Source organism: Patagioenas fasciata, chromosome 28, assembly GCF_037038585.1.
Source record: "Patagioenas fasciata isolate bPatFas1 chromosome 28, bPatFas1.hap1, whole genome shotgun sequence".
Classification (NCBI taxonomy): Eukaryota; Metazoa; Chordata; class Aves; order Columbiformes; family Columbidae; genus Patagioenas; species Patagioenas fasciata.
In genome coordinates this window covers 6,015,614-6,269,859 of record NC_092547.1, presented here as the reverse complement: position 1 = coordinate 6,269,859, position 254,246 = coordinate 6,015,614, and the positions used below count along the sequence as shown (strand labels likewise).

Here is a 254,246-nt window from a genome sequence, read left to right as displayed (position 1 = left end):
GCATTTGCTCGGGCCCTGTCTGGTTTCCTCGGGCCCTATCGGGCTCCGTCGGGCCCTGTCTGGTTTCCTCGGGCCCTGTCGGGCTCCGTCAAGCCCTGTCAGGTTTGCTCGGGCCCTGTCGGGTTTGCTCGGGCCCTGTCAGGCTCCGTCAGGCCCTGTCGGGTTTGCTCGTGCCCTGTCAGGCTCCGTCGAGCCCTGTCGGGTTTGCTCAGGCCCTGTCAGGCTCCGTCGAGCCCTGTCGGGTTTGCTCAGGCCCTGTCAGGCTCCGTCAGGCCCTGTCGGGTTTGCTCGGGCCCTGTCGGGCTCCGTCGGGCCCTGTCAGGCTTTGTCATGTCCTGTCAGGTTTGCTCGGGCCCTGTCGGGCCTTGTCGGGCCCTGTTGGGTTTGCTCGGGCTCTGTCGAGCTCCGTCGGGCCCTGTCGGGTTTGCTCGGGCCCTGTCAGGCTCCGTCGGGCCCTGTCGGGTTTGCTCGGGCCCTGTCGGGCTCCCTCGTGCCCTGTCGGGTTTGCTCAGGCCCTGTCGGGCGCTGTCGGGCCCTGTCAGGCTCTGTCGGGCCCTCTCGGGTTTGCTCGGGCCCTGTTGGGCTCCATCGGACCCTGTCAGGCTCCGTCAAGCCCTGTCGGGTTTGCTCGGGCCCTGTCGGGCTCCGTCGGGCCCTGTCAGGTTTGCTCGGGCCCTGTCGGGCTCCGTCGGGCCCTGTTGGATTTGCTCGGGCCCTGTCGGGTTTGTTCAGGCCCTGTCGGGTTCCATCGGGTCCTGTCGGGTTTGCTCGGGTCCTGTCGGGTTTCCTCAGGCCCTGTCGGGTTTGCTCGGGCCCTGTCAGGCTCCGTCGGGCCCTGTCGGGTTTGCTCGGGCCCTGTCGTTCTCTGTCGAGCCCTGTCGGGTTTGCTCGGGCCCTGTTGGGTTTGCTCGGGCCCTGTCGGGCTCCGTCGGGACCTGTCGGGTTTGCTCGGGCCCTGTCAGGCTCTGTCGGGCCCTGTCGAGTTTCCTCGGGCCCTATCGGGCTCCGTTGGGCCCTGTCGGGTTTGCTCGGGCCCGGTCGGGTTTGCTCAACCCCTGTCAGGCTCCGTCATACCCTGTCGGGATTGCTCGGGCCCTGTCGGGATTGCTAGGGCCCTGTCGGGCTCCGTCGAGCCCTGTCGGGTTTGCTCGGGCCCTGTCAGGCTCCCTCGCGCACTGTCGGGTTTCCTCGGGCCCTGTCGGGCTCCATCGAGCCCTGCCAGGTTTGCTCGGGCCCTGTCGGGCTCCATCGAGCCCTGTCAGGTTTGCTCGGGCCCTGTCTAGTTTGCTCGGGCCCTGTCGGGCTCCATCGGACTCTGCCAGGCTTTGTCGGTTCCTGTTGGGTTTGCTCAGGTCCTGTCAGACCTTGTCAGGCCCTGTCGGGTTTGCTCGGGCCCTGTCGGGTTTCCTCGAGCCCTGTCGGGCTCCGTCGGGCCCTGTCAGGTTTGCTCGGGCCCTATCAGGTTTGCTCGGGCCCTGTCGGGTTTGCTCGGGCCCTGTCGGGTTTCCTCGGGCCCTGTTGGGTTTGCTCGGGCCCTGTTGGGCTCCGTCGGGCCATGTCAGGTTTGCTCGGGCCCTGTCGGGTTTGCTCAGGCCCTGTCAGGCTCCGTCGAGCCCTGTCGGGTTTACTCAGGCCCTGTCAGGCTCCGTCAGGCCCTGTCGGGTTTCCTCGGGCCCTGTCGGGCCTTGTCGGGCCCTGTTGGGTTTGCTCGGGCTCTGTCGACCTCCGTCGGGCCCTGTCGGGTTTGCTCGGGCCCTCTCAGGCTCTTTCGGGCCCTGTCGGGTTTGCTCGGGCCCTGTCGGGCTCCCTCGGGCCCTGTCGGGTTTGCTCGGGCCCTGTCGGGTTTGCTCGAACCCTGTCGGGCTCCGTCTGGCGTTTTCGGATTTGCTCACGCCCTGTCGGGTTTGCTCGGGCCCTGTCGGGCTCCGTCGGGCCCTGTCGGGTTTGCTCGGGCCCTGTCGGGCTCCGTCGAGCCCTGTCGGGTTTCCTCGGGCCCTGTCGGGCTCCATCGAGCCCTGTCAGGCTCCGTCGGGCCCTTTTGGGTTTGCTCGGGCCCTATCGGGCTCCGTCGGGCCCTGTCAGGCTTTGTCAGGTCCTGTCAGGTTTGCTCGGGCCCTGTCGGGTTTGCTCGGGCTCTGTCGGGCTCCGTTGGACCCTGTCGGGTTCGCTCAAACCCTGTCGGGTTTGCTCAGGCCCTGTCAGGCTCCGTCAAGCCCTGTCGGGTTTGCTCGGGCCCTGTCGGGTTTGCTAGGGCCCTGTCGGGCTCCGTCAGGCCCTGTCGGGTTTCCTCGGGCCCTGTCAGGCTCCATCAAGCCCTGTCAGGCTTTGTCGAACCCTGTCGCATTTGCTCGGGCCCTGTCTGGTTTCCTCGGGCCCTGTCGGGCTCCGTTGGGCCCTGTCTGGTTTCCTCGGGCCCTGTCGGGCTCCGTCGGGCCCTGTCGGGTTTGCTCGGGCCCTGTCGGGTTTGCTGAAGGCCTGTCAGGCTTCGTCGGACCCTGTCGAGTGTGCTCGGGCCCTGTCGGGCTCCGTCGGGCCCTGTCAGGCTTTGTCAGGTCCTGTCGGGTTTGCTCGGGCTCTGTCGGGCTCCAGCGGGCCCTGTCGGGTTTCCTCGGGCCCTGTCAGGCTCCGTCAGGCCCTGTCGGGTTTGCTCGGGCCCTATCGGGCTCTGTCGGGCCCTGTCGGGTTTCCTCGGGCCCTGTCGGGCGCCATCGAGCCCTGTCAGGCTCCGTCGGGCCCTTTCGGGTTTGCTCGGGCCCTGTCGGGTTTGCTCGGGCCCTGTCGGGTTTGCTGAAGCCCTGTCAGGCTTCGACGGACCCTGTCGAGTGTGCTCGGGCCCTGTCGGGCCCTGTCGGGTTTACTCGGGCTCTGTCGAGCTCCGTCGGGCCCTGTCGGGTTTGCTCGGGCCCTGTCAGGCTCTGTCGGGCCCTCTCGGGTTTGCTCGGGCCCTCTCAGGCTCCGTCGGGCCCTCTCGGGTTTGCTCGGGCCTTGTCGGGCTCGCTCAAGCCCTGTCGGGTTTGCTCGGGCTAAGTCGGGTTTGCTCGAACCCTGTCGGGCTCTGTCGGGCCTTGTCGGATTTGCTCAGGCCCTGTCGGGTTTGCTCGGGCCCTGTAGGGCTCCGTCGGGCCCTGTCGGGTTTCCTCGGGTACTGTCGGGCTCCATCGAGCCCTGTCAGGCTCCGTCGGGCCCTTTCGGGTTTGCTCGGGTCCTGTCGGGCTCCGTCGGGCCCTGTCAGGCTTTGTCAGGTCCTGTCAGGTTTGCTCGGGCCCTGTCGGGTTTGCTCGGACTCTGTCGGGCTCCGTTGGGCCTTGTCGGGTTTACTCGGGCCCTGTCGGGTTTGCTCAGGCCCTGTCAGGCTCCGTCAAGCCCTGTCGGGTTTGCTCGGGCCCTGTCGGGCTCCGTCGGGCCCTGTCTGGTTTCCTCGGACCCTGTCGGGTTTGCTCGGGCCCTGTCGGGTTTGCTGAAGCCCTGTCAGGCTTCGTCGGACCCTGTCGGGTTTGCTCGGGCCCTGTCGGGCTCCGTCGAGCCCTGTCGGGTTTGCTCGGGCCCCGTCGGGTTTGCTCGGGCCCTGTCGGGCTCCGTCGGGCCCTGTCGGGTTTCCTCGGGCCCTGTCGGACTCCATCGAGCCCTGTCAGATTCCGTCGGGCTCTTTCGGGTTTGCTCGGGCCCTGTCGGGCTCCGTCGGGCCCTGTCAGGCTTTGTCAGGTCCTGTCAGGTTTGCTCGGGCCCCGTCGGGTTTGCTCGGGCCCTGTCGGGCTCCGTCGGGCCCTGTCGGGTTTCCTCGGGCGCTGTCGGACTCCATCGAGCCCTGTCAGATTCCGTCGGGCCCTGTCAGGTTTGCTCGGGCCCTGTCGGGCTCCGTCGGTCCCTGTTGGGTTTGCTCGGGCCCTCTCGGGTTTGCTCGGGCCCTGTTCAGGCTCCGTCCAGCCCTGACGGGTTTGCGCGGGCCCTTTCAGGCTCCGTCAGGCCCTGTCGGGTTTGCTTGGGCCCTGTCAGGCTCCGACAAGCCCTGTCAGGTTTGCTCGGGCCCTGTCGGGTTTGCTCGGGCCCTCTCAGGCTTCGTCGGGCCCTGTCGGGTTTCCTCGGGCCCTGTCAGGCTCCGTCGGGCCCTGTCGGGTTTGCTCGGGCCCTGTCGGGTTTGCTGAAGCCCTGTCAGGCTTCGTCGGACCCTGTCGGGTTTGCTCAGGTCCTGTCGGGCCTTGTCAGGCCCTGTCGGGTTTGCTAGGGCCCTGTCAGGTTTGCTCAGGCCCTGTCAGGCTCCGTCGACCCCTGTCAGGTTTGCTCGGGCCCTGTCGGGTTTGCTCGGGCCCTGTCAGGTTTGCTCAAGCCCTGTCGGGCTCCGTCGGGCCCTGTCAGGTTTGCTCGGGCCCTGTCGGGCTCCGTCGGTCCCTGTCGGGTTTGCTCGGGCCCTGTTGGGCTCCGTCGGGCCCTGTCAGGTTTGCTCGGGCCCTGTCGGGTTTGCTCGGGCCCTGTCAGGTTCCGTCAGGCCCTGTCGGGTTTGCTCGGGCCCTATCGGGCTCCGTCGAGCCATGTCGGGTTTGCTCGGGACCTATCGGGCTCCGTCGAGCCATGTCGGGTTTGCTCGGGCCCTGTCGGGCTCCGTCGAACCCTGTCAGGCTTTGTCGGGTCCTGTCGGGTTTGCTCAGGTCCTGTCGGGCCTTGTCAGGCCCTGTCGGGTTTGCTAGGGCCCTGTCAGGTTTGCTCAGGCCCTGTCAGGCTCCGTCGACCCCTGTCAGGTTTGCTCGGGCCCTGTCGGGTTTCCTCGGGCCCTGTCGGACTCCATCGAGCCCTGTCAGGCTCCGTCGGGCTCTTTCGGGTTTGCTCGGGCCCTGTCGGGCTCCGTCGGGCCCTGTCAGGCTTTGTCAGGTCCTGTCAGGTTTGCTCGGGCCCTGTCGGGCCTTGTCGGGCCCTGTCGGGTTTGCTCGGGCTCTGTCGGGCTCCAGCGGGCCCTGTCGGGTTTGCTCGGGCCCTGTCAGGCTCCGTCATGCCCTGTCGGGTTTGCTCGGGCCCTATCGGGCTCCGTCGGGCCCTGTCGGGTTTCCTCGGGCCGTGTCGGGCGCCATCGAGCCCTGTCAGGCTCCGTCGGGCCCTTTCGGGTTTGCTCGGGCCCTGTCGGGTTTGCTCGGGCCCTGTCGGGTTTGCTGAAGCCCTGTCAGGCTTCGACGGACCCTGTCGAGTGTGCTCGGGCCCTGTCGGGCCCTGTCGGGTTTACTCGGGCTCTGTCGAGCTCCGTCGGGCCCTGTCGGGTTTGCTCGGGCCCTGTCAGGCTCTGTCGGGCCCTCTCGGGTTTGCTCGGGCCCTCTCAGGCTCCGTCGGGCCCTCTCGGGTTTGCTCGGGCCTTGTCGGGCTCGCTCAAGCCCTGTCGGGTTTGCTCGGGCTAAGTCGGGTTTGCTCGAACCCTGTCGGGCTCTGTCGGGCCTTGTCGGATTTGCTCAGGCCCTGTCGGGTTTGCTCGGGCCCTGTAGGGCTCCGTCGGGCCCTGTCGGGTTTCCTCGGGTACTGTCGGGCTCCATCGAGCCCTGTCAGGCTCCGTCGGGCCCTTTCGGGTTTGCTCGGGTCCTGTCGGGCTCCGTCGGGCCCTGTCAGGCTTTGTCAGGTCCTGTCAGGTTTGCTCGGGCCCTGTCGGGTTTGCTCGGACTCTGTCGGGCTCCGTTGGGCCTTGTCGGGTTTACTCGGGCCCTGTCGGGTTTGCTCAGGCCCTGTCAGGCTCCGTCAAGCCCTGTCGGGTTTGCTCGGGCCCTGTCGGGCTCCGTCGGGCCCTGTCTGGTTTCCTCGGACCCTGTCGGGTTTGCTCGGGCCCTGTCGGGTTTGCTGAAGCCCTGTCAGGCTTCGTCGGACCCTGTCGGGTTTGCTCGGGCCCTGTCGGGCTCCGTCGAGCCCTGTCGGGTTTGCTCGGGCCCCGTCGGGTTTGCTCGGGCCCTGTCGGGCTCCGTCGGGCCCTGTCGGGTTTCCTCGGGCCCTGTCGGACTCCATCGAGCCCTGTCAGATTCCGTCGGGCTCTTTCGGGTTTGCTCGGGCCCTGTCGGGCTCCGTCGGGCCCTGTCAGGCTTTGTCAGGTCCTGTCAGGTTTGCTCGGGCCCCGTCGGGTTTGCTCGGGCCCTGTCGGGCTCCGTCGGGCCCTGTCGGGTTTCCTCGGGCGCTGTCGGACTCCATCGAGCCCTGTCAGATTCCGTCGGGCCCTGTCAGGTTTGCTCGGGCCCTGTCGGGCTCCGTCGGTCCCTGTTGGGTTTGCTCGGGCCCTCTCGGGTTTGCTCGGGCCCTGTTCAGGCTCCGTCCAGCCCTGACGGGTTTGCGCGGGCCCTTTCAGGCTCCGTCAGGCCCTGTCGGGTTTGCTTGGGCCCTGTCAGGCTCCGACAAGTCCTGTCAGGTTTGCTCGGGCCCTGTCGGGTTTGCTCGGGCCCTCTCAGGCTTCGTCGGGCCCTGTCGGGTTTCCTCGGGCCCTGTCAGGCTCCGTCGGGCCCTGTCGGGTTTGCTCGGGCCCTGTCGGGTTTGCTGAAGCCCTGTCAGGCTTCGTCGGACCCTGTCGGGTTTGCTCAGGTCCTGTCGGGCCTTGTCAGGCCCTGTCGGGTTTGCTAGGGCCCTGTCAGGTTTGCTCAGGCCCTGTCAGGCTCCGTCGACCCCTGTCAGGTTTGCTCGGGCCCTGTCGGGTTTGCTCGGGCCCTGTCAGGTTTGCTCAAGCCCTGTCGGGCTCCGTCGGGCCCTGTCAGGTTTGCTCGGGCCCTGTCGGGCTCCGTCGGTCCCTGTCGGGTTTGCTCGGGCCCTGTTGGGCTCCGTCGGGCCCTGTCAGGTTTGCTCGGGCCCTGTCGGGTTTGCTCGGGCCCTGTCAGGTTCCGTCAGGCCCTGTCGGGTTTGCTCGGGCCCTATCGGGCTCCGTCGAGCCATGTCGGGTTTGCTCGGGACCTATCGGGCTCCGTCGAGCCATGTCGGGTTTGCTCGGGCCCTGTCGGGCTCCGTCGAACCCTGTCAGGCTTTGTCGGGTCCTGTCGGGTTTGCTCAGGTCCTGTCGGGCCTTGTCAGGCCCTGTCGGGTTTGCTAGGGCCCTGTCAGGTTTGCTCAGGCCCTGTCAGGCTCCGTCGACCCCTGTCAGGTTTGCTCGGGCCCTGTCGGGTTTCCTCGGGCCCTGTCGGACTCCATCGAGCCCTGTCAGGCTCCGTCGGGCTCTTTCGGGTTTGCTCGGGCCCTGTCGGGCTCCGTCGGGCCCTGTCAGGCTTTGTCAGGTCCTGTCAGGTTTGCTCGGGCCCTGTCGGGCCTTGACGGGCCCTGTCGGGTTTGCTCGGGCTCTGTCGGGCTCCAGCGGGCCCTGTCGGGTTTGCTCGGGCCCTGTCAGGCTCCGTCATGCCCTGTCGGGTTTGCTCGGGCCCTATCGGGCTCCGTCGGGCCCTGTCGGGTTTCCTCGGGCCGTGTCGGGCGCCATCGAGCCCTGTCAGGCTCCGTCGGGCCCTTTCGGGTTTGCTCGGGCCCTGTCGGGTTTGCTCGGGCCCTGTCGGGTTTGCTGAAGCCCTGTCAGGCTTCGACGGACCCTGTCGAGTGTGCTCGGGCCCTGTCGGGCCCTGTCGGGTTTACTCGGGCTCTGTCGAGCTCCGTCGGGCCCTGTCGGGTTTGCTCGGGCCCTGTCGGGTTTGCTCGGGCCCTGTCAGGCTCTGTCGGGCCCTCTCGGGTTTGCTCGGGCCCTCTCAGGCTCCGTCAGGCCCTGTCGGGTTTGCTCGGGCCTTGTCGGGCTCGCTCAAGCCCTGTCGGGTTTGCTCGGGCTAAGTCGGGTTTGCTCGAACCCTGTCGGGCTCTGTCGGGCCTTGTCGGATTTGCTCAGGCCCTGTCGGGTTTGCTCGGGCCCTGTAGGGCTCCGTCGGGCCCTGTCGGGTTTCCTCGGGTACTGTCGGGCTCCATCGAGCCCTGTCAGGCTCCGTCGGGCCCTTTCGGGTTTGCTCGGGTCCTGTCGGGCTCCGTCGGGCCCTGTCAGGCTTTGTCAGGTCCTGTCAGGTTTGCTCGGGCCCTGTCGGGTTTGCTCGGACTCTGTCGGGCTCCGTTGGGCCTTGTCGGGTTTACTCGGGCCCTGTCGGGTTTGCTCAGGCCCTGTCAGGCTCCGTCAAGCCCTGTCGGGTTTGCTCGGGCCCTGTCGGGCTCCGTCGGGCCCTGTCTGGTTTCCTCGGACCCTGTTGGGTTTGCTCGGGCCCTGTCGGGTTTGCTGAAGCCCTGTCAGGCTTCGTCGGGCCCTGTCGGGCTCCGTCGAGCCCTGTCGGGTTTGCTCGGGCCCCGTCGGGTTTGCTCGGGCCCTGTCGGGCTCCGTCGGGCCCTGTCGGGTTTCCTCGGGCCCTGTCGGACTCCATCGAGCCCTGTCAGATTCCGTCGGGCTCTTTCGGGTTTGCTCGGGCCCTGTCGGGCTCCGTCGGGCCCTGTCAGGCTTTGTCAGGTCCTGTCAGGTTTGCTCGGGCCCCGTCGGGTTTGCTCGGGCCCTGTCGGGCTCCGTCGGGCCCTGTCGGGTTTCCTCGGGCGCTGTCGGACTCCATCGAGCCCTGTCAGATTCCGTCGGGCCCTGTCAGGTTTGCTCGGGCCCTGTCGGGCTCCGTCGGTCCCTGTTGGGTTTGCTCGGGCCCTCTCGGGTTTGCTCGGGCCCTGTTCAGGCTCCGTCCAGCCCTGACGGGTTTGCGCGGGCCCTTTCAGGCTCCGTCAGGCCCTGTCGGGTTTGCTTGGGCCCTGTCAGGCTCCGACAAGCCCTGTCAGGTTTGCTCGGGCCCTGTCGGGTTTGCTCGGGCCCTCTCAGGCTTCGTCGGGCCCTGTCGGGTTTCCTCGGGCCCTGTCAGGCTCCGTCGGGCCCTGTCGGGTTTGCTCGGGCCCTGTCGGGTTTGCTGAAGCCCTGTCAGGCTTCGTCGGACCCTGTCGGGTTTGCTCAGGTCCTGTCGGGCCTTGTCAGGCCCTGTCGGGTTTGCTAGGGCCCTGTCAGGTTTGCTCAGGCCCTGTCAGGCTCCGTCGACCCCTGTCAGGTTTGCTCGGGCCCTGTCGGGTTTGCTCGGGCCCTGTCGGGTTTGCTCAAGCCCTGTCGGGCTCCGTCGGGCCCTGTCAGGTTTGCTCGGGCCCTGTCGGGCTCCGTCGGTCCCTGTCGGGTTTGCTCGGGCCCTGTTGGGCTCCGTCGGGCCCTGTCAGGTTTGCTCGGGCCCTGTCGGGTTTGCTCGGGCCCTGTCAGGTTCCGTCAGGCCCTGTCGGGTTTGCTCGGGCCCTATCGGGCTCCGTCGAGCCATGTCGGGTTTGCTCGGGACCTATCGGGCTCCGTCGAGCCATGTCGGGTTTGCTCGGGCCCTGTCGGGCTCCGTCGAACCCTGTCAGGCTTTGTCGGGTCCTGTCGGGTTTGCTCAGGTCCTGTCGGGCCTTGTCAGGCCCTGTCGGGTTTGCTAGGGCCCTGTCAGGTTTGCTCAGGCCCTGTCAGGCTCCGTCGACCCCTGTCAGGTTTGCTCGGGCCCTGTCGGGTTTCCTCGGGCCCTGTCGGACTCCATCGAGCCCTGTCAGGCTCCGTCGGGCTCTTTCGGGTTTGCTCGGGCCCTGTCGGGCTCCGTCGGGCCCTGTCAGGCTTTGTCAGGTCCTGTCAGGTTTGCTCGGGCCCTGTCGGGCCTTGTCGGGCCCTGTCGGGTTTGCTCGGGCTCTGTCGGGCTCCAGCGGGCCCTGTCGGGTTTGCTCGGGCCCTGTCAGGCTCCGTCAGGCCCTGTCGGGTTTGCTCGGGCCCTATCGGGCTCCGTCGAGCCATGTCGGGTTTGCTCGGGCCCTGTCGGGCTCCGTCGAACCCTGTCAGGCTTTGTCAAGTCCTGTCGGGTTTGCTCAGGTCCTGTCGGGCCTTGTCAGGCCCTGTCGGGTTTGCTAGGGCCCTGTCAGGTTTGCTCAGGCCCTGTCAGGCTCCGTCGACCCCTGTCAGGTTTGCTCGGGCCCTGTCGGGTTTGCTCGGGCCCTGTCAGGTTTGCTCGGGCCCTGTCGGGTTTGCTCGAGCTCTATCGGGCTCCGTCGGGCCCTGTCAGGTTTGCTCGGGCCCTGTCGGGCTCCGTCGGTCCCTGTCGGGTTTGCTCGGGCCCTCTCGGGTTTGCTCAGGCCCTGTCAGGCTCCGTCGAGCCCTGACGGGTTTGCGCAGGCCCTGTCAGGCTCCGTCAGGCCCTGTCGGGTTTGCTCGGGCCCTGTCAGGCTCCGACAAGCCCTGTCAGGTTTGCTCGGGCCCTGTCGGGTTTGCTCGGGCCCTCTCAGGCTCCGTCGGGCCCTGTTGGGTTTCCTCGGGCCCTGTCGGGCTCCGTCGGGCCCTGTCGGGTTTGCTCGGGCCCTGTCGGGTTTGCTCAGGTCCTGTCAGGCTCCGTCGAGCCCTGTCGGGTTTGCTCAGGCCCTGTCAGGCTCCGTCAGGCCCTGTCGGGTTTCCACGGGCCCTGTTGGGCTCCGTCGGCCCCTGTCAGGCTTTGTCATGTCTTGTCAGGTTTGCTCGGGCTCTGTCGACCTCCATCGGGCCCTGTTGGGTTTGCTCGGGCTCTGTCAACCTCCGTCGGGCCCTGTCGGGTTTGCTCGGGCCCTCTCAGGCTCCGTCGACCCCTGTCAGGTTTGCTCGGGCCCTGTCGGGTTTGCTCGGGCCCTGTCGGGTTTGCTCAAGCCCTGTCGGGCTCCGTCGGGCCCTGTCAGGTTTGCTCGGGCCCTGTCAGGCTCCGTCAATCCCTGTCGGGTTTGCTCGGGCCCTGTTGGGCTCCATCGGGCCCTGTCAGGTTTGCTCGGGCCCTGTCGGGTTTGCTCAGGCCCTGTCAGGCTCCGTCGAGCCCTGTCGGGTTTGCTCAGGCCCTGTCAGGCTCCGTCAGGCCCTGTCGGGTTTGCTCGGGCCCTGTCGGGCTCCGTCGGGCCCTGTCAGGCTTTGTCATGTCCTGTCATGTTTGCTCGGGCCCTGTCGGGCCTTGTCGGGCCCTGTTGGGTTTGCTCGGGCTCTGTCGAGCTCCGTCGGGCCCTGTCGGGTTTGCTCGGGCCCTGTCAGGCTCCGTCGGGCCCTGTCGGGTTTGCTCGGGCCCTGTCGGGCTCCCTCGTGCCCTGTCGGGTTTGCTCAGGCCCTGTCGGGCGCTGTCGGGCCCTGTCAGGCTCCGTCGGGCCCTCTCGGGTTTGCTCGGGCCCTGTTGGGCTCCATCGGACCCTGTCAGGCTCCGTCAAGCCCTGTCGGGTTTGCTCGGGCCCTGTCGGGCTCCGTCGGGCCCTGTCAGGTTTGCTCGGGCCCTGTCGGGCTCCGTCGGGCCCTGTTGGATTTGCTCGGGCCCTGTCGGGTTTGTTCAGGCCCTGTCGGGTTCCATCGGGTCCTGTCGGGTTTGCTCGGGTCCTGTCGGGTTTCCTCAGGCCCTGTCGGGTTTGCTCGGGCCCTGTCAGGCTCCGTCGGGCCCTGTCGGGTTTGCTCGGGCCCTGTCGTTCTCTGTCGAGCCCTGTCGGGTTTGCTCGGGCCCTGTTGGGTTTGCTCGGGCCCTGTCGGGCTCCGTCGGGACCTGTCGGGTTTGCTCGGGCCCTGTCAGGCTCTGTCGGGCCCTGTCGAGTTTCCTCGGGCCCTATCGGGCTCCGTTGGGCCCTGTCGGGTTTGCTCGGGCCCGGTCGGGTTTGCTCAACCCCTGTCAGGCTCCGTCATACCCTGTCGGGATTGCTCGGGCCCTGTCGGGATTGCTCGGGCCCTGTCGGGCTCCGTCGAGCCCTGTCGGGTTTGCTCGGGCCCTGTCAGGCTCCCTCACGCACTGTCGGGTTTCCTCGGGCCCTGTCGGGCTCCATCGAGCCCTGCCAGGTTTGCTCGGGCCCTGTCGGGCTCTATCGAGCCCTGTCAGGTTTGCTCGGGCCCTGTCGGGTTTGCTCGGGCCCTGTCGGGCTCCATCGGACCCTGCCAGGCTTTGTCGGTTCCTGTTGGGTTTGCTCAGGTCCTGTCAGACCTTGTCAGGCCCTGTCGGGTTTGCTCGGGCCCTGTCGGGTTTCCTCGAGCCCTGTCGAGCTCCGTCGGGCCCTGTCAGGTTTGCTCGGGCCCTATCAGGTTTGCTCGGGCCCTCTCGGGTTTGCTCGGGCCCTGTCGGGTTTCCTCGGGCCCTGTTGGGTTTGCTCGGGCCCTGTTGGGCTCCGTCGGGCCATGTCAGGTTTGCTCGGGCCCTGTCGGGTTTGCTCAGGCCCTGTCAGGCTCCGTCGAGCCCTGTCGGGTTTACTCAGGCCCTGTCAGGCTCCGTCAGGCCCTGTCGGGTTTCCTCGGGCCCTGTCGAGCTCCGTCGGGCCCTGTCAGGCTTTGTCATGTCTTGTCAGGTCTGCTCGGGCCCTGTCGGGCCTTGTCGGGCCCTGTTGGGTTTGCTCGGGCTCTGTCGACCTCCGTCGGGCCCTGTCGGGTCTGCTCGGGCCCTCTCAGGCTCTTTCGGGCCCTGTCGGGTTTGCTCGGGCCCTGTCGGGCTCCCTCAGGCCCTGTCGGGTTTGCTCGGGCCCTGTCGGGTTTGCTCGAACCCTGTCGGGCTCCGTCTGGCGTTTTCGGATTTGCTCACGCCCTGTCGGGTTTGCTCGGACCCTGTCGGGCTCCGTCGGGCCCTGTCGGGTTTGCTCGGGCCCTGTCGGGCTCCGTCGAGCCCTGTCGGGTTTCCTCGGGCCCTGTCGGGCTCCATCGAGCCCTGTCAGGCTCCGTCGGGCCCTTTTGGGTTTGCTCGGGCCCTATCGGGCTCCGTCGGGCCCTGTCAGGCTTTGTCAGGTCCTGTCAGGTTTGCTCGGGCCCTGTCGGGTTTGCTCGGGCTCTGTCGGGCTCCGTTGGACCCTGTCGGGTTCGCTCAAACCCTGTCGGGTTTGCTCAGGCCCTGTCAGGCTCCGTCAAGCCCTGTCGGGTTTGCTCGGGCCCTGTCGGGTTTGCTAGGGCCCTGTCGGGCTCCGTCAGGCCCTGTCGGGTTTCCTCGGGCCCTGTCAGGCTCCATCAAGCCCTGTCAGGCTTTGTCGAACCCTGTCGCATTTGCTCGGGCCCTGTCTGGTTTCCTCGGGCCCTGTCGGGCTCCGTCGGGCCCTGTCTGGTTTCCTCGGGCCCTGTCGGGCTCCGTCGGGCCCTGTCGGGTTTGCTCGGGCCCTGTCGGGTTTGCTGAAGGCCTGTCAGGCTTCGTCGGACCCTGTCGAGTGTGCTCGGGCCCTGTCGGGCTCCGTCGGGCCCTGTCAGGCTTTGTCAGGTCCTGTCGGGTTTGCTCGGGCTCTGTCGGGCTCCAGCGGGCCCTGTCGGGTTTGCTCGGGCCCTGTCAGGCTCCGTCAGGCCCTGTCGGGTTTGCTCGGGCCCTATCGGGCTCCGTCGGGCCCTGTCGGGTTTCCTCGGGCCCTGTCGGGCGCCATCGAGCCCTGTCAGGCTCCGTCGGGCCCTTTCGGGTTTGCTCGGGCCCTGTCGGGTTTGCTCGGGCCCTGTCGGGTTTGCTGAAGCCCTGTCAGGCTTCGACGGACCCTGTCAAGTGTGCTCGGGCCCTGTCGGGCCCTGTCGGGTTTACTCAGGCTCTGTCGAGCTCCGTCGGGCCCTGTCGGGTTTGCTCGGGCCCTGTCAGGCTCTGTCGGGCCCTCTCCGGTTTGCTCGGGCCCTCTCAGGCTCCGTCGGGCCCTGTCGGGTTTGCTCGGGCCTTGTCGGGCTCCCTCAAGCCCTGTCGGGTTTCCTCGGGCTTTGTCGGGTTTGCTCGAACCCTGTCGGGCTCTGTCGGGCCTTGTCGGATTTGCTCAGGCCCTGTCGGGTTTGCTCGGGCCCTGTAGGGCTCCGTCGGGCCCTGTCTGGTTTCCTCGGGTACTGTCGGGCTCCATCGAGCCCTGTCAGGCTCCGTCGGGCCCTTTCGGGTTTGCTCGGGTCCTGTCGGGCTCCGTCGGGCCCTGTCAGGCTTTGTCAGGTCCTGTCAGGTTTGCTCGGGCCCTGTCGGGTTTGCTCGGACTCTGTCGGGCTCCGTTGGGCCTTGTCGGGTTTACTCGGGCCCTGTCGGGTTTGCTCAGGCCCTGTCAGGCTCCGTCAAGCCCTGTCGGGTTTGCTCGGGCCCTGTCGGGCTCCGTCGGGCCTTGTCTGGTTTCCTCGGACCCTGTCGGGTTTGCTCGGGCCCTGTCGGGTTTGCTGAAGCCCTGTCAGGCTTCGTCGGACCCTGTCGGGTTTGCTCGGGCCCTGTCGGGCTCCGTCGAGCCCTGTCGGGTTTCCTCGGGCTCTGTCGGGCTCCATCGAGCCCTGTCAGGTTTGCTCGGGCCCTGTCGGATTTGCTCGGGCCCTGTCGGGCTCCGTCGAGCCCTGTCGGGTTTGCTCGGCCCTGTCAGGGTCCATCGGGCCCTGTCGGGTTTGCTCGGGCCCTGTCGGGTTTGCTCGGGCCCTGTCGGGCTCCGTCGGGCCCTGTCTGTTTTCCTCGGGCCCTGTCGGGCTACGTCGGGCCCTGTCAGGCTCCGTCGAGCCCTGTCGGGTTTGCTCGGGCCCTGTCGGGCTCCGTCGGGCCCTGTCGGGTTTCCTCGGGCCCTGTCGGGCTCCATCGAGCCCTGTCGGGTTTGCTCGGGCCATGTCGGGTTTGCTCGGACCCTGTCGGGCTCCATCGGACCCTGTAAGGCTTTGTCGGGTCCTGTCGGGTTTGCTCAGGCCCTGTCGGGCCTTGTCAGGCCCTGTCAGGTTCGCTCGGGCCCTGTCGGGTTTGCTCGGGCCCTGTCAGGCTCCGTCAGGCCCTGTCGGGTTTGCTCGGGCTCTGTCTGGCTCTGTCGGGCCCTGTCGGGTTTGCTCGGGCCTGTCGGGTTTGCTCGGGCCCTGTCAGGCTCCGTCATGCCCTGTCGAGTTTGCTCGAGCCCTGTCGGGCTCCGTCGGGCTCTGTCGGGTTTGCTCGGGCCCTGTCGGGCTCCGTGGGGCCCTGTCAGGTTTGGTCAGGCCCTGTCAGATGTGGTTGGGCCCCGTAGCGCTATTTCGGGCTCTCTCAGGAGTTGTCAGGCCCTGTCAGGCTCGGTCGGGCCCTGCCGAGTTTGGTCGGGCCCCGTAGCACTATATCGGGCTCTGTCAGTACTTGTCAGGCCCTGTCAGGCTCGGTCGGGCCCTGTCGGTTTGGTCGGGCCCTGTCGAGCTCAGTCGGGCCCTGTCGGGTTTGCTCGGACCCTGTCGGGCTCTGTCGGGCCCTGTCGGGGTTGCTCGGGCCCTGTCAGGCTCCGTCAGGCCCTGTCGGGTTTGCTCGGGCCCTGTCGAGTTTGCTCGGGCCCTGTCGGGCTCCGTCTAGCCCTGTCAGGTTTGCTCGGGCCCTGTCAGGCTCCGTCAGGCCCTGTCGGGTTTGCTCGGGCCCTGTCGGGCTCCGTCGGGCCCTGTCGGGTTTGCTCGGGCCCTGTCGGGCTCCGTCGGGCCCTGTCGGGTTTGCTCGGGCCCTGTCGGGCCCTGTCGGGTTTGCTCGGGCCCTGTCGCGCTCTGTCGGGCCCTGTCGGTTTTGCTCGAGCCCTGTCGGGCTCCGTCGGGCCCTGTCGGGTTTGCTCGGGACCTGTCAAGTTCCGTCGGGCCCTGTCGTGTTTGCTCGGGCCCTGTCGGGCTCCGTCGGGCCCTGTCGGGTTTGCTCGGGCCCTGTCGGGCTCCGTTGGGCCCTGTCGGGTTTGCTCGGGCCCTGTCAAGCTTTGTCGGGCCCTGTCGGGTTTGCTCAAGCCCTATCGGGCTCCGGTGCGTCCTGTCGGGCTCCGTCGGGCCCTGTCGGGTTTGCTCGGGCCCTGTCAGGTTTGCTCGGGTCCTCTCGGGCTCCATCGGGCCGTCTCGGGTTTGCTCGGGCCCTGTCGGGCTCTGTCGCGCCCTGTCGGGTTTGCTCAAGCCCTATCGAGCTCCATCAGGCCCTGTCGGGCTCCGTCGGGCCCTGTCGGGTTTGCTCGGGCCCTGTCGGGCTCCGTCGGGCCCTGTCGTGTTTGCTCGGACCCTGTAGGGCTCCATCGGGCCCTGTCAGGTTTGCTCGGGCCCTGTCAGGCTCCGTCGGGCCCTGTCGGGTTTGCTCGGGCCTGTTGGTTTCCGTCGGGCTCTGTCGGGTTTGCTCGGGTCCTGTCGGGCTCCGTCGGGCCCTGTCGGGTTTGCTCAGGCCCTGTCGGGCTCCGTCGGGCCCTGTCGGGTTTGCTCAGGCCCTGTCGGGCTCCGTCGGGCCCTGTCGGGTTTGCTCGGGCCCTGTCGGGCTCCGTCAGTCCCTGTCGGGTTTGCTCCGGCCCTGTCGGGCTCTGTTGAGCCCTGTCAGGTTTGCTCGGGCCCTGTCGGGCTTTGTCGGGCCCTGTCAGGTTTGCTCAAGCCCTATCGGTCTCCGTCGGGTCCTGTCGGGCTCCGTCGGGCCCTGTCGGATTTGCTCGGGCCCTGTCGAATTTGCTGGGGTCCTGTCGGGCTCCGTCGGGCCCTGTCGGGTTTGCTCGGGCCCTGTCAAGCTCCGTCGGGCCCTGTCGTGTTTGCTTGGGCCCTGTCGGGCTCCGTCGGGCCCTGTCGGGTTTGCTCGGGCCCTGTCGGGCTCCGTCGGGCCCTGTCGGGTTTGCTCGAGCCCTGTCGGGCTCCGTCGGGCCCTGTCGGGTTTGCTCGGGCCCTGTCGGGCTCCGTGGGGCCCTGTCAGGTTTGGTCGGGCCCTGTCAGATGTGGTCGGGCCCCGTAGCGCTATTTCGGGCTCTCTCAGGAGTTGTCAGGCCCTGTCAGGCTCGGTCGGGCCCTGTCGAGTTTGGTCGGGCCCCGTAGCGCTATATCGGGCTCTGTCAGTACTTGTAAGGCCCTGTCAGGCTCGGTCGGGCCCTGTCAGTTTGGTCGGGCCCTGTCGAGCTCAGTCGGGCCCTGTCGGGTTTGCTCGGACCATGTCGGGCTCTGTCGGGCCCTGTCGGGGTTGCTCGGGCCCTGTCGGGCTCCGTCGGGCCCTGTCGGGTTTGCTCGGGCCCTGCCGGGCTCAGTCGGGCCCTGTCGGGTTTTCTCGGGCCCTGTCAGGTTTGCTTGGGCCCTGTCGGGCTCCGTCGAGCCCTGTCGGGTTTGCTCGGGCCCTGTCGGGTTTGCTCGGGCCCTGTCGGGTTTGCTCGGGCCCTGTCAGGCTCCGTTGGGCCTTGTCAAGTTTGCTCGGGCCCTGTCGGGCTCCGTCGGGCCCTGTCGGTTTTGCTCAAGCCCTATCGGGCTCCATCGGGCCCTGTCGGTCTCCGTCGGGCCCTGTCGGGTTTGCTCGGGCCCCGTAGCGCTATGTCGGGCTCTGTCAGGAGTTGTCAGGCCCTGTGGCTCCGTCGGGCCCTGTCGGGTTTTCTCGGGCTCTGTCAAGCTCCGTAGGGCCCTGTCGGTTTTGCTCGAGCCCTGTCGGGCTCTGTCGGACCCTGTCGGGTTTGCTCGGGCCCTGTCAGGCTCCGTCGAGCCCTGTCGGGTTTGCTCGGGCTCTGTCGGGTTTGCTCGGGCCCTGTCGGGCTCCGTCGGGCCCTGTCGGGTTTGCTCGGGCCCTGTCGGGTGCCATCGGGCCCTGTCGGGTTTGCTCAAGCCCTATAGGGCTCCGTCGGGTCCTGTCGGGGTCCGTCGGGCCCTCTCGGGTTTGCTCGGGCCCTGTTGGGCTCTGTCAGGCCCTGTCGGGTTTGCTCAAGCCCTATCGGGCTCCATCAGGCCCTGTCGGGCTCCGTCGAGCCCTGTCGGGTTTGCTCGGGCCCTGTCGGGCTCCGTGGGGCCCTGTCGGGTTTGCTCGGGCCCTGTCGGGCTCCGTCGGGCCCTGTCGGGTTTGCTCGGGCCCTGTCGGGCTCTGTGGGGCCCTGTCAGGTTTGCTCGGGCCCTGTCGGATGTGGTCGGGCCCCATAGCGCTATGTCGGGCTCTGTCAGGAGTTGTCAGGCCCTGTCAGGCTCGGTCGGGCCCTGCCGGGTTTGGTCGGGCCCCGTAGCGCTATATCGGGCTCTGTCAGTACTTGTCAGGCCCTGTCAGGCTCAGTCGGGCCCTGTCGGTTTGGTCGGGCCCTGTTGGGTTTGGTCGGGCCCTGTAGCGCTATGTCGGGCTCTGTCAGGAGTTGTCAGGTCCTGTCAGGCTTGCTCGGGCCCTGTCGGGTTTGGTCGGGCTTTGTAGCTCTATGTCGGGCTCTGTCAGGAGTTGTCAGGCCCTGTCGGGTTTGGTCGGGCCCTGTCGGGTTTGCTCGGGCCCCGTAGTGCTATGTCGGGCTCTGTCAGGAGTTGTCAGGTCCTGTCAGGCTTGCTCGGGCCCTGTCGGGTTTGGTCGGGCCCCGTAGTGCTATGTAGGGCTCTGTCAGGAGTTGTCAGGCCCTGTGGCTCAGTCGGGCCCTGTCGGGTTTGCTCGGGCCCTGTCAGGCTCGGTCGGGCCCTGTCGGGTTTGCTCTAGCCCTGTCAGGCTCCGTCGGGCCCTGTCCGGTTTGCTCGGGCCCTGTCAGGCTCCGTCGGGCCCTGTCGTGTTTGCTCGGGCCCTGTCGGGCTCTGTCGGGCCCTGTCGGGTTTGCTCGAGCCCTGTCGGGTTCCGTCGGGCCCTGTCGGGTTTGCTCGGGCCCTGTCGGGCTCCGTCTGGCCCTGTCAGGTTTGGTCGGGCCCTGTCGGATGTGGTCGGGCCCTGTAGCGCTATTTCGGGCTCTGTCAGGAGTTGTCAGGCCCTGTCAGGCTCGGTCGGGCCCTGCCGGGTTTGGTCGGGCCCCGTAGCGCTATATCGGGCTCTGTCAGTACTTGTCAGGCCCTGTCAGGCTTGGTCGGGCCCTGTCGGTTTGGTCGGGCCCTGTCGGGTTTGCTCGGGCTCTGTCAGCCTCCGTCGGGCCCTGTCGGGTTTGCTCGGGCCCTGTCGAGCTCAGTCGGGCCCTGTCGGGTTTGCTCGGGTCCTGTCGGGCTCTGTCAGGCCCTGTCGGGTTTGCTCGGGCCCTGTCGGGCTCCGTCGAGCCCTATCGGGTTTGCTCGGGCCCTGTCGGATTTGCTCGGGCCCTGTCAGGCTCCGTCGGGCTCTGTCGGGTTTGCTCGGACCCTGTCGGGCTCCATTGGGCCCTGTCGGGTTTGCTCAAGCCCTATCGGGCTCCGTCGGGCCTTGTTGGGCTCCGTCGGGCCCTGTCGGGTTTGCTCGGGCCCCGTAGCGCTATGTCGGTCTCTGTCAGGAGTTGTCACGCCCTGTGGCTATGTCGGGCCCTGTGGGTTTGCTCGGGCCCTGTCGGGTTTGTTCTAGCCCTGTCGGGCTCCGTCGGGCCCTGCCGGGTTTGCTCGGGCCCTGTCGGGCTCTGTCGGGCCCTGTCGGGTTTGCTCGAGCCCTGTCGGGCTCCGTCGGGCCCTGTCGGGTTTGCTCGGGCCCTGTCGGGCTCCGTGGGGCCCTGTCAGGTTTGGTCGGGCCCTGTCGGATGTGGTCGGGCCCTGTAGCGCTATTTCGGGCTCTGTCAGGAGTTGTCAAGCCCTGTCAGGCTCGGTCGGGCCCTGCCGGGTTTGGTCAGGCCCCGTAGCGCTATATCGGGCTCTGTCAGTACTTGTCAGGCCCTGTCAGGCTTGGTCGGGCCCTGTCGGTTTGGTCGGGCCCTGTCGGGTTTGCTCGGGCTCTGTCAGCCTCCGTCGGGCCCTGTCGGGTTTGCTCGGGCCCTGTCGAGCTCAGTCGGGCCCTGTCGAGCTCAGTCGGGCCCTGTCGGGTTTGCTCGGGTCCTGTCGGGCTCTGTCAGGCCCTGTCGGGTTTGCTCGGGCCCTGTCGGGCTCCGTCGAGCCCTATCGGGTTTGCTCGGGTCCTGTCGGATTTGCTCGGGCCCTGTCAGGCTCCGTCGGGCTCTGTCGGGTTTGCTTGGACCCTGTCGGGCTCCGTTGGGCCCTGTCGGGTTTGCTCAAGCCCTATCGGGCTCCGTCGGGCCTTGTCAGGCTCCGTCGGGCCCTGTTGGGTTTGCTCGGGCCCCGTAGCGCTATGTCGGGCTCTGTCAGGAGTTGTCATGCCCTGTGGCTCTGTCGGGCCCTGTGGGTTTGCTCGGGCCCTGTCGGGTTTGTTCTAGCCCTGTCGGGCTCCGTCGGGCCCTGCCAGGTTTGCTCGGGCCCTGTCGGGCTCAGTCGGGCCCTGTCAGGCTTGCTCGGGCCCTGTCGGGCTCCGTCGGGCCCTGTCGGGTTTGCTCGGGCCCTGTCGGTCTCCGTCGGGCCCTGTCGGGTTTGCTCAAGCCCTGTCAGGCTCCGTCGAGCCCTGTCGGGTTTGCTCGGGCCCTGTCGGGTTTGCCCGGGCCCTGTCGGGCTCCGTCGGGCCCTGTCGGGTTTGCTCGGGCCCTGTCGTGCTCTGTGGGGCCCTGTCAGGTTTGGTCGGGCCCTGTCGGATGTGGTCGGGCCCCGTAGCGCTATTTCAGGCTCTGTCAGGAGTTGTCAGGCCCTGTCAGGCTCGGTCGGGCCCTGCCGGATTTGGTCGGGCCCCGTAGCGCTATATCGGGCTCTGCCAGTACTTGTCAGGCCCTGTCGCGCTCGGTCGGGCCCTGTCCGTTTGGTCGGGCCCTGTTGGGTTTGGTCGGGCCCTGTAGCGCTATGTCGGGCTCTGTCAGGAGTTGTCAGACCCTGTCAGGCTCGGTTGGGCCCTGTCAGGTTTGGTCGGGCCCTGTCGAGTTTGGTCAGGCCCTGTCGGGTTTGGTCGGACCCTGTAGCAGTATGTCGGGCTCTGTCAGGAGTTGTCAGGCCCTGTCGCGCTCGGTCGGGCCCTGTCCGTTTGGTCGGGCCCTGTCGGGTTTGGTCGGGCCCTGTAGCGCTATGTCGGGCTCTGTCAGGAGTTGTCAGACCCTGTCAGGCTCGGTTGGGCCCTGTCAGGTTTGGTCGGGCCCTGTCGAGTTTGGTCAGGCCCTGTCGGGTTTGGTCGGACCCTGTAGCAGTATGTCGGGCTCTGTCAGGAGTTGTCAGGCCCTGTCGCGCTCGGTCGGGCCCTGTCCGTTTGGTCGGGCCCTGTCGGGTTTGGTCGGGCCCTGTAGCGCTATGTCGGGCTCTGTCAGGAGTTGTCAGGCCCTGTCAGGCTCGGTCGGGCCCTGCCAGGTTTGGTCGGGCCCCGTAGCGCTATATCGGGCTCTGTCGGGAGTTGTCAGGCCCTGTCAGGCTCGGTTGGGCCCTGTCGAGTTTGGTCGGGCCCTGTCGGGTTTGGTCGGGCCCTGTCGGGTTTGCTCGGACCCTGTAGCAGTATGTCGGGCTCTGTCAGGAGTTGTCAGGCCCTGTCAGGCTTGGTCGGGCCCTGTTGGGTTTGGTCGGGCCCTGTAGCTCTATGTTGGGCTCTGTCTGGAGTTGTCAGGCCCTGTGGCTCGGTCGGGCCCTGTCGGGTTTGCTCGGGCCCTATCGGGCTCCATCGGGCCCTGTCGGGTTTGCTCGGGCCCTGTCGGGTTTGGTCGGGCCCCGTAGCGCTATGTCGGGCTCTGTCAGGAGTTGTCAGGCCCTGTGGCTCGGTCGGGCTCCGTCGGGTTTGCTCGGGCCCTGTAGCGCTATGTCGGGCTCTGTCAGGAGTTGTCAGGCCCTGTGGCTCGGTCGGGCTCCGTCGGGCCCTGTCGGGTTTGGTCGGGCCCTGTCGGGTTTGCTCTAGCCCTGTCGGGCTCCGTCGGGCCCTGTGGGGGTTGCTCGGGCCCTGTCGGGTTTTCTCGGGCCCTGTCAGGCTCCGTCGGGCCCTGTCGGGTTTGCTTGGGCCCTGTCGGGCTCCGTCAGGCCCTGTCGGGTTTGTGTACGTGTATGTGTACATGTTGCCCCGAGATCGGATAAAAACTGTGAAAGACTCAAGCAAAATTAGACCTATGCAATCTAACGGCTATAGATCGTTTAGGACGGAACGATGGGGACTCGTTGAAAGGGACAGGTATCCCGGCTCTTGGAACAGACGCTAATTGATACACCGCAATTACAGGCGCTGCTAGTTTCTTAAATCCTGAGGCGGTCGACAGACCTTGCATATCAAGCTATAGTAGAGGTGTCTGAAACCAACAAAGCAGCCAAATCTTTTATAAATACTATAAGGGTCCCAGTGAGAATTACATGCAATTTATTGATCATGTTCAAGAGACCATCAATAAACAGGTTGCAAACTTAGAAATTAAGGAAGCCCCGGTGTTGAAATTAGCAGTACAGAACGCTAATGTTTGCTATCGACGTGTTATCTGCGGGTTTTACGGTACTTATTACGTGCTTCTGTGTATCGCCCCTCTGAAAATCAAGCAGCTTGTCAGGAATGTGAGTTAATGGTTTCGCTGGTGGTTGTTAGAATTGTTTCTTTGTGGTATAAGTACACCGTAAAACTTTCTCCCCGCTTTTCCCGCTCGCGCTGCAAGCAGCCCTGTGCTTTCCCCCCCTCCCTCCCTCTTCTCATGGTTTTTGCTTACAAGATGGGGTCAGAAATTACTGTTTTCAGTTGCGTTCCTGAGAAATCGGTATCGGGAGGTGTTTTAAAACATAGGAAAGCGCTTGGAAATATGAGGAAGGAAGATCTTGTAAAATATTGTAATTAATGGTGGCTGCTGTATAAGTTAAATGATTGGGAAAAGTGTCTGGAGAATACAATGTTGAAATATAACGCTTGCAATTAATGTTGGTTTTTAAGGTGATAAGAGTAGGACAAAATAAATCCCTACGAGAGATCGTTACATCGTTTCAGACAGTTTTACGGGTGGAAGGGTTTGAACTTCAACAAGCTGAGAGAGAGTTAACTGATAACACACAGGTCACGGTAAACTTGCTGAAGTCTGCAAGACGCTTTCCTTATTAACCTGTTTTCTTTGTAGGTATCTGTTTAAGAACATTACAGTTTAATAGGTCTTTGTCTGTGATATGGTGCAGTAAGTTCACAGACTGTTAAATCATGAGAATCCGTTGACTCAAAATGTGCGTTTTGTGACATTACAGAAGATCGTGAGTAATTTAGTTCCTTACTGCGGGAATGTGATTATAAGATTTTATGTGTAATGGCTGTTACTTTTCTTTCTAGCACGCTAGCTTTATTCCAATATCCAGATTTGCGCAACTCTGTGATCAGCTGTGTCTTGATGTGCTGGATTTGGCTCTTTTGTATGCGCATCATGTAAAGAATCCTGTTTTGGGATAGCAGCTGTAGCACACCAGATGAGATACCGATAAAAGCCTTGCCGGGTCCAGCTCGCTGCGGCGGCGGGGGGCGGGTGCCGATGGGGCTCCGGCGCGCGCTGACCCGTTTTGTCAGGGAGACCCAGAGGTACCTCGACCTGGCTGAGCAGTGAGCGGCCCGAAGATGCAATGCAAAAATTGAGAGATTGTCTTGAACAAGTGTAACTCTGATCTATCTGCGTATTTGAACTTGGTATTTGGTTTTCATATCTGAGCTCAGTATTTTAGTTTGCATATTTATATTTGGTACCAAAAGAATTTTGGGTGGGGAGATAATTACAAAATGGGAACCGGCTCCACTGCTAAAATTCCACCTTGTTCCCCCTTAGGATGCAACCTTACGCATTAGAGTAATCGCTTATATTGTTATCTAGTAATTTTGAGACCGGAAGAGAATTTAAATTGTTAAACTCTGCTTCGCCAATCTAACTTCTGAGATACTAACTCAATTAATAGTAGATGTCAATGGTATTAGGCATGTTACACTTCAAAATTGTGTTGCTATAGATTTTTATTGTTATCATAAGGACATGCTTGTGATGAATTTAAGAGAAAGATGTTGTATTAACATGTATTAACAGGCTCTCTCGGGCTTTGTCGGACCTTTTCGAGCTCTGTTGGGCTCATCGGGCTCTATCGGGCCCTGTTTGGTTCTCTCAGGCCTCGTCATGCCCTTTTGGGCTCTGTCAGGCCCTGTCGCGCCGTGTTGGGCCCTGTCGCGCCGTGTTGGGCCCTGTCGGGCCTTGTCATGCTCTGTTGGTCTCTCAGGTTCTGTCAGGACCTGTCGCGCCTTTTTGGGCTCTGTCGGGCTTTATCAAGCCTTGATGAGCCCTGTCAGACCTTGTGTAATTCTGTCGGGCTCTGTCGGGCCTTTTCACGTTCTGTCGGGCTCTGTCGGGCCTTTTCACGTTCTGTAAGGCCTTCTTGGGCCCTGTTGGGCTCTGTGGGGCTTCATCGAGCCTTGTCAGGCCCTGTCGGGCCCTCACAGACCCTGACAGGCTAACCCTGGCCTAACCCTAACCTAACACTTACCCTTACCATAACCGTGACACTAACCCTAACCTAAGTTAAACCATAACTATAAACCTAACCCTAACCTAAGCCTAACTGTACCCTAAGCCTACCCTCAGCCTAATCCTAAACCTAGCCCTTACCCTAAACCTAACCCTAACCTAACCCTAACTGTACCTTAAGCCTACCCTCAGCCTAATCCTAAACCTAACCCTAACCTAACCCTGACTCTGACCATAACCCTAACCCTAAACCAAGTCTAAGCCTATACCTAAGCCTGACTGTAACCTAAGCCTAACCCTAAACCTAATTGTAACCTCAGCCTAACCCTAAACCTAATCCAAACCCGAACCCTAACCCTAAACCTAACCTTGACCTAGTCCTGACTCTGACCGTGACCCTAACCTAAGCCTAGGCCTAAACCTAACCCTAACCCTGACCATGACCGTAACGCTAACCTAGGCCTAGGCCTACGCCTAAACCTAACCGTAACCCTGACCGTAACCTAAGCCTAACTGTAACCTAACCCTAAGCCTAATCATAACCCTAACCCTAACGCTAACCCTGACCTACCGCTGACTCTCACCGTGACCCTAACACTAACCTAGGCCTGGGGAACTTCTATTTCAACTCCAAGTCCAACCTGCAAGTGAAAACAGACCCCCCATACAAGGCTGGACACAGTAAAAAATCCCAACTCGTTCAGCAATCACTGTCAGCGCGCCTGGCTCAGTCAGTAAAGCTGAAAGCGTGCAGCTTCCAGGAGTGAAATTAAAAAGTAAAGAACAAACCTCGGTAATTCACTTTATACTAAAAAGCTGTGTGTGTGTTTACCTACACCAGAAAAACCCTTACCTTTGATTTTCCTTGCTGGTCGTGCGCTGCAGTACCTGAGTTTCGCCACAGGACGGCAGCCCTGAGAGCGCCGCGGCAGCCCGGGCGAGCGGCCGTGCCGCGTTCCGCGGGAATCCCGCATTAAAAAACAACAAAAAACAAACACAACAAACCAAAAAAGCCACAAAGAGCCGCGGCACGAATGCGCATCTGCCGCGGGACGGCCGCGAGTCCCGGGAACGAGCAGCGCCGCCCGCCGGTGGCGGAAGGGTAGCGCTCCCGCCTTGCTCTGCCGGCCCGCGGCACCCGCAGCGTCTGACTCTCAGGGGCCGGGGGCTGAACACGCACGCTTGTCCTGCTGCCCCCCTTTCCCCTTCGGCGTGACACCGCCCCTGACTCCCCCCAGGGCTGGGGGTGACAGGACGGGGCTTGGCGACATGGCGACGGGCACAGGACGGGAGGGGGGGCGTCCGGCCTACGGTCGCCATGGCAACGCCGGGAGGGGATGGGGGTTGGTATCTCTCCCGGTGCATGCCGGGAGTGCCCCCCGCTCGGGGACCTGCCCCTTTAAGGCCAAAACGGCCGCCGGCCCCGCGGCGCTTTCTCCTCCGCTGCCCCGCCCCGCTCCCGTCTCTGCCCCCACTTCCGGGGCGGGGCCCGGAAGGCCGGAAGTGTTTCGCGCTCGCAAGATGGCGACTCCCTATGTGACTGACGAGACCGGTGAGCGCGGCTCCGCTGCGGCCCCCGCATCCCCGCGACAGCGCCCCCGCCGCCCCCGAGCCGCGGGGCCTCCCCCGCACTCGCTGTTTGTGAGGCCGGTCCCGGCCCCGCCGCCTAGGGGGGTCCCGGGGCTTTTTTCTCTTCGTCCCGATCCCTTGGGGGCTTTTTCCCCCCCATCCCGGTCCGTCAGGGGCTTTGTCCGCCCGTCCTGGGCGCTGTGGGGCAGGTCCCGCCTCTCCGGGCTCTGTGGGGCTGGACTCCCCGGGACAGGGGGAGCCCCCGTGGGGCTTTGTGGGCACCCCGAGGGGTCTGGAGGGGTCCCAGGAGGTTTCTGGGGTGTCCCAGCTCCCCCCGGGGTGTCTTGGGGGGCCTGGGGATGTCCCAGGGAGGTCTTTGGGCTGTCCTAGAGCCCCCAAGGTGGCTGTGGGGTGTCCCAGGTCACCCGGGGGGTGTCTGGAGGGGTATCCAGGGGCCCTTGCAGGTTCAGTGGTATGTCCCAGCCCCCCCTGGGGACATCCTGTGGTCCCCCCAACGCTCCGTGTCCCCGCAGGGAAGTACATCGCATCCACGCAGCGGCCGGACGGGACGTGGCGGAAGCAGCGGCGAGTGAAGGAGGGATACGTTCCGCAGGAGGAGGTGCCAGTGTGAGTGGGGGGGTGGGGAACAGGGGTGTCTCCTGGGTTGGGGTTGGGGGAGCTCCCATCCTGGCTCCTCTGTCCGCAAGGGTGACGTCTCGAGGTCTCAGTCTCTTTCCAGGTGCCTGAGCCAATTACGATCCCCCCACCCCTCCCCTGTAAGTCGCGTGCTGCCGGTACGTACCGTTCCCCGACCCCGCGTCCCCCCCGGAGAAGCTCAGGATGCCGGAGAAGCTCAGGATGTGGGGAGGCTGTGCGGGGGAGGGGGCAGAGCCCAGCAGAAAAGAGCCAGATTTGGGGGCTGCTCCACATAGGAGGTGCCGGGCGGTTGTGGTGTTTGGTAACAGGGGGGTTGTCACCGCGGGGGGGAGCAGTGCTTTCAAGGAATCCTCATTTGCCGCAGGTACGAGAACAAATACGTGAAGTTTTTCAAAAGCAAACCCGAGCTGCCACCGGGGCTGAGCCTGGAGGCCGCAGCACCACCCAGCCGTGCTGACAACGCCGAAACTGGACTGTCTAAAACAGCCAAAAGGAACTTAAAACGCAAAGAGAAACGGAAGCAGCAGCAGGAGAAGGGGGAGCGGGAGGCAGACGGACTGATCCAGGCGCTGGAAAAGGTCTCGCTGGCCGGAGGGGACAACGGGGGACCCCCAGGGGACAGTCACGCAGCTGCGCCGCAGCCGGGCTGTCCCCCTGGCCCTCCTGCAGAGGCGGGGGACGCCCCCAGCGCCGAGAGAAGCCGCAAAATCAAGAACCTGAAGAAGAAGCTGCGGCAGGTGGAGGAGCTGCAGCAGCGCGTGGATGCCGGGGATGTGAAGCAGCCAACGAAGGAGCAGCTGGAGAAACTGGGGAGACGGAAAACGCTGGAGCAGGAACTGTGGGAGTTGGAGCAGGACTTGTAAGGGTGGGGGGCCCAGTGGGGGTTGGGGAGTGGTTCCTGCCCGACCCCGGGGTTCAGTTCAATTTGGGCGGTTTTGTTCCATGACGGTCGTTCTCGGTGTCACCAACCAGCTGCTCCCAGCTGGAGGTGGGTTTTTTTTTAATTTTATTTGGGATGGGGCCACGGCCCTGCCCCGCCCCCCTGTCGTGTTTTGTGTTGCGGCCTCTTTCTCCCTTCTTCTTTTGATCCTTCAGGCAATAATAAAACCACAGTGGTGACCCTGGGTGGGCTCTGCCTGAGGGTGGGGGGTGTTACCATGGTCCTGGGGGGTGTCAGGGGGTCCCAGGGAGGGTGAGACCTCCCACCTCCGCGGGGCATTGAGTCTTTCGGGGTGGGGGGAGCGCAGGGTTTGAGTAGGTCCTACAAAAATATGAGTGGGGTTTTATTTTTGAGGTGGGGAGGGCTGCAATAACCACGTGGCATTAAGCCCCGCCCCCCTGCCACACCCCCATGAGGGGGCGGTGCGTATGGCACTCCATTTGCCTATTTAAAGGGCGGGTGCAGTGAGAGCGGGGGGGTGCCCTGAGGCATGTAGGAAGTTTACAGGCAGGGACACAGGGGATGCGAGAGGGGGACAGATGGGACACGGGGCAGGTGGGTGTCCCGGTACGGTGCCACTCTCCAGCTGCCGGTCCTGCAGGCTGCATGGGGAGCTCATGGGGGGGCTCAGCGTGGCCCCTCAGGCCCCGGCACGGCCCCCCCAGGACCCCCACTCACCGGGGGCAGCACGTCGCCCACCTGGCGTGTCACCGGGGGGTTCGGCAGCGGTGGGTGCCCTCGGGAGGGGCCGGGCTCTGCCTGCACTTGAGCTCTGGCTGCTGCGGCCGCTGCCACCGGCTGTGGGGGGCTATGGGCAGGGGAGGGTGTCAGTGTCCCCACCCCCGTGACAACCCTGGCCCCACCGCAGTGACACCCCCAGCCCCATGGCTGCTTCGTGTCCCACAGCCACCCCTGGTGACAGCCTTGTCGTCAGCCGAGTGTCACCCCATCCCTACAGCCATATCTGTCCCCATGGTCGTTATTGTCCCCACGGCCACCCCTGGTGTCACCCCTGTCCCCGTGGCCTCCCCTATCTCCATGGCCATCCTTGGGGACACCCATTCCTGTCCCCACGGCCATCCCTGTCTTTGTGTCCTCATCCCTGGTGACACCCCTGTCCTGGTCCCCAGGGCCATTCCTGTCCCTGCAGCCATCCCTGGTGACACCCTTGTCCCTACCAGCCACTCCCACCACCATCCCCTGTCCTCCCAGACCCACCAGGCCTGGCGTCCCGCTGTGTCCTCCCTGTCCCTCACCGTCACGATGGGAGAAGCCGCTGGCCGTCACCCGCCACTGCAGCAGGACGCAGAGGATGCTGAGCACAGGCCAGGCGCTCAGCAGCAGCCACTCGTGCCAGCACAGCGCCCGCGCCGGCGCCAGCTGCAGCCGTGCCGTGATGTGGGCCACCAGCACCAGCCCCTCAGCCAGGTAATCTGCACACACAACCACAACAGCAGCGCCAAAGGCAGCAGTGGCCAGGATGGTGATGGCCTTGGGCCAGCACAGCGCCAGGAGGGCGCAGAGCAGCGCCAGCCCCAGCAGCATCCCCGCCGTCACCCAGGGGCTCGGCGGTGGTGGCAGCACTGTGACCAGCGCGGCGGTGGCCACGAGCAGCCCCAGCAGCAGCCCAGTGGCAAAGAGCCCGACAGCACGGAGCAGCACAGTGAGCAGCCCGCATAGCAGCCCGATGGCCGCAGTGACAGCGGCGCTGGCCTCCAAGCTCAGCTGCAGCTCCCGCTCCTGCCGGCACAGGAGAAAGATGACGGTGGAGCCGAAGAGTAGCCCCGACAGGAACATGGTGGCCTTGAAGCAGCGGTAGCCTGGGGGAAGACACGGGGGCACTTCTGGCCGTGTCTCCAGCTGTGCCCCCCAACTCTGCCTCGCAGCTCTGTCTCCTGCTGTGCCTCCCCACTGTGTTCCCCAGCTGTGCCCCCCAGGCCGTTCCCCAACATGTTCCCCCCCGCGCTGTGCCCCCCAGCTCTGCCCCATGGCCATGTCCCACATAAACCCCCCACTCCTTGTCCCCATGTCCCTGCAAAGCCCCTCACCGTGTGCCTGCTGTGCCTCCACCAGTGACCCCATAACTCCCCCATATCCCCCAGTGAACCTCAGCTGTGTTCCCCCAGTTGTACTCCCTAGCTGTGCCCCCAACTTTGTCTCCCAACCGTGTCCCCCAAATGAGCCCCCGTGCCCCCCCAGTTCTGCCCCTCATGTCCCCCAAATGAGCCCCTCATGTACCCCATCTCTGCCCTCAACCTGTGACCCCCCTGCTCACCGAAGCAGCCACAGACCAGCCCGAAGACGCTCCCGAGGGCACAGAGGGCGGCAGGGACGGGCTCATATGAGAGTCGCGGCTCCGGGGCACAGGGGAGGACACTGGGCTCCATGGCTGCGGGGCGGAGGGGGTGCTGAGCCCCCCGCTGAGCCCCCCTGCACCCTGCCCCCCGTACATCTGGGGAGGGGGACATCTGGGGGGAACTGGGCGGGTGGGGGAGTGGGAGAGGGAACTGGAAGCTACTGCGGACACTGGGAGCTGGTGTGGGGACGGGACGGGGGCGGTGCTCTCCGGGGCCGCCGCACTGGGAGTTACTGGGGGCCGGGTGTGGGGGGCACCGCTCGGTCCCGCCGCCCCACCCCGGAACTCACCCGGGACGCGGAGCCGCGATCGGGCGGGAGCGAGGTCGGGGGGGAGCGAGGGGTCCCGCGCGGGGCCGGGGGCGGGAACTGCGGGACCGGGACCCCCGTGGGGCGGGGACAAGACGGGGGAAGGACGTGGGTTACGGGGCGGGAGCCCCTCGGTGGCACCGGAACTCGCGTGGAGCCGGACTCGAGTGGGGGTGGGTGACACTGCGGCCCCTGCTGGGTCTCCCCGGGGGCACAACGGGCCCCTCGGCCGAGACAGAGGTGCTTTGTGCGCTGGGGCACGTGACAGGGCTCAGCGCAGGACGCCTGGGTCCCTTCCCGGGACGGCCACGGAGTTCACGGCGAGGGGGCGCTGCCCCTTTAAGAGGCGGGCGTTGTCCTTTTAAGCGGCGGGACGTTGCCCTTTTAAGGGGCGGTCACCGCTGCTCTAAGTGGGAGTGGCACAATGAAAGATGCTCCTGCGCTGCGCCACGCCCCCGGAAGTGGGCGGTAGCTGTGGGCGGAAGGCGGAAGTGAGGTGGCTGAGGAACTCCGGGGGGGGTCGGGAGGTGGTGGCGACCCCCCGCCCTCCCCGGGCACCGTGAGCGTCCGCGGGGTCCCCGTTGGAGGGGGGCGCAGGGAGGGAGGCGGCGGCGGCCGAGCGGGGCCCCGAGCTGCGCGTTTGGGGTGAAATCGCCTGAAATCGGCACAAAAGCGTCCCCTGGAAGGGCGGAGGCCTGTGGGCAACCGGGACTGGGCTGGGGGTCCTCGGGGCCGGGCCGGGTCGGGGTTCCCGGGGCCGCGCTGACCCCGCTCTCGTCACAGGGTCCGTCGGGATGGCTGTGACCTAGAGCCGGCCGGGCAGCACGGGGCCGCGGGCATGGAGCAGCCCCGCCACCGGGAAGCGGCCGCGGCCGAAGGAAGCGGCAGGAGCCGGGAATCCCCCGGGGGCGGCGGCAGCGCCGCGGTGGACAGCGCTGCCACAAACGGGAGCTGCGGGCGGTCACCGGCGCCCGGGCTGGAGGATGAGGACGACGAGCATGACCTGCCCGGGCCCAGCTGCTCCTGCCGGTGCTGGGGGGAAGCGGCCGCCCTCTCCAGCCGCGCAGCCGAGCGGCCGGACGGATCCTGCAGCCTGAGCTGCCGCCGCCAGGACGCTTCTGGCACCAGGGAGGACGAGGATGGGACAGGAACCCGGAGGCCACAGCGGCGGCAGCGCCAGCATTCGGCTCCCAAGGAGAAGGAGAACGGCAGGCGGCGTGACAGCACCGCAGGCCGACGGCACCGGCCGCCACGCAGGAGGAGCCGCGGGGACAGGGCTGAGCTGCCAGGGCTGGCGGAGGAGCCGGCGGGTTACCAAGGCCTGCCGGCCAGTTACCGGGGGCTGCTCGCCCGAGTGCTCCGGTTGGGCACAGAGGCTGGCGAGCGGCTGCTCGGCTCCTATTGCTGCTTCGGTGACCGTGGCTCAGTGCGGGGTTGGCGTCGGCAGGCAGCCCGGTGGCTGGGTGCTGGGGCCCGGTTCATCCTGCGGCTGCTCTGGCTGCTCCTGGCACTGCTGCTGCTGCTCCTGGTGCTGCTCCTGGGCTGCCTGCGGCTCGGTGCTGCCGCAGTGGCCGCCGGCACGGTGCAGCTGGCTGGGACCCGGCGGGTGGTGCAGCTGCTGGAGGCGGCGGCTGCGCTGCACAGGACGTGGGGGCTGCTCGGGGACAGCGGGACGTGGCACCGACTCCGGGACTGGCTGCAGGGGGGTGGGACACAACAGGGGGGAGATGCAGCGCCCAGTTGTGCTGGGGGGGCTCCCGGTGCCGGGGAGGAGACGCAGCGGCTCTTGGCTGCAGCCAACATCCCCGAGGAGCAGCTGAACCCCTTCCAAGTACTCGGGGTGGAGGCAACGGCGTCAGATGCAGAGCTGCGCAGAGCCTATCGCCGCCTGGCTGTGCTGGTACGAGGGGGCTGGGGCAGGGTGTCCCTTCCCCAAAACATGGCGCTGAGGGTTCTGTTCCACCCCCCGCCAGGTGCACCCGGACAAGAACGAGCACCCACGGGCGGAGGCAGCGTTCAAGGTGCTGCGGGCAGCCTGGGACATCGTCAGCAGCCCTGAGCGGCGCAGGGAGTATGAGCTGTGAGTGCGGGGACACAGAGGGGCGGTGGCAGATTTTGGGGATCCCTCATGATCCTGTTGTGTTCTGTGCCCCCCCCCCCCCCCAAGCAAGCGGCTGGCAGAGCAGGAGCTGTCGCGCTCGGTGGGCGCGTTCCTGAGCCGGCTGCAGGACAATCTACGCGATGCCATGAACACCATGATGTGCAGCAAGTGCCAGGGGAAGCACAAGTGGGTGTCGGGGTGGGGGGGTCCCCAAAGCCATTCCAGGGTCTCATGGGGAGGGGCTGTGTGAACGTGTCAACCCCACAGGAGGTTTGAGCTGGAGCGGGACCCGCTGAGCGCGCGGTACTGCGGGGAGTGCGGGGGGCTGCACCCGGCCGAGGAGGGCGACTTCTGGGCCGAGTCCAGTCTCCTGGGGCTGAAAATCACCTACCTGGCCATGATGGAGGGGAAGATCTACGACATCACAGGTGAGTGCTGCCCGCCCCGTGCCGCGGGGCCCCTGGGCGTTCCCGCCTCGTCACCATGTCTCTCCGCAGAGTGGGCTGGCTGCCAGCGCGTGGGCATCGCCCCCGACACCCACCGTGTCCCCTACCACATCTCCTGCGGCTCCCGGGGTGCCGCGCGGCACAGGTCAGTGTGGGGGGCACCCGGGGGAAACGGGGGCGCTCCTGGCTCAGCCAGACCCCCCAAACCCCCTGGTACCCCTCAGGAACACCCCCAAGAGCGCCCCCCCCTCAGCTGCGGACCTGCAGGATTTCTTCACCCGCGTCTTTCAGGGGGGGCCGGGGGCAGCAGCCGGGGGGGGCCCCTTCCCGCCGCCCCCCCCCGCGCCTCCCTCCAGGGCCGAGGGCACCGGCCCTAAGGGGGAGGCCAAGCACAAGAGGAGGAAGAAGGTGCGGCGGCCGTTCCAGCGCTGAGCGGCACCGGGCGGGCACGGAAAGGGCTTTTTCCAATTAAAAAGAAATATATTTTTCCTTTTTTTTAAAAAAAAAAAGAAGAAAATCTTATTTCTATATACAGAAAACTAACAACGGGTTTGTGGGGGTGGGGGGCAACGGGCGGGACAGACGGACGGACACGCCGGCCCGGGTCTCATTAGGCTTTAATTATTAACATAGACGCGCACGTGAGCCCGTTGGCAAGGCCCCTGCTCGCCCCCGGACTCGTCTCCAGGAAGTCACCTCACCCGGTTCTCGTCCTCTGTTGGTCGCTACGCCTGTCGCTCGGCGCCGCCCCGCCCCCGGCGCGCTGGCAGGCCAATAGCGAGCGGAAGGTGCGGCGTGGGGGAGACATTGGCCAATCGTGAGAGGCGGTGTTGGTTTGAAGTTGCCGGTTCAGGACGCGCGGCGCCGATTGGGCGGCGAGAGGCCGGGTGCGGCAGGAGGCTTGAGGGGGCGACAAGATGGCGGCGGAGGCCGTGGAGCTCCATAAGCTGAAGGTACCGTTGGGGCCGCCGCGGCCTCGGGCTCCCGCAGCGCGGCAGGGCCGGGCCTGGGCAGCCGGCGGCTCCGGGTCCCCGCAGCTCGGAAGGGGCCCCCGAGGGTGCCCGGCTGGTGCGGGGCCCGCGACACCCACCACTCCCGCGTACCCGGGGCCTTCCCCCGCCTGCCAGCCGCGTTCCCGCCGCTGCTCGGGACCGCCCGTGCGGGCTGGGCCTGAGCCGGGCCCCTGAGGCTCGGGGCGGGCTGGAAACCGGGGGGTCCTGGAGCACGGCTGCGGTTCAACACGGGCCATCCTGCCTCGTAAAAAACCGCTTTATTTGGACTGTTGGCGTGCTATTTAATTTTTTAATCCGTTCATGTCTTGTGTAGCTGGCCGAGTTAAAGCAAGAATGCCTGGCCCGCGGGCTGGAGGCCAAAGGCAACAAGCAGGATCTGATCAACCGGCTGCAGGCGTACCTGGAGGAGCATGGTGGGTGCCAGGCACTCGTTATCGGGACCCTGATGAGCTCCCGGGGGGAAGAGCGGAGAGTCCTGGGCTTTGCTGGAACCTCTTTGGCTTCCCCGAGCCAAACTCTTCTTGAATACGTTTTATCTGAGAAAACAAAGATGTTCCTGAAGTAATTCTCTTCTGCGATTGCTCTGTTGGTTTGTCTCGCAGCTGAAGAAGAGGCGAATGAGGAAGATGTCCTGGGAGAGGAGATCGAGGTAAATCAGTGCCTGGATTCAGACCGAGGGTCTGAGCAGCTTATAGCCCGATGAACAGCGCGCTGTGTCCGTTTTAAAGCGCCGCTGGTGGGTCTAAACCTATAGAATGCTCAGGGGAGGGTTCAGCAGGATCCGCGCCCCGTAATCCCATGCTTTTGTCACAAAAACCTCAGTGGAACCCAGTTCTTCCGGCCATCGGGGCTATTTGCTGTTTGGCCAGCGTGTGCCCGGCGAGGTTATGAAACATTTCCCCCCAGTTCCACACAAAAAAATATTGATCAGGAAGCAAGACCGGTCTTAGCAGGGCCCGGCTGGGAGTTTTCCATGTTTCTTGTGTCCGTTTGTGGCTTGGGGAACATCACTCATGGTTTTTGAGTGAAGCCCAGACTTCCAAACCAGGAATAACCCAAAGAACTTGCTGGTGTTCACCTGAGTTGTTTTTTTTTTTTTTGACTCATCGGCTCTGAATCTTTATTATCTGACCTTTTCTTGACTCGCAGGAAGAAGAGCAGAAGCCAGCGGAGCCGCCGATCAAAGCCGAGGAGCCGCCCGTCAAATCGCCCGACGTGTAATTACCATTTTTCGGTAGAACAAAGCGACCGCAGCAGGGGTTCGAGGAAATTCGTACAGCCCCGTTTTGGGGCATCTGGGCTGAAGGAGGGCGGTCAGAGCAGAGTTGTGGCCCTTGCTGTATAACTCAGGGTCAGTCTGTCTGTCTGTGGGTCTGTCTATCTGTCCTTGCGGGCAGGAGGGACCATGCAGCTCCTGGCCGGAATCCCTTCTGGTGAAAGTGCCATTAAACTGTTACCACCTTTTTTTTCGCTCGTAAACCAAGGAACCTGCGTAGGAATCGGGAACAAGAGCTGCGTTTTGGCGAGCGAGAGGCTCTGCTGGGGCAGGTTGTGCCCCACAGTTTTATGGGCGGTGCTGGAGTGGGGAGGATGATGCTGCTTCATTTCCCAACTTTGTTTCTTCCCCTTTTGTTTCCCCTCCTTGAGCCCCAGCTCTGTTTTGGGAGCACAAGCTGTGGAGCTCACCCACTCTGTCCTGTTTTCCTTTGGCGTTTTTGACTCTGTCATTGAGAAAACATGCGATGAAATGGGGTTTGGGGCACCGGCACCAGCCTGGGGGGTCACCTGGGGCTGCCCCATGAACCCCAACACAACCACTCTTAGTGTTTGAGGAAATAAAGGGATCTAAAGCTCTTTCGGGCTCATGGTTGAGACTTTGGGCTTCTAGCGAGCAGGGTGTTGCTGTTAAGAGCTATAAGATGGGCAGGGGATGTTTTTAGGGTGCGCGGGTCTGCACCCCCTTGTGACACCCCCCAGCGCTTCGAGCTGTGCCCGCTAAGCCTGAGTCAACAGCAGAAGGTTTCTCGTGCCTTAAGCTTAGTTAATTGTCCCTCAGAATCCGCAGAGGGAATGGGTAAGAACAGCTGGTGATTGTGCTTCTCCCCGTCAGCGCCGAAGGGGTTTGGGGTGCACGTGGGGCTTGCAGAGGCCCCCCGGCTGCGCGTTCTGACCTGTTTTTCTCTTTCCCAACGCCTTTAGGATCACAGAAAAGAAGGTGGTAAAAATAACCTCGGAGATCTCGCAGATGGAGGTGAGGTTGCTCCACTCTGGCGTCCCTGAGGTGCTGGTGTCCCCATTCCCAGGCTGTTCTGGGGGTCACCGTGTTGATTTTCTGTTATAAACCTGCTGGATTTTTCCCTTGGTGTTCAGGTTCTAAACCAGTCGCTGGCTGTGGAGTGACCTGGTGGGGCGGTGACCACAGGGCACGTTGCGTTTTGACATCAGAACGTTCTTACAGAACGCTTCTTTGAATTATCTGTTAATGCCTTTTTCCTTCTGCCACCAACCACCTCTGACTAGGGCCAATATTCCCCCAATTTTCCACATATTTCCCCAGTATTTTCACTTTGAGGAGTAATCGGTTGGAGAGGAACCCAGAGGAGCTCTCAGGTCATCTCATCTTAGTCTTCTCTGACTTTTCCACTTGACATTTTCTGGGCGTATTTTAAATACACACTCTCAGAAGCTGCCGATTCCTCAGGGAAAACTCTGAATTTCAGGAATCTGATTGTGGTTCTCAAATCATCTCACCCTTATTCTTGTTCTGCTTGTGTAACTTAAGAAAGAAAATTGCTGTGATAACACGATTCTTGTCTCCCTGCTGTTTGGTGCCACTTAAGAGCTGCTTAAAGAGCTCGTTAACAAATTGTTGATGTCACCCTCACGCCCTTTGTTTTTCCCTAAATTCCGCTGAAACCATTCACAGAAAATCAGCTTTTTTTATTTGGGTGCGAATCGGATTTTGGCAAAATTGCGTTGTAGATGGTTTTCGGAGGTAAAAGGGAGTTATTTTCTCCTACAAGGTGAGTTCAGAGAGCGAGAAGAGCAATTCCTAGGGAAGGAATCGGTGATAAGTAAAATTCAGCCTGAAATGTTCTGTCTTTTTCCTTCTCGACGCAGTAGAAGTTCCTCAGTGCTCCAGGGTGAGGAGCGATGTTCCAAATCCCTCTTTTCCCAATATTTCTTATTTGCTGTGCGTCTTTATGCCGCTCCTCGCTGGGCTTTTGGCTGCACTCAGTGTTTCCATTCGAGTTGCAGCTGTTTCTCTAACCTTGAAAAAACACCCAACGCATTTTTGGGCCCTTTTGTAATAACGTTAAATATTTTCCCTTAAGCTTTTGAGGGGATTTAGTCCCCGTCGGTGTAAACCCTCACGCTTTTTTGTCCTCTCTCTGTCACTGAATTTCAGCTGAAATTCCACCGCAAACAGCTCGCGGGACACGAGTAGCATGGCTCTCTGCTGAAAAGCCTTGTGCCAAATAAATAAATCCCCTGAAAACAAACCCCCCATCCCCTTTTTGAGAGTATTTGAGAGTATTTCTCTGCTTAGCGGGGGAAGCAAGGGAAATCTCTTGTCCTTTCTGTCCCTGCAGCGGATGCAGAAAAGAGCCGAACGTTTCAATGTCCCAGTCAGCCTGGAGAGCAAGAAGGCAGCACGGGCAGCGCGGTGAGTCTCAGGATCATCAAATTTGGGTGGAAAAGACCCTCAAAGTCATCAAGTCCAACCGTTAACCCAGCCCTGGTGCCAGGAACGCCACGTCTTGATGCCCCCAAGCCAGTTTCGCTCAAGTACATTCGTGCTTCCTGTTGAAAGAAATCTCCCGTGTGAGAGTCGCTGTGCAAACCTCATCTCTGTTTTCCTTCCACAGGTTTGGTTTGGCCACAGTTTCAACTAAAGGTGAGGAGGTGAAGCAGAACCAGTCCCTGGGGTGATCTGATTGCAAATATTTAATGATTTCGGAGGGCGGGTGGAAAAGCAGGTGAAGCCACCTGGGTTTTTGCCCCTTTTCCTGAGCTCCAAGCAGGAATTGTAAAATGCAGAGGAGAACAAATGGAGGAGGTGGTCTGAAGGTGAAAAAGGAAATTCTACAGCGAGCAGAGGGGGAAGCTGGGAAAGGGGCCACCAGTTCTCCCCCATCTGTGGTCCTGGGATTTTTCTGCACCCCTTTTTTTCTCTGAAAAGCAATAATATGCTGCTCCCGATGTTTGTTCTCTAACTGGCTTCTCTTTTTCTCACCTGCTGGTTTCAGGCCTCTCTGCAGACAAACCGACGGTAAGAAACGCTTCTCGTTCTGGCATTTACTGCTGGGCAGGCCCTTAATTACCTGTTGTAATTGGGAGAATGAGGTTCCTGGCTGCAGGATAAGGTACCAAAACATATGCGGGGTGAGAGCTGAGGTGGTGCCTGCGCTGACCTGATGGGTGGTTTTCTCAGATTTCTCAGCTGATTTTAGAATGAAATGCTGAAAGGAATTAATATGATTGGGTTTGGGTTTTTTTCCGTATGTATAAGTAGTTTTCTCTGTCGTTGTAGGTAAACATGGATAAATTAAAAGAGAGGGCTCAGAGGTTTGGGCTGAACGTCTCCTCGCTCTCCAAAAAGGTAAGTGACTCCAGAACTCATTTGCACCCCAATTAACCCCCATAATTAGGGGCTGCATGTCAGGGGAGTTGCATCAACACTTGTCCCTTCACCCGCTGATTGTTTTAGCGCCTGTGGCTCTTGATCTGGCTTTGCCGTAGTTCCCACTACTGGATTTTAAGGTGGTTCATCTGCATTTGAACGGGGAGGGAGGTGCGATCGGTTGGTTTTCAGGTGTTTACGTTGCGCCACGTTTCTGGTTGCGCTGCGTCTTTAAAGACTGAGGTACCGACCAGCCGGAGCCTCCTCGGTAGGAAATATTGCTCTTTGAAGTACGAAGGAGACAAGCTTTGGCTTTGCTCTTAAAGCTGTTAATTATTCAGGGAGAGGTGTAGAGACCCCCTACTGCTCCTCGCACCTGGCAACTGGTTGAGCTTGACCTAAGTGCATTCTGTAGCAAACAGGGAGGAAAAGATGAATTTCGCAGGTTTGGGGAAGGCAGGATAAAGGGTAAATACCTGCTCTGAGATCAATAGAACCCCCTGCGCACTGCCTGAACAGAACTGAGTTTTGCTGGGCCGCGAGGAGCCTCGTGATGCGCACAGTTCAGAAACAGCGTGGAGGGAACAGCTGAATCACTTTGGTGCCGAGACCTCACACTGCGGCCAAGGAAAGAGCTGGGGGAGCTCGTCCCTCCCTGTCCCCACAAAATCAGCCCCTCTGCTCCTCGAAGGGATGAATTTGACCTGTTTTGCTGCCCATTTATCCATGTCCCAGCATTCTTGCTTTATTCCGGGGATTCACTGATGGAGAAGATCTCTGGCATTGGAGATTGCTGTTCTCCCCACGTCCCTCTCAGGGATGGGAGAAGGAGCCAGCATTACCTCTGTGGGTGAGAGGCTGCTCAGACATCATTAACCTGGCACGGGGAGCTCCCATTTTTCAGCAGGAATATCTACCTTGTCAGTGTTTACGGCTGTGGCCTTCCCCGGCTTAATAAAGCCGGGCCTTGTGGAAGGAGCCACCTTGTGCCGTGGTCCCCGTACATGGCAAAAACGCAAAAATGTCCAAATGTGAGATCTGAGCTCCATTCACCAGAAAATGCAGCTTGTTAGCTATTAATGAGTTGCTCCTCAGTTGTGCAGCTGGAGAGCTGCTGGTGGGGAAAATCACTTGCCCAAGGCCAGGACTCGGTGGCCAGGCTGTGTCCCCGCTTTGCTGCGCTGGGTCTCTGGTTTTTGTTGGTGTTTTCTCCCTCGGGAAGCCGAGTTCAGTGGCTTTAGAAGCAGTTTCTCCCACCGAGCGGAACACGCTCCCGCATTCCTGGGAGGAATATTATTGGTGACTTTAATTAGCTGGTCGCATTGTGCTCCCCACCTGGGTGTTCTTTATAGCTTTTCATTACGGGGGAGCCTGGCAGTTGTGAGTGTTTACATGTGTCTTGGCAGGTTTTTATACCCTGGTGTTGCAGGAAAAAAACAACCCCAAGAAACCAGTTGACAATAAAGCATTGTCTCGGCAGAGCCGCACTTCTTTTCCCAGTCACACTGGGGTGGGGAGGGGGGAGAACTGGAACTTGGGGGTGGATTTCAGGAAGCAAACGCGGCTGTGAACTCAACTGCAGCTTCATCACCCCTCCCGCCCACTCCCTCAGTCCTTTGGGGCAGAAAATCAAGTTTAAAACCCTTTTCCGAAGCGGGAGCGCAGTCGTGCGGAGGGGTTGGCAGTGCCGGGGGCAGATGCTCGTTTGTCTTGAGGCAGCGTGGGGCCATTAAATTAATTTTTAAGATAAATCAAGGTGGAGTTTTATCTCCCTGCAGCGCCAACTCTCCCCTCTGCGGCCTCCCGCTCCATCTCTTGGGATGACATGAAAGCTCTTTGCCACCTTGGTGTGACATCAAACACCTCACCCCATCTGAACAGATCGCTAAAATAATTGGCTTTTCCAGCCGCTCTTTAACGTGGAGGTCTCAAACTGCCAGATAAGCAATTAGCTGATTAACCCTGGGCCCTGGCAAGGTGAAGTGACTCCGGAGTCCCCATGCCGGAGCCGAAACAAAGAGGTTTTGCCTCAAACCTCCGACACGGAACAAAGAGGTTTTGCCTCAAACCTCCGACACATTCCTGGTGTTCGCGTTCCTCACCACGGGGAGCTCATCCCATCCCCAACTCCTCAGGGCCAGGGGATGTTTCTGTGTCTGTCGAGCAGCACGGGGACCTGTCCAGGGTTCTCAAACCCCACATCGCCGCCAATAATTTAATTTTACTTCACCCGGCTGCAAGCTTTCAATTTTCCAGCTGGAGCTTTGTAGCCGTAAGACCGATCGAGAGTCCTATGGGTATCCAGGTGGGATCCCGAGCAGCGCAGGATGCTGAAACCCCTTCCGGTCCAAAGGCACCGGTGAGGAAAAGTTAAATGTTTTCACGCAACCACCGGTCTGGATTAATCCTGGTTTAATTGTGGTTAATGAGAACGTGTTTTACGCAGAGCAGATAAGAGCCGAGGTCGCCTGCGTGACGCTGGAGCAAAGCGGGGGGCAGTCGACCAGCGGAAAGTCTGCGTGTGTACAAAACAGCTAAATGGGGGGGGGGGGGGGGGGGGAAACAATTGGCTTAATTGTTTGGCTTCCAACGAGTTTGTAATAATGTACTGAGGAGGAATCCTGTTCCTGGGTGATTTTGCTGCCTGCAATCTTTCCAAACACCCCCCGCCAGCCCTGGATGAGGAGCTGTTAACCACCAAGGGAGGGGGGGATGTGCTGATGTTAGCAGAGGAAAGGAAAAATAAAACACAAAACAAAAGAGGCTTCGTGGCTCCGTGTCACGTGTGGTGCCATGTGCCCACAGCTCGGTGTGGCGGCGAGAAACGCCTCTTACTGTCACTGCTGTGGCTCCTACCTTCTGCAAAAGTGCATGTGCTCCTGAATATTCCTTTTTTCTGCCCCCTGCTCCCCCCCTCCCCAAATGTCACTTTTTTCTGGTTGTTGTCGGCTTCGTGCCTATTAGACCATACAGAAAATGCGGCCCAGGAAAGCTGGAAATTTGCAGCACGGTTGGATTTCTCCAGAGAAGCTGATGGTTCATCTGCGCCTTGTCCTCATATCTGACTCTTGTCCTCATGTCAGGTCGAGGTGATTTTTAAAGGATTTCCCATCTCCCTCTGAGTTGGGCCGGTCCTAAAGCAGCTGGATTGAGAGGGAGATGAAAACAGTCCTAGTTTAAAGAGGAAAAGAGAGTTGTTTTGCCTTCGCTGTTGCTGAGTGGGGCTGAGTGCGCGTAGGAACGGTGTCCGTATCGAAAGGCAAAGCTCAGTCTTAAGGAGCAAAAGAGGCTTTGGGGGCACTTGTGCAGGTAAATGCTGGGGCATTTCCAGCTGCCTCTGGGAGGGGTTTACACCAGCTGAGCACTAATCCCTGAATAACAGATTTTCCTCCCTGCACAAGTGGATGTGGAGTTCTGTGTGTGTCACCACCGTGTCACCGCGTGTCCTGCCCGTCCCCTCATCCCAATCTTGCAATCTTGTTTTGTCACCCCTGCACCCAGATCGCCATCCCAGAGGTGCTGGTACCAGCCTGTGGCTTAAAGCTGAGCTTAAAATCAGACCCGAGCTTACCAGCAAATGTAAAAATTCATCAGACCTCGGGTTTTTTTCCCTCTTTGTGTTTTTTCTTTGCCCGTTCCTTTCTCCCCCTAAACCTGGTCTCAAGTTGTGAGTTGTGTGCCCAGGGGGCTGGGGGGACCAGACCAGCATGGCCCTTCCCACGCTTACTCATGCTCTCAGCCACTGCTGTTTCCTCCCCTCTGGCATTTCCTCTCTGAGGGATACAGAATAATTCCCCTCTCCCACTACCTCAGCTGCTCTTGGGAATCTCGCTGGGCGTCTCGTGGTCACAGTATTTTCTCCCAGCTCTTTCCTTTCACCTTTTGCGACTCCCCTTCCAGGCCAACCCTCCTGTCCCTCTTACCGCCTGCCCCGCTGCGGATCTTGTTCCTGATCTGCCAGGATTTTCCTCGGTTTTCTGTTCCAGACCCTCCTGACTCAGTGCGACGCAGGTTTTTGCCCAGAAGAACATCGTGCGCCCTTCCACAGCCTTAAAACCCTAGCTTTCCTGATCCTCTTGGTGCTCGCTGGCTCTCACGGAACGTTTTCTCTGCCCTGCGCCTGGTCAGGGTGAAAAGGAGCCTGTAACTGTTTTTTCAAGAGAAATGTCACCTTGGCATCCAGCTGTCCCCCGAAACAGGCCTGGAGGGTCCCTGCTGATTTTTTTTTTCCCCCCATTATTCCTTGAGAAGCTGCTTCCCCCTCGGTGATTCTGGTGATTCCGCACCCCCGGTGATGTCATTTTGAACAAACAAGTGCCGCGAGCGCGGGGTCAGGGGGACGCCCGGTCCCGGTTGATCCCGCGTCCCCGACAGACCTTCGGGGAGTGGCCAAGCGGGGGACCCTGTGCTGGGGGGCACTTGGTGACCTCCCTCTGCCCGCTCATCTGGTTCTTCATCAGGCCCTGCTGTGAAACAGAACTTGGCTTTTGTCTGGAACACAAATACATCTTTCCCCCACCCCCCCTGCGCCCCCCGCTATTATGATTCAATCAATGATGTTATTATGGTCCATTCAGGGGCTGGGGAACCATTTGGCTGCAGGAATTTGGAGGAGCGGCCAGGAGCCAGGGGGGACGGGATGGCAGTGGAGCCTTCCCGCAGAAACAAAGTCACGTTTCCCCTTTGCACAGGGGACAAAAGTGGCGAAAACAGCCCCAAAAAAACCCCTGTGAGGTGCGCAGAGGGTTCAACCTCGCATGGTTCTGCTCAGGATCACTATCCTTTCCATCTAGTCCTTTTAATTAAGATAATTTAAGCCGCAGATTCTGTTCTCAAGCTCCCTAGGGTGCACAGATGCTCAACGCTCCATCCAGACCCGGGACCATCTCAAGTCCCTTTGCTACCTGAGTGGGTCCCTGGCAGAGGTCTCATAGTACAAGGTGTGGGATGGAACAGCAGAGTTTCACAGATAATTTAGTGATTTCTTTTTTCCTCATGCTCTGGCCGTTTTTGTTAATTAAAAGGCACAAAAATGAGTGAGGGAGTGGAGTCGTCCCTGTAGGGAGGCTGTTCCTGCTGTGGCACCACCGTCCCAGGGGAATAAACACATCAGTTTCACTGCCAGGAGGGTTTAGGGAGTCAGATACTGGAGGAGCGCAGCTCTTCCGCTGGATCTGCCCCCACCTTTGCTGGAATCTGTAGCTTTTTGGAGAAATCAAATCACTGAATCATTTGGGTTGGGAAAGACCCTCGAGATCACCTGTTAACCCAATACCAGCACTAATGTGTGTCCCCAAAAACCTCATCTAAAGCTTTGCAGGGAAACGTTAATGTTGCAGTGCTGGTTTTGTGCTCGTAGGTTTGAATAGAATGGATTCTTTTGGTGTTTTTTAAAATCTGGAGCTCATGTGCAATTCAAATCGTGTTTAGTCATCACCTGGTCGCCTCTTCTTTTAATAACAGCTGGACCCTCAGAGGGGAAAACTCTGCCAAGCGGCTTTAAGTCGATCGCCCTCCTGTCCTGTCAACAGGTGAATCACCCTGAAACAGGGTCCCCCCCAAACCCACCCTGCACTGGGGTCAGGGAGCAGGAGATGGGAAGAGTCTCCGCCAACACCGTGTGAGATCCAAGGTGCATTTGGCAGGCACGAAGGGATGAAAAACATGCAGCAAATCTTTGCAGCCGCAGGCTGTCGCAGCTCCCGCGCACAGAAACATCGCGCTTGGGTGGGTTTTGCTTTTCCAAGGTGTGTGTTGGAAGAAAGGATGAGGAGTGAGCTCATGGGGACCCCTTTCCCTGAGCTTGTGCTAAAAAAATGTCGTGGGGAAGATGAGTGAGTCCAAGAGAGCAGCCGGGGGCTGGTCCAGCCTTGCTCGTGCTGTATTAATGAGTGAATCAGGAGCTCAGATGTACAGCCAATCTCTTAAACACCACCTGCGCTCTGCATTTCCCATCTTCTTGTGTAAGAAAAGATCTTGGAAGAGCGGCAGCTTGGCTGGTCTGGTGCTGGTCTGGTCCCAGGCAGCCGGAGCAGGTTGTGACAGCTGTAGTGAGCCAGAAGACTGAGCTTTGCTCTAACTTAGAAGCCAAATTGGACATTTCCGAGTCACCAAGTCAAGCGCTGGGGCTTTGGCAGCCGCTCCCCACGGAGGTAAAGCTGCGTTTGATGCTCTTGGGGTCCGGAGGGATTTTGGAGCTCCAAAGATGGGCTGGAAGCACAAAGAGAGACAGAAGAGGTGATTTGGGTTGAAAACTGGGCATTTTAGATCACCTGTACCTTCTGTCAGGCTTTTGGAGGAGCAGAGTGTGAAACCCAACATCACTTCTCATTCCCATGCCCCTCAGACAAGGCACAGATCAGTGCAAATGTCGATTTTTACAGGTGCAAGGCACGTGTGGAATATTTCTGGATAAACCCGGGGGCTTCCCCGCTGCTCCCCATCCCTCCACAAGGACTCGGAGCCAGCGAGGGGAAGCGAAACGGGAGGAGCAAACCTGCAGAGATGAATTTCAACAAGGCGCTGGGTGACAGCTGCACGCCCTGGGATTGGAGTGTTCCCAAGAATAAAACCATCGTCGTTCACCCCAGGGGGATGAAATTGGAAGCCTGGTTACCCTTGAGTGTTTCATAACCTTTACCTTTTGGAGGTCAAGGCCATGTCATCATTAATCTACCGTCGCCTGGGAGCCCTGGGGCGCTGCTTTTTCATCCCGCCATCCGTCACGCCACGGCCAGGGACGCGCAGCTGAGCAGAAGGCTCCGGTTTTATCCCCTCGCACCCTTCTGCCCGCCCGGGACTCGCTCGCGGGCCCTCGTCTCCGTGTCTCCGCATTTCTGATGAGGATCCTTCCAGGTTTCAGCTGCAAATCCTCAGCCCTTTCCTCCTGGGGACGCTTTAATCTGCAAAAAGAAAGAAGTGCTCAGCCCGAACCATGGCCTCAGGGGCAGAGATTTAAACCCCAGAGCGGGCATTTCCCTGAGGTGCCCCCCTGGAAAAAGCCATATTCTCATTTTTTCTGGGGCAAACCAGCGAGTTGTGACCTGGGCACACAGAGCGTCTCTCGGGGTTTGGTCCCTTTGCCCTGGTCTGAATTGGTGCTGGGGGCTCTGGGGGAGTCAGATGGGTTCTTCGTCCTGTTACCTCCCCGGCTGCTGATTCCTGAAAGCTCATTTCACAGAAATCTCCAGTGCTGGTGCTTCTGCCTCCTCCTGAGAGAGAGGGAATGATGCGGTTTAGTGATCCCATTTCTCAGTGGATCCCTCACTCGTTTCAGAATCAGCGCTACAAGCCCGAGGCCACACAGTTAAACCAGAATTTAGTACCTCCTGATAGACGCTCTCAGGGAAGATTAAAGCTTTGGGATAACGTATGGTGCAAATCCACGGCCAAAAATCCAAATCCATGCTTGTATGGACGCTCCAGATCGTGAGAGAACCTTGAGCTTCAGAGTTCCGAGTCCTCCATAAAACCTTTTATTTTCCCTTTTTCTTTCCCCCACCCCCATTTTTTTCAGACAAACTCTCGCGGCGCAAAGGGAACGTGCCTGGAAATGGCGAGGTTAGGAAATAAATCCACGCACTCAGCTCTCTCGTGGACTCCGGGCGCTCCCGTCGGTGGCCCCGGGGGGTGATGGATGCGGCGATCGCGGCGCTTTGCCGGGGGTGACGCTGGGTCGGCACCCCATGAATCACACGCTGTCAGCGGGAGGCGCGAGGCCAGCAGGGCCCGGCGGGCGTGTCTGACACCCTCACGCTGGGGGGGGTTGAGTGATTTAGGAGGATGGGGTGGGGGGCGAAAGAATAAATAACACACAGCTTGGCACGGTGCCGCGAGCCTTCGATTGAGGACACGGTGCTGCGCTTCGCTTTTTTTTGCTTTTTTTGGGGCTGTGCTCTTGCTGGTGGGATTGAAACCAGGCTGGGTTTAAGAGCCTGGTTTAAGGCAGTTAAAGCCCAGGTTGGGTTTTCTTTGTGCACCCGTCGTGCTGCTTCAGTGGGCGCCTTTTTCCTCCCCTTCCTCGTCCCTGCAATGATAAATCCCTCCTGGCGTCCTTTGTTCACGACCCTCTGGTTCTGCCGCTTTGCTGAGACATGGCTTCTACCTGAAAGCTGGAATAATCCTAAATGGATTGATTAATTAATTAATCCTAGCTGGAGTAATCTGAAGGTAGCTTGGGCGCTGGGCTGGAAAGGGGATCCTGGCTGCTGCGAGGATATGTCCCTGCTGTCCCTCCTCATCCTCCTCCCCGAAACAGGGTGATTTAACCTGATGATTTCGCTATCAGGGAATGGTTTGGGGTGGAGAAGACCAAAGATCGAGTCCAACCATAACCCAGCACTGGCCCTAAAATGTCCCCAAGAACCTCGTCTGTCCAGCCCTCCAGGGACAGTGACTCCAGCACTGCCCTGGGCAGCCTGTTCAATGCCGGACAGCCCTTTGGGGAAGAAATTCTCCCAAATTTCCACCCTCAACCTCCACCTGAGGCCGTTTCCTCTCATACTTGCCCTGGGATATCACAACAAAATAGATAAACCTTTGTCCCTGTGTGCGGCAGAGCGAAGAGGACGAGAAGCTGAAGAAGAGGAAGGAGCGATTCGGCATCGTCACGAGTTCAGCTGGGGCTGCAGCCACAGAGGACACAGAGGTGAGAGCTTTTTGGGGGCAATGGGGATGGTCCTAGTGGGGGGCAGCACGTCCCTCCCCATGGCCTCAGTGCTTCTCCGTCCCCCCCCATGGCCTCGATGCTTCTGCGTCCCCATGGTTGTGACCCTTCATCAGTAAATCCTCAGAGACTCAATGATAGAACGCGGATTGAGGCACTGACCCCATTTTCCAGCGTTTTCTGCTCCGGGCTTTGTTCTGTCCCCTCTGGTTCTGGCCCATCTTTTAAATTTGTCAACTCCTCAGGGCAAGTTTTGTGCTCTTTTCTGGACTTTTTACACTTTTTCCCTGCTTCGAACTGCTCCGAGTTCTAACCTCAATGATTCAGGTGAGGTTATGGGGTGTTATTTTTGCGTCTGTGTTTTGGTTTGGGAGTTTTACTGCCCAAATGCCATCCCGCACCACACGGAGAGCCGAGCCTGTGAGAATGAGCTCCCTCCGGCCGGCGCTTTTCCGTTAGGTCACACTGGAACAAAAAGGGCTTTTTTCTGCCATTGTGTGCACTCAAATGCACCTTTCCCCCAGAGATTCTTGATTAGGGGCTTCTGTTTCCCCCCGGGCTATTTATCCTGCTAAAAATTAAGATTTATGTGCCCCTCGTGGACCGGCTTAAAGGCAAATCTGAGAGCCACGATAGTATATTTAATGCGTTTTAGTGCGTTCCTCTCACCTTCGCCATGAATAGGCGGGTGTTAACCCTTTGCCCTTTTCCATTTCCCACCTCCCCAGCGCCGGGAAGGGTTTCCCAGCCTCTCCGCTTGCCATTGTTCCCGGCTTGGCCCCTTTGTCACCCGCTACCAATGACGATGAGGTGACTTTAGCGTCAGCACCACGTCTCAGGCACCTCTATGGGATTTTTGGGGTGTTCCATCCCCTTTTTAGGAGCAGAACCTCGTAATTCCCTAAAACCAATGCAGCGGCGCACTCGGAAAGGAGCCTCCGGGCTCTAGGGTCGTTACCGCAAATTTAATAAATCCTCCATCGGGTTGCACGCGAGGTTTTAAATAACTTGTCCGCTTGTTTCTTTTTGGTTTTAATTTATTTTATTTGTGGCTTCTCTTGGCAGGCAAAGAAGAGGAAAAGAGCAGAGCGCTTCGGGATCGTGTGACGGCGGCTGTGGCTCCGCGTGCCTCTCGAGTGCGTGCGTCCCCCTCACCCCCGCCTCCTCCCACCCCCGTGCCGCGTTCTCCAGGTGTTGGTGATGAGCAGATAGGGAATCCCCGCACGTGTACGATTGTGCTGCTTTGCTTTTTTATTTCCCCAAGTTGAAAAATGAAGAAAAGTTGAGCAAAGTTGCTGATTGACCCCGGATCAAGCCCCGTGTCCTCAAAATGTGGCGACGCGGTTGCGAGTGTTCCTCCCACCTCGTTAAGCCCTTGTAGGGTTGGATCCCCAGGTTCTCCAAGGTTGGTCTTAGGTTGGGTTTTATCTTGTCCTGGGTCTCAGACTGGATTTTATCTTCATCCCGGCTGCGTCGCCCACCATGGCCTGGGCACACATCTGTCCATCTGCGTGGGCACCATGTCCACCTGTCCATCTGCGTGGGCACCGAGGCAAAGATCCTTTTCTCACCCCAAAGACCGACATCCTTGGTTGTTATTTCTGAGTGTGACCCTGCTGCATTTGCCGCATCTGTGTCCCTCACTCCACCAGAGCCTGTGGGTACAAACCCAGTTTTTCAGAGGCTTTTACCCCATTCTTAAGCAATATATAAATATATTTTAACATAGAAGTCTCCTAACAGCTTCTGCTCCACGTTTGTGGCCCAGCCGTGTCCCCCGTGACTCACGGCAGCGCCTCAGACGTCAGTTTAAGTTCCCAACGAGCAGCTGAAAGCCCCAGGGTCCAGATGACCATGCGTGTCGGGTTCTCAGTGCATCCAAGCTCTCGTTTAACATCATAACATCCTTCCGATTGGTTTTTTTTAATGTCAGATTTTGTAAGATGTATTTTCTATTTGGCTCACGATCTTTTTCGCTTGAAATGTGGGGTTTTTTTAGTTTTTTTTGTAGCATGCCAGGGCAAATGCCACATGTTGCTCTTGGTTTCGTAATAAAACAGCTCCTCCGGGGCAATGGGGGTTTGTGTCGCTGCAGTGAGAAGCAGAGCCGAGGATCCTCCCGGCTGTCCCGGGCGGGTGTCAGTGGCCCCGTGGCACCTTTTGTGGGAGCTGCAGAGGGGACGCAAATGTCACCCGCGTGGCACAGGGAACAGGACGGTCGCTGCATCTCCCAGCCGGCGCTTTGGGGACCAAGAGTTGTAGAATTCGAGGAGAAGCACAAATACCTTGTGGTTTCACCGCGTCGGGTCTCTCTTGGGGACATGATGACACCAGGAACCCGTGTCATATTGTGGCGTGAGATGCTGCTAGTCCAGGAGCTCTCCAGGGGCTTGGGGACAAGGGAACACTGTCACCGTACCTGCGCCAAGGGCAGAACCCAGGACACCCAGTTTTGCCACTTTCTGCTCCAGGGACTGTTCAAATCCACAGAAAATCGGGAGACAAAACCAGAGTGATGGCCGAACCGTCCTCTCGCATCCTTCCCTCCATAAGGGACACTGGGAACAGGGGACACCTCGAGTCCTCCTTGTCACCCCGCAACGCTTCGGGTTTTTCAGCATAGCGGCAAAACCACATCCCTGCCACAGGACAGACGGCAAGTGGCAACCAAGCCACCCACTCCCTGGGGGTCCTTGTCCCCAACGCTGGGCACAGCTGTAGTGTCGTCGTCACCGGTTCTGGTGTCACCGTCACTGGTTCTGCTGGCTCTGGTGGAGCTCAGCCGAGCTCCTCGCCAACGCTTTAATTACTGTGAGCGTTGTGTGCAGCCGGCCCGGGTTGTGCTGAGACTGTGGGTGGTCGCCTGGATGTCCCCAGCTTAATTTGTCCCCACCCCAGGTCTCCGAATTAGGTCACTGATGGTGGAGGGGAGGGTCAGGGACGTGGGGTGCAGCTCCAGGGGGGACGTGACCAGGACAAAAGCAAACGCTTGTTCAGCTCTTGACATCGTTGGTTTGAAGCAAACAAACAAATCGCCCTCCCACCCCCCGACGTCTGTTCCCCGCCCCCCCAGAACACTGTCCTTCCCCGAGGACATTGTCCCCTGCTTCCCCCCAGGACATGGTCCCCAAGGGAGGATGTCAGCTCCGGGAGATGGCCAATGTCCCCAAAGCCACTTGGGGGGGACAATAGGATGTCAGAGCCATGTTGCCGCGTCTGGTCCCTGTGTCCCCGTGGGTAGTGACCCCCCCCGCCCCCCCGCCCCGTCCCCTCCCCTCCCGCTGTAATTAGCTGTGACATTCTCCACATACCTGCAGCCCCTAATGAGGCTCCATAAAGGCTCCTCCTGCTCCCAGGGCCACTTGTTAAATCCCAGTTTTACAACTGGGAGCTGGACTGGGAGGAAATGGAGGATGGTGGGCGGGTCCCACCCGGGGTGGGGGGGTGAGGGGGACACTTGACTTCAGACCAGTGGTCCCGTGTGGGGTGTCCCTGGTGTTCCAAATGTCCCCATCCCTGTCCCATGTCCTCCGTCCCTACCACGGGTTTTGGCTTCTAATGGGCACAATAAGAGCTGGGGGTGACAGACCCCCACCTGGGGACCACAGCATCTCCCATGTCCATGATGGGGACGTCCTTCCCAGGGGGTTTGAGCGAATTTTGGGGGGTTTGTTCCCCTGGGCTGGTGCTTGAGGTGTCAGGGGCTGGGGGCAGGGTGGGGAGCAGGGGATGGGGGCAGGTTTTGGGGCATCAGGATGGATTTTGAGGTACCAGGGCGGATTTTGGGGCAGATTTTGTCCCCTTGGCCGCTCGGCCAGCGCCAGAGCGTGTGAAAAATGAGAAGCATCAGGAAACGTTTCCTGAGTCGGATCTGGTGGCAGCTCCCGCAGGAAGGGTGGGGGGACACATTGGGGACGTGGCGGTCGAACCCGAGGGTGTGGTGACACAGGGACACAATCAACAACCACCTGATGGTGGTGATGGCCCTGAGCACAGGAACACCAACACGTCGGGACAACCCAAGTGAAGGTGACACAATAACCACGGGTGCTCCTGGAGCTTCTCCCGGCCCCTCTCTCTTCCCAAGCTGGGTTGTCTCCGTGTGTCCCCCCACCCCGTGTCCCCCTGTCACCGGTGCTGGTGATGTCACTGACAGGAGCTTTGTGACAAGGCCACGGTAATGAGGTGACCACACTGGGTCCCACCGTGGGGTCCAGACCCACTGACCCTTGTCCCATGTGTGTCCCTTCTGTCTCCAGCTGCTCCCCTCTGTCCCCACGCTGCTGCAGCCTCCCTGGTGCCTGCAGATTTGGGGGATTTTGGGGATTTCGATCCTCCGGCACCTTGGGAGAAACGCCTCGGCCGCCCCATGAACACGGGGACAGCGTCGTTGTCCTTGTCCCTTTAACCTCCCATAGTGCAAATGGGTCGCCAGCTGCATCGCTCTGTCACTGCATGAGGGAACGGTCAGTGCCCCCAAGACCACCAATGTCACCATGCAGCCCCCTCATGGTGACAATTGCGCTGGGGGTGACATCACGGAGGGTGTGGGGACAACCCAAGGAGATGTGGGGCCATCACGGGGGGACATGGGGACATTGCGGGGGGCCGTGGCGCAGGCTGGAGCCGAAAGCTCAGAATTCTTTTGATTATTTGTTGGGGGTTTTTTAATATTTTTTTATTATTATTATTTATTTTAAATTTTTTTCTTTTTTTTTCAGTTCAAGTGCTGTTTGGTCGTGTCCATCCACCCCTCCCCGACCAGCCGTGGCCTTTTGGTCACTGCACCCCCTCCACGTCCTTCCCGGGGCCCACCCTGAGCCCCCGCCCTGGCAGCCGAGTCCCCATCCCCCCCCGACCCCGGACACCCCAAAATGACAGAACGAGGAACAAAACAACGAACACACGGACAGAAAAATAATCAAAATAACCTAAAAGACGTTACGCACAGGACCGACGGGCCGGGTAAATAATAGTCATTAATAATACAATGATGGGGCTGTTCCCCCCCACCCCGGCATGGGACACTGTTCCCAGTACCCAGGGCTGACTGGTTCCAATGCTGCCCTGTCCCTCCCTCGGTGCCACCTGCTTGTGACAGCTGCCACGGGGGTTGGGTGCTGGGGGCTCTGGGTGCTCTGGGGCTCCCCCAATGTTGGGGGCAGCTGGATCCCCCACCCTGTGTCACATGGATGATGCCCATGGGGGAACAGTGTCCCTGGAGAGATGGTCCCCATGGGGTGACAGTGCCCAAGACCAGGGGGAGCACTTGGGCACACGGTGACATCTGGGGGAGGCAGGTGGATCCCTGAGCCCAGAGTGGGATCGTCCCCTTCCCAGAGGTTTCAACCTCTTTCCAGGGCAGTGGCTGAGTTGTCACCTCACGGGGCCCCAGGGGACGATGCTTCTCCTTGGGGTGGCTTTCGTGGTGGAGCGGTGACAGCCAGGGACAGACAAACCCTCATCACCCTCGGTGGCATTGCTGGGATCAGCCGGAGGCCGCGGCGCCCTGAAAGGCACTGTCAGCGGGGATGGGACACCAGGACCCCCGCGCCACCGTGGCGGGGCCACCATTGCCAGGGCCACCGGGCAAATGGCATCAGTGCTGGTGGCGGGAGGGACCCCCGGCAGCCCTAAGTGCTTCGGTGGCCACGGTGGCCACGATGTCACCCCAAGGTGGCCTTGTCCTTGCGAGCGCTTCGGGCCACACAGAGCCAGGGACAAGTGCTAAACATCCCAGGTGTCCCCAGCTCCACCGTCCTGGTCCCTGGCCGCCTGGTGCCGTCCCTAAGTGCTACACGGGGTGGGGACGCACTGGCAGCCACCGGGTTGTTCCACACGTGGCCCTGGTGCTGTTGCTGCGCGGTGTCACCAGCGCTGGACGTGGAACTGTCCGGCACCCAAGGCATAAGTGCTGGGTCTGCAAGGGCCACCCCAGGCCACCCCCTGGGGCCATCGTGGCCACCGCTGCCACATCAGCATCTGCCTGGCGCCGGGGCCCGATTGCGTCACTGGTGGAGGAGCCAGCGGGTGGTTGAACCCTTGGGAAACTGTGAGCTCGTTCCCACGCGAAAATCATCCGGAGGGGGAGGCGAATCTGCTGCCTCAGCGGAATCTGTGACCAAGCCGGAGCCAATTTTGGCTGGTGCTGCTTCTGGGTGACCCCAAAGCCACCAGCTTGTCCACATTCTGCCGCATGACCACCCCTGGGGGGAGCGTCACCGTCCTGCTGCGGCACCGGGGACGGGTGGCAGCTCTAATCGCTGTGCCCAGGGACACCAGGAGATGCTGGCAGTGCCTGGAGGGGGCTCGGGGGATGTCCCCACTGTGGGGCTGTGGGCGCCCGTGACACGAAAGGAGGGGACTAAGGGGCGCTTGGGGACATCCTGCAGCAAAGCGTCGGCCAGTAGGGTGGTTAATAAATAAATAAATTAAAGAAGGGAGGCAGTTTCCTCCCGGGCTGGGTCTGCCGTCCTGGCTCCGGCAGCTGCTCAGGGACGACGGGGTCACCCACCCTTGGGGTGTCACCTTGGCCATGGGGCGGGCAGGGATGTCCCCGTCCCCGCTCCAGCAGCGTGGGGAGATGCTCAGCCGCCTGCTGTCACCACCGAGGTGGGAGAGGTGTCCAGTGAAGAGCTGCGGTGCTGCGCCATGCCAGGGGGGTTACAGCGGTGACAGCGGTGACGGCACCGGGGGTCCCAGCCGCCCCCTCCCTTTCCCTTCTCCGTCCGGTTGCTTTATTGCACAATGCATGTCGAAGCGCAGGGTTGGTGCACGGGCTTTTCTTCTCTCTCTCTTTTTCCCGGACATCCAAAGGAATTTTACGCTTTGTATATCAAAAAAAAAGGAAAAAAAAATTTAAAAAGCAGTGGCAGAAAAGAGGCGTCTCTGGCGGAGGGGGGCGCGCACAGGGGAGCAGCACCGAGCCGGGCGCTCCTTTTTTAAGAGCATCCACATCTGTCAACCACCATCCCGGGGATTTTGCCGTAGATGATCTGCTGCTTGTCGTTGAAGTAGAGCATGTTGATGGGGGACATCTTGGTGGGGGTGCAGCAGGGCCCGGCTGAGCCGCGCGGGTTGGCCTGTTGCACCAGGTGGGTGTGCGGGTATTTCTGCATGAACATGTACTCGCATTGCCCCGAGCAGTAGTTGGCTTTGTAGCGCTTGGGGGCGATGATCCAGTCCCAGCCAAACGCCTCAAAGTCGACGGTCAGGGGGTAGCGGCAGCAGCGCGACTCGGTCGAGTGCTCGTCGCAGTCCAGCCCCAGGTTCCGCCGCGAGCGCTTGTTGTTCTCCAGCACCCGCAGCTCCATGAAGGGGTGCTGGGGCAGTAGAAAAAGCGAGGGTGAGACCCATGGACTGACCCACTGCCCCACACGTTGAGCCGCAGTCCCATCACCCCGCAAGCACATCGTCCCGGCTCTATGGGTGCCACGCAGCTCCATGGAGCTGGCACCAGCTCCATGGGGGTGTCATCGGTTCCACCAGGGTGTCACCATCCCATGGGGGTGTCTGTCACCAGCCCCGCCAGGGTGTCACCTGTTCCATGGAGCTGTCACTGTCCCCACAAAGCTGTGACCAGCCCATGGAGCCATCGCCAGCTCTGCAGATATGTGGTCAATCCCACAGAGCTGTGGCTGTCCCGTAGAGCTGTCGTCATCCCCATGGAGCTGTCATCGTCCCCATGGACCTGTTATCATCCCCACGCAGCTGTGACCAGCCCATGGAGCTGTCACTGTCCCCACAAAGCTATCACCAGCTCCATGGAGCCATCATCACCTTGGCAGAGCTGTGACCAGCCCCGTGGAGCTGTCATCGTCCCCACGGAGCTCTCACCACCCCCACAAGCTGTCACCAGCCCCACGGAGCTGCCTCACCACCTCTGCCTATCCCTGTTGCCCCCCAGTTTCCCCCACACCCATCCCACCACAACCCTCCATCGCCTCTGCGCACCCCCAGCCCCTGAGGGACCCGAGGGGACAGCCACCCACCAGACCCTCGGCGCCGGGCCCCAGCGAGGTGACAGCCAGGTCGTTGCCATTGGGGTCAAAGGCATTGATCTCGATGCCCCAGTTGTTCTGCGGCTGCTTGAACCAGTTCTGCAGGACGTGCTTGAAGTCGATGCTCTGCCAGTGGCCCAGCCGCGAGTTGAGGTCGATCTTGAGCGAGCGGATGCGGATGTGACGGCTGCCCTCCTCCGTCACCGGCTTCAGCCGCAGGATCTGCAGGTAGACGGTGGAGGTGTGCTGCACCGGGCGCAGGTACACCCACAGCTGCGCCTTCACCACCTTGGTGAACATGACCTTGGGGCTGAAGTTGAAGAAGCAGCAATGGGGGTTGCCCTCGATCTGCACCACCGGGTCCGCTGCAGGAAGAAGGAGGCGTCAGGGTGATGGGGGCATCCCTGGGAACCCCTTGCCCTGTGTGTCCCCCTCTCCCAGATCCTCCTCAGTCATTAAGAGGTGAAGGTCGGGTCAGAGAGCGCCCCAGTGGGTCATGGCCCCTCCATTGGCAATAAGGTCCCCAGCTGCCCCCTGACCCTGTGTCACAGGGGAGTCACAATCCCTGTTGGGGACCAAGGACGGTCGGGAAGGGTCCAGCCCCACGGCACCTGCTCCAGGGCAGCCACTTCCCAACACATCCTGGGGTCAGAGCCACAGATGCGCCCGGTGGCAAAGTCCCAAGGTGGGTCTGTGGCACCAAAATTGGGATACAGACACCACCAGGGTCCCCAGCTGGGTGGTATCTCATGGGACATCCATCCGTCCCCCCCTCCATCCCTCATCCTCCATCTCCCACCCCCCATTTCCCACCCTCCCCAGGCTTGTTTTTGTGGCACCCCCACCCCTCTACCAGCCATTCCTGCCGCGGGTGACACTCTCAACTATGGCAAAAGGACACGGCCACCTCCGGGGACAGTGCTGCCCACTGCAGTGCGGTGACACCCCCCAGCATCCCAAGCACCCAGGGCAATGCGGGGGATCCCCAGCCACCCTCCCCCAGCCCCGCGGCAGCTCCCGGGCTCTGCCAACATCTGTGTCAAATTGAGCGGGGAATGTCCCCCGCCCCGTCCCCCCTGCTCCGCACCGGTCAGGTTTAATGGCCCCCAGCTGCAGCGCGGGGCCATTTGCTGCGCGCGAGGCCTCCCCAAACACATGGGGGTCACGACACCGGGGGCAGCCCCGCAAATGCCATCCCGCTCCCCCGCCGCGCCGCACATAAACCACGGTGACAGGGGCCAGAGCGGGGGGGACACACGGGTGCACAAACCCCTCCCAGCAATTTGCTGTGCACAAGCCCCCGATTAAACCCACGTGCTCCTCTGGGACCCCCCTGGGGAACGGCCCCCCCCGCTGCCTGTCCCCATGAAGCCACAAGGGCAGTTTGTGCCCCTTCCGTGGGGCTTTGTCACCTGTCACCAGTGGGACAGCGGCTGCCTCGAGGGGCTCCGGGTCCCTCCACGGTCCCGGTGGCACACGGGGGTCCCAGGTGACTTTTGAAGACACAGGGACAGTTTGTCCCCAGCTCACTGTGGCGGCCAGAACAATGTGATGGGGTTGTTTTTGCAGGGTCTCTTAGAGGTGTTCCTCAAAGCCACCACTGAAGCCCCTCACCACGGTGCCAGCAGCACTGGTGACAACAGTGACCCCTCCTCCACCCGGGACTGGCATCCCAGGGGACAATGCAGGGGACACTGCAGGGTGCGGGCACAGGGGGGCTGTGGCAGTGCCAGGATGCTCATCCCGTTGCTGTGGCAACGGGGGATAAAGGTGACGGGGACATCGGTCACAGCTGAGGATATGCTGGGCGGGGGGGGGGTACCCTGAGCCCCCCGCTTTGTTCCACCGAGCCCAGATTTGGGGCCCCACCTCTGCCCCCTTAACGCCTCGCCTGCCGTGGGGGAACCGCAGCCCGCTCAGGTCCAGGTGTCCCCGCAGTGTCCCCATGTACCCGCTCCCACTGACCTTGAGCAGCTTCAGGTCCCCCCTGCCCCCCCGGCCCCCCCCAGCCCCTCATTAAGGTCCCTGTGGGTTGCGGGGGTCACGGGTAACCCCTAAATGGGTTTAGGACCTAATTAAACTTCCCGGGGGGGTGTGGGGGTGCTGGGGGTGGTGGCTTGGGATTAACGGGGCGGGGGGCAGCTGGGGGGAACCCGAGAGCTTTATGGCTCTGCCGCCTATAAAGCCCTTTCCCTCCTTCTGTTCAGGAACCATAAAACCCCACACAATTGGCACGGGGGGGGCGGAGGGGGGGGAAATCATAATAATAACGGAGCGGCCGCGGGCAGGACAGGCCAGACCCCGTGGTGCATCCGGCTGGAGGGCTGGGCTGCGGGACCCCCGGAGCGGGACCAGGGGGGCCCGCGTGGCTGGAGGAGGGGTCTCCCTCTGGTATTTATTTTGGGGGCCCCCGAGCTGTTAAGGGGCGGGAGGGGGGAGCTGGGGGCAGCAAGCGTGAACGCGGCACAGGGAGGAAAACCCCAGCCTGTTGTCAATTTTATGGGTAATAAAATTTCAAAGCCGCCCGAGTCTATTAATGCCTGGGAAGGAAATTCGTCGGGGGGCTGCAGGGGGGGCAGTGCCTCACACTTCCCTCCCTTCCGCTCGCCTTTCGCACCCGGCCCCCCCGGTCCTTGGGGTCCCATGGTGCGCCTCAGGGGTCCCACCGCCCTGTCCCGCTGCTGGAGCAGGTGGAGCTGGGACAGACCAGGGGAAACTGAGGCACGGAGAGGTGGAGGGTGCAGCCTCCGCGCAGCCCCACGGCTAGGTGGATGGACAGAGACATGTCACAGGGCAGCAAAGTCCCCAAGCGCATCCCCTCCCTGCTGGGGCCCCTGGGCTCGAGCTCTGCCATCACCCCACTGTCACCTTGCTGTCAACCTGCTGTCACTCTGCCGTCACCCCGCTGTCACCCGCGGCAGGAGGTGAGTGCTGGCACCCGCTGCCCAGCAGGGCGCTGCAGACCAGGAGGTTACTGTGTCACCTGCCCCGTGTCTCCAGTCCGGTCCAAGTGCCAGTGCTCACACCAAGTGCCAGTCCCCAGTACCATGTCCCTGTCCCCAGCACCGGTATCAGGGCTCAAGCTGGTGCCAGTGCCAGGTCCTGGGACCTGCTGCCAGTGCCCAGTTGTGCTACTCAACTAGTTCCAATGAGTCGGGCCCCAGTCCCCAGTGCCACGTCCTGGTCCCGAGTTCCAAGTGCTGGGTCCCAGTTCCCAGTTCTCCTCTCCCAGTTGCAGTCCCAGGTCCCAGCTCCCGGTGCTCATTCCCAGTCCTATTTCCCAGCTCCCAGTGCCCTGTACCAGTTGCCAGCCAGCCTGTCCCATCCCCGTATCCCTGTGTCCCCATGTCCCCGTGCTGCACGGTGCATTCCCCCGGGACCCTCGCGAAGTCGTCAGGGAGAGGGGGCGGACGGGGGCCGATGTGAGCGGAGAGGAGCCCCAGGGGCGCCGGGGGGAACCAGGGGAAACGCGGGGGGAGCCGGGGGGAACCGCGCATCCCTGGGGACGGGGACAGGGAGGGCACGGATGAGGAAGAGGAGCCGCGGAGGGATCCGGGAGTGGAACCGGCGGGGAGGGAGGGAGAGACGGGGAGGGGGGGGAGTCCGCCAGCGAAGTTTGCAGCGGCGGAACAAAGGCGGCACTGACTTTCCTGGGCCATGCTGATGACGGTCTCGGTGGTGGCGTGGTACTCGTCCTCCTCCAGGTACTCGTCGTGCTGCAGCGAGTCCCCCTGGAAGTCGTGGAGGTCCAGGAGCTGCTGGAGCGGCGGGGCCTTGGGCAGCAGCTGCTTCACCACCTCCCGGGTGATGTTGGGCGCTTCCTTCAGCCGCAGCTTGCTCAGGATCTGCGACTTGATGCTCTCCAGCCGCAGCTCCTTGCTGTGCCGCCGCCACAGGCACACGGGGCAAGCGGCGGGCTCGGAAACGGGGGATGGCGCTTCGACCGACCCCCCCGCCGCCACCACCAACGCCAACAAACACAGCAAGACCGGGGCCATACCGGGAAACCTTTCCCCGCCGGGCCGCCCCCCCGCCCCGCTTCCACCGCAACGCGCAAGGGGCGCGGAACGGGGGGGGAAGGCGGTAACGGCGGCGGGGGCGGGGAAGCGGGGGGCGGTGAGGGACCTGGGGGGGGGGGGCGAAGGGGGGGGGGGGGAAGAAAAAAGCGGCGGTAGCGGCGGCCCCGGGGTTTTATACCCCAAGAGAAGTGTGTCGTCAGCGGCCTTGATTGGCTGCGGGCGCACAAAAGAGGTTCTGGCAGGGGCTTGTCACCAGCCGCCGCCGGCCCCTCGAGCACCGGGAGCGGCCCCGCCGCCACCGCGCGCTGCCCGGTTCGCTCCGGCACCCCCCGCACCGCCTCCGGTTATGGCGGGGGCGGCGCCGGGGGACCCAAGTCCCGGCAAGTGCGGCGGCGCGTGGAGGACAGGGACGCCCTGGCCCCGCCGCACTTGCCGGGACTTGGGTCCCCCCGCGACGCCCCCGTAGACCGGGGATGCGCGTCCGGTCCCTCCATCCCCCGGTGCCCTCCCGGGACACCCCCGTATCGGTCCCCTCCGAATCCCTCTCCCACCCCCAGGTCCACGCACCCGCCCCGGTCCCCATCCCCTCCCGGGCCATGTCCGCTACCGCACCCCTGGTCCCCTCCCGGTCCCCACGCTCTCCCGGTCCGTGTCCTCAACCCCTCCGGGCCCCCCGCCCCGGCCTGTGCCGTGTCCCCCGCTCCCGGTGGCGGCTCCATCAGAACCATGGAGAGGGCAAGAGGGACGTGCGGCCGCGCCCGGGGCACCGGGGCTGCACCGGCCCCGCTCAGGGCCTCGCTCCCGGTGCGGCGGAAGGTGACGGGGATCCCGGCCCGGTGCGGGAAGGAGGTGGGGAGTCCCGGGCCGGGGAACTCCCTGTGTGGCAGGGCAGGGGGGTGCGGAGCGGTCCCGTTACCCCACCGGTGCGCGACGGGAGCGTGGAGCCAGCGCATTCCGCCAGGAGGCGTCGCGGCGCAGCTCCGGAGCGAGCGCGTCCACACCGGAGCCGGGAAAACCGGAGCGAGGCGCAGCGCAGAGACGAGGGCGCCACCGCGTGGCGCGGAAGCGGCACCGCCGCACCGCCAGCCCTGGGGGGCCTCGGGAGGTCCCGGAGCAGGGGGGTGGCCCCGTCGAGTCCGGGTGCGGGGGTTTGCCCGCCGAAGTGGCATCACCGCGCTCCGGTGTCACTGACGCCCCGCGGAAGCCGCGGGGGCGAGAAGCTAAAGCAGGAGGCGCTGCTCGGGCTCCCTACACCGGGTGTGTCCCCCCCTCTCTCCGGGATCCCTCGGACTCCTGGGTCGCCCCGCATTCCAGGGTTCCCCCAGCACTCCGGGGCCGAGGGGGTTAAGACGGCGACGTGACGTGGCCCCACCGGCCCCGCCCCACGGGCCGCCCCGCAGGAGCTGTCAGCGGCACCGGGCCCGGTAACGGCACCGCGGGGAGGGCGGGTCCCCGGAATCCGCCCGCTGGGGAGAGTGGGGACCCCTCCGTAAGGTGGGGGAGAGCCGGGGTGAGCGTGCCACGGGTGGGGAGTCCCGGGGATGCCCCCACGTGGCGCGGCCCCGGGGACGGGCACGGGGTCGCCGGTGCCCCGGGGAATCACTGTGGGTGTCCCGTCCCCGGCGGGAGGGTGCGGGGCCCCATCACCCCGCAGGTCCCGGTGGGGAGGCAGTGGGGATCTGTGTGTGTGCCTCCCCAGTCCTGGCTGCTTCCTCCTTCACGCGGGACAGGCCCCCCCACGCGGGAACCCCGCAGTGGGGCTGCGTCCTTGGCCACGTCCCCACGTCCTCGTGTCCCCATACCCACGTCCCCACGTCCTCACATCCACGTCCCCACTTCCAGGCGGGATAATTTTAGCTGGGTCTCCACCCCGCGGCTCTGCCCCCACCCCGTAATTACGGGCACGGCCCTTGGGGCCATGCTGGGAGCGCGGAGGCGGCCGGTACCCCACCCCCGAGCACCATGTCTCCCCCCAGCCCGGCCATGGCAGGGCTGCTGCAGGCGCTGGTGGGGGCCTCGGAGAAGGCGGGGACCATCGCCCGGCTGTGCCGCGCAGAGGAGCCCCTTTTCCAGCTGCTGGTGGCTGAAAAAAGCGGCACCGACAAGAACAGGAGGTTCCTGCAGGACTTCAAGACGCTGGCGGACGTCCTAATCCAGGAGGTCATCAAGCACGACCTGGGGAAGGAGGTAGGGGGCGGGGGGGTCCCCAGGGTGTCCCCATGTCTCGCTGCACTGTGGCTGAGCCGCCCTGTCCCCACCAGTTCCCCGAGCTGCAGGGCCACATCCATGGGGAGGAGTCAAATGAGTTCAAGAACAGGCAGGGTGAGTTCTGGGGGGTGGAACAGGGGAGCTGAGACCCACACACACCGGGGGTCGTGGCTGAGGCTGGGCTTCTGACAGGGGACACGGTGGTGGTGCGGGTGTGTGACACGCCGGGTGACACTGCGGCCCTGCTGCTCTCCGTGCTGGAGCCTGAGCGGGAGGCTGCTGAGCTGCTGGCAGCCGCCGTGCACCGGGATGTGACGCTTGGGGATGCAGAGCTGGCCAGCGTGGCGCTCAGCATCCCCCCCCAGGACCTGGCCATCTGGATAGACCCCATCGGTGAGGGGGTGCTGGGAGAGGGCACGTTGGGTATCCCCCCATAGCTCACTGAACCCCAGCAAATTCGGCTGCACCCTTAGACTCCACCAACGAGTACATCGGGGGGCGCGAGGACGTGGCCCCCATCGACGGTATCACCCCGGCGGGGCTGTGCTCGGCGCTGGTGCTCATTGGGGCCTATGACCGGCAGACGGGCTGTCCCGTGCTGGGCATCATCAATGAGCCCTTCTACTGTCGGGACCCCCTGACCCACAGGTACTGGCACACGGGGAGCACCGGGGTGGCGGGGGAGGCATGGCCGGATCCTGGTACCCAGATCTGGGGAGAGCCTGGGGACCTATTGGCAGCGCCCACATTCAGTGTCCCCGTCCCTGCAGGTGGCAGGGGAGGTACCACTGGGGCGTTGCGTATGGGGACACGCAGCTGAGCTCGCTGAGCCCCCCACCGCCGCGCCCCACGCCCTGCGTGGTGCTGAGCCGGGCGGAGGGGGGACCAGTGCGGGCGGCCCTGGGTCCTCTGTGCGGTGACCGCCTGTGCTTCGCCGCCGGCGCTGGCTACAAGATGCTGTGTGTCATCCTGGGGCTGGCGGACGCCTACGTCCTCTCCGAGGGCAGCACCTTCGCCTGGGACGCCTGTGCCCCCCACGCCATCCTGCGTGCCCTGGGCGGGGGTGCAGTGGCCCTGGCAGGGGCCCTGCAGGCACGGAGGGTGGGGGACACCGGCCCCCCCCCCGAGCTGGTGTACAACCGCCCGGCGGAGGGGGCGGTAGGAGCCAAGCGCTGGGCAAACCAGGGGGGGCTCGTGGCCTATGTGCACCCCCAGCACTTGGAGGCTGTGCTGGCCGCACTGGCCACTGTGCCCGGGCTCTGAGCCACTGGTGGCTGGGACTTGGGGTGATGGCATGGGGTGGCAGGAACCCAGGGGTGCAAGGGTATGGGGGGACTGCGAACAGGGGGGGCCAGGATTGTGGGGGCAAGACATGGGCTGGCAGGGACCAACAGACACAGAATGTCCAGGACCCTGGGGTTCAGGGTATGGAGTGACAAGGACCTCAGGGTGAAGGGTATGGGGTGACAAGGACCTTGGGGTGCAGGGTATGGGGTAGTTGGGACAGGGTGGCAGGGATCAGGGTGGCCATGACTTCGGGGTGCAGGTTGTAGGGTTACTGGGACCCCGGGGTACAGAGTATGGGTAACAAGGACCTTGGGGTGCAGGGTATGGGGTGACAAGTACGTCGGGGGTGACAGGGACTGCGGGACAGCTGGGACCCCGGGGTGCAGGGTCCCGGGGTGCGGGACGGGCTGTCATCTCTGTGTCACATGACCTCCCGGCGCGACACCCCCATGTCCCCCATTAAAGCGTCTCCTTCGCCCCGCGTGTTCGTGCGGCTCCGGGAGGGGGCGGGCGGGGCGGTGGCGGCGGGGCCGGGCCCGGGGCGGGCTCGGGGCGGGCCCGGGGCCGCCTGTTGACTCGTCCCGGCCCCATCACATGATCCTGGAGCGCACGGAGCGGGTGGTGGAGCAGCGGCGCCGGTGAGGCCCCGGGGCGGGGGACGGCGGTACTGGGCGGCGAGCGCACCGGGAGCAGCGCGTACCGGGGCGGGGAGCGGCACCGGGACGCCGGGGTTCGGGCGGGGGGAGCGGAACCGGTGCCGGTTCCGATACCGAGACGGTGGCTCCCGCAGGACGGGCCATGGCCGTGGAAGGCGGGATGAAATGTGTGAAGTTCCTGGTTTTTATCTTCAACTTCATCTTCTGGGTGAGTGTGGAGCTGGGGGAGGTCGGAGGGGGGGGCGGGGGGGCAACCGGAGAGGGGCCCTGGGACCGGCAGCCCAGGGCAAACGGGCTGTTCCTTGCCCGCCCCGGTCCCGCGGCGGGCAGCCCCTCCCCCGCTGTGGTTTCCCCCGCTGTGTTTCCCCCCGCCGTGTTTTCCCCTCCGCCTGCTCCCGTTCCCCCACACATCCCTTGAACACCCCTCGGACCCTACCGCAGGCCGTGAACTGGGGGTCATGGGGACGCGGGGGGGGCTCCTGCTGCCTGGGGGTGCTGCAGAGGGTGCAGGAGGGTGAGAAGCCTGGCACCAGGCAGTGTTGTGGCTACACACCACTGTCAGTAGGTTCCAGGGTTAACAAGACTGGGCTGGGGTGAAGCCCTGAGGTCAGGGTGGGGACCCCATGGGTGGCCGTGTGTCCCCCCCTCCTGCACCCCACAGCCGGGGTCACCCCATGGGGCAGGGCTCAGGTTTGGGGAAGTCGGGGTGAAGCAAGAGGCACAAGGAGACCAACGGTCTGTGCGGGTGTGGGGGGGTACAGGGGGCGAGTGCCTTCCCGGTCATCATCCCGTCCCCCCACGCAAGGAATGACTCGTCCCTGATCCTACTGAGCTGAGTCACCCCTGGAGGGGCCGGGGGGGGGCACATGGCAGGGACACCGGTGCCAGCCCCCCAGCTGGAGTGTTTGTGCAGCGGGCGGCTGGGCCGGGCTCTGTTTGCCCACACCCAGCGAGCAAACAGGGCCAGCGCACAGGGACGGTGCAGGGGGACCCACTGCTGCGGGGAAACTGAGGCTGGGGGGAGGGGGGTCTCATCCGTGGGGGGGTGGGATGACCCACTCCTGTCTCAGTACCGGGGAGGGGGGGCTGCCAGTGCCTGGGTGCCCCATGAGATGGCATATGCCTGGGCACCCCCCCCACCACCAGTTGGGCACCCCCCGATCTGCCCTCAGACCCCCTGGCTGGGTGGGGGGGCTGGCGCCGTGTCCCCCGCTCCGAGGCCTCTCGCCACGGCCGGAATCCCAGATGTCCTGAACTTCTCAGCGTTCCTGCGGCCTCCAGCTTGGCCCCACCCCCCCACACCGGGGCGGGCAGGGGCAGGACCAGGGTCCCCCTCCCACCACCATGGGGACATCACTGTGGGGGGCGAACCCCAGAAGATCCACCCCCATCACCCCCAATTTGAGGCCAACCCCCCGTGCTGCTCAGTCTCCAGGAGGATGCTGAGCTGGGGGTGCCCCCCAGCCAGGGGGGATCCCAGCTCCACGGGATAGGGGCTGCACCCCAATTCCCTGTGCCCCCCCCAGGTGTGCGGGGTGGCCCTGGTGGCCATCGGCATCTACGCGCAGCTGGCCCTGGATAAGGCACTGGCCATCAGCAGCACCTCGGCCGCCGGCAGCCCGGTCGCCATCCTGGTACTGGGCATCGTCATCTTCTTCATCTCTTTCTTCGGCTGCTGTGGCGCCTGGAAGGAGAGTTACTGCATGGTCACCACGGTCAGCACCCCCCTCCCGCCATGACCCCCCCCCACTTTAATCTCCCACGCTGACCCCCACCACGTTCCCCCACAGTTCGCCGTCCTGCTCAGCATCATCTTCCTGGTGGAGGTCGCTGCTGCCATTGCTGGATACGTCTTCAAGGACAAGGTGGGGACGTGTGGGGAAGGGGTTCAGACCCGCTTGGGTGCTGCAGACCCCCCCTGACCCCCCGGCCCCCCCAGGCACGCTCGGTACTGCAGGAAGGGCTGTGGGATGCCATGCGCAAGTATGGGGAGGACCAGCCGGTGACGGAGGCAGTGGATGAGATCCAGAGGGATGTGAGTAACGGGGGGGGGGGGGGGGGGGGCAGGGGGTCTGGGACAGTGGGGTTCAACCCCCCTGACCCCCTGGGGTGTGTGTGTCCCTGCCCCCCCACAGTTCCAGTGCTGCGGAGCCAACAACTACACGGACTGGTCCAGCATCGAGAGGTTCAGGGCCAATGACACGGTGCCACGGTCCTGCTGCCGCAGCAACACCACGTCCTGCAACGTCCACCCCACCCCTGAAACCGTCTACGAGAAGGTGAGACCCCCCGTGTCCCCCCTGCCATGGTCAGGGGGGTTCGGCCCCCCCTGAGCCCCTCTACCCCCTGCCCCCCAGGGCTGCCTCCAGAAGATCGAGGCCTGGATGAAGAAGAACATCCTCATCGTGGCCGCTGTAGCACTGGGCATCGCCTTCTTTGAGGTAGGATGAGGGGCTGCGACCCCTCCAGTGTGGGGCTGGGACACCCCCAATGTGGGGGGGAGGGGCCGTGCAGGGTGGAGGTCACCCCCCTGTCCCCTGTTTTCCCAGATCCTGGGCATCATCTTCGCCTGCTGCCTGATGAAGGGCATCCGCAGCGGCTACGAGGTCATGTAGCCCCCCTGGCACTCTCTGTCCCTCCCCCAACTTGGGGGGCGCCAGGGGCTGTTCCCCCTGCCAGCTCCTCAGGGCAGGGCCCCACGTGCCAAACCGCTGCCGGGGGGGGGGCGGTCACTGCCATCGGACCCCTCCCCGTGTGCCTGACAGGTGGGGGCTGGGAGGTGTCCCCAGCTTTGGAAATACAGTAAAAAGAAAAGCTTCTGGAGAGCTGTGTGTCCCCCTGGGCTGGGGGTTGGACGAAACAAGGGGTCCCACGTGGGTGTGGGGGGTCCCGAGTGCCATGGCAATGCCACCAACTGTCCCCAAACCCTGCGGGGACCTGGGATGAGCACAGCAGGTGATGGTTTGCGTGGCACCGGTATGGGGGTGTTATTCGCAGTCCCGGGGGGTTCTTACAGCCCTGGGGCAGTCCAGCAGCCCCGGGGCGGGGCGGGGCGGGGGCGGCAGCTCCCTGGGGGAAACTGGCATCCCTCAGTGGGATCTGGGAGTCCCTACGTGCCCTGGCAATGCCACCAACTGTCTCCAGACCCTGCGGTGACACAGGACCAGCATAGCAAGTGATGGTTTTCACGGCATGGGTGGTTTATTGGCAGCTTGGGGGTGGGTCCAGCACCCCGGGGGGTTATCCAGCATCCCCAAGGGGGCACACGGGGGCCTAGCGGACGCGTTGGGCCGGCTTGGGCAGGATGATGGCCAGCGCCAGGTCCACCAGGCAGGCGGGCAGGTAGGACGCGGGCAGCCAGAGCAGTTTGGCGTCCCAGCCGGCGCTGTAGCGGGTGCGGGGGTACCGCGCCCCCAGCGCGTGCTCCATGCAGCTCGTCACCTTGCGCAGGTCCCCGTCGCAGATGAAGTTCATGATCAGCCGCTGCACCTTGAGGTCTGGGGGGGCAGGTGCAGGAAGGGAATGAGAGGGTCAGGCAGGGACAGGCAGCCAGTGACGGAGAAAATGAGGCAGGGGGTGCCCCCACTCAGTACCTTGAGGTCTGGGGGGTTCAGGCTGGGAACTGGGGGGGGTTCAGGCAGGGAATGGGGGGTCAGGCAGGGACAGGCAGCCGGCAGGTCGGGGAAACTGAGGCAGTGGGTGCCCCTGCTCTGCACCTTCAGGTCTGGGAGGTGCAGGAAGGGAAGGGGGGTCCAGGCACCCAGGGTAAACTGAGGCAGCACCGCCCCCACTCACACTGCTGGAAGAACTCCTCGCCGTAGCTGCGCCGCGTCTCGGGGGGCAGGCGCTCCCAGAGCTGCCGCAGGGACCCCTCGATGCTCTCCAGGTTGGTCACAGCCGTCTTGAAGAACCCAGGCTCCACGATGCTGACCTTGACACCGAAGTGGTACATGTCCCTCCTGCGGGGTGACACCCATCAGCGCCGGGGCTCGAGGGGCTGTGGGTGGCTGGAGGTGGGGGTTCAGCACCCACCGCAGGCTGTCAGAAAAGGCCTCAATGCAATATTTGGAGATGCAGTAGCCACCACCGTTGGCTGAGAGGCGACCGAGGACACTGGAGGTATTGACCACGCGGCCACGCGCCCGCTTGAGCAGCGGCAGGAATGCCAGCGTCACCTCGATGACGCCAAAGGCATTGACAGCCATCACGCCCCGGTAGTCCTCGGGGGACATCCACTCCGTGGGGCCGATGGGGTTGGCCACCCCCGCATTGTTCACCAGCCCGAAGAGGCCTGAAGGCGACATGGGAGGTGTCCCTGGTCCCCTCTTGTGTGTCCCTGGTCCCACTCAGGCCCCATCCTCCCCGCTGAGACCCCCATCCTCCCAGCACCTCCCCAGGTCCCATCCTGTCCCCCCACTTCCCCTGGGATGCCCCATCAACCCCTGGAACACCACGTTTTCCACCCCCCCAGCCACCCCCTGGGTCCTATCCTGACCCCCTAGGACCCCACATCCCCCTCCCCAAATCCCATCCTGTGCCACCTCCCCCCTCCCTGGGACCCCACGGGGACCCCACATCCCCCTCCCCAGGTCACCATGTCCCATTCCCCAGGTCCCCTCCTGCCACCCACTTCCCTTGGACACCCCCATCACCCCCTTTGCTCCCCGCCCTAACCTGCCATGTCCCCCGCTCCCTCCTCCCATCACCCCCCATGTCCTCTCCTGCCCCCCCCTCACCTTTCTCCCCCACCTCCCCCTGCACCCACTCCAGGGCCCGGCGGATGCTGTCGGGCCGGGTGACATCGAGCAGGGTGGTGCGGAGGTGGCCGTGGCAGCCCCGCCGCAGCCCGTCAGCCCCTGCGGGGGTCAGGCAGGCGGCCAGCACCCGGTAGCCCCGTTGGGCCAGCCGGCGGGCCAGCAGGTGGCCAAAGCCACTGTCGCAGCCCGTGATGAAGACGTGCTTGTCAGTCACTGTGGGGAGGGTCTGGCGGTCCCGCACCAGCCAGCCCAGCGCCCACGCCAGTGCGGCCAGTAGGACGTACAGCCACATGCCGGGGGCCTGAGGGGAGGGGGTACTGAGGTGGTTTGGGGTGTGACAGCACCTCGTGACACCCCCCAAATTGAACCAGGCTCTTGGGGGAATCACCCGCCCCTCCCTGTGTAGGGGACCCCCCAAATACAGGACTCTATGGGGGTCAGAGCCCCCCCCAATATCCTGCCCACTACCATGGGGGCCAGACCCCCCCAAGGTGGGAAAATGGGCAGATTTGAGGATGACCCCCACCTTTGTCCCACATGGGTCTCGGAGCCGTGGGGGACACTGGGTAGGGGTCCCTGCCTGGTGGTGGGGGGTAACACACGACGTCATTCCCCCCTCCAGGGTGGGACCTTGTGCCCCCCGGTCCTGTTCCCCCTCCCACTGACCCCCCCTCCCCCCCGACTGGGCCAGCACGGCTGTGCTGGGATTAACTGGGCCTGTGCGTCAGCGCTTGGCTGGGACCCAGCACGGCAGCACTGGGCGGGGGTCCCAGCTGCTGCTGCACCCCCAGCTTAACCCTGTGTCCCTCCTCCCCGCCCCGGGCAGGGATAACCCTGGGTGCTCTCTGACCCTGACCCGTGTGGGGACTTTACTGTCACCACTGTGTCTGGGACCCCCTATGTCCCTCCCGAGAAGGAAGCCCAAGGCAGAGTGGCATATCACCCCCATCTCAGTGGTTTTTGGGGGTGTCAGGGCCCCCCTTTGCTCCCAGCAGTGCAGTTACAAACCTCCTGCTCCCTCCTGTGCAGGTGGGACGGGGGGGTCCACACTGACAAACCCCCCCGCCCCCAAAAGGGGCAGCAGCCCCCACTTCTCCCCACCCTGGGGGGGCCATGTGGGGACACCCCAAAGTCCCCTGAGCCAGGACAGGGAGCGGGACATGGGACAAACAGTTGCCCCCTGCCCGAAGTGCATGAGACCCAACAAACTCATCTCACCGCACCCCCCCAGGGGCTGCTGCATCCCCCCAGCAGGCTGGGGGTACAGAGGGGCATCCCCCCCACCCCCAAAACTCTCCCTGGGTACCTTCACAGGGCAGAGGGTCCAGCGGCTGCGGCGGTGGAGGCTGAATGCGCCGGGGGGGGCCGCGGCCGCTCCTCCCCCTGCGCCGGGGCAGAGCCGCTGCCAAAGGTCACGCCTGGCCAAATCCTGGCGGGGGGGCCACACCCAGACGAGGGGGGTGTCCCTGGGACACCCCCCGCCTTGTTGGGGGTCCTTCCTCATGGAGGAGCCCCTGATGGAGGGGAAACCCTCCCCTCCTGAGGGCACACAGAACCCCCCTTATGCCCTCCCCAGGGAGCTCGGGGGGCTGAATTTCCCCCCCACCGGGGGATTAGAGCCCTCCCAGCCCAGAACGCTCCCTTTGTCTGGGAGAAAAAGGGACCTCAGAGCTGGGGTAAGCGCTAAAGAGGATGAGGAGGCTTAGGGGGGGCAGCCCAGGGGGCCCCCGCTTTACACAACCACTTTATTCTGCTTTATTCTGCCCCCTCAGCAGCAGCGGGGTGGGGTGTCCTGAGGGGCCAGGAGCTGCTGTGGCGTTGCAGCCATGGGGGTTTATCTGCCAAGGGGTCCTGGAGGGCTGGGGGGGCCCGGGGGAGGTCTCAGGAGCAGGAGGGCTGGAGCTGCCCCTTGTAGACGTACTCCAGGGCAGTGGCGATGGTCCGCATGTCCATCTCAATACTGCGCGCCCAGTTCTCCACGTCACCGATCTCCTGCCAGGATGGGGGGGTTGTCCGCAGGATTTTGTGTGTGGGGGTCCCACCTCCCTACCCACTCCCCTCCAGCATCCCACGGGTGCCTGGGACACCCTGGGTACCCACGGGGCTGCTTCTCTGTGTGTCGCAGAGGGAAACTGCAGCCAGGGGTGCTGGGGGGCCCCCCTGCCGGTGCTTACTGGGGGGGGGCACACGGGACCCCCACCTTGAGAGCCTGGTTGAAGTTCTCCACCATGGTGATCCACTGCCCTGTCTGCTTAGCAAACTGGGCCGCCTGCACCTGCAGCATCTTCACCTCCTGGTCCAGTTTCCGCTGGTTTACATAGGCCTGGGCCACCCTGGGCGGGGACACACACGGGGGGGGGGACAGGGGGACACACAAGGGGGTGGGGTCCCACCCTAATGGCTCCAGGGTGGGGGGGTTTGTGGGGGGAGAGGGGCCCAAGGAGTTCAGGGGGGCCCAGCCTGGGTTTTACAGGGAAAAGGGGTCCCTGGATGCGGTTGAGGGGGGGTCCTGTTTGGGGTTTGCGGGGAAGGGGCAGCAGGGCTTGCGGGTGGGGGGGGCCGTCCGTCACTGGGGTTTCCAGAAGTAAAAAGGGGCTGGGGAGGCGGTTCAGAGGGTCTCCGGCTGGAGGGGGCTGGGGGGCGGTCCCCCAGCTAGGAGGTTTTGGGGGAAGGGGCCTGTGGGTTCTGCGGGGGTCCGGAGGGGTTTGGGGGGGCCTCGGGAGGGGAGTTGGGGGTGTTTTGGGGGCTCCGGGCCTCACCCCACGTTGAGGTGATCGACCAGGGCCTCGGTGAGGCGGGTGGCGGCCGCGATCGCCTCCCTGCGCCGCCGCTCTGCGGGGGGGACGCGGCCGTGAGGGACCGGCGGGACCCCCCAGCCCGCCCGCCTTCCCCCCACGCCAGCGGGGCGATGCGTGACGTCAGCGTGCGGGACGGTGACATCACACTCCACCTTGCCGCCGCGACTGTCCCACTTCCGCCTCGGCGGACAGCGCCGCTGACCAATGAAAAGCGCGCCCGCGGTGAGTGGCAGCTCCGGCCGCCAATGGGAGGGCCGGTTGCCATGGGGACGGGGGGTCGGGCTCACCCTGCAGCTCCCGCCGCTCGCTCTGTCGGGCCTGGTGCTCCTTCAGCAGCCGGGACAGCATGGCGGCACGTGACCGCCGCGTGACCGCCCCTCCCTCCCCACGTGACCGCGCCGCGTGACTCGCCCCGCCTCCAGGTGCCTATAGGGCTATAAGGGGCCATAACAACGGGGCTGAGCTGGGGCGTATAGGGTCTTAGGTGGTATGCGCGGGCTGAGTTGGCGGCCCCGCGTGCCTCTGGGGGCCCGGGTAGGGCTCTCTAGGTGTCTATAAGAGTCTGGATGAGTGCTATAGGTGTCTGGGGGGACCATAGGGGCCAGGCTGGGTGGGCTGTAAAGTCCCACTGGGGGCCGTAGGGGCTGGGCTAGCGGCCCTGGGGGGCCTTCTGGGGCTCGGGTAGAGGTCTATGGGGGCTTGTGTGGGGGCTACAGGGTCCCCGGGTCTGGGGTGCGCTGTTGGGTCAGGGGTGGTGGGAGCACCAAATGCACCCCATCGGTTCTTCCATCCCAACCCGATTCTCCCCACAGATCCAGCGAAGGTCCCTTTGTCAGCACCTGGGGCCCCCGGAGGAGCCTCAGCTGTGGCACCGTGTGTAAAACGGGCCCGACAGCAAATAAAACGTGTGAAATGACCTCCGGTCCTGCGCCGGTGAGTGAACAGCAGTGAACTGCCCGTGCCTCTCGGGGGGTCGATCTCGGTGTTTCCGTCGCTGGCTGATGAGTGCGCCAGGCTGACGAGGGCGGGGGGGCCGGCTGTGCCGGGGGTGGGGCAGCTGCCGTTTTTTGGGTGTGTTTGAGGACTTTTTGGTGTTCGCAGGGACAAGGCGCCGCTCCCAAAATCCCAGTTCCTGCCCTTCCTTCAACTGGAATGAAGCTGCTTCCCAGCTGGGGAGCTGTGGGGTGACCCCTGTGGGGCGGGGGTGGGCAGGGTGTGGGTGGTGGGAGCTTAGGGGTTTCGAGCAAAGAGAATTTGCCCAACAAGGAGTTTTGGGGTCCCCTCTGCCGAGAGGCAGCCCCAGGCCCCTAAATTCTGGGTTTATTTTGTGGCTAACCAGCTTTTTTCTCTTCATCCCGCTGCTGTCCTCTTCCTTGGGGGACGTGATGGAGCTGGGGGGGAGGCGACCGGAGGCTGAGCCCGCTCACCCCCCTGCTCTGGAGACCCGGCCCCGTGTCTATCACTTGGCCCTTTCCCACGCGGGGATTTTGGGCTGAGAAAGAGGGAAAAAGGGGGTGAGCACGGGGAGGGCTGGGTGGCTGCCAGGACAGGGGGTGGGGGGTGAACTGAGCGGGGGGTGGCCACAGACCCTCCTGGCCTTGACCTTGTTCCCCAGTGCAGGAGGAGGAGCAGTTTGGGGGACAGGAGCTGGTTCACATGCCCTCCTCCCCTCCTCAGCTCCCGAGTTTCCCCAGAGGCCTTTGGAGAGCGGTTAAAAATAACCAGCAGGGTGGAAAATATGATGGGGCCCCCCCTTTCCTGCCCCCCACATGTTCCCCCGGGACTCAGCTCTGCCGTTCTTGTCCCCCCACTGTCACCCCATCGTGTCCCCATGAGCTGAGGAGCCTCTGGAATGGGAAACTGTCCCCGAGGCGGGGGGGTCACGGGGGGGTTTTGGGGCGTCAGGTTTGGGTATCACTGCAGGGGTGGGGTGTTGTATTGAAGTTTTGGGGTGTTGCTGGAGGTGCCGTGAGCTGCAGCATGGGGGTGGTGCAGCGTGGGGTGCAATATGGGGTGCTGGGTGCCATGTACTGTGATGTGAGGTGCAGGACACCACGATGTGGGGTGCAATGCCCGATGTGGGGTGAAGCACACTGCACTGTGGGGTGCAGTGTGGGGTGATGGGTGCACACACAGTGTGGGGGGGTGCGGGGGGTGCTGGTTCCCACGCCCTGTGCTATGTGATGCAGCGGGTGTGCCTCCCGCCCCCCAGCCCGCTCTGGTCATTCCCCGGGCGGAGCCACCGGGAGGTGCCACCCGGTGTGACCCACGCGCGGCGGGCGGGGCCGGGCCGGTTCTCCCGTCTGCGGCCAGGGGTCGGCGGAGCGGCGGGATGGGGGCGCCGCAGGGGCTGTGGGTGCTCTGCCTGCCCTGGCTCTGCCTGCGGCTGCTGCCCGGTGCCGCCTTCAACCTGGACGCTGCCAGCTCGCTGCTGAAGGACGGCGACAAGGGCAGCCTGTTCGGCGTGGCCGTGGCTCTGCATCGCCAGCTCAGCCCTGAGCCCGCCGGCTGGTGAGTTGGGGGGGCCGTGGAGTTGGGGAGCTCTGGGACCGGCGGATCCCCCCCCCGCAACGCTGGGATGGCCCCGTGTCGGGTCCCCTCACTCCGTGCTGTGTCACCTCCTTGGCTGTGTGTCACCTCCTCGCGTCTGTGTCCTCCCTCGCTCGCTGAGCTGGGGACCAGCAGCCCCCCCCACCCCACCACTCCCCAGGACTGGATCTCCCCCACTCCTCTGCTTTTGGGGTGCTGAGACCCCAACTGGGCTGCAGACCCGAGGGGACTTGGACTTGTCGCTGCCACCGCTGCTGCATCACTCAGCAGGAGCTGAGGGGAAGGGATCGGGTGCAGAGACCCCCCCCGGCCGTGCCCCCACCCCCAAGCCATGCCCATCACCTCCCCCATGCCAGCTGTGCTGGCAAACACCTGCCGGCCACCACCGATGTCCCCCGTGTCCCCCACGGACCCCATCCCTTGTGTCCCCTGTGTCCCCATGGCTCCGGGGGGATCTCCATGGTGGGGACCCCCGCAGCAGACAGGTCCCAGGGTCGCTGGCACCGGCACCACCCCACAGCCACTGTCCCTGCCACCCTGAGTGACTGCTGCACGTCCCCGTCCCCCCACCAGCCTGGTGGCGCCAGCGGCGGTCGCCCCCGCTGCAGCAGCCGCCCCCGCCACATTCTTGGTGTCTGGCGGGGGGACATTTTGGGTCCCCAGCGCCAGAGCAGGTGTTGGCGGAGCTGCCGGCACCACGCTGGGCTCTGTCCCACTGCCGCTGTTCTGCTCTCCCACTGCCCGTCCCCTCTGGTCCACAGCCCGGCTCAGGAACAGGTTTGTCCCCACAGGCTCCTGCCACGATCCCCTGGCACCCCGACAGTGTCCCCTGGTGCGGGGTGCGCTCCTCTGCCGGCTCCCTCCTTTTTTGGACATGTTGCCGCTGGGTTATTTTGAGTGAATTCCAGTTTATTTTTACCGGCTCTGCCTCCCTGCCACCCCCTGGGGCTCCCTGGCGTCCTGAGGCCACTGTCCTGCAGGGATGGGGGCAGGGGGTGGCTGCAGGTTCCCCTGCAGCCACGAAGGTGCCACCAGCAGCGTGGCACTCGTCTGAGAGAGGAGCGAGCCCCCCCAGGGAGGAGTGGGGGGTTCTGGACGGGGGTCAGGGTGCCCCCAACCCTGCTGCACCAAGGGGGATGGAACGGGGGCACAGGCGGGAGTGGGGAGGTCCAGGTGTGCGTCACCTCCTGTGCCCCTCCCTGCCCACCCGCGCACCGAGCAGCAGCCGAGGCCTGGGGGTGGCTGCAGCTGCTTGGTGGCGGGGGGAGGGCTGGCACTGCCACAGCGCGAAATCGAGGCGGGGGCCCGGGGACAGCTGCATGGGGGCGGTGGGGACGCTGCCATGGGTGCTGGCGGCAGGGAGCGGGGGGCTCGGGTGTGCAAACCCAGCACCACAGATGTGCAAATCCAGGGTTGGGGCTCACGGGGGGTGCTGCCCCCAACCCATACCCTGATGGGGAGGTCCCTGCCGTGGCCAGGCTGCTGGTGGGAGCCCCCCAAGCGCTGGCGCTGCCTGGCCAAGGTGCCAACCGGACCGGGGGGCTCTTTGCTTGCCCACTGACCCCGGAGCTCTCCGACTGCTGGCGGGTGCCCATCGACGAGGGAGGTGAGCTGTGCACCCGGGGGGCCTCCCCATCCCTGGGGGGGTTCCCCATCCCTTCGAGTGGGGGGATCCCGGCGGGGCTGACACTCCTGTCCCCAACAGTTGACCTGCAGCGGGAGAGTAAAGAGAACCAGTGGCTGGGGGTGAGCGTGAAGAGCCAAGGTGCCGGCGGCAAGATCGTGGTGAGCGCTGGGGGACGGCGCTGAGAGCTGCACCACGGGGGGTCCCCGGCACCCCCTGACGCCCCCCTTCCCCCACCACCCAGACCTGCGCCCACCTGTACGAAGCACGGCACCGGGTGCAGCAGCCACTGGAGACGCGGGATGTGATCGGGCGCTGCTTCGTGCTGAGCCAGGACCTACGGGTGCGTGATGAGCTGGATGGCGGCGAGTGGAAGTTCTGCCAGGGGCGGCCGCAGGGCCACGACCGCTTTGGGTCCTGCCAGCAGGGCCTGGCAGCTGCTTTCAGCCCCGACCAGCACTACATCCTCTTCGGGGCCCCTGGCACCTACAACTGGAAGGGTGAGGGGGTCAGAGAGGGGCTGGGGGTGGGAGGGAGTGCTGGGCTGCATGGGGTGGATGTGCACATGTGTGGGTGCGTGTTCCTGCCTGGGCTGGTGTGTGCAGACGTGGGGGCGCGTGTTCCTGCCAGGGCGGGTGTGCACACGTGAGGGGTGTGCAAACGTGGAGTGTGAGCCTGCGGGTGCCTGGGTGTGGGTGCGCTATAGGTGTGAGCATGTGGCTGCATGCACGTTATAGGTGTGGGCACGTGTGCATGCTGTGTGTGAGCACACGGGTGTCTGTGCGTGCTGTGTGAGTGTGCATGTATGCAGGTGAGGGTGAGCACGTGTGTAAGCAGGCTACAGGTGCAAGCATGGGTGTGAGTGAGCACATACGTGTTTGTGAGCGTGCTGTAGGTGCCAGCCCAGTGCAGCACTGTGGGCCATCTCCGGTGCCCCCGTCCGCAGGAGAGTCCCCAGGGGGTGTCCCCCCCTCACCCTCCCTCGCTCCGCAGGGACCCTGCGCGTGGAGCTGCTCAACCAGAGCTCTCTCGACCTCCTGCGCTACGACGACGGCCCCTACGAGGCGGGGGGCGAGAAGGACCAGGATCCCTCGCTCATCCCCGTCCCCGCCAACAGCTACTTGGGTACGGGGAGGGTGGCGGAGCCTGGGTGTGGCACAGGGGCACCCCCCACGGGACCCCCACAGCCTCACCGCCCAGCTCTGCCTCCCCCCGGCTGTGCTGCCCCCCCTGACCTCCCCCTCTCTCTTTCTGTCCCACCCGGGGCTGTGACACAGGGCTGGTGTTTGTGACAAACATTGATAGCTCAGACCCTGACCAGCTGGTCTACAAAACCCCCGAGCCCGGCGAGAGGGTCCCCGGTGTGGCCGGTGACGTGGCCCAGAATAGCTACTTGGGTTCGTAAGCGCCGGTGTCCCCGTGTGCCACCCTCCCCAGAGCTGTGTCCTGTGGTGTGTCCCCCGTGTCTGTGAGGGGACAGGGGAGCTCCTGCAGCTAGGCCTTGTGTGCACACGCGGGTCCCCGTGTCACCTCCCTCTGTACGCACAGCATCGCCTCCCCCGCCTCGTGCGCCGGGCGCACCCATCTTTGCACCCCCCCACACGTGCATGTCCCCGCTGTGGGCAGCGCTGCCTTGTTCCCACCCGTCTCTGTCCTTGTCCCCATCCCGTGTCCTGTCGCTGTGCTGCGGGGGGCACTGCCAGGCTGGGCGGGGGCAGAGCCTGGGGAGCAGGGGGTGCAGAGCCTGGCATGCGGCCCCCACACCCTGCTGTCCCCGTGTGCTTGTTTCTGCATGGGGGGTCCCGTGCAGCGGGCAGTGGCGACATCCTGCTGTGGGGGCTGAGGGAGGCTGTGGGTGGCACTGTGACCCCTGCATGTCGGGAAGGGGCTCCTGCCCTCCCCCGGGGGTGGGGCTCTGCTGCTCTCTCCAGCAGGGGGGCTGCCCGGCTCTGCGCCGTGTCTTGCTGCTTTGGCCCCCAAATCTTCCTTTTTTCTCACCAAAATCTTCTGACAATGCGGGGGGGTGGCTGGTTCCTGCTCACCCCTCTGCTCCCCCTTGGCTTCCACTGGCCCAGAGCTGGGGAGCTGCCCCTGCCCCCGTCTGCACCCAGGGAGCACAGGGCAGGGAAACTGAAGCATAAGCAGAGCTCCCCCCCCATTCCCACACCAAAGCACCAGTGTCCCCAAGGGCTTAAACAGAGAGAGAGACGGACAGACGGCGAGTGTGGGCGGCCGGGGGGGAGCCGGGTGGGCACCAACCTCCCCGCCCCGCAGGGTTCTCGGTGGACTCGGGCGCGGGGCTGACGCGGCGGCGCGAGCTCAGCTTTGTCACCGGCGCCCCCCGCGCCAACCACACCGGGGCCGTTGTCATCCTGCGGCGCGACAGCGCCAACCGCCTGGTCCCCGAGGCCGTGCTGCCCGGCCCGCAGCTCAGCTCCGCGTTCGGACACGCGCTGGCCGTCCTCGACCTCAACAGCGATGGGTGAATTTCGGGGGGATGCACCCCCTGTGACAGTTTGCCCCCTTCCCCAAAAAGTCACGGCACCCGGGGTCGCGCTGGCTCGGGGCACCGGGATGGGTTGTTACTGGGCCGGGTGACGGAGCTGCTGTCCCCACAGCTGGATGGATCTGGTGGTGGGGGCCCCCCACTTTTTTGAGCGCAAGGAGGAGATTGGGGGGGCCGTGTACGTCTACATCAACCCAGGGGGGCACTGGGACTTGGCCACCCCCCTCCGCCTCAATGGCACCTGCGGCTCCATGTTCGGCATCGCCCTCAGCACCGCCGGGGACCTCAACCACGATGGCTTCGAAGGTGAGGGGCCGAGGGGGCCTGGGGAGGGGTCCCCGTCCTGCCGAGGGGGGAGGTGGTCGCACCAGGGGGCTGCATCTTATAGAGGGTCCTGGGAGGGGGAGTGGACCCCCACACACACACCTGCTCTTGCCCCCCCCACACGTGCTCTTGTCCCCCCCAGACCTGGCGGTTGGGGCCCCCTTTGACGGCGCCGGCAAGGTCTACATCTACCACGGCAGCAGCCTGGGCATTGTGGTGAAGCCGGCGCAGGTGAGGGGGATGGGGTGGGCGGGCATTGCCCATCACACCCCCCTACTCGCTGCTTCCTGGTGTCACCGGCCTGTCCCCAGGTCCTGGACGGGGAGGGTGTGGGGGTGACGGCCTTCGGATACTCCCTGTCGGGGGGGCTGGACGTGGATGGGAACCTGTACCCCGACCTGCTGGTTGGGTCCCTGTCTGACTCCGTCGTGCTCTACAGGTGGGTCTCTGCCACGGGCAGCCCCCCCACCCCGAACCGGGCTGCCCCCACCCCGGGCATCCCCGATCCGTGAGCATACCGTATACCTGGGCATCCTGCATCCCCCAGCACCCCCATCCGCAAGCATCCCCCGTCCCTCGTTTGTCCCCCAGCAACCCCGTCCCCAGACACCCTCCCTTCCCCAAGCACCCCCTGTCCCCAGGCATCCTTTGTCCCCAAGCATCCCCTGTCACCAAGCGTCCCCTGTCCCCCCATATGTGGGCACAGCTGTGGTTCCCGTGCAGGGGCGCAGTGCCGGGTCTGCACAAGGCTCGGGATGCTCTCGGTGGGGGTGCCCAGCCTGGCACACCCCGTTTCCCCCCCCGCAGGGCCCGGCCGGTCGTGCACGTCTCTAGGAATGTGTCCCTGCTCCCAACCAACATCGACCTGGAGCAGAGCAACTGCCAGCACCAGGAGGGGGTCTGGTGGGTACCCCCCAGCCTCCCCTCCCCGGGCACACAGCTGGGGGTGGCTGCCTCCCGTCTTACCCCCCCGCTCCGTGTCCCCCCAGTGTGGATGTCCAAGCCTGCTTCAGCTACACGGCCAGTCCTGCCAGCTACAGCCCCCGCCTCGGTGAGCGTGGGGGTCCCAGGCTGCGCTGCTGGGGGACAGGACCCCCCCGGGTGGGAGGGGAGGGACCCCCGCCATCGCGCCCATCCCTCTCCCCCGCAGTACTGGAGTACGTGTTCGATGCTGACACGGAGCGGCGGCGGCTGGGCCACCCCCCCCGCATCTCCTTCCTGGGCCGCCAGCCCTCGGACCCCGAGCACCAGTTCTCGGACACGCTGGAGCTGCCTGGCCAGCGCGCCCGTGCCTGCACCACGGCCACTTTCCAGCTGCAGGTGGGTCCCTGGTGCTGGCCCCGTCCCCATCTCCATCCTTATCCTTTATCCTTACCCTTGTCCTCATCCTCATCCTGATGTCCATCCCTGTCCCCGTCCTAATCCCTGTTTCCATCCCTATCCTCATCTTCTTTTTTCTTATTCTCTTTATCCTTATTCTCATCCTCATCCCTGTCCCCATCCCCATCCTTACTTTCATCCCCATCCTTATCCTCATCCTTGTTCCCCTCCCTTTCCATATCCCTGTCCCCATTTTCTCCCCATCCCGCTCCATCCCATCCCGCCGTGCCCCCCTTACCCACCCCGCCCGCAGGACAACATCCGTGACAAGCTGCGCCCCATCGCTGTCACCCTCGCTTATGGCATCCAGGGAACCGAGGACACACGGCAGCGCCGGGGGGCCGCCCTGCCCCCGCTGTCACCCGTGCTCAGCCCCCAGCAGCCCAGCAGCCACCGCACCGAGGTGGGGGCCCAGCCGTGTTCCCCACTCCTTCCCGGGGGCCTGGGGTGCGCTATCCCACGTGGGGGGTGCCTGGAGTGTCCCCATGTCCCCCCGCTGTGTCCCCCAGGTGCATTTCCTGAAGCAGGGCTGCGGGGACGACAAGGTCTGCCAGAGCAACCTCCAGCTCCACTTCCAGTTCTGCGCCCGCCTCGGGGATGCCGAGTTCCTGCCCCTGCCCAGGTGACAGCGGCTGGGTCCCCACCCCACGGAATGCTGGGGACACCCCAGGGCGGGGGTCTCACGCGTGCTCTGCCCCCAGAGGTGACGATGGCACCGCCATCTTCTCTATGAGCGACCAGAAGGACGTGGCCTTGGAGATCCATGTCACCAACCTGCCCTCGGACCCGGCGGAGCCGCAGCGGGACGGGGACGATGCGCACGAGGCGCTGCTGACTGTCACCTTCCCCCCCGAGCTGCCCTACTCCGCCCTGCGCCCCTACGATGGGCGGGCACCCTGGGTGGGGGCGGCACCCAGCGTGTTCGGGACTCGGGACGGAGGGATGGGGACAGTCCTGGGGATGCTGAGGGATGGAGATGGTGCTGGGGGGCTGGGGTCTGATCTGGGGGTGATGAGGGACAGGAATGGTGCTGGGGGTGCTAGTAGGGTGGGATGGGGTCAGGTCTGGGGGTACCAAGGGATGGGGCTGGTCCTGGGGACACTGGAGGGACGGGGCTGGTTCTGGGGGTGCTGCTGAGAGTCAGATCCGGGGGTGCGGGGGGGGTGAGTCTGGGGGCGCAGCGGGACGCCAGCAGCAGGGGGGGCTCAGCTCCCCGTCCCCCCAGGACAAGCCAGTGCTGTGCCTCGCCAACCAGAACGGCTCGCAGGTGGAGTGTGAGCTGGGGAACCCCCTGAAACGTGGAGCGCAGGTGGGGGCACCTCCACACTCCGCGACCCCCCATCCCCGCCCCGCCCCCTCAGCCTTCATCCCTCCGCCCCCCAGGTGCGGTTCTTCCTCATCCTCAGCACCCTGGGCATCACCCTCCAGACCACGGACCTGGCGGTGGAGCTGGCCCTGTCCACGTGAGCACGGGGGGCCGGGGGACTCTGCAAGGCGCGCGGAGGGGGCGCGGTGCTGACCTCCCCCGCAATTCTCCCCAGTATCAGCGAGCAGCCGGGGCTGGAGCCGGTGCTGGCCCGTGCCCGCGTTGTCATTGAGCTGCCGCTCTCGGTGACGGGGTGAGTTCAGCGGGGGGGGGGACATTAGGGACCCCGCGCCCGCAGAGGGGCCGCCGTGACACCCCCGGCTGTCCCCGCAGCGTGGCCGTGCCGCCCCGGCTCTTCTTCGGGGGGGTGGTGCGGGGGGAGAGCGCGATGCGGCGGGAAAGCCAGGTGGGCAGCGCCGTGCGCTTCGAGGTGACGGTGAGTCCGAAAACCTGGTCCGGGGGAGGACGGGGGGAGCACGGCGGGGGTGGGGGGCACGCGGGGGGTGGCCCCGAAGCTCCCGCTCTGCGCTCCAGCAGGGGGGGTGGAAGGGTCGGGGTTCCATTCAGGGGGTGGCCGTGGGGTGGGGGGAACCCGTACTGGGGTGGGGGGAACCCGTACTGGGGTGGGGGGTGGTGTCTGTGCGAGGGGGGGGTGTTTGGTTGAGGGGCTCCGTAGCAGGTGTGGGGTGGGGGGGTCTGTGCGGGGGGTGGTTGTGACCCGGGGGGTCCATTCCCCTCTCACAGCCCGTGCCCCCCCCAGGTGTCCCACCGCGGCCCGGCACTGAAGACTTTGGGCTCTGCCTTCCTCACGCTGCTGTGGCCTCACGAGCTGCGCTCGGGGAAGTGGCTCCTGTACCCCCTGCACATGGAGCTGGCGGCCCCCCCGGGCCGGGGAGTGCCCTGCAGCCCCCCTGCCAACCCGCTGGGCCTGGCGCTGGTACAGCCGTGGGGTGGCTGGGGTGGGGGATCCCTGTCACCCAAAAACCCTCCATCCCCATCCTTGCCCTGCCAGGAGCCGCCAGAGGCTGCGCCCCCCGAGGCGCCCGAGTCGGGGTCCTGGTGGGTGCCGGCACCCGCTGAGAGAAGGAGGAACGTCACGCTGGTGAGGGGGGGCACCCAGTCCTGGAGTACCCGTGATGCTGGGGAGCACCCGCTTTTGGGGTGCACAACTCCTGGGATGCCCCTGCTCCTGGGGTGCACCCATTCCAGCGCACCCGGTGCTGGGTGCCCCCGCTCTCAGGGCGCTCTGCTCTGAGCGCCTGGTCCCATCCCACAGGACTGTGCCCAGGGCACCGCGCGCTGTCTGTCCTTCCGCTGTCCCCTGCCCAGCTTCGAGCGGGCAGCCGTGCTGACGGCCCGCGGCCGCCTCTGGAATGGCACCTTCCTGGAGGTACAGACCCCCGGGGTGGGGACAGACCCCCCTGGATGGGGACAGACCCCTGGGGCTGGACAGGGGGCTCAGCCCCCCCGATTCCCACCCCAGGAGTACCTGGCTGTCACCTCGGTGGAGCTGATCGTGCGTGCCAGTGTCTCGGTGACATCCTCCATCAAGAACCTGGTGCTGAAGGATGCAGCCATCCAGGTCTGTCCCCCCCTGTTGCCCCCCTGTCCCCCCCACTGTCCCCTGACCACCCTCCCCTCCCCAGATCCCTGTCACCATCTACCTGGACCCCGGTGCGGCAGTGGCGGGTGGCGTGCCCTGGTGGGTCATCGTGCTGGCCGCACTGGCCGGCGGCCTCGTCCTGGCCCTGCTGGTCTGCGTGCTCTGGAAGGTGAGGGACAGGGACAGCGGGATGGGTCCCCTCCCTGTGCCAGTAAGTCCCCTGGATGTGCTGTGCCACCCCCTGCTATGTCTCCTGGTGCTGTGCTGTGCCACCTCAGCCATGTCATGCTGTGTCACACCGTGCCACCCTGTGCCATGTCCCCTGGTGCTGCTCTGGGTCCCCTGGACATGCCATGCCACCCAAGCCATGCCATTCTGTGTCACACTGTGCCATTCTTTGTCACTCTGTGCCATCCTGTGCCACGCTGTGCCACCCCAGCCGTGCCATGCTGTGCCGCACAATGCCATGCCAGCCCAGGTGTGCCGTGTCACCCAAGATGTGCCATGTCACCCCAACCATGCTGTGCCATGCCATGCTGTCCCACCCCCTGCCGTGCCACCCCCTGCCGTGCCACCCGCCCGGCTTTGCCCACCTCTCCCTCTCGCTCCCTCCCCAGCGCGGCTTCTTCCAGCGGAGCAGCCAGGGGTCCCGCTATCCCCCCAGCTACCACCGGGCACACCGGGGCCAGCAGCCCTCGGCGGAGCAGCGGGCAGGAGAGTGGTGACACCGGTTGTCCCCTCCAGGCCTGGTGACGTGGCCGTGCGGGGGTGCGCGAGGGTTTGCGGTGCCCGAACTGGGATGTGTGAGCATTTGCGGTGCCCAAACTGGGATGTGCAATGGTTTGCAGAGCTGGTGGGCGGTTGTGCAAGGGTTTGCAGCACCCGAACCGGGACGTGCAAGGGTTTGCCGCCCTGGTGCACAACTGTGCGATGGTTTGAGTGTCCAAACTGGGACATGTGATGGTTTGTGGGGCCCAATCTGGGACGTGCGAGGGTTTGCAGAGCTGGTGGACATTGCACGATGGTTTGAACATCCAAACTGGGATGTGCAGGGGTTCACAACACCCGAACTGGGACAGCCATGGGTCTGTGGTGGTCAGACTGGGATGTGCAATGGTTTGTGGTGCACAAACCGGGACGTGCGGGGGTTCGTGGTGCGCAGTGGTTCGCGGTGCACAATGGTTCGTGGTGCACAATGGTTCGCGGTGCACAATGGTTCGCGGTGCACAAACCAGGAGGTGCGCGGGTTCTGGGGATCCCATGCAGTTCTGTGCTGTCGGGGGCGCTGTGACCGCCGCGCGCTGCCGGCGCTGTCCTGGGTCCCTGACCCGCGGTGTCCCCGACCCCCGGGTCCCTGGCCCACGGTGTCCCCCGGGGTCCCTGACCCGCGGTGTCCCCGGGTCGCTGACCGCTTTGTCCCCCGGGGTCCCTGACTGCGGTGTCCCCGGGTCCCTGACCCGCGGTGTCCCCTGGGGTCCCTGACCCGCGGTGTCCCCGGGTCGCTGACTGTGGTGTCCCCGGGTCCCTGACTGCGGTGTCCCCCGGGTCCCTGACCGCGGTGTCCCCGGGTCGCTGATCGGTGTCCCCGGGTCCCTGACCGCGGTGTCCCCGGGTCCCTGACTGCGCTGTCCCCCGGGTCCCTGACCCGCGGTGTCCCCCGGGGTCCCTGACCGCGGTGTCTCCGGGTCGCTGATCGGTGTCCCCGGGTCCCTGACCGCGGTGTCCCCCGGTCGCTGATCGGTGTCCCCGGGTCCCTGACCGCGGTGTCCCCGGGTCCCTGACTGCGCTGTCCCCCGGGTCCCTGACCCGCGGTGTCCCCCGGGGTCCCTGACCGCGGTGTCTCCGGGTCGCTGATCGGTGTCCCCGGGTCGCTGACCGCGGTGTCCCCCGGGGTCCCTGACTGCGGTGTCCCCGGGTCGCTGATCGGTGTCCCCTGGTCGCTGATTGGTGTCTCCGGGTCCCTGACCGCGGTGTTCCCGGGTCGCTGACCGGTGTCCCCGGGTCGCTGACCGCGGTGTCCCCCGGGGTCCCTGACCGCGGTGTCCCCGGGTCCCTGACCGCGGTGTCCCCCGGGGTGCCTGACCGCGGTGTCTCCGGGTCGCTGATCGGTGTCCCCGGGTCCCTGACCGCGGTGTCCCCGGGTCCCTGACTGCGGTGTCCCCCGGGTCCCTGACCTGCGGTGTCCCCCGGGGTCCCTGACTGCGGTGTCCCCGGGTCGCTGATCGGTGTCCCCGGGTCGCTGACCGCGGTGTCCCCCGGGGTCCCTGACCGCGGTGTCTCCGGGTCGCTGATCGGTGTCCCCGGGTCCCTGACCGCGGTGTCTCCGGGTCGCTGATCGGTGTCCCCGGGTCGCTGACCGCGGTGTCCCCTCAGCTGGGGTTCTTCCGCCGGGCGGGCGCGGCGCCGCCGGCCGTGCCGCAGTTCCACGCCGTGAAGATCCCGCGGGAGGAGCGGCAGCATCTCCGCGAGGAGAAGTTGGGGACCATCCAGAGGAAGGAGTGGGCGGCCACCCTGGGCGAGGCCCCCGACGGCCGCGTCACCCCCAGCTCCGCGTGACCCCGGGCGGCGCGGGGCTGCGGGGCGGAAGGGGACGCTGGACACGGGAGACGAGGGGAAGGAGCCTGTGGAGACGGGTGGGGAGGGACAGGGACGGGGTGGGGGGGGCAGGGACAGGGACACGCGTGTGGGGACAGCGGGATGGCGCCCGTTGGCCCTGCGGGACGGGGGACTCAGTCCCACGGCCATGAGCGACTCAATAAAACCAAGCGCCCCTCTATGGAGGCCGTGTCCCGCCTTCCCTGCCTGGGGGTGTCGGCCATGATGGGTGTGGCTGGGGGGAGAGGGGCGCACTGGGAGCGCCGCCATGGTGGGTGTGGCGGGGGAGGGCGTGCTGTGATGCGTGTGTTGGTTTTGACGGGCCCTGCCTGCGGGATCACGGGCTCCTCGCCGTCGCCGTCCCCGCTCGTGGGCTGCGCCCCATCGCCCCCGCCCCACCGGCAACGGCAGAGGAGAAAGGAGCGGGAGCGCCACCCTGCCCTTAGTCAAGATGGCGGGGCCCTGACCTAATATGGCGCCGCGCCGCTGCGCGGAGCCTTTAAAATGGCGGCACACCCCCCCCCCCCCCCCCCCGCTTCAGTGCGCATGATGGTGACGTAGATCATTTTCCTGTGGATACCCGGAAGCGACGCCGTCCGTGATGGCGGCGGGGAGGACGGCGCTGCCGAGCGGCCGGGTCCGCCGCTCCCGGGGATGGTGAGGCGGGGCGGCGCCGGCTGCCCCGGAGCGGGGGGGACCCGCGGGGGGCGGCGGGCGGGGTGGAACTCGGTCCTCCCCGGGCCGGGAGGGGCTTTTACCGGGGAGCTCCATCTGCTCTCCCCCCGTTTCCTCCGCCCCCCAGACCCGCCGCCCCCCGCCCTGATGGCGTCGGGCGCCACGAGCCGCTCCGAGGACGAGGAGTCTCTGGCGGGACAGAAGCGGAGCTCAGCCCCCGCCTCGGGGACCGTCCCCAAGCGCCGCAGCTCCTCCCGGTACGTCTGGGGGGGCCCGGGGGGTCGCGGCGCCGAGCCGGCCGGGGGGCGGCTTGGGAGCGTTAACTCCCCGCAGGTTCATCAAGCGGAAGAAGTTCGACGATGAGCTGGTGGAGAGCAGCCTGGCCAAGTCCTCCAGCCGCGCCAAGGGCGCCGGGGGCGCCGAGCCCGCGCGCTGCTCGGGCAGCGAACCCTCCTCGGGCGAGAAGAAGAAGGTGAGGGGACTCTGGGGACACGCGGGACACGCGGGGGGGCACGGAAACCGCCGCTCACCCCGGCTGTACCCGCCCAGGTCTCCAAGTCGGTGGCCGCCCCCGTGGCCCCCAGTCCCGTCCCCCCGCACCCCAGCCTGGCCAAGCGCGTGAAGAAGAGCAAACAGCCCCCCCCGGTCACCAAGGACTTGGGGCGCTGGAAGCCGGCTGATGACCTGCTGCTCATTAATGCCGTGCTGCAGGTAACGAGTGGGGACCCCGGGTCCCCCGGGGGGGCTGTCAGGTTTGGGGATCGGCCCCCGGGGGCTGCTTAAATATCTGTAATTTATGATGGTGGTGATTGTTAGTGCCCCTGGGGACTACTGAGGTATTTTAAGTTATTATCATTGTTATTATCTGTAATTGTCGTCGTTGTTGCTGTTACTACTATTATTATATTATTTTTGCAGTGAGAAACTTAAGTGGGGAAAGGTTTATTTAAGCGGCGAGGAACAAAAGCGTTCTGTGCGCAGGAGTCGTTCGGTGTGACAGCGTGTGAAACGGTCTCATTTAGTATTATTTTGTCATTTTATCGTTATTATTTTTAGAGGACCGGGGTTATTTTCAAACACAGGCTGGGAGTTTTTAAACAGAGATTTAGTGACTTATTCCTGTTGGCTAAAAGTCGCAGCTCACATGGAGTTGGAGCCCGCGCTGACTGGGATCGGACTCTTCAGGTCGCAGATTCTTTTAGGTTGCAGATTTTTAGAATCGTTTGAGTTTTACTTTTGTACAGCAAGCGAGGACGAAGCCGCTGGTCCGATCTTTTCTTTTGGTGGAACAGTTAAGGGTTGGACTCGAGGATCTTCCAGCTCTTTCCCAGCCCAAATCACTCAATGATTTTGTGGCAATTCTCTGATTTTATGATGATTTCCTGATTCTTCTGTCCCCCCCGCTCCACAGACCAACGACTTGACCTCGGTGCACTTGGGGGTGAAGTTCAGCTGCCGCTTCAACCTGCGGGAGATCCAGGAGCGCTGGTACGCGCTGCTCTACGACCCCGTCATCTCCAAGTGAGCGCGGGGGCTGTTTCTTGGGGGGGTTTTAGGGGTTTTTAGGGGGTGGGGGGTCTCAGCCCCTGTTCCCGCCCAGGCTGGCATGCCAGGCCATGCGGCAGCTGCACCCCGAGGCCATCGCCGCCATCCAGAGCAAAGTTCTCTTCAGCAAAGCCGAGGAGCAGCTGCTCACTAAGGTGGGATCGGTAAGAGCCGGGGTGTCTTGGGTGCTGGGGGGGGCACTGGGTGTCCCCAGGTGCCACCACGTGTCCCTTGTCCCCCCGCAGAGCAGCCAGCCCACGCTCGACACCTTCCAGGAGCTGCTGCACAAGCACCCCGACGTTTTCTACCCGTCCCGCACGGCCAAGGCGCTGCAGCTGCACTGGCAGCTCATGAAGCAGTATTACCTGCTGGACGACCAGACCGGTGAGCCCCCTGGTGTCCCCCGTGTCCCCCATGTCCCCCGTCACCTCTGTCCCCAGTCCCTCACCGCCCCCCCCGCGCTGCCCCTTCCAGTGCAGCCGCTGCCCAAGGGCGACCAAGTGCTGAACTTCTCGGACGCTGAGGACGCGCTCGATGACAGCAAACTCAAGTGAGGGGGCCTGGGGGGACACGGGTGACGCCGTGTTGGTGACAAGCTACAGGGAGGTTTGTGGGGGGCTGGAGGGGGCAGAAGCCGTGCTGGGGGCGGGGGGGGCACAATCTCATTCTTTCTTCTCCACAGGGATGTGCGGGACGAGGTGCTAGAGCACGGTGAGTCCCGCCCGCTCCCTTCTGTGCACCCCAAATGGGTGTGGGGTGGCCCGGAAACCCCCCAGGACCCCCCCAGCTCCCCTTGTCCCCCCCCAGAGCTGACAGTGGCCGACAGGCGCCAGAAACGGGAGATCCGGCAGCTGGAGCAGGAGCTGCACAAGTGGCAGGTGCTGGTCGACAGCATCACCGGTGAGCGTGGGGGGGCCTGTGTCCGTCTGTATGTCCTCCCCGCCCTCTGTCTGTCCAGTCACCCTGGTTTTTCACACCCCCCAGGCATGAGCTCCCCAGATTTCGACAGCCAGACGCTGGCTGTGCTGCGGGGCCGCATGGTGCGGTACCTCATGCGCTCCCGCGAGGTGAGTGCAGGCGCCGTGCCCCCCGCCCCCAGCGGCCCCCCCGCTTCTCACCAACCCCCCAAATTTCCCAGGGAGCCCCCATGACGCTTTCCCCCCCCCAGATCACCCTGGGCAGAGCCACGAAGGACAATCAGATCGACGTGGACCTGGCGCTGGAGGGGCCGGCCTGGAAGATCTCGCGCAAGCAGGGTGCGGAGGGGCCGGGGCGGGGGGCTGGGGAGTGCTCCGCGGCCCCCCCCGTCTCACCCTGTTTCCCCCCCCTCCCCCCGCCCAGGCATCATTAAGCTGAAGAACAACGGGGATTTCTTCATCGCCAACGAGGGCCGGCGCCCCATCTACATCGACGGGCGCCCCGTCCTCGGCGGCAACAAGTGGAAGCTCAACAACAACTCGGTGGTGGAGGTGGGTCCAGGGGGCCTGGGGGGGCCCTGGGGGCTCCTGGGCCCCCCCTCACCGGTACCCCCCCGCAGATCGCCAGCCTCCGCTTCGTGTTCCTCATCAACCAGGACCTCATCGCCCTCATCAAGGCGGAGGCGGCCAAGCTGGCGCAGCAGTGACCGAGTGACGCGGGGGGGTCCCCATCCACCCCTGGTACGATGGGGACCCCCAGCTCCTTCAGCTGCCCCCCCGCTCCTCAGTGTTGGTTACGGGCAAAGAGGGGCAGAGTGTAGCACAGTTCCTGCATTTTTAAAAGCTCCATGTTTGGGTTTAATTTAATTAATTTGTTAATTGATTCAGGAAAAGTTTAATTAAAGAGGGAAAGAAAAAATAACCCATGTGGGAAAGAAGGGGGGGGCGGGGAGGGCAGCAACGGGCCCCCTTGAATTGTGGCCGTGGCCCCCCATGCTCATTCCCAGCGCTCGAAGTGAGGGGGGAGGAGGACGAGCTGGGGGGGCAGGGAATGGAATAAAACAAAATAAAGAGATTTTGAATAAAATAAAGAGACTCCAAGGAAAATAAAGAGATTCTGAGTAAACAGCACGATGTGCGGGAAAGGGCCCCTTTCGGGGGGCACCCTGGCCCCCCCGTGCTGCTCCTGGACGGTGACGGTGCCACCGCTGCCACCGAACATGGACCCTCGGGCTCAACTTTTGGCCAGCAAATTTTTTCTTTGCAGATAAAGGTGATTTTTTGAGGGGAAAAGGGGACAAGGTGGGGGGGCTGGACCCCCCCAGTGTGAGGAGAACAGGGGGGAGAGAGGCAAAGCAAAGCCCCCGTGGCACCACCGTCGCAGTGTAAACGTGTCCGTGCGGCCCCCCCGGGGCTCAGGACTTGGCGCGAGGTTTGCGCTGGGGCAGCCCCGGCTGGGGGGGGCCCGGGGGGGCCTGGCCCGGGTGCCGGGGCGGGGCGGGGGGGCCTGTGTGACGCTGGGGTTTGGGTCCCGCTCGGGGTCTCTTTGTCCCCTGAAAAAAAAAGGGGGGGAATGAGCAGCTCTGGTAACTCCCCCACCCCCCCAACACCTTTGGGGGGAAACAAGAAAAGCAGAACCCCACCCAGTCCAAAAATGGGGGACTGGCCCTGACCGGGCCGTGGGGGTGCGGTTACCTCTTGGGGCGGCTGGGGAGGGCGGGGGCCGGCGCTGCCCCCCCCCGAGGGGGCCGGTGGCTTCTTGGTGACGTTGGGGACGCTGGTGGTGGCGGGGGGGGGCGCGGGGGGGGCCGCGGCGGTGCCCGAGCTGCAGCGCGAGCGCGTGGAGTAGCTGTTCTTGGGGTGGGAAACTGCAAGACAAAGGTGTCCCCCCCCCGTGGAGAAAATAAAGGTGCGTTCTCAGGAGACGGGACCCAAAACCATGACCCTGCCGGGGGGGGCATGAGGGCGCCACGAGGGCGCGGGGGGGCTGGCTGCGGTGTCTGGATGCAGCGTTCGGGGGCTCCTCAACCCCCAGGGGCATTTTGGGGCAGATCAGGGGGTTTTAGGGCTGGACTGAGGGGGTTCTGGGCAGATTTGGGGGTGGTGGGGGCAGACCGGGGGGTTTTGGGGGGCAGATTTGGGGGGTTTTGGGGCTGGATTGAGAGGGTTTTGGGCATATTTAGGGGTTTTGGGGGGCAGACGGGGGGTTCTGGGGGGCAGATTTGGGGGGGTTTGGGGCTGGATTGAGGGGGTTTTGGGTGTAGACCTGGGGGTTTGGGGGGCAGACTGGGGGGGGTCTGGGGGGCAGACCGGAGGGGCTTGGGGGGCAGACTGGGGGGGTTTTGGGGCTGGATTGAGGGGGTTTGGGAGCAGACCGGGGGGGGCGTTTGCGTGCAGACCGGGGAGTTTTGGGGCTGGATTGAGGGGGTTTGGGAGCAGACCGGGGGGGGTTTTGTGTGCAGACCGGGGGGGCTTTGGGGCTGGATTGAGGGGGTTTTGGGCAGATTTGGGGGCTTTGGGGGGCAGACCGGGGGGTTTTGGGGGGCAGATTTGGGGGGGGTTTGGGGCTGAATTGAGAGGGTTTGGGGCATATATGGGGGTTTAGGGGGGCAGACTGGGGGGTTTTGGGGGGCAGATTTGGGGTGGTTTTGGGGCTGGATTGAGGGGGTTTTGGGCAGATTTGGGGGCAGACCAGGGGGTTTTGGGGGCCGATTTGAGGGCATTTGGGGCTGGATTGAGGGGGTCTGGGGGGCAGACCGGGGGGGGGTTTGGGGGGCAGACTGGGGGGGTTTTGGGGCTGCATTGAGGGGGTTTTGGGCAGATTTGGGAGGCAGACTAGGGGGTTTTGGGGGTAGATTTGGGGGGGCTTTTGGGGCTGGATTGAGGGGGTTTTTGGGCAGACTGAGGGGTTTTGGGGGCAGACCGGGGGGTTTTTGGGGGCAGACCGGGGGGTTTTGGGGCTGGATTGAGGGGGTTTTGGGCAGATTTGGGGGGCAGACCGGGGGGTTTTGGGGGCAGATTTTGGGGGTGTTTGGGACTGGATTGAGGGGGTTTGGGGGCAGATTTTGGGGTTTTAGGGGCAGACCGGGGGGTTTGGGGGCAGACGGGGGGGTTTGGGGCTGGATTGAGCGGGTTTGGGGACTGGATTAAGGGGGTTCGGGGGGCTGACCAGGGGATTTGGGGGCAGACGGGGGGTGGTTTGGGGACAGATCGGGGGGTCTGGGGGCAGACGGGGGGGTCTGGGGGCAGACGGGGGGGTTTGGGGGCAGACCGGGGGGTTTGGGGGCAGACCGGGGGGGTTTGGGGGCAGACCGGGGGGTTTGGGGGCAGACCGGGGGGGTTTGGGGGCAGACCGGGGGGGGTTTGGGGGCAGACAGGGGGGTTTGGGGGCAGACGGGGGGGTCTGGGGGCAGACGGGGGGGTTTGGGGGCAGACCGGGAGGTTTGGGGGCAGACGGGGGGGTCTGGGGGCAGACGGGGGGGTTTGGGGGCAGACCGGGAGGTTTGGGGGCAGACCGGGGGGTTTGGGGGCAGACCGGGGGGGTTTGGGGGCAGACCGGGGGGGTTTGGGGGCAGACCGGGGGGGGTTTGGGGGCAGACAGGGGGGTTTGGGGGCAGACCGGGGGTCTGGGGGCAGACGGGGGTGGTTTGGGGGCAGACGGGGGGGTTTGGGGGCAGTCCGGGGGTCTGGAGGCAGACGGGGATCTGGGGGCAGACGGGGGTGGTTTGGGGGCAGACGGGGGGGGTTTGGGGGCAGACGGGGGGGGTTTGGGGGCAGACGGGGGGGGTTTGGGGGCAGACCGGGGGTCTGGGTGCAGTCCGGGGGTCTGGGGACAGACGGGGGTCTGGGGGCAGACGGGGGGGTTTGGGGGCAGACCGGGGGTCTGGGTGCAGTCCGGGGGTCTGGGTGCAGTCCGGGGGTCTGGGGACAGACAGGGGTGGTTTGGGGGCAGACCGGGGGGGGGGTCTGGGTGCAGTCCGGGGGTCTGGGTGCAGGCCGGGGGTCTGGGGGCAGGCCGGGGGTCTGGGGGCAGACGGGGGTCTGGGGGCTCACCATGCCCGAAGGCTGCGATGCTCCGTTTCAGCGCCTCCAGGTCGCAGCTGAACCGCGCCGCCCGGCCCAGCTCCTCGTCGTACTTGCGCTCGCTCACAAAATGCTTGAAGATCATTTAGAAAGCGCGTTAATTCACCAAATTACAGGGCAGAGGGGCACAAACTGGGGTGAAAACCTCCCAGTTTGGCTCAACAGGAGCCAAGTCGGGAGCTGGTTCAAAAGCCCCGGGGGAGGAGGGGGCAGCTGTGCCGACCCACGGAAACAGAAAATCGGGGTTTTCGGTGATCTCCCCGCGCCGCCGGTCGAACCAGCGCAGCCGCCCAGGGGCCGCTTCCCCCCGGCGATGGCTCAAAACCGAGCTGGGTGCCCCGGGTCACATCTGGGTGCTCAGGTGTTGCCCCAAATCCGTGTTTTACAAGCCCACTGATTTTAAACAAGGCCCAGGACGAGGGGTCTGAGGGAAATGCGAGTGCGACGGACTCAGCCAGAAAGCGTTTGGAAGGGTCGGAACCCACAGGCTCGCGCATGACCCAGCGCGGCGCTGCGGGAGTCGGGGCCCCGGGGCTGGCGCAGGAGCGGCGGGTGCAGCGCGCATTCTGACCTTGATGTCGGCGCGGAGCTCGAGCAGCTGCTCGTCCGACATGCGCACGGCCACGTCCGCCAGCTTCTTCAGCGCCTCCGCCCTCCTCTGCCGCCCCCCCAGGATCTCCACTGCAAAAATAACCCGAAACAATACAAAATCCCCAAAGCACCGAACAAATCCCTCGGCAGCCGCGGCCAACAGCCCTTTCCCACCCCGGGACCCGGCTCCCACTAATGGTGCGGTTTGTGTCACATCAAAAGCACCGTTGCGCCCAATCCAAACTCCGTTCCACGTCCCCGTGCTCCAGTAAGGGCACGGAGCCGCGGAGAACGGGGCTGGTGTGGGGAGGGAAATAGAACAATGTCCCGATGAATATGGCGAACTCAAGGCACGAGCTGAGGGGTTTTTAGGGTGCAGTCACACGTTTCGGGGTGGATGTGACGGGGCTCTGAGCAATGCGATCTGGGTGAAAAAAATCACAGAACCGCGGAATAATCTGGGTGGGGAGGACCAGACTCGATGAGCTTTGACAGCCCCTGCAAAGCCAAATTATTCTGCGATCCTGCGTTCGGGAACAACGTGAAAAACCGCAGAAATGGGCTCTTACTCGCTTCCGCCTTCACTTTGTCCATCTCGGCCAGCAGCGCCACCTCCCGGTCCATCAGGCTGGGGAAACAAGGAGAACACTCGGTATTCCAGCACAACCGGTGCGATGTCGGAGACAGCCGGGGGGGCCCGACACCGGCAGCGGGGGGGGGCCCGGACACCGGCAGCGGGGGGGGGCCCGGACACCGGCAGGGGGCAGCACGAGCCACCAGCACGAGCCACCAGCGGCCACCGCTTTTGTTCCGCAAGAGTTGGGTGGCCTTGAACTTCCTGCGGCCTTGGGGACACGGGGCTGGGGGACACGGGGCTGACACGGGGCTGGGGGACACGGTCACTGTGCTGCCGTACAAGTCAGAGCCGCTTTCCCTCCCCACTGGACTTTATCACCGCAGAAAACATGGCAAAAAGCCACTGAAATGGCAACAATTATACATCACCTATTAATTAGTCCCGCTCGTTTTGGTGTCCGCTCCCTCAATCTAAAAGCAAAGTCTGTCCCACGTTACTGCCACACCCACCACAGCTTTTTCTTTTTGCGTTTTTAGCCACAAAGGCTTTGCTCCAAAATGGGGAGAATATTTTATTTTAGCGCCAGGGAAACCGGAGGAGCATCTGAAATGCAAAGGGGGCCGGCGCTGCCCGATCGATTCAGACAATTCCCCCGAACGGCCGCTTTGACATTCGGCTCCTCCCGTTGATTTATCGCCCCGTCCATCTGCCGCTCCGCTGTTCTCCAGGCAGGGGCTGGTTCTGCTCCGCGCACAGCGGGGGCTGAGCCGGACGGCACAGACATGGGGGCTGAGCCGGACGGCACAGACATGGGGGCTGAGCCCCACCGCACAGACATGGGGGCTGAGCTGAGCCCCACTACGCAGCCACGGCGGCCGAGCGGGCGGGAGGACAGGGGACATGTGGGGATACATGGGGATATTCCAGCTCCCACGGAGCAGGGACCCCCAGAGCCGGGAGTGACTTGGGTGTAAACGTGGCTGTTAATGATTAATCTGGGTTCAGAACCCTCGTGGAGCAGAACCAGGTTGTTTCCCCCCACCTGCTTTTTACGGGTCATTTTTAGTGCTCTTTCGGCTCATTTTCCGGCTGTTTTTCCCCTGCTTGTGGCAGCCAGCGGCGCCTCCGCGTTCATTCGTTGATTTAACTGGCGGGTGGGAGCTTGGCTGGAGCCAGCACCGCGGTTCCAGGGGTCGGCTCGGAGCCCAAACCGCCCCATCCTGGGATAAGATCCCGCCGAGAGGGACGGTGGCACCTCAAAAGTGCACGAGGGGAAGCAGACAAACCCGCAACTGCTAAAGATTAAACAATCCCGATGAAACAATGGTGACCTGCATCGCTTACAACGCGCGTTGTTATTTTTCCCTGTCAGCAGAAAGTGAAATATTGAAGGAATTCAGGGCTACGAGGAATCCCCGGCTCAGGTTTCCTGATCACGTCCAGCCCAGAAAAGCGAATCCTCTCCAAATACGAAGCCCAAGCGGCTCCTGTGGCTCAAACAGGCGGGGTTTGGGAGGCCGAGAGGCACAAACCCCACGCTGGCGGCTCCTCCTCATCCTCGCCCCTCGGACACGAACACAAGGGAAGATGAAGGTTTTAGAACCCTCAGAACTCCTCCGCCTCACCCGCCGGGTGCAGGTCAAACCAGTCGAGCTCTGCGCCTTCAACACCCCATCCCAGCAGAGCAAAGCTGCCCTCAAACCAGCCCTGAGCTCGGGCGGGGGGGGTTTAAAAACCCGCTAATTACCGTCTGGACCAGGAAGCGAGTTGGAAAATACCAGAAGAAAATACAACAGGCGAAGGTACAAGTGACAGCGTCACTTCGGGGGCGCGGTGCCCGGCGTTTGCCGAAGGAGGCTCCCGGCCCGCGGAACCGCGTCCTGCTGCCCGCTCTTATCGCACCGGCGGCTCCGACGCGACACCCGGAGATCAAACAGCTCCAAGGGCGAGGGGCGGTGGAGACGCAGCCGGTGACGCCGAAGGAACGGCGTCTGCCATCGCAGCTGTTCCGACAGGCAGACCAAATCGACATAGAAACCACCGCAGCAACACCACCCCGCTGTGCAAACACCACCGAACCGGCGCTGGCTCAGGAGACACAGCCGCCCGCAAAGGCACCAACGACAGCGGTGACAGCCTGAGCCAGGGCCACAAATCCCTCGGGGTAAACCCAAACCCCTTCAGTCGCGTCGCGCAGGGGCACCTGTAACCCCCCTCAGCCCCTTTAAACGTCACCTGTAGGTATTTTTAGCACACGCTGGGATCAAACACAAGCCGGGCCGACCCCGGGAGAGCCGGCGGACGTTGCCGCCGCCACCGCTAACGCTTCTGCCCGGGAGGCCGCGCGGGCTTCCCGACATCAACGGGTTTTGACAGAATCTGCAAATCTGCCCGATATCTCCTTCAATCCTCCAACGCGAGAGCAAATCCAGCTCCTTGTCAAGCGTTCTCACTCCAGGCAAGAACTCTTCTCGCTTTTTTCTGAGTGTTTCTTTACCAACAGTCATGTTTGTACAACTGAGAACAACCGCTCAGTAACGGATTCAATCAGCCGAGGCAACGAGTGTATCTGACACTGAACACCGTCCCAAAGCACTCACCCGAACCAACAAAGGTTTAGAAAAAAGACCCAATTACACTCGTAGGGAACACCACGTACCCAAGCTGTTTAAACCGGGGGCAGCAGCGCGGGATGATCTCCGATGTGTACCCACCTTAATCCAACCTTAATTTGAAGATTTGAAATATGAATATTTGGGTTTAGAAGTCGTAGTGCTGCACACTGAGCTCCCAGCACTTCTCCTTCCAGCACAGCTGATATTAGAACATTATCTTGCATTATTTGTGCCTAAAATGACCTTAGGACGGTCAGGACAACTGTTCCGTACAGACCCGCTTCACCAAAGACCCCAGCGGACCCGCTGCAGTTATGAATGTCCCACCTACCCAGAAGGGTGAGGTTTAACTCCAAACGCCTCAGCCTTAAGCCCGGCTCCAGGTTGGACTCACCTGCTCTGCAGCTCCGTAAAGACCTGCTTCATCTTCTTGATGGAGGCGTCCATCTCATCCTTGAGCACGGCGCGGTACCGCGCCAGCGACACGCTGCAGCGCTGCAGGTCCTTCACCGACTTCTCGATGCTGGAGCCTGCTGGGACAGCGGCCTCGTCACCACCGCCTAGAAACCGCTGCCCCCCATTTTCAAATGACGCTTCCCCTCTGCTTTTACAATTCTCCTTGCCCTCTTATTTTAAAGCTGTGTTTCCATCTTATTCTAAAACTACACGCTGCTGGGTTTGCCTTTGTCACTCCTTCCCCGTCACCGGGTGCAGCAGGGAGAGGTTTTAGTTTGATTTTCTCACTGGGGGAGGTTTGCCCGGGGCTTTTCGAGTTTCCCTCCGCATTTTCAATTACGTGAGAATTAAATGTATCTGCGATTGGTTTTGTGCCGGCGCTGAGCGCGACGCGGCTGTCATCGCCGCATGATACAAAACCCCCGTTTGCCTGGGGAGGGCGACCAGCTCCGAAATTGAAATCGAGGGTATCTCCTGCAATGGGGGGCGAAGGACGGGTCAGTCTCCGTGTCCCGGCCCCTGCTGAGCCTCCCCCAGCTGAATATCAGAACCGCGATTGCAATCGGTGTCCCTGAGGTCCCTCCTGTCCCCGCGTGTTATTTTAAGAAAAGAGAGAGGAAAACAAAACTAAAGTAGCAGGAGGCTGTCACTTCGTGTTATCACTGCGCCCAACTTTTGGCCTCTCAAGCCATGTTCTCACAAAAGATGAGAAACGACCTAAAGGCTGGAAAAACGGCCTTAAACGTCTGCGGGACCCGTCACAGTAGTGACCCGCCACCATCCCCGGGTCACCGGCGCCGCGTTCGCTCGCGTTACCATCAAAGTCTGGCAGTGACGAACACGGGGCCCCGGGCGCTCACCCAGTTTCCTGTTGGCCGGTGAAACGGGGGCGTCTTCCAGGCGCGCGCCGGGCGGGGGGGCGGTCGCCGGGCGGGACGGAGGCCGGGGGGGGTTCCGCTGCTGTCGGAGGGACGAGGGGCTCTGGGAAGGATGGATGGTGAGCGATTTGGGGTCAGAGTCTGCTATTCCGTTCGCTAGGTCAGGCACCGCTGTAGAAAAGCACACCGGTTTAAAGGGGAGCGCGAGGGCACAGCGGGACGCTGGCCACCGCTCCGCCAACACACGCAAAGCCAGAGGAAAGGTCCGCTGAGCTGCTCGCTCGTGAGGAGCCGCCCGGTCCATCAGGACTTAGTGCCGAGCCCAAAGCGCGAAGGCGCGGGACGCAGCTCACGCTCATCTCCCCGCGGTGTTGCGGGGACTGACCTGTTCTCTCGGGCACGTCGCAGTCCTCCAGCTCCCTGGCGTCGATGGAGAGCGCGTCCAAGCCTTCGCTGAGCGAGTCGGCGGACTCGGCGTCGTGGGCGCAGCCGTTGACGTGGAAGCCGTTGACCCCGGCCCGCTCGGAGCGCGCCGGCTGCTCCTCCTCCGCGGGCGCCGGCTTCGTGGGGTCGGACCCGGAGCTCGGCTCGGCTTGCGGCTTTGCTTTGGTTTTCTTCTTCTTGTTCTGAGGGATCAGGCGACCACAACACAAAGTGGGGGGGGAAGACGTTAAGCTTAATTCCTGAAGGGCAAATTAATCTTATGCTGACTGACTGAAAGTAGCTGAATTAAATGCTTTTTTGGGCTGTTGATCCTGTTAACAGGAGGAGGGATTTATCCCACAATGAGGACAGATACAGCAGCATTAATGAGGCGCGGATTCAGGTTTGTGGCCAGAACCCCCGGCTCCTTCCTGGGGGTTTCTCAGCTAAAACTTCCCTCCTTTCCCAGCACAGCCACATTCTGTTTTAATTCCCCTCTCCATTTCACACCAGGGCTTTTCACGTATTCAAAAAGAGCCCTTTTGAATAATGATGATTTGCTTCTCGTCCTGGTGGATTCGGATATTATAATACCAAGTGCTGCAGCTCTGCAAATCTTTGTTTAACCCTTGCGGAGGGCTGGGCAGAGAACCGGGTGAAGCACGCAGAAAGCTCATGTGACAAAGAAATATATTTCCAGAGCTCGGGATTAAATGCAACTGTTCGGCTCCAAAGGTTAGCGATGAAAAATGGAGCAGCGTGACTGCCCGAGAGTGAATTACAGAGCTCGGCTGAAATAAATGGGGCCGGTGAGGATTTACTGGAGCGCGGGGCCGTGTGCGCTCGGGGTCCTGGGGAGGCAGCGGAACCGGAGGGATTGCAAGGACACAAAGCCTAGAGCCCTCTTTTCTTTGTTTGCAGAAACGTCTCGCGACGCGCCTGACGTGTAAATCAAACGCAAATGCGGCGGGAGGACAACGTTGCCGTGTCAATCGCTGCCCCGAACAGGCGCCCGATAACCCGGGGATCACCTCCACGCGCCGGTTCCGCTCACAGCGACACACGTTCGCCCTCTGCTTTCTCTTCCCTCCAACCCACGAGGAATCCCTACAGGTCTCTGTAGTCCAAACACTCCAAATAAAGAAATAAACACCTTTGCAGCGTGTACCCAAAAGGTGTTACCTTTTTTTTGCCTGTCACAGTCCATTCTTTCAGCACTTCGCTGGCATTACCTGAAAAGAAACGTGGCGATGAGCAGTGGACAAGGCACCCACCCCAATTCTTTCCTGGTGAGGTGGCAGGACCGCCGCACCTGGAACCCGAAACAGCTTCGTTTCAATTCTTTTAGTCAATGCAATAAAGTAATTGGTTTTGGTTTTGGTTTTGCTTTGGGAACACCCTGCTGCAGGGGACACCACCACCCCAACACCCTGCTGCAGGGGACACCACCACCCCAACACCCTGCTGCAGGGGACAACGCACCAGCCTCACAAGGCAGCACCAGGGAGAAAAGGAAGAAGCCAATGCAAAATGTGCTCTTTGCTCGGTCTTGCTAATGGTTTCGGCAGCTGGAGCGTGCCCCCAACTCACAGGTCGTGTTCAGGTCCCTCTGCGCAGACACCGGCTGTGCCGGGCTGTCCCTGGCCCAAGGGCCAGTGCCACACCCAGGGGGCCAGTGCCACGCCCAGGGGGTTGTCAGCGCCACGTCCAGGGGGTTGTCAGCGCCACGTCCAGGGGGTTGTCAGCGCCACGCCCAGGGGGCCGGTGCCACGCCCGCGGGGCCAGTGCCACGCCCAGGGGGCTGTCAGTGCCACGCCCAGGGGGCTGTCAGTGCCACGCCCAGGGGGCCAGCGCCACGCCCGGGGGCTGTCAGCGCCACGCCCGCGGGGCCAGTGCCACGCCCAGGGGGCTGTCAGCGCCACGCCCCTGGGGCCGTCAGTGCAGCAATCAGAGCCACGAAGCGACAGGCGCTGTCACCAGCACCAGCCGGGGTCACCGAACGCGGCCGACGCCACACAGAGAGAATATTTGTGTGGCAGGTTTCAAAGGGCGAATGCGGCTCCGCTCCCGTCGCACACGTGAACGGGAGTCTCTGTAACGGAGCAGGAGAGCTCCTTGTCTCAAGAGCTTATCTCTGCCCTCACCCCCGGCTGAGCAAACACCGAGCGCGACTCGGGAAGAGGCTCATTCGTCATTCGTTCCCTTTCTGCACAAAACCCGCTCCTGTGGCTCAAAGGGGCCCGTGAACGCGGTACGGACGAGCCCCGTTCACCTTCCATGAAGGCTTGCACGGTCCTGTCCACGCAGTTGTCGAAGTGCTGCAGCACGAGGACGATCTCGTTGTTGCTCCGGTTGGGGACAATGGCTCGCACGGCGCTGATCTGGGGAAGGAAGGGGTGACGTGTGAACTATTTGCTTCATCCCACAGCAGCCCTTCCGCCAGCCGCCCGAAACCCGTAACCGATGGCCTCCTCATCAAACTTTAATGTGCCAGGACGATTTAACCTGAATAAAATTCTGCTTTTGACAGAGCTGCGGTCGGCGCCCGGACAGAACGCATTTCATCTCGGAGAGGAGACGAAGACGGAGCGCTCGGGAGCTCTCCCGTGGCACGCGCTGAGTTAAACATCCCCACAGACACATTTACCTTCTCCTTCATGTTTTCAAAGGTTCCTCCTTGGGCCATCACGGTGTTGGACTGCACATCAAAGATAAACCCGGACGGATCTGCAGAGAGAAAGGAGAAGGAAACTCTTCTGAACGTGGCGCCCAGAGACGCTGAGAAAGGGCAGAAGCAGGAGGTCAGCGCCGAGCCGCTGCCACGGGGAGGACTGAAACCCGCGAACGTGCGGCGCCTGCTGCCTGGAAAGGGGAAGATCCCTCGGCACACGGAGCCATCCTGCTCAGCCAGGGCCCCCCACCGAACCCGGGACACTGATCCAGTTTAAACCCACAGATCAAAAACACGAGCCCAAAAAATACCCACGACAGAAAAGCCCCACAAAAACCCCACAGGCTGCTGTGGAGCAGACGGCTGCAGCGAAGCGGAGCGTTTCCGTACCAAAACCGCCCCCAGCCCCGCGGTGAGGGCTCAACGAACGCCCGGCAGCGCTCCGGGGGTGTCACCTCCACCTGGAGAAGGGGCGGCAAGTGGACTGATGGGTGGGTGCGGGGACCAGCAGCTCATGCTGGCGCTGATCTCCAAGGCAATGCCCAAATGTTCCAAAAGAGACCCAGGGTCGAAGCGGCCGCCCCCACGTCCCCATCGGGGTAATGAGGCCACAAATCCACGCTCAGTTTTCCTGCCAAAGGCGACATTTTGGGTTTGCTAATAAAAACAAGGGACACGGCTGCTCGGAGGTGCATTTTATCGCGACAGAATGTAGTTCAAGCCGGGGTTTTCACCACAATGCGGCCCTGGGAAGGTGGCAGCACCCCCAAGACTGTCAGCGCTGCTTTGTGTGTCACTGACCCCTTTCTGGGGGCATTTCCTGAGGGGGGAATTTGCTCTTTGAACCCAGCGGCTTTGGGGACAACGCGGGGACCGAGACCCATGCTTGGTCGCTAATTCCGAGCTGCTGATTCACGCTCTTTTAATTCACCTCCTCCGAACAACCCGGCCCGGAGACGCACGCACCATTGGCTCCGCGGCCCCAGATATTGATGTAGCATTTAGGCAGCGGCTCCTCCGCAGCCGCTGACAGGACGTGATGGAAAGGTCGGGCTGGGCCGCGCTGCAGACGCGCTGAACCCTTCCCGCACGCCCCCTGGGCCCTGCGGCCGGATCCTGTCCAGCCCCGGAGCTCGCGGAGTTCAGCCGCCCAGCTCTTTCGCCCTCAGTCTTGCAAACGGCTTTCGGGCCGATGGAGAATTAGCGATGTTTTCTCCAAAATCTCGATGGCAGCGCAGCCGCCGAAGGCCCTGCTGCCAGGAATATGGAGTTCAGCTCCATCCCACCCCTTCCCGCATTTCCATCTGGTCTTACGGGGCACCCGAGCTCGTTTGCACCTTGATCCCCAGCCCGAGCCCTCCAAACGTTTAACATGCGGAAATTATGCGACGGAGACGCCACCGCGTCCATTCGATATCAGCCCTGAGCGCTCCCGGCGTCGTTAAAAGGGCCGCGGGCGTTCGCGAGAGGGGACGGAATTTAAAACCAGGAGCCTGGAGGGCACGGGCGACGCGGGTTCAGGAGCGGACGACCCTGCGGGGAAGGGACAGCTCAGGCCCCGCGCGTCGTGCTGCGGGACGGGCCCCTCGGGCCCATCTGGTTCTATGTGACAAACCCCAGCGGCAGCGCCATCGGCATTAATTGCTTCATTAATAACCGCACCCTCCAAAACACGAGGCGGGGATCAATTGTTCATCCCAAATCATTGACTTTTGTGTTTCAGCGCTGACTAATGACACCGGGGCTCTTAAACGGAAGCGCTAACGATGCCGGGAAGAATCCGCCTGAATACCAACCTGTTCCTCCCGTTAACTCCACTAATTGGGCCTTTTCTGTACGAAGGAGAACCGGGTGGGCAAAGCGAAGTGCTATCCCGCCAAGATTTGGTTAAACCATGAAACATCCATAGACTCAGTGGCCGCTCAGGTCACCGGCGGCAGCGCGACACAAAGAGCTCCTCAGGAAACGGCGCCTCGCGGCTCGTTTAGAGAGCCTCCAATTTGTGCTAATTACGGGGATCTGCAGCCGTCCCTGCGCCCAGCACCACAGAGCGGACTGGGCAGGAATTAACGCGGCCTCTCAGGAGGGACGGACAGACCTGGAAGATCACTGTTCTGGCCGCCCCGCGCCTGCGGCTGCACCGAAATACAGGAGAAAGAAGAGAAGTCGGGGCTCCTGGGGGCGCCGGGTGAGACGGCGGCCGCGCGAGGCTCCGTGGCCGCGGGAAGCGGAGCGGCACGTCACGCAGCCCGCGCTGATCCGGGCAAATCCCACCGACTCGCCGTGATTCCTCCCTCGCAAGAGCGGTTCCGGCTAACAGGCAACAGAGGGCCCAGCGCTAAGCTCTCTCCGCACAGATTAGAGAAACGAGGGCTGAACTGGCGCTGGTCGATGTTCCTGGGGTTTGCCGCGGTCGAGACGACGTTTCATGAAACACGCACTCTGGCCGGGTCCAAGGGGAAGAACATCGCCCGAGCCCAGAGCCGCGGCTGGTGCCCAACGGGAACGAGATTTCCGACATGGGGAAGTCCGGCACCCCAAGCCAACCCTCCCTTCGCATTCCTGGGCTGCCGGGAAGGAGAAGAGCCCGGCCGGAGCTCCACACGGGTTCTGACCGGGGACAATTACAGCACCGCTTCAGGGACCGAGCAGCTGTCTCCTCAGCGGTTTTGAGAGCGAGCAGAACACGGTGCTGCGCCCAAACTCCACACGCGCGTTTCTGCAGGACTCACGGACCCCCCTGTGAGCAGTTCCCCTGCTCAGCGGCGTCTCGAGGAACCGAGCGGGTTCCCGCTGGCTCCAGAACCGCGGCACCGTTCAACGACCGGGTCTGTCTGGGTGTCCCCTCCCAGGATTTCTGACAGCCCGGGGAGCCTGGGCACTGAGGACTTCATGTCTTACCAACCTGCAGCGAGGCTTCCGAGAGCGCGGACACAAACACGGCGTTTAAAATCGCTCAGAAATGATCCTATACAGTGATTTCCGTCAGTGTCACTAATCGCTTTGAGTCATTTACGGACACCCAGGCAGACGCCGTTTCGGTGGCAAAGCCACCAGAAAAAAACAATATCCCGAGAACAAAAGCTCTTCTCTTGAGGCAGAGGACACGAATTCTCCAACCTTAAATTATTAATTGGCAGCCAGTTCAAATAAAGTGAGAAGCGTAACCCTCAACCCCAGCACGCGCACACCTTGGAATTGATGTTCCACGCCTGACAAACACAATCCCAGCTGAAATCGGCTGCTGGACGCCACGACACAAGAAACAAACCCCAGGCCGTGCATTTGGAGACGAAATACGGGAAAAAAGCCTCTCGCAAACTCGCTCTTCTGTGCCTTCCTCGAAGGAAAGAGATTTCAACAGGTCTAATGTGACACCCTGGGGAGACGAAATGTAAACTTTAGGAGAATTAATCCCACGAGAGACCCTCAGCCCCACGCGGGTTCATGCTGGGCACCCGCTGGGTGAAACGAGGAAGGTTTGGCTCTGTAGCTCTCCAGCTACCACACAATGTGGCATTTCTTTGTCACCGCGTTGTCTGGTGTGCAAATGACGCGATATGAATATTTTACAGGGACGCGCGACGGCAGAACCGGCCGGACAGCTGAGACGCCGCTGGAAATGTCACCAACCCAACAGGCCGCGCGGTGTCACCGAGGCTGTAACAACGAGCTGTCAAGTGACAGCAGCAGCCGGCAAGGAGTCCAGCGACACAGCAATTAACCCCTGTTCTAATTGATAATCAATAGCGCCGTTTATTGGCACTGGATTAGATCGCATCCACGTGCATCTTACCTTTTGTATTCTGCTTTTTAGACATCGTCTTTGCTCCAGCTGTACGGGGGGATGGAAAACGGAGTCCTCGGGCTGGCGGCTGCAGTTCCCACACCGGCCGGGAAACGGCAGACTCGGGGTTTTGGAGAGCAGAGCGCGGCGGGTCCGGAGCGTCGGAACGCGGCTGACGGGCCCGCGAGGCTGCGCCGCGGCCCGGGGAAACCGGCTGCTCCTCAGCAGAACTGAGCGCAGCGGTCGGGGTGGCCTGGGAAAGGAACGTGGCAAACAGGAGGAAATCAGAACGCTGCTGCTGTGCGAGGCAGGTGACGTTTGGCCCGCCAGAGCCGCCTCGCCCCTGCTTCGCAGAGTGAAAATCTGGGGTTTGTTTAAACGTGGTGATAACCCCTGACATTCTGTGATTCTGTGGCGATGCTCAGCCCGCCAGAGCTGCCTCTCCCCTGCTTCGCAGAGTGAAAATCTGGGGTTTGTTTAAACCTGGGGTGAAACAGCCAGACAGAAAATAAAAAAGCAACGTGAAACGTAAAGCGACAGGATCCCTTCGGTCTCAATTCAGAGCTGCGCTGGACACCACGACTCAAACACGCGAGCGTAGAACGGGGGGCGGGTTGGAACCCGCCGTAAAAACAACATCCACGCAACGGGGGGCAGAATTCCCTTTGCTGCCAGCACCAAAAATAGACCCATTTTACAGGGTTTTCTGCTCCTTCAACAGAGCGGGAAGCACAAACCGGCTCCCTGGGGAGGGTGCGGGTCTGAATCCATCACTGACTGGTCGAACAAAGAACAACAGGACACACAGGGTAAAGAAACAATAGGGACCTCGCTCCGCCACGCCAGAAACCTCCAAAGCACCCCCAAATTGTCGTTTTTGTAAATGCAGATGTTAGCAAACATCAGGGCAGCCCAGACGTTTCAGCCAAACCCACGAGCGGGTGAAAATGAAGCTACGGGACTTAAAAACCCGCTCTGGTTTGCTCCAGAGACAACCACAAGTTCAGTTCCCGCCTGGCCGGGATCGGTTTTTAGGGACGCGGTTGGTAATCCCGAGGAATGTGCCACGCCGGGTCTATTTTGATTGGAAAACAGGCGTTTTCTGTTCTTAGAACTGCCCATTTTTAGCCACGCTGTGCATCAAGCTGATTTTACCCAGCGATGTGAATCGGGGACGGAGTCGACGCTGCACAAAAAGAAAAGGCGCAAGGGGATTTCTGACCTGCAAAGACAGGGTCACAAACCCCAGCCCCCACTAAATCCCTTCTCTTGTTCTGCTGCGTTGCTCCACAAAACCAGCGGCGGCTGCGACTCGCGAGCGCAGGACCGGAGCATTCGGTGTAGGACGCAGCGGCTGCTTTGCCGAACTCGGGAGGATTTGGTGCAGGACACAGCGGCTGCTTTGCCGAACTCGGGAGGATTTGGTGCAGGACACAGCAGCTGCTTTGCCGAACTCGGGAGGATTTGGTGCAGGACACAGAGGCCGCTTTGCCCAACTTGCGGGATTCCAGCCCAGTTCGCCGATCCCTTTGTGTTCGAGAGCAGGAAACCGACCTGTGCCGGGAAGTTAAACCTGCGGGCGTTTATCGCTTCGACATTTCAGAGCAAACAAACGAAAACCAAAGCCGAACGCCCGGCTGCGGCTCGAGCGCCTCAGGACGCCGTTTGAAATAAAGACGAGCGCGGTTGATCCACAGGGAACGCAGCAACTCCCTCGAATTGCCGCAAACTTAACTCGGGGAACAAAGGAACATTTCAAACCTGCCTCTGCACGGACGTCCCCGAAACACAAATAACTCCATCCAGAGCCTAAAAACAGCTGAAAAAAGGCCAAAAAGGCACTGGTAAAGAAGCTATCGGGGAACCTCAAAAAGCCTGAGGAACACTCCAACTTATCGCCTACAAAATAGACTTTTAGCCACTTCAAAGGAAAAAAAATAAACGAGAATTAAATCTTGGAGGGGAAACAAACACACAACAGGTTGTGAATTACCCCGTGGCAAGAGAAATCCTAAGCACCAGAGTAATAATGGACTTTTATTTGGGGTGTGTGTGTCTACAGAATACAAAACCACCAGGAAATCCACCTGCGGGATTAAATAATATAATATTATATTTATAAGGGAATTGGTGGGGGAGCGATAAAACCCCCAGAAACCCAGCTCGGACAGAGCAGGAAACTCCTCCCGGAGCCACCGCCGGCACAAAACCTCCCCAGATCACACGGGAAACGCGTGTTATTCCACATGGACACGCAGATTTAGAAATAAGGGAAATATCTGCAATTTTATAGACGGCAAGGCAAAAGCAGAAATTACTTCCAAATCCCCGCCCGTGCCGTTCCTGCTCCGTCTAGACGCGTTATTCCAGCAGCCACCGGGAGCTCGGCGGAAAAGCCGATCAACAGCGAGAAACCCGCCTGGGTTTGACGTTACTGGCCCGCGAAGACGCTTCTGCTGCGGAACTCGGAGTCGCGAGGAACAAATCAATGAACGTGGGAGGGTTTTTGCTCCCTGTGCAGCAGCATCTGGCTAATTGGCTATGGAATTAAGTGGTCCCTCCCCAGCTGTTTTAATCTCGCTGATCAAGCCCCTCTGCGAGTCCAGCAGTGTTTCACTACAATAAATTGTCCCGTTTGTAATTTATAATAATCCGCAAATAGAAACCCCCGTTTCTGGGGCGCGGCGGAGCCGGGGAGCGGCGGCAGATGGGGTTAACTCACTTCTGTGGCGTGTCCCGCAATAAAGGCGACAACCTACACGAGGAGCTGGGGCGTGATGGCGACCTGTCATCAACACGACCGGGGGGCAGGGTTCGAACGTCCCGCGCACAGGAGCCCCCGATGTCCCATGGCCGCCCCAGCGTGGGCAAAACCGCGTTTCTCCCCAGTTTTTATGAATTTACACGTGCTGAAACGCTGGGATGCAGGGGGCGTCGCTGAAACGCTGGGATGTGGGGGGGGTCACAGCCAATACCTGTTCGGTCACAGCCGAGCAGAACCAGCCTGTTCAGCTCTCCCATCCAAGAGTTTCTGGCTGAGAAATTAACTTGTTGGTTTTGCCCTGAACCCGAGCACGTACCACACCACCCCTGCCGTCATCCTCTCCAAGCACCGATCTGGGCATATTTCACCCAAAACCCGCAGCTTTTTCTACCCCAGACAAGCCTGTTCATGGGACTGGACGAAGATCATAAACGCAAACACAAAGAACTACTTCAGGATTATAAAATCGTCTCTTCATGTCGCTCTTGGGGTTTGGGGCTGTCTTTTTCCTTTCTAGGAGCGAGCTGAACACCTCACCCGAGCTCACCAGCTCTCTGTATTCTCCTTCCCCGGTGCGTTATGCACAGCACGGCCCGGCGCTCGCGCTCCTCGAGCGCCCACCTCTCACCAGCTTCGCCGCCGTCGCTTCGGGGCACAAAGAAGGAAAACGACCTATTTTGGGTGACAAAATATCCCAGCGACGCTACAAAACCCCACTGGGAGTGCTGACAGATATTTAAACAATGTAAGAGTCTCAGCGACTTGTCAGGAATTGTTTCATATTTAAGAGGATCAACATGTGCCCTTTAGGTTAAATGCGACTTTTTAGCAAAGTATCTAAAAATCAGAAGTTTTTGCAAAGCAGGAAGGAAAAAATAATGGCAAATAACAGCAGGTGATGCCGCTTTTCGTTCCTCTGCTTTAAGCAGTGAAAACATCCTTCCCCTTCTGCAATTTAAAGGGGTGAGCCCCCAGTTTAAAGGGGGTGAACAGAATCATTGCAGTCCTGCCAGAAACTCTCAGCTTTTTCTTTAATTACAGCTAATTGCCAGGTCTGATATCCCACGCCATATCTTTAAAACATCGTTAAAAACAAGCCCCATATTTTAATTACCATATATATCTATTTTTAATACAGGCCCTATAGATCCTGTTCAGACTGCACATCACCCCCAGAGCCCCTTCATCCTGAACCCAACACGACTCTCCTGCTTCGGGCACAAAAATCATGAAGTATTTAAATCCCCCTTGAAGAGTAAATTACAGTTTAAAAACCTCACCACAATGAACCATTCTGCATTAGACAATTCCTGCAAGAGCTTAGTCTGGGAACCCTGAAATGACGGAGGTGCCTACGGCCATGAATACGTGAGAGACAGCGTGGACCAACCATGGAATCACGGAACGATGTCATGTGGAAAACACCGAAGATTGAGCCCAACCGTTCACCCAACGCTGCCACTAAAACGTCCCCAAGACCCTCGTCTGTTCACCCCCAGGGACGGCGACTCCCCCTGGGCACCCTGTTCAGTGCCCAACAGCCCTTTGGGGAAGAAATCACCCCAAATTCCCACCCTCACGTGAGCAAGTCCTGCTTAGAGAAAACCACGTCCCCGAGCCAAAGCGGGTGGCGCAGCACTCCACACCCTCTACCTGAGACTTTTGGGGCAAAAAGATCTAGAAAGCCTGCAAAGATGTGGCAGCCAGAGCCTTCCAACTGCAGCATCCAGAGAAAAACAGCCAGAAAAAGCTCAAAATCATGAAAGCAGCCCCCAGGCTCCACACAGGTAGTGGGGGAGGGAATTTTGTGTGGATTGTTCCAAGTTTTACCTCCATCAACGCACAAAGGCTCCACAGAGAAGCTTTTGTTCGTGCTTTGGCATCTCCAGCTCCTCACAGGGCCCAGACGCCCAGAGCTGCTTTGTGAGGGAACCGACCCGGCCCCCACCCCCGTCCCGGGGGGCCGTTAACCCAGGGCGACAATGACACCCGGGGCACATTAGGGCCCCCCCAGCCCTGCAGGACTCTCCCCCTTCTCCGAACAGAACCAAACCCTTTTTCTGTAGTCTTTCTGGGGTGGGGGCTCGAGGGGGGCGGTTCGCAGCTCTGCAGCGGCCGCCTCTGCGGATCCCGAGCGCTCAGGAAGCCGACGGGCGAGCACGGAATGAGAACGGCACCGATGGGCGCCCGCGGGCGGGGGAAGCCGCCCTCTAACCCGGCGCTGGCTGGCGGAGAAACCCCTGCGTGAACCCGGAGCCTTTGGCGAGGAACGGGGGGGGGAAATACCAATTTTCTCCTCGCGGTTCGGCCCGCTCTTCGCCGCACTCGTCAGTTAATTGTTAGTTAATTGTTAGTTAATTGTTAGTTAATTGTTAGTTAATTGTTTGTGCGGCGGTAGCAAGAAAGGCCAGAGAGTGAGATCTCCGCGGGCACCGGGGGCTGCACCCCCGGGATTTCGGGGCACGGGGGGGCGAGCCGGGCTGCGGCGGAAACCACGGATTAACGCTCCCGACCCTCGGCCCCCGGTGCCCGCCCCAATGGGCCCGGCTCCCCCCGGGCTGCCCGGCCCCCCCGGCCTTCATCCCGAGAAACCCCCAGCCCCTCACACGGCCCCCGAGTCCCCCACACCCCCACAAGGCCCCTCAGCCCCTCACACGGCCCCCGAGTCCCCCAAACCCTCACACGGCCCCCGAGTCCCCCAAACCCTCACACGGCCCCTGAGCCCCCCCAACCCCCTCACACGGCCCCTGAGCCCCCCCAACCCCCTCACAGGGCCCCTGAGCCCCCCACACCCTCGCAAGGCCCCTCAGCCCCCTCAACTCCTCGCAAGGCCCCTCCCGACCCCCCAGCCCGGCCCCCGGCTGCATCCTCCCCGCCGATCACCCTTCCCCCTCCCCTCCCCTCGCTCCTGCCCCATCTCGCCCGGCCGGGCCCCGGGGGTCCCGCACTCACCGGCCGTGCCCGCCGGGCCCCCCCTCACCTCAGGCCGCCGAGATGCACCGGGGAGGGGGGGCGGAGGCCGCGGCCCGGCAGGAGCCCGCAGGCGTCGCCAGCCAATCGAGACGCAGCCAACCGCTCGGAAGCCAATGGTGGCGCGAGGTCGCCGCGCTTGCGCCCGCCCTCCCGGAGGAATCCGCCAATGAAAGGGGGAAGGCCAGGCGAGGCCCGCCCTCATTCGCTTCCAGCCAGTCATATGCGATGCGGGGGGCGGGCTGAGCGCTTCTGACCAATGACAGGGCAAAGGGGAGCCGCTGCGCGCGCGGGCACGCGGCGCTGCGCGAGGAGGGAGTCATCCCGCCAGCCAATGGTGAAGCGGTCCAGCCGACGCGACCGCGAAGGCCCCGCCCATTCCCACCTCCAGCGAGAGAAAAGGGCGTGGCGCATCTCCACCGACAGCCAATCGGATCTGGCAGTGTCGGGGCCCCGCCTTGATGGGCGGGGCGGCGGGTGCCGAACGTGGACGGAAACTACCGAGAGCCACCGCCCTATAGCGGAAACACCCGAGTGCCTTCCGGAAAATGCCGAAGATGAGGGGCGGCCAGGGCTGACTTCGGGCGCCCAGGGCTTCGTGGCCCCGCTCCACCCAAACCGCCCCCGTGCTGCCTCTTCCCCGGGGTCACCCGGCCATGCAAGGGCTGGCAGGGGCCTGGTGCGATGGTTTGCACAAGCAATGGTTTGCACGAGTCCCCGTGTGTTCTTTGCAGATGCCCCGCGCACCGGTTCCTCAGCCGCCCCGCGCACGCCCTCGCCGCGTGTCACACCGAGAAAAGGAACAAAGCAGCAGAGAGAGGGAAACCTCGCGTTTACAAATCCCCCCGCAGCCCTTGGTCCCCGTGTCACCCCACTGTCACTGTCACCCCGCCGCCGCCGTCCTCCTGTGCCCCAGCAGCTCCTCGTAGGCCTCCTGCAGCTCAATGAACCGGCGCTCAGCCTCCTCAGCCCGCTGCCGGTTGTGGTCTGGGTGCCAAAGCTTCACCAGCTCCCGGTAGCTCCGGTGCACGTCCTCGGTGGAGGAGCCGGGCAGGAGCCCCAGGACCTGGGCAGGGCAAGAGGGCCACACTGGGGGGGTCTGTGGGGCTACGTGTGCCTGGAGGGGACCCTGAAAAAGGGCATTCCCCCCCACAGGACACAGGAGCAGCAGACCCCGGGCACACCATCCTCGCACCTCGTACGCCCGCTGCTGCCGCTCGCCCCAGCCACTCTGTTCCCGTGCCAGGGAACCACCGGCGAAGCCCAGAACCTCTGCCAGGAGCCCGGCGGCGCGGAGGGGCAGGAGCAGGAGCTCAGTCACAGCCCGCGGCAGCGCCAGCACGGTGCCCAGCACCCCAGCGGCCCCACAGACACCGCAGCAGGCGAGCGGGGCGGCGAACGCCAGGCACGCCAGCCCCAGGCGGTAGAGCCGGGCGGCCAGCGGGGGCCGCGCCGCCCCGAGGGGTTTGTAGCGCCGGTGACGCTGAGCGGTGACGCTGGCGGCCAGGCTGGCGGGCAGCACGGCCAGGACCCGGCCCTGGAAGAGGAGGGAGGCGACGAAGGCTGCCGCCAGGGTGCTGGGCGCCCGCGCCGTCTGGTCCCCCACCGAGGCCACCAGCTGCACCCCCAGCCCCACAGCCAGTGGCTGCGCCACCAGCGCCGGCACCCACGGCATCGCCACCGCCGCCACCAGCCCGAAATACATCCCCACGGCCACCTGCCCCGCCAGGCGCAGCGGACTGAGTGCCGGCACGGCCCCCACGCGCCCCCCAGGTGCCCCATTGGCAGCGGCCACCCAGGCGGGGAGATGCCAGAAGTCCCAGAGCCAGCCCCCCCCAAAGCCACCCAGCGTCACCATCCAGAGCAGCGCGTGGCTGTCCCGGCCCAGGTACAGGTGGTGCAGCCCCAGCGGCCCCCCCAGCGCCCACAGCCCATACGCCACCAGCAGCCGCTTGGCCATAGCGCTCCCCGCTGCGGTGACACCTCGGCTGTCCTGGGGAGTCACCGCCCCGGCGGGCACCGGCACAGCCCCGGCATCCGGCACCTGTGGGAGGGGCCGTGTGGTTGGGGACCCCGGGTCACACTGTTTCCTCCCCAGTGCCAGACCCCCCCAGCACCAGTAACGCCCCCCCAGGACCCTCTGCGCCCACCCAGGACCACCTGAGCTCCCCCAGTATCCTGTGACCCCCCCAGAACCCCCTGAGCCCCCCCAGGGTCCTGCCCCCCAAGGACCAGTACGCATCCCCCTAAGACTCCCTGACCGCCCCAGCCCCCTGTGAGCCCCCCCATGGTCGCACCCCGGACCCTCTGAGCCGCCCCCGGGGCCAGTGCACCCCCACAGCCCTCAATCCCCGTTCCGGGGGGCCCCCCGACCCACCTCTTCCCACGGAGCTCCGGCGGCACCGCCCCCCCCACCAGGACTTTACCCCCGCACGACAGCGATCAAAGGGCACAGCGGGGCGGGGCCGGACCGGGGGGGGGGACAGGGTGACCCCTCCGCTGCAGGTGACCCCCCCCCGGGGCTGTGTTTGCTCAGCCGGCGCCGTGTTTGCCCAGATTAAGCGGCTGCAGCCGCCAATTTGGACTCATCCATAATTAACGGCCCCGCAGCCGGGCGGGGGCTCAGCCCCGGTAGCGGGTCCGGGGGGGGCCACAACCCCCCCCAAGCTCAGCATCCCGCGGGCAGTGCAGAGCAGCAGGATGGAATTTGGGGGGGACTGGGTGGGACACCCCCCATGATTTGGGGCTGCATCCCCCCCATCGCTGCTGCCTGGGGAATGGATGGGCCCCCCCATGATTTGGGGGTGCAATGCGGCAAAACCCCGGTTTGGAGGAGGGGCTGAGAGGCCCGGACGCCTGGGTCCCTGGGGCTGCCGGCGGGGGGTGGGGATGCTGGTGCCCCCCCGGCTCCGCTGCCCGTCAGGACGGGCTGACAGCGCCCCCCCCCCCGCCCTCGCCTGGCTGCCTCCCTGACAGCGGCTCCCTGCGGACCCCCCGCCCACGCTCCGCTGCCCACCAGCCCCAGTTCGGGGGGGCCCGGCCCCGCCAGCCCACACCGGGGCGGGGGGAGCACCCCGGCTGGGGTGGGGGTTGGACCCCCCACCGGACCCCCAGGACCCCGGGCGGGTGGGAGCTGCGGTGCCGTGACCCCCCCGTTTTGGCGCAGGATCGATGTGCCGGGGGGGTCTTGCATCCCGATCGATCTCCTTAAGTATCTGGATTTTAAAATGTCAAATTTGCCTTTGGCGGGCGGGTTGATGGGCTGGGGGTGGGGGCAGAGCCCCCCACGGCTGCCTCGGTTTCCCCGGGTGCCCCCTCGACATGCAGGGGAGCCCCTGGGGGGTCTGGGGTGCCCCAGCCCCGGGGGTTCACGGGGAGGCCTGTTTGCGGGTGTAATTGGTGCCATCGATCAGCCCCGGCCACCGGCGCTCACGACATCGATTTGTGGCACCTTCCTGCGAATTGAAGCATCTGTCACCGCCCGGATGCACGGGGACCGCGGAGGGGACACAGCGGGACCATGGGGTCCATGGTTGGGGACACACGGGTACCATGGCTGGGACATAGGGGGACCACGGAGGGGACACAGCGGGACCAGGGTGGGGACATGTGGGGACCATGGGGTCCATGGCTGGGGACACACGAGTACCATGGCTGGGACATAGGGGGACCACGCAGGGGACACAGGGGGACCACAGGGTCCATGGTTGGGGACATGTGGGGACCATGGTGGGGACAAGTGGGGACCACGGTCGTGCGTGGGGACCGTGGCTGGGGCACACGCATGTCCTGAAGCCCACCTGTGTCCCAACGCACATGTGCGCCTCCCCAAACCCCCTCCCGGCCCCCACACTGAGGACCACGTCCCCAGCGACACGGGACACGCGTGTGCGCCCCCCCGCTCCCCCCCTCCCGCGCACACGCGTGTGCTCGTCCCCACGCTCCCCCCGCGCCGTCCCGATGTCACACCGTGTGTCACTCTGCCGGTAATTAATGCAAGCGCTGGGGCCGGAGTCCCCCCGGACTCGTACATCACTGCCAGCGCCGCCCCCCCGCCCCCCCGCCCCGGTATTAGGGGAATTTTATATGTATTAGCTGTTGATGCACATTAATACATTAAAAATGTCAGCGGTGGAGCCCGGCTAATTGTCTGATTTAAATGTCTATTTGTCAGCGCCCGGCTCAGGTGGGCATGAGGCGAATCTGCAATGAGCCCCCCCCCAGCGCCGGGGGGGAGACCTGGGACCCAGCACCCCATGGCGTGGCTCAGGGGGACCCACAGAGCAGGTGCTGGGGTGCTGGGGGGAGCGGGCAGGTGCGGGGGTGAGCGCACCCCCCGCGCCCCGGCCGCCCGTCTGATTGTCACCCGGCTGCGATGGATTTCTGCGCCCGACGTCCCCTGCATCCCTAATAAACGCAGCTTGTCCGGAGGATTAATCCGGCACAACCATCCATCTCGGCTGCACCGTGTGCCCCAGCAGACCCCCCCGCGCCGGGGGCCACGGTGGGAGGGGACCTCACCCCCCAGGATCCCAGGGGTTTCCCCCCCAGGCTGCCTGTGGTTCCCCATGGTGAGACCCTGCAGCTCATCCCAGCAGCGGCTGCTCCTGCCACCCCCAGAGCCACCAAGGGGCACCCGATGTCCCCGCGTGTCACGGGCTCCATCCCGGCCCCACACCGGGGTCCCCACCCACCAGCCTCGCGCCCCCCACGCCAGCCGCGGGTTTATTGTCGCCATTCAAGGACAATTCTCATCCAGTTCGGGCCGGCCCAGCGCCCCGGCTGGATTACAAACCTGCGCTGGATGGAGCGCCCGGCCGCCACAGCCCATCGATATTCATTTGGCCAGGCCCCCCCGGCCCGCTGCCACGGCGATCTGTGCGCCGCCCGGCACGCCGCTGCCGCTGCCGCTGCCACGGCCACGGCCACGGCCACGGCCACGCTCGGCCTGGCCCTGGGGAGGGGAAGGGGATGTTCCCTGGGCGTGGGGACCATGCACCAGCACTGGGGACCGTGCAATGGCACTGAGGACCATGCAACGGGCACTGGGGACTATGCCCTGGCATTGGGGACAATGCACCAGCACTGGGGACCATACACGGGGCAGCACTGGGCAGCCTGGGGCGCAGGGACCGAGCACCGTGGCCATCCCAGCGCTGGATGTGACCCTGCGGGTCCCCGCGCTGCCGCAGGAGCCCGCGGCTCCTCGGGGGCCATCGAGGCAGATGGTGAACGCGGAGTCACCGGCGGCTGCACCGACCCCTCCCCGCGCCGGGGGGGGCAGCGGGGACAGGGGACGCGGCGTGATGCATTTATTCATGCTCTGCGCCCCGGCCGCTGCGGCTCGCACCGCGCTCAGCTCCCGGCTCCGGCCTTGGAGCCGCCGGCTCTGCAGTCGAGGACGTGTCTGTCCCCAGCGGGGTGGCCCACGGCACCGTCCTGGGGACAGCCAGGGCAACCGGGCTGGGGAAACTGAGGCACGGCCACCTCCGTGGGGACACCTCCGCCACGCCACCGCCACCCTCCCGGTGCTGCTGCGGGCACGGGGCTCGCTGCCCCCATGGACGCGGCTGAGCCCCCCAAATCCCGCCCCCTGCCCCGCACAACCAAAGGCAGGATCCGGCTCCGACCCCCGCCTCCCCCCGGGCTGACCTTTCTCATCGCCGCTGCTGCTATTTTTACCCCCAGCCTCGGCTCTGCCCCCATCCCGTCCCCCCCACCAGCGGGGCCGGGGGCGGCCGGGACCCCGAGCGGCCGTTGCTGTGCCCTCGTGTCCCCACGGCTGGGGCCTGAGCGCCCGCTCCCCACCAGCCCCTGGCTCCTGCTAATTAGCACTCGGGCTTCCCCTCGCAGCCTGGCTAATTAATTCGCTGTTGCTGCTCATTAGGATCAGCCGGGGGAGGGTTGGCAGGGGGACTCCGACATCCCTGTCCCCGAGGAGCAGCACGGGTGGCATCGATGACACCCGGACCCCGTCCCCGCCCGGGTGTGGGGGGGCCGATGCAGCCGCCGTTAATTTGTTGCACAAACATGGGCGGGCTGGTCAGGATCGCATTGATCCTCCCGCATAAAGGGCCCATAAATCCATCCAATATCCCGCTGATTGATCGCCGCCCTTTGGAGGGAGCTGGCCCGGCCTGCAAATTCCAAACTCCACGGATAAATGACACGCGCCGTGGGAGCATCTCCCCCCGCAGCCCCCGCCGTGTGCTGCGGGCGTTTGCACACGCATGCAGCGTGCACTGAGCGTGCACATGCATGCACCGAGCATGCACACGTGTGGAAACTGATGCACAGACATGCACCGAGCATGTGCATGTGTGCACAAGCACGCACACACACCCAGAGAGCATGCACACACATGCACATGCATGCACATACACGCACAGAGCATGCACATGCATGCACACAGCATGCACACGCATGCACACACATGCACATGCATGCACACACATGTACAGAGCTTGCACATGCATGCACACACATGCACAGAGCTCGCACACAGCAGGCATACATGCACGCAGCTCGTACACAGCATGCAGAGCACACACGTGTGCACACATCTCTACACACACATGCAGGAGCTGCCGCTGCCTCCGCAAGGACACGCGTGGCCCCTGCGCATACACACGCATGTGAAAAGCCACCCGTGGGCCCGTCACCCCAGTGGCTCCGTGCAGGGGACCCCTCGTCCCACCCCCGCAGAGGGACCCGCGATGTCCCCGCGCTGAGGCCGCCGGGGGTGGCCGCTGCCATTTGCCCGATTTCTGCCTTTTTTCCCTGGTATTTTTCTGATTGCTGCAGGCGGAGGGACCGGGGCGGGGGGGGGAGAAGCGGATCCACTCCCGGGAGCGCGGAGGCCAAGACTTCATTTTGCATAACGGAGCAAATTCAGGCAAGATTTGGAAAAGAGCAGCTGTGAATCAGCCCCCCAGCAGCGCCCCCCCAGCAGCTGCTCCGCCGGCAGCAGCGGGGGCCGCATCCGGACCCCCCGGCACCCCCGGGAGTGGGCACCTCGGTGACACCGGGGGTGGTGGCCCTGTTCCCATCCCGGGGCTGGGCAGGGACCGTGCGCCCCAGTAGAACCTGCCCCCCCGGCCTGGGAATTCCTTGGAGCGCCCACAAATTGGGGGTGAACCCTGCAGAGGGGCCCCCAAAATGGGCCTGTGGCCGCCAGTTTGGGGCTGCATCGGTGGGGGAGCCCTGCGCTCCCCCTGCACACGCAGCCCCGTGTCATGCACTCAACCCCCGCCGCTCACAGCCCCGTGTCCGCCTTGCACACGCACCCCCTCGCCCCCTTTGCACACATAGCCCTGCACCCCGCTTTGCACACACACGGCCCCGCATCCCCCTTTGCACACACACGGCCCCGCATCCCCATGCCCCCCCCCCCCGCACACAGCGCTGTGCACACGCACGCCCCCCCCTTGCACACTCACATCCCCCCGCACCCCGCGCACCCCCCTCGCTCCCGTCCCTCCCCCAGCCCCCTCCTCCGCCCCCCCGTGCCCGGTGCCGTCGAACGGGGCGGGCGAAGCGGGGCTGCGGGCGCGGCGCGGGCGGGCGGCGGCCCCGGCACGTGGCTCCCGGCGCCGCGGGCGACAGGTACCGGCGGGCACGGGCGGGGGACACGGGGGGAAAAGGGCCGCTCCGCAGCGGGCCCGGGGCCGCGCGTCCCCCGGGGGGCCCGAGCGGGGAGCGGGGGCGGCTCCGGGAGAACCGGCCCGGGCGGCGCTGCCCGGCCCCGGCCCCACCGGCGCGCACCGGGCAGAGCGGGGAGGGGGCGGCGCCGCTCCCGGGGAGGGGGTCCCGTTCCCGGGGGTCCCGTTCCCGGGGGTCTCGTTCCCGGGGGTGCCGCTCCCGGGGAACTTGGCGAGAAGTTGCCCCGCGCGTCGCGGCGGCTCCATCCCGGCTCCTCCCGGCTCGTTCCCGGTTCCACCCCGGTTCCATCTCGGCTCATTCCCGGTGCCATCCCGGCTCCATCCCGGCTCGGTCTCGGCTCCTTCCCGACTCCATCCCCGTGCATTGGCGGTTCCATCCCGGCTCCATCCCAGCTCGGTCTCGGTTCCTTCCCGGCTCGGTCCCGGCTCCGGTTACATCACCAGCCCCAACACCGGCTCCGGTCCTGGTTTCAGCCTGGGCTCCGGTCCCGATTCCAAGCCCGGCTGCTGCAGGAGCTTCACTCTCCGTCCTCGGCTCCGATCTCAGCCCTGTCCCTGGCTCCAGCACCGTCTTCGGTCCCGGTTCTGCTCCCGATTCCACCGTCGGCTCTGATTTCATCGCCTTCACCACCGCAAGTCGCAGCTCTGCTCCTGGCCCCGGCTCCAGCCCCGCTCCCGGTCCCGTCCTCGGCCCCAGCCGCGCTGCTGTCACCGTTCCTGCCCGCATCCCTGTCCCCATCCAGCGCCTGCTGTACCTGTCCCTGCTCCCAGCTCTGCTGCTGTGACATCCCTGTCCCCGTTCTCATCCCTGTCCCCATCTCCGTCCCCACGCCGGTCCCCGCTGCCGGCAGCATCCCCATCCCTCCCCGTCCCCATCCCCAGCTCGGTCCCCACCAGGACGTGCGGCTCAGTGGACGGCCGCGTGCCGCCCGTCCCCCCGGTGCCACCATCGCTCCCAAGGGTGACGAGGACCTGCTGGCGCTGGCCGCCTCCCGGCTGAGCCGCAGGAAGCGGGTGGCCGGGGCGGCAATCGGGGTGGCCATGGTGCTGGTGCTGCTGGTGGCCATCCCGCTGCTGGTGCACAGCTCCAAGGCGGCCGCGCACTACGAAATGCTGGGCAGCTGCCGCATGGTCTGCGACCCCTACCCCGAGCTGCCCCCTGCCTCCCCGCCCCCCCCCTTCCTACCCGGTGCCAAGGGCGAACCGGGGCGCAAGGGCCGTGCTGGGGCGCGGGGTCCCCCCGGACCACCAGGACCGCGGGGGCCACCGGGTGAGCCGGGCCGGCCCGGGCCACCAGGGCCACCGGGGCCAGGTCCCGGGGGGTACATCCCCTCCTTCTACAGCCCCAAGATCGCCTTCTACGCGGGGCTGCGGAAGCCCCACGAGGGTTACGAGGTTCTGCGCTTCGACGACGTCGTCACCAACGTGGGCAACTACTACGAGCCCTCGAGCGGGAAGTTCACCTGCCCCCTCCCCGGCATCTACTTCTTCACCTACCACGTCCTGATGCGCGGCGGCGACGGCACCAGCATGTGGGCCGACCTGATGAAGAACGGGCAGGTACGGGTTGGGCCCCCCCAGCACCTGCGCCCCTCGCCACGCCTGCTCCCGGTGTCCCCGGTTCCCCCAGCCCCATTTCTCCCTGTGTCTCCACTGGCTCCCCCATCCACTTTCCCCAACCCAGTTTCCTCATCCTGCTTCCCTTGTCTTGGTTCTCCCATCTTGTTTCCTGCTATTCCAGTTTTTCCATTTTGTTTTCTGTTAATCCCAGTTCCTCTCGCCTCGTCCCCCGTCCCAGTTGCCCCATCCCCGTTTCCCCATCCCCATTTCCCCCATCCCACTTCCCCCATCCCAGTTTCCTCATCCTGCTTCCCTTATCTTGGTTCTCCCATCTTGTTCCCTCCTATTCCAGTTTTCCCATTTTGTTTTCTGTTAATCCCACTTCCCCATCCCAGTTCCCCATCCCACTTCCCCATCCCAGTTCCCCATCCCACTTCCCCATCCCAGTTCCCCATCTCACTTCCCCATCCCACTTTTCCCAGCTCGTTTCCTCCCACCCCAGTTTTCCCATTTTCTTTTCCCTTAATCCCAATCCTGATCCCCATTCCCCCCCCAGTCCCCACATTCCAATTCCCCCACCAAATTCCGCCCCCCCCCCCAATTCCCACCCTCTTCTCCCCACCCCTGTCTCCCCCCATCCCCGTCCCCCCCACCCGTCTCAGCCGTGGTGACACAACACCCCATTCCAGGGGCTCCCGTCACCGGCACAGGGGGCGCACAAACCCCCGGGGGTGCCAGGACTGGAGCTGGGGGGGACAACCGGCTGTGCCCCCCCCGGGACGGGCACCAGCACCTGGGGACAGGGGTCGTGTCCCCAGCTGGTCCCTTTGTTTGCGGCAGCTCCTGCGCGGCCTCGCCCCGGACATTTCCCATTTATTCCGGAAAAACGAGCATCGATCCAGCGCGGCCCATGCGGCCTGTGCCCCCCCGCCGTCCCTGTCCCCCCCGGCTTTCCAGTGCTTGGGGACAGCGCAGGGTCCCGGTCACCACGGCTCTCTGGATTTTGTCACCTGGGGACCGAGCGCTGATGGTGACACCCGGCTCAGCCCCTCCCGTGTCCCACCCCGCGCTGCTGGGGGGGTCCCTCACGCCTGTGTCCACCCCCAGGTGCGGGCCAGCGCCATCGCGCAGGACGCCGACCAGAACTACGACTACGCCAGCAACAGCGTCATCCTGCACCTGGACGTGGGGGACGAGGTGTTCGTCAAGCTGGATGGCGGCAAAGTCCACGGGGGCAACACCAACAAGTACAGCACGTTCTCGGGGTTCATCATCTACCCCGACTGACCCCCCCGGGACACCCTCCCGGGACAGCCCCACCGACCCCCCCCCCACATCCTGGGGTTCATCATCTACCCTGACCGACCCCCCGCAGGACAGCCCCACTGACCCCCCAGTACAGCACCTTCTCGGGGTTCGTCGTCTCCCCGGCGGGGACACGGCGGGGGGGTCATCCTGGCTGCCACCGGTGTCACTGTCCCCCCACAACAGCACCGGCCCCCTCCGCTGCCCGGCACCTCCCCACGTCAGTGTGTCCCCCCCGCATGCCAGCGCCCCCAAGGGTATCGAGGTGTCCTGGTGCTGACCCCTCCCCCTGTCATTGGGCTCTGTGTCCCCCCCACAATAAACCACTGCGGGCTTGGATGTGCGTCTGCTGCCCTCACCTCCCCGGGCGGGAGGCAGAGGGGACACCTGGGGACATGAGGGCACATCCAGGGGGGGCTGTGCTGCCATCGTCCCTGGTGCTGGCACCACTGGTCCCTGCAGTGGTGACAAGCTGGGGACCCTTGTTGCCACCTTCTGCAGTCCTGTCCCCAGCCCTGTCCTTGTCCCCAGCCCTGGTCCCCAGCCTTGTCCCCTGTCCCTGTCCTCCATCCCTGTTTCCCAGCCCTTGTCCCCCAACCCTGTCCCGATCCCTGTCCCCAAACGGGCCAGTGCTGCCACCGTGTGGCCAGCGCCAGGGAGGCCACGGCGGGAGCGCGGGGGGTGACCGGGGACCCCCGGGAAGAGCTGGCGGGGTTGGGGGGGTGACAGTGTCCCTGGGTGTCCCCCATCCTGGTCCCCCCCACCGTGATGTCCCCCCATCCCTGAGCATCACCCGAAGATGCCGACATGGATGCACTTTGAGCTGTTTATTGGGGTAAAGGGGGGGGGTACAGACACCCCCACCCCTCAGTGCGAGTGCAGGGTTGGGGGGGCCCCTCCAGCCCCCACACCCTGTGCTGGAGGGGCCGAGTAATTACAAACAGGGGACCTGCGGGGGGGGATGATTCCCGGGGGTCGCAGGGCCCGGGGGGGTGAAATGCCTCATGGCGGGGGTGGGATGGCGGGGGGGTCACTTCTGCAGCCGCTTGATGCGGGCGTCGATGTCGGCGAAGTTGTCCTCCACGATGGCCAAATTCTCCTTCATTGTCTTCTGGACCTGGGCGGGGGGCGAGAGGGGAAGGGGGTGAGCTGGGGGGGCAGGATGGGGACCCCCCCGTCCCGCGGGGCTCTGGGGGTCCCACCTCCGCCAGCAGCACCGCGTTGTCCTTCAGCGCCGCCACCATCTCCTGCTGCGTCGTGTCCAGGTGCACCAGGACCTGCCCGAACTGGGCGGCTGGGGGCGGGGGGAAAGCTCAGTGCTGGTGTCCCCCCCGCGGTGACACCACCCGGTGTCCCCTTGTCCCCCCACCTTGCTCGTGCAGGTCCCTGAGCGTCACCAGCCTCTGCACGACGTCGGGCAGCGCGGTGGCCACGGGGTCCCAGCGCTGCAGCGTCTCGTGGAGCTGCTGGATCTGGGGGACGGGGCAAAAAGTGGGGGGGCGTCCATGCACCCCCCATGGCGGGCGTGCCTTTTTGGGAGGGTGTCGTCCCCACCCCAGCGCTCACCTTGCTCTGGGTGTCGCTGTCCTGCGCCGTCGCCTTGTGCTTGGCCATTTCATTCACCTTCCCCAGGACGCTCTGGAGAGGGAGGGGGACGGATGTGAGCCCCCCAAATCCAGCTGTGCCCCCCCAAGGTCACGGCCATGGCCTGTGACACCCCCCGCGCCCCCCTCACCTGCAGCCGGGCTTCCACCTGGTCCAGCACGGCCACATCCAGGATGTTGACCTTGGCCTGCAGGACCTGCATGGTCTCCTGGGGACAAGGGGTGAGGGGGGGGACCCTGGGAATGCCCCCCCAAGTGCTATGGGCACAGAGGTGGGGGCAGGGAAAGGTCCCTGTGTGTCCCCCCACCCCCTGTTTAACTCACCATGAGGTTGGTGCCTTTCAGCCCGGCCAAGAGCGGGTTCTGGGGGGGAAATGGCATCAGGGGGGCAGGATGGGGGTGGGATGGGGGGTAGGATGGGGGGAGGACCCCCGGGGGGCAGGATGGGGGTGGGATGGGGGGCAGGATGGGGGAAGGACCCCCGGGGGGCAGGATGGGGGTGTGATGGGGGGCAGGATGGGGGGAGGACCCCCGGGGGGCAGGATGGGGGTGGGATGGGGGGCAGGATGGGGGGAGGACCCCGGGGGGGCAGGATGGGGGTGGGATGGGGGGCAGGATGGGGGGAGGACCCCGGGGGGCAGGATGGGGGTGGGATGGGGGGCAGGATGGGGGGAGGACCCCCGGGGGGCAGGATGGGGGTGGGATGGGGGGCAGGATGGGGGGAGGACCCCCGGGGGGCAGGATGGGGGTGGGATGGGGGGCAGGATGGGGGGAGGACCCCCGGGGGGCAGGATGGGGGTGGGATGGGGGGCAGGATGGGGGGAGGACCCCCGGGGGACAGGATGGGGATGGGATGGGGGGCAGGATGGGGGGAGGACCCCGGGGGGGCAGGATGGGGGTGGGATGGGGGGCAGGATGGGGGGCGGACCCCCGGGGGGCAGGATGGGGGTGGGATGGGGGGCAGGATGGGGGGTGGACCCCCGGGGGGCAGGATGGGGGGCAGGATGGGGACTCAGGGCCCCCCTGACCTGGCTGTCGGGCTCACACCGCAGTGTTGCCTCCAGCTGCGCCAGCCGCTTCTCCAGCTCCGCGATCTGGGGGGGTACACACACGCACACGGGGGTGACACCACAGGACACCCCATTTTGGGGTCAGGCAGCGTCGCCGCAGCCCCCCCGCCACCCACCAGTTACCTTGGCGGTCTGGGCAAACTGGTCCTGCTCCGGCCTCCAGTACAGCTCGAAGGTGACGGCGTCCCCAGGCGGGGACGAGCTCTTTGCGGGGGGGCTCTGCCCTGGCGGCGCTTTGCTGTGCTTGGCTGCCTCCAGCTGCTGCAGCAGCCGCCTGGGGGAACACGGGTGTGGGGGGCACGCGGGGACACTGACAGCCCGGGGGTCCCGGCCCCCCCACTCACTTGGCCAAGGCCCCCTCGGGGTCGGCGAAGTCGATGGCGGCGCTGGGTCCCAGCAGCTGCTGCAGCCGCCCCGAGAGCAGCCGCTGCCGCAGCGCCTCCGCCTGCGGGGCCAAGGCCACGGCCACGGCCGCCGGCTCCTGCTCGCCCGCTGGCCCCTCTGCCGCGCCCTGGGGGCAGAACCGGCCGTCACCCCCCGTTCTGGGGGGGCAGAACCGGCCGTCACCCCCCGTTCTGGGGGGGCAGAACCGGCCGTGTCACCCCCCGCTCTGGGGGCAGAACCGGCCATGTCACCCTCCGCTCTGGGGGGGCAGAACCGGCCGTCACCCCCTGCCCTGGGGGCAGAACCAGCTGTCACCCCCCGCCCTGGGGGCAGAACTGGCCGTGTCACCCCCACGTTCTGGGGGGGCAGAACCAGCCGTGTCACCCCCCCGCTCTGGGGGGGCAGAACCGGCCGTGTCACCCCCACGTTCTGGGGGGGCAGAACCAGCCGTGTCACCCCCCCGCTCTGGGGGCAGAACCGGCCGTCACCCCCATGTTCTGGGGGCGCAGAACCGGCCGTGCCCTCCCCGCGCCACCGCCCCCGTCCCGTGCAGGGCGACGCTCACCGGGCCGCGCTGCACCTCCCGCAGCAGCTCCTGCACCTCCAGCTGCAGGCGCTGGTAGCGCTGCTGGGGGCTCTCCTGGGCGCCCCCCCCGAGCTGCAGAGAGAGGAGCGGGGGCGTGGGGGGTCTGCCCCTCCTGACCCTCAGCGAACGCGTTGGGGACGCTGGGGTCCCCGTCCTCGGAGCTGCTCGGGACACGCTGTCCTGGGCCACCAGCGCCGGGATGGACCCAAAACCCCCTCCCCGCCACCCCCTCTGCGGTTCGGGGGGAGCTGGGGACCAAGGACGGTGCCCCGCGGTGTCCCCACCCCAAACTCACCACCTGGCGCTCCCCAGACCTGCAGCCCGTCCTCCTCGCCTTGCTGACGCCATCCGAGAAATCTGGGAGAAGAACAACACCCCACGGCGCTCAGCGCGGCCGCGCCCCCGCGGGGCCCTCGGTGACAGGATGTCCCCCGCCCCCCCCGCCCCCCCAACTCACCCAGCCCCTCGGCGCCCAAGCGCTTGTCCTTGAACTTCTCGTAGGCGGCGTTGGGGTTGATGATGAGATGCTCCACGCTGGTGCTGCTGAGCTCCTCCTGCGGGCAGGGCCCCCCCGGGCTCGTCAGCAAAACGGGGGGGACGCAAAGCGTCCCCGTCCTCCCCAGGATGGGGTCACAGCCCCCCCCGGACTGACACGCAGGGGCAGAACCCAGTGGCAGCTCGTGCAGGACACGGCACGGCCCCAAGGGGACATCGGCCCCTCCAGGGTGACCCCCCGAGGCTGACACCCCATGAGCAGCTGGGGGGGCCCGACCTGCACCCAAAGGACCCCCCCGCCCCGCAGCCCCTCTCCGTCCCCTGCGCACTGCATAGGGACAAAAAGGGGGTGACAGCGGTGGGGGGGCCGCCGGCGGGGGCGGCGGTTCCGGGGCTCTTACCAGCTCCTTGTGTTTCCCAGAGGTGAGAAAATTAGGAGGAAATTGGGGGAGAAAGAGACAAAAACGGCGTTAGAAGGTTCGTCCCACGCGTGGGGATGTCACCCATGTCCTCGGGTGGCCCGGGATGGTGTGGGGGGGACGGCATGGGGGGAGCTGCCGGCACAGGGACAACGCAGCACTGGGGACAGCTGGACCCCCCCAGGACACCTGGGGACACCGCGGGGGGTCACGGTGTCCAGAGGAAGCACAGGAGGATGCGCCGGAGCTGGGGGGTGACACAGCCGGGCCCCCCCACAAACAGCTTTTCTTTTCCCCTGGTAGGGGGGGTTAGCGGAGCCTGGGCCCCCCCAGCGCAGCCCCGATGTCCCCAGACCTCCCGGGGACAAAACCGCGATATCCATCGCTGGGGGGGCACGGGCAGCAGGGCCTGGGGGGCTCAGCACAGCCCCCTCCCCCCCACGGCAGGTGACCCACAGCCAGGACAGGGGACACGGTGACAAGTGGTGGCTCCGGACCCCCCCCGCATGCAAAAGTCCCCCCAAAACCAGCATGCGGAACCAGAAGGGGCCTTACTTGTGCAAACTAGTGTCCGGGGGGGGCAAAGCGGGGGGAAATGCAGGTCAGTCCAGTGCCAGCAACACAACCAGGAGGTGACAGCAATTAACCCCCCCAACCAATTACCCAGCAATTAATCCCCCCCAACCAATTATCCAGCAATTAAACTCCCAACAACCAATTATCCAGCAATCAAAACCCCCAACAACCAATTATCTCTTGCACCCCAGGCTGCAGGGGGGGGGTGGAGCAGAGAATGACCCAGGCAGGGGGGTCACTGCTTGACGCTTGGGGACACTGCTCCAGTGTCACCAAGGCTTGATGGGGGGCAGCCTTGGGGTGAAAACATCCCATTTCAGTCCATCCCGCTGCCCCCGCTCTCACCAGGTCTCTGAGCCCCTCGCTCAGAACTGGGGGGACACGGGGTTGGTGTGACCGTGTCACCCTGTGGGGCACCCGTGTCACCCTGTGGGGCACCCGTGTCCCCCCGAAATGCTGGTGGCACCGTGGGGACAAGCTGGGTCTTGCCCCTGGGCTCCAGAGCTGGGGGGGCACCACACAGCCGCCCCCGGTGTCACCCCTTGTGCCAGCCTTGGGGACACGTCCCCAGTGTCACCCCCACGAGCTGGGCACCACGGGGCTGGTCTGTGGGACCCCAACTCCATTTTGGGGGGGTGACGCCCCCGGCAGCCCCCCCTTCCTTGTCCTCCATGCGCTGCCACCTCGGGGGCAGGGGACACGGGACAGGAGGTGCCCCCTGGCCCTGCTGCAGGGGGACGGGGACAGCGGGCGGCCCCCCCGGCGAGGCCTCACCGCCTCGAACTCGGCCTGGTCGTCCTCGGGGAGGTCGCTGGTCTCGTACACGTCGGGCTCGTTCCTGGCCTGGGGACAAAAGGTGACAGCCCCGCTCTATTCGCCACCCCGTTTGCCACCAAACACCTGCACACCGCCCCTAAAAGAGCTCCGGACACCGCAGCAGCCACGGCCCCCCCGACCCCGCGGCCCTCCGGACCCCGGATGCGCCCAGACCCCGACACCCCAAACACCCCCGGACACCCCAAACACCCCCGGACACCTCAAACGGCCCCTCCCAAACACCCCCGGACACCCCAAACGGCCCCTCCCAAACACCCCCGGACACCCCAAACATCCCCGGACACCCCAAACATCCCCCGGACACCCCAAACGGCCCCCGGACACCCCAAACACCCCCGGACACCCCAAACATCCCCCGGACACCCCAAATGGCCCCTGGACACCGCAAACGGCCCCCGGACACCCCAAACACCCCCGGACACCCCATACGGCTCCTCTCGGACACCCCAAACACCCCCGGACACCCCAAATGCCTCCGGTGCCCCCAGTGCCCCCCAACACCTGCCATTCCCGACACCCCCAAACCCCCAGTTACTGACCCAGAGCCCCCCCCATCCCGGCCGCCCGGTCCCCCCAGCTCCTGCAGACCCCCCGACCCTCTCAGACCCCCCCCATCCTCCCCAAGACCCCCCGGCCCCCCCCACTCACAATGCCGGGCAGGTCGGCGTATTTGGGGTCACCCATGGCCGGGGGTCGGTAACGGGGAGGGGGGGTCAGTAACGGGAGAGGGGTAAGAGGAGGGACGGTGGCGGGGTTCAGTACCGGGCCCGGTAAGCGGACAGTCGGTAGCGGGAGGTCTGTACCGGGGCCGGTAAGGGGGGGCCGGTAACGGGGGGGGTCAGTAACGGGGCTCGGTGCCGGGATCCAGGAGGCACCGTCAGGTCCGGGACGAGTCTCGCGAGAGCAACGGGCGGGGCGGGGGCGGCAACGGGAGCGCGCGGGGCGGGGCCTGCGCGGGGGCGGGGCCTGAACGGGTGGGGCGGGGCGGAGCGGGGAGGGCGCGGCGGGAAAACGCGGCGAGGGCATGAGGGTGGGGGGACACGGGATGAGTGACACGGGGGGACACACGGGTTCGGTCGCACGGGTGGGGACACGGGATGAGTGACACGGGGGGACACACGGGTTCGGTCGCACGGGGGGGACACGGGCTGGGTGACACAGGGGGACACACGGGTTCGGTCGCACGGGGGGGACACGGGCTGGGTGACACGGGGGGACACACGGGTTCGGTCGCACGGAGGGGCTGTCCCCTCTCTCCCGTGGGAGCGTCCCCGGGCTGAGCTCCGCGCAGGCACACCTGCGTGTTTTGGGGGGGTCACGGGAGGAGGGGTTCGGTGGCCCCTGACTGCACGTCCCTGCCCTCCCCAGGCTGGGCGGGGCCACCAAGGACACGGCGGGGGGGGCGGGATGAGTCAGGACCGCTGGCTGCCCGCGCTGGGGGGGGAGTTGGGGGGGACTGGCCCTGCGCCGACCCCCCCCAGCCGGGACAGGGTCTTGTCCCCCCCACCCCTGCAATGAATCAGCAGTGTGGGAGGACGGTTCCCAGCGCCGGGCGGTCCCCGCACCCTCCATCTCCGTCCACCTTAAGAGCGGCGCGCAGCTCCACCTTAAGGCGGAGGGGGGGTGTGTGCGAGCGGGGGGCGGCCTCTCCCCCCTTCCCCCCCCTCAGCCGGTACCGGGGCTGCAGTGGCGACAGCAGCACGGTCACTGGAGCAGGGGGCAGCAGGAGCGCTGCGGAACACCCCCCCCGCGGCGCCATCCTCCCTCCCGCATCCCTGAGAGCATCCTGCATCCCTGGGTACCACCCGGCATCTCTGGGCAGCATCCTGCATCCCTGAGAGCATCCTGCATCTCTGGGTATCACCCGGCATCCTTGAGCAGCATCTCTGGGTACTGCCCAGCACCACCGGGCAGCATCCTGCATCTCTGAGCAGCATCCTGCACCCTTGGGTACCACCCAGCATCCCTGGGTACCACCCGACACCTCTGGGCAGCATCCTGCATCCCTGAGCATCATTCCGCATCCCTGTGTACCACTTGACCCTCAGGTTGCCAGGAGCATCCTCGGGTACCACCTGCATCCCCGGGTGACACCCCACACCCTCAGGTACCCTTGGGCCTCTCCAGCCGCCCCCCAAACTCTTCTCACCGCGCCCCCGGCCCCCCAAAATGGCCGAGCCCAGCGCCGAGTGCAGCATCAAGGTCCTGTGCCGGTTCCGGCCCCTCAACCAGGCCGAGATCCTGCGGGGGGACAAGTTCCTGCCCGTCTTCCAGGGCGACGACAGCGTCGTGGTGGGGGTGAGTGCGGGGGGGGCACGGGGACCCCCCCCCAAGCCTCGGGGAGGGTGGGGGGGAAGAGCCATGTTGATGGATAACAGGCATGGGGGGGTGACAGTCAATCTGGGGAGGCATGGCCTGTTTTGGGGGGATCACCTTGGGTGTGGCCGGTAACTCCCCTGCCCCCCCGGGGCGTTTCCCCTGCCCCCCCCGCATGCCCCTCCCTTGCCGCCCCCCCCATTCCTTTTCTAAGGATGCTCCCGGTTTCCCCAGTCTGGCCCAGTGCCGGGGGGGGGTGTTGTTTACAATGAGCGGAGACGCCCTGACCCCCGGGGGGGCCGCGATCGGGCCCCGGGCGGGGGATGTTTGCCGCAGATCCTGCCCCCCCCGCCCAGCTGCGGCCCGGCCCTTTGTTAAGGGGTGAAGCTGGGGGGGGTGCTCAGGGGTCCTTGGGGTGGGGTGGGTCCCGAGGCGGGGGGCTCCGTGGGTGGCGTCGTGTCGCTGTGCGGCGGTGCCGGCGCAATGCGGGGTGTTGCGGGGGGTGCGCGTGGGGTGGGGGGGTGTGAGTGGGGGGGCTGAGAGTGAGGGATGCGTGGGGTGGGGGTGCGGGGGGGTTCTGCGGGGGGTGGGGGGTGCGCGGGGGGGTGCGGTTGTGCCTGCGCCGTCGCTGCGGCGGTTGCGGGGGGGGTGCTGGTGTCGCCGCCTGTCCCCGTGTGTCCCCGTGCCCGTGTGTCCCCGTGTCCCGCTGTGCCGCGGTGGCTGCCGCGGTTCAGCACCGGGGCCTGGACAGCTCCCGGGGGGGGTCGAGGGGTGGGGGGTCTATGGTGGGGGTGAGAGGGTCTATGGGGTTTTATGGGGGGGCTATGAGGGGCTATGAAGGGCTATGAGGGGCCGTGGGAGGCTGGGGGTCTCTGAGGGGCGGGACAGGGGTCTCTGGGCATCTGTGGGATCTGTGAGGCTTTCTGGGGGGGCCGGGGAGGGTACGATGGGATTAAAGCTGCGTGAGACCCCCGCACCCTGCAACCCCCCACATCCCTTACTGGGATTCACTGGAACTTACGGGCCCCCCCATACCTGAGGCTGCCACAACCGCCAGCGCCTGCGGGGGGGTCTCTCCTGGCCTCTGACCCCCCTTGTCCTGTGTCCCCCCCCAGGGCAAACCCTACGTCTTCGACCGCGTCTTCCCCCCCAACACCACGCAGGAGCAGGTTTACCACGCCTGCGCCATGCAGATCGTCAAGGGTGAGGGTCTGGGGGGGCCTGGGGGGCAGAGCTGGGACCCCCCTCTGGGACCCCCAGATCCCTGGGGACACTGGAGGGCGCTGGGAGGTGACAGGGGCAGGTTGGGGGGTGATGGGGCAGGTTGGGGGGGATGGGGGTGTCTACGAGGTCTTGGGGGTCCCTGTGGAATTTTTATTTTGCGAGGGGGTCACTGCAATCTCCGGGGATCCCGGGGGGGTCTGTGAGGTCTCAAGGGTCCTTGGGGGGTCTTGGAGGTGACCTCAGGTGACTTGGGGGGGTTCAGGGAGTTCGGGGATCTCAGGGGTGCCCCTAGGGGTCGGGGGGGTTCTGGGGTGGCTCTCTGGGTTGGGGGGGCCCGGGGGTCCCTACCGACCCTCACCCCCCCAGACGTGCTGGCCGGGTACAACGGGACCATCTTTGCCTACGGGCAGACGTCGTCGGGCAAGACCCACACCATGGAGGTGAGGGGCCGGGGTTTGGGGGGGGCAGCACCGCTGGGTCCTGGCGCCCCCTGGGTGCTCACCCCCCATGCCCCCCAGGGCAAACTGCACGACCCGCAGCAGATGGGCATCATCCCCCGCATCGCCCAGGACATCTTCAGCCACATCTACGCCATGGACGAGAACCTGGAGTTCCACATCAAGGTGGGGGCTGGAGGGACTGGGGGGGGCAGGAGGGGGCTCCTGACCCCCCGTGCCCTGACACCCCCTCCCCGGTTCCTTCTTACAGGTTTCTTACTTTGAAATTTACCTGGACAAGATCCGGGACCTGCTGGACAGTGAGTGGGGGACACTGGGGAGCACTGGGAGCTTCTAGGGCATCCGGGGGGGTCCCAGCCCCCTCACCCCCTGTCCCCCCCCAGTGACCAAGACCAACCTGTCTGTGCACGAGGACAAGAACCGTGTTCCCTACGTCAAGGTGAGGAGGGAACCACAGGGTCCCTTGTTTTGGGACACACACCCCTCCAAGGGACACCCCCAGAGGGGCCCTGTGGTCTCACCCCCCTTGCCCCCCAGGGCTGCACCGAGCGCTTCGTCTCCAGCCCCGAGGAGATCCTGGATGTCATCGACGAGGGGAAGTCCAACCGGCATGTGGCTGTCACCAGTGAGCGCCAGGGGACACGGGGGACACGGGGGACACGGGGGACACGGGGCAACATGGGGGGGCAGGGATGTGCGGGTGTAGGGCTGGGGGTGGTGCCTGGGTGGGATTGGGGTCCCTGGGGTGCTGGGGGACCTGGAGGGGTCCTTGGGGCACCATGGGGGTCCCTGGGACGTTGTGGGGGTCATTGGGGTATTGTGAGGGTCTCTGGGGTGCTATAGGGGTCCCTGTGGTGCTCTGGGGGTCCCTGGGGTGCTGTGGGGTCACTGGGACAACACTGGGGTCCTTGGGGTACTATAGGGTCCCTGGGGTGCTGTGGAGGATCCTTGGGGACACTGTGGGGTGCTAGGGGGTCCCGGGGAGTTCATGGGGGTGTCAGGGGGTTTGGGGTCCCGGGAGGTCCCGGGGGCCCGGGTGTGCAGCTCTCCCCGTCCCGCAGACATGAACGAGCACAGCTCCCGCAGCCACAGCATCTTCCTCATCAACATCAAGCAGGAGAACGTGGAGACGGAGCAGAAGCTCAGCGGGAAGCTCTACCTGGTGGACCTGGCGGGGAGCGAGAAGGTGGGGGGACCCCACCCGGGGGGGCTGGGTGAGGGGGACCCTGGGCTGGGGGATGTGGGACTGGGGGGTTATGGAGGGGGGTCTTTGAAAGAAGAGGCTCTGGATTTGGGGTCTACTGACATCCACGGGTTTGGGGTCTCAGGGCTGTCCCTGGGCTGGGGGTGTCCCCACGGGGGGTCTCTGACCTGCCCCCCCCCACAGGTCAGCAAGACGGGGGCCGAGGGCGCCGTGCTGGACGAGGCCAAGAACATCAACAAGTCGCTCTCAGCGCTGGGCAACGTCATCTCGGCGCTGGCTGAGGGCACGGTGGGTGTCCCCCCGCCCCCCGGTCCCCGCGCTGAGGACACCGCTGAGCCCCCGTGTCCCCCGCAGAAGGCGTACGTGCCGTACCGGGACAGCAAGATGACGCGGATCCTGCAGGACTCGCTGGGGGGAACTGCCGCACCACCATGTTCATCTGCTGCTCCCCCTCCAGCTACAACGACGCCGAGACCAAGTCCACCCTCATGTTCGGGCAGAGGTGGGGAGGGGCGGGGGTCGGGGTGCCCCTGCGCCCTCTGCACCCCAGCTGCACCCGGCTCATCCCCTGCACCCATTGCACCCCAACTGCTCCCCAACTGCACCCCAACTGCTCCCCAACTGCTCCCCATGCACCCATTGCACCTCAACTGCTCCCCATGCACCCACTGCACCCATTGCACCCCAACTGCACCCCAACTGCTCCCCAATTGCTCCCCATGCACCCATTGCACCCCAACTGCTCCCCAACTGCTCCCCATGCACCCATTGCACCCATTGCACCCCAACTGCTCCCCATGCACCCATTGCACCCCAGCTGCACCCCAACTGCACCCCAGCTGCACCCCATGCGTCACAACAACCCTGCCCCCCACCCCCCGAACATTTCCCAGGGCGGGGGCTGCACCGGGGGGTCCCAAGCCCTGGGTCACTCTGATGGGCACATCAGGAGGGGTCCCTGCAAAGGGGGAGTCGTGGTTGAGGGTCTCCCCCCGATCCAGGGCCAAGACCATCAAGAACACGGCGTCCGTGAACCTGGAGCTGACGGCTGAGCAGTGGAAGAAGAAGTACGAGAAGGAGAAAGAGAAGAACAAGGCGCTCAAGGAGACCATCGCCAGGCTGGAGGCCGAGCTGAGCCGCTGGCGGAGCGGTGAGGGGGAGCCCGGCACCCGGGAGGGGACCCCGGCATCCGGGAGGGGACCCCGGCATCCGGGAGGGGACCCCATCCCCCCGACCCACAGCACCAGCAGCGGGTGAGGAACTGAGGCTCCGTCCGCAGGGGAGGCCGTGCCGGAGACGGAGCAGCTGAGCGGGGCCGAGGAGGCCGGGCCGGGCGAGGGGACGGGGCCGGGGACGGGGCCCGCGGGTGACACCCCCCTCGACGACAACAGCGGCTCCTCCATCGTCATCCGCATCTCGGAGGAGGAGCGGCGCAAGTACGAGGAGGAGATCCGCAAGCTCTACAAGCAGCTGGATGACAAGGTGGGGATCCCCCAAGTGCCCCCCTTCCAGGGGGTCCCATCGAGACCTGCCGGGACCCCCAGGACCCTGAGACACTCTCGTCCCCCCCACCCCGCCCAGGATGACGAGATCAACCAGCAGAGCCAAATCATGGAGAAGCTCAAGCAGCAGATGCTGGACCAGGAGGAGGTGAGGGGCCCCCCAGCCCCCATGGCCCCCATCTCTGTCTGAATGAGCCCCAGATCCTCACCCTGCTGGGACCCCAGACTGACCCCTGGGACCCCACCCTGACCCCCTGGGACCCCTTGGGACCCCTAACCTGACCCCTTGGGACCTCTTGGGACCCCTGGGGCTCCCTCTGAGACCCCCCCACCCTGACCCCCTGCGACCCCTCTGAGACCCCCCCACCCTGACCCCCTGGGACCCTTTGGGACCCCTGGGGTTCCCTCTGAGAGCCCCCACCCTGACCCCCTGGGACCCCTTGGGACCCCTAACCTGACCCCTTGGGACCTCTTGGGACCCCTGGGGTTCCCTCTGAGAGCCCCCACCCTGACCCCCTGGGACCCCTTGGGACCCCTAACCTGACCCCTTGGGACCTCTTGGGACCCCTGGGGTCCCTCTGAGACCCACCACCCTGACCCCCTGGGACCCCTTGGGACCCCAAACCTGGCCCCTTGGGACCCCTGGGACCCCTGGGGCTCCCTCTGAGACCCCTCACCCTGATCCCCTGGGACCCCTTGGGACCCCAAACCTGGCCCCTTGGGACCCCTGGGACCCCTGGGGCTCCCTCTGAGACCCCTCACCCTGATCCCCTGGGACCCCTTGGGACCCCAAACCTGGCCCCTTGGGACCCCTGGGACCCCTTGGGACCCCAAACCTGGCCCCTTGGGACCCCTGGGACCCCTTGGGACCCCCCCCCGACCCCGGGAACCCCTTGGGACCCCTTGGGACCCCCCCCCTGACCCCGGGAACCCCTGGGACCCCTTGGGACCCCCACCCGACCCCGGGAACCCCTTGGGACCCCTGTGACCCCTTGGGCGCCCGCGGCCCGCAGGTGCTGGCGGCGGCGCGGGGGGGCGGCGAGGCGGCGCGCCGGGAGCTCGCTGCCCTGCGGGCCGAGCACGGCGCCGCGCGCGCCGAGGTGGCCGAGGTGCTGGCGGCGCTGGAGGAGCTGGCGCGGAGCTACGACCGCAAGGCGCAGGAGGCCGAGGACACCGGGCGCCACAACCGCCGCCTGGCCGACGAGCTGGCCCGCACCGAGGTGACCGAGCCCGCTGCCCCCCGGGGACCCCCGTTAGCTGGGAGCTTCACTGGGACCTTACTGGGAGCAGCAGAGTGTCTCTGCGACTGGGAACCCCAAGTTCCAACCCAGCCGGAATTTCTACTGGGGACCCCGCTGGGACTCCCAGAGTGCCTCCTCAAATGGAAGCACAAAGAGGGGGACCCCCGCCCCTTAAACCACACCCCGGAGAGCAAACCCCCCACACCAGAAAAGGGACACCCCCCCAAACCACACCCCAAACTGGGAAACTCCCCTGAAACGGGGATGGCAGACTGGGCGCTCCGGGGGGACCGGGAGTGGGATGTTGGGGAGCGGGGGGGTTGCTGCAGGAGTGGGACCCGGGGTGCGGGGGGGTTGCTGCGGGGGTGCGGGGGTGTGGGGGTTCAGGCCCCCCCCCGCAGGCCACGACGCTGTCGCTGGAGTCGGAGCTGGCGCGGGTGCGGGAGCTGGGGGGGCAGCAGCGGCGCCGCGCGGCCGAGGTGCTGAACGGGCTGATGCGCGACCTGAGCGAGTTCAGCGTCATCGTGGGCAACGGCGAGATCAAGCTGGTGAGGGCGGGGGCGGGCCCGCGGTGCCGCGGGGGTGTCGTGCGTGTGCTGTCCCCGTGTGCCGTGTGGGTGTCGTGCGTGTGCTGTCCCCGTGTGCCGTGTGGGTGTCGTGCGTGTGCTGTCCCCGTGTGCCGTGTGGGTGTCGTGCGTGTGCTGTCCCCGTGTGCCGTGTGGGTGTCGTGCGTGTGCTGTCCCCGTGTGCCGTGTGGGTGTCGTGCGTGTGCTGTCCCCGTGTGCCGTGTGGGTGTCGTGCGTGTGCTGTCCCCGTGTGCCGTGTGGGTGTCGTGCGTGTGCTGTCCCCGTGTGTGCTGTGTGGGTGTCGTGCGTGTGCTGTCCCCGTGTGCCGTGTGGGTGTCGTGCGTGTGCTGTCCCCGTGTGCCGTGTGGGTGTCGTGCGTGTGCTGTCCCCGTGTGTGCTGTGTGGGTGTCGTGCGTGTGCTGTCCCCGTGTGCCGTGTGGGTGTCGTGCGTGTGCTGTACCCGTGTGCCGTGTGGGTGTCGTGCGTGTGCTGTCCCCGTGTGCTGTGTGGGTGTCGTGCGTGTGCTGTCCCCGTGTGCTGTGTGGGTGTCGTGCGTGTGCTGTCCCCGTGTGTGCTGTGTGGGTGTCATACGTGTGCTGTCCCCGTGTGTGCTGTGTGGGTGTCGTATGTGTGCTGTCCCCGTGTGCTGTGTGGGTGTCGTGCGTGTGCTGTCCCCGTGTGCCGTGTGGGTGTCGTGCGTGTGCTGTCCCCGTGTGCCGTGTGGGTGTCGTATGTGTGCTGTCCCCGTGTGCCGTGTGGGTGTCGTGCGTGTGCTGTCCCCGTGTGCCGTGTGGGTGTCATACGTGTGCTGTCCCCGTGTGCCGTGTGGGTGTCGTATGTGTGCTGTCCCCGTGTGTGCTGTGTGGGTGTCATACGTGTGCTGTCCCCGTGTGCTGTGTGGGTGTCATACGTGTGCTGTCCCCGTGTGCTGTGTGGGTGTCGTGCATGTGCTGTCCCCGTGTGTGCTGTGTGGGTGTCGTGCGTGTGCTGTACCCGTGTGCCGTGTGGGTGTCGTGCGTGTGCTGTCCCCGTGTGTGCTGTGTGGGTGTCATACGTGTGCTGTCCCCGTGTGCCGTGTGGGTGTCGTGCGTGTGCTGTCCCCGTGTGTGCCGTGTGGGTGTCGTGCGTGTGCTGTCCCCGTGTGCCGTGTGGGTGTCGTGCGTGTGCTGTACCCGTGTGCCATGTGGGTGTCATACGTGTGCTGTACCCGTGTGTGCTGTGTGGGTGTCGTGCGTGTGCTGTCCCCGTGTGCCGTGTGGGTGTCGTGCGTGTGCTGTACCCGTGTGCCGTGTGGGTGTCGTGCGTGTGCTGTACCCGTGTGCCATGTGGGTGTCATACGGGTCCTGTACCCGTGCTGTGCTGTCCCCACGTGTGCTGTGCCCGATCTGTGCTGTGCCCATGTGCACATCGTGCCCGTGCTGTCCCCTTGTCGTGCTGTTCTGTCCCCGTGTGCAGCACAAGCCTGTGCCGCACTGTGCCCATGTGTGTGCCCGCGTGTGCCCGTGTGTGCCCGCGTGTGCCCGCGTGTGCCCGTGTGTGCCCGTGTGTGCCATGCCCGTTCCGTGCCATACCCGTGTGCCATACCTGTGCGTGGTATGTACCACAACATGCCATGACCCTGTTATGTCACTCCATGCTGTGTCACACCACCCCACGCCGTGTCACGCCACCCCACGCCATGTCACGCCACCCCACGCCATGTCACAGCACGCCGTGTCACAGCACGCCGTGTCACAGCACGCCGCGTGACGCTGCCCTGTCCCGGCAGCCCGTGGAGGTGAGCGGGGCCATCGAGGAGGAGTTCACGGTCGCCCGGCTCTACATCAGCAAGATCAAGTCGGAGGTGAAGTCGGTGGTGAAGCGGTGCCGGCAGCTGGAGAGCCTGCAGGTGGAATGTCACCGCAAGATGGAGGTGACCGGCCGCGAGCTGTCCTCCTGCCAGCTCCTCATCTCCCAGGTGCGCGCAGCGGGACAGCGCGGCGGCCGCCGCACGAGTGACACCAGCGCGGTGGGGATCGCAGGGCTGGGTGGCCCTGGGCTGTGGTGGCCCTGGACTTTGGTGGCTCATGGTCTGGTGGCCCTGGGGTATGGTGGCCTCAGGGCTTGGTGTCCCCGTGGTTTGTTGTCCCCGTGGTTTGTTGTCCCCATGGTTGGGTGTCCCCATGGTTGGGTGTCCCCGTGGTTTGGTGTCCCCATGGTTGGGTGTCCCCATGGTTGGGTGTCCCTGTGGTTTGGTGTCCCTGTGGTTTGGTGTCCCCATGGTTGGGTGTCCCCATGGTTGGGTGTCCCCGTGGTTTGTTGTCCCCATGGTTGGGTGTCCCCATGGTTGGGTGCCCCGGGGTGCCGGGGGGTGGTGGCGCGTGTCCCCGGGCAGGGGACAGTGACCGCGGCGGGTCCCGCAGCACGAGGCCAAGATCCGCTCGCTGACCGAGTACATGGCGACCGTGGAGCTGAGGAAGCGGCAGCTGGAGGAGTCGCACGACGCCCTGAGCGAGGAGCTGGCGCGGCTGCAGGCCCAGGGTGCGGGCTGGGGGTGCCCAGGGGGCTGGGGGGGCTCAGGGGGCTGGGGGGGCTCAGGGGGGCGAGGGTCCATCAGAACTTGGGGGCTTAGGGGGTTGGGGGGTTCACAGTGGGACTCGGGGGGTCCCCAGAGCTCCCCCCAACACGAGCTCTGCCCCACAGAGACAGTGCAGGTTGGGGCGCGGAAGGAGGGGGAGCAGGATGAGACCCCCGACACGGCCGAGGTCAAGGTGAGGGGGACCAGGGGGAAGGGCACCCCTGGGGGTGTTGGAGTCCCTGAAGGGTGTGGGGGCCCAGGAGGGGATTTCGGGGTCCTTATGGCAGGTGGGGTGTCCTGGGGGTGGGGTGGGGGTCCCAGGGGAGTCTGGGGGTCCTTGGGGGGTGTTGGTGCCTCCAGGGGGTTTTGGGGGCCCTGGGGGAGGGTTTGGGTCCCTGGGGGGTGCTGGGATCCCCAGGAGGTTATCGGGGACCCCAGGGGGTGCAGGGTCCCCTGGGGGTGTTGGCATCCCTGGGGGGTGTTGGGGACCCCACGGGGTTGTGGGGTCCCTGGGGGCGTTTTGGGGACCCCAAGGGGTTGTGGGGCCCCTGGGGGGTTTTGGGGACCCCAGGGGCTTTGTGGGGCCCCCGGGGGGCTTGGGGTGCTGAGGGGGGGCGCAGGCGCTGGCACTGCAGCTGGAGAGCCAGCGCGAGGCACAGCACAAGCAGCTGGCGCGGCTGCGGGACGAGGTCAACGCGCGGCAGAAAACCATCGACGAGCTGCGGGAGTGAGTGGCCTGGCCCTGACCCCGACCCTGACCCCGACCCCGACCCCGACCCTGACCCTGACCCCGACCCTGACCCCGACCCTGACCCTGACCCCGACCCCGACCCTGACCCCGACCCTGACCCCGACCCCGACCCCGACCCTGACCCTGACCCTGACCCCGACCCCGACCCCGACCCTGACCCCGACCCTGACCCCGACCCTGACCCCGACCCCGAGCCCAGCCCTGACCCCAAGCCCAGCCCTGACCCCGAGCCCAGCCCTGACTCCAGCCCCAGCCCGTCCCCAACCCAGAAACCGCTCTCGTCCCCATCCTTGACCCCAACCCCATCCTCGACCTCAACCTTGACCCCGTTCCCATCTCCAACCCCAGATGCCCCCATCCCCATCTCTGACCTTGACCCCATCGCTGACCCCATCCCTGACCTTTACCCTGTCCCCGGATGCCCCCGCGGGTCTGTCCATCCCCCTGACTGTCCGTCCGTCCGTCCATCCGTCCCGCAGCCTGAACCAGAAGCTGGAGCTGGAGCTGGAGAAGCTGCGGGGGGAGCACGAGGCGCTGCGGGGGGAGGAGCGCGCCAAGGCCGCGCGGCTGCAGGAGCTCACGTGAGCCGGGGTCCCCGCGCCCCACACCCCCGGACCCCCACCTCGGGGTGACCCCCCCACCTCGGGGTGACCCCCCGTGTCCCCCCAGATTCCTCTATGAGCGCCATGAGCAGTCCAAGCAGGACCTGAAGGGGCTGGAGGAGACCGTGGTAGGTGGGGGGGGCTGGGGGGCCTGGGGGGGCTGGAGGGGTTTGGGGGTCACCGTGCACCCCTCCCCGCCCCCAGGCCCGTGAACTCCAGACCCTCCACAACCTGCGCAAGCTGTTTGTTCAAGACGTCACAACTCGAGTCAAGAAAGTGAGGGGGGGGCAAAATGGGGGGGGCAAAGAGGGGGTTAAAAATTTGGGGAGTCCCATCGGGGGTGTCCCAGCCTGGGGGTCCCAGGTTGGGTTGGGGGTCTTGGGCATCGTGGGGGGGCTGGCTCGGGTTGGGGGTCTCGGGGGGGTCTCAGGGCAGTGTCGTGGGGGCTGCGAGCTGGGTTTGGGGTCGCGGGGCAGGTGGAGGGGGGTGATCAGTGCCGGGGGGGCCATGCAAAGCCGGGGGGGCCATGGCGGGGTGGGGGGGCCGTGCAGAGCTGGGGGGGCTGTGCAGTGCCAGGGGGTCCGTGCAGAGCCGGGGGGGCCGTGCAGACCCGGGGGGCCCATGGCCCCCCACGCCCCCCATGCCCCCCACGCCCCCCAGAGCGCAGAGCTGGAGCCCGAGGACAGCGGGGGGCTGCACTCCCAGAAGCAGAAGATTTCCTTTCTTGAGAACAACCTGGAGCAGCTTACAAAGGTTCACAAACAGGTGGGCGGGGGGCTGGAGGGGGGGGCACCACCCCGGTACCCCCCAGGCTCCCCCACGCCATCACCCCCCTCCAGCCCCCCTGCATTGCAAGCCCCCCGTTGCTTTCCTGCCCCCCCAGCTCCATCCCGGTGTCCCCCCCGCGCAAAGCCCCCCCGTGGGGGTGGCATGGCCGGGGGGGCACACGCTGATGCCCGCTCTGTTGCCCCCCCCGCTGCCTCCTCCCTAGCTGGATCTCTGGGTATCCAAGGTACCGCCACCCCCCACTGCACCCACACAGGACACGCGTGGGGGGCCCCCCACTCTGCCCCCCCGGGGAGGACACACGTGGGGGAGGGGGACTGACCCCCTCTTCCCCGCCCCCCCAGTTTTGCAGCGGGGGGGGAGCACTGCCCTGACCTCCAGCACTTTCCTGCCCCCCCTCCTGCTGCCCCCCCGCCTGGCTGTGGTGCCCCCCCGACTCGCTCCCTCCAGCCTCACTGCTGCACGTGGCTGCGGGGGCACCGCTGGGGGGCTGGGACCCCCCGGGCGCTGCAGGGGCTGAAAACCCCGGCTGGGGGTACCCAGGGGCTGAGCCGGGGCTGCCGGGGGTGCCGGATCCTGCGGGTGCTGCGCACCGGGGGGCGGGGCACAGCCGGGGGGTGTCAGCGTGCCCGTGTCGCCCGCAGCTGGTCCGTGACAATGCAGATGGGCACTGATGGGCGCTGGGGGGTGTCAGCGTGCCCGTGTCGCCCGCAGCTGGTCCGTGACAATGCAGATGGGCACTGATGGGCGCTGGGGGGTGTCAGCGTGCCCGTGTCGCCCGCAGCTGGTCCGTGACAATGCAGATGGGCACTGATGGGCGCTGGGGGGTGTCAGCGTGCCCGTGTCGCCCGCAGCTGGTCCGTGACAATGCAGATGGGCACTGATGGGCGCTGGGGGGTGTCAGCGTGCCCGTGTCGCCCGCAGCTGGTCCGTGACAATGCAGATGGGCACTGATGGGCGCTGGGGGGTGTCAGCGTGCCCGTGTCGCCCGCAGCTGGTCCGTGACAATGCAGATGGGCACTGATGGGCGCTGGGGGGTGTCAGCGTGCCCGTGTCGCCCGCAGCTGGTCCGTGACAATGCAGATGGGCACTGATGGGCGCTGGGGGGTGTCAGCGTGCCCGTGTCGCCCGCAGCTGGTCCGTGACAATGCAGATGGGCACTGATGGGCGCTGGGGGGTGTCAGCGTGCCCGTGTCGCCCGCAGCTGGTCCGTGACAATGCAGATGGGCACTGATGGGCGCTGGGGGGTGTCAGCGTGCCCGTGTCGCCCGCAGCTGGTCCGTGACAATGCAGACCTGCGCTGCGAGCTTCCGAAGCTGGAGAAGCGGCTGCGCGCTACGGCTGGGCGCGTGCAGGCCCTGGAGGCCGCGCTGAGGGAGGCCAAGGAGGGCGCGCGCCTGGACAAGCGGCGCTACCAGCAGGAGGTGGAGCGGATCCGCGAGGCCGTGCGGGCCCGGGGGGGCGCCCGGGGGGCGCGCAGGGCGCACAGCGCGCACATCGGTACGGGGGGGAGGGGACATCGGTACGGGATGGGCACATCGGTACGGGATGGGGGGGGCATCGGTACGGGATGGGGGAGCGGGAGCGCACAGCGCGCACATCGGTACGGGATGGGGGGAACGGGAGCGCACAGCGCGCACATCGGTACGGGATGGGGGAGCGGGAGCGCACAGCGCGCACATCGGTACGGGATGGGGGGAACGGGAGTGCACAGCGCGCACATCGGTACGGGATGGGGGGAACGGGAGCGCACAGCGCGCACATCGGTACGGGATGGGGGAGCGGGAGCGCACAGCGCGCACATCGGTACGGGATGGGGGGGCACATCGGCACAGGATGGGGGAGCGGGAGCGCACAGCGCGCACATCGGTACGGGATGGGGGAACGGGAGCGCACATCGGTACGGGATGGGGAGGACAGATCGGTACGGGATGGGGGGGACACATCGGTACGGGGGGGTGGGACACATCGGTGCGGGGAGCGCGCAGGGCGCACAGCGCGCACATCGGTACGGGATGGGGGAGCACATCGGTACAGGATGGGGGGGCACATCGGTACGGGATGGGGGAGCACATCGGTACGGGATGGGGGAGCACATCGGTACGGGATGGGGGAGCACATCGGTACGGGATGGGGGAGCACATCGGTACAGGATGGGGGAGCACATCGGTACGGGATGGGGGAGCACATCGGTACGGGATGGGGGGGCACATCGGTACGGGATGGGGGAGCGGGAGCGCACAGCGCGCACATCGGTACGGGGGGTGGGACACATCGGTGTGGGGAGCGCGCAGGGCGCACAGCGCGCACATCGGTACGGGATGGGGGGACACATCGGTACGGGGGGCACCCGGCACCCCCTGTGGTGCTCGCACAGGGGCGGGGGCGGCACCCCGGGGGAGCTGAGGTGCAGGGGGTGCCAGTCAGCGCCCCTCAGCCCCCCCGTGTGTGTCCCTCCAGCCAAGCCGGTGCGACCCGGGCAGGTGCCGGCGGTGTCGCCCCCCGGGCTCAGCTACACCAACAGCCTCTTCCAGGGGTACCCCGCGGGGGGGGCCCTGCCCGGCCCCCAGGGCCTGTGAGTGCGGGGGGCGTGCGGAGACTGGGGGTCACAGGCGGGAAGACATGGGGGGGTCCTGGGGGGACGTGGGGGTGCAGGGAGAGGGTGCAGGGGGATGCTGGGGGGCGGGACACATGGGGCAGAGAACAGGGGGGCTGGGGGCATGCGGGGACTGGGGGGCACAGGGTATGGGGGGCTGACAGAGATGCTATAGACAGGGTGGGGGGCATGGGGTTTGTGGGGTGATAGAGGGACGTAGGGAATGGGGTGACCCCCCCGCTGCCAGCAGTGCCTGGGGGGTGTCCCAAGGTGTCTTGTGCGCCCCCCAGCTTTGGCAATGTCGCCACCACGCTCTCCAGCAGCCCCCCGGACGTTTATCAGCAGCTCAACGTGGATAACGGTGAGGGGGGGGCCCTGGGGAGGGTATGGGGGGTCCCAATTGTGGGATGAGGGTGTGTTGGGGGTCCCCATCACCCCCCTGGAGCCGCTGTTCTTTCTTGCAGGGAACGTGACAGACATCAACGACAACAGGTACGGGGGGCCCAACGGCTGGGGGGGCCCGGGGGTGGGGCCAGGACCGGGCTGACCCCTCCCCACGTGCCCCCCCAGGAGTGACCTGTCCTGCGCCTGCGAGGCCGAGGAGCAATCGCAGCTCTTCCCCATGCGCCAGGAGACAGCGGCCAGCTAATGCCCCCCCGCAGGTACGGGGGACCCTCCCAGCGCCCCCCGTCCCCTGGGGACACCCCCAACTCTGTGTCCCCCCCGCAGGTCCCGCCGGACCCGTCTCCGCTCGCATGTCCCGGTGTCACCTCCGTGTCCCCCCCGTGCTCGCCTCGTCCCGCCCCACGGCGAGGGGGGAACCCGTCCCCCGGATGGGGGGGGCTGCGGGCTCCCCACACTCCCCCTCGGATCCCCCCACCCTCCGGGGGGCCCCGCCGGGGCTGGGGGTGCATCGCGGGGCCGCTTCGAGATGCCTTAAGCCGATACCTGGAGGAATGTCTGGGCCCCCCCCCCAAAATACGGGTGTCCCCCCCCGAGTGGGGGTCAGCCCCCCCTCCTTGCAACCTCCTCCGTCCCCACGCTTGACACTTCGGCTGTGCCCCCCCCCCCAACTCCCCGGGACCTGCTGTGCCCCCCCCGCGTGTCTGGGAGGTCCCTGGGGGTCCAGCGCCCCCCCGTGTGTTTGGGGGGTCCCCCGGGGTCCGTCCCCCCCTCCCATCCCCCCCCCCGCTCAGCGCTGCATGTCCCGCCCCCCCGGGAGCGGCTCAATAAAGGTCAGAGATACTGAGAGGAGTCGGGGGGAACTGGGGCGGCGGGGCGGGGCGGGGCGGGGCGGGGCGGGGCGGGGCGGGGCGGGGCGGGGCGGGGCGGGGCGGGGCTCACACATCCCCTATAGGGGGCACACACCTCTTGAAGGGATCGCGCTGCCTCTACAGGGCTCACACGTCCCCTGCACTGGGCGCGGAGTCGCTGCGGGCGCAGGGCGTATGCGCGGCGGGTGGGAAGAGGGCTGCCCTCACCCAACTTCCGGCGGGCGGCTTCCGGCTTCCGGCGCCACGGCGGGGCGGGCGGAAGCGCGGCGGCCATGGCGGCGGCGGCGCCAGCAGCGAGCGGGCCCGCGGCGCCGCGCACGAAGACCAAGAAGAAGCAGAAGCGGTTCGTGCCGCAGCGGGTGAAGGTGCCGCGGGCCGCCGACCCGCTCCTGGCCGTGCTGGCTTGGGGCGTTAACCACCAGGTGAGGCCGGGCGCCGGGGCCTCGGCACCGCGGGAGCCCCCGCCGCAGGGACCGCCGGGGCCCGTTGAACCCCCGGCCCCGCCTGGGGACACCAGAGCTTTGAGAAATAAATTATTGAACCGGAACCGGCACCTCCCCGTTACCGGGGCCTCCCCCGGGACCCCTCTGCTCCTCCCCGTTACCGGGACCCCCCAGGGACCCCTCAGCACCCTCCAGCTCTTCGCCGTTACCGGGACTGCCCCCCCCGGGACCCCCGCAATGCGGGGTTAACGGCCCCCGGTTGTCCCCGTTTTGGGGGTCCCCGACCCCCCGCAGATCAACGAGCTGAGCCAGGTCCCGCTGCCCGTGATGCTGCTGCCCGACGACTTCAAGGCCAGCTCCAAAATCAAGGTCAACAACCACCTCTTCAACCGGTGAGGGGGCGCGGGGGGGCACGGGGCGGAGGGGCCGGGGAGTGACCCCCAATATCTCACGTTTTCCCCCAAAACCCTCAGGGAGAACCTCCCCAGCCACTTCAAGTTCAAGGAATATTGTCCCCAAGTCTTCCGCAACCTCCGCGAGCGCTTCGGCATCGACGACCAGGACTATCAGGTGGGGGGACGCCCCATGGAGGTGGGGTTGTCCCCGCTTTAGGGGACCCCCTCGAGCTCGACGTCGTTGTGCGCCCCCCAAAACAGGTGTCGCTGACGCGGAGCCCCCCGCACTGGGAGGGCAGCGACCGGCGGTTCCTCCTCTCGTCCGACCGCACGCTGGTGGCGAAGGAGCTCTCGAGCGAGGACGTGGCCGACGTCCACGATCTCCTGTCCCACTACCACCAGGTACGGCTGGGGGGGCCGCGGGGGGACCGTGGGGTGTTGGTGTCACCGTCCTGTCCCCGTCCCCCAGTACGTGGTGCAGTGTCACGGGAGCACGCTGCTGCCCCGCTTCTTGGGGATGTACCGGGTGAGCGTGGACAGCGAGGAGACCTACCTGCTGGTCATGAGGAACACGTTCAGCCACCGCCTCCCCGTGCACCGGAAGTACGACCTGAAGGTACCGGGGTGTCCCCCCCCACCCCACCGGAGACCCCCCGGGGGACAGGACCCCCTGTCGCCTCCTGTCACCTCTGATTCCCCTCCTGTGTCTTTCCAGGGCTCACTCGTGTCCCGAGAAGCCAGTGACAAGGAGAAGGTACTGGGGTTGGGGTGGCATTGTGACCCCCCAGAATGTGAGGGGAGGGTCTCCAGGCCTCACTACCCCCCCCAATATTAACAGCTCATTACCTGCCCCCCATAACGCTGGCTCGTTATCCTAACGAGGCCAACACAGGAGATCCAACCCTTTGACCACTACACACGTCCTCTGCTTTGGGGTGTCCCTTTCATTCCTGGGGAACCCCTATCTGCCCCCATCCCCGAACTGATATTCTTGGGGGTTCTGCCCCCCCCAGGGCAAGGAGCTGCCCACCCTGAAGGACATGGACTTCTTGAACAAGAACGAGAAGGTCTACGTGGGCGAGGAGGCGCAGAGGGAATTCATGGAGAAGCTCAAGAGGGACGTAGAGGTGGGGGAACTGGGGAGCTGCCCCCAATGGGGAGCTATGAGGGGGAGGGATGCACCCCCTGGCCATCAGGGTGTCCCCCAACCCCAAATAACCTCTTGTTGCCCCCCCCCCAGTTCCTGGTGCAGCTGAAGATCATGGATTACAGTCTCCTCCTGGGCATCCATGAGGTGGGGCGGGCAGAACAGGAGGAGGAGGAGGAGGTGGAGGAAGATGACGGGGGGGCCACAGGAGGGGGTGACGAGGCGGGGGGGGGGCCAGTTTGGGGGGGGGGCTCCTACGGCACCTCCCCCGAGGGGATCGGCAGTTACCTCAACTCCCACCGCCCCCTCGGCCCCGGCGACTTCGACCCCTGCGTTGACGTCTACGCCCTGCGCGGCACCGAGGGTGAGCCGGGGGGTTTGGGGTGGGGGGGCGTGGGGGCCGGGGGGTGCTGACCCCCGCGTGCCCCCCCGCAGACGCCCCCCGCCGCGAGGTGTATTTCATGGGGCTGATCGACGTCCTCACCCAGTACGACGCCCGCAAGAAGGCGGCGCACGCGGCCAAGACCGTCAAACACGGGGTGAGGGGGCACCCCAAAACGGGGGAGCACGGGCAGGCCCCCCCTTGTGTTTAGGGGCTTAGCAGGGGATGTGCCCCTTGTTTTTTAGGGGGGTAGGTTGGTTAGAGCTTTGTTGGGGTGCAAGAGGGGGGATGGGGGGACACTGGGGGCTTCCTTCTGCTACCTGTTCTTGGGGGGTTGGTGATGGTGGGGGGGTGTCCTGGGGGGGTCGGTGGTGTTGGGGGGGTCTGACCCTGTGTCCCCCCCAGGCCGGAGCGGAGATCTCCACGGTGCACCCCGAGCAATACGCCAAGCGCTTCCTCGACTTCATCACCAACATCTTTGCTTAGGGGGGCCCCCTGGACCGAGAGGCCCCTCTGGACCAAGAGTCCCCCCCAGGATGTGCTGCCCCCACTCGGTGTGCACAGCCCCCAGTTCCCCCCCTCTCCCTGGGGTTTTGCTCTTCAAGTGCCTTAACTTTATTAAGGGGGGGTCTGGTGGGGGGTCAGGCTCTGCCCCTTCAGCCAGGGGGGATCTGGGGCTCCCCCCAAACACAAGGGCAGCCGGGACTCTTCTGCCTCCCCCCTTCCCCGGGGGGGGAGGGACAACTGAACACTAATTGCCCCAGGGTAAGGGGGGGGCAGGGGTGGTGCCCCCCTTCTGAGCCAGGCCGGGGGGGTCTGGGGCCATTCCCTGTTCCCCCCCAATATGGGACCCCGGGGGGTCACCAGAGCCCCCTCCCTTACTGCAACTCCTTGGGGGGACCCCAGTTCCCATGGGGTGCCCTGTGTGACCACCCCCTCCGTTACCAGCGGCCCCCCCGCACCGGAGGGTTTCACTGTGTCCTAAGAAATAAATTATTGAACCAGACCCGGCTCTGCCCCGTTACCGGGACCCCTTCAACCCCTCCCAGGAACCCCCCCGGTTACCGGGAACCCCCTCCCAGGAACCCCCCCGGTTACGGGGAACCCTCCCAGGAACCCCCCCGGTTACCGGGAACCCCCCCAGGAACTCCCTCGGTTACCGAGATCCCTCCCGGGCGTGCGCCGTGTACCGGGACTCCTGGCCCCGCCCCTTCCTCTGGCTCCGCCCCGCTCTTCCAGCCACGCCTCCCCATCACGCGCCGTTCCCATGGCGACGGGCCCGGTCCTCCGTCCCCAGCCCCGCCCTCGCCGCGCGCCGTTGCCATGGCCCCCGCCCCGTTGCCATGGCGGCCCCGCCCCGCGTGATCACGTGACACGCGGCGGCTCCGGGCTCGGCCCCCCCGCCGCCGCCGCCGCCGCCGCCGCCCCGGCCTCGCCGCCCCCCCGCCATGCTCCGGCCGCCCGGCGATGGTGGGTCCGGGGTGGGGGGCGGGGGGACCCTTCCTGCGCGCTACCGGCGCCACCGGGCCCGGCCTTCCCCGGGCCTGCCCCCTCGGCCTGGCCCGGCCTCCTCCCCCGGGCCTACCGCGACCCCCGCGAACGGGCCGCCGCGCCCGTCCGGAGGCCCCCCCGGGCCTGTCATTCCCCCCCGGGTCCCCTCTGGGCATCATCCGGACCCCCGTTCCTGCCCAGCCCCCCGGGCCCGCTCCTGCCCCCCGCGCCCCGGCCCGGCCTCTCCCCATCCTGCCCGCCCTGCATGGATACCCCGGGAAGCTCTTGGGGGGGCGACCCCGTAACGGGGGGGGCGGCAGCGCTCGCAGCGCCCCCAGCAGTGGGGACCCCCCCACATGTAGGGACGGGTAAACACCCCCCCCAGTCCTGGGGTGCTGAAGGGGCTCTGGGGGGCTGGAAAGTGTGTGTGGGGATGCTGAGGAGCTTGTGGCCCCCTGCAGCTGCTCTGGGGGGGTCACCGGGCCTGTTTGTTATCGTAGGGTCTCCTGGGGACACCGGGGGGGGCAGGTTATGCTGCTGTTGTTGTTGTAGGGTCTCCCGGTGGGGGGTGGGCTCCTCGGAGGGGGGGAATTGTGCTGGGGGACACAGTGTGACCCCCCCGTGTCCCCCCCGTGTCCCCCCAGCCTGTGGCTCGTGGCTCCGCTGATCCGCTGGTGTCTGGCTCGTGTTGTCCCCCATGGGCTCGCCAGGTGGGTGTCACCCCCCCGGGACTGGGGACCCCCCAGGGGGTGGGGAACCCCCTCCTCCCCCTGGGATGGGGGTGCTGTGCTGGGGGGGAGGGGCGTCCCCAAACCTCATCACCTCCCGTGGGTTTGGGGGCTGTGACCCCCCCTTGGGTTGCTCATTTTTTGATGGGGGGAGGCAAGTTTGATCCTTGGGTGGGCAAATGTCCCCCCATATCCCACTGGGGTTGGGGGGTCCCTCGCCCCCGCCCCCCATGGGGTTGGCCCACTCATTGTTTGAGGAGGGGGCCAATTTGATCCCTGAGGTGCCACCTTGGGCAGCAAACGTCCCCTCGGTGCTGTGGGGACACCCTTGGGGGGACATTGGGGGGACACCTTGAGCGTGTCCCTCTAACCCCTGCCCCCCGGGGGTCCCCCCGCAGTGTCCTTTGTCCTCTCCAGGATGTCATCCTGCGGGGGGGCCACCAAAAACAAAGTGACCGTTTCCAAGCGCGTCTGGGACTTCTTGACCAAGGAGAGCCCGGCCAAGCTGGCGCGGCTGAAGGAGGAGACCAAGGTCACCATCATGGTGGACGGCGAGACCTCCGACATCTACGTCCTGCAGCTCTTCGTGCCCCCCCCCGGCCCCCCGGGGGGGCTCTGCCCAGCCCGCAAGGCCCTTAAGGCCCTACTGAAGGAGACCGAGAAGGAGCTGAAGAAGAAAACCCAGCGCCACGACGACTTGCTCGGCCGCGTCGCCACCGTCCTGGAGCCCGGCGGCGGCTCCGGGGGCGGGCGGGGGGGGGCCCCGCCGGCGGGCGGGGGGGGCCCGTCGTGGCGGGAGGAGGAGCCGGAGCGGCAGTGCCCCATCTGCCTCGGGGAGATCCAGAAGATGAAGACGCTGGAGAAGTGCCGGCACTCATTCTGCGAGGACTGCATCACGCGGGCGCTGGCCGTGCGCACCGCCTGCCCCATGTGCGGCCGCTTCTACGGCACCCTGGTGGGCAACCAGCCCCCCAACGGGCGCATGCTGGTGACGCGCGACGCGGGGCTGCCGCTGCCCGGCTACGAGAGCTTCGGCACCATCATCATCCAGTACGTCTTCCCGCCCGGCGTCCAAGGGGTAAGACGGGGCCCCTTGGGGGGCTTCTCGGCGGGGTGGGTGCCGTTGGGTGGCACGGAAGGTGGTGGGGGTTACCGCTTGGTTCTGTGGCCTGGACACCCCTAAATCCTCATGGGCGCCCCCGAATCCTGATGAGTGGCTCTGGTCCCACTTGGGTGCTGCCAAAAGGCGCTGGGTGCTGCGCTTCAGTTCGGTGGCATTGGTGGCCTTGGGCACCCCCCAACGCTGCTGGGTATCGCGGGCAACCCTGGGTACCCAAAACATTTCTGGGTGCCCCCAACCCATCTCTGTACCCTGGGTGCACCCCCAAACCATGATGGGTGTAATGGGCACCTCTGGGCACCCCAAACCCTGCTGGGTGCCCCCAACCCAGCACCCCTGGTATCCTCAGGCCCTTCTGGGTGCCACAGGCATCCCTGAGCACCCTAAAACCCCTTCCAGGCTCCCCCAAAACCTGCCAGGTGTCCCAACTCAACCTCGTGCCCCTGGCATCCCCAGGTGCCCACAAACCCCTTGGGGTGACCCCAAGCCCCGTGGGGTGCCCCCAGACCCCTCGAGGTGCCCCCAAGCCCCTCGGGGTTCCCCCAAGCCCCCCAGGGTGCCCCCAGACCCCTCAGGGTGACCCCAGACCCCCCGAGGTGCCCCCAAGCGCCCCGGGGGTTGCCCCCAAACCCCCCGGGGTGCCCCCAGACCCCCTGGGGTGCCTCTGAACCCCTCAGGGTGCTGCCAAGCCCCTTGGGCTACCCCAAAACCGCTCGGGGTGCCCCCAGACCCCCTGGGGTGCCCCCAGACCCCCCGGGGTGCCCCCAAGCCCCGCGGGGTGCCCCAGCCCGTGCCCCCCCCAGGCGGAGCACCCCAACCCGGGGGTGCGCTACCCCGGCACCACGCGCGTCGCGTACCTGCCCGACTGCCCCGAGGGGAACAAGGTGCTGGCGCTGTTCCGCAAGGCGTTCGCGCAGCGCTTGACCTTCACCGTGGGCACCTCCATGACCACCGGCCGCGCCAACGTCATCACCTGGAACGACATCCACCACAAGACCAACTGCACGGGGGGGCCCCAGCTGTGGGTGGGGGGCACGGCCGGCGGGGGGAGGTTGGGGGGCATCGCCACGGGGATGGGTGTGGGGAGCCCCGGGGGGGAGGGAGCGTCCTTGGGGCAGGTTTTGGGGGGCTGAGGGGGCACCATTGCTGGCACCCGTTTGGGATGGGGGGGACACCCCGGGTCTGGGGGGCACCATCCCCGGCACCCGTTTGGGATGGGGGGGACACCCCGGGGCTGGGGGGCACCATCCCTGGCACCCGTTTGGGATGGGGGGGACACCCCGGGGCTGGGGGGCACCATCCCTGGCACCCGTTTGGGATGGGGGAGACACCCCGGGGCTGGGGGGCACCATCCCCGGCACCCGTTTGGGATGGGGGGGACACCCCGGGGCTGGGGGGCACCATCCCCGGCACCCGTTTGGGATGGGGGGGACACCCCGGGGCTGGGGGGCACCATCCCTGGCACCCGTTTGGGATGGGGGAGACACCCCGGGGCTGGGGGGCACCATCCCTGGCACCCGTTTGGGATGGGGGGGACACCCCGGGGCAGGTTTTGGGGTGCTGGGGGGGCACCATCCCCGGCACCCGTTTGGGATGGGGTGACACCCCGGGGCAGGTTTTGGGGGAGTGGGGGGGCACCATCCCTGGCACCTGTTTGGGATGGGGGGGACACCCATGGGGGGCATCATCCCTGGTATGGCTGGGGGGTGGAAGGAGCATCCTTGGGGCGGGTTTTGGGGGGCTGGGGGGGCACTGTCCCTGGGTGGGGGGGACGCCTGGGGCAGGTTGGGGGGGGCAGCACCCAGCCGTGGGGGGCGCACACTGACCCGCCCCCGCCCCCAGGTTCGGGTACCCCGACCCCACGTACCTCGCCCGGGTGCAGGAGGAGCTGCGGGCCAAGGGCATCACCGAGGACTGAGGGGGGGCACCGGGCCCCCCGGACCGGGAATCCCCCCGGACCCCCACCCGCTGCCAGGGCCCGGGGGTCACGGCGTCACTCACCCCCCACGGACAGACGGACGGTGTCACTCTGTACATAGCTCCCGCAGCCCCCCCAGGACAGACGGACAGGCTGGGGGGTCCTGTGCCCTCTGCCCCCCGGCATCCCGGGGCGGGGGGGGGGGCGGTGCCCGCGGGGGGCAGAGGGTTATTTATTTTTTATTTTACCCTCCCCCCCATCTCTGTAACTTTGATCCAATAAAATATGCAACGCTGGCGGGGGCGTCCGGGGGCTCTGGGGTGTGTGACCCCCCCGTGTCCCCAAACCCCTGGGGACAGCAGGGCGGGGGGAGCAGGAATGGGGACATTGGGAGGGGATGTGAGGATGGGGGAGGTCCAAGGGATAAGCCCCGCCCTCTTCATCACCGGCCATGCCCCGAGGGGCCACACCCAGATAGGCCACGCCCTACACACCCTATAGCCCCGCCTGTGACCACACCCGGCCCCACCCATCCTGGGACCCTCCCACGGGAACCCCCCTGGAGTGGACACGCGTGGTGGGGTGGGGCTTAAAGGAGGCGGAGCTAAGATGGGCGGTGCTTAAAATGTGGGGCGTGGCTAAGAGAATGTGGGCGAGGCTCACAGAAAGGGGTGGGGCTGATGAAAGAGGAGGGGCTAAGGTGGGTGTGGTGGGTCATAAGGGGCGTGGCTAAGAAGAGTTTGGGTGGGACTTGAACAAGGGGTGGGGCTAAGTTGGGTGGTGCTTGAAGGAGGGCGTGGCTAAGATGGGTGTGGTTGTGTTAGAAAGGGGCGGGGTTAAGAAGTAGGGTTGTTTGATAGGGCAGGGCTGGGATGAGTATGGGCGGGGCTTGTAGAAGGAGGCGGAGCTTAAAGGGGCGGGGTTAAGTTATGCGGGGGCGTGGCCTGGACGGGGTGGGGCCCCCCTCCCTCTTTTATTTTGCTGAAGAAAGAGGCAGATTTCAGTCTGGTTAAAATCACCATCCATTGGGTAGAAAAGGGCGGGGGGCGGGGGGCAGCCCCCCCAGCCCCTCCCCCAGCCCGGCCCCGGGGGTCCCGGGGGGCGGGGCCGAGACTTGGCACAAAAATCCTGGCGACAGCGCGGCGCGGGGGGGGGCTGTACTGTAGAAAACTGGGGGGGAATCAAAAAGGAGGGGGGACACCCGGACACCTGGGTCCCCTGGGGGGGTTCGTGTCCCCTCCCACACCCCCCAAAGTACAAAAGAGCTAAAAACGCCGGGGGGGGGGGGGGGCGGGGGTGCTCCAGGGTGACTGCAGACCCGGGGGGGGGCCATGCGGTGGCCCGTGGTGGCCAATGGGGGTGTCCCATGGGGTGTCCTGTGGGGGTGTCCCATAGGGGTGTCCCATAGGGGTGACCCGTGGGGGTGTCCCATGGGGTGTCCCATAGGGGTGACCCGTGGGAATGTCCCGTGGGGGTGTCCCATAGGAGTGTCCCATAGGGGTGTCCCATGGGGGTGACCCGTGGGGTGTCCCGTGGGGGTGTCCCATGGGGTGTCCCCCAGGGCTGAGCCCCGGTGACCCATCGGGGTGTCCCGCGGGGGTGTCCCGTGGGGGGTCCCCAGCTCTGTCCCTCCCGGGGGTCCCCAGCTCTGTCCCTCCCGGGTGTCCCCAGCTCTGTCCCTCCGCGCTGTCCCGGGGGGGTCGCTAGTTTCCGGCCATGCACTTGAAGCGGTTCTTGAAGAAGAAGAGGCGCTGCTTGGCGCGCAGGCTGTCGTCGCGGGGGGGCGGGTAGCGGTACCGCGCGTACTGCCGCTCGCCCTCCGGCCGCCGCCACGGCAGCGCCAGCTTGGACGCGTGATCCACCACCACGTCCTCGCACGAGCCCACGTGCAGCACCCCCAGCCCGTCGATGAAGAATTCTGTGGGGGGGACACACCCCAAAACGGGCTCAGTCCGTCGGCATCCGCGGCGTCACCCCCCAAACCCCCCGTTCGGCCCCGGTGTTGACCCAGGGGTGTCCCCAGTGTCTCAGCCCACCCCGCCAGGATCTCAGCACCCCCAGAGTCACCCCCGCCCGCTCCCCATGACCCCTCCCACCCCCAGGACCCCACCCCCGCCACCCCCAGAGCGCCCCCCCCGTGCCGCCCCCCCTCACCGAGATGCGCCACCCGGCGCAGGCGGGGATCGAAGCCGACCTGCCGGACCTTGTCGGTCCGCGCCAGGAAGAAGTTGACGACGCCGTCGGTGACGACGCAGGCGGGGAAGCCGGCCAGGCGGTGGTGGAAGCCGGGCTGGGTGCGCAGGCAGTCCCCCCCCGCGCCGCCCCCCCGCACGCTCAGCCGCTGCCGGTACGTGGTGGTGAAGCCCGTGATCTCCCGCACCGCGCCCCCCACCTGCGGGGCACCGGGGGATGGCAGCGCGCACCGGGACCCCCAGTGCCCCCAGTATCACCCAACAACAGCACCGGGACCCCAGTGCCCCCAGAGAGGCACCGGGACCCCAGTGCCCCCAGAGAGGCACCGGGACCCCAGTGGCCCCACAGCGGCACCAGGACCCCAAAATCCCCCCAGCATCACCCAACAACAGCACCGGGACTCCAGTGTCCCCAGACCAGCACCGGGACCCCCCAGTCCCTTAGCATCACCCACCGATAGCACTGGGAAAGCCCCGGGATGCCCAGTGCCCCCCGGGACCCCCCAGTGCAGCCCCAGGACCCTCTGGGACCCTCCCGGGACCCCTCAGCATCACTGCCCACAGCACCTGAACACACAGGGCCACTCCCCAGCACTGGGGACACTGGGGGACATTGGGACACCCCCCTTCCTCCCAGCTATGGGCATTGGGGCAATCCCCTGGCACTGGGGACACTGGTGGGTACTGGGAGCCCCCCCTTCTGCACTGGGGACACTGGGGGGCACTGGGACACCCCCCACCTCTGCGCACTGGGGTCGTGGGACATGGACCTTCCCCTGGCACACGGGACATCGGGACCCCCCACCCAGCGCTTGGGGACCCGGACCCCGGTGTCGCCCGTCCCCCCGGGCCCCACCAGGTCCAGGCTGGTTCTCTCCAGCACGTCCACCAGCTTCTCCAGGCGCGTGCGGGGGGTGAAGATGAAGTCGTCGTCCACCCACAGCACGTACTTGGTGGTCACCTGCGAGATGGCCAAGTTCCTCCCGGCGAACCAGCCCTGCGGGGACACCGCGGGGACACCGTCCCGTGGCCACCCCCTCCCAGCCACACGGCCCCCCGTGTCCCCCCCCCCCCAGGACCTGCTGTCCCACCGCCCTGCTTGTCCTCCCGTGTCCCCCAGCCCTGGGGTCCCACCCCCTTGCCTGTCCCCCCCATGTTCCCTCTCCCCAGTGTCCCCGTCCCTAGGGTTCCACCACCTCACAGACCCCCGTGTCCCCCCTCTCCAGTGTCCCCCATCCCTGGTGTCCCAGTGCCCCACAGACCCACATGTCCCCCCTCTCTGGGGTCCCACAGTCCCACGGCCCTTGCAGAGTCCCCAGTGTCCCCATCCCTGGGGTCCCACCCGCCACCAACACCCCCCCAATTCCGCCCCGTCCCCACCTTTCCGAAGGGCATGAGGTAGTGCTCGAGGTGGGGGCCGCGCAGGGGCTCGGGGCGCTGGCTGTCATCGGCCACCACGATGGTGACATCGGGGTAGAACCGGCGCACGCTGGCGATGAGGCCGCGCAGCTTCTCGTACCGCAGGAACGTCTTGGTGGCGATGGTGACCAGCGCGGTGACGTTGTACGCTGGGGGGGGACAGGGGGGCTGGGGGAGCGGGGGACCCCAGCTGGGGGAATGGGACACCCGCGCTGGGAGGACCGGGCGGCCACACGGGGGCGCTGGTTCGGGGTCCCTGCTCCTCACCTCTCTCGCCGTCCCCGTCCGTGTCCCCGTCGCTGTCCCCGTCCCCGGGGGGGTGTCCGTACAGCCGGGGGGGCGGCGGGTGCCGGATGCGGATGGTGAAGGCGGCGACGTGGCCGGGGGTGGAGAACTGAACTGGGGGGGGACGGGGAGCTGGGGGGGCGCCCACCTGGGGCCAGCCCACGGGGACCAGCACCCACCTGGGGCACCCCGAAACCTGCACCCACGGCTGGGCCCTGGGACCCCAAAGACCGGCACCCACCCAGGTGTCACCCATGGGACCCGCCCGGTTCGCAGCCCTGTCACCCCGACACCCGCACCCCCCGGTCTCCCCCGGCCCCCCCGGTGCCACCCCCCGGTCCCCCCCGCGGCCCCCCCGGCCCCGCCCGCACCGATGTCGGCGGTGTCGGGGTGGAACAGCGTGTTGGTGTAGGTGACGAACTGCAGCTGCCGGTTCAGGTGGTCCAGGCGGGCGGCGGCCAGAGACAGGCGGGGCTGCCCCTCCCCCCGCAGCGCCACGCCCTCCACCACGCCCGCCACCGCCAGCGTCCCCAGCGACGCCGTCAGGTTCACCTGCGGGACACGGGCACCTGCCTGGGGCGCCCCGCACCTGGACACGCCCTGACCCACCCTGACCTCGCATTGGTCACACCCTGACCCACCCTGACCCACCCTGACCACACAATGGCCACACCCTGACCACACAATGGCCACACCCTGACCACACCCTGACCTCGCATTGGTCACACCCTGACCACACCCTGACCCACCCTGACCCACCCTGACCACACCCTGACCCACCCTGACCCACCCTGACCCACCCTGACCACACAATGGCCACACCCTGACCACACCCTGACCTCGCATTGGTCACACCCTGACCACACCCTGACCCACCCTGACCCACCCTGACCCACCCTGACCACACCCTGACCCACCCTGACCCACCCTGACCCACCCTGACCACACCCTGACCCACCCTGACCCACCCTGACCACACAATGGCCACACCCTGACCACACCCTGACCTCGCATTGGTCACACCCTGACCACACCCTGACCCACCCTGACCCACCCTGACCCACCCTGACCACACAATGGCCACACCCTGACCACACCCTGACCTCGCATTGGTCACACCCTGACCACACCCTGACCCACCCTGACCTCCCATTGGTCACACCCTGACCACACCCTGACCCACCCTGACCACACCCTGACCCACCCTGACCTCGCATTGGTCACACCCTGACCCATCCTGACCCACCCTGACCACACCCTGACCCACCCTGACCACATCCTGACCACGCAGGGTCACTCCCTGACCACGCCCCCACGCCCTGGCCACGCCCCTCACCTCGTAGCTCTTCCTTCCCGCTGCCTGCAGGCTGAGCCCTGGGGGTCACAGACACAGGGGGTGAGTGGGGCTGGGCCCCCCAAGACACCCGGGGGTCCCCCCCTTTCCCCCTCCCCCGGTATCACCACATCCCAATCCCCCCCGCCCCTCCCTGTGCCCCCCGGCTGTGTCCCCCCCGGCTCCGCGCCCCCGCGCCCCTCACCGGGCACCAGCACCGTCTGCAGCGGCCGCACCTCCACCCCCTGCGCCGGGTACTCGAGCGGCGAGTTGGCCGGGACGATGAGCAGCCGGTCGGCCGGGGACTGCACCCTGGGACAGCGGGGTCACACCGGGGTCCCACACCCCCTGCCCCGGGGACCCCTGCCCAGTGCTGTGCACCCCCGTGGCCCCCGTGGCCCCCCCGTGCCCCCCCGTGTCCCACATGCCCCCTGTGTCCCTGTGCCTCCCGTGTCCCCGTGTCCCCTGTGCCCCCCCGTGTCCCCCCATGTCCCCCTGTGCCCCCTGTGTCCCCCACACCCCCCGTGCCCACGTGTCCCACGTGCCCCCCCATGTCCCCCCGTGCCCCCTGTGTCCCCTGTGTCCCCCATGCCCCTGTGTCCCCCGTGTCCCCGTGCCCCCCGTCTCCCCCATGTCCCCCGTGTCCCCCGTGTCCCTGTGTTCCCCATGTCCCCCGTGTCCCCATGCCCTCGTGTCCCTGTGCCCCCCGTGTCCCCGTGCCCTCTGTGTCCCCCATGCCCCTGTGTCCCCCGTGTCCCCCATGCCACCCGTGTCCCCCGTGTCCCCCATGCCCCTGTGTCCCCCGTGTCCCCCGTGTCCCCGTGCCCCCGTGTCCCCGTGCCCCGCCCCCTCACCGCAGGCGGTAGCTCTGGAACTCGCGCTGGCGCAGCCGCTGGGCGTGGAGCCGCTCGCCGGGGGGGAACGCGCTGGCGAAGTCCACGGGGGGGCCCGTCCCGAACAGCTGGCGCTGCAGGGGCAGCGCCAGCCCCGCCGCCCCCCCCTCGCACGAGCAGCCGTTCCTGGGCAGCAGCCTGAGCCCCCCCAAGCGTCACCCATGGGGGGCACCGGGGACACCCCCGGCACCACCGGCCCAGGGCGGCCCCACCCCCGGGGGTGCCCCAGCGCCCCCCACCCATCCTTGGGTCCCCCCTCCCCACCCTGGGGTACCCCCATCCATGGGTTGCCCTCACCTCATGGGTCCCCCCCTTTCCATGGGTGCCCCCCACCCTGAGGTGTCCCCACCCCATGAGTTTCCCCCCCATGGGTGCCCCCCACCCCATGGGTCCCCAGATCCATTGGTGCTCCCCCCATAGGTGTCCCCACTCATGGGTGCCCTCACCCCATGGGTACCCCATTCCATGGGTACCCGTACCCCATGGGTGCCCCCCACCCTATGGATCCCCCCCCAATGTGTGCCCCCCGTTGGTCCCACCCCACGAACCCCCCACATCGTTCCCCACCCATGGGTGCTCCCGCTCCTTACTCCATCACTTCCTCCTTGAGGCGGAAGGGGACGTGGGGGTAGGAGCGGGCGGGGGGGGGGCACCGGGGGGGGCAGCAGGCGCTGGGGGGGGGGGCCGGCGCAGGTCCACGCTGGGGGGGCCCTTGGGCGCCCAGAGGTGCAGCAGGAGGGCGGCCAGCGCGGCCGAGCCCAGCAGCAGCAGGCACAGCGGCCGGGGGGCGCCCCGCATCCTGCCGGGGGCTGGGGGCAGCGTCACCGCCGGGCCCCCACGCCGGGACACGCCGGGACGAACCAGTGCGCACCAGTACGAACCAGTACAAACCAGTGCGCACCCGTACGAACCAGTGCGCGCCAGTACGAACCAGTGCACGCCAGTACGAACCAGTGTGCGCCAGTACGAACCAGTGCGCGCCAGTACGAACCAGTGCGCACCAGTACGAACCAGTACAAACCAGTGTGCGCCAGTACGAACCAGTGCGCACCAGTACGAACCAGTGCGCACCAGTACGAACCAGTGCGCACCAGTACAAACCGGTGCTCCCGGTGCCTCCCAGTGCAGCTTACTGCCCTCAATGACTCCCAGTTACCCCAGTAGCAACCAGTGCAAACCAGTGCCCACAGCACATCCCAGTGCAAACCAGTGTAAACCACTGCAACCCCATGCTACCAGTGCAACCCAGTGCAACCCAGTGCAATCCAGTGCAACCCAGTGCAAGCCAGAGCTCCCAGTGTCTCCCAATGCAACCTATTGCCCTCGATGCTTTCCAGCACCCACCAGTGCAATCCAGTGCAACCCAGTGCCCCCCAGTGCAACCCAGTGCCCCCCAGTGCAACCCAGTACCCACCAGTACCCATCAGTGCAACCCAGTGCAACCCAGTGCCCCCCAGTGCAATCCAGTGCAACCCAGCGCCCTCAGCACAACCCAGTACCCACCAGTGCAAACCAGTGCCCCCAATGCCTCCAGCACCTCCCAGTGCAAACCAGTGCCCCCCAGTGCAAACTGGCACCACCCACGCAAACCGGTGCATCCCAGCGCCCCCCAGTGGCCCCGACACCTCCCCCTGGCACCCAGCATCCCCAGTACAAACCAGTGCCCCCGCGCTCCCAGTGCCCCCCCCAGCGCCCCAGCGTCCCATTTCTGCTGTGCTCATATGGTTGCACCCCCTCCCTCCCGCTCCCCAGTGCTCCCAGTCCCCTAGTGCCCCAGTCCCCCCAGTGCCCCCCAAGTCCCCCCAGTCCTCCCAGTCCCCCAGTTCCCCCAGTCCGCCCAGTCCCCCCAGTGCCCCCAGTCCCTCACCTCGGGGCGGGCGAGGGTCCCGGCGGGGGCGGGGCGGGGGGGTCTCAGCTCATGGCTCTGCGCCCCCCATGACAGCGGCCTGTGGACACGGGGACGGCGTCAAGGCGGGGGGGGGGACACACATCGGCACCCCCACCCCACGCCGAGGGGACCCAGGCGTCCTGCTACACCCAGCCCCCCCCACCGGGACATGGCGGCAGCCGCGGACCCCCGGGGGGGCTTTGAGCAAGGATGGGGGGGCTAAAGGGGGGAGGCAATAGGGGGGGCCTCAGGCAATGGTGGGGGGTGCGATGGGTCCGGGGGGGACTGGGGTGTTTGGGGAATGTGGGGGAGGTCAGAGAGGGGCCGGGGGGCGCTGGGGGGGCAGTGGGGCTGGGGGGGCCGGGGGCTGGAGGACAACCTGCATGAGGATGGGGGGGCAGGGAATGGGGGGCTCCGCGGATGGGGGGTCCTGGGGATGGGGTGTCCGGTGGGGCCTGGCAGCTCGGGGGGGTGCGGGGGCTGGGGGGGTCTCGCGGGGGGGCGGTTTTGCCGAGGGGCGGTGGCAGGTGCCGCGCCCGTCGCGACAATAGCGGGGGGCGGGGGTCGCTCGGCCCTACCTGGCTCCGCCGGCGGGTCCCCGCGCTCGCAGCGGCACCGGCAGCGGGGGGGGCGGGGGGGCGATGGGCGCCCCCGGCGGCCCCGGCCGGGAACGGCAGCGCCGCAGCCCCGGGAGGGGCGGGGGGGGGACACAAAGCGGGGAGGGGGCGGTTGTCGCTGTCACCGTCGCATCGGGGCGGGCGGGGGTCGGGCGTGTCCCGGGCGGGGGGAGATCAGGCGCACCCCTCCAGCGCGGGTCCGGCTGCCACAGGCCGCGCTTTGTCCCCGCGCGTGGGGGGAACAACGGGGCCATTGAGCCGGGGGGAGACGGGGGGGCCGGGCCTGGGCTGCCTGCGGACGGGGGGGGCTGGGGAGTTCGGGAGGGGGGAGGGAGGTTGGGGGGATTTGGGGGGGACTGGGGGCTCGGAGGTGCTGGGGGTCAGTTGGGGGGTTGGGGGAGCTTGGGGGGGAGAGGGGATGCTGGGGAGTGGTTGGGGGAATGTTGGGGGGGGGGCACGGCTGAGGGGTGGGGGAAGGCTGAGGGGTCCTGGGGGGACTGGGGGGAGATTGGGGGCTCCAGGGGGAGATCTGGGGACGCGGGGGGAGACGCACCAGGGGGTGCTGAGGTACACGGGAGATGGGGGGACGTGGGGAGGTGCTGGGGGACTCAAGGAGATATTGGGGGGGCCCTGTGGGACCCACGCCCGGGGCGGGGTCTCGGGGTGAACACACACACACACCCCACGCGGGTCCACACTCAGGGCTCCCACGGGGGGGCTCACCCTGGAACGGAGCCGGACCCCCCCTCCCGGCTTCGGTAATCACGTGATTTCGCCCCCCCTCGATGCTTTGCCTTCCTCCACCAATCAGGCGGCCGGGATCGCCTGCATCCCTCTCGGCCAATGGGGAGGCACCGCCCCTGCGACTTTAAGAGTCCGGCGTTGCGTCATCGAGAGCGGCTGCGCCCCGCCTCCCCATTGGCCGCCACATGAGCTGACTCAGCCCAATCGCCTCACACTCTGGCGCGGCCGCCGCCCTCCCACCGCGGCCTCAAGCCCAGTCGCGTAATCTCCCGGCTTCAACCAATAGAAGGCGAGAGAAGCGTGACGGGTAGTACGGCCTCCCAATCACCATGCGGATCGCGCGCGGGCGGGGCGGGAGCGAGGAGGCGGCGGGCGGAAGCGGCGGCGGGGGGGGAAGATGGCGGCGCGGCGGGGCCCGGGCCCGGGCCCGGTGCTGCTGGCGGTGCTGGCGGTGCTGGGCCCGGGGCGGCCGCTGCGCGGGGCCCGAGCCGCCCTCAACCTGCAGGAGCTCAGCGAGCTCAAGTACGGGCTGGAGATCCTGGCCGAGCCCGTGCTGGCCGGGCAGGTGCGTGCGGCGGGGACGGGCACCGGGCGGTACCGGGGACACCGGGCGGGACCGGGGACACCGGGCCTGCCCGAGACCGGGGCACCAGCGTGGGGGTCGGGGGCACCGGCCGGGGGACCCTTCTGGGGCCGGGGTCGTGTCAGGGTCGGGGACACCGGTCCGGGGATCGGGGACATCGTCCTGGGGACTCTACCGGGGCCGGGACAGCGACCCGAGATCGTCCCGGGGCTTGTGGGGACCGTCCCGGGGCTGGGGCCACGGTCCCGGGGGCCACCGTACCTGGCCGGGCCCTGCCGGGAGCAGGGGACTGGGCCGCGGTGGGGGTCGGTGTCTCGGTGACCTCCCTCCCGCAGCCGGTCCCGGGGTCCCCGCGGTGGCAGTGACACCCAGCACGTGCTGGTGGCCCCGGCGCAGTCCCTGGGGTGGGGGCCGCTCCCCGCTCCCGGACCGGGCAGCGGGGGGGGTGACACCAGCAGCTGCTGCCGTGCGTCCCTGTCACCCCCCAGACTTTGAGCCACCGAGGCGGGGGGACATCCTGGAGCCCCCATCAGCTGCAGGGGGACAGCAGCGGCTCCCCGGGGGGGACAGCAGTGACACGTCTGTGTCACCCCCTCTCCTTGTGCCAAATCCCAGCCCATTGTGGCAGGAACGGGGGAGACGGGCACGGGGCGGATGTGTCCCCCCCCGCCAAAGCAACCCCATGTCCCCCCCAAAGCGACCCCGTGTCCCCCCGCCCCAAAGCGACCCCGTGTCCCCCCCCGCCAAAGCAACCCCATGTCCCCCCCAAGCCTACCCGGTGCCACGTGTCCCCCGTCCCAGCGCCAGGCGGAGGACGTGGTGACCGTGGCCTCCAAGTTCAAGCAGCTCTACGAGTGTCGCCTCCCGCCCGCCGCCGTTCGCCCGCCCGACCCCGAGGAGGACGCGCCGCTCTACAACGGCTCCGGCGTGGCCGAGCTGCTGCGCCCCATGGCGGCCGCCCCTTGTCTGCTCAAGGTCCGGGGTCCCGGGGGGGCCACCCCATCCCTCCCTCCTCACCCAACACACTTGCTTTTTTCCCTTTTCCCCCGTTTTTCAGACCAAGGATTGGTGGACGTACGAGTTCTGCTACGGGAAGCACATCCAGCAGTATCACGTTGAAGGTGCCGGTGGGGACGGTGACATCGGGGAGGGGGCGGGTTGTCCCAGGGGTCGTCCCTGGTGTCATGGTGTCCCCCACCCTGGTGCCTCTCCCCGCAGAGTCGGAGATCAAAGGCGATGTCCTCTTCCTCGGCTACTACCACTCGGCGTTCGACTGGAACGACGAGACGGCCAAGGTTGGGCTGTGGGACGCTGGGGGGTCCCCGGGGGCGTCCCTGCCCCCTCGTCACTGTCCCCGCCGTCCCCAGGCTACCAAGCAGCACCAGCTGAAGCGCTACCACAGCCAGAGCTACGTCAACGGCTCCCGCTGCGACCTCACCGGCCGCGCCAGGGAGGCCGAAGTCCGGGTGAGTGTGACCCCCGCGGCGGCCCCGCTGTCCCCGCCGTGCCGACACCTCACGCGTGTCCCCGGCCCAGTTCCTGTGCGAGGAGGGCGCCGGCGACTACATCGCGCGGGTGGACGAGCCGCAGTCCTGCTCCTACGTGCTGACCGTGCACACCACGCGCATCTGCCACCACCCGTTCCTGCGGCCGCCGGCCCGCGCCGCGCCCCAGCCCATCCGCTGCCAGCCCGCGCTCAGCCCCGCGCAGTACGTGCAGTACGTGCGCGCCCAAGTCTGTGAGTGCCGCGGATCCGGGCACATCTGGGCACCGCCTGGGCTCAGGTCTGGGGCCAGCTTAGCGTTGTGGGACTGGCTTAAGATACCGGGGCCAGTTTGATTATACTGGGGCCAGCTTAACGTTGTGGGACTGGCTTAAGATACCAGGGCCAGTTTAATTATACTGGGGCCAGCTTAACGTTGTGGGACTGGCTTAAGATACCAGGACCAGTTTAAGATAGCAGGGCCAGTTTAATTATACTGGGGCCAGCTTAATGTTGTGGCACTGACTTAAGATATCAAGACCAGTTTAAGATACCGGGGCCAGTTTAATTATACTGGGGCCAGCTTGGTATCCCAGGACCAGTTTTATTATACTGAGGCCAGCTTAATATTCTGGAGCCAGTTTAATCTACTGAGCCCGGTTTTAAATACTGGGGCTGTCTTAATACTCTGGGCCCAGCTTAACATACTGGGGCCAGTTTAATATCTTTACCGACAATCTGCAGGAATCAATAATTACAAATCCACCCCGGAAGGGGCTGGAGAAGCTTTGGGAGCGGCCGAGGGACCTGGGGGGGTCGGGGACCCGGTACGGGGGTGTCACGTGTGTCCCCTCCCCGTCCCCAAAGCCGACACCAAGCGGAAGGTGGAAGAGATCTCGGAGGAGCTCAAGACCTTGGACACCAGGTTGTGGAGCGAGAGGGATGCCCAGGCCCCCCCGCAGCCTGAGGGGGCAGCAGCAGCGGCGCGCGGGGACGGTACGGCCGGTGTCACCTCCTTGTCACCCTCCTGGGGACACCACAGCCCCCATGCCCCCCTCACGCTGTCCCCTCGTCCCCTGCCAGCCACGCCGGGGGACGAGCCAGAGCCCGACAAGGACGCTGCTTTTTGGGAGCGGGTGAGCGAGGTGACCGGCAAGGCCACCAGCCAGTGGGACAGCACCAAGGTGAGTCCCAGCGGCCCCAGGATGACCCTGGGACATCCTCGAGGCCACCAGCGAGGTGGTGACGTTGCAGGAGCAGATTCGGGCTCCATCACCTTGTCCCTGTCCCCGCAGGTGGAGGAACCGTCCCCAAAGGTGGCTGGTGAGTCCCCAGGGGTGCTGGCCAGTCTGTCCCCCCCGCGCCTCGCTGTCCCCGTCCTCTGTCCCTTGTCGCTGTCCCCGTCCTCTGTCCCTTGTCGCTGTCCCTGTCCTCTGTCCCCTGTCGCTGTCCCCGTCCTCCGTCCCTTGTCGCTGTCCCTGTCCTCCGTCCCTTGTCGCTGTCCCTGTCCTCTGTCCCCTGTCGCTGTCCCTGTCCTCCGTCCCTTGTCGCTGTCCCTGTCCTCTGTCCCCTGTCGCTGTCCCTGTCCTCCGTCCCTTGTCGCTGTCCCCCTGTAGATCCGCAGAAGAAAATCCACTTCAAAGTGATCCGCAGCCCTGGGGACCTGCTGCAGTTCATCGAGGAGCTGAAGGAGAGCACCCGGAAGGTGGGGACACCTGGGGTGGGGACAGGCCCCCCGGGCACCTTCCCCCTGCCCGTTTCCCTGTTGTCACCGCGGGACAGTGACAGGAGCCGCCCCTCCAGGCCAAGGAGAAGGCGAGCGAGGAGGAGGAGGCGGCAGCAGCGAAGGTTCCCGCGCCCTCCCCGCTTCCTGAGGACCCCCCAGCGGCAGGAGAAGCCGAGAAGGAGGAGGAGGAGGATGAGGAGGACGATGGGGACCTTCTGGGTGGCTTCGAGAAGGACCTGGAGGCCATTGTCCTGCCCCGCGAGCAGATGGCGCAGCTCAAGGAGGAGGTGAAGACCGAGATGGAGAAGGAGTTTGACAACATCATCAACGAGGTGTGTGTGCCACCGCGCTGGGACCCTGGCCAGGATGGGGACCCCTGGCCGAGCTGGGACCCCCTGGCCAGGATGGGACCCCCTGGCTGAGCTGGGACCCCCCTGGCCAAGCTGGGGACCCCTGGCTGAGCTGGGACCCCCCTGGCCAAGCTGGGACCCCCCTGGCCAAGCTGGGACCCCCCTGGCCGAGCTGGGGACCCCTGACCCCCCTGACCCCTTTTGTCCCCCCAAAGGTGGAGGACGAGCTGGAGACCGAGGGGCTGAAGGGGGAGTTTGACCGTAACCAGGCATCCAAGTCTTTGGCCTCCACCCTCAACCGCCTGATGGACAAGCTGGACGGGGGGGGCTCGCGGGGGGGGGACAAGGAGGAAGAGGAGGGGGCCGGGAGGAAGGCTGAGGGGCGGCTGAGGGTGAGGGTGAGCAGGATCGGGCGCTGGGACCCCCCCAAACGGGACCCTCGCCCGCCGGAGAACGTGGAGAGCGAAGTGCGGGAGCTGCTGGCCAAGGAGGGGCTGCGGGCCGAAGGTACCGGGGGGCGTTTGGGGTGGGGGACACAGACTTTGGGGTCCCTGTCACCCCCCTGTGACCTCCCTGTGTGTGTCCCCCGCCCCCCAGGGAAGATCGAGATCAAGATCGTGACGGCGGGGGGGGGCGACGAGGACGAGGCGCAGTGGCTGTCGGAGGAGGACACCAGGAACCTGAAGGACATTTTCTTCAACATCCTGGTGGGGACAGTGGGGGGGACACTGGGGCACGGGGGGGTCTGGGGCACGGGGGAGGGGACACTGGGACACAGGAGGAGGGGACACTGGGGCGCAGGGGGAGGGGACGCTGGGGCACGGGGGGGTCTGGGGCATGGCGGAGGGGACACTGGGGCACGGGGGGGACGGGGGCAGCCCAGGTGCTGCAGCTGTGCTGGGGGGCGATGTCCCTGGGGAGGGTGGGTGTCCCCAGGGGGTGACGGGCTGTCCCCACCATGACCCGTGTCCCCCCCACCGTGCCCCTCCCACCGTGCCCCTGTCCCCGTGCCCATGTCCCGGTGTCCCCAGCTGCAGGGCACGGAGGAGGCGCAGAAGGAGCGGCGGCGGCAGCAGGCACTGGAGGACAATTACCGCTTCGTCTGGGGGGGGGGCCGCGACGAACCGCCCCCCCCGGCGGACTCCGAGGACCCCGATTTCTGACACCCCCTCCCTGATCCCCCTGCGCTGCTGGGGGCTCCAGACCCCGGGAAGGGTTTGGTGCCCCCTGGGGGAACTTGGACTGTTTTTTTGGGGGGGTGGGATGAGCTGGGGGGGGTGATGTCGGGGATGATGTCGGGGTGAGTGACTGGGGGGGGTCCCGTTGTTGTCACTGGAGCCATTTGCCCCCCCTCCCCGCGGGGGGGTCTCTCTCATAATAAGATGTAATGAAGTTGCTTGGCCTCTGCCACTGTCCCCCCCTTTTTATCAATAAAGTGACGTCAGCCCCGCCCTGAGTCGGGGGGTGAACTTGGGGTGGAACTGGGGGAACTGGGGAGCGTGACGGGAGTGAACGGGGGGGGATTGGGGGGAACTGGGGTGAACCGGGAGGACTGGGGTGAACGGGGGTGAACTGGGGAGCCCTGGGGTGAACAGGGGGGGACTGGGGAGCCCTGAGGCGAACGGGGGTGAACTGGGGAGCCCTGGGGTGAACGGGGGGGACTGGGGAGCCCTGGGGCGAACGGGTGTGGACTGGGGAGCCCTGGGGTGAAAGGGGGGGGACTGGGGAGGCGCCGGGAGCGCGGGGATGACGCCGGTTCCGCACGCCCCGTGTCCCCACCTTGTCCCCCCCGCCCGGGCAGGATGTGGCGCCGCCCCCCCCTGCAGACGGGACCATGGGGCGGCCGGGGGGGCTCCTGCTGCTGCTGCCGCTGCTGCTGGCGGCCCCGGGGGGGGCCGGGACAGGTGAGCGGGGGGGAGGTCACCCGGGGGGTCCCTCTGTCCCCAACCCCCCCTGACCCCCCGGCTGTCCCCAGGGTCCTGCGAGCACCAGGCGACCTGCGAGGCGTGTGTGCGATCGCACCCGCGATGCGCCTGGTGCGAGGACCCGGTGAGAGGGGGCCCCCGACGCCCCCCAAGCCCCCACCCCGACCCCCCACCCCGATCCCTCACCCCGACCCCCCGCGTCCCCCCAGGGCTCTCGGGGCTCAGCTCGGGGGTTCCCCACCCTGTTGGGGGGATCGTGGTGTCCCCGTGTCCCTGGGGGTCGCGGTGTGGAATTGGGGTCCCCCCCTTGGGGGGCACGAGGTGAGGGGGAGGAGTGGGCTACCGGGAGGTCCCCATGTCCCTGGGGGGTCCCCTGAGATTGGGGGGGGTCCCAAGTCCCTGCGGTCCCCCAGCGGTTGGCCACGTGCTGTGGGGTCCCCCCCGGTGTCCCGTGGGGTCTCTGTGTCCTGTGGGGTCCCCAGTGTCCTTGGGGTCCCCGTGGGGTCCCCGTGGGGCTGGTGCAGTTAGGGTGCAACACGGGGAAGGGGCTGGTGTCCCTTGGTGGGGGGCCTGGTGTCCCTTGGGGGTGACCCAGGGTGGCGGTGTGCTGGGGGGGCACAGCGTCCCATGGGGGTCCCGGGTGTTCCATGGGGGTCCCCGTTGTCCCTGTGGTCCCCACGTGCTGCGGGCGGGTCCCCACTGTCCCCCCTGGGCCCCGCTGGTGCCGCCCTTGCGTGACCCCCCCTGCCGCTGCGGTTTGTCACCAGGAAGCAGCAAAACCTCGGTGACAAACAGCCGGGGGGGTGTGGCCCCCCCGCAGCCCCGGCACCCGCCCGGTTCCCACGGGGAGGGGTGCGGGGGGTGCGGGGGCTTTGGGGTGCAGGGACCGACCCCCGTGTCCCGCAGGAGTTCCCGCGGGGGGGGCGGGCAGACGCCCCCCGCTGCGCCCCCCGGGAGGCCCTGGAGCGCGCCGGGTGCCCCCCCCGCGCCGTGGTGCAGCCCCGGGGCAGCGTGCGGGTGCTGCGGGACCGCGCGCCGGGGGGCGGCCCGGGGGGGCCCACCCAGCTCAGCCCCCAGAGCGTGCGGATGTGGCTGCGGCCCGGTGAGGGGGGTGGGGGAGATGGGGGAGATGGGGGACGGGGAGAAGGGTGAGGGTGGGGGGAGCGAGGATGCGGAGAGGGAGGACGGATGGACGGACGGATGGGTCCATGGATGGACGGACGGATGGATCCATGGATGGAGGGATGGACAGATGGACGGACAGATGGATGGAGGGATGGGGAGGGGGAGGGAGAACGGGTGAGAGGAGATGGAGTCGTGGGTGGGAGGGATGGAGAGAGGGCTGGGGATGGACGGGGGGAGATGGAGGGGGGGATGTGGAGATGGATGGGGATGGAGGGAGGAGGAACGAGAGGGGAGACGGAGGTGGATGGAGGGATGGAGCAGGGCGGGTGGGGAGGTGATGGAGCAGGGCGGGTGGGGAGGTGATGGAGCAGGGCGGGTGGGGAGGGGATGGAGAAGGGCGGGTGGGGAGGTGATGGAGCAGGGCGGGTGGGGAGGGGATGGAGCAGGGCGGGTGGGGAGGGATGGAGAAGGGCGGGTGGGGAGGTGATGGAGCAGGGCGGGTGACGGGCCGGGGGGCGGGAGGCGGCTCCGGTGCGGGGAGATGGTGCCGACAGCTGCTGGGGGGGGGAGGTCCCCCCTGACCCCGCACCCCGGGCCCAGGGGAGGAGCGCAGCTTCCCGGTGCGGTTCCGGCGGGCGGCGGCGCCCCCCGTGGATCTCTATTACCTGCTGGACCTCTCCTACTCCATGCGGGACGACCTGGGGACGCTGCGGCGCCTGGCGAGGGACATCCTGGGGACGCTGCGCAACGCCACCCCCTCCGCCCGCATCGGTGGGGACGCGCGGGGGTCCCCTCCCGGGGGGGGCTTGGGGTGCTGGGGACCCCGCACCAGCTGAGAAGTGGCACCCTGTCCACCCCGCGCAATGTCACATCCTTGGTGACACGCGGGGGGTCCCCTCCCGGGGGGGGATTTCGGGGCGCTCCCCCCCAAGCCCCGTGTCCCCCCGCAGGTTTCGGGTCGTTCGTGGACAAGCCGGTGCTGCCGTACGTGAGCACGGCGCCCGCCAAGCTGCGCAGCCCCTGCCCGGAGCGGGGGGAGCCCTGCGACCCCCCCCGCGCCTTCCGCCACCTCCTCGCGCTCACCGGGGACCCCGAGCTGTTCGCCCAGCGCGTGGGGCGCCAGCGCGTGTCCGGGAACCTGGATGCGGCCGAGGGCGGCTTCGACGCCATCGTGCAGGTGGCCCTGTGCCAGGTGAGGGGACACGGGGGACACGGGGGCGGGTGTGACCCCGCAGAGCGAGCGTGCAAACGCGTCTGGGCAGGAGTGTGCGCAAGCGAGACTGTGGGCAAGTGTGCGTGCAAGCAAAGAGGTGTGCAAGTGTGCGTGCATGTAAACGTCCGTGCAGGTGTGCGTGCATGTAAACGTCCGTGCAGGTGTGCGTGCATGTAAACGTCCGTGCAGGTGTGCGTGCAATCCAGAGCATGTTCAAGTGCGTGTGTGCAAGTGCGCGTGCGAGTTTGCACGTGTGCTAGTGTGCAAGTGTGCGTGCAGGCTTGTACGTTGCAAGAGCCCATACAAGCCCGTACAACCACAATCACATGCACCCTCGGTCCCCGTTTTCCTGTGTCCCCGTGTCCCCCCGTGTCCCCCCATGCTGTGTCCCCATGTCCCCCCGTGCTGTGTCCCCGTGTCCCCCCGTGTCCCCCGGTCCTGTGTCCCCGTGTCCCGCCGTGTCCCCCCGGTCCTGTGTCCCCGTGTCCCCCGTGTCCCCCTGTGCTGTGTCCCCATGTCCCCCCGTGTCCCCCCGGCCCTGTGTTCCCATGTCCCCCCGTGTCCCCTGGTCCTGTGTCCCCGTGTCCCCCCGTGTCCCCCCGGTCCTGTGTCCCCGTGTCCCCCCGTGTCCCCCCGTGCTGTGTCCCCATGTCCCCCCGTGTCCCCCCGGTCCTGTGTCCCCATGTCCCCCCGTGTCCCCCGGTCCTGTGTCCCCGTGTCCCCCCGTGTCCCCCTGGTCCTGTGTCCCCGTGTCCCCCCGTGTCCCCCCGTGCTGTGTCCCCATGTCCCCCCGTGTCCCCCCGGTCCTGTGTCCCCATGTCCCCCCGTGTCCCCCGGTCCTGTGTCCCCGTGTCCCCCCGTGTCCCCGTGTCCCAGGAGCAGATCGGCTGGGGCCCGGCCGCCCGCCTGCTGCTCTTCGCCTCGGACGACGCGTTCCACTCGGCGGGGGACGGCAAACTGGGCGGCATCGTCACCCCCTGCGACAGCCGCTGCCACCTCGACACCAGCGGCGTCTACGCCGACAGCCACCTCTATGTGCGGCGGGGGCGGGGGCCTGGGGGGGCTCTGGGGGGGGTTCTGGGTGGGGTCCCAGCACCCACCCCCGTTGGCAGGATTACCCCTCGGTGGGACACGTGGCCCAGGTGCTCTCGGCCGCCAACATCCAGCCCATCTTCGCCGTCACCGGGCCCAACGTCCCCATCTACCAGGTGGGGGGGGCCCTGGGGTGCGGGGGTCCCTGGGGGGTCCCTGGGGGTGCCGGGGTCCCTGGGGGTGCGGGGGTCCCTGAGGGTGCAGGGGTCCCTGGGGGTGTGGGGGGGGTCCCTGGGGGTGCAGGGGTCCCTGGGGGTGCAGGGGTCCCTGGGGGTGTGGGGGGGTCCCTGGCGGCGCGGGGGTCCCTGGGGGTTGCGGGGGTCCCTGGGGACGTGGGGGAGTCCCTGGGGGTGCAGGGGTCCCTGGGGGTGTGGGGGGGTCCCTGGGGGCGCGAGGGTCCCTGGGGGTTGCGGGGGTCCCTGGGGGTGCGAGGGGGTCCCTGGGGGTTGCGGGGGTCCCTGGGGGTTGTGGGGGTCCCTGGGGGTGTGGGGGGATCCCTGGGGGTGTAGAGGGTCCCTGGGGGGGGCGGGAGGGGTCTCTGGGGGTGTGGGGGGGTCCCTGGGGGGTGCAGGGTCCCTGGGGCGGGCGGGAGGGGTCTCTGGGGTGCGGGGTTCCCTGGGGGGTGCAGGGTCCCCGGCCGCCCTGACCGTGCCCCCCAGGAGCTGAGCCGCCTGATCCCGCGGTCCGTGGTGCGGGAGCTGCGGGACGACTCCAGCAACGTGGTGCAGCTCATTGCCGACGCCTACAGCGTAACGTGGGGGGGGCGGGGCGGGGGGCCCCCGGGGGGCACGGGGGTGCTGACACCCGTGGGTGCCCCCCAGAGCCTGTTGTCCACGGTGGAGCTGCAGCACTCGCCGCTGCCCCCCGGGATCAGCCTCAGCCTCCAGGCGCACTGCGGGGGCCCCCCCGGGCCCCCCCGGCCCCACGGCGCCTCCTGCACCGGCGTCCGCGTCAACCAGGAGGTGGGGGGCCATGGGGGGTGGGGACATCAGGAGGAGCATGGGGGGACATACATAGGGGAGTATGGGGCGGAGATTGGGGACACATGGGGGGGTGCATTGGGGGGACGCAGACAGAACACGGGGGGACTTCGGGGGTCATGGGGGTGGGGTGGGGGGCATGGAGGGACATAAGGGACATGGGGAGGACATGGTGGGGGACATGGGGGGACACTGGGGACATAAGGGACATTGGGGGGTCATGGTGGGGGGACATGGGCGTGGGGGGACATGTGGGGCATAGGGAGGGTCATGGCAGGGACATTGGGGACATTGAGGGGCACTTGAGGGGGACGTTATGGGGACATAAGGTGTATGGGAGGACACTGGGGGTCATAAGGTACACGGGGAGGGCATGGGGGGACATCGTGGGGACATCGGGGACACGGGGGTCCGTGGTGGGGGGCGGGGACACGGGGGCGCCGCGCTGGTGTCCCCACGGCGCGGTGTCCCCCCAGGTGACGTTCACGGTGCGGGTGCGCGCGGGCGCGTGCCTGGAGTCCCCGCGGCGCGTGACCCTGCGCGCGCTGGGCGTCCCCGAGGAGCTGGCGCTGGAGCTGGGGACGCTGTGCGCGTGCCCGTGCGCCCAGAGCCCCCCCCGCAGCGCGCGGTGCCACGGGGGCGCGCTGCTCTGCGGGCTCTGCAGGTGCGGGGGGTCCGCGGGGTGAGATGGAGGCAATGGGGCGGGCTGGGGGGGCAGTTGGGGGGTCTATGGGGCATGGAGGGACTGTGGGGCGGGGGGGGCCAGGGGGGCATGGGGGGACTGTGGGGCGGGGGGGGCCAGGGGGACACCGGGGTCCCGTGAGACACAGGGGGGTCTGTGGGGTCAGTTGGGGACACCGGGGTCCCGTGGGGCACAGGGGGGTCTGTGGGGTCAGTTGGGGACACCGGGGTCCCGTGGGGCACAGGGGGGTCTGTGGGGTCAGTTGGGGACACCGGGGTCCCGTGGGGCACAGGGGGGTCTGTGGGGTCAGTTGGGGACACCGGGGTCCCGTGGGGCACAGGGGGGTCTGTGGGGTCAGCTGGGGACACCGGGGTCCCGTGGGGCACACGGGGTCGGGGGGGGTGGGGGGGGTCTGACCGCCGCTGCCCCCCAGGTGTCCGAGGGGGCGCCGGGGCCGCCGCTGCGAGTGCGCGGAGGAGGAGGAGGGGCCGGGGGGCGCCGGGGGGGGCTGCCCCCCCAACAGCACCAGCGCCCCCTGCAGCGGCGCCTGCGAGCGCCACCAGGGGCTGCCCTGCGGAGGTGGGGACAGGGGACACGGGGGGACACGGGGGGACACGGGGGAGACACGGGGGGACACGGAGGGGACACGGGGGAGACACGGGGGGACGGGGGAACACGGGGGGGACACGGGGGAGACACGGGGGGACACGGAGGGGACACGGGGGAGACACGGGGGGACACGGGGGGACGGGGGAACACGGGGGGCCGGGGGAGAGGTGGGGGGAACATGGCCCTGCCCGTCCTTGGGGTTCCCGTCCTTGCGGGGGGGTTGTCCCCGTGGGTCACATCCCCTGGGGTCCCGTCCCCACTGGGTGTCCTTGACCCGGTGGGTCCTGTCCCCGCTGTGTGTGGCTCGGGGGGGTCCCTGCCCTATCAGACGTCCCTGTCCCCCTGGCCCGGGGGGTCCCGTCCCCGCCGCGGTCCCGTCCCTGTCCCAGGGTCCCCGCGGGGTCCGTGTGACAGCGGCGCGCCCCCAGGCCCGGCGCGCGGCGAGTGCGTGTGCGGGAGGTGCCGCTGCCGCGCGGGGTTCGGGGGCAGCGGCTGCGGGTGCCCCCTGGGCGGGGGGCGCTGCCTGCGCGGGGGGCGCGAGTGCAGCGGCCACGGGAGCTGCGAGTGCGGGACCTGCCGCTGCCACCCCGGCTACGAGGGACCCTTCTGCGCGCGCTGTCCCTCCTGTCACCCGCCCTGCCGGCGCCTCCGGTGAGGGACGGGGACCGGGTGGGGTGGGGGGGGGGTGGGGATGGGGTGGGGACAGGGGTGGGGTGGGGTGGGGACAGGGGTGGGGACCGGGTGGGGACAGAGGTGGGGACAGAGGTGGGGTGGGGTGGGGACCGGGTGGGGACAGGGGTGGGGTCAGGGGTGGGGACCGGGTGGGGTGGGGTGGGGACAGGGGTGGGGACCGGGTGGGGACAGAGGTGGGGACAGAGGTGGGGTGGGGTGGGGACCGGGTGGGGACAGAGGTGGGGTCAGGGGTGGGGACCGGGTGGGGACAGGGGTGGGGTCAGGGGTGGGGACCGGGTGGGGACAGGGGTGGGGTGGAGTGGGAATGCAGACAGGAATGGGATGGTGACAGGGACAGGGGTGGGGTGGGAACAGGCATGGGATGGGATGGGATGGGATGGGATGGGATGGGATGGGATGGGATGGGATGGGATGGGGACAGGGATGGGATGGGGACAGGGATGGGACGGTTCCAGGGGACACGGCTTTGGAGGGGACAAGGCGGCCAGGGGGGTAAATGGCCAACGGCTGGGGGCGCAGGGACCGTGAGAGGTGATGGACCCTGCGGGGGGGGTGACCGAGGTGACGGACCCTGCCGGGGGGGTGACCGAGGTGACGGACCCTGCGGGGCTGTGACCGAGGTGACGGACCCTGCGGGGGGGGTGACCGAGGTGACGGACCCTGCGCTGGGGTCCCCAGGGACTGCGCCGACTGCGGGGCCTTCGGGCGGGGGCCGCTGCGGGGGAACTGCAGCCGGGCCTGTCCCCGCGTCACCGCGCGGGGGGTCCCCGCGCCCCCCCCGGACCCCCGGGGCTGGTGCCGCCAGGAGACCCCGGACGGACGGGTCCTCCTCTTCCTCATCGAGGGGGGGGGCCGGGGGGACGAGTGGGACGAGGAGCGGGAGGTGACACTGCTGGTCTGGGCTGAGGAGGGTGAGTGGGGGGGACCCCCTGGGGACACCCGTGTCCCCCCAGGGATGACGTGTCCCCAGGGAGCCCCTGCCGGGCGGGGCCCTGCACCCCAAGGGACCCTGTTGGGGGGGTCCCGTGTCCACATGGGTGGCCGGGGGGGGGAGGGATCTCAGGTCCCCAAAACCCGGTGGGTGGGGGGTCCTTGCCCCCATGGGTCCCCATGAGTGGCCGTGAGGGGGAGGTCTCGGGATTCCATGGGTCCCCGTGGGGGGGTCCTGTGTCCCCGTGGGTAGCTGGGGGGGTCCTGTGTCCCCGTGGGTGGCTGGGGGGGTTCCGGGTCCCCATGGGTGCCTGGGTGGGTCCCGTGTCCCCATGGGTGGCTGGGGGGTCCGGGTCCCCGTGGGTGGCTGGGGGGTCCCCGTGGGGGTTCCGGTGCTCCCCCAGCCCCGGTCTCTCCGCAGGGGCCGCGGCGGTGTCCCCGGCGCTGGTGGCCGCGCTGGTGGCCGCGCCGGTGGCGCTGGGGCTGGTGGCGCTGGCGCTGGCGCGGGCGGCGCTGGAGCTGCGGGACCGGCGCGAGTGCCGGCGGGAGCAGGTGACCGGGCGGGGACCCCGGGCTGGGACCCTCGGGCGCAGATCCCGGGCTGGGACCCCCGGGCCGGGCTGTGACGTCCCCCGTGTCCCCCGCAGAACAACCCGCTCTTCAGAAGTGCCACCAGCACCACTGCCAACCCCGGGTACTGTGCCGACTGAGGGGACACTGGGGACACCTGGTGCCGGTTCAACCCAGCGGGTCCCAGTTCAACCCAGCGGGTCCCAGTTCAACCCAGCCGGTTCCAGTTCAGCTCCAACTGGTCCCAGTTGGTCCCAGTTCAGGCTGGCGGTCCTGGTCCAGCTCTGATCCCAGCCCAGCCTCACCCGGTTCCAGTTCAGCTCCAGCTGGTCCCAGTTCAGCCCAGTTGGTCCCAGTTCGGCCCGGTCGGTCCTGGTCCAGCTCCGTCTCATCCCAGCCCGGCCTCACCTGGTTCCGGTTCGGCCCCAGTTCACCCCACCCCCAGCCCCCCTTCTTGTGCTGGAAAAGCCCCAATAAAAGGAGCCGCGGTGTCCCCAGCGTGTGACAGCGCCACCTCCCCCTGCCGGGGGTCGGGGGGGTCCGGACCCGTCCCCCCAACGAAACCACGGAGCCCGAGGTAGAAAAACAAAAACCCCGACGAGTTTTATTTAAATAAACCCGGGAGGCCGGGGGGGCGGGGACTCGGAAACCATACCCGGACAGCCGCGCCCCGCCCCCGGCCACGCCCACATACCGCGCCCCGACCCCGCCCTCCCCGGCCACGCCCACCGCTGGCCACACCCGACCACGCCCACCCGAGGCCACGCCCCGGCCCCACCCCCCTCCCCTATAGCAAAATAAGTGTATTAAACCCCAAAAGCAACCAAAATAGCCCAAAAAATGAAGCTGGGGGGAGGGGGTGTCCCCTGCGCCACCCCGCCCGGGGTCCGGGGGTCCCTGCGTCCCCTCCCTGGTTTGGGGGGGCCGAATGCAGCTGCTGCACTTTTGTGGGTGCAGATGGTGTAACCCCCCCCCCACACCGTTTTTGCTCAACCCCCCCCCGGGCTCTTGTGTCCCCGCTAAAAACCGTCCTGGCCCCCCCACACCCCAGAGGGACGGAGTTCGGCGGGGGGGGGCGCTCAGATCTGAAGCTCCTCTCACAGCATCAAACCCACATTTTTGGGGAGGGTGACCCCAAACCACGGGAGATGTCACAACCCCCCAGGGTCACCCCCGAGCTCCTGGCGGGGCACCAAGAGAAACGAGGCCCCCAAGTGACAACCCGGGGGGCCCTTTGCCCCCCCAGCGTGGGAACAGTCTGTGCTTTGGGGGGTACGGGAGCTGGGGGGGCACAGGACCGTCCCCAGAATGTGTGTGACCCCCCAGGGGGGTTTGAGGCTCCAGAGCTGGTTGAGCCGATGCTTCCCCCTCAATACCGCGCTTTTCCAGTAGAACACGCGTTTTTGGGGGTCGCGCACCCCCCCACGCACATCACAGCCCCCCCGATAACGGGGGGCAGCGAGCAAAGGCACCGGCCCCAGAACCGCGCAAAAGAGTAAAAGCAACAACCCCCCCAAGCCGTGAACACCTCGGGGGGCGGGGGGGGGCGCCTGGGGTGCCGGGGGGGGCGCCGCTGCCCCAAATGCTGCGCTTTCCCCAGTTTCTCTACTTTTTTCCTCAAAATAAAAGGCGGGGGGGGAGCAGAAACAGTTCCTCCCGGTGCCCCCCCGAGAGCCGAGCGCCCGCACGGAGCCGTGGGGGCTGCCAATGTCCTGTGTGCGCTCAGCTTTAGGCCCGGCTTAGCTCCGCTTTAAGCCCAGCTTAGGGCTTTAAGCCTTTCCTGAGAGCGGGGGGGGGTCAATAAAACGCCCGGGGGGGGGCGCAGGGGGAATCAGCGAAGTTTGCAGGCAGCTCCGTGGGGGGGAGATTTTCCAGCTCTGAGTTATTTACAGCGTCACCAGCCGTGAGTCCGGGCCAGATCCCAGGAGAAGGGGACGAGGAAGAGGAAGGACGGGGCGGGGGGGAGGAAGGATAACCCCCCCCGAACTGCGCTGGGCGTCCGCGGGGGGGTCCCGGGGGTCGTGGGGCTCCTAGAGCAGCAGCTGCGCGTCGGGGCTCTTGGTCTGGCAGCCCTGGCACATCCGCTTGTGCCGCAGCAGCCGGTCCGTCCGGGAGAAACTCTGCGGGGGGGGGGCAGTCAGGAGGGGGGCCCGGGGGGGGGCGCCCCTCCGCGGCCCCCCCGGGTGGTACCTGCAGGCAGCGCTCGCACTGGTAGGGCTTCTCGCCGCTGTGGACGCGTTTGTGCCGCTCCAGGTGGTATTTTTGGATGAAGCGCATGTCGCACACGTTGCACTCGAAGGGCTTTTCGCCTGGGGGGGACGCAGATAATTAATACCGGGGGGGGGTGGTAATTAGGGCTCGTTAAGGGGGTAGCGAGGCGGGTACCGGTGTGGATGAGGATGTGGCGCTTGAGGTGGTAGCTGCTGCGGAAGGCGCCGCAGCAATGGTCGCACACGAAGTTCTTGGGGCTCCCCAGCTGGAATGAGCCGTTCTGTTTGATCACCACCACCTGGGGGGGGATAATCCATGAACCCCCCGGCGGTGATGGGGGCGCAAAACGCATCCCCCCCACCGCCAGAACCCCCACCCCGGCCGGCCCGTGTCCAAAATGCTCCTTGGTGGGGGAGTGGGGGGTCCTTGGTGCTGGGACAGAGGGGGGGTCAGTGGGGACGGTGACCCCCCCCACGCCGTGTCCCCCCCCGGGCGTTGGGGCCCCCCCACCTGCCTTTTTAATGGCTTTCTTGGGCTGCGGCGCCTCGGGGGGGTCGTCGTCCTTGCGGGTGCCGCGGGGCTTGTCGGGGTCCTGGCGCAGGCTCTGGGGGCACAAAGGGCGTTACCGGGGGGGTTAAATTATGGGGGGGGGGAATGAGGTAAATGGAGAAATTAAAGAAAGGGGAAAAAGGGAATTAAATGGAAAAAAGCGCACGGAAGGAGCAGAAAATCAACGGGAAACGTCAAATGAAGGAAGAGAAACCAAGTTAAGGGTGGAAACCACCAAACTAAACGGAGAGCAATTGTGGATAAAGGGGGGGGGAGCCCCCTGCCCCCCCAGATCCACTGAGGGCCCCGATCCTGCCCCCCCCACCATTTCCCAGCGTTGGGTGACCCAGCCCCCCCGTACCAGCAGCTCGGGGCCCCCCCGGTCCCGCGCGTCCCCTTTGGCTCCGGCCTTGGGCATCATCTTCTTGCTGGCAGGAGTGGGCACCAGGCAGACCCCCGAGAGCCCCTCGCAGGCCAGCAGACTCGCCTGGGGGGGGACACAGCGCTCCAGCCCCCCCCACCCCCACAGCGGGGGGCAGGGGGGGCCCCAACCCCCCAACCCGCCCCCCTCCCCAAACCCCCCTGGTCTACGGGAGAGTCCTGGAGCGGGGGGAGGGGGGGGGAGGGGGCGAATTTACTGTTCCCCACCCCCCCGCGCCCCCCACCCCGGGCTGTGGCGCTGGGGGTGCGGGGGGGGGGGTTGGGGCTCATTACCTGAGCCATCTTGGGGCTGTCTGTCTGTCTGTCCTCGACAGGGGGTTTGTGACAATTGGGACGGTTTGGGGCTGTTTGGTTATGGTGGGCGGGGTAACCGGGTCCCCGGGGGGTCGTTAATCCCGGGACCCCCCCGCGGCCGCGGTTTTTATTTTGCCGGGTTCATCCAGTACCCGCCACTTCGCCGACATCTCCGGGTCCTGGCAGCCCCGCTGGGGGGCGCGGGGGGGGCGGCAGCGGGTGCCGGGGACGCTGCTCAGAGGGGGGGGGGACATCCCGCGCCCCCCCCCGGCCCCCCCCGGGGACAAACGCTGCTGCTGCTCTTCGCCTGTGGGGACAGAGGGGACGGTTACGGGGCTCCCTGTTCCACCTGAGCCCCCCATTGCTGGATGCCCCGAACTCTCCCACCTGAGCCCCCCAGGGGGACAATTTGGGGGTGGGGGTGGGCAGATCAGGGGGGTCCCTGTCCCAGCTGAGCCCCCCAAGGGGACAATTTGGGGGTGGGCAGATCGGGGTGGTCCCATCCCTGTCCCACGTGAGCCCCCCCACGGGGACAATTTGGGGGTCGGGGTGGGCAGATCGGGGGGGTCCCATCCCTGCCCCAGCTGAGCCCCCCCCAGGGGGACAATTTGGGGGTGGGCAGATCGGGGGGGTCCCTGTCCCACCTGAGCCCCCCAAGGAAACAATTTGGGGGGGGGACGGGGGACACAGGGGGCGAGTCTGGGGCGGGGGGGTGGCCCAGTTTGGGGGCAGGGGGCCCAATTTCGGGGGGCTGACGGGACTGGGGGTTCAGGGCGGGACACTGGGGGTGTCCCAGGGCGCGGTGACAACCGGGGGGGGACAAACTGACCCGGGGGGAAACAAAGTGCCGGGGGGGGGCGGGACACCCGACCCGGTGCAGGGTCCGGGCGGGTGGGGCAGAGCGGGGGGGTCACGGCGGGGACACCGAGGCCCCTCCCGGGGGGGGCACCACGCCTGCGCACCGCGCTCTCCCCCCCCCCCCGGTTCCCCCCTCCCGGTGTGGGCGGGGCCGGGGCGGCGGCGCGCGCGGCCGGGCCCGGTGAGGCGCGCGGCCCCCGCCAGGCCCGGCCCGGCCCGCCCTCCCCGCTCCGGTGGCCCCGCGGCGGCGGGAGGGGCCGCTTCGCCCCGCCCCGCGCGGTCCGTACCTGCGCGGCCCCTCCGCGCTCCGCTCCGCGCTCCGCTCCCCGCCGCCCGCCGCTCCGCCCGCGGCCACGAACGGCGCCGCCGCCCCCCCTTCCTCGGCCGCCGCCGCCGACCCGGAACCGGAAATACCCGCCCCCCCACGCCCGCCACGGCCAGCGCTTCCGGCGGGGGCAGGGCAGGCTGTGTGGACGTGCCGCGCATGCGCGCGCCGCCGCCATCTTGGAACCGGGCGGTTGCCGGGGCAACGGGGGCGGGCGGCGCGGCCCGGGCCTGGGCCTGGGCCGGAACCTGAGCCCGGTCCTGGTCCTGGTCCTGGTCCTGGTCCTGGTCCTGGTCCTGGTCCTGTGCCGGTGCTGCCGCCGTGCCCGCCCGGGGAAAGCTACCCGTACGTTGCCGCCCCGGGGAGGGAGTCCCGCCGCCATTGCTCCCGGGCGGGCCCTGCCCCGCTCGTTGCCCCGGGGCAGTTTGACCCCCGGGGGTGTCCCCGTCGCGCTGTGACCCCGTGGGTTTGGTCCCGTTTTGTCCCCCGACCCCCACCTTATTGCCCCCCTGGGGCAGCTGCTGCCCCTCCCCGTGGCCGGGGACAAACGGGGATTTGCCAGCGTCCCCCCCGTTTTGGGGACGGTCCCGTCCCACCCGGGGTCCCCTGTGGGCTGGCGGCCCTGGCGTGGGGGTCACAGTGTTGGCCCCCCCGCATCCCAAAGCCACCAAGTGGGGTGGAACGGGGCAGACACCCCCACCTTGGAGGGACACTGGGGACACCCCCACCTTGGAGGGACACTGGGGACACCCCTGCCCTGGGGGACACTGGGGACGCTCCTGCCCAGGGGGAACATTGGGGACAGCCCGCCCTGGGGGACACTGGGGACACCCCATCCCTGGGGACACTGGGGACGCTCCTGCCCAGGGGGGACAATGGGGACACTGGGGACACCCCGCCCTGGGGGGGGACACTGGGGACACCCCATTCTGGGGGACACTGGGGACACCCCATCCTGGGGGACACTGGGGACACCCCCACCTTGAGGGGACACTGAGGACACCCCACCTGGGGGACAATGGGGACGCTCCTGCCCAGGGGGGACAATGGGGACACCCCTGCCCTGGGGGGGACCACTGGGGACACCCCTGCCCTGGGGGGGGGACACTGGGGACACCCCATCCTGGGGGGACACTGGGGACACCCCCACCTTGGGGGACACTGGGGACACCCCATCCTGGGGGGACACCCCGCCCTGGGGGACAATGGGGATGCTCCTGCCCAGGGGGGACAATGGGGACACCCCCACCTTGGGGGGACACTGGGGACACCCCCACCTTGGGGGGACACTGGGGACTCCGCTGACCCTGCCCCCGCCCCCTGCAGCTCCTTGGGGACATTGTCCCCTCTCTGCCACCCCTGTGCCCCAGGACCCCCAGGGTGGGGTCATAACTTTGGGGGATCCCCCCCCCGTGTGCCGTGAGCCCTGCTCTTCGCACTTTGTCCCTTGTCCCCGCGACGTGGCCGAGCGGAGGCTCCGTGTGCCCAAGGTGGGAGCAACGGGGCCGTGGGCTGGGGGTGGCCGTCACCCGCTGTCCCCGCCATGGCCGAGGGGACCGGCACCGCGGCGGGCGCGGAGGGCGACGCGCTGGCCCATCCCGGCGTGGACGCGGCGGCCGGCGAGGAGTTCCTGCGGGCGGCCATGGAGGTGCTGCTGGAGGACGCCGTGCGCGGGGCGACCGACGTGACGCAGAAGGTGGGGACACCCGGGGACACGCGGGGACATGCGGGGAGGGGTCCGGGGGTCCTGGGGACAACCCCCCCGTGTCCCCGTCCCCAGGTGTGCGAGTGGAAGGAGCCGGCGGAGCTGCGGGCGCTGCTGGACCTGGAGCTGCGGGAGCAGGGGGAGCCGGGGGGGCGGCTGCTGCGGCGCTGCCGGGACCTCGTGCGCTACAGCGTCAAAACCGGTGAGCCCCAGTTCAGCCCAGTTCAGCCCAGTTCAGCCCGGCTGGTCCCAGTTCAGCCCAGTTGGTCCCAGTTCAGCCCAGTGCCGCCCAGCTGGTCCCGGCTCAGCCCCCGCCTGCGCTCAGTTCAGTCCCAGCTGCTCCCCGTTTGGCCCTAACTGATCCTGGTTCAGCCCCAGCTGGCCCCAGTTCATCCCAGCTGGCCCCAGTTCATCCCAGCTGGCCCCAATTCAGCCCCAGCTGGCCCCAATTCATCCCAGCTGGCCCCAGTTCAGCCCCAGTTGGCCCCAGTTCATCCCAGTTGGCCCCAGTTCAGCCCCCCGTCCCGTCCAGTGGCTGTCCCGGGGTCACAGGTCCAGCGCGTCCCCACTCGTGTCCCTGTCCCACACCCGCTCCCACAGGTGACACTTGGTCCCTCGTGGCGCATCCGGGGGTCCCGCGCAGAGGGTCTGGGGGTGTCTCCCGCCCCCTTGTCCCTGACGCTGTCCCCGTGTCGCCCCCAGGTCACCCCCGGTTCTTCAACCAGCTCTTCTCGGGCCTGGACCACCACGCGCTGGCGGGGCGGCTGCTCACCGAGGCGCTCAACACCAGCCAGTGCGGCCCCCAGCGGCCCCCGGGGGGCGGGAGCCGAGCGCCCGGGGAGCAGCGGGACCCCCACGCCGCCGTGTCCCCCCAGGTACACGTACGAGATCGCCCCGGTGTTCGTGCTCATGGAGGACGTGGTGCTGGCCAAGCTGCGCGAGCTTGTGGGCTGGAGCGGCGGCGACGGCATCTTCGCCCCAGGTACCTTGTCCCCAGCGCTGTCCCCAGCCCTGTCCCCACTGGTGGCCTGTCACCCTCCCCGGCTGTCGCTGTCCCCGCAGGAGGCTCCATGTCCAACATGTACGCCATGAACGTGGCCCGGTTCCACCGCTTCCCGCACAGCCGCCAGAGCGGCAACTGGGCCCTGCCGCGCCTGGCCCTGTTCGCCTCCCGCGAGGTCTGCGCCCGGGCGGGGCGGGGGACAGGGGACGGGGGGACGGAGGTGGCGCCCCGGTCTGAGCCCCGTCCCCCCCAGAGCCACTACTCAGTGCTGAAAGGAGCCGCGTTCCTGGGCATCGGCACCGACAACGTGCGCCTGGTCGGCACTGACGACAGGTGGGTCCGCGGGCTGAGCCGGGTCTGCGTCCCCACACCGTCCCCACGCTGTCCCCACGCCGTCCCCGCTGCCATCGCTCCCCGGTCCCTGTCCCTCAGGGGCAAGATGATCCCCGAGGAGCTGGAGAAGGAGATCGAGAGGGCGAAAGCCGAGGTGAGGAACATGGAGTCCTGGGCGGAGCTGCCTGGGGGGCTCTCCTGGCCCATCCCAATGTCCCCTGGCCCATCCCAATGTCCCCTGCCCCATCCTGATGCCATTTGCCCCATCCTGGTGTCCCCCGTCCCATCCCGGTGTCCCCTGCCCCGTTCCACTCTCTTCTGCCCCATCCCAATGTCCCCTGCTCCATCCTGTCATCCTTTGTCCCCATCCTCCCATCCCCTGTCCCATCCCAGTGTCCCTGTCCCATCTCAGCGCCCCCCACCCCATCCCGCTGTCCCGTCCCCACCCCAGCGTCCCCCCCACACCCCTGTCCCCGTCCCCAGGGCGCTCAGCCTTTCTTCATCTGCGCCACCTGCGGCACCACCGTCCTGGGCGCCTTCGACCCCGTGGGCGCCATCGCCGACGTCTGCGAGCGCCACGGCCTCTGGCTGCACGTGGACGTGAGCAGCGGGGTCACCCGGGGGGGACTCAGGCGTCCCCGGCGCCCCCCGCCTGCCCTGACCCTGTCCCCGCAGGCAGCGTGGGGCGGCAGCGCGCTGCTCTCGCCCAAGCACCGGCACCTCCTGGCCGGCATCGAGAGGCGAGTAACCCCCGCAGCCCCCCAAAACGGGCCCAACCCCCCGCTCCAGGTCCCCCGCAAACGTCCCCGTCCCGCAGGGCTGACTCGGTGGCCTGGAACCCGCACAAGATGCTGACGGTGGGGCTGCAGTGCTCGGCGTTCCTGCTGCGCGATGGCTCCGTATGTCCCGCGCCCCCCGCCCCGCGCCCCCCGCCCTGCACCGCTTGGGTGACGCCGCGTCCCGCAGGGGCTCCTGCAGCGCTGCCACGGCGCCGGCGCCACGTACCTGTTCCAAACCGACAAGTTCTACGACGTGGCCTATGACACCGGGGACAAGAGCCCGCAGTGCGGCCGGCGCGTGGACTGCCTCAAGCTCTGGCTGCTCTGGAAAGCCGCGGGCACGCGGGGGCTGGCGCGGCGCGTCGAGCGGGCCTTCGCCTGCACGCGGTGAGCGCCCCGGCCCGCCCCCGCCCCCGCGCTCGCCCCCCCGCTCTCACCTCCCCGTTCCCGCCCCCAGGTACCTGGCCGAGCAGGTGCGGCGCAGGGACGGATTCCAGCTGGTGTCGGAGGTGCGGCCGCGCTCACCAAACCACAACCGCGGGGGGGTTTGTGCCCCCCCGCCCCTTTGAACCCCCCCACGGCATCACCGCGCCCCAGGAGCGGGGCCGCCCGAGGCTTAAACCCGCTGGGTTGCCCCAAAACGGTGCTGGGGGGGGGGCGATGCGGTGCCCCCTGCAGTAGAAAGCCCCGGGTTTAAATCCTGGCCCTGAAATGGGGATGGGGGCACACGGGTGGCCCCCCCGGGGTCTGGGGGTGTGGGGGGCTCTGTGATCCTTTCCTCCTCCCCCCGCAGCCGGAGTTCATCAACCTGTGCTTCTGGTTCGTGCCCCCCAGCCTGCGGGGCCGGGAGGGCGCCCCCGATTACTGGCAGAGACTGGGGAAGGTGAGCAGAGGGACCGGCTGTCCCCAAACCGCCCCAGGCCTGCCCGGTGACGCCGCTGTCCCCCAGGTGGCCCCCGCCATCAAGGAGCGGATGATGAAGAAGGGCTCCATGATGGTGAGCTACCAGCCCCACGGCGCCAGGGTCAACTTCTTCCGGCAGATCGTCACCAGCCCCGCCGTCACCAGGGCCGACCTCGACTTCTTCCTGGACGAGATCGAGAGGCTGGGACAGGACCTGTGAGACGTGGGGGGGCCCACGGGGGGCCCACCCACCCCCCACTCCCCCCGCCCCGAGGAAGAACCTCGAACGCAATGAGGACGGGAGGCTCGGCGCCCGGCCGCCGCCGTTGGAATAAAAACGCTTTTACTGTTCCGAAAACAGCGCGGAAAGTCCCGCTCAGTCCCCCTCGAAGCTCTGCAGGAGGTCGAAGACCTCGGGGGCCAGGCTGGCGGGGGCCAGGAGGGCGCGGAGCCGGGGGGCCGTGGCGGCCGCCTTCTCCCGGCGCTGCCAGTCCAGCAGCATGGCGAAGCTCTGCAGCACCGCGCTGCGCGGCTGCTCCTCCCGGATCTGGTCCAGGCGGCTGCTGCCCAGCCCCAGGCACGCGATGCCCACCTCCTGCCACTCCCGGCCCAGCTTCTGCGCGACCTGCATCAAATCGCGCTCTGTCAGTCGCCGGGGAGCCGCGGCCGGGGGAGCCGCGGCCGGGGGAGCCACGGTTGGCAGCGAAACGGGGCGACCCCCCGCGTCCCCCTTCTCTCCGGGCGGCTCCTGCTCGGCGCCGGGGAGCCCGTGGAGCCGGACGAGGTCGTGGCGGGAGATCTTGGGGAGGAGGTCGGCGAGCACGGCCAGGGCCCGGCCCGGGAAGCGCTGCAGCAGCAGGCGGCACAGCTCGGGGCGCGAGGCCGGGAGCAGCTCCCCCCGCGGCAGCTGCTCCTCCAGCAGGAACTTGAGGCTCTGGAACTGCTCCTCGCTCAGCTCCCGCTGCAGCGCCAGCAGCAGCTCCCGCTCCCCCCGCGCCATGGTCGCTGCGGGGACAGCGCGTGTGGGCACCCCGAGACGGCCCCGGGCGCCCCGAACCGCCCCGGGCACCCCCACGCTGCCCCGGGCACCCCAAACCGCCCCGGGGCTCCATCAGTCCCAGACCCCCCCAAACCGCCCTGGGGCTCCACCACACCCGGACCCCCCCAAAACCGCCCCGGGGATCCATCAGACCTGGAGCCCCAAACCTGTCATTGGGATCTGTCAGCCCTGGGACCCCCGAACTGCCCCGGACTCCCTAAAACTGCCCCGGGGCTCCGTCAGCCCTGGCCCCCCCGCTGTGGGCCTGGTTCACCCGCAGACCCCGGGGGTCTCCCTGGTGTCCCCAGTGCCCCCCAGACTGCCCCGGGGCCGGGTCGCCCCCCACGCCCCCCATCCCAGCGCGGGGGCGGAACCCCTGGTCCCCCCCGTGGGGCTCATCCCTCCCGTCCCCCCGTGTCCCCCCGTGTCCCCACCGCTCCACTCCCGCGCTGCGCGTCGCCTCCCTCTTCCCGCCAGGAAGTCACCGCGTTTCCCGGGAAACGGGGGCGTGCCTTGAGGTTGGGCGTGGCTTAGAACAAGGGGGTGTGGCTAGACCGACGGTGGAGGCGTGGCTTTTGCTCGGGGCGTGGTTGGTAGCGGATTGAGGCGTGGCTTTGAGGCGGAGGGGCGTGGCTTCGGATGAATGGGGCGTGGCTTGGGGGAGTTTGCGGTGTGGGGGCCGCCCCGGGGGGCACTTGGGGGCAGTTTTTGGGTCCCGGCGGCACTGGGGGGGTCTGAGGGCAGTTTCAGGGGCAGAGGCAGCGGGAGCCCCGTTGCCCACCAGACGCGGTACGTGGGGTTCCCCTCAGGCGGGGGGGCAGCGGGCGGCCCCCCCGTGCCCCTCGGTGCCCGCCAGCGGGTGCCCCCTGCGGTCCACGCACCAGCACTGCCCGCGCTTCGGCCCCTGCGAGGCCCGGCACTGCGGGGGGAGAACCGGGGTGAGGGGGCCCCGAGAGCCCCGCGGGGCTCTGCGCTCCGCAGCACCCGGCAAGGGAAACGGAGGCACGGGAGGGACCCCGGGATGCTCCACCCCCCCAAAACCACCCCACTCGGGGAAACGGAGGCGCGGCAGCTCCTGCCGCCCCCAGGGCTGCTCTGCCGGGGACCCCCGGGGCTGGGAGGGGGTGTCCGGCCGTGTCCCCCCGCCCCCGTACCTGCTTGGGGCGGTAGAAGCCGCGGGTGTCGCAGTTGGGCAGGAAGATGTCGGCGGCCGAGCGGTACAGCCCGGCCCGCAGCTCCTGCAGCGCGGCCGCCAAGTGCCCGCGGCACGGGGCCTGGGAACGGGGGGGTCACGGCCCGGCCCCCGTGCCGGCGACACCCCCAACCCGCCCTCCCCCCCGGTACCCACCGTCTCCAGCTCGTCCTGCCCGTCAGGCGGGGGTGGCCGGGAGGGCGGCGTGGGGGGGGACCCCTCCTGCGGGCCGTCCCCTGGGGGGACATGGGGAAGGGGGGGTCAGGGCAGAGCGGGTGCCCCCCCAGTCCCGCCCGCCGTCACTGGGGGACGCCCCTGCCCCCGTGTCCCCCGCCGGGATCTGAGGGCGCCCCCCCATTTTTAAGCCCTTCCCGCAGGATATGGGGGTCCCCTCCGCCCCCCCCAGGACATGGCGTCCCCCCCTTTATTTCTCCTCTCCCTCTCCCACGCAGCCCCACGGACACGGCGGTTCCCCCCCCGGGATTCGCCGCCGCCCCCGGCTCTGTCCCGCGCCCCGGGGATGGCCCTGAGATACCGGGGGTCCCTCCCCGGGGGTTCAGGCCCCCTCCGGTGCCCCCATCCCTCCCGGGACGGTCCGGGGCTGTCCCGGTGCCCCCACCCCTGTCCCCGACACCTCCCCCGGACCCACCCCGCTGCTACGGGGCGCTCCCGGCGCCCCAATTCCCGTCCCGGTGCCCGGGATCGCCCCGGCGCCCCCTCTGCCCCCGGACAGTTCCCCCCCGGTACTACGGGCGTGTCCCGGTCACCCCGTCCGTTCCCGGACCCTCTCCCCGCGGACACGGGGGTGTCCGGTGCCACCACCCCCGTCCCGGGGAGTTCCCCCGGGCCGCCCCCGCTGCTCCAGGGCTCTCCCAGCGCCGCCACCCCCGCCCCGCTCTATGCCCCGGGGTTTCTCCCCCCGCCCCGTTTCTCACCTGCGGGGGCTCCGGTGGCCGCGGGGCGGGCGCGGAGGGGGCGGCAGAGCCCGGTTCCGCGGAGCAGAGCGCGGAGCGGGGCGCGCTCCCCGCGCCGGGGGATGCAGCGGAGCCCGCGGGCGCAGCCCGGGGTGTAAACGCCGCACGGCTCCCCGGGGCCGCGCGGCGCCGCCGTCACCGGCCCCGGCCCCCCCGCGCCGCCGCCGTCACCGGCTACCGGAGCGGCCGCCGCCAGCAGCAACGGCAGCAGCCAAGAGCCCGCCCGCATGGCGGCACCGGGGCGGCACCGGGACGGCACCGGGAAACGGGACGGGAACCGGCACCGCGACCGGGACCGGCACCGGGGCGCACCGGACCGGTCCCCGCCGCCGCCCGCTCTGCCCGGCCCGGCCCCGCCGCGGCCCTTAAGTAACGGCGTCCGGCCCCCCCGCCCCCCCGGGGCCGCCCCGCCAGGTGCCCCCGGCCCGGCGCCCCCCGGGACCTGCACCCCCCGCTCCCCCGTTCCCGGCCCCCGCTCCGGTCCCACCGGAGGCCCCGGCCGTCCCTGGTTCCGCTGCCCGGCGCTCCCCATACAAAGCCTCCAGCACTCCCCAGTGCGGCGCCCCAGTGCTCCCAGTACAGAGCCCAGTGCCCCCAGCGCAATGTCCCGGTCCCCCCAGTGCCTCCCAGTGCCCCCCAGTGCATCGCCATGGAGCGCAGCCCCAGTGCTCCCAGTACAGGACCCGGTGGCCCCAGTGCCCCTCAGTGTGACGCTGGCGCCAGTGCCCCCAGTGCACAGCCCGGTTTCCCCCAGTCTCCTCAGTCCCCCCAGTATCTCCCAGTCCCCCCAGTATCTCTCAGCGCACACCCCGCAATTCCCCGCCCCCGCCCCAGGGGGCGCTGTCTCGCTCTTACCCCCGGCTCCCATCCGTGGTCATATGACCTGCTCACACCCTCCAGCGGGCTCCGCCCCCACTCTCTCCTCAGGTCTTCGATTGGCGTAATGCGCCGTCAATAGGAGCGCATCGAGTGGCGATTGGCCCAGCGGCGCGACGTGGGCGGGAGGAGGCGGTGTCGGAGGAGGAAGCGCCGGGTACCCGGATGTGAGTGCGGGTGGCGGGGCCGGAGCGGCCGGAGCGCGGAGCCCATGGCGGGGCGGGCGGGGCCGGTGAGGGGGGGCGGTGTGGGGGGGCGTTGGGGGGGATCCGGGATCGGGGCATCGGGGTGGGGCTGGGGGGTCTGGGTGCGAGGGCTCGATGTGGGGGGGCTGGTTGTGGGTGTATGGGGGGTGGCACATGAACGTGAGTGGGCTGAAGGTGGGGGGAGGCCGGGGGGGTAGGGGCGGCATGGGGGGGGGTGTGCGGGGGACCCGATTTGGGGCTCTGGGGGTTCCGGGTGTGGGGGAAGGGGGACCCGGTCGGGGGGTCCGGTCGGGGGGGTCTGGGCGTGGAGGTGCCCGGGGGCGGGGCCCGGGGTCGCGGAGCGGCGGGGGCGTTCCGGGGTCCCCGGGGTCGCGGAGCGGCGGGGGTGTGCGGGGTCCCCGGGGTCGCGGAGCGGCGGGGCCGTTCCGGTGTCCTCGGGGTCGCGGAGCGGCGGGGGTGTTCGGGGTCCCCGGGGTCGCGGAGCGGCGGGGGCGTGCGGGGTCCCCGGGGTCGCGGAGCGGCGGGGGCGTTCCGGGGTCCCCGGGGTCGCGGAGCGGCGGGGGTGTGCGGGGTCCCCGGGGTCGCGGAGCGGCGGGGGCGTGCGGGGTCCCCGGGGCCGTCCCGGGCGCTGAGTGGCGCGCCCCGCAGGCTCCCGCTCGCCATGGATGACCTGAACCTGCACTACCGGTTCCTCAACTGGCGCCGGCGCATCCGCGAGATCCGCGAGGTGCGCGCCGTGCGGTACCAGGAGCGCGCCAAGCACATCCTGGTGGACGGGGACACGCTCAGGTGCGTGCGGGGGTCCCGCCCGCGGGGCGGCGCCGTCCCCGGGTCACCGGCCCGTGCTCTCCCCGCAGTTACCACGGCAGCTCCGGCGAGGTCGGCTGCTACGTGGCGCCGCGCCCGCTCACCCGCGACAACAACTACTTCGAGGTGAGGCGCGGGGGTGCCCGCATGCGGGGGGCGGTGGCCCCGGCGCCGGCGGTGACGGCCGCGGGTCCCCAGGTGTCCATCGTGGACAGCGGCGTGCGCGGCACCATCGCCGTGGGGCTGGTGCCCCAGTACTACAGCCTGGACCACCAGCCCGGCTGGCTGCCCGACTCCGTGGCGTATCATGCGGATGACGGGAAGTGAGTGGGGGGGCACCGGGACACGGGGGGGCACCGGGACACGGGGGGGCACCGGGACACGGGGGAGTCAGCGGGACACGGGGGGTCACTGGGACACGGGGGGGGTCACTGGGACACGGGGGGGGTCACCAGGACACAGGGGGGTCACTGGGACACGGGGGGTCACTGGGACACGGGGGGTCACTGGGACAAGGTGGGGGGTCAGCAGGGCCTGGGGGTGCTGCTGGGATCCCTGGGAGCTGGGGGTCTGCCCAACCCCATGGGCGTGACAGGAGTGAGTGGGGGGGTCACTTGGGCGGGGGGGCTCATTGGGACATCGGGGGTCATGGGGTCTGAGGGGCTGCCTGGGCAATGCTGATGATGGGAAGTGAGGGGGTGGTCACTGGGATCTGGGGGGGCTGCCAGGACCTAGAGGGGCCACTGGGACCTGGTGGGGGGGCTGCCAGGATCCAGGGGGAGCCGTGAGGACCCAGGGGGGCTGCTGGGATCCAGGTGTTCACCAGGACCCAGGGACCCTCTGGGACCTGGGGGCCCTGTGGAGCGGGTCTGGGGGACACGGGGGCCCCGTGGAGCGTCCATGGCTGGCCCCCCCGCCCCAGGCTGTACAGCGGCCGCGCCAAGGGCCGGCAGTTCGGCACCAAGTGCCGCTCGGGCGACCGCATCGGCTGCGGCATCGAGCCGGGGTCCTTCGAGGTGCAGACGGCCCAGGTGTTCTTCACCAAGAACGGCAAGCGGGTGAGCGCCCGGCCCCCCCCCCGCGCCCCGGCCCCCGACCCCCCTGACCCCCTGCCCCCGCAGGTGGGCTCCACGGTGATGCCGCTGTCCCCCGAGGGGCTGTTCCCCGCCGTGGGGATGCACTCGCTGGGGGAGGAGGTCCGGCTGCACCTCCACGCCGAGCTGGGCACGGAGGACGAGGACACGGCCATGCTGGTGGACAGCCTGGAGGAGGAGTGGGGGCGGCTGCACGACGTGCGGCTCTGCGGCACCGTGAGTGGCACCCCCGGTCATGGGGGGCTCTGTGCGCCGTGAGTGGCACCCCCGGTCATGGGGGGCTCTGTGCGCCATGAGTGACACCCCCGGTCATGGGGGGCTCTGCGGCACCGTGAGTGGCACCCCCGGTCATGGGGGGCTCTGTGCGCCGTGAGTGGCACCCCCGGTCATGGGGGGCTCTGTGCACCATGAGTGACACCCCCGGTCATGGGGGGCTCTGTGCGCCGTGAGTGGCACCCCCGGTCATGGGGGGCTCTGCGGCACCGTGAGTGGCACCCCCGGTCATGGGGGGCTCTGTGCGCCATGAGTGACACCCCCGGTCATGGGGGGCTCTGTGCGCCATGAGTGACACCCCCGGTCATGGGGGGCTCTGTGCGCCGTGAGTGACACCCCCGGTCATGGGGGGCTCTGTGCGCCGTGAGTGACACCCCCGGTCATGGGGGGCTCTGTGCGCCGTGAGTGACACCCCCGGTCATGGGGGGCTCTGTGCGCCGTGAGTGACACCCCCGGTCATGGGGGGCTCTGTGCGCCGTGAGTGACACCCCCGGTCATGGGGGGCTCTGTGCGCCGTGAGTGACACCCCCGGTCATGGGGGGCTCTGTGCGCCGTGAGTGACACCCCCGGTCATGGGGGGCTCTGTGCGCCGTGAGTGACACCCCCGGTCATGGGGGGCTCTGTGCGCCGTGAGTGACACCCCCGGTCATGGGGGGCTCTGTGCGCCGTGAGTGACACCCCCGGTCATGGGGGGCTCTGTGCGCCGTGAGTGACACCCCCGGTCATGGGGGGCTCTGTGCGCCGTGAGTGGCACCCCCGGTCATGGGGGGCTCTGTGCGCCGTGAGTGGCACCCCCTGATGGGGGGGCTCTGTGCGCCGTGAGTGACACCCCCAGATTGAGGGGGCTCTGTGCGCCGTGAGTGGCACCCCCGGTCATGGGGGGCTCTGTGCGCCGTGAGTGGCACCCCCTGATCATGGGGGGCTCTGCGGCACCGTGAGTGACACCCCCACTTTTGGGGGGGCCTTCAGAGAGCGGTGCCCCTGTGCACGCAGCCCCAGGCGCTGGGGACACCCCCCCCGCCTCGCTGCCTGTTTTGGGGTCACCGCTGACCCCAAACTCGCTCTGATTTCCCCCATTAGGATCCCCCAACCCAGGCCCCCCCCGCGGGGGGGGCGTCCCCCCCCAAACGCCCCCCACCCGAACAGGAGCCCCAGAACCCAGCGGAGCAGGCCCCCCCTCCCTGCCCCACTCGGGGCCCCCGCGCTGTCGCAAGGCCGGGCTGCGCCGGGGGGGCTCGGCAGGGCCCCCCGCCCTTTGCAAAACCAGAACCGCAGCCCCGGCCCCCCCGCGGTTCAGGGTTTGCCGCTCGGCGCCGGGGGGCATTTTCCATCCCCCCCGCTCCGCCGCCCCCGCTGCTGCCGAACAATGCGGCGCTGGCCGGGGGGCGGAGCTGGGACCCCCCTCAAAGTCTGGGGGGTCGGGGCGCCTGGAGCCTCAGCCCGGGCTGCTGTGGGACCCCCTCTGTGCCTCAGTTTCCCCCCAGTTCTCGGGGGGGGGTATCCCAGGACCCCCCGTGTCCCCTCGTGCCATTTGTTCCCTGCTCCGCGTTCTCCGGCTGCTCCGTCCGCTGTGCCCCCCCGGCTTCAGTGGGTGCTGGGGGGGTCACCCCATGCGACCCCCGGCCCCCCCTTCCCGGCAGTTTTGGGGCAGAGCGGCTGTTGTGCGGCTCTCCGGGCGTTTCTGCCGCGGGGGGGCAGGAATGTGGGCCCAAGGCCTCGCTGGCGCAACCGCCCCCCCGCCCCCCCCGCTGCCCCCGCCCCCCCCCCCGCTGCCCCCGCTTCCCGGCACCGCGGCGGGGGGGCCTCTGTGGGGGGCAGGGAGCACGATGCGCCCCAGGTTTGGGACCCCCCAGGTTGGGACCCCCCATTTTGGGGCACCACCCTCCCAGTTTTAGGACACCCCCCTGCCCCCAGTTTAGGTTGTCACCCCCCCCAGATTTGTGATGTCCCTCCCAGTTTGGGATGCCGCACCCCCCCAGCTTTAGGACCCCCCCAAATTTGAGACCCCCCCCCGTGAACCCTGCACCCCCAGGGCTGGCTCTGTCCCTCCCCTGATTTCGGGGTGTCCCCCCAAGTTTGCGCTTCCCCCAGCTTTGGGCCGCCCCTCCCCTTAGTTCCCCCCCTCCCATTTTCATGTGCCCCCCCCAATATTCCCCCCCGGTTGTCACCACCCCCAGTTCAGCCTGAGCCCAGTGCCCTCCCTCCTGTCACGTCGGGGGGGGGGGGTTGGGAGCACAGGGGGGTTTGGGGAGCACGGGGGGGTTTGGGGAGCACAGGGGAGTTTGGGAGCTTGAGGGGGGTTTGGGGAGCTCGGGGAGGGGTTTGGGGAGCAACGGGGGGTTTTGGGGAGCTTGGGGGGGTTTGGGGAACACGGGGGGTTGGGGAGCACTGGGGGATTTTGGGGAGCACGAGGGGGGTTGGGGAGCTTGGGGATTTGGGGAGCTCGAGGGGGGTTTGGGGAGCACGTGGGGGGTTGGGGAGCACGGGGGGGGTTCGGGAGCACGGGGGGGGTTGGGGAGCACGGGGGGGGTTGGGGAGCACAGGGGGGTTTGGGGAGCTCAGGGGGGGTTTGGGGAGTACCGGGGGGTTTGGGGAGCACAAGGGGGGTTGGGGAGCACAGGGAGGGGTTTGGGGAGCACAGGGGGGTTTGGGGAGCTCAGGGGGGGTTTGGGGAGCACTGGGGGGGGTGGTTTGGAAAGCTCGGGGGGAGTTTGGGGAGCACAGGGAGGGGTTTGGGGAGCATGGGGGGTTTTGGGGAGCACGGGGGGAGTTTGAGGAGCACGGGGGGTCCTGTGCACCCCCCGGACCCCTGTTTCCCCCCAGCTGCTGGAGTACGTGGGCAAGGGGAAGAGCATCGTGGACGTGGGGCTGGCGCAGGCGCGGCGCCCGCTCAGCACCCGCAGCCACTACTTCGAGCTGGAGATCGTGGACCCGGGCGAGAAGTGCTACATCGCGCTGGGGCTGGCGCGCAAGGTGGGGCCGGGCCGGGGGGGCTGCGCCCGCCGCGCCCCCCGCTCACCGCCCCGCTCCCCCGCAGGATTACCCCAAGAACCGCCACCCGGGCTGGAGCCGGGGCTCCGTGGCCTATCACGCGGGTGAGCCCCCCAGTGCAGGGACACGTTCCCCCGGCCCAAGCTCTGGGACCCCCCTGGTATTTGACACCCAGGACCCTCCCCCGGCCTGGGACATCGGGGGGGTCTCAGCGCTGCTGTTATTGTGTCCCCCCCTTTCCCAGCCTCCCCAGTGTTCTGGGTCTACTGTGCTGACCCCCCCAAAAACACCGCACAGTCCACATGCTGATGCCTGGGCCCCCCCGTGATGCTGCCCCCCGCCATGATCCTGCCCCCCCTGTGATGCTGCCCCCCCACCCCGTGATGATGGCCCCCCCCATGATGCCCCACCCCATGATGCCCCCCCCCTTGATGCTGCCTGCCCCCATGATGCCACCCCCATGATGCTGCCCCCCCACCCCGAGATGATGGCCCCCCATGATGCCACCCCCATGATGCTGCCCCCCCACCCCGAGATGATGGCCCCCCATGATGCCCCCCCCATGATGCCCCCCCCGTGATGCTGCCCCCCTGCCCCCTGTGATGCTGCCCCCCGCCGTGATCCTGCCCCCCCACCCCAGGATGCTTTTACCCCCCGGATGCTGCCCCCCCATCCTTCATCCCCCTCCTCTCCCATCCGTGTGCAGGTTTGTCCCCCACGGGGGGGGAGCGGGGGGGGTGACGCCCAGCGCCGGGGGGGGGTCATGTGACATTCCTGCGTGTCCCCCCCAGATGACGGGAAGATCTTCCACGGCAGCGGGGTGGGGGACCCGTTCGGCCCCCGCTGCTACAAGGGGGACATCATGGGCTGCGGGATCATGTTCCCCCGGGACTACATCCTGGACAGCGAAGGTACGGGGGGGCCGGGGGCTCGCAGCCTGGGGGGGTCACGGAGCCCCCACGGTGTGGCCCCCCAGGTGACAGCGACGAGGCGCCGGAGGTGAGGGGCACGGTGCGGAACGTGCTGTACCTGCCCCGGGACGAGGACGAGGACGAGGAGGAGGAGGAGGAGGAGCCGGAGCCGGAGCACGAGGGCAGGAAGGTGCTGGTAAGACCCCCCCGCCGCGGGGGGGCGCGATTGAGCCCCCCACAGCCCCCCCAACGCCCCCGTATTCACGTCCCCTTTGGCCCCTCCTGGGCCGGCGCCGCCGCCCGCACCCCTCTATGGTTACGTTCTTGTTGGGGGGCGCCCTGGCTGCCCCCAGTGCCCCCGTGTCCATGCCCCCCAGTGCCCCCGTGTCCGTGCCCCCCAGTGCCCCCCAGTGCCCCCCAGTGCCCCCGTGTCCGTGCCCCCCAGTGCCCCCCAGTGCCCCCCAGTGCCCCCGTGTCCGTGCCTCCCAGTGCCCCCCAGTGCCCCCCAGTGCCCCGTGTCCGTGCCCCCCAGTGCCCCCCAGTGCCCCGTGTCCGTGCCCCCCAGTGCCCCCCAGTGCCCCCGTGTCCGTGCCCCCCAGTGCCCCCCAGTGCCCCGTGTCCGTGCCCCCCAGGTGTTCTTCACGCGCAACGGGAAGATCATCGGGAAGAAGGAGGCGCTGGTGCCCCCCGGGGGTTATTTCCCCACCGTGGGGATGCTGAGCAGCGGCGAGAAGGTCAAGGTCGACCTGCACCCCCTCAGCGGCTGAGCGGGGGCGCACGGGACCCCCCGTGCGCTTCACCCCCCCCGCAGTGGGGGCCCGACCCTGCCCCCCCCCACCCCACTGCCCCGTTCCGGGGGCTCACGGGGCGGGGGGGGCAATTCAGGGTCCACCCCACTGCCCCCCCAACCATCACATCACTGTCCCCCCCACTTGGTGAATGTAACCCCACCCCCACCCCCACCCCACCCCACCCCCGCCGGGCGGTGGCCCCCGGGCCGGCGCAGAAAGAAGGAGCCTGGGAGCCGGGGGTGGTTTCTCTGGTGGCATTTGCACATTTTTGGATGGGGGGGCACACCCCCCCGTACAGCTCCGTGCCCCCCATAATATATATATATATATATTAGAGACGTCTGCCTAAAGCTCATATAAATCCTTTCTTACACAAAAATAGACTTTGCTTTATTGGCGCCCCCCCCACCCAAAAAATAACTGGGGGGGCTTCTCTGCACCCCCTCCCCCCCCTTCTGTCCCCGCTCCCCACTGTCCCCCCTCCCCAGCCCTGGGTCGCCCTGGTCGCTGCCCCCCCTTTCTCTCTGCCCCGCGGTGCGGGGCCCGGGGGGGTCACTTGCGGTGGGGGGGCCCGGGGGGTCACTTGCGGTGGGGGGGGGCCCGGGGGGTCACTTGCGGTGGGTGCCCAGCAGGACCTTGGTGACGAAGGTGACGATGGCGCTGGCCGGCTGCTCGGGGTCCAGCTCCGCGAACAGGTGGCACGCGTTGCCGCCCCCCGGCCCCCCCGCCACTTTGGCCACGAAGCCGAAGATCCTGGGGGGGCACAGAGCTGGGGGGGGGGGCAGGGCTGTCCCCAACCCTGGGGGGGCAGCAGGGCCGTTCCCCCCCGCCTGGGTGTTGTCCCTGTCACTCACTTAGAGGTGGTGCCATCGGGGTTCGTCCACCTGCGGGGCGGGGGCTCGTTAACGAGGCGCTAATTAATTAGCCGGGCCCCACCCCAGTGTGTGTCCCGCCCCGTGTCCCCCCCGTGACCCCCCCGCTGTCACCTGCGCTCCTGGGGGTCCGTGCTGCAGAAGGTGACGCTGCTGACCGGGTAGTGACGGCGGAAGAACAGCCTGGGGGGGACACGGGCGGGGTCAGGGGCACCGGGGCTGATCTGGGCCCCCCCGGGGTGATGGCGCCTGAGGGTGACGCTGGGGTGGGGGTGGACACACTGGAGGGGGACGTGGGGCTCCCCCCCGGGGACCCAGGATGCTCCGGAGGTGTTTCGGGGGGGGGTGTTTGGGGGGTGTTTGGGGGTATTCCAGGGGGTGTTTGGGGGGTGTTTGGGGGTATTCCAGGGGGTGTTTGGGGGTGTTTGGGGGTATTCCAGGGGGTGTTTGGGGGTATTCCAGGGGGTGTTTGGGGGGTGTTTGGGGGTATTCCAGGGGGTGTTTGGGGGTGTTTGGGGGTATTCCAGGGGGTGTTTGGGGGTATTCCAGGGGGTGTTTGGGGGGTGTTTGGGGGTATTCCAGGGGGTGTTTGGGGGTATTCCAGGGGGTGTTTGGGGGTGTTTGGGGGTATTCCAGGGGGTGTTTGGGGGTATTCCAGGGGGTGTTTGGGGGTGTTTGGGGGTATTCCAGGGGGTGTTTGGGGGTGTTTGGGGGTATTCCAGGGGGTGTTTGGGGGTATTCCAGGGGGTGTTTGGGGGTGTTTGGGGGTATTCCAGGGGGTGTTTGGGGGGGGCTCACTTGCGCTGGCTGTCCGTGAGGGTGATGCCCTGGGCCGACACCTTGAAGTGGACGGTGCAGGGGGGCGGCCGGGGGAGCCCCCCCAGGGCGCTGCCCACGGCCTTGGCCACGGCCTGGGGCCCCGTCAGCGACTCCGTCTCCACCGAGCCCAGGAAGCGCACGCTGCAGGCTGGGGGGGCAGCGCTGGCACCGCGGGACCCCCAACGGGACCCCCCAGTGGGACCCAACGGGACCCCCCAGTGGGACCTCCCCAATGGGACCCAACGGGACCCCCCAATGGGACCCCCCCAACGGGACTCCCCAATGGGCCAACGGGACCCCCCAACGGGACACCCCCCCAACAGGACCCCCCCAGTGGGACCCAACGGGACCCCCCAACGGAACTCCCCAATGGGACCCAACGGGACCCCCCCAAAGGGACACCCCCAACGGGACCCCCCCACCCCTGTGACCCCGCACTGCGGGCACAGCCCCCGTCCCAAAGTCCGACACCCCCCCACCCCAGTGCTCCCAGTTCTCGTGTCCCCGTTGTCGGTGTCCAGCCCGGCGTCCCCAGCCCAGTGCTCCCAGTCCCAGCGTCCCCAGTAATGACACCCCCATCCCAGTGTCCCCAGTCCCAGTGCCCCCAGCGTCCCCAGTCCCGTCCCAGTGCCTCCAGTGCCCCCAGTCCCACCCCGGTGTCCCCAGTCCCGTCCCGGTGTCCCCGGTCCCCTCCCGCACCCACCGGCTCCCTGGCGCAGCAAATCGGCCGCCGTGCTCATGTTGGGGGGGCCGGGCCCCTCCAGAGTCTCCTCCAGGAGGTCTTAGGGGGGGACAGAGGCTGGGGCCACGGCCAGGACCCCCAGGCCCCCCGCGGTTTGGGGGGGGGATTTTGGGGGGGAGCAAACCGCGGGGTGCTGGGGTTGACAGGGAGGGGACACTGGGGTTTTTGGGAGGGGGACACTGGGGTTGACAGGGAGGGGACACTGGGGTTTTTGGGGGGTCACCCACCTTTGCTGGGGATGCGCAGGGCGCAGGGCAGCGAGATGGGGGTGATGGAGTGCTGCAGCACCAGCGCCGGCAGGCTGCCTGCGGGGGGGGCGTCAGGGACCGCGGACCCCCCAGACCCCAAACCCGCACCCCTGACCCCCGGCCCCCCTCACCGAAATGGGGCTCGTCCGGACACCCCTTGATCTTCACCCCCCGGGGTCCCGTCTCGATCAGGAAATGCCGGACCAGCTGCTCCTGGGGGTCCCCTGGGGGTGGGGGGGGGCAGGTCAGCACCCATGGGTGTCCCCCCCAACCCACCCCCCCATCCCCGGATGCCTGGGTTCACCCAGGGCTCTGCCTGGGGGGTCAATGGGTGTTCGGGGGAATCTATGGAGCACTGGGGGGCCATAGGGTTTGGGGGGGGTCAATGGGTGCTGGGGGGGTCTATGGGGTCATCTATGGGTGTCCAAGGGCATCCAGGGTTTGGGGTGCCAGGGGGTGATGCTGGTGCTGGGGGGGCCCTACCCTTGCAGGGGGACACGGGGTGCGGGGGGTCCCGAGGGTCCCCGTGGTGCGGGGCGCGGGGTCCGTACCGTTGTGGGGGGGCCGGCAGCGCGGGGGGGGCGCGGCCACCTTGAGCGCCAGCCCGTAGGCGCCGGGGAAGCTGCTGCTGAGCCGAACCAGGAACGCGCCGGGGGGGCGGCCCTTGAGCAGGGACACGGCTGCGGGCCCCCCCGCGTCACCCAGGGCTGGGGGGCACGTCCCGACCCCCCCGCGTCACCCAGGGCTGGGGGGGCACGTCCCGACCCCCCCGCGTCACCCAGGGCTGGGGGGGCACGCCCCGACCCCCCCGCGTCACCCAGGGCTTCGGGGCACGTCCCGACCCCCCCGCGTCACCCAGGGCTGGGGGGGCACGTCCCGACCCCCCCGCGTCAGCCAGGGGTGGGGGGGCACGTCCCGCCCCCCCCGCGTCACCCAGGGCTGGGGGGGCACGCCCCGACCCCCCCGCGTCACCCAGGGCTGGGGGGGCACGCCCCGACCCCCCCGCGTCACCCAGGGCTTCGGGGCACGTCCCGACCCCAACCCCCCCGCGTCAGCCAGGGGTGGGGGGGCACGTCCCGACCCCCCCGCGTCACCCAGGGCTGGGGGGCCACGTCCCGACCCCCCCAACCCCTCCCCCCGCGTCACCGGTGCGGGGGGGTCCCCACGTCCCGCCCCCCGTACCTTGGTCCCGGGACAGCCCGGGTTTGTACCAGAACTTGGACGTGTCTTGCACGAAAGTGACGCCCGTGGGCGCATCCGGCTCGGGGGGGCCCTGGCACGCGGGGGCGCCCCCGCCCGGGGAGCTGTGTGTTTGGGGGGGGGACGCGCGGTCTCGGGGACCCCCCGGGGCGGGGGGGTGGCGCTTCTCGGGCAGGGGGGGCTGCGGGGAGGGGGGGGCGCAGTAGGCGGTGGGGGGGGGGAAGGCGGGGGTGGGGGAGCCCGGCACCTCCCCCGCGCTCCCGTGGGCGCTGCTGGGGGGGGGCGGCTCGGCGGGGCCCCCCCGGAGGGTGCTGGGGGGGTCGGGGTCCCGGGGGGGCTGGTGCAGCGGGGGGGGCACCTCAGGGGTCCCGCGCCAGGGCCCCCCCTCGCCCGGGCTCCTGCGCTCTGCGGGGGGGGAACAGAATGAGACCCCAGTGAGCCCCCCCAGCCCTTTGCACCCCAGCACCAGCGCAGCCCCCCCATAGCCCCCAATACACCCCACCAGCCGCCTCACCCCCAATAAGCCCCCCCACCCCCTCTGCAGCCACGAGCCCCCCAGCACCCCCTTTGCCCCCCAGAAGCCCCCCAAGCACCCCTATGGCCACAGCCCCCGTGACCCCCCGCCCCCCGTGTCCCGGTCCTCACCGGGGGGGTCGGGCTGCCCGGGGATCCCGTAGCCCTCACGGGCCTCCAGCGCGGGGGGGTCGTAGCCCACGTTGCCGTAGGGGTCCCGGGGGGGTCCCCGTCCCCCCCCCGACCCGGCGCGGCCGCAGCGGGGACACGGGGGGGGCTCCAGCGCTTCGCCGGGGGCCGAGGGGCGGGGGGACCCCCCCCAGCGCTCACCCCCCCGCTCCAGGTGCACCCCACAAATCGGGGGGGGGCCCTGGCAGTCCGGGCAGGGGCAGGGGGGGGGCAGCTCCTCCAGCAGCAGGCAGCCCCCCCCCCGGCGCCCGTAGCCACACGGGGGGAGCCCCTCGGAGAGCGAGCGCTGCACCCCCCGCTTCTCGCCCCCCCCGGGCCCTCCCAGGCCGCCCTCGGCCCCATAGCGGGGGTGGCAGGAGCAGGGGGGGGCCAGGCTGGCCCGGCGGCAAAGCGGAGGGGCCGGGGGGCTGTGGGGTGCTGGGGGGCCATAGAGAGCTGTGGTCCTATGGGATGCTGGGGTCCCCTGGAATGTTGGGGTCCCGTGGGACATCAGGGACCCGTAGGATGTTGGGGTCCCGTGGGACATTGGGGTCCCATGGGATGTTGGGGACCCATAGGATGTTGGGGTCCCATGGGATATTTGGGACCCGTACGGTGTAGGGGTCCCATAGAATGTTGGGGACCCATGGGAAGCTGGAGACCCAAGGAATGTTGGGGACCCATAGGGTGTTGGGGACTCATGGGATGTTGGGGTTCCCTGGGGTATTGGGGTCCCATGGGATATTGGGGTCCCATAGGGTGTCAGGGACACATGGGATGTTGGGGACCCATAGGGTGCTGTGGTCCCATAGGATATTGGGGTCCCATGGGACGATGGAGACCCCTGGAATGTTGGGGACCCATGGGACGCTGTGGTCCCGTGGGATATCGGGGTCCCACGGGAAGTTGGGGACCCATGGGATGCTGGGGTCCCCTGGAATGTTGGGGTTCCGTGGGACGCTGGGGAGCCATGGGACGTTGGGGTGCCATAGGATGTGGGGGTGCCATAGGGTGCCGTGCTCCCGTGGGGTACGGGGGTGCTGCAGGGGGGGCTGCTGGGGTGCTCGTCCTCCAGAATCGGGGTCTCCCTGTCCCCGGGGGGCCCCTCCCGCACCCCGAACCCCCCCAGCAGCCGCTCCAGCTCCTGCCGCTCGGCGGCGGTGGGGGGGGGCGGCCGGCTCTGGGGGGTCCCGGGGCCGCCGTCCGGGGGGGTCGGGGGGTCGCTGTCCCACCCGGGGCTCCAGGGGCTGGGCGCCCGCTGCTTCTGCACCCGGGCGTAGGGGCTGCCGTCCAGCGGCCCCCGCGTGTGCGACAGATCTGCGGGGGGGGCAACGTGGGGACCAGCGCCCGCACCCCGGGGACCCCCAAACCCCCGGGACCCCCCACCCCCCCGGCACCCCCCAAACCCCCGGATCCCCCCAAAGCCCGGGGATCCACCCCCCGCACCCCGGGGATCCCCCCAAACCCCCGGGACCCCCCAAACCCCGGGGATCCACCCCCCGCACCCCGGGGATCCCCCCAAACCCCCGGGACCCCCCAAACCCCGGGGATCCACCCCCCGCACCCCGGGTATCTCTGCCCTCCCGTGACCCCCCCATACAACCCTGGTCACCCCCAAACACATGGACCCTGGGGACCCTCCCCAAGGAGCTGGGACCCCCCCAAAAATGGGGGTGGATGCACATAGTGCAGGGAGCTGGGAAAAGCAGGGGGGGGAACATGTGTGGCTGGGATGTGACCCCAAAATGGGGGGGGACACCTGTGTGACCATGGGGGGGACCCTGGGGATTGGGGGGGCCCTGGGAATGGGGCGACCCTCGTGCCACGGGGGGGCCCTGGGGACACGGGGACCCCCACCCCCCGCTCTGGGGACCCCCGTACCCTCCAGGCTGTCCTGGTGGTGCAGGTTGAACCCCTCGTACGAGTCCCAGCGCACGGCGGGGTCCCCGACGCTCAGGTCGACGGTGACACTGGGGGGGCTGCGCAGGGACTCCCACCCTGGGGGGGCACGGGGTGGGTGAGCGGCGGGGGGGCCGGGGGCCCGGGGGGGCCCAGGGGCTCCCACCCCCCAAACCTTTGATCTTCTCGGGGCCGGAGGAGAAGATGAACTCGACCGTGGCGTCCGGGGGGAAGCGCTCGTCTGGGGGCACGCGGGGGTTGGGGGCGCAGCACAGCGCCCCCCTTCCCTGCACCCCGAACCCCATTCCCTGCACCCCGAACCCCCATTCCCTGCACCCCGAACCCCATTCCCTGCACCCCAAACCCCCATTCCCTGCACCCCGAACCCCATTCCCCGCACCCCGAACCCCATTCCCTGCACCCCCTGTACCCCTATTCCCTGCACCCCGAACCCCCATTCCCTGCACCCTGAACCCCATTCCCTGCACCCCAAACCCCCATTCCCTGCACCCCCCTGTACCCCAAACCCCCATTCCCTGCACCCCTGAACCCCCATTCCCTGCACCCCCGAACCCCATTCCCTGCGCCCCAAACCCCATGACCCCCATACCCACAGCCGTGCACCCTCCCGCTCACCGCAGGGCTCCTGCGGCCCCCTGGGCGCCCTGTGCCCCCCCCGGCCCCCCGGCCCCCCCAGACCACCCGGCCCCCCCCCAGCCCCCCGGCCCCCCCCGAGCCCCCGGCCCCACCCCCGCAGGCGCCGTCCAGCTCGTCCTTGCGCAGGCGCAGCCGCGCCCCCTGCAGGGTGCAGGTGTGGAACTGCGCGCGGAACACCGCGTGCCGCCCCGCGCCGCGCGCGCGCCGGTGGTAGCACTTCACCTGGGGGGGGCGCACGCGTGAGCGGGACCGCGCGTGGGCACGCGGGGGGGGGGGCGGGGCGAGCACACGCGTGTGCGAGGCGGGGGATGAGCACGCGGACCGGCCCCACGAGGCGCGTGTGCGGGCAGCACCCCCCGCTGCGCGTGGACCCCTGCACCCAGCGCCTTTGCATGCAACCCCTTGCACGCTCACCCCTTGCACACTCACCCTTTGCACGCTCACCCCTTGCACACACCCCTTGTGCACACACCCCTTGCACACACAGTCGGTGCAACCCATGCGCGCACAACCCCACACACACACACTTGCACCATTTGCACACGCATCCCTTGCACTTGCACCCTTTGCACACTCACCCCTTGCACACACAGTCGGTGCAACATTAGCACACACGCACCCCTTGCACTTCCACACCTCGCACCATTTGCACACGCACCCCTTGCACACGCGTCCTTTGCACGTGCACTCGTTGCACACACTCCATACAACCCCTGCATGCACACCCTTCACACACACACACACTGCTCGCACCATTTGCACAACCCCCTTGCACCATTGGCACCCCCCCCTTGCACCATTGGCACCCCCCCCTTGCACCATTTGCACATCCCCCTTGCACCATTCGCACCCCTCCCCCTTGCACCATTTGCACCATTCGCACACCCCCCCCCCTTGCACCATTGGCACCCCCTTGCACACGCCCCCCGGCCCCCGCTTGCACCATTGGCCCCCCCCTTGCACACGCCCCCGGCCCCCTCACCATCACGTCCCCCTTGAGCAGCAGCGCGGGCTCCAGGTTGACGCAGAGGCTCTGGGGGCCGGGGCCGGAGATGCTGCTGGGGGGGGGGGTGAGGACCGGGGGGGTCCTGGGACCCCCCCCGGGCACAGGGACGGGGAGGGGGGGACACTCACTAGACCCCCGAGGTGTAGACGAGCTGCAGGGACTGGTAGATCTTCAGGAAGGGCTGGAAGCCTGAGAAAGGGGGGGTCAGATTTGGGGGGGTGGGGGGGTGTCAGATTTGGGGGGGTCAGATTCGGGGTGTCCCACCGGGAAGGGGTCCCGGCCCCCGCTGACCGTGTCCGGGCTCGAAGCGGCGCAGCGCGGGCAGCAGCACGTGGTGCAGGAACAGGGGGCTGCTGTTCATGCGGATGCTCCCCGAGAGCAGCCCCCCGAAATAGGCGATGTACCTGCGGGGGGGTCAGCGCCGCACCCCCGAACCCCGAACAGCCCCCTGGAGCCCCCAAACACCCCCCGGGCCCCCCTGAGCCCCAAACACCCCCCTGGGCCTCCCTGAACCTCCCTGAACCCCCCAAACACCCCCCTGGACCCTCCAAACGCCCCCAAACCCCCCTGACCCCCAAGAACAGCCCCCGAATAGGTGACGTACCTGCGGGGGGGTCAGTACTGGCACCCCCAGCACCCACTGAGCCCCCCAAAATAGGTGATGTACCTACACGGGGGGGCAGCACCCACCCCCCAGCACCCCCTGTCCCCCAACAGCACCAGCACCCCAATGCAGGCGGGGAGCTGGGGACCTGCCCCCATTGTCCATCAGCCCCCCAGGCCCCATGACCCCCCACACCTCCCCAGGCCCCCATGCCCCCCGATGTCCCCCCGGCCCCCCCATGCCCCCCCATGTCCCCCCAGCCCCCCATGCCCCCCCATTTTCCCCCATTCCCCCCATGCCGCGGCCCCACCTGCGCTGGGACGGCTGCAGCGCCGCCGCCACCTTCTCCTCGAAGAATTTCCTCATCATCAGGGTCCCCAGGGCCTGGTCAGCACTGGGGGGGTGTCAGAGACCCCCCTGACACCCCCACACCCCCGAGGCCCCCAGCCCCCCGTACCTGGCGGACACCTTGCTGTAGTGCATGTACGCGGCCACGACGACGCCCGTCTTGCCTTTACTGCCCTGGGGGATGCGGGGGTGTCAGGGACCCCGACAACCTGGGGCGGCCTCTGAGCCCCCAGTACCTCCCAGTGCCCCCAGTATCCCCATGGCCCCCCCAGTTCCCCAACACTCCTGCCCTTGAGCACCCCCATGGCCCCCCAGTTCCCTATAGCCCCCCATGGCCCCTCAGTTCCCCATAGAGCTCCCCATGTCCCCCCATAGTGCCCTGAGCCCCCTAGAGCGCCCCATAGCCCCATATTCCCCCTATGCACCCTATGGCAGCTCATAGGGCCCTCAGCCCCCCACGGCCCCCCCAGATGCCCACAGCCTCCCATAGCCCCCCTCAGCCCCCTAAAGCCTCCCCAATGGCCCCAGAGCCCCCCATGGCCCCCCATGACCCCCATAGCTCCCCAGCCCCCTATAGCTCCTCCATGTCCCCATAGCTCCCCATATCTCCCCAGCCCCCTATAGCTCCTCCATGTCCCCATAGCTCCCCATGGCCCCCCAGCCCCCTGTGCCCCCACCTTGCAGTGCAGCACGGCCACATGCTGGGGGTGGGCGCGCAGCCAGGCCTCCAGCGCCTTGCAGATGGAGCACAGCATGTCCAGGGGGGGCGCGTGCAGGTCTGGCCACCCGAAATCCTGCACCTGGGGGGCACCGTCAGCGCCACGGCCCCCCCGGAGCCCCAGCCCCCCGGGACCCCCAACCGCCCCTCACCTTGGGGTGCAGGCGGGTGATGTCCCGGCGCTTCTCAGAGAGGTTGAACAGCTGGGGGCGACGAGGGGTCGGGGGGCTGAGTGACCCATGAACCTGGCACTTGTCCCCCCGACCCCACTGCCCTGTCCCCACGGACCCCACTGCCCTGTCCCCACCGTGTCCCCATGGACCCCACTGCCCTGTCCCCACCGTGTCCCCATGGACCCCACTGCCCTGTCCCCATGATGTCCTCACGGACCCCACTGCCCTGTCCCCATCCTGCCCTTGGGGACCCCACTGTCCTGTCCCCACCGTGTCCCCATGGACCCCACTGCCCTGTCCCCACCGTGTCCCCATGGACCCCACTGCCCTGTCCCCATGATGTCCTCACGGACCCCACTGCCCTGTCCCCATGAACCAGGGTCTTGTCCCCACCATGTCCCCATGGACCCTGATGTCCCATCCCCATCCTTCCCTTGGGGACCCCACTGTCCTGTCCACAAGAACCAGCCTCTTGTCCCCATCACGTCCCCAGGGACCAGCATCTTGTCCCCACGCTGCCACCACAGGCGGCAGCATCCTCAGCCCATCCTGCCCCCCCAGGCTCCTGTCTCCCTCTGCCCCGGTGTCCCCGGTGTCCCTGGTATCCCCTCAGTGACCCCTGTGTCCCTGCTGTCCCCGGTATCCCCATGGTGTCCCCGCTGTCCCTTGTGTCCCTGGTGTCCCCCCACAGTGTCCCCGCTGTCCCCAGTGTCCGCTGTCCCCAGTGTCCCGCTGTTCCCCCAGTGTCCCCACGGTCTCCCCCTGTCCCCGGTATCCCCATGGTGTCCCCGCTGTCCCTGGTGTCCCCCCACAGTGTCCCCGCTGTCTCCAGTGTCCCCACTGTCCCGCTGTCCCCTTGGTGTCCCCACGGTCTCCCGCTGTCCCCACGGCGTCCCCGCTGTCCCACCATGTAGCGGTCGCGGTGCCGGGACGCCAGCATGTGCGCCACGTCGCGCAGGTGCCCGCGGTAGCGCGGCTCGTCCAGCGCGGCCGGGAAGCGCAGGCTCAGGATCCGCTCGGTCACGTAGGTCAGGTCGCACTCGAACCGCCGCTCCAGCACCTGCTCCAGGCTGCAGCTCCTGCGGGGGCGCGGGCTCAGCCCGGGCCGTGCCCCGGGACAGCGCCCCCCCCGGGGACGGCATCAGCCCCCCGGGGACGGCATCACCCACCCGGGGACGGCATCACCGCCCCCCGGGGACGGCATCACCCCCCCGGGGACGGCATCACCCCCCCGGGGACGGCATCACCGCCCCCCGGGGACGGCATCACCCCCACCCGGGGACGGCATCACCCACCCGGGGACGGCATCACCCCCACCCGGGGACGGCATCAGCCCCCCGGGGACGGCATCACCCCCCCGGGGACGGCATCACCGCCCCCCGGGGACGGCATCACCCCCACCCGGGGACGGCATCACCGCCCCCCGGGGACAGCGCCCCCCCGGGGACGGCATCACCCCCACCCGGGGACAGCATCACCCCCACCCGGGGACGGCATCACCCCCACCCGGGGACGGCATCACCCACCCGGGGACGGCATCACCCCCACCCGGGGACGGCATCACCCCCCCGGGGACGACATCACCGCCCCCCGGGGACAGCATCACCCCCCCGGGGACGGCATCACCCCCACCCGGGGACAGCATCACCCCCCCGGGGACGGCATCACCCCCACCCGGGGACGGCATCACCCACCCGGGGACGGCATCACCCCCACCCGGGGACGGCACCCGCTGGAGCATCCCTTGCACCCCCCTTGCAAACCTGGTCTCCCCCCCCAGCACCCCAAACGCCCCGGTCTCCCCCACCCCATAAGCCCCTGAGCTCCCCCCCCGGCATCCCATGACCCCCAGGCTCGCTCCCCCATATCGCCCTGACCCCCCCCCCAGCACCCCAAAACCCCGACATCCCCCCCAAGAGCTCCACGACCCTCTTGTTCCCCCATAGCCCCCCCAACCCCTTAATTCCCCCCCAGCCCCCCCAATTTCCCCCCAGGCCCCCCCGTACCTGGGCAGCGTGTTCCGCTGCCGGGGGCTGTTGAGGGACTTGGTGGAGCCCTGGGGGGGACAGGGGGGTCACGGGGGGTCACGGGGGACAGGGGGGTCCCGGGGGGGTCCCGGGGGACAGGGGGACACGGCCACTGACCAGGTGCTCGCTGCGGCGCGCGGGGGGGGCCGTGTTCCTCCTCTGGGGGGGCAGAGCGCGCTGTGGGCGGGGGGGCGGGCACGCAGCTCGGCCTCAGTTTCCCCGTTCCCGCCCGCAGCCGGGGGGGGAACACACGGGGTGGGGGGGGAAGGGGGGGTACACGGGGGGCTCCCCCCAGCACTCACCAGCTCGGGGGGGGGCAGCGCTTGGCACGGGGACGTCACCTGTGCGGAGCGGGGGGGGTCACCCAGCGCCTGGGAGGGACCCCCGGCGGGGCCCCCCCTCCCGCCCCCCGTGTTGATCCTGGGCCGGTTCCCGGCCGGGACAGAGGCCCCGATTGAGGCGGCCGGGGCGGGGGGGGCGCGGTAAATATAGCGCAGGGCACAGGGCGCCTTTCATCGCTGCTGCCTCAGTTTCCCCAAACCAGAGACACGCCCCCCCCGCCCCCCCCATCCCCGCTCCCCCCCCGGGGGAAACTGGGGCACGGGCTGGGGTTAAACCGGGGGAACCCAGGCGTCCGGGCCCCGCCGGTGCTGGGGGGCGGGAGCGCGGACCCCCAGGGCTGCTCCCGGTGGGGGCCGGGGGTGGGGGGGCGCTGCTCGGTCCCGGCCCAGCCCCGCGGGCACCGGCCCCTTGTGCCCCCCGTGTCCGCCCGTCCGCCCCGCGGTTTGTCCAGAGCGGCCCCGGGCCGCCCGCCAAGCCCGGCGTTGCACAACGGGGGGGCCCTGGGGGGAGGACGCGGGCGGTGTGACCCCCCCGACCCGGAGATCCTGCTGGGGGGACACGGGGGCCGCGTGTGACCCACCCGACCCCGGGACCCGCAGGGGACGGTGGGGGGGGCACTGTCACCCCCGGGGACACCAACCGCCCCCCGCCCCCTACCTTGGTCTCGCATTTCTTGTGGCTGGTGACCTTGCACACTGCGGGGGGGCGCAAAAGGGACATCAGGACCCCCCAGGATGAACCGGTCCAGGCCACCAACACCCCCAGTGCTCCCAGTGACCTCCCAGGGCCCCCAGCACCGTCCCGCCCCGCACCCCCCCCAGTGTCCTCCCAGCGTCCCCCCCCAGTGCCCCCTTCCCACCATCCCCCCCCGTGGGGTTGTGGATCCCAGAGGGTCCCGGGGGGTCCCAGGGAGGTTCGGGGGGGTCCCAGGGGGGCCCGGGGGGGTCACCTCTGCAGACGAGGCCCTGGGGACCGAGGGGCTCCCGGCAGGCGGCACAGGCCCCCCCCCGCCGGAACGTCTTCTCCCGGAAGCTGTGGGGTGCGGGGGGCTGCGGGGGACACGGCGCTGGGCACGGGCAGGGGGCGCAGGGACCCCCGTGTCCCCCCACCCCGCGTGGGGGCTCAGGGACACACGACACGTGTCACCCCATAGGTGCAGGGACACACACGTCACCCATGTGCGCAGGGACACACGGACACAGATCACCCCACGCACGCAGGGACACGCGGACACGCTGTCCCTGCCCCACACGCCCCCTCCGCGCCCCACGGAGGGAAACTGAGGCACAGCCGCCCCACGGGAGGGGCAGAGCCGTGGGAACCGGCAGCGTGTGCCGCGTGTCCCAGGTCCCCGTGTCCCCCCCCGCGTGTCCTGGCCCCCGGCCGGGGACACCGTGTCCCGCAGGAAGCGGGGCCGGGACCAGCCCAGGAAACGGGGCCCCGGGGGGGTGGGAGCTGCTCGACCCCCCCGGGACAGCCCCGCCAGTTCCCACGGGCGAGGGGGGCGTGGGAGAGGGGGGAGAGCGGGAAAAACGGGGGGGACAGCGTGGGAAAAGAGGGAGAGTGGGGAAAATGGGGGGGGGGCCGTGGGAAAAGAGGAGGGGGGGCGTGGGAGAGTGGGAGGGACAGCGGGGGGGGGGCGTGGGAAAGCGGCTGGGGGGGCTGCAGCACCGCGACCCCCCAACCCCAACCCCTCGCTCTGAGGCCCCAACAACGCGCGTCACGCGTGGGGAGGGGGCGGCTGGGGGGGGACACAAAACCAGGGGTGACACCTGTGGGCGGGGTCCCGCCGCAATGCTCCCCCCGCCTCTGCCCTCCCCGGGGGTCCCCACCCCACGCGGGACTCCCCACGGGTGACCCTCCCCCGCTCTACCGTGTCGGTGCGATCGCGGCGACCGAGCGCCCGCAGCAGCGTCCCCACCGCGCCCGGGGGCTTCATGGCGGGGGTCCGGGGGGGACCCGGGGGGAGCCCTGGGGGTCCCGGGGGGCTTCGGAGGGGTCCGGAGGAGCTCGGGGGGTCCGGGAGCGGCTCCGGACCGACGGGCGGCCCGAGGATGGGCCGGACCCGCCCCGGCTTCCGCGCACACAAGAGCCGCTTCCCGTGCCCGGAGAGCCGGGGGGGACACGGGGGGGACCCGGGGGGACACACGGGGGGACACACGGGGGGGCAGCGACACCGGGGCAGCCGCCTGACGTCGGGCCCAGTGGTGACACGGGCGGCGCCGCTGCCTCCGTGTGCCCCGGGGAACCCCCAAAAGTAACGCCCCCCCCAGACTCCCTTCTCGTACCTTCATGGCGCCGGGACCCCCCCGGCGCTGCCGGTCCCGGTGTTCGCGGCCGGAGCGGCGGAGCCGCTGCCCCCCCCGGTGCCACCTCCTCTTCCTCCTCCGCCCCCGCCCCCCGGCCCGTTAACCCCTGCGGGGCGGCGGGGGCGCCGGGGCACGGGGGGCGATGGGGGTGCTACGGGGACCGTGTGGGTGCAGGGAAGGGAACCGGGGTGCAGGGACGCAGTTTGGGGTCGGGGACAGAAATCGGGGTGCAGGGAGGGGGTTCGGGGTGCAGGGACGGGGTTGGGGGCACAGGGACGGGGTTCGGGGAGCAAGGATGTGGTTGGGGGCACAGGGACGGGGTTCGGGGTGCGGGGACGGGGTTGGGGGCACAGGGACGGGGTTCGGGGTGCGGGGACGGGGTTGGGGGCACAGGGACGGGGTTCGGGGTGCGGGGATGGGGTTGGGGGCACAGGGACGGGGTTCGGGGTGCAGAAGCGGCCCCGCGGGGGGGTCCGGCCCCGCCGCCGCTCTCGGGGTCCCCCGGGGTGTCCCCGTCCCGGCCGGGGGGGGGCGGCGGCCGCGGGTCTTCCTGGTTCCAGCAGCTCGGCCCCCCCGACCCGACCCCCCCAGCGCCGCCCGAAACGCCCTTAGCGGGGTCCAACCCCCCGGGCCGAGCCCCCCCGGCAAGGGCTGAACCAGCCCCCCCCGCCCCCACCACCGCAGCCCCCCAGGGCAGGGGGCACCCCAGGGCACGGCCCCCCCGGAACGAGCGCCCCCGCGGGACGGACCTTGGCGGCTGCGGGGGGGCCCGGGCAGCAGCCCCGCCCGCCCCCCCGGCCCATGCGCCGCCCGTTCCGCGCGTTCCGCGTTCCGTGTCTTGTTTGCCCCTGAAGATCTTGGAAACGGCCACAAAAAACCCCCCCCTGAACCACCCCCCCCGCTCCCCCCCCGCTCCGGGACCCGCGGGGGGGGCACCGGGACCCCCTGAGAGCTGCGGACCCACGGCAGGGAGGGGCGGGGGTGCAGGGGACACCCGGTGCAGGGAAAAGGGGGGGCCGAAAGGATTTGGGCATTAAAAGGCGGTTTAGATCCTTTTATTGGAGGAAACAACAGAAGAAATGAGCCGGGGGGGTCGCAGAGTGAAGGCCACGCCCGGGACCCCCCGGTTACAAAGAACTTTCATAGATTATTTTGTACACATTTTTACAGGTTTCTCTGGGGGGAGCCAGCCCCGGGGGGGGCACTGTCCCCTCATGTCCCCTCATGTCCCCTCATGTCCCCAGTGTGTCCCCACGCGTGCCCTTCACCTCCAACCAGCTAAAACGAGCCCAACCTCACCGGGAGGTGCTGGGGGGGCAGAGCAGGTGACCCCCCCTTTCCTCCCCACATAAAAGGGAAAGGGGGGGGTTAGGCCCCCCCGCCGTGCAAGTGTCACCGTGACGGTGCCGTCCCCGCGAGCTGGTGACGGCGAAATTCGGCTAAAAGAGGAAAAACTGGGAGTATCTCATGGGGGGGGCACAAGGCCGGGTTCTTCCTGCTCTGGGAGTCTGGGGGGTTCTGCCTGGAAAAGGGGTGGGGGGGGGTGGGGTGAGGGGGAGGTGGGGTGGGGTGGGTGGGGTGGGGGGCACACCCGTGAGCAGGAGGAGGAGGAGGGGCCCGGGGGGGCCGGTACCTTCCAGGGACGGACAGGGCGGGGGGCCCTGAGCCCCCATCCAAACCCCAGCAGAGCCCCCAGAATCCCAGCAGAACCCCCGAATCCAGCCCCCCAATGCGCAGCCCTACCTGGGGGGCGATTACTGAGGGTCAGGTTGCCCAGTTCCTCCACTTTCGGGGGTCGGGGGGTGACCCCCCAGCCAGGGAGGCTCCCCGGGCCCCCCCTGCCCGCAGCCCCGGTGCGGGGGGGCAGCCGCACGGAACTCGCCGCTTCCTCACTTTTGGGGCATTTTGTGTTTGTTTGTGTAACAAGGACACGGCCGGGGGGGGTGCCACGTTTATTTCGGTCTCGTCTCCACAGAGCATTTGGTGGGTTTCTATGTCAATTCTGCGGCGGGCGGGGGGGCGGGGAGGGTCACTCGGCGCACTCTTCATCATCACCATCATCCTCACCGTCCACCGAGAGCGCAGCGTATTTGCTGGCGTGGCTGAACTGCAAGGGGGGGACACTCGTGACCCCAAATCCCAACCACAACGAATCTGAGGAGAACGACCCCCGCGAGGGGTCCGGGGTTCACACTCACGGAGGGGGGATTCTCCTCCAGTTTCTTTGGCTCAGGCGCAGGTCGCGAGTCGTGATCCTTCCTGCTCTCCTTCCTGCAACAACAGACACCGGTTGGCTCCAGTTCCCAGTCGGCTCCAGTTCCCATTGACCGGTACCGCACTGGGGAGACGCTGCCTCGAGGGCAAACCCAGCGCTAGGGAGGTCAGTGGGGTTTAAGCACAGCCCAGCGTTTAATCCCAACTGCAGTGCGGGTTAAACCGGAGCTGCGGGGGGGTGTCACCCCGAATCGCGGGCTGGGGAGCACGGGGGACCCCCCGGTGTCACCCACCGATCGGAATCCCCAGGGCCGCGGTTGGAGCTGCCACTTCGGGCCTTGGAGCCGCTGTCCCGTGCCCCGTCCGGCTTGTTCTCATCTCCTGGGGCAGGAAAAAGGGGGGAGGTGTCGGCGAGCCCCCCGAGCACAACCCCCACCCACCAGAAGCTCCACGCCCTTTCCCCGCACTGGGGGTGCTTTCTGGGGGCTGTTTGCGCAGATTTGGGTCTCACCTCTCCTGTGGGTGCCCTTTGGGGGGGTCCCGTCTTCCAAGGGGGGGCTCGGAGCTGTCTGGTTGCTGCGGGGCGGAAATGGTGATGAGCACCAAAAGGATAAAAAGGCTGCGGTGGAGCGGGAGCCGTTCGGTGCTGGGGGGCCGGATGGACCGGGGGGGCACAGCTTGGGGGTTAAGCCGGGGACTCGTTTTCTGCCCCCCGGCACAAACCTGGTGGGCGAGTGCTGCTCTGAATCCGAGCTCTGGGAGCGGGCGGGGGGGTTGCTGCTGCGCTTCACCCAGGCGTTCTCCTTGGGGGGGGGCGCGGGCATCACCTTCAGCGGCTGCTTCTCCTCCTTGGCCTTGGGGGACGGAGCATCGTCCTCCTTGGCCAGGGGCTCGTTCTCCAGGGACTTCTCGCTCTCCCGCCTTCGCGTGGCTGCGGGGGGGACACGGGAGCTGCAGGGGGTGACGAGCGACAAGGGGCCCAGGTGGGGGTCACCCAGCGCGGTGGACTCACTCCTGCCTGTGGGGCCGCTTCCCGCGGAGGTGCCGGGGGGGCCCGAGTTGCCGGTCTGCGAGGACTCGCTCCCCGTCCGCGACCGCTCCTGGTTCTCCTCGCTGCGCCAGCTGGGATGCCTGTGCCGGGGGGAAGGGGGGAGATGGGTTATTTTGGGGGGGTTGAAGATGAGCGGGGGGGCTCAGAGCACCCAAGAAGTGTCATCGGCACTGCTGCCAAGAGGAAAGGTCAAGGGGGAAGAGAAGGACGCGGCAGGATGGACGTTGTGCCCCTCAAACCGCCCCCAAGGGACCCAGCACCACCAAGATGGCCCCCAGTGGGGGGGTTTGAGCCAGAAGCCCCCACCCCAACCCACCTCTCTCGGGGCCGTCGTTCTATCCTCTTATCGTCCTCCAGCTGCCGCTGCAGCTTCTCCTGCTCCTTCTGTAGCCGCTCCTCCACCTCGCGCTCCCGGGCGGCCGTGTCCACCGGTTTGGCCCCCCCGAAGATGGAGGCGGCGCGGCTGGACTGGGCGGCGGGGGCCACCGCGGCCTCCTCCTCCTTGGGAGCGCTCCGGGGCTTCAGGTTCAGCTTCGGCCTCTGCGTGGGACCTGCCGCGGAGCACGAAACGCCGAGGGAGCGCACATCGCACCCCGAGCCGCGCGCAGCGGGGCCGGGGGCGGCCGGGACCCCCGCCCCCAGCCCTCACCTCTGTCCTCGCGGCGGAAATCGTCCCGGCCGTAGTCGTCCCGGGAGTTCCAGCGATCCATGCGGTCGTCCCGCCGGTCGTAGCGGTCGTCGTAGCGGTCGCTGGAGCCCCGGTAGTCGTCGTCCCGGCGGTAGCCGCTGCCGAACGCCCTCCTGCCGCTGCCTATCCTGGAGTCGTAGCCTGCGGGAGGAAAAACCCTTCCCAGTCAATCCAGCGAGTCCCAGTCCACCCAGCGCCTTCCTGCAGGTCTGTGTCTTTATAACATTCAAACCTAGGCCGAGCTGGGCTCTGCTAAGGACTACAGCAAGGCCAGGGATTCGAGTCGCCAGGCGAGGAAGAGCAAGAGCTCATCTCGCACAGCCCTTCCCCAGCCAGGAGGCAGGAGGGAACTGGGCGGCGCTGGGCAGCCCGCGTCACCCCACCGCGGCGGCCCCCGGGGACGCCCACCTCGGTCGTAGTCCCTGCTGCGGTCATCGTAGCGGTCCCTGCCCCCGAAGCCGCGGTCCATGTCCCTCCGCGGCCCATCGCGGTACCGATCGTCGTAGCGGTCCCGATACCCTGCGGAGGATGGGGGGTGAGCTCGGAGAAACCCGGCGCCCCGTTGTGCCGACTTCCTTGCGCTCGTTGCTTTGGGAGTCATTAACCCCTTAACAAAGCGGGAAAATGCAGATGAGGGACGGGGCCCTGACCATCAGGGAACCGGGGAGCGAGCTCTGTCAGCGTCCGACCGGACGGCGCAGAATAAACCGCACTTGGGCGCCACAAAACTGCAGATCTTCAGGGGAAACAACAGAAAAGCGGCTACGCGGACGGAAAGACGCAGATTTGGCTTTGGGCTACAGACACGGAGGAAGTGGCCACCAAGTCTGGCAGGAAATCCATGTGCTGGGGAGGAGTGAAGCCGTGGCCCGAGCCCTGTGTCACCGTTCAGGTCCCCGCAGCCGCCGCTTCAGGACGGCAAGGGAGGGACGGCGTGACTTTCTGCCCACTCACTGTCCCCGAAGCTGTCGTCGCCTCTGCGGGGCGGGTAATCGTCGAAGCTGTCGCTGGCGGCGGGACGGGCCCTCCAGTCGCTCTCGAACCTCTCCGAGTCGCGGAAGCGATCCCGGTCTCTGCCAAAGCAGCGGTCGTCCCGATCTGCCGGGGAGGGAGGACACTGCAGCTCACGGGGAGCAGAGCGGCCGGCCCGAAGCGAGCGCAGCACAGCCCGGCCTCCCCCAGCTCGCCGCCCGCTATCAGCAGGAACCGCCGACGCTTTGCAAAGCCCTTGGCCAGGGCAATTAGTGTGATAGGGACAGTCGGGGGCGTGGGAGGAACCGTTAGATAAGTGCTGACGGGTAAAACATTCTGGCTGGGGCCTCCAGCAGCGCCGGCGGGAGCCAAGCGTGGCCTGGCCGCAGCAGCGCTCGGACGTGGCGCTTGGGGCGGTGACGACAGCGGTTTGTCCTCTCCTTAGCGGAGCTGGTCACCGACCCGGCACAGGACGCGGTTACCGGGAGAGCCGGCGCGAGGGGCGGACAAGAGGCGGCGGGATACAAACCTTTATCCTGAGCTTGATCAGCAACATCCACTCGTATCCTTCTGTTCCCTAGAGACTGGAAAAAGAGGGAGAAATCAGCCCTGAGGACATGTGGGGGGCGAGAGAAGCCGGCCCGGGGACAATTCCCGAGCGCAGAGCGGGTGGCTGGTACAACACGGGCTGATGGCCTCAAAACGCACTGTCTGCCGTGTTTAAGATCCCTCTCGAGCCGGGCTGGCCACCGCTCCGCAGGAAAACGCCTCTGAACGTGGCCAGCGAGGCGCCCGGTCCGAGCGGGGCCACGGGCTCGTGCAGCCCGGCCGCGCGGCGGTGGGACTCACCTCTTCATTGAGGCTCAGCGCCTGGAACAAGGAGTCGATGTCTTCAAACTCGGCGTAACCAAAACCTTTCAACCTCTCGGGGTTGGTGGGCTCCCGCGGCAACCGCACAGCGCTGATCTGCACGGGGAGAGGGAACGCGCGTGAGGGTCCGCGCTCCGCGACGGGCCGGGGTGGAGTTACCAAACCCACGCACCCCGTCGCCGTCAGGGACCCCGATCATTCTCTCGGCGATGAGGTTCGACTCTGCTGTCAAACACACGACACCAAAAGCGGCACCGACGCGCGTCTGGAGGGGTTTGGGTCATCAGGGGGTTCCCAGCTGCAGATCTCAGCAGCTGCCACGGGGACGGGTGCGAAGGGCCGGGAGGGCTCTGCTGCTCCGTGCCCACAAACCCTCTGACCCCACAGCCGTGGGCTCCTCGCGCCAGCTGCTCCGCATCCCACCCGCTCCGGAGCTCGTCCAAGCTCCCGAGGAAAAAACCCTGTCCAAAAACCAGTTTTGGATCTGTTTGACCAAGATTTTTTGTGGCCGATGTGAGCCTGGGGTGCAGGGACAGCCTGCTGGTTTTGCTAGGTTGCATGTCACATGTGACACGTCGCACTCCAAGCCCTCAGTGTCCCTTCAGGCCCTCTGCGACGTCCCTGCCGTGCTCACGCCTTCGACAACCCCTCCTCGCCCCACTGCGGGTCCCGAAGTTCAGCTGCTCCCAGGCCATTCCCCGCTGGGAGCCCCGAAAAACCACAGCTCATCATGTGCCGGCACAAATCGCCCTCAGATGAGCCGCACGCCAGGAGCCGCCGCTCGAACCAGTGCCAGTGGGGCCGGGAAGGGAGGAGCGAGGGGTGCGGAGCAAAATCTGCCCTGCGAGGGCCACCCCGCTTCACTTCTCAGTCTCCTGCCGGGATCCGGCCAAAGCCGGGGCCCCTGGGCTCCCTCCTGCTTTGCGGGAGCCTCGCCCACGCTACCGCTCTGTGGAGGAGTGGATGCTGCCTCAGCAGGCAGGAAAGGCCACACAAACAAGCCGAAAAGGAAAACGGAGGGGCAGCGGCGCGGGGAACGATCCGCTGCCGTCAGCGCGGCCCGCGCCGGGCTCCGGCCACATCGACCAGCGAGACCTCCCGCGATGGAAACGGCCGTTCCCCATCGCCGCGCTGTCCGCCCTCGTCCTCCCGAACTAACCCAGGGATCCAAGATTCTTAAAGCTGGGAAAACAGCATTGTCACAGCGGCCGCAGGCGCCCGGGGCGGCTGGGGGCCATGGGAGGACGACCCCGAGCGAGCTCCCGCGGGGAAGCCCCGCGGAGGACCAGGCCCGCCATGGGCCCAGCTCGGGCCCTCAGCAACGGCTGCGGCGCTTGGAGAGATTGTATTGGAGTCCAACCGTTCACCCAACGCTGGCACTAAAACGTCCCTGAGAACCTCGTCTGTCCGACCCTCCAGGGATGGTGACTCCAGCACCGCCCTGGGCAGCCTGTTCAAGGCCCCACAGCCCTTTGGGGAAGAAACTGTTCCTAAACCCAACCTCAACCTCCTTCCCCAGCTCCGTTCCCTCCTCTGAACTCGCTCCAGCACCTCAAGCAGGAACCACCTCACGGAGCAGGAATGGGGATCCGAACCGATGGAGTCTCCCAGCCCACGCCGCCCCAGCCCCGAGCGTCACTCACGTTGAGCCCTCTGAAGAAATCCTTGATGGATTCCTCCGTCACGTCGTAGGGCAGGTTTCCCAGGAAGGCGGTGTAGGGCGGCGATTTTGGGAGGCGGCTTCTGTCGATGTTGGGCTCGCGCGCGGCCCGCGGGGCGGTGGGCAGCAGGGAGCGGTCGATCGGAGGGGCCCGGTACACGTCGTCATCGTTACTGTGCCAGGTGGTAGAGACTGAAACGGGAGACGGGGTGAATGACCGGCACCGGCAGCCACCAAGGAGACACTGAGGGAGGCTGGAGAGCACCGGTTCGTCCTATCTCACCCCGCCACCCGTTTAATAGACCATTAAAAGCCTTTCCAGGATTAATTCCTGTTTGAATCACAGCCCATCTCATGGAAAAATACCAGGGCTCGGTACGAATGTTTTGAGAGGGAGAATTCACGGCGACGGCCGGTAAAGTCCTGGGCTCTGGTGAACCCATCCGCCCTCCCCTTTCTCTGCTCCGGTTACACCAACAAAAAGCCCTTTTATCCCATTTCTGTTCCCCGTGTGGGTGAGAATCTCCCTCCCCTTGGCCAGACCGCGAGTCTCGCTCCTAACAAGAACTGGGATTTGCTCTCCGAGTTTCATTACTCCCCCAAAATGAAATGGAGCAACGTCTGGGTGCGTCGGTACCGTCTCCTTCCAGGTCGTCTGTCTCGTCGGCCCAGCTGACGGGTCTGGGGATGTAGGTCGGGCCCCCGCCGCCACCGCCGTCCTCTGCCAGGAAGTCCGTCAGAGTCAGGGTCTTGCCCTTCTTGTTCTTCTTCTTTGCTGGAGGGGGGAAAACCAGAGCACGGGGGTGAGCGATGCCCAGAGCCACCCGGGTTCGGAGGGTGGGGAAGGAGGAGCCGTCTGGGCCAGCGGGACGTGACACGGGCCACCCATCCCAGTTTATTTTCCATTTCCGAAGGGATTAACAGCCTCGAACTCATCACGGTTGAGAATCAAAGCTTCCATCACTCACACTTCACAGTTCTGGGGTCAGCCGTACCCACAAAGCTCCCGGGGGCTGTTTATTTTGGGGGGAGGAGGTGGGAGAGACGCCACCCCACGTGCATGGAGGACGAGACACGGCGAGCGCGGCACAACGGCCACCGGGATCCCCCCGGAGCCAGATCCAACCCCCTCACCAACACCTTCATAAACCCCAAATCCCCCCGGCTCGGGGAGCGTGGGGATTTCTGGGCTCCGTCGCAGCTGCAGGGCGCGTATTTGTCACGGCCCCAGCCCCCCCCCCGCAGCCGCGCCGGCTCCTGCGGCGCTGGGGACGCGCGGTATCTATAGGAAGGCAGGCTGTGGTGCAGATTGCAGAATCCTGCGTGTCGGGTTTCTCCTTCTCCTTGCAGAGGGAATTGCTGCCACCCTGCGGCACCGACGGCAGAGCAGGAGCCGATGGCGCGCTCACCCGCAGAACAGCACCTCTGCCTCCAAAACCTGCGCGTTCGCCCGCAAAACCAGCACCTTTTCCTGCAAAAATCGCACCTTCACACCCAAAAACCTTCCCGGGGGCTCAGCCCCCCGGCCCTGGGAAACCCCCTCGGCAGCACTCCAGCTCTTCCCTCCAAGGAAAGGGCAGGACCAGCTGCTTTAAGAGACACTCCAGCAAAATCGCTCATTGCTTCTGGAGACACGCACTCCTATCTGCGCTGAGATGAAGTAACAGCCTGGGGACGGCTGGGCTCCGGGCGGATCACCCCTGCCCAGGCTGCTGGCCAAGGAGGGCGATAATTAACCAGGAAAGGTTGCGGCAGCCCTAATGACGACCAGAATAGGCGCGGGAGTTTCGCAGGCTGCTCGTTTGCGGGCTCTAATCAGCGGCCGCTCGCCTGGCAGAGCGCGGAACTGCGGGACTGCTCACCGCACGGCTCCACACGCCTTTATTCCACCAAATCCCGGCGCCAGCGCCAGCTACCAGCAGGGAAACGGGAACATGTGGGTGCGGATCGACCGCCCGTGCACGGCACCGGGGCCCCGGCCCGGCCCCTAAACCCTCGCTCTGCGGGCGCTGCTCTCCCACTTTAGGCGGAGTGTGGGTTCTAAGGCAGCGCGGAACCGCACACGGGAAGATGGAGCTCCCAGTACCTCCTGCTCTGACAGCGTCACCAGACTCACTCCCAGCGTCCCTCAGGACTCCGGCGGAGCCAGAGAAGAGCTCAGCCCCAAAATGACCCTTAACCCCAAGGTTTTGGTAAAGCCGTGACAGCCAAGCCACACGGAGCTGCTCCATCGTCACCACTGACCCCGGGAGACACTTTCCAGCCTCCCAGTGCCGCGCTGGTGGCCGTATCGGGGGTGACAAGGTACAGGTGCTGCCCAGGGGCCCCGTCACCCCCGCTGCAAACACCTCCGGGACCCCCAGATTCTGCCGCCGGTTTCCAGAGCAAGCTGCTCCACCCGCAGGCGAAGGCCGGCGGCTGGAAATCCCGTCAGCCCTCTGGAACAACTCAGAGCTCCGGCTGCCAGGGGGAAACTCATGGAAAAATTACGTCAGTGCCGGATAAAAACGCCGGGAGAGCGGCGACCGCCTGGAAAAGGCGAAGGAGAGAGGCTCTGCCACCGGAGATCTGCGTTGTTTCCGAGGAAGGGAGGCCAGGGGGTGTTTTACCCTCCCCACCGTGGCAAAAATCGTTTCCAAATGACACCGATCAGCTCGCAGGCAGCCCCAGAACCCACAGCCTGGGTTTGCTGCGGGGACATCGAACCGTCGCCAAGTCCCACGCAGGAGGCGCCGGCGCGGAGCAGCTTCTGCTGCAGGGTAACGGTGCCGCTGCACCTGCCGACACCCCCCCGGGCAAACCTGCCCCTTCCGCGGGTTTAACCCCGCCACAGAGAGCTGGGCCCCCGGGACAGGCTGAGGTCTCGTTTTGTCACCGAATGGGACACGTGGGACCCTGCAGAGGCCCCAGGAACCTCCCCCGGGGCTCTGAGCCCCCACACACCTGGGGGAACAGGGGCAGCGGCGATGCCCACCCTGCCCTGCGGAGAAGGACGAAGGCGTGTGGCATCGAACCATGCACTTCGAAGCACGAAGGGGCCGTTTCGGTGTCACTGCGGCTTTGGGAGCCCAAGAGGAGCCCTCACCCCCTGGCAGCGCGTCCTTGCCCGCCACCAGGCCCGTTTAACCGCTCTGCCCTGTCTCAAAGCCTCCTCGGCGTGCCGGAGCCCCAGCGGGCGGTGCCGGGTTCCGGGCAGCACGGCAGCTCAGGAAACCCCAGATATTTGGGGGAGAAAGGAATAATTTTGCATTTCCCCCCCTCACCGAGCTCCAAATGGCGCCCGCGGCTGGAGGAGAGCGGCTCAGTCCCTGAAGGCGCGGGGAGGGCGCTGGACGGTGGATTTACCGATCGGGGGGGCTACTTGGGGGGAAAAAAGCAGGGAAAAACGGCTGAGCGCGGGAGGGGGGAGGGAAGAGCCGCCCCTGCTGCCGGCGCCGACCACCGTGTTGCGGGAACCAGGGCGGGAGCAGAGGGCGGGGGACAAAGCCACGGCGGGGGGGGCGCACGGTGCGTCTGCCGGTTTCCGGGGGAGAAACGACCTGTGTGCCCCTCCCGCCGTCGGCCGCAAGGAGACTCAAGGGTACGCGGCGGTGCGGGGGCGGAGCGGCGCCGGCGGGCCCGCGGGGCCCCGTGTCCCCGGCGCGTCCCCCCGGTACCGGCCGCCCGACCGCGTGCGCGCCGCGCACCCACGTGGGTGCCGCCCCGCTCCCCCCGCCCCGCCGCCCGCGCCTGCGCACTGCCGCGCCCGAGCCTCCCATCTGCTCCCGCCCGCTCCCCCCTCACGTCAATCACCGCCGGCGGCGCGCGCCCCCCCACCAACAGGAGGCGGGGAAGGGGGGGGGGGGGCGGGAGGCGGCGGCCGCGCGCGCTGGCCCTGAGGGGACGGGGTGGAAGTGGGGGGGGGAGGCCGGTTCTCCGGTCCCGCCGCCCGCTCCCCGTCCCGCCGGTCCCGCCGCTGCCGCCCGCCCCCGCAGCCCCCCGGGGAGCGGAAGGTCCCGGCGCGGTCCGCGGGAGCCCCATCGGCGCCGGCCGCGCCCCGCAGAGGTCGCCGGGCACCGCCGCCGCCGCGCAGCGCTCACCTGAGGCCGCCATGTTGGGAAGAGGCAGAGAAGGCAAAGGACCCGGATGGCGCCGTCACGTGACTATGAGCGGCCCGCCCCCCTCCAGAGGGGCGGGGCCGGCTGGGGGAGCGGCTGATTCTGCGCTTGGCGGCGCCGCCCGCGCCGCTATTGGGTCTGCGGGGCGGTCGTGCAAAGCACCAACATCCCCGTGCAAAGCACCGGCACCCCGTGCAAAACACCGGCACCCCGTACAAAGCACCAACATCCCCGTGCAAAGCACCAACATCCCCGTGCAAAGCACCGGCACCCCGTGCAAAGCACCAACATCCCCGTGCAAAGCACCGGCACCCCCGTGCAAAGCACCGGCACCCCGTGCAAAGCACCAACATCCCCGTGCAAAGCACCGGCACCCCCGTGCAAAGCACCAACATCCCCGTGCAAAGCACCAACATCCCCGTGCAAAGCACCGGCACCCCGTGCAAAGCACCAACATCCCCGTGCAAAGCACCGGCACCCCCGTGCAAAGCACCGGCACCCCGTGCAAAGCACCAACATCCCCGTGCAAAGCACCAACATCCCCGTGCAAAGCACCGGCACCCCGTGAAAAGCACCAACATCCCCGTGCAAAGCACCGGCACCCCCGTGCAAAGCGCCATCGCCCCCTGGTTGCACCCCGGCCTTGCAGGCTGAGCCGCGGGGTGCAGAGCCATCCCCCAGCCCGCTGCCCCGTCCCCCCCGGCAGCGGCGGCTCAGCCACGGGGAGGCGGCCGGAGCTCGGGAATGACCCCAGTGGCTGTCTGTCCTCTGTCCGGCTGTCTGTCCATCCGCCACAACCCCCGCCTTGCATCCACCCCACCTACCAGCCCCCATCCTTATGTCTGTCTGTCCAGCCATCCGTTCATCCATCCATCCATCCATCCTTCCGTCCATCCTTCCGTCCATCCATCCATCCATCTGTCCATCCACCCATCCATCCCTTCATTCGTCCATCTGTCTGTCCACCTATCCATCCATTCGTCCACCCACCCATCAGCATCAAACCACCCACATGTCCACCTGTCTGTCCGTCCGTCCATCCCTCTGTCCACCCCCAGGCTCTCCAGCCCCTCACTGCCCCCTTGTGCCTCAGTTTCCCCCTCCAGCTGCCTCCCCGCAGCCCCATCCCTGTTCCCTCTCCCGAAAGGCAAAGACACCAAGATGAGCCATCTCCCCCAGGGGTGAAATTGCCATTTTATTGGTGGGGGGAGCCAGGGGGCCCCCCCAGCGTTCCAGGTGTCCCCGGCGTTCCAGGTGTCCCCGGGGTGCTGGGGGTCCCCAGGGTGGCTCAGTACGTCCGCACCTTCACCTCCTTGGTCTCGGTCACCACCTTCCCGTCCAGCAGCCGCTGGGTGCTGCGCTGGGTGGTGGTGCTGGTGGTCTCCTTCTCCAGGGCGTCCTGCAGGCTGGGGGGGGACCAGGGGACGGCTGAGGGGGCGGGGCACACCCCGGGGTGCCCCTTCCCTGTGCCGCCCCCTCGGAGGTGTCACCCCCCTGCCTTTCTCAGTGTCACCCCAAGGAACCGAGAAGTGACGGAGCTGGAGGGTCATGGAGGATGGGGCTGGCGCATCCCAGCAGGTTGGGTTCATCCTGGCTGGATGCCACCACTGTCCCCTCACTGTCCCCAGGGTACCCTGAGGGATGGGACCTGGACGTCCCATCACCTGGGGCTCGTTCCTTCTGGATGCCACCACTGTCCCCTCGCTGTCCCCAGAGAATTGAGGGTGAAGGGACCTGGATATCCCATCACCTGGGGCTCGTTCCTTCTGGATGCCACCACTGTCCCCTGGCTGTCCCCAGAGAATTGAGGGTGAAGGGACCTGGACATCCCATCACCTGGGACTCATCCCTTCTGGATGCCACCACTGTCCCCTAGAGTGTCCCGAAGGACGGAGCTGGGACATCATGTCACCTGGGGCTCGTCCCTGCGAGATGCCACCACGGTCCCCTCGCTGTCCCCAGAGCACCACGGCTGCCGGGACCTGGAGCGCCCATCCCCGAGACGCCACCGCTGTCCCCGGCCCACCAGCCCCCCCCTTCCCGGCGGCCCGGCCCCCGCGGTGCCCCCCGGCCCTCACCTGAACTCCTCCCCGCCCTCCAGCAGCTGCCGATAGGTCGCGATCTCGGCCTGGAGCTTGTCCCGGACGTTGAGCAGCGCCTGGTACTCGTCGGCCTGGCGCTGGAGCTCGGAGCGCAGCTGCGCCAGCTCGGCCTCGGCGCGCAGCACCAGCGCCTGCAGCTGCTCCATCTGCGCGCCGTAGCGGCTCTCGACGTCCAGCAGCGCCGCCTCCAGCCCGGCCTTCTGCACGGCGCACGGCGCACCGCGCTCAGCCCGCGCCGGGGCCGGGGCGGCCGGGGGGACGCGGGGACGAGGGGGACGTGGGGGACGTGGGGACGAGGGGGATGTGGGGGACATGGGGACGCGGGGGACGAGGGGGATGCGGGATACGTGGGGGATGCGGGGGACGTGGGGGATGCGGGGGACGAGGGGGATGCGGGGGACGAGGGGGACATGGGGGATGCAGGGGACATGGGGGATGCAGGGGACATGGGGGATGCGGGGGATGAGGGGGCCGGGGGGCCGAGGGGGACGCAGGGCATGTGGGGGATGCAGGGGACGCGGGGGGGACGCGGGGGACATGTGGGGGATGTGGGGGACACGGGGACGCGGGGACACACCTGGTTGCGCAGGGAGTCCAGGTCGATCTCCAGCGTCTGCACGGTGCGGCGCAGGTCCAGCACGGTGCTGCGCGCCGTGTCCACGTCCTTGCTGCTCCGCGTGATCTCGATGGTGCTCTCGGTGATCTTGGGGGTCACACATGGGGGCGGGGGTCAGCGCGCACCCCAACGCATGGAGGGTGGAGCGTGGGGGGTCACCCTGGGGTGGGTTCCCTTGGGGAATGTCCCCAGCGTTGCACCAAGAACCCCTTGGAGAACGTCCCCGCTGTAGACTTGGGGTCCCCTATGGGGTGGGGTCACCCCATAAAGGTCCCAATGTTGGACCAGAACCCTCTTGGAGAAGGTCCCCGCCGGCCCCTGGGGTCCCCTATGGGATGGGGGTCTCCCAGGATTGTCCCCGCTTTTGGGCCAGGACCCCATTTGGTTGAGTGCTCCTCATGGGGTGCCCCATGTCACACTGGGGACCCCCAGGGGAACACCCCCCACACTGGGCTTCCCCCTCCTGTCAGGACCCCCAGATGACCCCCCCCCCATTGTGTTGGGTGCCGTCCCCACCCCTTGGCTTGACACCCCCAAGAGAAGAATCCCCGTGGAGCATCACGCAGGGCCCTGGGGACCCCGGGGTGCAGGTTTTATGGGGGACGGCCCCACCTGCCGCCCCCACTGCTTCTCCAGGTCCTCCAGGTTCTTCTGGGCCAGCGCGTCGTACTGCGCGCGGATCTCGGCCATGATCTTGCCCAGGTCCTGCGACTTGGGCGCGTCCACCTCCACCGTCAGCGCCGAGTCCGCGATCTGAGCCTGCAGGGCCTTCACCTCCTGGGGGCAGCGAGGGGCCGGTGTCACCGCGGGGTCCCCATCATCCCACCCCCACCGACCGGTGTCACCGCAGGGTCCCCACCACCCCCCCCAGCCGGTGTCACCGCGGGGTCCCCACCATCCCTCCCAGCCGGTGTCACCACAGGGTCCCCACCATCCCCCCCAGCCGGTGTCACCACGGGGTCCCCATCATCCCACCCCCACCGGCCGGTGTCACCACAGGGTCCCCGCCACCCCCCCCAGCCGGTGTCACCGCGGGGTCCCCATCATCCCACCCCCACCGGCCGGTGTCACCGCAGGGTCCCCGCCACCCCCCCCAGCCGGTGTCACCGCGGGGTCCCCGCTGTCCCCCCCTGGCCGGGCCGCCCCCACCTCCTCGTGGTTCTTCTTCATGAAGATGAGCTCCTCCTTGAGCGCCTCGATCTCGCCCTCCAGCTGCAGCCGCGCCATGTTGGTGTCGTCGATGACCTTGCGCAGCCCCGCGATGTCGTTCTCCACCGACAGGCGGATGGCCAGCTCGGCCTCGTACCTGCAGCACCGCGCTGAGCGCCCGCGGCCCTGCCCGCCGGCCCTGGCCCTGCCCGCCATCCCCATCCCTGCCCGCCATCCCCGTCCCTGCCCGCCATCCCCATCCCTGCCCGCCGGCCCTGGCCCTGCCCGCCATCCCCATCCCTGCCCGCCGGCCCTGGCCCTGCCCGCCATCCCCATCCCTGCCCGCCATCCCCGTCCCTGCCCGCCATCCCCATCCCTGCCCGCCGGCCCTGGCCCTGCCCGCCATCCCCATCCCTGCCCGCCATCCCCATCCCTGCCCGCCATCCCCGTCCCTGCCCGCCATCCCTGTCCCTGCCCACCATCCCCATCCCTGCCCGCCATCCCTGTCCCTGCCCGCCATCCCCATCCCTGCCCGCCATCCCCGTCCCTGCCCGCCATCCCTGTCCCTGCCCGCCATCCCCATCCCTGCCCGCCATCCCCGTCCCTGCCCGCCATCCCCGTCCCTGCCCGCCATCCTCGTCCCTGCCCGCCATCCCCATCCCTGCCCGCCGGCCCTGCCCGCCATCCCCATCCCTGCCCGCCATCCCTGTCCCTGCCCGCCATCCCCGTCCCTGCCCGCCATCCCCGTCCCTGCCCGCCATCCCCGTCCCTGTCCCATCCTCATCTCCATCTCCAGCCCCAGCCTTGCCCTCGTCCCCTTCTGTGCTCCTGTCCCTGTCCTCATCCCCATCCTTGTCCCTGACCCCATCTGTGCTCTTATCCCTGTCCCACCCCTGTCCCCATCCCCATTCCTGTCCCTGTCCCCATTCCTGTCCCTGTCCCCATTCCCATTCCTCGTTCATTGTCCCTGTCCCCATTCCCATCCCCATCTCCATCTCTATTCCCAACCTCATTTCCATCCATATTCCCATTCCCAAGCCCAGTCCCAATCCTGACCCCATTTCCACTCCAGTTCCCACCTTTATTCCCATCCCCAACCCCATTTCCATTCCAATCCCACCTTTATTCCCATTCCCATTCCCAATCCCAACCCCATTTCCACTCCAGTCCCACCGTTGTTCCCACTCCCGCCCCCGTCCCCCGTCCCTCACTTGACCCTGAAGTCGTCGGCCGCCAGCCGCGCGTTGTCGATCTGCAGCACCGTGCGGGCGTTGTCCACCGTGGCCCCGAAAATCTGGGGGGACAGACGGACGCGCGGACACGACACCGTCACCGGGGCGCGGGCCCCCCGCCACCGCCCGCGCCACCGCCCGCGCCAGCGCCGTGTCACCGCCCGCGCCAGCGCCGTGTCACCACGTCACCCGCACAGGTGCCACCTTGGCAGCTGCCGCGCTCCCGCGGGGGTGGGGGAGCCTCGCCCCGGAAAAACCGCGATAAAGCGGGGGGGTTCACGTGGGGACCCAGGCGTCCGGGACGGGTGTGGCTGGGGTTTGGGTGACCTTGGGAAGGTGGCGCTGGGGGGTGTGGGGCTCGCTGGACCCTCTGACACCGCCTTGCCCGGTGCCCTTGGTCATGTCCCTTCACCCCCCAAGCGAAGCCCCCAGGGACGTCCAGCCCCACACCAGTGACATCCTGGGGGTGCAAAGTCCACCCAGCCCCACCAGCCGCCGGGTTAATGCTTAACCCCCGCTGCCACCACCTGCGCTGGGGACCCCGCGCGCACCGCGGGGCCGTGGGGACCCCACCTTGTCCCGCAGCTCCTCGATGACGTCCCAGTAGTGGCTCCAGTCCTGGGCGCTGGGGCCTCTCTTGGCCATGACCTCGCGGATCTGCACCTCCAGGCGCCGGTTCTCCTGCTCCAGGCTCCGCACCTTCTCCAAGTAGGTGGCCAAGCGGTCGTTGAGGTCCTGCATCGCCTCCTTCTCGTTGGCCACCACGCCGGACCCCGACAGCAACACGCTGCCCCCCAGGCCGGCCCCATAGCCGGCCCCATAGCCGGCCCCATAGCCGCCCCCGGAGCTGCTCAGGGTGCTGGTGCGGGTGACGGAGATGCGGGAGCCCGAGCCGCCCGCCCCGGCGTACACGCTGGCCGCGCTGCCCAGGGGGGCGAAGCGGCGGGCGGCGCTGGAGCCGGGGGCGCCGCCGGAGCGGTGGGTGCTGGAGTACACGGTGCTGCGGGAGTAGCTCATGGTGCGGGGCAGCGGAGCGGCCGCGGAGCGGGACCACGGAGCGGGACGGGTGGACGGACGGCGCCGGACGGACGGACGGACGGAGGGACGGCTGCGATTTATAGCAGGGCGAGGAGGGGGCGGCCCCACGGCCCCTCCCCACGGCCCCGCTCCGGCCCCGCGCGGGAAGGTGGGGCTGGAGCCGGCCCAACGCTTTGTTCCTGGGGGGTGGAGGGGGGGCTGCCCCATAATCTGGGGGGCGCTGAGGGGCCCTGGGACGAGGCTCAGCGCCACGTATTTTTGGGGATCCCATGTGTTTTGGGGCTCCCGCGCAATTTGGGGACCCCCCCAGCTCCAGCTCTCCCCACCTTTGCACGCCAGCCCCACATCCCCCCACCCCTGGGGGCGGCAGGACCCCCCTGTCCCTGGGGGTCCGGGGCGGGGTCGGTGTGGGACCCCCGTGGGGCGTGGGGACAGTCCCGGCGCGGCCCGGGGGCCTCGCCCCGCCCAACCGCTCAGGATCCTGCCCGGGCTCTCCCAGGTGGGAGGGGGGACCCAGGCATCCTCCCCCGGGCTCCCCCCCAGACCAGGGGCACCCCGCTGGGGGGGGTGTGTCCCCCGGGCTCCCCCCCAGCCCTTATCGCCCCGGGGCTGATCCAGGGCGCGGCCGGAGCATCGCGGGGCGGGGAAATTCCAGCGTTATCTGCGGAGCCTCGGCCCCGCGGGCTGGGGGGGGCACGTCCAGCGGGGTCACAGCGGCGGCTCCGGGGGGGGACACGGAGCGTCCTGAGGCGGGGGGGTGGGGGGGTCACCCGGCGCAGCGCTCGGGAGCGTGAACCCTGCACGGGGATGCGCCGCGCACGAGCGCACACCTTGCACGTGCACACAGCTTTGCACGAGCGCACAGCTTTGCACGAGCGCACAGCTTTGCACGAGCGTGCCCCCTCGCAGGAACACGCTCCTTTGCACAAACGCGCCCCTTGCACGACCGCGCACTTTTGCACAAGCGCCCGTTTCCAGGCGCCGGCGCGTTCCAGGAGCCCTTGCACAAACACACCTTTGCACAACCGAACCCTCCCGCAGCCCCCCCCGCCGTGCACAACCCCGCACCTTTGCACTTTGCACGGCGGGGGACACACGCGTGGGGGGGGGGGGACACACGGGGGGGTCCCGCAGCCTCCGCCCCCGCATTCCCGGCCCTGCCCGTGTTTGCTCTGGCCGGGCCGTACAGGGCTGAGTCAGAGCTGGGGGTCGGTACCCAGGGCCGCTTGGGGGGCCCATCCGGGCCCCGCTCCGGCCCCTTTTCCCTGAGAAATCTGGGGCTCTGTCCCCGTCTCCTGTCCCTGCGTCCCTTTGGTCACCACCGCCCCGTTTTGCCCCATTCTGCCCCATTCCCGCTCTGTTCCTCACCCATTTTGCCCCATTTCAGCCCCACTTTGCCCCGTTCCCGCCCCACTTTGCCCCGTTCCAGTCCCATTTTGCCCCGTTCCCGCCCCATTTTGCCCCGTTTTGCCCCGTTCCTGCCCCAGGCTCCGCTCCCGCCGCGGGGTTTGTCCCTCTGCCAAACCTGCGCCATTTCGGCTCCTTTGAGGGTGACACCGCGGGGGGGACGGGACGAGCGGGGACGAGGAAATGGAGGCGCCGGAGCTGCCGAGCGGGGGGTCCCAGGTTCCGACCCCCAGGGCCACCACCCACCCCCATGTCCCCCGGGCGGTGGGGACACCCCGGGCACACCCCAGGGACACCCCGGGGACACCCCAGGGACACCCCGTGCCCCCAGGGCTCCAGAACCGCTGCGTTCCTGAGCGATGGAGCTGCGGCCGGGCGCGCCGCCCTCCCCTCCCTCCCGGCCCCCGGGAAGTGGGGTGCAGTGGGGCTCTGTACGCGGGGTGACCGGGGTGGGGGATTCATGGCGTGACCGCCCACCCGCGGGGTGCGTGGATTCGGGGTTCCCCCAGGGTGGCTTTTTGGGGGTGGCGGGGATGTTCCTCTGCCCCCTCCCTGTCCCGTTTGCCCCCCAGGGAAGGGGGCGAAGCAGAGCGGGGCTCGGCCTGTGGTCCAGGACTGAGCTTGTCCTGCCGGCCCGCGGGGGCTCGGGGGGTCCGGCCGGGACCTGGCGCCCCCGCCCCGGTGTCTCAGTGGGGAGGGAGGTATTTGCCTGGAATGCGAATTCCTGCGTGATAAGAGGAGCCGGGCGGGATGGAGCGGCCTCCGGGGGCTGCGATGGAGAGATCTCCGGGGGGGCGGAGGTCCCGGGGGGGCGGGATAACCTCCCAGCTCCCTCCCCAGGCCGCGGCCGCCTTCAGCCCCCGGGGGTGGCGGGGAGGCAAACCCCGTCCCTTCCCGCACGTCCCAGCTTTGGTGGCCTTAGAACGCTCCCCGTGCATAGGCGGGGGCTCGGGAGGGTCCCACCCCCGTGTGCTTCAGCGAGGGGACGCTGAGCCAAGCGCTGGACTGGGGGGTCTGGGGATTCGGGGGGGGGTGGATCTGTCCCAGGGGGAGGGGTGGATGGAGGGACAGAGGGATGGAGAACAGATGGAGTGATGGACAGAGGGATGGAGAACAGATGGAGTGATGGACAGAGGGATGGACGGAGGGATGGAGGGATGGACAGAGGGATGGATGGATGGATGGAGGGATGGATGGATGGAGGGATGGATGGAGGGATGGAGGGACAGAGGGATGGATGGAGGGATGGATGGATGGAGGGATGGACGGAGGGATGGAGGGACAGAGGGATGGATGGAGGGATGGATGGATGGAGGGATGGATGGAGGGATGGAGGGACAGAGGGATGGATGGAGGGATGGATGGATGGAGGGATGGATGGAGGGATGGATGGATGGAGGGATGGAGGGACAGAGGGATGGATGGAGGGATGGATGGATGGAGGGATGGATGGAGGGATGGAGGGACAGAGGGATGGATGGAGGGATGGATGGAGGGATGGAGGGACAGAGGGATGGATGGAGGGATGGATGGATGGAGGGATGGACGGAGGGATGGAGGGACAGAGGGATGGATGGAGGGATGGAGGGATGGAGGGACAGAGGGATGGATGGAGGGATGGACAGAGGGATGGATGGAGGGATGGACAAAGGGATGGATGGATGGAGGGATGGATGGATGGAGGGACAGAGGGATGGATGGAGGATGGACGGAGGGATGGAGGATGGACGGAGGGATGGATGGATGGAGGGGTGGATGGAAGGATGGATGGAGGGATGGATGGATGGAGGGGTGGATGGATGGAGGGGTGGATGGATGGGGGTGGATGGATGGAGGGGTGGATGGAAGGATGGATGGAGGGATGGATGGATGGAGGGATGGAGGATGGATGGATGGAGGATGGATGGATGGAGGGGTGGATGGATGGAGGGGTGGATGGAAGGATGGATGGAGGGGTGGATGGATGGAGGGGTGGATGGAAGGATGGATGGAGGGGTGGATGGATGGAGGGGTGGATGGAAGGATGGATGGAGGAGTGGATGGATGGAGGGATGGAGGATGGATGGAGGGGTGGATGGATGGATGGATGGAGGAGTGGATGGATGGAGGGGTGGATGGAAGGATGGATGGAGGGATGGATGGATGGAGGGATGGAGGATGGATGGATGGAGGATGGATGGATGGAGGGGTGGATGGAAGGATGGATGGAGGGGTGGACAGACTGCCCTGAGGAGATGGGGGCTGGATGAGGAGGGGTCTCCATGGGTCTGTCCCACATTCCTGGTCACCCCCCGAGCCACAACCACCCCAAGACCCAATGAACCCAAATGGCGCCCATGGGTGCAGGTGCCTCGTGCGGTCCGGCCCAGCCAAAGGCCCATTTTGGTGGGTTTTCCCTGGTTTGTGGGCAGGGTTTGTGCAGCGGGGCAGGGGGACAGACGATGGAGCTGGATCGGGCCTTGGGGCTGTGGGTTGGAGATGGGGGATCTGGAACACGGGTTGGGGACAATGGGTGGGTACAGGGGCTTGGAGGTGCAGGTTTGGGTTGTAGATTTGGGACATGGGCTTGGGGACACAAACCTGGAGACTCAGGTTGGGGACATGGGGCTGGGGATATAAACTGGGGACACGGCCGGGGACGCACCCTGGTGGCTCAGCGTGCCAGTGGGGCACCAGACACCAGCGAGCGCCCCGGCCCCCCTCTCCCCATCGCCCGTGGGACCTCCCGGGGGGCGCCATCCGGCCCCGACCCAGCGGATCCCAGCACATCCCGGCGGATCCTGGTACATCCCGGTACAACCCATCGGATCCCAGTACATCCCATCGGATCCCGGCGAATCCCGGCACATCCCGGTGCATCCCGGCACATCCCATCGGATCCCGGCGGATCCCGGTGCATCGCGGCACATCCCAGTGGATCCCGGTACATCCCGGCAGGTCCCGGCGGGTCCCCCGAAGGGGTTAAAGCGCAGCAGCAGGTGCCGCTTCCCGGGGCTGCCCCGGCCCCCCCGCCGGTCCCTCCCCCCGCTCGGGGATATAAACCGGAGCCGCTCACCCCGCCCCGACCGGCCCCCCCAACCCGTCCTGCCGGTCGGGCCGCGGCCGCCGCCTCCAGCCCCGCCGGCTCCAGCCCTGCCTGCACCAACCCCAGCCCTGCTCTGCCTGCCCTGCCTGCACCAACCCCAGCCCTGCTCTGCCTGCCCTGCTCTGCCTGCCCTGCTCTGCCCGCCCTGCTGCTCCTGCGCCAACCACCACCACCCTGCTCCTGCTGCTCCTCCTGCTCCTGCTGCTCCAAGCCCAGCGCGGCCGACCCACCGCAACCTCCTCGCAAACCTTTTGCAAACACTTTTGCAACCCTCTCGCTCAGCTCGCGACCTCCGCGCAACTTTCCTGCTCATTTTCCAACCTTCTTGCCCATTTCCAGCTTCCTTCCCCGTTTGAAAACTTCCTTCCCCATTTTCCAACCTTCTTCCCACCTTTTAAACTTCCTTTCCCCATTTTCCAAATTCCTTCCCCATTTTCCAACCCTCTTCTCCATTTTCTGACCTCCTTTCCCCCTTCCTGCCCCCTGCCCACCTCTGTCCCCTCCGGTGTCACCATGTCCGTCACCATCACCAGGAAGAGCGTCCGCAGCAGCGGCTCCGCCGTCCCCGGCCGCTCCTTCAGCTCCCGCTCCTACACGGCGGGCCCGGCCGTGAGGATGAGCGCGGCCTCGGCCTTCGGCGCCTACGGCGGGGGCCGCTTCGGGGCCGGGCTGTACCGGGGTCCCGGGGCCGTACCGGGGACGGGCGGCGGCATCGCGGCCGTCAGCGTCAACCAGAGCCTGCTGACCCCCCTGAACCTGGAGATCGACCCCAGCATCCAGCGGGTGCGCAAGGAGGAGAAGGAGCAGATCAAGACGCTCAACAACAAGTTCGCCTCCTTCATCGACAAGGTGGGCCGGGCTGGGACCCCCCCAGGGACCTCTGGAGCCCCTTGGGGACATTCAGACCCCTCTGGTCACACCCCAAGCTCCTTGAGGATGTTGAGAGCCCCTCAGGGACCTCCCGAGCCCCTTGGGGACCTTTGGACCCCTCCAGGGACCTCCCAACCCCCTTGGGGACACTGAGACCCCCTCAGGGACCTCCTGGACCCCTCAGGGACCTCCTGGACCCCTCAAGTACATCCTGACCCCCTTGGGGACATCGAGACCCCCTCGGGGACACTGAGACCCTCTCAGGGACCTCCTGAGCCCCTCGGAGACCTCCCGGCCCCTTCCGGTAAATCCTGAGCCCCCCGGGGACACTGTGACCCCTCGGAGCCCTTGGAAAAGGACCCCTCAGCCTTGCTCCCCAATTGGTCTTGCTCCCAGCACCCCAAATTTGCACCCGGGGCCCCTTGGTCTGTCTGCCCCTTGCAAAGCAGCACCCAGCACCCCAGCCTTGTACCCAGGACCCCCAGCCTTGCGCCCCAGATTTGCACCCAGGACCCCGGATTTGCCGCCTCTCTGCCCCCCATTCCCAGGACAGAACCCCGGGCCGTGTGTGTTGGGGTGACACGACCCCCTTTCCTCCCCCCCACCCCAGGTGCGGTTCCTGGAGCAGCAGAACAAGATGCTGGAGACCAAGTGGAGCCTCCTGCAGAGCCAGCAGCCCCCCCGCAGCAACATGGGGGGGCTGTTCGAGGGCTACATCGCCAGCCTGCGGCGGCAGCTGGACGGGCTGGCCCAGGAGCGCCTGCGCCTGGAGGCCGAGCTGGGCAGCATGGAGGGGCTGGTGGAGGAGTTCAAGAACAAGTCAGTCCTGGCGCCGGCCGCGGGCTCCATGGCCCCGGGGGGCTCCGTGTCCCCAGGGGTGGGGTCTGGGATGGGGATGGATGGTCCTCTTTGGGTGTCGTCGGGGTGGCTTTGGGCAGGGATGGGGGGTCTGCCACTGCGAGGGGGGTCCTGTGTCCCTGCATTGCTGTGTCCCCATGTCCCCATGACCCTGCATCCCTGTGTCCCCACGTCCCCCATGCCCAGCTCCAAGCCCCATCTCTTCCCCCAAGGTACGAGGAAGAGATCAACCACCGCACCGAGAAGGAAAACGAGTTTGTCCTGCTCAAAAAGGTGAGCTGGGGGGCCCGGCTGTGCGGGGGGTGATGGCCCGGGGGGTGACGAGCCCCGTGCTTCCCCAGGACGTGGACGAAGCCTACATGAGCAAGGTGGAGCTGGAGTCGCGCCTGGAGAGCCTGACGGACGAGATCAGCTTCCTGAGGCAGCTCTATGAGGAGGTTGGGGGTCCGGCCGCTGGGGGGGGGGGGGCCGCGTGCGCCGAGCCGCCCTGACCCCCCCGTGGTGCCGCAGGAGCTGCGGGTGCTGCAGTCCCACGTCTCCGACACCTCGGTGGTGCTGTCCATGGACAACAGCCGCAGCCTGGACATGGACAGCATCATCGCCGAGGTGAAGGCGCAGTACGAGGACATCGCCAACCGCAGCCGCGCCGAGGCCGAGTCCTGGTACCAGAGCAAGGTGCGGCGGGCGGCGCCTCCATCCTCCTCCTCCATCCTGCTCCTCCCGCGGCTCCAGCCCGGAGCCCCCTCCCTGCCCCCAGGCGGCTGCTGCGTGGGAGCAACAGCGGTTGCAGCTCCGAGCGTCCCCCCCACAGGCTCCTCCCGTCGCTTCACTCCCCGACTCTGGGGTGCTGGGGGGTGGTGGGACCACAGCCCCATCTCCATGGGGTCCCCGGGGCAGCGGGGGGTGGGACCGCGGCCCCATCTCCGTGGGGTCCCCGGGGCAGCGGGGGGTGGGACCGCGGCCCCATCTCCGTGGTGCCCCCGCAGTACGAGGAGCTGAAGACCACGGCGGGGAAGCACGGGGACGACCTGCGCAACACCCGCAGCGAGATCAACGAGCTCAACAGGCTGATCCAGCGCATCCAGGCAGAGATCGAGGCGCTGAAAAACCAGGTCTGGGAGCAGCCCCCCCCAGCCCGGGGGTGAAAGTGCAGAGACGCTGCCCCTCCCCCCACTGCCACCACCCCGGGGCCCCATGGACCCCCCTGGACCTCACAGACCCCCCTTGGCAGCCCCAGATTGGAGGAGGGATCGATATCCCAGGGGTGAGGGATGGTGGGACATGGGGGATGCTGGGAGGGCACAGGGGATACAGGGACATGGGATTCTTAGGGGTGAGGGGTGCTGGGGGCACTGGGCGGTTTCATGGGGGCTGAGGGACGCTGCAGCACGAAGGATGCTGGAGTGCCAGGGACGCTGGGGCATGAGGGACGCCCCAGCCCGTTCTCCATGTCCCCCTGTGGTGACAGCGAGCCAGCCTGGAGACGGCCATCGCGGAGGCTGAGGAGCGCGGGGAGCTGGCGCTCAAGGATGCGCGGGGGAAGCTGGCGGAGCTGGAGGCCGCGCTGCAGAAGGCCAAGGCCGACATGGCCCGGCAGCTGCGCGAGTACCAGGAGCTCATGAACGTCAAGCTGGCCCTGGACATCGAGATCGCGACCTACAGGAAGCTGCTGGAGGGCGAGGAGAGCAGGTAGGGGTACCTGAAGGGGGCGACACTGTGGGACCCGCGTCCCGTATCCCGTAGTCGTCCTTTATTTCACTTTCCGCATCTCCACCCCGGGTACCCACAGCTCAGGGCTGTGAACCCCACGTCCCTCTGCCACTGCCTCCCCACACGGCCTTGGGGATGTCCCTGTCAGGTTTTGATTGCAGGTGACAATAAAACCATGGTAGATGTATTGTTAACCCCTTTCCCCCTTCAGCCCCTCCCTCTCCCCACTTCCCACCAAGTACAGGAGATCGGGGGAAAGGAGGACAGAGAGGAGAGAGCTGGAAAAGTTAAAAATGTTTTACTAATGCTGCTGATAAAATAGAGAAAATAATACAAAACACACAAAACCAACCCGGAGAGTCCTGGCAACTGCAGGGCAGGCACCCGGAGTCCCGGACTGGACTCTGCAGCCAAGAGGAGCTGGATCCAGTCTGTCACTGGCCTCAGCTCGCAGGGGTGGCTTACCAGGTCCTCTCCTAATGTCACCATAGGGAAGAGGACGAGATCCTGGTGATCTCCCAGTTCTGTATGAAGTGTCACGTGAATGGCCTGGAGTACTCAGTTGGTCACTTTCAGTTCACTTCTGTTGCCCCCTCGCGGGATGTGCGTCCATCCCCATCAGCGACCCCGCGTCCCACAGCTGCGTCCACCCACACGCGCGTGCGACGCTCAGGAGGGCGCGGCTGGTGAGGAGAGATCAGCTGGCAGGGAAACCGCTGAACCCGGTTTTAACAGAACCGGGACAGGCCCTCGACCCCCACCCAACGCTCAGGGTGTGCTGCCATCCTCCCCCAGCTCCCGCAGCTCCAGGCTGCAGCCACAACCCTGACGACCTCTTGTCCCTCTGCCACTGCCCCCCCCGCATGCCCTTAGTCATGTTCCTTAACCCCCGCTCAATATTTGGTGCATGTTGTTGTCCACACCCACCCCAAAACGTCTCTGTCCTGGCAGGCTGGAGTCGGGCATGCAAAATCTGAGCATCCACACCAAGACGACGGGGTACTCGGGTAAGGCGGGGGGTGGGAGGTGGGAGCAGGGACCCCCCTTGGGTGCCACCGCTGGGTGTCCCCGTGCTCACAGTCGGTCCCTCTCCCGCAGCTGCCGGCTTCGGCGTGGGATTTGGGGGGGGCTTCAGCTCCTCCTTTGCCAGCTCCGGCTACGCCGTGTCCCCCCCCGCCCCGGAGAGCTCGTCCCTCACCAAGTCCCGCGCCATCGTCATCAAGAAGATCGAGACCCGCGACGGCAAACTGGTGTCCGAGTCCTCCGACGTCCTGGCCAGCTGAGCCCCCCCGGGGCCTCTCTGCGGGGTCCAGCCCAGGGGGACCCTCTGCACCTCCCCCCGCCCGGGGCGAGCTGAGCCAGTGCCCCTGCGGCCCCCACCGAGGGCTGCCCCCCCGCATTGTCCCCAACACCCCCCGCATTGTCCCCAACACCCCCCGCATTGTCCCCACCCCCGCTCTGTCCGTCCTGGCCCTCCCGTGTGCTGGGGGTGTGAAATGGGGGGGCCCCGGTGGCTCCGCTGCTGGAATAAAACCTCGGAAATCGGGAGATTTTGGTGCCGGGAGCTGCTGCCCTTGGGGCCGGGGGCGCTCCGGGCCGTGTCCACCAGGACCGGTCCTTGCTAATTACAGCTCATTAGCGCTGACCGTAACGAGGGTGCGGTTGGTCGCACTCAAAATCCAACCGGCCAAATCCTGCGGTATTTTCCCCCAAACCAAGGGTCCCGTGGCACCGAGGTGACAACCCCCGACGTGGCACAACCCCCGGCGTGTCACAACCCCCGACGTGGCACAACCCCCGACGTGGCACAACCCCCGGCGTGGCACAACCCCCGGCGTGGCACAACCCCCGGCGTGGCACAGCCGCCCCCCCCACAGGGACTCCCGGGGGGCTCAGCAGGGGTTGAGCCCCCGGGGTGCTGCCGCTGCACCCCGAAAAGCCGCGGGATCCCCCCGTAGAGTTCGCTGTGCCAAAAGTGAGACCCCGGATCACCCAGGGAGGAGGGGACACCCCCTGGGTGCCCACCCACGGCCCCCGCTCCTCACCTGGTGTGCGCTCACAGGGAGCGGCTGACGCAGCCCAGTTTGGGGGTCCCGGCCCCCCCGTGCACGGAACAGCCGGGTGGGTGTGTTTGATGAGGTTTTCCACCCCCCCCCTTGAGGGGACAGGGGACACGGGACACGACCGGGGCCGCCGGGGCACAGGCGGGAAGGGCTCAGAGCCATGTCCGGGGGGGCCAGGGCACACGGGACTTTGACCGCCCGTTAATAATTAGCAAATTAGCAGCAGCTGCTGGCCGGGGCGGGGCGGATTCTGCTCACGTGGGATGTGCTGGGGGGCATTTGGGGGTTCGGGGTGGGGGGGCTCAGCACCCCCCGGCACCTCCGGTGACCCCTTAGCGGCGGGGGGGGGGCTGCGCTGTGGGGCCGGGGGGTCCCAGGGCGTTGGGGTGCTCCCGAAATCGGGGTGTAACCTCCCGCTCCCATTCCCGGGCCGGAGGTGACACCTGCCGTCTGCAATTACCACCTGCAGCTAATTAACGTGCTCCGGGGGTCCTGTCCCCTCTCCCCGCGCATGCGCGGTGCCCCCGCCCTGCCAGTTCGCACCCCAGCGGCTTGGGGGGACCCCCTAAATATTCGGTGGGATGCGAAGGGGCGCCCGGGGGCGTTGGAGCCTCCCGGTCACCCCATTCCCGGGGGGTCCCGAGCGTCTGGGGGGCCCTTGGGTCAAAGCGCGGCCGGTACCGGGTCGGGGGGGGCTGTTTAGGGACCCCCAGGCACTTCGCTCCCCCCCGCTGGTTTCGGGGTTCGCCGGCCGCTGGGGGGCGGCAGAGGAGCGGGCACCGGCGCGGGCCCAAGGGTGGCAGCAGCACCCCCTTCCCCAGCGGGGGGCGCCCCGAACCCAGCACCCATGGGTGCTGGCGGGGCCGATCCCGCGGGCAGGGCGGGGGGGGCAGGTTTTGGGCGGCACTTTGTTGCGGGCGGGGTTGCGGTGACACCCCTGGTTTCAGTGTCACCCCACCCTGCCGGGACTGGGGACACCGGGGGGGACGCGCAGCGCGGGGGTCCCTGGCGTCACCCCGTGGGACCCAGGGGCACCGGGGGGGTGAAAAACCCTGTCCCCTCCAGAAAAGGTGTCGCCCTGGGTGGGGAAACAGGCGCGGGGATGCAGCTTGGGGACCCCGGGCTGGATTGAACCCCATAAACCGCCCTGGGGGTGCAGGGCGGGCCTGGACCCCACCCGGCTCGCCCCGCGGGTGGGGCCGTGACTCACCGGACCCACGTGCGGGGGCTCCCACGTGTTTCTCGGTACCCCCGGGGCTGGGGGGGATCCCTGCTCCTTTTGGGGTGCCCGAGGTCACTGGGGGGGAGCCGGGAGGGTTCACCCGGACGCCTGGGTTCCTCTGGGGCTGCGGGGTGTTTTGTGCTCCCCCCAGACCTTCCTGCCAGCGATGGGACCCGAACCCCCATTTCTGACCCCGCAGGGCCCTCGGAGCCCCTTTCCCGCCCCAATCCACCACCAGAACAAGCCCCTTCACCCCAAAATTACCCTCTCGTGGCCCCCCCGGCCATCAGCGTTCCGGGGTCCGCTTTGGACGTGATGCTGGGGGGGGTGGTGGGGAGGAGCCGCCCCGCGGGGGGGACACCCCGAGTGGGGGGGACACCCCGAGTGGGGGGGCGGGTGGGCACAGGGTCCCTGCGTCTTGGGGGGGGCTCGTCCCGCGGGCCCGGGCGCGGCTCGGGGTGCAGCGGCAGGACCGGGCTTGCCGGAGCTCAGCTCTGTAATTAGCGCCGGGCCGGGATCCGCCCGAGCTCAGCGCCGGGTTTTCACACGCACACCCTGCGCCCCGCCCGCGGGGCTGCCCCCCGCACCCCCCGAGCCCGCACCCCCCGAGCCCGCACCCCCTGACCCCGCGTCCCCCGACACCGCACCCTCCGAGCCCCACGTCCCCCTGACCCTGTGTCCCCCGACACCGCACCCCCCGAGCCCCACGCCCCCCGAGCCTGCGTCCCCCGACCCCGTGTCCCCTGAGCCCCACGCCGCCCGACCCCACGTCCCCCCGAGCCCCGCGTCCCCCGACCCCGCGTCCCCCCAAACCCGCACCCCCCGAGCCCCATGCCCCCCGACCCTGTGTCCCCTGAGCCCGCACCCCCTGACCCCGCACCACCGGGGCCCCACACCCCCTGACCCCACGTCTCCCGACACTGGGGCTGATGGGGACAGCGGGTGACACCATGGGTGCCGGGGGCAGCGGTGACCCCCGGGAGGCGACGAGCAGTGGTGACCCCGTGGGTGATGGGAACAGCGGGTGACCCCGGGGGTGATGGGGACAGTGGTGACCCCGGGGAGGCGATGGGCAGTGGGTGACGCCGGGGGGTGATGGGGACAGCGGTGACCCTGGGGAGGCGATGGGCAGTGGGTGACCCGGGGGGTGATGGGGACAGCGGTGACCCCGGGGAGGCGATGGGCAGTGGGTGACCCCGGGGGTGATGGGGACAGCGGTGACCCCGGGGAGGCGATGGGCAGTGGGTGACCCGGGGGGTGATGGGGACAGCGGTGACCCTGGGGAGGCGATGGGCAGTGGGTGACCCGGGGGTGATGGGGACAGTGGTGACCCCGGGGAGGCGATGGGCAGTGGGTGACGCCGGGGGGTGATGGGGACAGCGGTGACCCTGGGGAGGCGATGGGCAGTGGGTGACCCGGGGCGTGATGGGGACAGCGGTGACCCCGGGGAGGCGATGGGCAGTGGGTGACCCCGGGGGTGATGGGGACAGCGGTGACCCCGGGGAGGCGATGGGCAGTGGGTGACCCGGGGGGTGATGGGGACAGCGGTGACCCCGGGGAGGCGATGGGCAGTGGGTGACCCGGGGGGTGATGGGGACAGCGGTGACCCCGGGGAGGCGATGGGCAGTGGGTGACCCGGGGGGTGATGGGGACAGCGGTGACCCCGGGGAGGCGATGGGCAGTGGGTGACCCGGGGGGTGATGGGGACAGCGGTGACCCCGGGGAGGCGATGGGCAGTGGGTGACCCGGGGGGTGATGGGGACAGCGGTGACCCCGGGGAGGCGATGGGCAGCGGGCGCGGGGCCGGTTCCCAGGGCGCGCTCCGAGCCGTGTCGGGGCCGTTGCGCGGCGGTGCCGCCCCGTCTTCCGCAACTCCCGCTTTGATCTTGGGACCCACCTTGTTCCTTCTGCTTCCCTGGCTTTCCCAGCCCTGCAATTTGCCGGTCGGTAATCGCCCGCTGAGCGGCCTCCAGCGCCTTCGCTCCTTGGCGCAGCGCGGCTTTCCCGGTTGAACACGGTCCCACGGCCACTTTGGGGTGAAACCGGGTGCATTTGGGTTCTGTGTTGCCCTGGTTGAGGTTGCGGGGGCTGCAGCTCGGATGCCCCTGGCTTGGTCCCCCCTTCCATGGGGATGCAGGGGGTGCCTGTGGGTACGGATGGGATGAGACACAACGGCCTCAGGTTGTGCTGGGGAGGCTGAGGGTGGAAATTTGGGGTGAGTTGCTCCCCAAAGGGCTTTGAACAGGCTGCCCAGGGCAGTGCTGGAGTCACCGCCCCTGGGGGGGAACAGACGAGGGTCCTGGGGACAGGGGGCAGTGGCGGGGGGATTGTGGTTGGACTGGGAAGTCTTGAGGGTCCTTGCCAAGCACAGTGAGTCTTTGCCACTTGGCCACCGCCTTGGGGCTGGGGGTTCTGGGGGCCACCCTGGATCCTCAGCTCCACTCTGGGTGTATTAATGGTCCCAGTGAGCTCCAGAGCGCCCGAGGGGCGGGTGGTGGCACCCCCGGAGCCCAGACAGCCATGGGTGAACCATCCCTGAGACACCCAGGCCAGGCTGGACGGGCTCTGAGCGACCGGAGCTGGTGACGATGTCCCTGCTCGTGGGACGGGCGACCTCTGAGGGTCCCTCCAACCCACCCCGTTCCACGTTCCCGTGCTGATCCCGGGGACGTGGGTGGGTTTGGGAGGTGCCCCCCAGCCGGGTTCCCCCCCATGTTGGAGCTCAGCGCCGTTCCTGGGCACCCCGGCAGCTCCCCCAGGCTCCAACCGGTTCCTTTTCTTCCTCAGCGGCTCCGTCGGTCGCGTGAGGTCGGGAGCTGCAGCCGCCCCCTTCCCCCGGCCAGGGCCACTGGAGCCGCTTCCCTCCCGCTGTCCCCACCGCGTCCCCACCAGCTCATCCCAGGGCCACGCGTGGGGCGCTCCCCGGTGGGACCGTGCGCAGGACGCTCGTTCCCAAGGGGGAAGATGCCCATCCCGGAGCCGTGCGTGGGACGCTCCCCGGTGGGACCACACGCAGGACGTTTCCCAGTGGGACCACGCGCAGGACGCTCGTTCCCAAGGGGGAAGAGGCCTCCCCCCGTTCCTTGCAATGCAAACCCCGTGGGCTGAGCGCCCTGCAGATCGGGTGCCCCGGGGAATCGCCCTCGGACCCCGGGAGATGCAGCAAAATCCGCCTGTTTGCAGAAGATAAAGAAAAAGCAATAGCGAGAGGTGAACGGGTTCGGAGCTGAAACCGGTTCCCCAAACCTGTCCCGCAAGCGTCTCCAGCGAAAGGGCTGAGGACAGCCCTGGCTGCTGCTGTCACGGCTCCGCTGCAGCTTGTGCTCTGGGGGAAAGTTCTACGGCATTTTAGTTTCTTTCCTGGCGGGATGAACGAGCTCCTGGGTCGGAAGGCGCCCTCACACACCTCTGCTCATTACAATAGAAATTAAAAGCAGTTAAGCAATTAAGCTGTGTTTCTTGTCAAACAATAAGGCCGCTGATGGGTGAACGCGGCTTCACCCAGCGCCACGTGCTGGGGGATGGGGCCGGAGACCCCGCGAGGATGAGGAGGGAAGGTCCGGCGATTGAGCCCCCTGAGCTGCGGCCAAGGGCGCGAAACACGGGAACATCAAGATGCTTCAGTTCTGCACCCTCCGTGTCCCTCCAGCTCAATACGCCAGACACTGCTCTAAAATGGCTTTAAAACCTTATTAAAACTGTCCCCGAGTCCCCTTTATTGACACGGAGCCGGTTTTATAGCCCTGGGTGGGCTCAGGCTCTCTGGTTGTGATAGAGGTCTGGACCACGCAAGTGAAACCTCCGCGGACCAGGGTGAACCCGGGTGCACCGGGTGTGCCGGGAGCCACGCTTCGTTGGAGCTCAGCGAACCCAGCGCCGCAGGACGAGCGGGGCGGCTGCCCCGGTGTCCCCGCGGGCGCCATGAGCCGTGGGGCCGGTGGTGCCGCGTCATCGCCGTGGGACGCTCGGGCCCGTGATGAGCTGACAGCTGCAGCTAAAGAAATGCGATCTGGGGTGGTGTTTCCAAGGCCAACAATGGCTTTGTTTCCCCCAGCTCTCGAGGGAGTGCTGGGAGGAGGTCACGGCGGTGGCGCGGGGAAGAGGGCGTCCTTCCAAGCCCTGGAACAATGAAGAGAAGCAGAAAAAACAGAGGTGTCTCCACTCCCCTGACACGCGGCCAACACCTTGAGCGCATAAAAAGGGGGACCCGGGCACGGCACCCGCAGGACTCACCTCCTCTCCCTCCCAACCGCCGCTCGGCTCTTCTCTCGCGCCGCTCAGCTCCCGGGCCCATCGCCATGTCTCGCCAGTCCTGTGTGCTCAGCAGGGGCTTCAGCTCCAGCTCCGCTTGCTTCGGGGGCAAGAACAGGGTCGGGTTCGGCCCCGTGTCCCGCGGATCCTGCAGAGGACCCGGCGGCGCCGGCGGCTTCAGCAGCAGGAGCCTCTATTGCCTGGGAGGGAGCAAAAGCACCTCTCTGGGAGGGCTCGGGGGCAGCGCCGGTGTCTGCAGAGCTTTCGGGGCGGGTGGCCAGGGAGGCTTTGGCTATGGTGCTGGGGCAGGGTTCGGTGGTGGTTTCGGGGGCTTTGGCGGAGGATTTGATGGTGGGATAGGAGGTCAGGGCTTCCCCGCCTGCCCGCCCGGCGGCATCAGGGAGGTGACCGTCAACCAGAGCCTGCTGACCCCCCTCAACCTGGGCATCGACCCCGACATCCAGAAGGTGCGAACACAAGAGCGGGAGGAGATAAAGCAGCTCAACAACAAGTTCGCCTCCTTCATCGACAAGGTGAGAATGACCTGGGAGGAGGAGGAGGGCTGAGCTCCCCATGGCTCGGGCGGGTTGCAGTCACCATCAGACGCTCACCCAATAGCGCCCAGAGAGCCAAACTTGCCCAAAATGCCCCCAGGAGAGGTGGTGGCTGGAGAAGTGACTTCCCCAGGGTTCCTGAGAAGCCCGGGAAGGGGATCCCTGGTTCCTCGGACCGTGGCGCTGGTTGGTGGGACCTCCATGCAGACCCCCAGAGGAGCCTGCGGCTGGACCGGCTGCGCGGGTGGAGGCCTTGGGCTCTTTTGGCCGATTTTTAAAGAGAAAACCCCAAAGTGCTGAAGTTCGCTGTGTTTGTCCTGCCTGGAGGCCGTGGGACTGGAAAGGGACGGTGACCCCACTTTGCCCCCGTCCTCGGGCTGTGGTCCCACCCTGCAGAGGGGGACGGGCTGGAAGGTCAAACCCACCAGATGGGAAAAACTGTGGGAAAAAATCCACAAAAACGTCACTTCGGGAGGACCTGACTCTTTCCACCGCCCGCCATGGTCCAGGTCCGGTTCCTGGAGCAGCAGAACCGCGTCCTGGAGACCAAGTGGAAGCTGCTGCAGGAGCAGGGGGGCCCGGGGACCGGGGGCCGGAGCCTGGAGCCCGTGTTCGAGGCGTTCCTGGCCCGGCTGCGGAAGCAGCTGGACGCGCTGGCCACCGAGAAGCAGCAGCTGCAGGCGGAGCTCAAGAGCTTCCAGGACATGGTGGAGGACTTCAAGACCAGGTACGAGGTTAAAACTCCCTTGGAACAGCCGGGGAAGTCAAGGGATCACAAGCACTGGCAATATCGGGTTTGCTTCAACGAGCAGAAAACGTAAAATGTTTTGGGGCAGTTCTTATCCACTGAGTTTTAAAGGTGTTTCCCAACGTGTGTTGCTGGCAGTTACGATTGTCGCTGCAGCAGACCCTCTGCTGTTCATCTTCCTCACTCAGGAACCCATGACATTGTGATTTCACGAACTAATGAGACCAGGTGCTAAACCCCGCTATAACTTCTGCACGGATTTCCCCACGGATTCCTCCTCAAGGGAGGGAATATATCCCTCCTCTATGTATTCCTCAATACCCCTCAAGACCTGAAGCTCTGGGCTTTCTTTGAAAGACGATGTGGGGCAGAAAAAAAGGGATTATTCTCCTGCCATAGTTTATTGATTTGTCTGGTGAGAACCGGGCCCGTTCCCATCGGCGCAGGAGCCGCAGAGCTGCTGCCTCTGGCCTTGCGAGGAATGGTGGGACGAGTGCTGAGCACAGCAGGATCAGCCCCAGCGCTCGTTCTGCTGAGGCTCAGAGCAGATGTGGTGCTGGAGATCCCCCCACACTCATTCTGCTGAGGCTCAGAGCAGATGTGGTGCTGGAGATCCCCCAGCGCTCGTTCTGCTGAGGCTCAGAGCAGATGTGGTGCTGGAGATCCCCCCACACTCATTCTGCTGAGGCTCAGAGCAGATGTGGCACTGGAGATCCCCCTGCGCTCGTTCTGTTGAGGTTCAGAGCAGATGTGGTGCTGGAGATCCCCCCGCGCTCGTTCTGCTGAGGCTCAGAGCAGATGTGGCACTGGAGATCCCCCCATGCTCGTTCTGCTGAGGCTCAGAGCAGATGTGGCGCTGGAGATCCCCCAGCGCTCGTTCTGTTGAGGTTCAGAGCAGATGTGGCACTGGAGATCCCCCCATGCTCGTTCTGCTGAGGCTCAGAGCAGATGTGGCGCTGGAGATCCCCCCGCGCTCGCCCGCCCCCGGAGCAGGTGGACGTGGCCCACGGGAGGACCCGGGTCCTCGGATCTTTCAGGAGGAACCGGGGCGGCCGTGGCACCGGGAGGGCTCAGGGGGTCCGGGTTCCTCGGGCAGCGACGCAGGAGCCAGGACTCGCCCGCAGAGGCCAAGTGCCGGCGCTTGTCCATAAATCTCCCTCGTGGCAGCTCTATTTCTGCCGCCCTCATTAGTCTTGGGGCCAACAGCGTTGAGTTGCCAGCAGCGGCCGGTGCCAAAACAAGCAGATTCAATCTACTCCTTATACTCAACAGGTATGAAGAGGAAATAAACAAAAGGACGGCTGCCGAGAACGATTTCGTGCTCCTCAAAAAGGTAAAGTCCTGTTTTATTTTATTAACACCAGACACATCTTGGCTCAGAGGGCGTTTTGCTTCCACCAGCGCGGGTTCGTTAGCGTCGGGTGTAACGAGGACACCCCAATGCGCTGGGGCGCCCGGGGCTCGCCGTTCGGTGTCGGATGAAGCGGTGCAGGAGGTCTCAGCGCCCGTTTCTCCCGCAGGATGTGGACGGAGCCTACATGACCAAGGTGGAGCTTCAGGCTAAACTGGATTCCCTGGCGGACGAGATGAGCTTCCTGCAGGGTGTCTATGAGATGGTGAGCGCCCCGCGGAGGGGACGCTGGGGACAGGGGTTGTGGTGCTGCGGGGCTAAATCCAGACATGGTGGGAATTCCAGGAGCTGAGTCAGATGCAGAAGACCGTCTCCGACACCTCGGTGGTGCTGTCCATGGACAACAACCGCAACCTGGACCTGGACAGCATCATCGCCGAGGTGAAGGCGCAGTACGAGGAGATCGCCAACCGCAGCCGCGCCGAGGCCGAGTGCTGGTACCGCTCCAAGGTGGGTGCTCCACACCTCGGCTTGACCGCGGATGGTTGGGGCGGTGGATGAGGAACTGGCGGTAGCTCAGACCGTGGCGGGCCTGACGTTCTCCTCCCACCTCTGGCCACCAGTACGAAGAGCTGCAGGTCACCGCGGGCAAGCACGGAGACAAACTCAGGGACACGAAGACCGAGATCTCCGAGATCAACCGCATGATCCAGAGGATACGGGCTGAGATCGACAGCGTGAAGAAACAGGTAGGGGCTGAGGTTTCTTTTGAGAAATGGGTGTGAGCTCTTGGTAATGCCCTTCAGAGCCTCCCGAAAAGCAAATAAGCTGCTAACAGTCATCGTAAGCAGGATGGAACGTGTTGTACTTGTGAAGAGCTGAGCCCGGGCGATCTGGGACCGTGGGCTCACGTCCGAGCGGTTGCCCCGGCCCCTCTCACCACACGCACGTCTCGTTCCCCAGTGTGAGACCCTGCAGAGCTCCATCGCCGACGCCGAGCAGCGCGGGGAGCTGGCGCTCAAGGACGCCAGGGCCAAGCTGGCCGAGCTGGAGGCGGCCATGCAGAAGGCCAAGACGGACATGGCGCAGCAGCTGCGCGAGTACCAGGAGCTCATGAACGTCAAGCTGGCCCTGGACGTTGAGATCGCGACCTACAGGAAGCTGCTGGAGGGCGAGGAGTGCAGGTGGGTGAGGATGCAGCGAGAGCTTGGTTGTGTCCTGCTGAGCCAACGGGGAGAGCATGGCACATCACGTCTCTATTAAAAGCCCACGGTGTTGCCGTTAGCCATGGACTATGGCCCTATAGCTGATGGTCTGATGGACCAAGCCCATCTTTGTGGAGCTGGACCAGTCCAGCTGCTCTGGCTGGAGCTGACGCTCCATTTCTCTTCCTTGTAGGATGTCCGGAGAGTGCCAGAGTGCCGTGAGCATCTGTAAGTACCATTCCTGCTCCGGAGGGAGCGCGGTGGCTGGGAGGGACGGAGGGAGGGGCGGATGGACGGATGGACGGATGGACGGATGGATGGACAGATGGACGGATGGATGGACGGATGCTCCCAGGCTTCGTGGTGGCATCAGAGGTAACCTGGTGTCCTTCTCCGCAGCTGTGGTGGGAGGCAGCAGCACGTCCGTGGGCAGCGGGATGGGCCTCGGAGGAGGGATGAAGTTCGGCAGCGGCCGAGGCAGCTGCAGCACGGGCGGAGCCGGATTCTGCTACAGCCTTGGAGGGAGCGGGTTGGGTGCTGGGGGGGCCGTGGGGTCCGGAGGGGCCGGGTTCTGCTCCGTGGGCGGCGGGTGTAGCTCGGTGGTGGGGGGCTCTGGCACCACCGTCGGCCGGAGGTTCTGAGCAAGCGGGGCATCCCCCCAGCACCCAAGGGAGAAAGGAAGCAAAGCCCCGATGGCCACCACCCCCTCCTTCCTCACCGAGGTGACAAGAAGCTATTTAATTTTAACTGTCCCTCATCCTTCAGAAGCCACCAAAAAAGTGCAATTTCAGCAGCTGCCGCCCGGGGTTCTCAGCACAGTTTGAGCTCCGCGCTGCCCAGCGCTCGGCTCCGGAGCCGCTGGCACCAGACAGGGGCCGCTGGACCTGCCCGGCCACCGGGGTTCCCAACCGCGGCCCGGGGAACGGGACGAGGCCCCGAGGGGAGCGGCACCGCGGGCACGGGGCCGGCGCACGAGCTGCTCGGGGCCTCGGTGCTGCAGAACAGCCGGATTGCTCGGGACCTCGCGCCGGCCCAGCGCCTGGTGCAATTCTGCTCGGTGCTGCTCGCTGGCCGGGGCTCCAGCTCCACAGCACAGTTCCCCGGGTGATGGCCCCAGCTGGAGACGTTTCCCCCCCGCCGCGGTTTGTTTTCCTTTCGTGTTTCCCCAAGCGAGACACCCGCAGTTTCACCCGCGTCCTTTAGAAGCTGTTGTCGAATGTTCACTTTGCTCCGAGTTTACCTTTTCCCTGTGATCATGCGAACAATTGTGCTTGTTTGCTGAAGCCTTTCTCCTTTGGCGTGTGCCATACCCCAATAAACGCTAGAGGCAGTACGCTTGTGTGGGTTTGCTCTCTGACCAAAGGGTTTCGTGTTGCAACAAGACCTGAAAATGCTGCTGAGATCTGAAAACGCTGCCTGACTTTCTCCTGCCCTTTGAAGTTCGCACCTAAAGGAACGGACGCGAACGCGCGGCCGGGTCTCCCATCCTCCCCGGAGCGCCGGGGCGGTCGTGCGCTCGGCGGCGGGGAAGGAGGTCTCGCCGGGCCGCGGCTGGGTGGTGAAATTGCCGATGGGATGGTCTGATCCGGCTGAGTCAGCGAAACACGTGGGGTTTTCTGGAGCGACACCGTGGGAACGGGCAGAGGAGGAAAGGGGCGGCGGGGTCCAACCCGAACGCTCTTCTCTGTCCTTCTGCGGGTGGCCCGGGGTGACAGAGGCAGTTGGACCCCGAGTGGGACTTTGGGGCTCAGTCGATGGCAGGAGATGGTTCCCTTGCCCTTTCTCTAAACCCTTCCCTTGCTTGTGTTGGCCAACTTGGGACGTCCCTCATCTCCTCCTCCTCCACCCGTGTCCCCTTGTCCCCCGAGCTGGTCCCGATGCCGCGGTGGCAAAGACGCCGCACAGCCCTGGGTGCTTTTGGAGCATCCCCTAAGGGACGGCGCGAAGGGAGAAGGGTGATCATCGCCTCTCCAGCTAATTCGGAGCTGATTCCTCGGTGTCCGCGTGCTGGAGCCAGCCCTGTTGTCTGCGCCGGCCAGGGACCCACGGGCTGCTTTTAAAGCACCTCGTAAAGGTAAATGAGACCATGGGAAGAGCAGGGATCTCAGCCCTGTCAAGCCCTACCTCCCCACAAAAGCAGAATATTTCTGATGACCTGTACATTCAGAGCCAAAAACGCCTCCCGGTGCGGTTTGACCTCTCGCTCAGGAGACTTTGAGTCACATCCATGGTCAACCGCAGACTCGCTCCGCCATGCGGATGAGTCACTTCACTTCTCCCGTGCCCGTTCCCTGTTTGTGAACGCTGAAGACACCGGCGCGGGCGGGACGCGGCACGGCTGCCAGCAGGGACGTGTCACCGCGGGGGAGGGGACACCCTGGGCGGTGGGGAAACGGCGTGTGGGGTTGGAAAGGGACCTGGGATGGGGACACCTGGGCAATGGGGAAATGTCATGTGGGGTTGGAAAGGGACCTGGGATGGCGTTGAATGAAATCCCCGCAGATTCACCCCGGTCCGGCCGCCTCTGTGTAATTGGCCTCCAGCAAACGGCTCCCGACACCGGGGCAGGGGACAGGAGCCAAAAGGCTTCCGGACCGGTACAAATGCCGAAAGCTCAGAACAAACAGACACCAGAAAGCCGTCGCCTTTTGTTCCTGAGATCGCACCGGCAATTAGGGGAAAATCCTCCTGGGCTGGACCCAGATGTGACAGAATTTCCGCCTTTTGCCAGGGGAGGGAAAACGCTTGACGGGGCCTAAAATAAGTTTCTTTTAATTTTGTGATGATTTCCCCCTTTTTAAAAGTCTCCTCTAAAGTGAAAACACGTCGGTGTTCGGTGGGAGCTGTGCGAATTAAATGCTTTTCTTTGCTTTTTTTGCCCAGAAATGCCCCCTTCCCGCGGCCGCAGCCGTTTCCGGAGCCCCGCACAGCCCGCCCGGCAGCGCTGCTGCTGAAACGCGATTCCCCTCCGGGCACCCCGGGCCCGAGCAGCTTCTCCTGTATTCCTGCCTGGCTGTTTCCACAGAATCACAGAACAGCTTGGGCTGGCAGCTGATTTTCCTGGATTGAGGGTTTGGGCACAGTGTTGTTGGAGGTCCCCGTGGTCCAACGCTGCCTTTGCGTTGGAGCGGGTGATGGTGTCGATACCCGAATCCCGGTTTGGTTTCCCAGGCTTGGCTGGAGACGCGGCCGTGACTCAGCCCACCGGGCGCGTTACCTGCGGGCGCCGGGCTCCGCAGCCTCTGCCGGCTCAGGCGCCTCCTCCCGGCGCGCCGGGAACCCGAAAACCTTCTGATGGCATCGTCCCACCCACAGAAAGAGAAAAAACCACAACAGCCCCCCCAGAATAACGTAACCAGGTGTTTGGTAACGCGGAGGGCGGCGAGGGAAGGCGTTGTTCAGCGCGTGTGCGTTGGTGCGTGTGTACACGCGATGGTATCTGTGGCAGCCACAGACCCACAGCGCCCGCCGGGCCCCCCGGGAGGCGGCGGAGCGAGTGCGATCGATACAGCGGCAGCGGGACGCGGTGGCCGCCGGCTCCAGGGCGCGGCGCTGCCAGCTCCTGCGTCTCCCCGGCTCAGGAAGGGCTGTTGGGAAACGGCTCCTGCCTTCACCCGGGGACCAGACGTTGGTCACGTCCTCGGGCTCTCGCCCGCAGGGACGTGTGGGGTTGGCTCCACAGCCCCCGGGCCGGGCCGGCGTTCGTCACAACTGTGGCGTTTAGGGGACAAAGTCTTGCTGAAGACCAACAAGCCACACGGGACCTTCCCAGCCCACACGTTTACTGTGTGTAAACCACGTTGTGCAGCCACCAACCCCCGGCCACCCCACTCCTTCGGTCCCACAGTGCCTGGTTGTTATTATCTGTGTTTTTGAGCTGTTTCCATCCCTGATCCGCTCCCCCGTGTGCCCCCGGACCCGCGGCGGTGCCGGGGACGGTGGGACGGGCACGGTGGGCAGGGACACTCGTGTTTGCGGTGGAAATGCCGGTTCGGCTGCGGTTGCGCCACGGCCCAGGTCCCGGGACTCTGGGAATGGGTGTCTGGGCGATACGTGTAGAGCTGCTTAGAGCACCCGAAGACACCAGGAGCTGCCAGTGTGGATTTTCAGGAAACACTTAATTACCCGCGTCCCATGGGAACCTCGCACAGGGAGATGCCTCAGTCGTGATAGAGATGTTTGAACCTCAGAGTTTCTGGAGTGGCTTTAAAACGTTGAAAACGGAGGAGAAAAAGGAGTTTCTCAATAAAAAAGGAAAGACAGTAATTGCTATTTGATAAGCAGGCTCTGCAAGACAAAAGGATGAGTGCGTGATGGGTCATGGCTTGTTGTTGCGAGTTTAACTCCTAAGCTGATCCTTTCTCAATATGACATCAAAGCCGGGGTGTTCTGAGAAGCTTCTGCCTAAGTCTGGTGACTGCTTTCGAATCAGCTTAAAAAGGAAAGCAGCCGGTGTGCTTGGAGGAGGGCTCGGCAAACCCCAAAATGCCTGTGTGCAAAAATACTCCGATATCTGCATATAGACACTGGGGAGAGCCAGCCCGGGGAAAACGCGCATCTCCTTGAGCGAACGCTGTGCCCCTGTGCTCAGCTCGTGTGTCCCTGCAGAAAGAGCCCAGCTAATTGCACTCAAACAGTTACAGGGTTTATTATGTGGGCAGCAGGACTTTGCATGCGTCCTTCTGTCAGAGCCGTCCGTCCGTCCGTCCGCTCTTCCCACCGTAGCTCCCGGCTCCTGTGGTGTGTTCTGGGGCCCTTCGCGTGGTCTTGGAGCCTTCGGAAGAGCCGAAAGGGCTCTCCCGGCTGTGATGTTCGTGGCGTTTCCTCCCCGGTGCCGGGACTTTGGCACGAAGGCTCCAGGACTCACATCAGCAGGAGTCTGGTCCAACAGTAAATGAGTTTCCAGCGCCAACCGCTGAATCCCGTTTCTGGTGAGGTTTTATTTATCGAAAAGGCGCAGAGCCTCATCAAAATGCAATTTGCTGAGCCCCAGCTGTAGATTGAGAAACGACTTCTCGAACCCAAAGGCAATTTTCCATGTAAAAGAAGACCAAGGGTGTAGCGCAGGTGTGTTTTGGGAGTTGTGAAAGCCGTGCTACAACTTGGCATGAGCCGCGGTGCTCGGCTGCCACGGGCTTGCCGTGGAGATCAGAATACAGATAAACGCAGGCAGGGAAACAACCGCAATGGATGAAAGGTAGAACCAGAAGAGCGGTCGTACATCCCAGGGAGACTGTTACTGTCCCACAGGAGCGTCAGAGTTCTTAGTCACCGAGCGCTGCCACCAGTCAGGCACAGCTGTATCTGGTTTAATTTTCCCCTGCGTTATAGGGTGTGTTTCTGGGTAGGGTCAATGTTTGGCAAATTGAAGATGAAAATCTGTAAACCACGCCAGGCTGATGAAGACAGGAGCTGTCTCCTCCTTCCGCCCCTGCAGACCCGGCCCACCGCCAGGAACGGATAAAAGGAGCATCCGCTGCCCCGCAGCCAGAGGGACGCGCTCCCTTCCGCTCGCACCCGTCTCCCGCCGCACGGCTCCGCTCGCCCTCCTCGCCCGCCCGCTGTTCGGCTCGCTCGGAAGCAGCGGCCATGTCTCGGCAGTCTGTCTGCAGAAGCTTTGGAGGAGGGAGCCGAAGGGGCTACAGCTCTTGCTCGGCCATTGGTGGTGGCTTTGGAGGAGGTGGCGGCAGGAGCAGGAGCAGCTACAGCTCATTCTCTGTGTCCCGGGGATTTGGAGGTGGTGGACGATGTGGAGGGTTTACCAGCAAGAGTCTCCATAACCTGGGTGGCAGTGCAAGGATTTCCATGGGTGGATGTTATGGCGGTGGAGGATACGGAGGCAGGATGGTTGGCTTTGGTGGAGGCTACGGAGGCGGACTGGGCAGCTTTGGTGGAGGAATGGGCGGAGGAGGAATGGGTGGCTTTGGAGGAATGGGTGGTGGTGGAGGCATGGGTGGCTTTGGTGGAGGAATGGGTGGTTACGGTGGAGGAATGGGTGGTTATGGTGGAGGAATGGGTGGTTATGGTGGAGGAATGGGCGGCTTTGGTGGCCCAGGCTTTGGTGGCCCCGGTAGAGGTGGCCCTGGAATCCAACCGGTGCAGGTTGACCACACGCTCCTACAGCCGGTCCATGTCGAGATCGACCCCCAGATCCAGCAAGTCAAAAACCAGGAGAAGGAGCAGATCAAGACTCTTAACAACCAATTTGCCTCCTTCATCGACAAGGTGAGAGGGTGGGACTGTGTGTCCTGAGGCTCAGAGCAGCGAGGAACCTCCAAGTCCTGCAGAGACGTCTGTTCAGAGCTGAGTGTCAGGAGGCTGAGAAGCTTGAGCAGAGTCTTTTATTAAGCTCTGCTGGAGCGGAGATGAGAATCTCTCTCCCATATGAGATCAAAGCCGTGTCTTCAGGGCTTCAACCCAGCCTGTTGCACCAGGCTCAGCTAAGAGGTTGTTCTTGCAAGCAGGCTCAACGCCTCCAGACTTCTGCAGGTCTCAGGCACAAATCTTCCCTTCTCTAGCACTCTCTCTCCAAACACCTTCCCCTTCGAGTATTCACTAACATATTCTTATTTCCTCTCTGTTTTCCGGTGTCCAGGCTTTTAAATCTGGACTAGAAATCTAAGCGATCTACACACCTGCAGTGGAAATGTGCTTGGAGCTGGTGCTGCGTTTGAAAGCTCCTTTTACTTGAGTGTGAATTAGAAATTTCCTCCTTTTGCTGACCTCGCAGTTTAAGCAACAGAAATTAAAACCAAAAATGCACTGGTTGTCTCATCTCAGTGCGAAGGAGAACGTTTCACAGGGTCTTGTTCCATGGGTCACGGTGGGTCCTCCACGTGTTGTCCTTTAGGTCCGGTTCCTGGAGCAGCAGAACAAGGTCCTGGCCACCAAGTGGGAGCTCCTGCAGCAGCAAGGGCCTACGGGGCCCAGGAAGAACCTCGATGCCATCTTCGAGAACTACATCCAGAACCTGCGGCGGCAGCTGGACGCCATCCTGTCGCAGCGGGGCCAGCTGGAGTCGGAGCTGCAGAACATGCAGCAGTACGTCGAGGACTACAAAACCAAGTGAGTGCGGCGACGGGCTCAGCCACAAGCCGGTCAAGCAGCTTGGTCATCGTCTCTTCACACACACATGCTTCTGAGGGCAACTGTGGACGTGGCTTTTTCAGTCTAAATGTTTTATTATTGTTTTTCTTTCTTTCGGTTTGTTTAGCATGGCCCTAGGCAGGAAAAGTCAGGAAACTCAGCCTGTGTTTTCACTCTCCGCAGGTATGAGGAAGAGATCAACAGGCGCACGACGGCTGAGAACGAGTTCGTGGTGCTCAAGAAGGTGAGTCAGCCCACGACGGCTGGAATATCAGGCTTCTCCTGTGCTTTGAGGGACTCCTCTCCAGCGGGAATTCGGGGAGATTATAGCATCTGTGGGCTGACATTTGAAGTCCTTTGTGTTTGATTTGCATCACTGAATCACACCGCCCCAGTTCTTACCCTCAGCTGTAATTTCCACGGTCCCGAGGGGTTTCCAAGAGGAAACGAAACTGTTCTCTGTCATCCCCAGGACGTGGACTCTGCCTACATGACCAAAGTAGAGCTGGAAGCCAGGGTGGGGGCTCTGACCGACGAAATCAACTTCTTGAAGTGCATGTACGAGGAGGTAAGGGCTCCCCTTTGTCTGGAGCTGCGATGAGGGACACCGGGGTTGGACTGGGTGCCCGTGGAGTTGGTCTGGAGAGGCTGTTGGAGCTGCTGCTCTTTTCCCCACCTCGGGCGGTCGGGTTAACTCCTGTCTTGGCTGCAGGAGCTGTCCCAGATGCAGACGATCAGCCGGGACCTGTCGGTGGTGGTGTCCATGGACAACAACCGCCACCTGGACCTGGACAGCATCATCGAGGACGTCAGGCGGCAGTACGAGCAGATCGCGCAGAGCAGCAGAGCCGAGGCCGAGGCGTGGTACCAGAGCCAGGTGAGCGGGGACACCCACGCGGCCCCGGGGCCGGCTGCACTTTGCAGGTCGTTTCTGACCCAGTGAGACATCTGGGCTGACGGCGCTGGGGCTCAGCCAACGAAGTCCCAAGAGGACCTGTGCTGCTTTTGAGGGATCTGACTCACTGCGGTCACGGTGCCCAGAATCCCACTTTGGTGTGTGCTGAAAGCTTCTCAGCAAAGATGGCTCAAAAACGTGCCTTGACTAGAAAGTGCCTGCCCAAAGAGGCTTTTAAGAAGCCAAGGGATGCTCATTAGTGTGACTAAGAT

At 66.6% G+C, this 254,246-nt stretch overlaps 32 protein-coding genes and 1 long non-coding RNA gene across 70 annotated transcripts in view; 18 read left to right on the top strand and 15 right to left on the bottom strand.

Moving 5' to 3' along the window:
* The first annotated feature begins 25,387 nt into the window (after window positions 1–25,387).
* PYM1 (PYM homolog 1, exon junction complex associated factor) lies at window positions 25,388–27,291 on the top strand. Its single transcript, XM_065859018.2, has 3 exons — window positions 25,388–25,498; window positions 26,049–26,142; window positions 26,537–27,291. The coding sequence occupies exons 1-3, from the start codon at window positions 25,468–25,470 to the stop codon at window positions 27,033–27,035; spliced, it is 624 nt and encodes a 207-aa protein (XP_065715090.1). The 5' UTR covers window positions 25,388–25,467; the 3' UTR covers window positions 27,036–27,291.
* Window positions 27,292–27,438: 147 nt separating this feature from the next.
* Window positions 27,439–29,749, bottom strand: LOC136113780 (transmembrane protein 198-like). The gene is given in 4 exon segments (XM_065859000.2): window positions 27,439–27,831; window positions 27,834–27,920; window positions 28,369–28,932; window positions 29,388–29,749. Coding segments are annotated over 4 exon segments (936 nt in total). The 5' UTR covers window positions 29,581–29,749; the 3' UTR covers window positions 27,439–27,739.
* Window positions 29,750–30,192: 443 nt separating this feature from the next.
* Window positions 30,193–32,853, top strand: DNAJC14 (DnaJ heat shock protein family (Hsp40) member C14). The gene is given in 8 exon segments (XM_065858967.2): window positions 30,193–30,335; window positions 30,560–31,676; window positions 31,750–31,856; window positions 31,944–32,063; window positions 32,145–32,305; window positions 32,375–32,493; window positions 32,496–32,519; window positions 32,522–32,853. Coding segments are annotated over 8 exon segments (2,010 nt in total). The 5' UTR covers window positions 30,193–30,207; the 3' UTR covers window positions 32,756–32,853.
* Window positions 32,854–33,118: 265 nt separating this feature from the next.
* On the top strand, window positions 33,119–48,699 carry SARNP (SAP domain containing ribonucleoprotein). 8 transcript variants are annotated; one of them, XM_071799973.1, is made up of 13 exons: window positions 33,124–33,276; window positions 33,650–33,749; window positions 33,939–33,985; window positions 34,486–34,553; window positions 35,536–35,587; window positions 36,930–37,003; window positions 37,206–37,234; window positions 37,587–37,609; window positions 37,871–37,939; window positions 43,424–43,491; window positions 45,477–45,520; window positions 46,518–46,607; window positions 47,691–48,699. In XM_071799973.1, exons 1-13 carry the CDS (start codon window positions 33,241–33,243, stop codon window positions 47,891–47,893), a joined length of 903 nt encoding a protein of 300 aa, XP_071656074.1. In that variant the 5' UTR covers window positions 33,124–33,240; the 3' UTR covers window positions 47,894–48,699. The 8 variants fall into 8 exon arrangements, 7 of the variants coding, with proteins under 7 accessions (XP_071656075.1, XP_071656074.1, XP_071656076.1 ...); XR_011735978.1 differs by lacking the exon at window positions 43,424–43,491 and having other exon boundaries at window positions 33,129–33,276; window positions 47,691–47,928; XM_071799974.1 differs by lacking the exons at window positions 45,477–45,520; window positions 46,518–46,607; window positions 47,691–48,699 and adding an exon at window positions 44,344–45,470 and having other exon boundaries at window positions 33,119–33,276.
* Window positions 48,700–51,527: 2,828 nt separating this feature from the next.
* Window positions 51,528–58,858, bottom strand: GDF11 (growth differentiation factor 11). The gene is made up of 3 exons (XM_065858995.2): window positions 58,272–58,858; window positions 54,617–54,990; window positions 51,528–53,947 (listed from the first exon to the last, which is right to left on the bottom strand). Exons 1-3 carry the CDS (start codon window positions 58,621–58,623, stop codon window positions 53,567–53,569), a joined length of 1,107 nt encoding a protein of 368 aa, XP_065715067.1. The 5' UTR covers window positions 58,624–58,858; the 3' UTR covers window positions 51,528–53,566.
* Window positions 58,859–59,942: 1,084 nt separating this feature from the next.
* Window positions 59,943–62,616, top strand: INPP1 (inositol polyphosphate-1-phosphatase). 6 transcript variants are annotated; one of them, XM_071799970.1, is made up of 6 exons: window positions 59,943–60,068; window positions 60,621–60,831; window positions 60,906–60,966; window positions 61,045–61,245; window positions 61,305–61,500; window positions 61,623–62,616. In XM_071799970.1, exons 2-6 carry the CDS (start codon window positions 60,628–60,630, stop codon window positions 62,113–62,115), a joined length of 1,155 nt encoding a protein of 384 aa, XP_071656071.1. In that variant the 5' UTR covers window positions 59,943–60,068; window positions 60,621–60,627; the 3' UTR covers window positions 62,116–62,616. The 6 variants fall into 6 exon arrangements, with proteins under 6 accessions (XP_071656071.1, XP_065715065.1, XP_071656070.1 ...); XM_065858993.2 differs by having other exon boundaries at window positions 59,944–60,068; window positions 61,326–61,500; XM_071799969.1 differs by having other exon boundaries at window positions 60,017–60,138.
* Window positions 62,617–62,661: 45 nt separating this feature from the next.
* Window positions 62,662–65,609, top strand: CD63 (CD63 molecule). Its single transcript, XM_065859007.2, has 8 exons — window positions 62,662–62,777; window positions 62,930–63,003; window positions 64,322–64,510; window positions 64,586–64,660; window positions 64,735–64,830; window positions 64,931–65,074; window positions 65,153–65,236; window positions 65,345–65,609. The coding sequence occupies exons 2-8, from the start codon at window positions 62,938–62,940 to the stop codon at window positions 65,408–65,410; spliced, it is 720 nt and encodes a 239-aa protein (XP_065715079.1). The 5' UTR covers window positions 62,662–62,777; window positions 62,930–62,937; the 3' UTR covers window positions 65,411–65,609.
* Window positions 65,610–65,974: 365 nt separating this feature from the next.
* RDH5 (retinol dehydrogenase 5) lies at window positions 65,975–68,190 on the bottom strand. Its single transcript, XM_065858997.2, has 4 exons — window positions 67,532–68,190; window positions 66,828–67,086; window positions 66,591–66,754; window positions 65,975–66,292 (listed from the first exon to the last, which is right to left on the bottom strand). Exons 1-4 carry the CDS (start codon window positions 68,160–68,162, stop codon window positions 66,069–66,071), a joined length of 1,278 nt encoding a protein of 425 aa, XP_065715069.2. The 5' UTR covers window positions 68,163–68,190; the 3' UTR covers window positions 65,975–66,068.
* A 1,039-nt stretch (window positions 68,191–69,229) lies between these two features.
* BLOC1S1 (biogenesis of lysosomal organelles complex 1 subunit 1) lies at window positions 69,230–70,763 on the bottom strand. The gene is made up of 4 exons (XM_065859015.2): window positions 70,638–70,763; window positions 70,312–70,384; window positions 69,753–69,885; window positions 69,230–69,544 (listed from the first exon to the last, which is right to left on the bottom strand). The coding sequence occupies exons 1-4, from the start codon at window positions 70,696–70,698 to the stop codon at window positions 69,434–69,436; spliced, it is 378 nt and encodes a 125-aa protein (XP_065715087.1). The 5' UTR covers window positions 70,699–70,763; the 3' UTR covers window positions 69,230–69,433.
* Window positions 70,315–84,479, top strand: ITGA7 (integrin subunit alpha 7). Of its 4 annotated transcripts, none has more exons than XM_071800097.1 (27): window positions 70,315–70,572; window positions 71,163–71,283; window positions 72,563–72,861; window positions 74,379–74,506; window positions 74,606–74,685; window positions 74,769–75,024; window positions 75,518–75,649; window positions 75,802–75,921; window positions 76,799–77,006; window positions 77,143–77,336; window positions 77,497–77,585; window positions 77,666–77,793; window positions 78,162–78,257; window positions 78,344–78,405; window positions 78,505–78,674; window positions 78,988–79,137; window positions 79,244–79,356; window positions 79,436–79,634; window positions 79,960–80,043; window positions 80,118–80,197; window positions 80,276–80,353; window positions 80,434–80,536; window positions 80,861–81,202; window positions 81,377–81,490; window positions 81,584–81,682; window positions 81,747–81,872; window positions 84,077–84,479. In XM_071800097.1, exons 2-27 carry the CDS (start codon window positions 71,263–71,265, stop codon window positions 84,257–84,259), a joined length of 3,654 nt encoding a protein of 1,217 aa, XP_071656198.1. In that variant the 5' UTR covers window positions 70,315–70,572; window positions 71,163–71,262; the 3' UTR covers window positions 84,260–84,479. The 4 variants fall into 4 exon arrangements, with proteins under 4 accessions (XP_071656198.1, XP_065715021.1, XP_065715019.1 ...); XM_065858949.2 differs by lacking the exon at window positions 70,315–70,572 and adding an exon at window positions 70,625–70,772; XM_065858947.2 differs by lacking the exon at window positions 70,315–70,572 and adding an exon at window positions 70,771–70,884.
* A 371-nt stretch (window positions 84,480–84,850) lies between these two features.
* MCRS1 (microspherule protein 1) lies at window positions 84,851–88,551 on the top strand. 2 transcript variants are annotated; one of them, XM_065858987.2, is made up of 14 exons: window positions 84,851–84,955; window positions 85,101–85,230; window positions 85,307–85,445; window positions 85,523–85,684; window positions 86,385–86,494; window positions 86,574–86,682; window positions 86,764–86,902; window positions 86,993–87,068; window positions 87,201–87,229; window positions 87,326–87,418; window positions 87,503–87,585; window positions 87,687–87,774; window positions 87,860–87,987; window positions 88,056–88,551. In XM_065858987.2, the coding sequence occupies exons 2-14, from the start codon at window positions 85,121–85,123 to the stop codon at window positions 88,140–88,142; spliced, it is 1,353 nt and encodes a 450-aa protein (XP_065715059.1). In that variant the 5' UTR covers window positions 84,851–84,955; window positions 85,101–85,120; the 3' UTR covers window positions 88,143–88,551. The 2 variants fall into 2 exon arrangements, with proteins under 2 accessions (XP_065715059.1, XP_071656083.1); XM_071799982.1 differs by having other exon boundaries at window positions 87,657–87,774.
* SPATS2 (spermatogenesis associated serine rich 2) lies at window positions 88,266–109,970 on the bottom strand. 5 transcript variants are annotated; one of them, XM_065858985.2, is made up of 13 exons: window positions 109,261–109,363; window positions 103,526–103,769; window positions 99,706–99,785; window positions 99,331–99,439; window positions 98,241–98,290; window positions 97,021–97,261; window positions 96,618–96,806; window positions 95,696–95,831; window positions 92,679–92,737; window positions 92,090–92,199; window positions 91,489–91,591; window positions 89,131–89,303; window positions 88,675–88,988 (listed from the first exon to the last, which is right to left on the bottom strand). In XM_065858985.2, exons 2-13 carry the CDS (start codon window positions 103,548–103,550, stop codon window positions 88,851–88,853), a joined length of 1,413 nt encoding a protein of 470 aa, XP_065715057.1. In that variant the 5' UTR covers window positions 103,551–103,769; window positions 109,261–109,363; the 3' UTR covers window positions 88,675–88,850. The 5 variants fall into 5 exon arrangements, with proteins under 5 accessions (XP_071656079.1, XP_071656081.1, XP_071656082.1 ...); XM_071799978.1 differs by lacking the exon at window positions 92,090–92,199 and having other exon boundaries at window positions 88,266–88,988; window positions 109,261–109,754; XM_071799980.1 differs by lacking the exon at window positions 92,090–92,199 and having other exon boundaries at window positions 88,266–88,988; window positions 109,233–109,329.
* A 95-nt stretch (window positions 109,971–110,065) lies between these two features.
* Window positions 110,066–111,703, bottom strand: DNAJC22 (DnaJ heat shock protein family (Hsp40) member C22). 2 transcript variants are annotated; one of them, XM_065858998.2, is made up of 3 exons: window positions 111,628–111,703; window positions 110,446–111,294; window positions 110,066–110,316 (listed from the first exon to the last, which is right to left on the bottom strand). In XM_065858998.2, the coding sequence occupies exons 2-3, from the start codon at window positions 111,208–111,210 to the stop codon at window positions 110,134–110,136; spliced, it is 948 nt and encodes a 315-aa protein (XP_065715070.1). In that variant the 5' UTR covers window positions 111,211–111,294; window positions 111,628–111,703; the 3' UTR covers window positions 110,066–110,133. The 2 variants fall into 2 exon arrangements, with proteins under 2 accessions (XP_065715070.1, XP_071656086.1); XM_071799985.1 differs by lacking the exon at window positions 111,628–111,703 and adding an exon at window positions 111,548–111,612.
* A 5,064-nt stretch (window positions 111,704–116,767) lies between these two features.
* C1QL4 (complement C1q like 4) lies at window positions 116,768–120,115 on the top strand. 2 transcript variants are annotated; one of them, XM_071799984.1, is made up of 3 exons: window positions 116,768–116,855; window positions 117,305–118,471; window positions 119,579–120,115. In XM_071799984.1, the coding sequence occupies exons 2-3, from the start codon at window positions 117,953–117,955 to the stop codon at window positions 119,756–119,758; spliced, it is 699 nt and encodes a 232-aa protein (XP_071656085.1). In that variant the 5' UTR covers window positions 116,768–116,855; window positions 117,305–117,952; the 3' UTR covers window positions 119,759–120,115. The 2 variants fall into 2 exon arrangements, with proteins under 2 accessions (XP_071656085.1, XP_065715081.1); XM_065859009.2 differs by having other exon boundaries at window positions 116,807–116,855; window positions 117,386–118,471.
* Window positions 120,116–120,584: 469 nt separating this feature from the next.
* Window positions 120,585–126,620, bottom strand: LOC136113773 (dynactin subunit 2-like). 2 transcript variants are annotated; one of them, XM_065858989.2, is made up of 14 exons: window positions 126,396–126,618; window positions 125,685–125,753; window positions 123,878–123,974; window positions 123,716–123,777; window positions 123,400–123,492; window positions 122,795–122,961; window positions 122,574–122,724; window positions 122,409–122,474; window positions 121,705–121,743; window positions 121,512–121,589; window positions 121,343–121,414; window positions 121,146–121,248; window positions 120,979–121,070; window positions 120,585–120,893 (listed from the first exon to the last, which is right to left on the bottom strand). In XM_065858989.2, the coding sequence occupies exons 1-14, from the start codon at window positions 126,429–126,431 to the stop codon at window positions 120,807–120,809; spliced, it is 1,212 nt and encodes a 403-aa protein (XP_065715061.1). In that variant the 5' UTR covers window positions 126,432–126,618; the 3' UTR covers window positions 120,585–120,806. The 2 variants fall into 2 exon arrangements, with proteins under 2 accessions (XP_065715061.1, XP_071656084.1); XM_071799983.1 differs by lacking the exon at window positions 123,400–123,492 and having other exon boundaries at window positions 126,396–126,620.
* Window positions 126,621–127,185: 565 nt separating this feature from the next.
* On the top strand, window positions 127,186–142,799 carry KIF5A (kinesin family member 5A). The gene is given in 31 exon segments (XM_071799977.1): window positions 127,186–127,697; window positions 127,796–128,045; window positions 129,179–129,266; window positions 129,654–129,727; window positions 129,806–129,910; window positions 129,996–130,044; window positions 130,129–130,184; window positions 130,283–130,370; window positions 130,807–130,931; window positions 131,133–131,237; window positions 131,304–131,355; window positions 131,358–131,451; window positions 131,951–132,099; window positions 132,229–132,431; window positions 132,531–132,599; window positions 133,465–133,671; window positions 134,094–134,240; window positions 136,027–136,215; window positions 136,661–136,778; window positions 136,941–137,008; window positions 137,436–137,542; window positions 138,046–138,147; window positions 138,236–138,296; window positions 138,373–138,444; window positions 138,829–138,933; window positions 140,229–140,454; window positions 141,415–141,529; window positions 141,841–141,911; window positions 142,015–142,042; window positions 142,121–142,212; window positions 142,280–142,799. Coding segments are annotated over 29 exon segments (3,081 nt in total). The 5' UTR covers window positions 127,186–127,697; window positions 127,796–127,916; the 3' UTR covers window positions 142,200–142,212; window positions 142,280–142,799.
* A 258-nt stretch (window positions 142,800–143,057) lies between these two features.
* On the top strand, window positions 143,058–146,197 carry PIP4K2C (phosphatidylinositol-5-phosphate 4-kinase type 2 gamma). The gene is made up of 10 exons (XM_065858988.2): window positions 143,058–143,246; window positions 143,562–143,659; window positions 143,741–143,837; window positions 143,924–144,064; window positions 144,132–144,278; window positions 144,378–144,416; window positions 144,676–144,789; window positions 144,903–145,173; window positions 145,245–145,348; window positions 145,597–146,197. The coding sequence occupies exons 1-10, from the start codon at window positions 143,097–143,099 to the stop codon at window positions 145,675–145,677; spliced, it is 1,242 nt and encodes a 413-aa protein (XP_065715060.1). The 5' UTR covers window positions 143,058–143,096; the 3' UTR covers window positions 145,678–146,197.
* A 320-nt stretch (window positions 146,198–146,517) lies between these two features.
* Window positions 146,518–150,744, top strand: DTX3 (deltex E3 ubiquitin ligase 3). 2 transcript variants are annotated; one of them, XM_071799946.1, is made up of 5 exons: window positions 146,518–146,661; window positions 147,327–147,392; window positions 147,809–148,488; window positions 149,436–149,551; window positions 150,373–150,744. In XM_071799946.1, exons 2-5 carry the CDS (start codon window positions 147,380–147,382, stop codon window positions 150,446–150,448), a joined length of 885 nt encoding a protein of 294 aa, XP_071656047.1. In that variant the 5' UTR covers window positions 146,518–146,661; window positions 147,327–147,379; the 3' UTR covers window positions 150,449–150,744. The 2 variants fall into 2 exon arrangements, with proteins under 2 accessions (XP_071656047.1, XP_065715068.2); XM_065858996.2 differs by having other exon boundaries at window positions 146,519–146,661; window positions 149,334–149,551.
* A 708-nt stretch (window positions 150,745–151,452) lies between these two features.
* B4GALNT1 (beta-1,4-N-acetyl-galactosaminyltransferase 1) lies at window positions 151,453–159,362 on the bottom strand. The gene is made up of 12 exons (XM_071799945.1): window positions 159,037–159,362; window positions 158,438–158,516; window positions 157,161–157,369; window positions 156,532–156,708; window positions 155,883–155,989; window positions 155,681–155,718; window positions 154,716–154,896; window positions 154,327–154,458; window positions 154,021–154,208; window positions 153,497–153,637; window positions 152,603–152,840; window positions 151,453–152,366 (listed from the first exon to the last, which is right to left on the bottom strand). The coding sequence occupies exons 1-12, from the start codon at window positions 159,327–159,329 to the stop codon at window positions 152,152–152,154; spliced, it is 1,998 nt and encodes a 665-aa protein (XP_071656046.1). The 5' UTR covers window positions 159,330–159,362; the 3' UTR covers window positions 151,453–152,151.
* Window positions 159,363–160,197: 835 nt separating this feature from the next.
* Window positions 160,198–165,410, top strand: OS9 (OS9 endoplasmic reticulum lectin). 3 transcript variants are annotated; one of them, XM_065858963.2, is made up of 15 exons: window positions 160,202–160,239; window positions 160,285–160,384; window positions 161,204–161,377; window positions 161,460–161,523; window positions 161,621–161,697; window positions 161,770–161,868; window positions 161,939–162,140; window positions 162,753–162,881; window positions 162,969–163,069; window positions 163,181–163,208; window positions 163,502–163,590; window positions 163,689–163,943; window positions 164,177–164,468; window positions 164,559–164,668; window positions 164,993–165,410. In XM_065858963.2, exons 1-15 carry the CDS (start codon window positions 160,217–160,219, stop codon window positions 165,122–165,124), a joined length of 1,875 nt encoding a protein of 624 aa, XP_065715035.1. In that variant the 5' UTR covers window positions 160,202–160,216; the 3' UTR covers window positions 165,125–165,410. The 3 variants fall into 3 exon arrangements, with proteins under 3 accessions (XP_065715034.1, XP_065715033.1, XP_065715035.1); XM_065858962.2 differs by having other exon boundaries at window positions 160,198–160,384; window positions 164,999–165,410; XM_065858961.2 differs by having other exon boundaries at window positions 160,200–160,384.
* A 318-nt stretch (window positions 165,411–165,728) lies between these two features.
* On the top strand, window positions 165,729–174,273 carry ITGB7 (integrin subunit beta 7). Its single transcript, XM_065858955.2, has 15 exons — window positions 165,729–165,865; window positions 165,937–166,010; window positions 166,793–166,988; window positions 167,612–167,782; window positions 167,962–168,203; window positions 169,101–169,259; window positions 169,337–169,432; window positions 169,976–170,065; window positions 170,138–170,278; window positions 170,773–170,960; window positions 171,412–171,557; window positions 172,016–172,238; window positions 172,959–173,191; window positions 173,632–173,762; window positions 173,858–174,273. Exons 1-15 carry the CDS (start codon window positions 165,796–165,798, stop codon window positions 173,918–173,920), a joined length of 2,223 nt encoding a protein of 740 aa, XP_065715027.2. The 5' UTR covers window positions 165,729–165,795; the 3' UTR covers window positions 173,921–174,273.
* An 85-nt stretch (window positions 174,274–174,358) lies between these two features.
* Window positions 174,359–178,599, bottom strand: ZNF740 (zinc finger protein 740). 2 transcript variants are annotated; one of them, XM_065858976.2, is made up of 7 exons: window positions 178,421–178,599; window positions 177,428–177,582; window positions 176,902–177,027; window positions 176,506–176,595; window positions 176,166–176,289; window positions 175,971–176,089; window positions 174,359–175,900 (listed from the first exon to the last, which is right to left on the bottom strand). In XM_065858976.2, exons 2-7 carry the CDS (start codon window positions 177,527–177,529, stop codon window positions 175,811–175,813), a joined length of 651 nt encoding a protein of 216 aa, XP_065715048.2. In that variant the 5' UTR covers window positions 177,530–177,582; window positions 178,421–178,599; the 3' UTR covers window positions 174,359–175,810. The 2 variants fall into 2 exon arrangements, with proteins under 2 accessions (XP_065715048.2, XP_071656140.1); XM_071800039.1 differs by lacking the exon at window positions 178,421–178,599 and having other exon boundaries at window positions 177,255–177,567.
* Window positions 178,600–178,696: 97 nt separating this feature from the next.
* On the top strand, window positions 178,697–183,539 carry CSAD (cysteine sulfinic acid decarboxylase). Of its 2 annotated transcripts, XM_065859020.2 has the most exons (14): window positions 178,697–180,154; window positions 180,239–180,365; window positions 180,866–180,956; window positions 181,039–181,145; window positions 181,226–181,341; window positions 181,420–181,499; window positions 181,599–181,653; window positions 181,983–182,099; window positions 182,175–182,239; window positions 182,317–182,398; window positions 182,466–182,665; window positions 182,736–182,787; window positions 183,072–183,161; window positions 183,228–183,539. In XM_065859020.2, exons 1-14 carry the CDS (start codon window positions 180,002–180,004, stop codon window positions 183,399–183,401), a joined length of 1,509 nt encoding a protein of 502 aa, XP_065715092.1. In that variant the 5' UTR covers window positions 178,697–180,001; the 3' UTR covers window positions 183,402–183,539. The 2 variants fall into 2 exon arrangements, with proteins under 2 accessions (XP_065715092.1, XP_065715091.1); XM_065859019.2 differs by having other exon boundaries at window positions 181,226–181,499.
* On the bottom strand, window positions 183,508–184,985 carry LOC139825795 (uncharacterized). Of its 2 annotated transcripts, none has more exons than XM_071800038.1 (2): window positions 184,733–184,985; window positions 183,508–184,186 (listed from the first exon to the last, which is right to left on the bottom strand). In XM_071800038.1, exon 2 carries the CDS (start codon window positions 184,179–184,181, stop codon window positions 183,558–183,560), a length of 624 nt encoding a protein of 207 aa, XP_071656139.1. In that variant the 5' UTR covers window positions 184,182–184,186; window positions 184,733–184,985; the 3' UTR covers window positions 183,508–183,557. The 2 variants fall into 2 exon arrangements, with proteins under 2 accessions (XP_071656139.1, XP_071656138.1); XM_071800037.1 differs by having other exon boundaries at window positions 184,655–184,984.
* A 21-nt stretch (window positions 184,986–185,006) lies between these two features.
* On the bottom strand, window positions 185,007–187,140 carry IGFBP6 (insulin like growth factor binding protein 6). The gene is made up of 4 exons (XM_065859021.2): window positions 186,348–187,140; window positions 185,569–185,648; window positions 185,375–185,494; window positions 185,007–185,139 (listed from the first exon to the last, which is right to left on the bottom strand). Exons 1-4 carry the CDS (start codon window positions 186,916–186,918, stop codon window positions 185,026–185,028), a joined length of 885 nt encoding a protein of 294 aa, XP_065715093.2. The 5' UTR covers window positions 186,919–187,140; the 3' UTR covers window positions 185,007–185,025.
* Window positions 187,141–187,249: 109 nt separating this feature from the next.
* SPRYD3 (SPRY domain containing 3) lies at window positions 187,250–194,714 on the top strand. Its single transcript, XM_065858983.2, is given in 12 exon segments — window positions 187,250–187,282; window positions 187,284–187,429; window positions 188,117–188,257; window positions 188,326–188,401; window positions 188,474–188,598; window positions 189,198–189,333; window positions 189,397–189,585; window positions 192,466–192,615; window positions 192,680–192,737; window positions 193,425–193,544; window positions 193,610–193,740; window positions 194,177–194,714. Coding segments are annotated over 12 exon segments (1,425 nt in total). The 5' UTR covers window positions 187,250–187,264; the 3' UTR covers window positions 194,312–194,714.
* Window positions 194,701–209,810, bottom strand: TNS2 (tensin 2). Of its 7 annotated transcripts, none has more exons than XM_071800033.1 (27): window positions 209,730–209,810; window positions 207,621–207,720; window positions 207,329–207,366; window positions 206,632–206,670; window positions 206,447–206,506; window positions 206,309–206,358; window positions 205,210–205,381; window positions 204,282–204,332; window positions 204,089–204,211; window positions 203,521–203,585; window positions 203,374–203,457; window positions 202,751–202,863; window positions 202,588–202,648; window positions 202,436–202,511; window positions 201,546–201,675; window positions 200,972–201,037; window positions 200,779–200,895; window positions 198,862–200,214; window positions 198,199–198,621; window positions 197,568–197,696; window positions 197,148–197,240; window positions 196,996–197,073; window positions 196,730–196,807; window positions 196,006–196,174; window positions 195,322–195,390; window positions 195,190–195,219; window positions 194,701–195,088 (listed from the first exon to the last, which is right to left on the bottom strand). In XM_071800033.1, exons 1-27 carry the CDS (start codon window positions 209,781–209,783, stop codon window positions 194,944–194,946), a joined length of 3,966 nt encoding a protein of 1,321 aa, XP_071656134.1. In that variant the 5' UTR covers window positions 209,784–209,810; the 3' UTR covers window positions 194,701–194,943. The 7 variants fall into 7 exon arrangements, 6 of the variants coding, with proteins under 6 accessions (XP_071656134.1, XP_071656136.1, XP_071656133.1 ...); XM_071800035.1 differs by lacking the exon at window positions 209,730–209,810 and adding an exon at window positions 208,960–209,186; XM_071800032.1 differs by lacking the exon at window positions 209,730–209,810 and adding an exon at window positions 208,545–208,866 and having other exon boundaries at window positions 202,436–202,508.
* Window positions 209,811–210,019: 209 nt separating this feature from the next.
* Window positions 210,020–220,600, bottom strand: EIF4B (eukaryotic translation initiation factor 4B). The gene is made up of 15 exons (XM_065858966.2): window positions 220,515–220,600; window positions 217,073–217,210; window positions 216,419–216,627; window positions 214,755–214,871; window positions 214,435–214,489; window positions 213,888–214,031; window positions 213,342–213,452; window positions 212,895–213,074; window positions 212,562–212,796; window positions 212,207–212,325; window positions 211,918–212,125; window positions 211,706–211,770; window positions 211,488–211,575; window positions 211,179–211,251; window positions 210,020–211,087 (listed from the first exon to the last, which is right to left on the bottom strand). The coding sequence occupies exons 1-15, from the start codon at window positions 220,525–220,527 to the stop codon at window positions 211,010–211,012; spliced, it is 1,833 nt and encodes a 610-aa protein (XP_065715038.1). The 5' UTR covers window positions 220,528–220,600; the 3' UTR covers window positions 210,020–211,009.
* A 1,105-nt stretch (window positions 220,601–221,705) lies between these two features.
* On the bottom strand, window positions 221,706–226,929 carry KRT18 (keratin 18). Its single transcript, XM_065858977.2, has 7 exons — window positions 226,205–226,929; window positions 225,611–225,693; window positions 224,400–224,556; window positions 223,863–224,027; window positions 223,212–223,337; window positions 222,611–222,834; window positions 221,706–221,938 (listed from the first exon to the last, which is right to left on the bottom strand). Exons 1-7 carry the CDS (start codon window positions 226,874–226,876, stop codon window positions 221,821–221,823), a joined length of 1,545 nt encoding a protein of 514 aa, XP_065715049.1. The 5' UTR covers window positions 226,877–226,929; the 3' UTR covers window positions 221,706–221,820.
* A 3,301-nt stretch (window positions 226,930–230,230) lies between these two features.
* Window positions 230,231–236,147, top strand: LOC136113746 (keratin, type II cytoskeletal 8-like). Of its 3 annotated transcripts, none has more exons than XM_065858956.2 (10): window positions 230,231–230,999; window positions 231,695–232,010; window positions 232,642–232,850; window positions 233,102–233,162; window positions 233,231–233,326; window positions 233,400–233,564; window positions 233,876–234,001; window positions 234,358–234,578; window positions 235,551–235,606; window positions 235,698–236,147. In XM_065858956.2, the coding sequence occupies exons 1-10, from the start codon at window positions 230,404–230,406 to the stop codon at window positions 235,880–235,882; spliced, it is 2,031 nt and encodes a 676-aa protein (XP_065715028.1). In that variant the 5' UTR covers window positions 230,231–230,403; the 3' UTR covers window positions 235,883–236,147. The 3 variants fall into 3 exon arrangements, with proteins under 3 accessions (XP_065715028.1, XP_065715030.1, XP_065715029.1); XM_065858958.2 differs by having other exon boundaries at window positions 230,934–231,054; XM_065858957.2 differs by lacking the exon at window positions 230,231–230,999 and having other exon boundaries at window positions 231,106–232,010.
* LOC139825722 (uncharacterized) lies at window positions 234,879–235,884 on the bottom strand. The gene is made up of 2 exons (XR_011735965.1): window positions 235,527–235,884; window positions 234,879–235,282 (listed from the first exon to the last, which is right to left on the bottom strand). It is a non-coding gene; the product is annotated as an uncharacterized lncRNA (long non-coding RNA).
* A 5,949-nt stretch (window positions 236,148–242,096) lies between the features above and the next one.
* Window positions 242,097–247,301, top strand: LOC136113672 (keratin, type II cytoskeletal 4-like). Its single transcript, XM_071799791.1, has 9 exons — window positions 242,097–242,668; window positions 243,199–243,416; window positions 244,710–244,770; window positions 244,958–245,053; window positions 245,134–245,298; window positions 245,412–245,537; window positions 245,752–245,972; window positions 246,187–246,221; window positions 246,393–247,301. The coding sequence occupies exons 1-9, from the start codon at window positions 242,183–242,185 to the stop codon at window positions 246,632–246,634; spliced, it is 1,650 nt and encodes a 549-aa protein (XP_071655892.1). The 5' UTR covers window positions 242,097–242,182; the 3' UTR covers window positions 246,635–247,301.
* A 4,141-nt stretch (window positions 247,302–251,442) lies between these two features.
* The window catches only part of LOC136113755 (uncharacterized), an 11,905-nt gene continuing 9,101 nt past the window's right edge, over window positions 251,443–254,246 (top strand). The window contains 5 exon segments of the mRNA XM_065858969.2: window positions 251,443–252,218; window positions 252,844–253,058; window positions 253,263–253,323; window positions 253,552–253,647; window positions 253,792–253,956. Of these exon segments, the coding sequence (XP_065715041.2) occupies window positions 251,583–252,218; window positions 252,844–253,058; window positions 253,263–253,323; window positions 253,552–253,647; window positions 253,792–253,956 (1,173 nt within the window). The 5' untranslated portion in view covers window positions 251,443–251,582.

What these genes read in the sequence shown, in the direction of transcription:
- LOC136113746 (XM_065858956.2), top strand. Translation starts at nt 230,404, where the DNA reads ATGGCGCCCATGGGTGCAGGTGCCTCGTGCGGTCCGGCCCAGCCAAAG. An exon ending in TGAGGCAGCTCTATGAGGAG is followed by an intron (nt 233,327 to 233,399) that starts GTTGGGGGTCCG and finishes GTGGTGCCGCAG; the next exon opens with GAGCTGCGGGTGCTGCAGTC. An exon ending in TCGAGGCGCTGAAAAACCAG is followed by an intron (nt 234,002 to 234,357) that starts GTCTGGGAGCAG and finishes CTGTGGTGACAG; the next exon opens with CGAGCCAGCCTGGAGACGGC.
- ZNF740 (XM_065858976.2), bottom strand. Translation starts at nt 177,529, where the DNA reads ATGTCCCCCCCCCCTCTGAGCAGCGTCCCCGGCACCCGCTGCCGCCCC. An exon ending in GGGGGGGCCCCGAGCTGCTG is followed by an intron (nt 176,596 to 176,901) that starts GTACGGGGGGGC and finishes TTGTGCCCCCAG; the next exon opens with AGCCTGCGCCAGGACCCCGA. An exon ending in CCACATCCTCATCCACACCG is followed by an intron (nt 176,090 to 176,165) that starts GTACCCGCCTCG and finishes CGTCCCCCCCAG; the next exon opens with GCGAAAAGCCCTTCGAGTGC.
- CSAD (XM_065859019.2), top strand. Translation starts at nt 180,002, where the DNA reads ATGGCCGAGGGGACCGGCACCGCGGCGGGCGCGGAGGGCGACGCGCTG. An exon ending in TCCTGCTGCGCGATGGCTCC is followed by an intron (nt 182,399 to 182,465) that starts GTATGTCCCGCG and finishes CGCGTCCCGCAG; the next exon opens with GGGCTCCTGCAGCGCTGCCA. An exon ending in ACTGGCAGAGACTGGGGAAG is followed by an intron (nt 183,162 to 183,227) that starts GTGAGCAGAGGG and finishes GCTGTCCCCCAG; the next exon opens with GTGGCCCCCGCCATCAAGGA.
- GDF11 (XM_065858995.2), bottom strand. Translation starts at nt 58,623, where the DNA reads ATGGCCCCGGTCTTGCTGTGTTTGTTGGCGTTGGTGGTGGCGGCGGGG. An exon ending in CATCAGCATGGCCCAGGAAA is followed by an intron (nt 54,991 to 58,271) that starts GTCAGTGCCGCC and finishes TTCTTCCTGCAG; the next exon opens with CGGACCCGGTGGTGCAGATC. An exon ending in GGCCCGGCGCCGAGGGTCTG is followed by an intron (nt 53,948 to 54,616) that starts GTGGGTGGCTGT and finishes CTACTGCCCCAG; the next exon opens with CACCCCTTCATGGAGCTGCG.
- C1QL4 (XM_071799984.1), top strand. Translation starts at nt 117,953, where the DNA reads ATGGTGCTGGTGCTGCTGGTGGCCATCCCGCTGCTGGTGCACAGCTCC. An exon ending in ACCTGATGAAGAACGGGCAG is followed by an intron (nt 118,472 to 119,578) that starts GTACGGGTTGGG and finishes GTCCACCCCCAG; the next exon opens with GTGCGGGCCAGCGCCATCGC.
- TNS2 (XM_071800031.1), bottom strand. Translation starts at nt 208,610, where the DNA reads ATGAAGCCCCCGGGCGCGGTGGGGACGCTGCTGCGGGCGCTCGGTCGC. An exon ending in CCTGCGCATCCCCAGCAAAG is followed by an intron (nt 196,808 to 196,995) that starts GTGGGTGACCCC and finishes TCCCCCCCTAAG; the next exon opens with ACCTCCTGGAGGAGACTCTG. An exon ending in CTCACGGACAGCCAGCGCAA is followed by an intron (nt 195,391 to 196,005) that starts GTGAGCCCCCCC and finishes TGTCCCCCCCAG; the next exon opens with GCTGTTCTTCCGCCGTCACT.
- INPP1 (XM_071799970.1), top strand. Translation starts at nt 60,628, where the DNA reads ATGGCAGGGCTGCTGCAGGCGCTGGTGGGGGCCTCGGAGAAGGCGGGG. An exon ending in TGAGTTCAAGAACAGGCAGG is followed by an intron (nt 60,967 to 61,044) that starts GTGAGTTCTGGG and finishes GGCTTCTGACAG; the next exon opens with GGGACACGGTGGTGGTGCGG. An exon ending in CGGGACCCCCTGACCCACAG is followed by an intron (nt 61,501 to 61,622) that starts GTACTGGCACAC and finishes CCGTCCCTGCAG; the next exon opens with GTGGCAGGGGAGGTACCACT.
- BLOC1S1 (XM_065859015.2), bottom strand. Translation starts at nt 70,698, where the DNA reads ATGCTGTCCCGGCTGCTGAAGGAGCACCAGGCCCGACAGAGCGAGCGG. An exon ending in CGAGCGGCGGGAGCTGCAGG is followed by an intron (nt 70,385 to 70,637) that starts GTGAGCCCGACC and finishes TCCCCCCCGCAG; the next exon opens with AGCGGCGGCGCAGGGAGGCG. An exon ending in GTCGATCACCTCAACGTGGG is followed by an intron (nt 69,886 to 70,311) that starts GTGAGGCCCGGA and finishes GTCCCCGCCCAG; the next exon opens with GGTGGCCCAGGCCTATGTAA.
- OS9 (XM_065858961.2), top strand. Translation starts at nt 160,217, where the DNA reads ATGGCGGCGCGGCGGGGCCCGGGCCCGGGCCCGGTGCTGCTGGCGGTG. An exon ending in AGCAGCGGCGCGCGGGGACG is followed by an intron (nt 162,882 to 162,968) that starts GTACGGCCGGTG and finishes GTCCCCTGCCAG; the next exon opens with CCACGCCGGGGGACGAGCCA. An exon ending in ACATTTTCTTCAACATCCTG is followed by an intron (nt 164,669 to 164,992) that starts GTGGGGACAGTG and finishes CGGTGTCCCCAG; the next exon opens with CTGCAGGGCACGGAGGAGGC.
- LOC139825795 (XM_071800038.1), bottom strand. Translation starts at nt 184,181, where the DNA reads ATGGCGCGGGGGGAGCGGGAGCTGCTGCTGGCGCTGCAGCGGGAGCTG.
- IGFBP6 (XM_065859021.2), bottom strand. Translation starts at nt 186,918, where the DNA reads ATGGGGAGCGCCGGGCAGCGGAACCAGGGACGGCCGGGGCCTCCGGTG. An exon ending in GGCCACCGGAGCCCCCGCAG is followed by an intron (nt 185,649 to 186,347) that starts GTGAGAAACGGG and finishes ATGTCCCCCCAG; the next exon opens with GGGACGGCCCGCAGGAGGGG. An exon ending in GGCAGGACGAGCTGGAGACG is followed by an intron (nt 185,495 to 185,568) that starts GTGGGTACCGGG and finishes CCCCGTTCCCAG; the next exon opens with GCCCCGTGCCGCGGGCACTT.
- PYM1 (XM_065859018.2), top strand. Translation starts at nt 25,468, where the DNA reads ATGGCGACTCCCTATGTGACTGACGAGACCG. An exon ending in CTATGTGACTGACGAGACCG is followed by an intron (nt 25,499 to 26,048) that starts GTGAGCGCGGCT and finishes GTGTCCCCGCAG; the next exon opens with GGAAGTACATCGCATCCACG. An exon ending in CCGCAGGAGGAGGTGCCAGT is followed by an intron (nt 26,143 to 26,536) that starts GTGAGTGGGGGG and finishes CATTTGCCGCAG; the next exon opens with GTACGAGAACAAATACGTGA.
- PIP4K2C (XM_065858988.2), top strand. Translation starts at nt 143,097, where the DNA reads ATGGCGGCGGCGGCGCCAGCAGCGAGCGGGCCCGCGGCGCCGCGCACG. An exon ending in CTTGGGGCGTTAACCACCAG is followed by an intron (nt 143,247 to 143,561) that starts GTGAGGCCGGGC and finishes GACCCCCCGCAG; the next exon opens with ATCAACGAGCTGAGCCAGGT. An exon ending in TCCTGTCCCACTACCACCAG is followed by an intron (nt 144,065 to 144,131) that starts GTACGGCTGGGG and finishes CCCGTCCCCCAG; the next exon opens with TACGTGGTGCAGTGTCACGG.
- MCRS1 (XM_071799982.1), top strand. Translation starts at nt 85,121, where the DNA reads ATGGCGTCGGGCGCCACGAGCCGCTCCGAGGACGAGGAGTCTCTGGCG. An exon ending in TGCTCACTAAGGTGGGATCG is followed by an intron (nt 86,683 to 86,763) that starts GTAAGAGCCGGG and finishes GTCCCCCCGCAG; the next exon opens with AGCAGCCAGCCCACGCTCGA. An exon ending in GAAGATCTCGCGCAAGCAGG is followed by an intron (nt 87,775 to 87,859) that starts GTGCGGAGGGGC and finishes CCCCCCGCCCAG; the next exon opens with GCATCATTAAGCTGAAGAAC.
- ITGB7 (XM_065858955.2), top strand. Translation starts at nt 165,796, where the DNA reads ATGGGGCGGCCGGGGGGGCTCCTGCTGCTGCTGCCGCTGCTGCTGGCG. An exon ending in CCAACGTCCCCATCTACCAG is followed by an intron (nt 169,433 to 169,975) that starts GTGGGGGGGGCC and finishes CGTGCCCCCCAG; the next exon opens with GAGCTGAGCCGCCTGATCCC. An exon ending in CTGCTCTGCGGGCTCTGCAG is followed by an intron (nt 170,961 to 171,411) that starts GTGCGGGGGGTC and finishes GCTGCCCCCCAG; the next exon opens with GTGTCCGAGGGGGCGCCGGG.
- DTX3 (XM_065858996.2), top strand. An exon ending in TCCCGCCCGGCGTCCAAGGG is followed by an intron (nt 148,489 to 149,333) that starts GTAAGACGGGGC and finishes TGCCCCCCCCAG; the next exon opens with GCGGAGCACCCCAACCCGGG. An exon ending in TGCACGGGGGGGCCCCAGCT is followed by an intron (nt 149,552 to 150,372) that starts GTGGGTGGGGGG and finishes CCCCGCCCCCAG; the next exon opens with GTTCGGGTACCCCGACCCCA.
- ITGA7 (XM_071800097.1), top strand. Translation starts at nt 71,263, where the DNA reads ATGACCTCCGGTCCTGCGCCG. An exon ending in AGCCCTGAGCCCGCCGGCTG is followed by an intron (nt 72,862 to 74,378) that starts GTGAGTTGGGGG and finishes TGCCGTGGCCAG; the next exon opens with GCTGCTGGTGGGAGCCCCCC. An exon ending in CGGCCACTTTCCAGCTGCAG is followed by an intron (nt 78,675 to 78,987) that starts GTGGGTCCCTGG and finishes CCCCGCCCGCAG; the next exon opens with GACAACATCCGTGACAAGCT.
- SARNP (XM_071799973.1), top strand. Translation starts at nt 33,241, where the DNA reads ATGGCGGCGGAGGCCGTGGAGCTCCATAAGCTGAAG. An exon ending in TGGAGCTCCATAAGCTGAAG is followed by an intron (nt 33,277 to 33,649) that starts GTACCGTTGGGG and finishes TGTCTTGTGTAG; the next exon opens with CTGGCCGAGTTAAAGCAAGA. An exon ending in CAGCCACAGAGGACACAGAG is followed by an intron (nt 46,608 to 47,690) that starts GTGAGAGCTTTT and finishes TTCTCTTGGCAG; the next exon opens with GCAAAGAAGAGGAAAAGAGC.
- B4GALNT1 (XM_071799945.1), bottom strand. Translation starts at nt 159,329, where the DNA reads ATGGCCCCGTTGTTCCCCCCACGCGCGGGGACAAAGCGCGGCCTGTGG. An exon ending in GGACCCGCCGGCGGAGCCAG is followed by an intron (nt 158,517 to 159,036) that starts GTAGGGCCGAGC and finishes CCGTGTCCACAG; the next exon opens with GCCGCTGTCATGGGGGGCGC. An exon ending in CGGGAAGGAAGAGCTACGAG is followed by an intron (nt 154,897 to 155,680) that starts GTGAGGGGCGTG and finishes CGTGTCCCGCAG; the next exon opens with GTGAACCTGACGGCGTCGCT.
- LOC136113672 (XM_071799791.1), top strand. Translation starts at nt 242,183, where the DNA reads ATGTCTCGCCAGTCCTGTGTGCTCAGCAGGGGCTTCAGCTCCAGCTCC. An exon ending in TCGCCTCCTTCATCGACAAG is followed by an intron (nt 242,669 to 243,198) that starts GTGAGAATGACC and finishes GCCATGGTCCAG; the next exon opens with GTCCGGTTCCTGGAGCAGCA. An exon ending in TCGACAGCGTGAAGAAACAG is followed by an intron (nt 245,538 to 245,751) that starts GTAGGGGCTGAG and finishes CTCGTTCCCCAG; the next exon opens with TGTGAGACCCTGCAGAGCTC.
- RDH5 (XM_065858997.2), bottom strand. Translation starts at nt 68,162, where the DNA reads ATGACGTCGTGTGTTACCCCCCACCACCAGGCAGGGACCCCTACCCAG. An exon ending in GGGGGAGGTGGGGGAGAAAG is followed by an intron (nt 67,087 to 67,531) that starts GTGAGGGGGGGG and finishes TGTCGCCTTCAG; the next exon opens with GCCTCTTCGGGCTGGTGAAC. An exon ending in CGAGGAGTTCTTCCAGCAGT is followed by an intron (nt 66,293 to 66,590) that starts GTGAGTGGGGGC and finishes CTGCCCCCCCAG; the next exon opens with ACCTCAAGGTGCAGCGGCTG.
- EIF4B (XM_065858966.2), bottom strand. An exon ending in AGACGACCTGGAAGGAGACG is followed by an intron (nt 216,628 to 217,072) that starts GTACCGACGCAC and finishes CTCCCGTTTCAG; the next exon opens with TCTCTACCACCTGGCACAGT. An exon ending in TGATCAAGCTCAGGATAAAG is followed by an intron (nt 214,032 to 214,434) that starts GTTTGTATCCCG and finishes CCTCCCCGGCAG; the next exon opens with ATCGGGACGACCGCTGCTTT.
- KRT18 (XM_065858977.2), bottom strand. Translation starts at nt 226,876, where the DNA reads ATGGGGCAGCCCCCCCTCCACCCCCCAGGAACAAAGCGTTGGGCCGGC. An exon ending in TCGAGGAGCTGCGGGACAAG is followed by an intron (nt 225,694 to 226,204) that starts GTGGGGTCCCCA and finishes CTGTCCCCCCAG; the next exon opens with ATTTTCGGGGCCACGGTGGA. An exon ending in GAGGGCGGGGAGGAGTTCAG is followed by an intron (nt 221,939 to 222,610) that starts GTGAGGGCCGGG and finishes GTCCCCCCCCAG; the next exon opens with CCTGCAGGACGCCCTGGAGA.
- LOC136113773 (XM_065858989.2), bottom strand. Translation starts at nt 126,431, where the DNA reads ATGGGTGACCCCAAATACGCCGACCTGCCCGGCATT. An exon ending in ACCAGGCCGAGTTCGAGGCG is followed by an intron (nt 123,975 to 125,684) that starts GTGAGGCCTCGC and finishes CCCTGCCCGCAG; the next exon opens with GAGGAGCTCAGCAGCACCAG. An exon ending in ACAGCGACACCCAGAGCAAG is followed by an intron (nt 121,249 to 121,342) that starts GTGAGCGCTGGG and finishes CCCGTCCCCCAG; the next exon opens with ATCCAGCAGCTCCACGAGAC.
- SPATS2 (XM_071799978.1), bottom strand. Translation starts at nt 109,473, where the DNA reads ATGACTGGCTGGAAGCGAATGAGGGCGGGCCTCGCCTGGCCTTCCCCC. An exon ending in CTGTGACAGGCAAAAAAAAG is followed by an intron (nt 97,262 to 98,240) that starts GTAACACCTTTT and finishes CTGATCCCTCAG; the next exon opens with AACAAGAAGAAGAAAACCAA. An exon ending in TTTACGGAGCTGCAGAGCAG is followed by an intron (nt 92,738 to 95,695) that starts GTGAGTCCAACC and finishes TTGTTTCCCCAG; the next exon opens with CCTGATGGACCGGGAGGTGG.
- DNAJC22 (XM_065858998.2), bottom strand. Translation starts at nt 111,210, where the DNA reads ATGGCCAAGCGGCTGCTGGTGGCGTATGGGCTGTGGGCGCTGGGGGGG. An exon ending in GGCAGCAGCGGGCGTACGAG is followed by an intron (nt 110,317 to 110,445) that starts GTGCGAGGATGG and finishes TGCCCTGCCCAG; the next exon opens with GTCCTGGGGCTCCTGCCCGG.
- CD63 (XM_065859007.2), top strand. Translation starts at nt 62,938, where the DNA reads ATGGCCGTGGAAGGCGGGATGAAATGTGTGAAGTTCCTGGTTTTTATC. An exon ending in TCTTCAACTTCATCTTCTGG is followed by an intron (nt 63,004 to 64,321) that starts GTGAGTGTGGAG and finishes TGCCCCCCCCAG; the next exon opens with GTGTGCGGGGTGGCCCTGGT. An exon ending in TGGATGAGATCCAGAGGGAT is followed by an intron (nt 64,831 to 64,930) that starts GTGAGTAACGGG and finishes GCCCCCCCACAG; the next exon opens with TTCCAGTGCTGCGGAGCCAA.